This window comes from Chlorocebus sabaeus, chromosome 17 (assembly GCF_047675955.1).
Source record: "Chlorocebus sabaeus isolate Y175 chromosome 17, mChlSab1.0.hap1, whole genome shotgun sequence".
Lineage (NCBI taxonomy): Eukaryota > Metazoa > Chordata > Mammalia > Primates > Cercopithecidae > Chlorocebus > Chlorocebus sabaeus.
In genome coordinates, this window is record NC_132920.1 from 34,045,779 (window position 1) to 34,317,284 (window position 271,506).

Consider the following 271,506-nt stretch of genomic DNA (forward strand, 5'->3'; position numbering starts at 1 on the left):
CCTGGCCTTTGATGGAGTGGGAAGTGTGGTGCCGTGCACAGTGAACCTGTGGGGCTTCCCTGTCCTGGAGAAGACAGTGGCCAGTCTAGCAACAGGCGGCAGGGAGAGAGCAGGGTTTCCAGACAGGCCTTTAGTTAGGTGCCCAGGCACAAGCAGGGCTGTCACGCCTATCTCCCCCTGCCCCCGAGCGTTTTGGGGGTTTTGGATGGAGGCTCACCCTGACCGCTTTCCAGCTTTAGCACAAAGAGTCCCAGCCCCATTTTCTTTCCCAGCTAACTGCACCATCACCGCCACATCAGAACCCCCAACACAATGAGGAGTTAAAGGAAGAGAGGCCACCTTGAGATCCCCCTCTACCCGCCAGCCCACAGGGTTCCCCCAACTCAGAGTTCAGGAAATATTGGTAAATGAAGGCAGGAGTGGGGCAGGGATCCTAGGGGAAGATCTTAAGAGCTTCACCATGGAATTAGCTGATGACACCGGTGTCTTTCTTCTAAAGGGTGCCTACCCTTTTTCTATACTTGCTAGGGAGCTTGCATCTTTTCCTTTTAAGAGAGAAAATTTCTGGGCTTGGGAAAGAGGAACCCCAAGCTGACACTGGTCTGAGTGGGAAAATTTGGGGCTGAAGTCCTTCCTGTGAAAATGTGTCTGCTGGGCAATGCTGAGCAAAATTCCACAAAGGAGAGAAAGGGTGGAGGAGGGCAGATTGCCCTTCACCCACTTCTGCATCTTCTTTGCCTGCCCAGCCTTAGCTGGGCCCCACACCACTAATGGAAGTTCCATCTTCATCCAATAGCATCTCCAAAGAACATTCAAGTCTGAGCCTCAGGGAACCTGTGGGACTTGGTGTCTAGATCCAGGAAATGGAGAATGAGCCGTGACTTTGGATACTTCACCCTTACCCATCAGGCTCGGAATTGGTGAGTATCTCCCACATTACCATCTCCAACGGAACGAGGTGCCCACTGGGCATTTCCTCTGCATGGACCAGCCATCCTCCAAATCTGCCCCCATGTCATCCCAGCTCCCCATCCCAGTCACTCCTCACTCCTTGTCCCCTGTCTGCCTGAGTGACAGGACTCTTGTCAGTTCAGTCCTGTCCCGCTTTCAGATCTTGGGTCCATTCCCCGTGATCCCTTTCTTGCTTGTGCTTTGGGATCTCGGGCCAGCTGAAGTAGGAGGCAGGACTCAACTTCAGGCCAGACTGAAAACTGGATGACACGGAAGAGGCACCGAAAGCACCTCTCTCTCCATAAGACATGCCCACCAGTGCCATGACAGTTTACCATTGCCATGGCAATGCCCAGAAGTTCTCACCCCTTTTCTAGACATTTCTGCATAATCAACCCCCCAATTGGCATGTGGTCAAAAGTGGGTGTCAGAATGACTGTGGAACTGTCCCTGAGCTGCTACTCTTGACATACTGCCTACAGGGTAGCCCTGCTCTGCAGGGACAGTCACGGAGCTGAAAAACTGCTGCCTAATGAAGCTGTTTTCTTCTACCACCGGCTCACCCTTGTACTCTTTCCTGGGAGAACTCAAGAACCTTCCTGGGCTAAGTCCCAATTTTGGGGCTCGCCTGCCCTTGCATCACAGCTTCCTCTTCTGTTCACAGCTGCAACCGCCTACTCAACCTTCTGAGGTTCCTCTCCCTGCCCCTCCACAGTGGCTGCTGATGGGAGCTCTGGCTCCCTGCTTTTTCACTATCTCCCAGTCAAGTGCAGAGTCCCTGTGCAATTTAAATGCTTCTCAGCTAAGAACAGAGAAGGGGATAGCATAAGGATATTCAAAAGATTTAAGAAATCTCAAAAGTGATCACAAACCATTTGTCTTTGACCAACCAGAAACATCGGTGGGTGGGAAGGGCCTTTCCTCTAGCTGAATTATTCATGGGTCTTCAGGCTCTGTCTTCACTTTGGATTTTCTGGAGTCTCCTGAAGGTTACCTGAAATCTTGTTGGTCCTGAATATTGCATGTGGAGTCACAAGCTGCAGGAAGTCAGTGGGGCTGGATGGGGGCCAAAATCAGAGTAGTCAAGCAGCATAGCTGGGCCTCATTGAAAGTGAGGCCAGCAGTCCCCATTGGAAGCTGGAGTGGAGAGCTGGGGATGGGTGGAGGCAGTGACAAGGTCCGTGTATTGGTCATTCAGACTCCCCAGCAGCCTCAGGACTCGACTCCCATAGGTCAGAGAAGAGCTGGTGGAGGGCCTTATGCAAACCTCAGTGGGTGATGCAGAAGAGAGTTTTCTGAGCCCGAATGCCCACAAAAAAGGCCTTCAAAGGAGGCCCCTGCTTGGGACAATCCTGCCTCCTTATGATCTGGTTCACAGGTTCCCCTGGGTGGGGTAATGGAATCCAAGCTAGGGTGTCTGACTTCAAAAGTTTTCAGAAATGCCATTTTTGTAAGGATCAGGGATTGGGTTTTCTGAGATGCAAAGCATCCTTGTTAAGGGGTTAAAGCATCCTGAAGCTGTTCAGGTTTCTGGGGATACGTAGGCTTAGGAAGTTAGAGCAGGTGAAGTTGAGGGGGCGGGAACTAAGAATTAGCTCAAAATAGTCACCAATGCAGAAATCCAGGCACTTGGGACCCTGACAGTGAGGAAGGCAGAGGAGTAACAGGGCACTTGGGCACCCTATTAGCAGAATAGGGTAATAGAGCAGGCAGGAATTGCTTCCCAGGAGACTGGGCTGGGAACAGGAAGGGGACTAAAATGCTGTCCCTGGCTGAAGCGTGTGGCGGTATAGAGGAAGTGGTGGCAGGGCTCTGAATCCATACACAAGAGCAAGGACCAGTGGTTTCAGGGTGGGATAGGGCTTTGATGTCTTCATGGACTTACAGTAACATGGTGAATTCCACAAAGGAGAATTCACACAAAGGTCTTGGACCAGCCAGTCTTCATGTGAAAAAGCCATCTGGGAGCAAGGGAACAAACCCAGGAATACAGCTGGAGAGAGAGGTGGCCTGACATTATGGCTAAGTTGATATGGAAGCATTCTGGTTTGTTCTAAAAAGAATGAAAGAGGCAGTGCAGGTAATCATCAGCTCCTGGTTCTGTAGCAAGGTGTTTGCTGCAATCCCAGGAGGTAGCAACCTAGGCTGTGGTTCTGAAAGAAGAGGGTCTACCTTCCTGAATCATCTTTAGGAGTCTGCTGAGGGCCAGGCTTGATGAGTTGGACTCTGTATGGAATTTTTACTTAAGTGAGGTCTGGGTAGGAAAGAGAAGGGAAAAGCTGGCCCTGCCTGCACCAAAGGATTCTGGGAAGGAGAATAAAGAGAAAAACCCTTCTTCAGGTTTCTGCTTCAGAGCAGGAGAACCATCACAAGCTAAGTAAAGTCAATGAAGGGCGAGTGGCCCTATGGCCACCTGGGCATGCACCTGCTCCGTGGCCACCTTGCATGGGCAGGCTGAGGAGATCACTAAAGCTTGGTTTTCCTGACCTGCCCTGATTCCACGTGCTGTAAGCAGGACCCAGAAGGCTGTGTGGCTACAGAGGTGCCCAGCATGGTGGAGGTCAGTTCAGTGCAGACACTAGACTGGACCGCGTGAAACTACAACCAGCTCAGAGCGCCAGCCAGAGTGCTGTTCCAGCCAGAAGGAGGAGCCACGACCCGCACCCAGGAGGACAACGAACCCCTCCCTGCAGACAGGAGCCAGCCCCACCTGGGGTCTGGGGAGACTCTTCCTGATTCCAAATGGGACTGAACTTTAAACCAGACTGGGCATTTGAGCAATTTTTTTAAAACTGCCAACCAAATAAAGAAATGGCATTTTCTTTACCCAGTCTTTGTGTTGGTTAAAGGTTGCAGACCTGGCTGCCCAGTGCCTACCATCATTATCAGGGGATGTGGCTCTTCAAGCTCCAACAGGCTTCCTTGGCTGCCAGCATTCCCTGGTCTTTTCCAAGGTGTTGACAGGGTGTTTGGTGTTGAGGAACAGGGAGCAAAGTGCTGACATTGAAAAACGGGGCCCAGCCCCAGCCAGGCCTAGGGCTGTAAGTCCCGTGTCCTGCCAGATGGGCTAGGACCCGACAATCTGGTGAATCAGCCAAATATTCACCTCTGGGCTTGGACTTCAGAGGCTGAACCTGGCTCGTGACCACCAGCTCACACCCCTCAGCTCACACCCCCAGGGTCCAGATGATCCCAGGAGGCTGGGTCAGGGGACTGCCTCCTCAGGGTCAGGGGCCAAGCCTTGTGGTCAGTGGGTTTCCATGGCAGCCCACAATAAAGGGGAGTAGGGCCAGATAGCCAAGAGTCAGACATCACACACTAACCCCCTCCTCCAGGACTGGGGAGAACTAAGGGAGCCTCAACACAGACTGAGGGTTACAACAAAAAATAACAGAGGCTCATAGAGCCTGGGGACCTCCTGACTGTGCTCCCGGCCTAGGACTGTGCCTGGAGTGGGGTCTCCAGAGCAGGGATGATGGCACAGGTCAAGGGGTGGTGGGGAGGAGATGCCTCAGGTCCGCAGTGGGGAGCCAGGACATCCTAGGAAGGTGGAAAATCTCCCCCAGGACTTGCTCCATAGGCCAGTCACAGCAGCCATGCCCACTGTTACATGGAGGTAGGCAGTCCAGGGCTGGGGCCCAGGCCATCAGGACCCCGTCCATCTTTCTGCTATCCTTAGCGTGTCACCTCCATCTTCGTGGTCACAAGTGCTGATGTTCTTCAAGGCCCCCTATCCAGAGGAAAGAGAAAGAGGTCAACAGGCAGACTGGGCCCGTTAGGCCTCACACTTTCTGCTCACGTCTCCTCCAGCAGCGCCACCTTGGACATTCCCTGAGCGCAGTCACTACTGATGGCCGGGGAGGAGGGGTCTTGGGCACAGCATCCTGACCAGCTCTTGACATAGCTGCCTCCACCATCAGCTTTTCACCAGGCCTCCTTGTCCCCTCCTCCTCCCTGAAAAGGCCCCTCATGTCGAGAGCAGAGTCGTGGCTTCACCAGCCTTCCTGTCGATTGGGCTGTTACTATGGATTTGGTGGAGGGTAAGAAGGATGGTCCCTGCCATTATGAGCGGGCCCTGCGGTGCGGCGTTTCAGGATGGGACCACACAGCGCATTGGAAAGCACAAAGGAGAGGAGCAAATCCCAGCCTAGAGGGGGCAACAGGCAGAGTGAGCTTCTGCAAGGTAGAGATGTCTAAACTAAGACCTCAAGGGTGGACAGAAGCTAGCCAAGTGAAAGGATCTGGGGCGGGGGGAGGGGGGGCAGCGGATGACATTAGGAGCTGGGAGGAACTAGCTGGGGTGTTGCCTGAAGAAGTAGGGGGCAGGCAGGCCAGTGCACACAGGGCTCTGTGGGCCCAGCAAAGAGGAGTGACCAGAGGCAGGATCTGGTGTGGGCTGGAGAAAGGCCTTAGCATGCAGGTGGCACAGGCCAGGCTGGAGGCAGAGGGCCGATTAGGAGACCAATTCGGTTATATAGCAGGGATGACAGAAGCTGAGCTTGGGAAACTGTGATGGAGACAGAGACTTGGAAAACACAAGGCTTAAAGACTGACGAAGGGGTAGAGGCGGCTAGTGAGAGAGAGAGAGAGAGACAGATAGACAGACATAGGGAGAGAGATGGACAGAGACAGAGAAAACGCGAGCCCGGGGAAACCAGGTGCACAGTGGTAGCTTGTGCGGAGAGGATGGAAGAAGGGGGCAAATTATAGGCAGAAGAGGCCGTGTCCATTTGCAAAGGTTGCATGCAAGACCCTGGAGGCCCCTGAGGAAGAGAGATGGAAGATGTGGGTATCTAGCCCAAAAGTATGGAAGGGTCCCTGAAGATCCAGCCACCGCCTAGTTATGCTGTTTGTACAGGGGCCATTGCCAGGGAGGAAACCATCCTGCCACTGAGAACCAGGAAGATGGGTGAAAGGCAAGGAATATGCAAAATGAGTCTCAGCTCTCCTTTGAGCCACCTTCTGGCCCTGGCAGAGTCCAGTGGTAGGTGGGTGTCTGGAACCCCTCCCTGGGAACCTCCTCCTTGGCCCCATCCCATCTCCTTGATCCTCTGCGCCTTCCTGACTCCCAGCCCATCCTGGCTTCATTGTGAGCACTCTGGTTGGGAGGTTTTGAGGTTAGCAGGGAAGGAGGTGATGGAATCTTGGAGCCTTTCAGACTCTCCTGGATAACGAGCTTGGGGCAGTTCACACAAACCAGTGCTCTGACCCATCACAGACATGTCCCCCTCTAGGGATCATTTCCCACATGAGTTCAGCCACCCCCAGTGCTAACCCAGAAAACTCTCTCACTGGGCTCATGCAGAACTGGGTGGAGGCATCAGCTGTGCTCCTGTGAGTCTGCCCAGGGAGTTCTGTTTTCCAGAAAATGCAGGACCTTTGAATCATTGGGAGGGGGCAATTAGAGTTTTAGGAGTTCAACCTGGGGTGTCCCAGGTACCAAGAGAGGAGAGGGGTGGGGTGAAGCCCTGTTTCTGGGTGTCTGTAGCACATGGCTTGTCCTGAGACACCTCACAAGCCCATCTGAGATACCCCTGGCCTGTTCTGAAGGCAGGTGAGCTACTGGGGTTTGTTTTAATAAATCCCCTTTTCTCTTTCATCAACTCAAGGAGCTTTGGTATGAACCATGCCTGGTAACAGGGACTGTGCAGAGGAAGAATCGCAGCTGGCCTATGGATGAAAAGCTCAGTGAAAGGAGATAAGCCCAGTGCCCAGTGTGGGCAGGGCTTCCCAGGGCTGAAGTGCAGACAGAGGCAGGAGAGCAGCCCAGGATGGAAGAAGGGTGTGCCAGGTAGAAGCAGGAAGGCTTGAGTGGCCAGGGAGGGGCTGTTTTTAGTTCCTTACCTATAAATCAGAATAATGATCGTTCACTTATTCATGCATTCATTCATAGAATAAGTCTTTTGTGACGCTCAATCATACACCCAAGGCCCTGGGAATACACCTGTGTACAAGACAGACAAGCGCTCGCCCTCCTGGACCCGATGTTCTGCTGAGAGGGTGGGACACAAAACAAACACACGACAAATTAATATTACGCCCAAGAGCTGCAGGTGCAGGAAATTAAACCAGAGGAAGATTGGACAGAGCTGCAGAAGGAAGCAGGAGGAGGCAGAGCTGAGCTGGACCATGAGGAAGAGGGAGCCATGTGGGTAGGAAGGGCGGAAATCCCAGCAGAGCAGAGGCACAGCCAGCCGAGTCCTCGCTGCCTCGGTCGCGTGGGCCCTGAGAAGGCGGGGGAGATGGCAGAATTAGACTTCAGTACAGCCCTGACGTCTAGGCCCTGTGAGGGCTGGGAGAGGTGCTCCCATTCGGAAGGGAGGCCTCAGGTGTTTAAATGCCGGTGGGAATGGCAGGTGGGGGAGAGGAAGAGGGCAATAATGGGAGGGAGGTCAGGGTTCCTCTCTGACAGCTTCTCTTTCTCTGTGAAACAGGAGGGGTGGTTTCTACCAAGAGGCAGAGGGCTTCGAGGATGAGAAGGGGCTAACTAGAGGCCAGCTAGCTGCCCACAGGCCTGCTCTAGGTAGGGATATGTTACGTGCCCAGCAGCTCTGGGAACGGGCCATGGAAGCAGCTCAATGGGTAGCCGGACTATGGATGTGATGGGTGTGGGGCTATGGCCGAGCAGGGTGGAGGTGAGGCAGGCGCAGCAGCCCGAGGCACAGAGGACCAGAGCGAGGTCAGGAGCCCCAGTCAAGAGAAAGAGGAAGGACCCAGGAGGAGGGGTGGATGTGGGTCGCTTCCTGGACAGAATCAGGGAGTGGAGGAGCCCCAGGGAGTGGCCTCAGCAGTGGGGGTCGACATAGAGGCCAGCCCAAGAAGAGATGAAGCACAGCACTGCACCAGCTACCCTTACTGCTATAGTGGAATGTTTATCACGGCCGAAACTCCTGTTGAAACTTAATCCCCAGTGCCACAGTATTGGGAGGTGGGCCTTTAAGAGGTGATTGGGAAAGGAGGTCTCTGCCCTTATGAAAGGATTGGTCCACTCATGGATTAACAGATTAATGGGTTAGTAGATGAATGGCTTTTCACTGGAGTGGGATTGGTGGCTTTATAATAAAAGGGAGAGAGACCTGAGCTGGCCTGCCTGGGAACTCTGCAGAGGCCCTGCCCCAGGAAGACCCTCAGCAGATGTGGCCCCTCGACTTGGGACTTCTCAGCTGCCATAACTATAAGAAATACATTCTTTCTCTTTATAAATTACCCAGTTTCACATATTGTATTATAAGCAACACAAAACACACTAAGACAATTACCAAAACCCCAGATATCTGGCTTTGTAGCATCATGGCCACCGAGACCCTTTCTTTCAGCGGCATAACTGTGTATATAAACACGGCCCCCACTAGCACATGAAAAGGAAACCGGGTGGTGGGGGAGTTACATTTTTAAGTTGTCTAAACACTTACAAAGTGAGAGCTATTTAAGATTTTTATGAGTAACCAGAAATTTTTACGAAGCACTTCGTGTTACACAGGGGAAGAGAAAGCTGGGAAGAATAGCATTTATTTAGTGCCTACTATGTGCCTTCTCCAACCCGTGGGAAGTGACGGCCTGTCTCCTCCTTGCCAGTTCTCAGCCTCTCTGAATGAGACAGCTTGGTGGGCCCATGGGGACAGCCACTGGGGAAGCTCTCTGCCCAGAGACGCAACCCCCACTGGGCCCGGGGTGGAGGTGCCGTCTTGGTGGCATCCCTCATTGAACTGCCTACTGAGCCCCAGGAGAGCCGAGCCTGGGGAGCGGAGGTGGAGGAAGCAAAAAAGCAGCAGGAGGCCAGGGAGCCTATGTGAGCCCACCTGGGGGACCCAGAGTCATGCTCCTGCTGCTGCCCTCATTCCTAATCCACGGAGGCCCCTGACATCAGCCCTGATGGCTGGCAAGGGCTACTTGGGAGGGAAGAGAAAGAGTAGCTGGGGGAGGTAGAAATGGGGCCTGAAGAAGAGTCACGGCTGGGCACGGTGGCTCATGCCTGTAATCTCAGTACTTTGGTAGGCCCAGGCAGGCGGATCATTTGAGGTCAGGAGTTTGAGACCAACTTGACCTACATAGTGAAACCCCATCTCTACCAAAATACAAAAATTAGCTGGGTGTGGTGGCGGGCGCCTGTAATCCCAGCTACTTGTGAGGCTGAGGCAAGAGAATTGCTTAAACCCAGGAGGCAGAGGTTGCAGTGAGCCGAGATCGCTCCACTTTACTCCAGCCTGGGTGACAGAGCAAGACTCCCTCTCTCAAAAAAGAAAAAAAGAGTCACACCAGGAGAGGAGAGGCTGAGCCACTGGGAGGGCTAACCCTGGTCGGGCCGGCTCCTGAGTGGATGGTCCCTGGCTCTGCAGAGCTGGGGAGAACCATGCTGAGTCCCAGCCCTGGAAGGTGGGGGAGAGTATCAGTGGCCTTGTAAGGAGGTCACCATCTACCCTGCCTCCCTGGGTGCCTGGCTCCTGAAACTCTTCTAATCACCTCCTCAGTTTCTCAGGTTTTAGCCCAGCAAACATTCAGAGAGTTTCCTGGAGGAAATTAGAAAGAAGAAAGCAAAGAAGTAGAGATGGTTTACCAGGCACAATCTGGCTGACAGCTAAGGGCACAAGGCCCAGCCTGCAGGATGGTGGACACTGTGTCCTGCTCCCTCCACACCCCCAACCCTGACCAGGCTGCACATGTGAAAGTCACCCCATGGAGAGGTGGGTTCCATGGCAATCCCAGCATCTTGTGTGCTCCTTGGGGCCTGGCATCCTGCCACAGAGGCTGTGGTCACACGGGAGTGCTTCCTTGGCCACAGGCAGGAAGGTGAGCCCACAACCGTGTACCTGTGGCACCTGGACAAGGTCTGCTGGGGTCCCCTGCCAGTGGAGTGCTGCCTTCTTGGGACAACAGCTGGACCTGGAGGCAAAGGAAGTTCCTCTCTGAGCACAGGGGGGCCACAACTCAGGTACAAGAACGTGATAGCCGGAACAGTTGTCACCTGTGGATTTCAGGAAGTGCCTCAAAGGGACCGGCATGCTCCTCTTCCTGCCCCTTCCTCCTTTGCTGGCCGGAGGCAGACAGGAGTGATGGCTGCCACCCTGGACCGTGAGGTGGGAGCCACGTTATGAGAATGGCAGAACAACCAGATAGGCATGGCACCACCAATCCCAGCCCTGGACTTCCCATGGTAAGGGAGAGAGAAACGTCTTACGGGAGCCACTGTCATTCTTGTGCAGCAAACCTGATCCTAACACCCAGCACCACGACCCCGCCTCCTCCTCTCCCTTCTCTCCCAGTGCTGACGAAGACCTACCATGCAGAGAGTATAGAAGAGGGACACAGAGGCTGCTGGAGGTGATTTGAAAAGGATGAGGACACCCGGGAACAAGGCAATGAAGGTGACTAGGACAGAGGAGTGAGGACAGAGCCTGAGAGGACTCATTAGTGCAGGGCTGACGGGCAGAGCCTTCCCAGGAGCGTGGCCAGAAGAACCTGAAAGCTGTGATTTGGGCCTGCACACTACCCCAGGGACTCCCCAACCCAGTCCCCCCGAGAGGGCTGAGGGCCCTACCTCCCCATACTCAGCAATACTCCAGAGCCCATTCCCCATGGAGGCCCAATCCCCTTCCCGGACGAGGCAGCTGGTGGTGTGTGGGTGCTGGTCTGGTGAGAGAGGGACTCCTTGGAGACTGAGGCCATGGGGGAGGGAGTGTCTGTCCAGACTTGTAGGTTTGTCCCAAACGTAGACCCCAGGTCTGGAGGTGAACACAGCCCCGCCTGATTCCTGAGAAGCCACGCTATCTATGCAGCCTGCTTCTTAGAATTGGACTTCCTCTCCACCCCTCGAACTCAGTGCAGTCAACGCCTACTGAGCTCTTACCGAGTACACTACATGGACATGGGTTCAGGTGCTAAGGAAATAAACAAGGCTCCACAGTGCAGTCCCCAGGGCGCAGTGCCCTGACAGGCTACCCCAAGGCTGTGGTGTGCTGGGAAATGGTTCACATCCAGCTCTCTGAAGGAGAACACCTGGTTTGTGGCATTTGTAGGTTTGTAGTGTTTCATGATCTAAATCTTCCACCCTGGCCCATTGCAAGTTTGTAAACACAGAGTTCTTGAAGTCAGGAAGGCCCTGGCTTGGCTCCCAGGCCCAGCTCCAGCACCCCACTGCCAGGGGCTGCTCACCTCCTGTGCCAGGTCCTCACCCACCACCAGCAGGTCTCGGCCCTGGGCCTCATAGGTTTCCGGCCTTCCCCTGCTTGGACCCTGGGTTTGGCTCTGGAGCCGACAGCCCGTGCCTTGACTGTGGCAGGTGGGCTGTGGCTGCCAGGTCAAGAAGAATCAGTGGACAGTTGGTCACAAGCACCCTGGCCCCGAATATTGAAATGCTCACATTCTCCAACTCCTCCAACTACTACCCCACCCCTCCAGGCCTTTTCCTACTCTCTAACGGCTTCGCTTCACCCCAAGGTCTCCTCCTCCTCCTCAGAAGTGGCCATTCCCCAGCATTTGGGGCCCAGAACCCCTCCCAGCCCTGAAGCATTTGCCCCCCAGGCTCCCCCGAACCTTGCTCCCCTACTGCCACCCCCTGCCTGTCCCAGAGGAGGCCTCATAGACACTTGCTGCGTGCCGCTCCAGGGAGGCTGCGGTGCTCCTCCCAGCTCTCTGGTGGCTGCCACAACTGCTGTCTTCAGGAGGAGGAATGGCCCCCTCAGCTGCCCTGCCTCTGCTGTCTCAGCCCCAGCGTCCTGGCATCATCTGCTCCACCTCCAGGCAAGTCAGAGCCAGGCTTGCCATCTGCCTGGCAGCCTGGGGCACTGTGCCTTTATGGCCCCTGGGTAGGATGTGGATCTGGGCCCCAGCCCCTGGGCGCCAAGGTGCCAACCCTGCAGGGGAGTTGCTTAATGACCTTCGTGAGCAGTAATTACACCCCAGGGCCCTCTCTTAATAACCACGTATTCTCCCTGTCAATGTGCCTTAATTGAAAATGAGTAGGCGATACAAGTTGCTGTGAAGTTGGCTGGCAAGCCCTTAACGTGATATTAATTGTAGTAATTAGTAGTCACTTTGTGTTGGAGTCATCTATAAATAGGGGGTCCATTAGTTTAGCAAAAGAGCATGATTTAAAATGCAAATAAAAGCCCAATTAGACAGATAAATCGCTTGTCTTTTCCAGCAAATTATCATCTTCCAGAAGGACAGCAGCCACTTTGGGACTGCATTGCTAAGTTCAGGGACTCTGAATGCTTTATACCACCTGAGTGGCCCATCTGATACACTGTCCCTTTAAACCGGTTTGCTCCAAGCTTCCTCAGGAGGCTGTCACTCCTGAGCAGTCCCTATAGACTCTTATTTTATTGGCACAACTGGTGGTCAGGGCCCCAAGTAGCTCCTCCCCCTGCATGCTGATTGGTCCCCTTTGGTGACACAGAAGCACATTTTAAAGGAATAGTAGCACAGTGCATAGGGCACTGGGAGAATGAGTTGGGGGTAGGAGGGGTCTACTCTTTGAATTTGGCTCTGCACGGTCCAGACAGAGTGAATCACCAATGCTATGTGTTGTCCTGTGACCCAAAAAAGTTAAAAATAGACTCACACCATTGTTGTGGGGCTGGACAACTTACTTTCCACTTCTTTCTCTCTTCTACAAAAACTACTTATGGTGGTTGCAGAGATTTCTCTCTCTCTGTCATACACACACACACACACACACACACACAGTATTTCTCATAGGCTTTGGGCAAACATTTCACAACTAATGTGGCAGCTAGGGAGGTGTTAAGAGGGCACAGCTTCAAGGCCAGAGGGGAGATTTCTAGTTCAGCATTCCTTTGACTAGAGCTTCACCAGTTACCCAACACTTTCTCCCAGGCCTGAGAAGTTTCAAACGTCTCAATTAAAGAGGCTGTTGAGATGTGCCTGGGGACATGGGTGAGAGTTCTTTCCTCTCTGGCTTGTTGAGCTTCTGGAGACCTGATGTTCAGGGCTCAGCTCAAAGCCCTTCCTGTCCCCTCCTTCAGCCTGCCACACACCCTCCCCACAAGCCCTTCACTCCTTTGTGGCCAACTGAGGCTGGCCCTCAGACAGCATTTGCATTTTAATAAGAGCAAAAGTCAAAAGATAAAACAGCTATTCCTAAACACAGGGAACACTAACAATTGTCTATTCCAGCAGGAATTTCACCCTTGTCCAAAAAATGAGGAGAACACAGGAAACTTGAAAGTATTACCCTTGATTATATTATCCTTTTATGATTCAATGTTTGCAGCAGGTGGTAGTACTTGCTATTTTTAATGTCCTATTTGACAAAATAAAATATTGGCAACCCTGTGTTGGTCCCAAAAATATTTTTTGGAAATTTTGCCAGGGTATGAAATTCAAATGTCTGGAGCTGCTGAGCTAGAAGACTGAATCAGGGACTTGAGGTGGGTGAGTCACAGCTGCCTGTGTGTGCAGGAGTGTGTGTGAGTGCACACACATGGTATTGGCTGGTGAAATAGGGACACTCATCGTGGGAGATTTCCCTGTCTTTGAAATAGCACAGGAAGACAGGTAGATCACGGAGGAAGAACTGGAAGGAGGCTGGGGTGCTGTCCCCTCCAATCTTCCCGTATTCCAGATGAGGAAACAGGCCCAGGCCACACGGTGAGTTAGTGGTCTAGGCACAAGCCATCACACACTGAGGGCACCTCCTGCTGTCCCCAGCTGACCCTGGCCAATGTGTTGGTCCCTAAAGCAAGCATTGGATTAGATGTCATAGGATCTATGGAGGCTGCCTTGACGTGCTGAATCTCTAGTTTTTCCACAGCAGAGGACATCTGTTTACTCCCAGAATGTGGAAAACAGCCTTGCTGACAATCAGACCAAGAAGTTCCCAAAGAAACAAAGACAGTGCTCAAGACAGCACATTAGAGAAGACTGCTCCAGGGTCACAAAATGACTGACCAGCCTCTTTGAGTGACCAGTGCTTCTCCACCAGTGACAATCTAGCCCTATTTTAATCCTCCTACCTCCTGTATAAAAATTAAGTTCCCTATCACCAGATTGCCCCACTTCTTGGAAGCACCCAACCCCAGACTAGACTCTGCTTCCCCACCCTCTCCCTAAAGTCACCCAGCACCAACCCCAACCCTGGAAGAGGTCCCTTTCGTAACTCTCCTTTTGAAATGCTTGGGAAGTTCTCCAGGGTGCATTCTCCCTTGCTACAGCAAGCTAAATAAATCCTAGAGGTGTGTTCCTGGTGGTTTTTTGTTGTTGGGCTTTGAACAGTCAACAAATATTTGAACCACAGTATTCCATGCAATGTGGTGATGAAGAAAAGCAACAGTGATCAAAACAATGTGGTCTGTATCAATGGACAGACACAGAGACCAATGGACTAGAACTGAGAGTCTAGAAATAAAACCAGGTGTCTCCCATCAACTGATTTTCAACAAGGGTGCTAAGACCATTCAGTGGAGAATAGTCTTTAACAAATAGTGCTGGGACAGCTGGTTAGCTATAAGCAAAAGAATGAAGTTGGACCCTTACCTCACACCATAATCAAAAGTTAACTCAAAATTAATCAAAGCCCTAAATGTAAGAATTAAGACTATAAAACTTAAAAGAAAACATAGGGAGAATTTTCATGACCTCAGATTTGGCAATAGATCCATAGATATGACACCATAATCATGAGCAACAAAAGACAAATTTGAATTTATAAAAATTAAAAATTTGTGTGTTTCAAAGACATTATCAAGAAAGTAAAAATACAACCCACAGAATGGGAGAAAATAGGCCAGCTGCAGTGACTCACGCCTGTAACCCCAGCACTTTGGGAGGCCGAGGCTGGTGGATCACTTGAGGTCAGGAGTTTGAGACCAGCCTGGCCAACATGGTGAAATCTTCTCTTTACTAAAAATGCAAAAATTAGCCAGGTGTGGTGGCACACACCTGTAATCCCAGCTACTCAGGAAGCTGAGGCAGGAGAATTGTTTGAACCCAGGAGGTGGTTCAAACAGTTGCAATGAGTTGCAGTGAGTTGAGATTGCACCACTGTACTCCAGCCTGGGCAACAGAGGGAGACTTGTCTAAAAAAAAAAAAAAAAAAAAAAAAAAAAAAAGGAAAAGAAGAAAAAAAAATATTTGCAAGTTATATATCTGGTAAGAGACTTGTATCTAAAGAACTCTCACAAATCAATAACAAAAAGGCAAAAAAAAAAAAAAAAAAAAAAAAACCAAAAATGGGCAAAAGGTCTGATTAGACATTTCTCCGATGAAGATATACAAATGGCCAATAAGCACATGAAAAGGTATTTGACATCATTAGTCATCAGGGAAATGTAAATCCAAACAAGGAGACACCACTTTACACCTGCTAGGATGACTGGTATCAAAAAGTCATATAACAAGTGTTGGTGAGGATGTGAAAAGGATCTGAATCTGCCTGTACTCCCTCCTTAGAAAGTAGTCACAGTTCCTCACATGATTAAATATTAGAGTTACCATATGACCCAGCAATTCCACTCATAGGTATATACCCAGGAGAAATTAAACATGTGCCTACACAGAAACTTATACGTGAATGTTTATAGCTGCATTGGTTGTAACAGCCAAAAGGTGGAAACAACCCCAATGTGTAACTGATGAGTAGATAAAGAAAATGTGGTCATCCACACAGTGGAACACGTACACGCAAGTCTTGTGTGGATGTGTGTTTTCATTTCCCTTGGATAAATTGCTAGGAGTGGAATTGCTGGGTCATATGGTGAATTTATGTTTAACTTTGTAAAAAATGACTGCGCCACTCTCCGAAGTCTCACTGTTTTACATTCCCTGGGGAAGTGACATTTAAGCTGAGACCAAACAGATGAGAAGGAGCCAGTCATGCAATGAATGGGGGAGAGGTTCCTGGGGCAGACAGGGAGCAACAGCTTGTGTGAAGGCCTGAGGCCGGGAAAGGGGGAAAGATTCGTTGGCTAGAGGAGCTGACTCTGTTAGAAGAAATTGGTAATTTTTTTCTCTCTCTTTTTTTTTTTGAGACAGAGTTTCACTCTTGTGCCCAGGCTGGAGTACAATGGCGCGATCTCGGCTTACTGCAACCTCCACTTCCTGGGTTCAAGTGATTCTCTTTCCTCAGCCTCCCGAGTAGCTGGTATTATAGGCAACCACCGCCATGCCCAGCTAATTTTTTGTATTTTTAGTAGAGATGGGGTTTCACCATGTTGGCCAGGCTGGTCTTGAACTCCTGACCTCAAGTGATCCACCTGCCTTGGCCTTCCAAAGTGCTAGGATTACAGGCCTGAGTCCCCATGCCCTGCCCTGTAAGATTTTTTATACTGAGCCACCTGCAAGAATATGAAAATGAGTCTGTGGAAGAGAATGAGGTCCCCAGGGAAGGGCAGTCTGAGCACTGGGCTGTGTGCTGATGAACATGAGAGACTAGGAATGCGTGTGACCTGGAGGGAGGTTGACCACACTGGGCACAGCTGGAGGAGACAGCACCAACTTCCCAGTGAGGCTGCTCTGGGCTTGAATTCCAGCTCAGCCTCTGGGATGTTGGGCGAGATTCTTAACCTCCCTGAACCTCAGTCTCCTCAGATGTAAAATGGGAACCAACTTCACCCTGTCATGAGACGGTGAAGAACCGAGGACTTGCAATATGTATGTCATATCAAGACTCTGGCCTGAAGGGGCCAGATGCCACAGTCCAGGGCAGCTGGTGTGAGGAGTGAAGGGCAGGTACGAGCTGGTCTGAGGAGGGCAGCAGGCAGCTCATGAGGGCTGCAACTTTATCCTGGAGGCAGCGAGAAGCGGCTGGAGGACTCGAGCTAGCCAGGGGTGTGGTCAAGGATGGAAGTTACAACTGGGCATCAGGTCGCTGATCATACAGCATTCTCCAAGTGGGTAGAGCAGGGGAGACCAGAGGAGGAAACCAGTCAGGTGCCTGATTGCAGTAATCCAGGCAAGGTTACAGGGGCCAGGGAGGCAGAGCGAGAGGGCAGAGCACAGGTAGGAGCGCTGAGGGTTGGAGGGGCCGACTTGAGGGCTGGAGGGGAGCAGGTGAGAGATGGAGTGTAGTGTGTCTCCAGGTGTCTGTCTGGGGCTCGGCAAGAGTGGCTGGCCACACCAGAGAGGTTGAGGACTGGGGACAGCAGATTTGGAGTGGGGAGAAGCAGGAAAGGAGGTGAGTGCTCTATTTGGACATGCTGGGTCTGAGGCGTCTGTGGACAAACCTCATTAACCTCACGGCAGATTGTGAGAAGAAAGGCCCTGTCTCTGGGAGGCCCCCGGGTGCTAGACTCAGCTGTCCTCAGCAATAGCTCCCTGGGGTTTCTTGCCACCACTGAACTTAGGAGGGGCCCCTCTCTTTTCTCATCTGTTTGTCCTGAGCATGGGACAGACCCTTCCCTGATTCCCCACCTCACTGTATGGTCTTAGCTGTGACTTTAACAGGCCTTGAAGGTTTAGGAATGATACTATATTGTGATCATCTGAAAGGGTCTCTTCTGAGACCAGCTCCCCACGTTACCCCCAGCCTTGCCCTCCGCGTCTTTCCACGTGGCTGTGGGCCTCCGATCCCCACCTCTCTCTACTGTGGTTTCTGGGGCTGATCCCTGAACCTGGAAAGTACGGGTTCCTCTTCCCATAGACTTCTGGTGTCCCCCAGTGTCCACTCTCCTCTATGAACTCCTGATTTGAAGCTGGGCAGGTACCATTCAGAACAAATTTCCCAACCTTGCTTACAGTTGGATGTGGTCATGTGACCAATGAGGTATACATGGAAGGTATACATGGTCATTTTCAACAGCTGTCTTTAAAAGAATGAGGTGTGGCTTTCATCATCCTTCCCTCGTGACCAAAAGCAAATGGAATGGCTAGAGCTCCAGCAGTCACCCTGGATCATGGAGTAGGGGTGTGCCCTTGGAATGGAAGCCATGCACAATGGTGCAACAAGATAGAAGCCTGGTGGTGCCCTTTGCTGCCCAACTCCAGGGGGCACCCTTCACATGGCATTCTGTGGTGTGTTCCAGAAGGTGCCAGTCACAGAATACCATGTGAAGGGCACCCCTGAAGCTTGCAAAATGCCAGCCTCTGCTGCCTGCCTCTGAACATCATGCAACTGAGAGAGAATCATACTTTGTTGCGAGCAACTGTTCTTTGAGGATTTTCTGTTATTTGCAGCTCGATCTAACCCCAATATCCCTGGTCTAACACCTCATCCCAAGTCCTCATTTCCTTTATCCAGATCCATCTGTACCCAGGATGAGTGAATGTTGACTAACTTCAGGAGAAACCCATCTTATCTCTGGCAGTGGCCCCACAAGACAACCCACAAAAGTCACAGCCAGGATTCTCCAAAGTCCAAGCTGTTCTTAAGTCTCACCTCGGCTCTCCTTGTAGTTGATGATCCACTGTCAACCACACCAAAACTGAGTGGCTTCACACAATTTAGCATGGGTTTTCTGGGCTTACCCAGGCATTTCTAATCTAGGGTCTCCCCAACCTCCAAAGTCACACAGCATCACTTCTAACACATGGCTCGCCTGATCCAGGTTCAAAAGTAGGGAACCACACAGGGCATGGATAGCAGGAGGCATGGCTCACTGGAGACCCCGCCATCACAAAGATGGGAGGCCACTGTAGCTTGGAGGGCAGCTGGACCAGAGACACAAATTTTGAGTTTTGACTATCTTTACTCACAATACTTCTGACATCAAATGCGTGGGTTTTTCTTCCACTCAAAGGCCAATTCTCTGATTCTCCAGCCACCCAACCAGATGTTTGTAAACTAAAAATCCTAAGCTCCACACCAACTGAATGGACCCCCTCTTGGCCAAGGGGACCCCAGAGAAACCTTAAAAAATGGAGTTCCTGGTCATGATGGGAAGGGCAGTTTGACACGCCTCAGTATACCCCCTCCCTTTAAGAGTTTAAGCAGAACTGACAGGAATTGATGTTAAGATAGAGATCATGAGACTGACACAACAGACTCTTTGTGGCAGTAAGATACAAGATTATACACAGGACCTAAGGCCATGCCAGGCAAGGGTTGTGTCACACCCACCGGCCATCAATCTTACTACATTGCATCCTTAAGTGAAAACGTTCCTTTCTGGCCAGGCACTTTGGGAGGCTGAGGCAGGCAGATTGCTTGAACTCAGGAGATGGAGACCAGCCTGGGCAACATAAGGAGACTCTGTCTCTACAAAAGATACAAACATTAGCCGGGTGTGGTGGTGCACACCTGCGGTCCCAGCTACTCGGAAGGCTGAGGTGAGAGGATCGCTTGAGCCTGGGAGGTGGAGGCTTCAGTGAGCCAAGATCACACTGCTGCACTCCAGCCTGGGCTACAGAGGGAGACCCTTTCTCAAACAAACGAAAAAAACATTCCTTTCTGCTCACTCCAAGTTTAGATAGACAGAGCCTTACACCTTCAACCAATTGTATTTTAAGGAATCTCTGAATCTACCTGTAACCTATCAGCCCTGCATCAAGATATCCAGCCTTTTTGGGCTGAACCAGTGTGTACCTCCCATGTACTCATTTATGTCTTTGCCTCCCTAACAGGTATGAAATGAATCTATGCCCTGACCACCCCGGTGCACTTTTTCAGAACTCCTTGTGACTGTGTACTCTGGGCTTCTGTCACTCATATTGGCTCAGAATAAACCTCTTTAAAATATTTTACAGTTTGATTTTTCTGGTAACATGTCCTTCAACTCAATTCAATTCTGACACGAACTCCCTGGAGTTAGTGCAGACCCCACAGGAAGGGCTCAGTCCTGCAAAACTTCTGCTTCAGTTGTCAGAGCTGGGGATCGGGGGGCCTCATCTGCAAGTCGCAGGTCACCACCTGTACTTCTGACCAACCAGCTCTAAATCAGGGGTTCCTATAACCCCTTCCTCCCTGTGATAATTTGCTGTAATGGCTCACAGAACTCAGGAAAGCACTTTTACTTACTTATACTGGTTTATTATACAGAATATAACACAGGAACAGCTACACAGAAGGGATGCATAAGGCAAGGTATAGGGGAGAGGTGCAAGCTTCCATGCCCTCTTTGCCCTCTTTGGCTGTGTCCCCTCCTGGCACCTCCCTTTGTGTGGCAACCCAGAAGCTCCCCAAGTCCCATCACTTAGGAATCTTTCTGGAGGTTTCATCTTGTAGACATGATTGTTTAAATCATTGGCCACTGGTGGCTGAACTCAACCTCCAGCCCTCTCCCCTCCCCAGAGGTATTGGGCGGGGCTGAAAGTCCCAACCCACTAATCATGCCTTGGTCTTTGGTGACCAGCTCCATCCCGAAGCTACCTAAGGCCGCCACCCATCTCATTAGCATACAAAAGACACTTTCCACTTGGGAGTTTCCAAGAGTTTTAGGATCTGTGTGCCAGCACACAGGGACAAAGACCAAATATTTAGTTTTTATTATCACAAGTTAAGTACTGATCAAAACTCCAAGAATGGGTGAGTTTAGTGCACACTTGTGTGCACTTGAGAGTGTGTGGTATGTGCAGGTGTGTGTATACGTGTGTGGCGTGTGTGTGGTACATGCAGTGTGCCTGAGGTGGTAAGGGGGCTGCACACGGGAGAGAGCTGGAGTTTGTCAGAGAAGTGGGATTCCAGGGCAGCTGTGTCTTTAAATTAGAATCCTCGAGGCCTGGATTCCCTTCTTTGCTGCCTCCCACCTTCAGCGCCTCTGCCGCCTTCAGATCCCAGGCAGACACTATCAAGCAGGAAAAGAGCTACCAGAGACCACCTCTGAGTAGGTGCCTCACCGGCAGCTCCCTGGCAGGATCATGCTGCCATTCTCGTTGCACCTGTGCCCCACCATGGCCTCCATAGACGGTGTGTGGACACCGTCCGCCTTTTTGGATCTGAGTGGACCTGGGTTCCACTCCTGCCGTGTGACAGTAGGTAGGTCACTCGCATTCTCTGAGCCAAATAAAAGTACTGAGTTAGATCCCTTAAGATGCCATCCCAGGGTCCACCTGCCTGCCTGGCTCTGCCTCTCACTCTTGCTTTGCTACTTTCACAGGTGAAGCCTGGAAGGGCCAGGTGGAGGCAGGAACGTGCCTAACCTCCAGAGGTCATCTCAGGCAGCACCTTGCCTAGCTTCCAGGATCTCTGTCTGAGCCCAGGGTCCTCATCTGTCAGGCAGGGCCCAGTGGCTGCAGGGGTGGAAGCAGAGGGGGAGTTAATCTTCCCTGGAATATTAATGGCTCCGTCAGGAGTGCTGGGGACGAGCTGAGCAGCAATCTGCCTTTATTAACGAGGCGGGCACCAGCTGGAGCGCGGGGCCCAGGAGAGAGGAGCTGCTGCAGCAGAGGCAGCTTGGGGGAGCCGCCCTCTTGGCCAGGGCAGCAGGTAAACAACAGTGAGGGCGCCTGGGCCTCAGAGCCCCCCCAACCCTCAGCCACTGCACCACCAGCCCCCTAGCTTGATCCCCTCACCTCTTCCGTCTCTTCCTTGCTGGGGGTAGGAGGGGCTCCTTCTTGGCTGGATGCAAGTGTGTGGGTATGCAGGGATATATGCAGGTGTGCAGGGCGTGTGTGGGGTGTGCATATGTGAGCAGATCTGTAGGCCTGGGACAAGTGCATGCCTGCCTGAGCCCACCTGGGTGCCCAACCACATACCACCCCAGGTGGCCGAGGGCACCCGCGTGCTTGGGAAACAGTGGGCTGACTACACAGGCCAGTGGTCCTCTAAGAGGTCAGGGGAGGAGGAATAATTTAGTCAGCCTTCACTCCACTTAATTATTTAAGACACCACTAGCACAGGATTATGAAGCTGAGATTAACCACTGGCCCTGTGGCTGGGAGCAATACATATTTCCCCTTCATTTTGTCTTCTCTGTTCACCAAATTGAATCAACATATTAGGGTTGCTCACAATCGATTTGTTCTGATTCCCCAGCAGTAAGGAAGAGAAATGTGGCACCAGCCCCCAGGGCCAAATTTTACTCATTAAAATGATCCCTCTCCAGGCAGGGGGACCAGTGCGACCCCCTATTCACCCAGACTGAGCTGCTCTGCCCCAGAAGATAGGAACACATCCACATCCACTACACCCTGAAGCCTAGGGCCCCTCTCGCTGATCTCAAACATTTCAAATTGAAACTAAATTTTCACCCACCTGCCTCCTCAGGGCAAGACACTCATGCTCTGTGAACTGTGCTTTCCAAGGCTGATGCCGCAGGAAAAGGGGCATGGCACACACCTCACCCCAACACCTGCCACTGTGGCTGTAATGCCACCATTGGAATCATTGATCGCCTGAGTAACAACAATAATAGCTAATGTCAATAGAGTTTCTGACATATCGGGCATTGTATGAACTCACCTAATGATGTACACACTATGATTATCTTAATTTTCAAAGGAGGCACAAGCTGGACAGGTTAAGTGACTTGTCCAAGGTCACACAGACAGTAAGTAGTTGTGGTACATACAGTGGATGAACTATCCAAAAGCCATTGTCAAGCCCCCTTTTTCTTTCCTTCCTTTACTCAATGGCTAAAAAGCCAAAATGCTCACCTTCCCAGCTTCCCTTGCTGCTGCTAGGAGTAGCCCTGTGACACATTTTTGGCCAAGGGGCAAGAAGTGAAAGTCTGTGGAACAGGCATTCCTTTCCAAATAAAAAGACAAAGCCTAGCTAGAGGAGAACCCTTTGCCCTTCCTGTTTCTCACTTCTTCTCCCTTCTGCTTATTTACAGGAGACACATGTGATGACCAGAGGTGCAGCAGCCACCATGTGACCATGAGGAGGACATGTATAGCTATGTCAAAGCAGGAAAACAAAGATCTCAGGTCCCCAGGGACACCTTTGAGCGACTGTATCAGCTCAGGACTGCCTTCTCCCAGACTTCTTATTGGACAAGCCAAATAAACTCCTCTCTGCAAGCATTTCCTGTTGCTTACTACCTAATGCACTCCTAGCTGATGAGATTCAACCATAAGCAGTTTGGCTCCAGAGCCCCTGATCTTAGCAATCTTGTCCTGCCTGTTACTGAGTTTGTAGAAGACAAATTTGAAGGCTCTTCATGACATGACTTATTTGTAAAGACAATTTTTAAGAGGAGTTTTAGGATTACATCTAAAGAAAAAGATACAGAGCATTCCTACATACCCCTGCCCCCTACATTCACAGCCTCCCCATGATCAACCCCCTGCACCAGAGGGGTGCATGTGCTACAATCAATGAACCTACATTGACATCAAAGAAAAAAAAATCATTATCATCAAAGTCATAGATTACATTAGGATTCACTCTTGGTAATATACATTTTATGGGTTTGAGTGAATGTACAATGACATGTATCCACCACTGTAGAATCATATAGAGTATTTTTGCTACCCTAAAAATCTGCTGTGCTCTGCCTATTCCTCCCTCCCTCTCACTCCCCAAACCACTGGCAACCCCTGATCTTTTTATTGTCTTTATAGCTTTGCCTCCTCAGGGATGTCACCTAGTTGGAATCACACAGTATGTGGCCCTTTCAGATTGGCTTCTTTCACTTAGTAATATGCATTTAAGTTACCTCCATGTCTTTTTATGTCTTCATAGCTTATTTCTTTTTAGCACAGAATAATATTCCATTGTCTGGATGTACCACAACTATTTACCCTTCATTTGCTGAAGGATATGTTGGTTGCATCCAAGTTTTGCAATTACGAATAAAGCTGCCATAAACGACATGTAAAAGTTTTTGTGTGGACATAGGTTTTCAACTTCCTTGGTTAAATACCAAGGCGCACAATTGCTAGATTGTGGTAAGAGCATGTTTAGTTTTGTAAGAAACTTCTAGACTGTCTTCTCAAGTGGCTGTACCATTTTGCATTCCCACTAGCAAGAATGAGAGTTTCTGTCGTTCCACATCCTCACCAGCCTTGAACATCCCCTCTTTTTGGTCCCCTCCCATCCCTAACTGAAGGGCTGTCTGTCTTATGTAACTTGACAGCCTTGGCTTTAGAGTGGACACCTGAACAATAGCTGAGCCAATCAGATTCTTCCTCAAGAAGAGGAACCAAGCCTGGGACTTAGTCTCACGTGAAGAACATTTGATGCACTGCCCAGATCTCCCAGAGGAATGAAGGGCATATTCCTCTAGCTGCTGCTGCTGAAAGTGCTGGGAAACAAGACACTCCCCAGCTGGATTAGTCCATTCTCACATTGCTATAAAGAACTACCTGAGACTGGGTAATTTATAAAGAAAAGAAGTTTAATTGGCTCACAATTCTGCATGCTGTATAGGAAGCATGACTGGGAAGGCCTCAGGAAACTTACAATCATGGCAGAAGGCGAAGGGAAAGCAGGCACATCTTACAGGGCCAGGGAAGGAGGAAGAGAGTGAAGCAGGAGGTGCTACACACTTTTAAACAACCAGATCTCTCAAGAGCTCACTCACTATCACAAGAACAGCAAGGGCGAAATCCACTCCCATGATCCAATCACCTCTCACCAGGCCTCTCCTCCAATACTGGGGGTTATAATTCCAAATGAGATTTTGGTGGAGACACAAATCCAAACCATATCACCAGCTGTCAGTGCGTCAAGGATGGCCTCAGCCAAAGAGAGCTGCTCTGCCCATGGCCGTGCTCTCTTTCCTGGGCAGCCCACATCCGAATGCGGAGGAGTGGTTAAAGGCTCAGTCCCCTCACTATCCCAGGTCCAGGGCTTTCCACGAGATCAGAGGACATTTTGAGGATGGCATCACACCTCGGCTTCCCCCTCTGTCCACTCCTGCACCTTCCCTTTCCTCCCACAGGGGTTGAGCCTGTGAACACTCCCTAGTAAACATCCTCCACAAGCTCTGTGTCAGCGTCTGCCCCTCAGGGAACCCAACCAGGGACACACGAGCTGGAAGGACCTGAGACAAGTGGGCTGAAGTGGTCACTACCATCCATGAACAGAGAAGAAGCAGAGACCTGGAGTGCTGTGAGAGGAGTGAGAGGCAGGACCACATGGCCCCAGGAGAAGGAGCAGGATGAACAAGGGTACACTCTGATTCTAGAATGTTTTTTAGCTCCTGAGTCAGCCCCTTGCACAGCCCTCAGGTTCTATGAGATGCCCCTGATTCCTCACGATACCCTCCCTGTTTTGTTGAGCTAGCATACATGGATTTCTATTTCCTGCCATCAAACTATCCTCAAACAATAAATACTGCTACCCTGCATTTTAGGAATAAGAAAACTAAAGCCCAGAGGGGAAGGGCCTTCCCTAAGGTCACATCAGGTTAGTGAGAGAGCCAGATTTGTATCTTTATTCATGTAACAAATAGCTCCTGAGGATCCACTATGTGCCATGAATGGTGTCACTTGGGGCTGACAACTGTGCGCAAGATAGACACGATCCCTGCGATCATTGAGTTCACCATCCAACAGGAGAGAAAGACAAGTCAACAGACGACTACAATATAGTGAGACAAGTGCTATGGTATTGCGTCTGAGAGCACACATCCCAGGCTTGGACGCTCATGGAAACCTCCTAGAGGAAGTGACATCTAAGCCAAGGCCTACAGGGGAGCAGAGCCCTCCAGGAAGAGGGAAGAGAATGTGAAAAGGCTCACAGTTGAAAGGAAATGGTGGATGGAATTCACACACTAGTTTTGTCTGTTCAATATCTTTTCACTGGGGGAAACCACAGTTTGCCTGGCCCTGTGTTGGTTCTGTGAGGTGGTGAATCACTGGGCCTGTGTCCCTCATGGTAGGGTCAGGTCCATGACCCAGTCTAGTCCAATCAAAACCTCTCTCCAGAACCTGAATGTCTGATGGAGACACACAGGATGGAAGGTGGTAAGCACGGAGGCATCTCGTGGCTGTACCCTAGAGAGACTGCCCATGCTACTCAAGACTCCAGAGCTACCCTGGTTCCTGTTGATCTTGAGACCCGTTGTCTAGCTTCTCCTTCTATTCTGTGACCTCCTTCACTAACTCCTCAATAAATCCCCCATTCTTGTTTCACTTTTTCAGAGTCAACTTTCGGTGCTTGCAGTCAAATAACCCTGATTCAGAAATTAGTGCCGGGAGTGGGATTCATGCAAAACCCTTAGGGATATGTGAGCTACTTGGAATTGGTTTTCATAACTCCATGGGGGAAAATCAGTTGGACTCTGGTTCATATTATTGGATAGGAAAGTGGTTGCCAATGGTACACAGTGGTGAACAACTAATCATGTTATACCCTCCGGTCACCTGGGACCATGTACCAACCAAAAGTGAAAGACTGTAACAGCTGCCATGGACCAATTTATAAAGGATGATGAGTGCTGGGACCACAGGCTGGATGGTTGTTCCTAATACCGGATAATTTAAAGCAAGAAAATGACAGGCTCAAGTCAAAATGTTTGCCTCGAGGCACAGAATAAAATCCAGAGCCATTATATGACCATGCTGAAATAATCTTTTATTGCATGTAGCCATGCAGCTGAAATTACTGAAGACGGAACTTAGAGATTGATTCTGAAGTTACTGTGAACTACAGTGTCAGTGAATTCACAACCTCACCAGGTGACTTCTGCGAAGTGGAGGGAATTGACCAGGAAATATTAATATCTTATTGCAACAGTGATATCTGGAAGGATTATAGGGTCTCAAGAGACCCTAAGCATCCAAGTACCTCAGTGCACCACTCTCGAGCTCCCTCATGACTCACCCCTCACTGTTTCTCCCAGAATATTCAGGACCCGGACTAAACATGGTCCAGACGATAAAATTCAGAATCTGGGTGGGAAATAGTTATACCTGGAAAGGATTGCAGAAATTCGGTAATTTATATTCCTAAGGTATGAGGAATATGTGTAGAAATGGATCTTGAGGGGGCATTTATCAAGGCGGGAGGGATATAAGTGCAGGTTTGGCTGCATTTATTGGTATGGGTGCAGTCACCAGAAATTTTGCATTCAGTGTGTTCTCTCAGGCAGTTGGCAGAAGTTCTGACATTTTGTAGAAGTCACTACTGCAAACCTGGACCATATGATGATCCACACTAATTGGCAAAAAGGGACCAGAAAATCCTTGGCATCATTAGAGGAGCAGAAGTCAAAATAGCTAGAGAGAGGAATGCTGAATCGATCTCTCAATTCACATCAATTCCAGGAGACTCTCCCTTCCTCCTTCCTTTGAGGATGCTCTCAGTGAAAAAGGATAATAATATTGTCTTTTTATTATCAAAAAAATTAATAGCATATTTCAGATTTACAGAAGGTATAAAGAATAATGTAACAAACATCTATGAACCTCTTATCCAACTTAAGGTATAAAATGTGGTAGTTTGGGTCCTCCAGGATGCAGACACCAAGATGGGATTAGAAAATTCCTGCAAAGGAAAACGGGGAGAAAGGCAGAGGCAGTAGGCAGAGCCCTCATGGCACCACAGGTCTGACCACTGGGAAGGACCAAAGGAAGGAAGGAAGGCTGGGTCAGGAGTTTCAGGTGGCTGAGCAGCTCTGAGAAAGTTTCAGCAAGGCTGATGGGAAGTCCTCGAGCCACAGTCACCTGTAAGAGGAGCCCTGCATCTCACAGGATTGGGCCGGCCTGGCATTCCTGTGGGGCACAGGTAGGCCTGGTGCAGGTTGGGCAAGTGTGGTGTTGGTACAAACACAGTGGAGGAGCCAGAGTGCAGCCGCTGGGGCCAGCAGTCAATCACATGCATCGCAAAAGGTGATGTGAGAGGCACATTGTCACGGCACAACCATTTATTGGAGGTCAGTACCAATAAAACTCCATATCAACCCCTCCCAAATCTGTAAAATGGGCTCAACTACCCACGCTCAATAGTTAGAAATTATAGCAGAAGTGCTGCTGCTACAATGGGATTTCTAATCTTAGAGTGGGTGGGAGGAGCTTTAGTGGCCTAGCCCAGGTTAAGTAACTATGTGAAAATAGAGGTCATGGCCATCCGCTAAAAAGGAGGCAGGGAGCGGGTGCTAAGGGAATCACTCTGAAAGCAGTGATCCCTGGGTATGGGTAAGTGATCAAGACATCCCTTGATCAGTGAAGGGATGAAATGAGCAAGCAGCCTACTGAGGTCTTACTTGATTCTATAACCAAAATCTTCCAGGTTTGGTGAATGAAAGGCTTGCTTGAGTACCTGTAGCCAAGATGGAATTCCCAGTCCAGGGTTGGTTTAGACCCAGAGCTTCTCAAATGCAGGGGCAGACAGGGCCTTTGAGCTAGAACCTGTTATAACAGCACACATAGGACATGATAAATCTTCTGTGAGCTTCCTCCAAACACAGCTGCTGCCCTTTACCTGGGTTACTAAGTTGACGTGGTTTGGATATTTGTCCTCTCCAAATCTCATGTTGAAATTTGATCCCCAGTGTTGGAGGTAGGATCTGGGGAGAGGTGTTCGGGTCATGGAAGTGGACCCCTCGTGAAGGTCTTGGTGCTGTCTTCATGGTAATGAGTGCTTTCTTACTCTATTAGTTCCCAAGAGAACTGATTGTTAAAAGAGCCTGGCACCTCCCTTCCCTCTCTCTGGCTTCCTGACATGTGGTCTTTGCAGCTGGCTCCCCTTTGCCTTCTGTCATAAGCAGAAACTTCCTGAAGCCCTCACCAGGAGCAGATGCTGGTGTCATGCTTCTTCTACAGCCTGTAGAACCATGAGACAAATAAACCTCTTTTCTTTATAAATTACCCAGCCTCAGGTATTCCTTTATGACAACACAAATGAACTAAGACATGATCACAGGAGGAACGGGTGATTAGGGGATTATTTGAGCTAGCTCTAACTCCTGGGAACAGGAGTGCCACTGTGGTCTCTAGGGCAGACTGGTACTTTGGGAGCTCAGGGATAACTGTTCCCACCTGAATCCTCCCTACAGTAGGTCAGCGGGACTTCAACCCCCTCCAGCAGTGACTTCTCAAGTTCCTGAAAGGAAATAGAGGTCTTTATAGGAGAGAAAACCCACATCAGCTTCCTGATCAGAAGACTAAGGAAGGGCCAGGAGGAAGTCACTTGCGCTCCTTCTACCCACAAATATAGTAAACCAAAAACAACACTGCAACGCCAGGGGACTGCGAGGCTGAGTGTCACCATCCAACACCGGAAAGATATAGTTGGGACAATACTGACCACATCTCCTTTCTATCCCAGATTGGCTAGTGTGAAAAATAGCCAGGTTTTAGCAAACAACAGTGGCACGTTGTACACTTAATGGAGTGGCCATTCCATTTGCAGTTGCTGTTCCAGATGTGGGCTCCTTGGTAGAGCAAATTAATTCAGCCCTGTGCTTGGCATTCAGTTGCTGATCTGGAAAACGGAATGTACTCTGCCTGACAAACAGAAAACACTTGAAGCAGTTTGCTTGCCCCTGGCAGGGAGAGGAACATAATGGTACAGTTCTGCCTCGGGAAATTCTGGCTTTCTGGTTCTTCCCACAGCCTGGACCAGCTTCTCATCCCAAGAGGCATCACCTTGCCAATGGGCTCGTGCTTTGTACTGATCACACAACACTAATAGTGTCTGACAGGAAGGAAGTCACAGACGTCCTCCATGTCTTGGTAAGATGCACTTGTGACAGAGACTGGGCCATGATTCAGGACCTGGCACCTCAGAGAGGATCCTGCAGGTCCAGTGGTCTGAGACATGTTGGGAAGTTCTCTCCAAATGAAGAAAGAACTTAAAAGGAGGCACATGCTTCATGACTTCTTTGGGTTTTGAAGGCAGCCTTAAGATCAATTCTTTTTACCAACTTAAAAGGGGTTTCTAATCAACCTGAAAACATCCAGCTTTGCGTGGGGCCCTAAGCAAAGGCAGGCTCTGCAGGGGGTCTCAGCTGTGGTCCAGGCCCCTTTGTCCTCAGCCCTTCCTAGTGATGTTTAGTGTCCAGGGCAGGGCACAATGCTGTGTGGAGTTCACCTGAGACAAGACAAGCCCCCAGTCGCAAATTCCCAGTGGAGTCTCTGGAGCTTCTGAATAAGTAACTCTTCTTTGAGGAAATGGGTCTCACCACCGGCTGTAGGGAGACTGAATGCCTGACCCTGAGTCACAAAGCAGCCGGCAGCCTGAGATGTCCATCATGAATCAGATGCTATCATCGATCCGAAGCCCTACATGGGATGTGCCCAGCAGCCTTCTGCCATCAGTAACCTTGCCTGTTGCCTGGTGTCGGGGCCCCTTCTTTCTGATCCACATGGGTGTGACCCTCAATACTGGAGCAGAGACCAGCATTGTCAGGAAGGAATATTTCAATTGCAAGTAACAGAAAATACTGCCTTAAGCAGTAGAGAGGATGTATTGGCTGCCATAGTTTTCTTAAAAAAAAAATGCAAAGTTAAACTGCTTCAGGTGAGGCTGGCTCCAGCAACCCAGTGGTGTCACTGGAGACCCTACTCCCGTCTATGTTCTCTGTCTTCCATCGCGTCAGCTTTATCCTCACACTGCCCCCTCTGCCCGCTGATGGCTATCCGCATTCGTGGAGCTACAGGCACATGCTCCCTTCTTCCAGTCCAGTGGCAGCGAGCACATCTGCCAGTAACGCTCTGAAAAGCAAAGGGGCTCCTTTCCCCTGAGTCCCCCAGCACCAATTTCCTTGTGTCTCATTGGCTTGAATGGGTCATGTTCCCAATTTGGACCAAGTCCTGTGGCTGAGGAGCTTCCTTGATTGGCTGCAAATACCCAGGCCCCGCCCCCGGGCTGAGGGGAGCCAATCCTATCCAAACAGTGTGATCAAGAATCGGGGAGGAGCTTCACTGCCATAAAGTGGGGCCGGGACGCTGGGCCTCCAGAACCACAGGCTTCACACAGGGGGAAGGGGCGCTGAGGGGAATCAGGTTTGCCCCTCCCCACAAAATTACAGAATGATAGTCCCGTATCTCAGCTTGAACCTTATAAACGCTCAGAGTCCAACCACATTGCTGGGATTGTTCCCTCTTGAGGACCTCTGCTAGGGATGAGGAGGGGAAGGGAGCCGTGGCCCGCCCGCACGTGCAGGGCGGTGGGGAAACCCAAGTGCTTCACTCCCAGCTCTGTTTTTCCTGGATTCCCAGAGCAGACACCCTTCCCAGCAGTAAGGATCGGGTTGCCCACACCCCCGGTCGGGTGGGCACCGGGGTGGACAGATGTCTATTCCTCCTAACAGGGCTGGGAAGGAGTCCTCCAGTCCTGGGAAAACACAGACCCTTCCTCGGGCTTCCCGGTTGACGACTATTCACCCTATTGGCTTTCGAAAAGTGACACCACTTTTCTGACAACTTCCCCTCCCACCTTCTTTTTCATTATAAAAACATTTTCACCCCAAACCCCACTAATTAGATAAATTTATCTCTTGGTATCCGCAAGGGATTGGTTCCAGGACCCCTGAGGATTCCAAACTCCAAGGATACCCAAGTATCTGATGTTAAATGGCATATGGAAGGGCGAGGTGGCTCTTGCCTGTGATCCCAGCACTTTTGGAGGCCAAAGCGGGTGGATCCCCTGAGGTCAGGAGTTCAAGACCAGCCTGGGCAACATGGTGAAACCCCGTCTCTACCAGAAATACAAAAATTAGCCGGGCATGGTGGCGGGCGCCTGTAATCCTAGTTACTTGGGAGGCTGAGGCGCGAGAATCCCTTGAGTCTGGGAGGCGGAGGTTGAAGTCAGCCAAGATCATGCCATTGCACTCCAACCTGGGCAATAGAGCAAGACTGAGTCTCAAAAGATAAAAAATAAAAATAAAATGGCATAGTATTTGCACATAACCTATGCACATCCTCCCGTACACTTTAAGTCATCTCTAGATTACTTACAATACCTAATACAATTGTTGTTATGTGTGTTATGTAGGAAATAATGGCAGGGGAAAAAAGACTGCACACGGTCAGTACAGACACAAGCATCCAAGCCTCACTGCACCTTCAATGGGCAATTGGCAAACCGCAGATGGATGCAGGGCCTGCGGGTGAGGAATCTGCAGGTGCATATTTCAATTGCAAGTAACAGAAAATACTGCCTTAAACAGTAGAGAGGATTTATTGGCTCACATGATTTTTAAAAATACAAAGTTAAACTGCTCCCAGTGAGGCTGGCTTCACCTGGAGGCTGGCATTACACTTCCAGAAAAAAAGTCATAATTGCCACTTGTTTAGTGCGCTCTGCAGTGTCTCAGCAGAGATTAACACACGGAATACATCTGAATTGCCTTCCAAGTTTGGACAGGCCAAACTGCTTTGCTTTATCAGGCACCGAGCAGGAGATGGGAGCAGCAACTTCCAGGGCTCCTCAGGCTGCTGCCTTCATGGCCATTTCCACCTGTTTGGTGGAAGTGCTCTGTGTTAAGCCTCGATTTTGCCCTAAACTTATGCTTCTCTGTTCTCTGTTTTTCAGTGCAAGAGAACCATGACCCCCAACAGCTGCTGCCTGGAAGCAGATCCTCAGAGACACCGAACCCTTTCCCCTCCTATCTTGACATCAGGCACCATCCAGTCCTTTCCCGAGAAAGAAAAACCCTCCTCACATTACATTTTAGTTACAAACTGTGGTGCTTAATCTCATATTGCTATTTATTCCTATATAAACTTGTTTTCCATGTTCAATTGCTGTTTTTCTATCTGTGAGAAATTAGATGCCTTGACATTAGTGAGAAACCACAGTAATTTTTTCTCTAAAATTAATGAAAATATGTCTTCATTTAATGGCTTTTCATTTAGGGGCAGGGTATTGAGCAATATTGAGGAATCAGTAGAAGTCCTTGAATGAGGGATAGGTGTCCTCATCCTGGACTTACCGAGCTTTACCTCTGCCTGCACCTGAAGCTTGTGATCAAGGGCTTTGACTTTGCTGAGGCCTCTTGGGAAGGCAGGAGCTGTTCCCCGTGGGGCCCAACGAGGCAGGGTGAGGTGAGCTCTCTGGACCCATCTACTCTCAGGAGGTCCCCAGGATGACAGCTGGATTGGCATCACTCTCTGTAGGAGACAGGACTCACAGCCTCTCCTGCTCAGAGGCAGCCGTGCGCCAGGCTCTTCCCATGTTCCCCACCTCCCCTGTTGGGGTGTTCTGCGCAGTTCCTCCAGATCACAGCACCCTGCCTGCCTCAGGATGAGAAAGTCCATCCTAAACCAGCATGCGTTTAGGACAAGGCCCTGGCAGCTGGGCTGTGAGTGGACGGGGAGAGGGCAGGCCCACAGGTTGGGAGAGACTGTGAGGGCGCTCACACTGAATCACAGCAGCTCAAGGTGGCAGAAGTTAAGGACGCAGGACTGTAAGGGGTGCCCCTGAGGGGACTGGGCTGGGAGGAGGGGGCAGCGGGCTACGGGGGGGGCTGATGAGTTTGGTTTTGGTTTGGTTTTGGATGTGGTACGTGGGCTGTGTGTGGGCTCTCCCAGCAGACATGTCCAGCGGGCAGCTGAGCACAGCACATAGCTGCAGGGTCCAGAGGGAGGTCTGGGCAGAGACAGAGGAGGCTGGGAGCTGGGTGGGGCTGGGGGGAACCAGCAAGGGGAACGGAGTGCAGGGCTCGCTGGAGAGAGCAGACCTATTCTCCACATTTTCACGCACTCCTTTCACTGGCTTCTTCCTTTGGGGTTTCAATGTGTCTCCATCTCAGAGTTTCTTTTATTTAAATCCAAATATCCGCAGAGGGGTGACATTCTAAGCTCTTGTATTAATCAAATTTTACAGAACTATACTCAAATTAAATAAAGAAAAATAAAATGGTGGGGGTGGATGTATTGGCCCAAGTCCATACAAAGTTTGGAGCTCCAGATGCGACTGGGTCCTGGTGCTCAAGCCTTGTCAACAGGACTGTCCCGACTCCTCTGTGGGCTGGCTTCACATATGGGGGGCAGGGATGACCCCTGGCAGCCCCAGGTGTTCACTCTACTAGCTAGAAAACTCCCACAGAAAGAGGGCACCTCTCCAAAACCCTGGCATTAATGACTTTGTGAGGCTGGGGCCAGGAGTCCACCTGGAGTCAGTAGTGAGATCCACGCCGACTCAGAAGAGTAGGGAGATCCGCCAGTCAAAAGCAGGGAGCTGTGTCCTGACGTGGGACTTGGGATGGAGGCCATGTGTGGGGCCACTGAGAAAAAAGGGCCTAGGTTGCTGAGGACTGCACAGGGCAGAGCTGTGGTGCCATCCCTGGGAGACTTTATCTGGACTTTTACACGAGAGAGAAATCCAGTTTCATTTTGTTTAACTCATTCAGAGTTCACACCTCTGTTGCTCCCAGTCCAGCCTAATCCTATTGAACTCAAGCTCTGTGGAGGCACAATAAGAAGGGTCTGAGGGCAATGGGGCACTGGGGCTTTTCTGAGAAGGGGGTATTGGAGCTCCAAAGCCTGAGGCCAGCCCTAAGGGACACAGCTTCCCCCACCTCTCACCTCCTCCTCACACCTACACACAGATAACTCCATCAGGATCCTGTAATTGGAGGGGACCCCAGAAAGCATCACTCACTACCTTGGCAAACAGGTACTGTGCACCAGCTCCACACAGGCCTTGGGGACGTGAAGCTAATGAGACATGGCCCCGCAGAAGTTCCATGTAGAGGGGACGATGAGAGGCAGGGAGAGCTGGGTGTGAAGGAAAGTCAGAGAGCTGGGTCCTGGAGGCCGAGCAGAATTTGCCAGATAGGAGAGCGTGTTCTAGATGGCGGAAGGGCAAAAATGAGTATGGGAAAGCGGCACGTTCAAGGAACAGCAAGGAATTCCCCGTGACTGGAGTGTGGGGGCCTGGTGCAGGAAGACGGGGAGCAGGACCAGGCCCCCAGGGGCTTGCATGCCTACAGATGATGTTCAACTTCCAATGGAGGCAACTGGGGGATTCTCCAGGTGGGAGGCTACGAGATCAGATTTAGGATCCCAGTTTGACAGACAAGGAAACTGGAGTCTAAAGACAGGAAGCCTGGGGCCTGGCCCCTCATTTATCAGAGGTTCTCAGTACACCAGCCAACTGGCCCTACACTGCTCTTCGTGTGGGTGCCTCTCGAGAGATGCCCCTCAACCTCTCCTCTGTTCTTCCTCCTGGGTGCCTGCCTCAGCCTGTGCACAAGTGTGCAGTAATGTTCCCACTTTGCTGGGGCTACAGGAGGTCACCAGAGGAGCTGGAGCCGAGGAGGGAGACGGTGGCCTCCTGGGGGCAGTCCCATTTAGGGAAAGGGCCTCACCCAGGGGTCAGTGCTGGTTCCCAACCTGCTTGGGCGCCAGGGTAACATGGGTGAGCTGTGGAACCTGCTCTGTCAGCTCCTCTGCGGTGCTAGACCCTGGCCCAGGACTTTGACCTGGGACATGGGAATAAATAAAGCTCCATCCCTGCCCCAAGGGAGCTTACCACCAGGAGGACAAGGCAGTTCTGCAGACAATTATGATACAGAAGGAGCTTGGCGGCCATAGCAATTTCTCAGTATATATAGTCACATTGACGGGTAAACTCTCCTGTCAGTACCTGAAAGCCCTCATCTGCTCACAGAGTCCCTCAGCTTCTCACAATCCCTTCACTGTCTGGCCCTCGCCTCTCATCAGGTCCAAACCCAATCTAAGGGCTGAACAGGAAACAGACCCCATCCTGTATCCACTGCCGTCCCACCCACTGTCTTCACTAACCCCTCCCCACAAAGAAAAACCGAATAGGGCCTTGCAGGATGAATGGGAAACATTTGGGTGGGCAGGAGGCAGCACAGGAGCAGCCGGAGGTGGGGTGGCAAAGGCCCGCCGTGGCTGGAGCTCAGGTGTGTTACAGGAGGTGATGGGAACACTGGGAACAATGGAGAGTGGTGGAGAGGCGGAGCCAACTCAGCTGTGGCAGGGACTTCAATGTAGTCTGAGATGTAGTGATGGGGAGCCATTGGCTGTCCTTCAGGACAAGGGGCCTAGGCCCTCATACCCGCACCCAGCGGGCCAGAGCTTCCCGCCGCAGCCCCCCTTGAACCCCAGGCCGCACCCGCAGCTCCAACCCTGCCTGTTGCAAGCTCTCCTGGCTGCCCTGTCTCCAAGGCCAACAATAACTCCTCCAGTAACTGCCAGAGTGTGGGTGTGTCAGAGCCTTCCAGGGATGGTTCTTCACCTACAGACGGAGCCAGGGAGCTTCAGGTGCCTTCGCAGATGGAGTGGGCACCATGCAATGTGTTAGGACTCCTCGAGGGTGTAGGTTCGCACAGACAACAGAACCTCCTCTCACTCCCCTCCCTGCATCCCAAAAAGAGAGTCCTTGCCCCTCTGGCCCCCCACAGCACCCTGTAGAGGCCTTTGTCATTGTCCCCTTAGGGTCTGGGTCCCCTGATAAACTGCCGTTTCCCCAGCTCCAGGCATATAGTAGGTGCTCAAGAAACGCCTAAGTGAGTGAGTGAGTGTGGTCAGGACGGTACAGGAGGTGAGTCTGTGGGTTTGTATACGTGTGTGAGTGTGTGTGTGTGTGCACATGGGCACGCGCAAGTGTGTGTGCAATGACTGTATCTTACCTCACCCAGGGAAGTTCCTGGCAGGGCCAGGAGGAGGGGCTGGGTTTTCTTTCCTGCTCATTTGCATGACAGGTGTTGGCAGTTTATCTAACTGTGATAATGAAGAGGATGGGGGGTGCTAATTCCTTCTCGCTTTATTGAATCCACCGATTCTTCACAGCCTCAGGGCCCTGAGAGGGGGTGATTAAAAGATACTTCAGCACTCTGGTTATTGCCAATTAACAGACTCCAAAATAAACAATTAATAAAGCCACAGTGGGAGGCGAGAGGGAGGGATTCAACCCCCTTGCCTCAGAGAGCTCAGGCAGTTCCCAGTGCCCGGGCCCAGCCACACCCAGATGGCCCTGCCCTGGGGCTGGTGGTTAGGGCTGATGAATGCCTGAGAGGTGGTATGAAGACGCCAGGGAGGAGAGTGCTGGTGAGGGCTGCTTGGCCTCAGACTGGGGAAGGCGGGGGCTGCAAGCCCACCCCTGCCAAAACGCCAATGAGGACACACCCAGGGGAGGGCAGGAACTTGCCCAAGGGCCCTGGGCCCACCAAGACAGTGCTCTTTGGACCATGTGTTCCATGCTTCTTGGACCGGGCAGTGACCCATCCTGATGGGTCTCCTCACCCATCTAAGGTAAGGAGCTATCTCCAGTCACTGGCCTCTTAGGATGAGCCACGTGACTTCATTTCCCTTGCCAGGCTGCCCTCCTCTCTGCCGTGGTCCCTGTAACTTGACTTCTCATGCAGGAAGGTGCCCACCTGCCTGGGGGCAGCATTGCCTGTTAAGGGCAAGTCTCAGGGGTTGCAGCATGAGTTACCGAAAGGCACCACTCTGTGCCACTGGGGCCACTCATGGCACAAGCCAATCTTGTGAAATCCTCAAACCCTCAGACCGACCTCAGCAGGAAGCAGGATTACAGGTAGGAAAACACTCACGCCTCAAGGGCCTAAGGAACTCACTTCCACAACCCAAGTCACTCTCTTAGGAGCAGGCGGTGCAGGTGCCACGGGCTGCACGTGCTCTGGGCCAGGCGCCCCCCAGCTTGTGCTACAAAGGGCCGGATAGCACGTGCCTGAGCTCTGCCAACCACACCGCCTGCATCACAGCCGCCTAATCCGCCCATGCGGGGCGAATGCAGCCAGAGACAATACGTAACAAATGTGCGGCTGTGTCCCAAGAAAACTTTATTTATGGATGCCGAAATTTGAAATTCATATAATTTCACGTCACAAAATATTATTCTTATCTTGATTCATTTTCACCCATTTAAAGATGTAAACCCATTCTTAGCTCTCAGACCATACGAAAATAGGTAGTGGCCCCGATTTGACCCGTGGGCCATAGTTTGCCAATCTCTGATCTAGGCCTTGGCTCTTTGGGAGGTCTTGGGCATTCTAAAGGGAACTTCCTTGGGATATGACTCCTCAGGGGAGGGGGAACTGGGAGCTGAAAGTCCCTCCGTCCAGTTCAAAAAATGGCGGTGCCAGATCCTGTTCCACCAGAGAACCAAATGGCCACAAAGCATGGCCCATAAGGGACAGAGAGTCAGGCTCAGGGGCAGGTGCGGGTGGGTGTGAGCAGAGAGACAGACAAGGGGGGACCACTGGCTGCCCACAACCCACTTGTGTTGGGGCAGGACAAGGACGACCACCCACAATGGTGCCGAGCCTCAGCACCCGGACCTGGGACGGTTTCCTGCCCTTATATGGGACCATGGATATTGATATTCTGGAACTTCAAAGCAAATCAAACTTCTGAGGGACCTCAGAAATTGTCTTTTTCTCCTCACCCCTATTCACCTCATTCATTCAATCAGCAAACACTTTTTGAGAATCTACTAAAGGCGGCTTATTTTTCAGTTTGAGACAAAGCCTCCTGGTCTTGCAGCTGTCTTTGGAAACGCTCCTGGAGGAGAAAAGTTGTGTTTGGGGTTGCCAAGGACATTCTCGAGTCACCCAGGAAGTGAGAGTAACTAGAGGACATCCCATGTCCACAAATCGGATAAGTAGATCTCTCGAGGGAATTCCTGTGTTTTTGCAAAGAAAGTCATGTAGCAAAGCCAGTACTGTGTTTGAGGCAGCGGGAAGGTTTCCTGGAAGCCTTGGTGTAAAACACAGTAAGGATGCATGTGAAAGAGTACAGCGGCTTTGAAAAGTCAGGAAGTGAGCTTGCCATCTGGTCCCTGTTCAGTGCTCCACAGCTGTCCCTCCTCCTGCCTCAGCTTCCACAGGGCACCTCTCAGGCTGGGGGCAAGGTAGCGGAACCAGAGCTCCATTGTCACAGCAGGGACCAGCTGCCCAGAGCCAGCCACTGGTCCAGGGTTGGGGCAGGGCACGTGCCTCTCCTTTCCTCACCCTGCACCTTCGACCCATCAGAAATCGTGCTGGCTCTACCTTTAAAATGTGTCTCACTGTGGTTTTGACGTGTATTTCCCCCATGATTAGTGATGTTGAGCATTATTTCATATACCCGTTGGTCATTTGGATGTCTTCTTTTAAGAAATGTCTGTTCAGGTCTTTTGCCCATCAAAACCACAATGAGATATCACCTTACTTCTGTCAGAATGGCTATTATCAAAAAGACAAAAGATAACAAGTGTTGGCAAGGATGTGGAGAAAAGGAGACCCTAGCACACTGTTGGTGGAAATGTAAATTAGCACAGCCATTATGGAAAGCAGTATGGAGGTTCCTCAACATATTAAAAATAGAACTACCATATGATCCAGCAATCTCACTACTGGGAACATATCCAGAGGAAATAAAATCAGCATGCTGAAAAAAAAAATCTGCACTCAAATATTTATTGCAGCACTATTCACAATAGCCAAGACATGGAATCAACCTGAGTGTCCTTCAACAGATGAATGGATACAGAAAATTGGTACATATACACTGTGGAGTACTATTCAGCCATAAAAAAAGAAGGAAATCTTGTCATTGTGACAGCATGGATGAACCTGGAGAACACTATGTTAAGTGGAATGAACCAGGCACAGAAAAACACGTGATTCTCACTCATGTGTGGAACCTAAAAAGTAATTCTCTTAGACATAGAGAGTGGAGTTTGGTTACCAGAGGCTGGGGTGACTTGGGGGAGAGGGGATGGGGGGAGGCTGGTCAAAGGATATATAATTACAGTTAGATAAGAGGGGGGAAAGTCCAGAATCGGGCACATGTACAAAGACAGAAAGTATTAAATGATCAGTGATTGCCTGGGGCCGGGGGTGTGAGGGAGAGGAAAGGTTGCAGATTAGGGGTGGGGAGTAGAAATTGGGGATGACTGCTGATGGCTGTGGGGTTTCTTTCTAATGAAAATGCTCTAAATTCGATTGTGGTGATGCTTGCCTCTGCAAACATACTAAAAACCATTGAATTATACACTTTAAATGGGTGAATTGTAGGCTATGTGATCTATATCTCAAAAAAGCCATTTTTTTAAAAAAGTTCCTCAAATCTGGCTGGGCACGGTGACTCACGCCTGTAATCCCAGCATTTTAGGAGGCCAAGGCGGGTGGATCACTAGGTCAGGAGATCGAGACCATCCTGACCAACATGTTGAAACCCCGTCTCTACTAAAATAAAAAAAAAAAAAATTAGCTGGGTGTGGTGGCAAGTGCCTGTAGTCCCAGCTATTCGGGAGGCTGAGGCAGGGGAGTTGCTTGAACCTGGGAGGCGGAGGTTGCAGTGAGCTGAGATCACACCACCGCACTCCAGCCTGGGGACAGAGCAAGACTCCGTCTCAAAAAAAAAAAAAAAAAAAAAAAAAAAGCCCAAAATCTGACCACTTTGCTGCACTGCTGCCATCCTGGCTGGGGCCTGGAGGACAGCAATCACCCCTCACTGGTCCCCTGCCTCCGCCTTTGCCCCACAGGCTGTCCTCTAGGGAGGGACCCTCTGAGATCATCAACAAGACCACATCCCTGCTCTGGTCTCCATGGTCCCAAGGCTGTCATTCCTAGCATGAATCCAAAATTTTAGCATGGCCAGACATTTTGTAAACTCCGGGCCACCAGCTTCTGCCCATTCGCACGTGCCTGCCACTCTGGCCTCCTCACCTCCCTCCACCGGTTACTCCTTCCCCCAACGACATGGCCTCTCTCCCTCACTTCCTGTTCAGGGACTGGCCCCTTCCCTGCCCTCCTCTTCCTCTGTCTTTCCCGCATCTACACCCCTTGGAGCAGTGGTAGTACCTGGGGTCCGTGGATCCCTACAGTTCCCTGGATAGAATGCTGGGGGCCTGGGAATGTGGACGGGAAGAATCACATCTTTATTTTCACTCCTCTTTATTTGAACGTAGCACCTGTTTCCATTGTGTGCGTTAGCAACAAACCACAGAGGTGGTCCCAGAATCTAGGACTTTGTCGCCCATAGAAAGTGCAGATCGTTTCAATGATATTATAATTGCAGCAGAAAACTTGAAGTCTCACTCATGCTCAACCCTACTTTGAGAGGATGTGGTTTCAGCCCGACTGCTCAATTTCATTCTTTCAGTGCATTAATAAAGAAGCACATATATTGCTCTAGTACAATTTTTTTTCTAATATTTTGATAGCTGTATTTTAATATAATTGGTTTCCTTTGAATCTTAGCTCTTTTATTTTGAGGACTTTCATGTTATTCTGAGAAGGGGTCCATAGGGCTCCCCAGACACCGGAGGGGAAGAACCCATGGCAGAGCAACAGGGAGAGTTCCCTGTTCTGCAACGTATACTCTGTGCAGAGATGGCCCAATGCAAAGTAGGAGCTCAATCAATGGCAGTGGAAGGAAGGGAAGAGGAAGGAAGTGAGAGGGAGTCAGCACAGAACTAACTTAGCTCATCAGTGAGGGTAGAGCCTGTGTCCATCTGTCCTGAGTTTGAACCTGGCTCCGTCACATCCTCAATGTGGAGCTTTGGGTGCCTTCATAACCTGCTTCATATGGTTGTTGTGAAGATAAAAAGTATTCTTGGTTCATGACCTGGGACACGGTGAGTGTGCAATAAATTCTACAGATTTGATCAGTGCTGGGCTTTTGTCCATGGCTCTGGCCCCTCAGCCGGGAAGGCAAAGGCGCCCCCACACAGCTTTCCCTCTACATATGTCTGGGAATGCTAAGGTAACAGGCCCCCACTCTTTGAGCAGGCCGACCAGGACTGGACCACAGGCAGGGGCTGCAGATGGGGAGGGAAGCAGTGTCTGTCCAGGCTGGGCTGGGGCACACACCTGCATGGACATTCTTTTCTGGTGGGCAGAGGTGGGATTCTAATCATGCTCCTGGGAGGGGATGCTTCCAAGACCTTACCTGTGAGTCCGGAAGCATTTGTGGGGATGGCAATGCCAGGAAGGCCTCTGGGATGAATCGTTAGGAAGAGACCTGAGGGCTTGGGGCAAACCTGGCTCCACTGGCCGAGTTCTGGCCTGCTGCCTGAGTTTCTGTTTCTTCCCTGAGACCCCATCCCAGGGGTCGCTTCCTTGCCCTTCCTGCCTGGGAGTCCTAGGTTGGCCTCTCCATTCCCCTGGGTGCCTTTTGCCCCAGACCCAGCTTTCCAACCTTTTGCCCATCACAGCCTACTCAGAAAATAGAGGACAACCACATCAGAGGCCACCAGCCTCGCTGGCGCCCCAGGGCAGAGGATGCGCCTCTTGGCAGCCTCCTTGTCCCAGCACAGGCATCATGCTCCTGCCTCTGGGTCCTGGCCGGGAATGTTCTACATCCAAATGCCCACAGGGCTTGTCGCCACCACGTCCTTTCATGTGGGCACAACTTCCAGCCTTCTCCACGTCCTGCCAGCGGGCTGGGGTGGTGGAATGACTTTGGAGCCTGCTTCCTCATCTGTAAATAGGACAGTAGCTCGGCTTCCTGGGGCTGGCTGTGAGCACATGGGTGCTGTCGGGGCAGGTACCCTGTGAGGGCCGGGGGCCCTGCCTAGCTCTGCCTGGGTTTCCTGCCTCTTGTTCTCCAGCCAGCCAGGGGCCTACCCTCCCGCCTTGCAGCCTCCCAAGCACACCAGCGCCCTGCAGCTCATGGGCCCCTCCCACTGTCCTTTGAGGGAGACCAGGCGGATGTTACCCCACCAGTTTTACAGACAGAGAATCCAAGGCTCCCAGAGGTGAGGTGACACGGCACCCAGGTCTTCTCACTGTGTGTCAGGCTGTATTCCTTCCTGTTGGACCGAGTCTTATGACACAGTGTCTGCTTAAACCAACCTGTGGCAGTCCTGAGGTTCTATTGGGGCCATATTTCAATGCCTGGTGTGATCGGGCTGTGTGAATTTGGGGGCTCTGTGGGGAAACCAGCCTTCATTTTATTGAGCCTCTACCATGTGCAAAGCATGTGACTCTGTGACTGGTTAATCCCCACAAGTCAAGGAGCAGGCACGGTTGCCCCATGTAGAGATGGAGAAACTGAGCCTAAGGGCCAGTGCCAGGAGTGCAGGATGTGGGTCTGTGCGCCACAGCACGGCCTGGGAGAAGGGGAGCAGGGATGAAGAGGAGGCGTAGACTCCATCCCCCCCACCAAAAAAAAAGTAAAGAGTGCTGTCTTGAAGAAAGCACAAGTGTGGAGAGTCTAGGGATGCTGGAGGGAGATGAGGGCGGGTGCTGATTCAGGAGACAGAGCTTTAGCCAGGAAAGCAAGCTGGCAGCCACTTGGGAACCACCAGTAAGCCAAAGCGCTGGGTAAAAAAAATGTTGGTAGAGAAAGAAGGAAGCTGGAAGCCTGGAACTCAGGTCCCTTCAGTGTGCAGACCACACCCTCGGAGCCCAGCCAGGGTGAGGAAGGGGCTCCTAGGGACACAGGGTTCATGCTGGGCCACTGCCCTCCCCACCCCCTCGACTTACATGGGCCCCACTGGAGTCCAGGGAAAGGACTCAGCAAAAAGTGAATGCAGTGGGTCCAGGGGTGTCACCGCCCAGGCCTGAGCCTCTTCAGGCTGTTTACCAGGGGTTGGGTAGCTGGGGGAGCACCAGGCAAGCGGGCATCTTATTGCCTTTGGTGGCTGTGCATTTGTATGTGCTTATGCACGCGTGTGCTCATGTGCATTGTGTATGCATGTGCATGTGATGCATGTGAATGTTCATTGCGCACGTGTGTGTGTGTGTGAGTGTGTGTGTGAGTGTGTGTGTGTGTGTGCCTGCGCAAAAGAGCTCTGCAGGGAGAGACTGAGTACTGGGAGGGCAGATTCCCACCACTTCCATCACCCTGCACTGAAGCTGGCTGGATGAGGAGTAGCGGGAACGGAAGGCCTGGGGATTCTTCTTCTCCCAAAGGTGCCACCACCAGCAGGGAAGGAAGGGAGGGAGGAAGCAGTACCTTATTTAAATGCAAATGATTGAAATACAACTTTCTTTATTAAAATGCAAATTGCACATCAGTCTCTAACACCTCCTGAGTGCCAAAGCCACAGAACACAACCAGGAATCAAAGCCGGAGGACCCCGCGCCCAGGATGGTGAGAGGCCCCATCTGCTGGGTGTACGAAGAAATGGGGAACGGAGGGTGGACCCCAGGTGGGCTTGGGATGCTGAGCCAGGTGCTTATCCTTCCTCTGGGGTTGCTGGGAGACATAAGCAGCTGCCACCGACGCAGGAAATTCTGGCAGGAGGTCCGGACTGTCACCCCATGGGGGACCAGGCTAGAGCTTCACAGGTTGTCGCCTGTGGGCACTCTGCCTGGCTGGGTCAGCACGCTGTGCGCTTTCCTAATGAGCCTGGGGTCTGGTTGCCAACATCATTAAACCAGTTGCCTCTTGGTGGGTCAGAACTTTGCAGTGCACTAGGGTTGACCTTCAGTGGTCCCCAGCCCAGAGATCAGGCCCCAAGGCAGGCTTTTCTTCCTCAGCCACTCTTCCTGCTAGGGCCTCCGGAGCAGGGCTGCCGGGCTGCCAGGTGCAGCAGTGCAGGTCATGACAGGGAGCAGGGGCAACAGGCAGGCCCATGCCCCTCTCCCCAGGCTCCGTGACCTGGCATGAGGCCAAGTCCTCGGGGAAGGAGGATATCTTTCTTCACACAGAGGCACCCCTGACTTATGCGCTCTTCTAATTCATAAACCTGCAGAGGGCGCCTTTTCCTAATTTGCACACAGATACTGTTGGAGGGGCCTCCGGACCCCCGACTCTTCCTTCTGCCCCACTCGTCTGTCTCAGATCTGACCTCCCCTCCTTGCTCATTGGTCCCCTGGGGTTTCCACAGTGTTTCCTCCACCCCTTCCTTTCTCCCTGTCTTCCAACCATCGTCCCACCCTCTCTGCCCCCCTTCCTCTGTGGATCCCTCTGGCTTGTCCCCTAGAATCAACTGGCACTGGGTCCTTACCTACCAGGGTCGGAGGCAGGTACAGGCAGCCAGGAAGGGTGAGCCAGGCCCCTGCTAGCTCAAGGTGGCGCTGGCACACGTAGGAAGCCTGGGGCGTGGGGGAAGGTCCCGGCTCCTTCCATCTGCCAAGCTCCTAATCTAGGCAGCAGCAGAGAGGGAGCCGGGAAGCAGGAGGCAACTCGGAGCTGGAGGTGACAGGCCTGTTTCCTCCATATAAATAGTCCCGTCTGTCGCCCTGGGGGTGGTGGCTTCCTGGGGCACTTCTGATGTCTTTGGCTTCCCAGGAGAGCTTTGCTGATACCTGTGGGGGCCTGGGATGCAGGCTGAAGTGTGGGGTAAGGGGTGAGGGGGGCTACCTTGATGTGCCTGAGGTCTCAACACCCTCCAGGCTGTTCTGGCCTCTCCCAGTTGTCTTGCCATGGGACACACAGACGCCCACTCCCCAGGCTGTGCAAGCCTGAGCTTGAGCCACTCTGAGGCACCTAGGAGGGGACCCTTCCTGGACATCATCCACAAATTGCTACGCTGGCCCAGGGGCTCTCTGAGCTATGGGGGGCCGCTCCAAGGGACCATAAGGAGATGGGAGCCTCATTTATCTTCCCCACTCTGTGACATGGGCCACAGGAGGAGCCACAGAGAAGGTTCTGGAGACAGACACAATGGCTCCTGCCTCTGGCCCCCTGGACACTCTTCAGCCTGGCCCTACCTGGATGCCTGGACCTAGCTCATCCCTTGCAGGAAGAGAGCACAGAGCTTTCCCTCACGCCCCACCTCAGCTTCCCAGCTTCTGTCTGGTGTTCCTGAGGATGGGTGTGGGCTTGTTACCACTGTGCTACCCTGTCAGGAAAGTGGAGGATGCAGAGCTGCCCCCTACTGGTGCTGTGCCTTCCCCAGTACAGGGAAGCTCCCTGAGGATCAGGTGGCCCATCAGACAGGACATTCTCAAGGGCTCTGCCTCCCTCCTCAGCCTGGAGCTCTGGAGCGGACTCGGGTTCCATCCCTCCTCCCTCCCAGCATGGAGGGGACTTGGCCTGCTGGTGATGCCCCTGCAGGATTCTGAGGGAAGCTGCTGGGGGTTTGCCCAGTCCCTGACTAATAACAGGTATGGTGGGGTTAGACCAGGTTGCCTGGCTGCATGGCAGACTCGGGAGTGCCTTGCAGTGGGAGAAAGGCACTGGGCAGTGACCTGAGGCCAGAGCCTCCCTCCCCCAGCTGCTGGGCTGAGTTGAGCTAGGAGGGGCCCACATAACGCCCCCTCACCCCAGAAGTGGGCTCCAGTGTCCCCACAGGAAGAAACTAGGGTGCTGCAGGGCCTCTGTCAGCTGCTCCCTGTAGACCCTTTTGAGCCAAGTGGGTTTTTAACAGTGTGGCCCTTGCAGGACAGTGGTTAAGAGCATGGGCTCTGGTCCACACGCCTCTGTGCTTGCAAGCTCTGTGACGGTGGGAGAGAACCAACCTCTCTTCCCTCAGACTGAACTCATAACAATGACAGGACATCAGACCACGGCCTCTGGCACCTGGCAAGGAATGTCCTGATGACTCAGGCCCCACCTCCACTTCCAGCTTCTCTGCTGGAGGAGTCCCTCGTGCCAATGGGCCGGGAATGGGAAGGTGCTTCGTGGTAGAGCAGACCCCATCAGTGCTTCCCATGTCCCCTCCACCCTTCTCCCACTCGGTGTCCACCCACTCGCCTTCCAGACGCTCAGTCGCACAGAGTGCCATGTCTGGAGTCTGCGCTGCCCTCCTACGCGGCAGCTCCAGCAGCAGGGAGCTGGGAGGCCCTGGGCGCAGTAACTATGGGGCAGGTCCTGGCTGCCTCCCAGCGTTCCCAGCAGCATCGCGCTCCACTTGCCCGCAGCAGCTGCCTTCCCTCCTGTCTTCCTCCCCACATCCACCAATTAAACTGGAATCCAATTGGATTTGAATCGTTGCCTCAAGGCCCACCTCTGGGGAGGCTCAACTAAGAGTTCAGCACCGTTGTGAGTAACTCCCTGCAGGACCCAGTGACTGCAGTGACTAAGAGGCTGGAGTGGAGGAGGCGGTGGCAAGGTCTGACTCAGCCGCTCTGATGGCTCTAGGGCCAGGACTTTTGGCAGACACTTTGTTATCAGGCTCTGCAGATTCGGCGGCCGTTGGTGCTGTGACAGAAGTCGTCTCCTCTCGTGTTCTTGGTCTACATGTCTTCTTATCAACCCTTCTAAAAGGGCTGGCAGCTGGTGGGTGGCAGCAAAGTCATGCCCACTTCTTAGGGAAATGGGATCCAAAAACTGTGGAAGATTATTAACGTGCATTGGGTGTTTACTGTATTATATTTTGTTTACTGTCATCACAACCCTGTAGACAGGGCTGCCTTATACAGTCAGGTACGTTGCGTTGTTCACTGCACAAGGGAACCTGGCCAAGAGGGCAGCCTATGTTCTTTCCACACAGTGTGAGTCAGCCACTGCCCTGCTTGTGAGCCGTATCATTGTCTCCATTTTAGTATAGAAACCAAGGCACAGAGAGTTTAAGTAATTTGCCCAAGATTTCTCAGCACGTAGGAGGTTGTGCTGAGCTCTTAATCTAAGAATTCTGGCTGCAGAGCCTACATTACTAACTATACTGCCTTGACAGGGTGGAGCCATCACGAGAGCTAGAAACCCCAGGAGGGCTCTGATTCCCGGGCACCAGTCAGGCCTGGGACACAGGGACTCCAGAGAACTAGAGGGAGAGAGTCACCTCCCCTGGTTGACCTGGGGTCTGGGGCCCCAAGTCTGAGCTGCCTGCCTTGGGTGTCCACGGAACCTGGTGCAGGTACGCAGAATAACAGCAATGGCTGAGAGGGCTTTACCTGGTGCTAGGTGCTGGGGGTTTATATTTGTTTACTCACTGGATCTTCCTAAGAACCTGAGGATGTGTGGCAGCAGCTGCTCTTGGCCATTGATGTCCTCTCCCACCCCCTCCCCAGGCACACCACTGGGCCATGTCTCTTGGCCTCCCTTGCAGCTAGGTATACCTGTGTAATCCCCTGTTGCAGTGGGAGCAGGGAGACTGGCTCTGTGATCCTGAGCAACTCACCAGCCTCGCTCAGGGCGCCTCTGCTTTCCCACCTGTAAAATGGAGTCAACACGCCCCACCCTGACTGCCTCCCTGGCCAGGACTAAGCCAGCTGTATGAAGGTTTTAAAAATCACACCTGGAACTGCCTAGGCCAAAGCTTAGCACTTACTTGTCATCTGCTTAATACGGCTCCTATCTCCAGTCTAGGTCTGTCCGTGGAAATCCCTCGCCTTTCACTGCCCAGGAGCCAGTCCTTCCTCAGGCGGCCTGCCTTCCTTCTCAGACACAGAACGGCAGAGCCCACATGCCAGGGCACCCCCCGCTAATGACTCAGCCTCTATAACGAGTCCAAACATCTGGCTGACAAAGGGCACAGCTCACTCCCGAAGCAGCTCCTTCTGCACAAATATGTTCTTAATATTCAATTAGTATTTATCCACCACGAACAACAATTACACCATTGACTCTCAATGAAGTGCCCGGGTAATTAATTAACACAGTCTTTTACACTCTGGCAGTATTTCTCAGTGAGTGCAATAGTTAAAATAACAGCACAGTGACGCCAGGATGAGCTGGGGGGCTGGCGGGGGTGTCCTGGGTTTCCCGGGCTCTAGATGTGATTCTGGAGCCAATGTTTACCACACAAAGCATCTTCTGGAGTTAAAAGGAAAAAAACCACACCGGGATTTTTGGCAGGCCTCTTAACGCCTCCCAGCCAGTTTCCTCCTTAGTAGGGGCTGGGCCGGATGCCCACCCAGGTTCCTTGAGTCCTGTGAGCACAGGTTCCGTAAGTGACATTCGTACCTGTACGACACCCCCTCAGGTTGCCACACCCAGGGACCCTTTAGGCTCCCCGGGGCCCAGCCTCTCTGAGAAGTTGACTCAAGACACCCCTCTCCTCTCCACGGCCCTCGCCGACTACGCCAGCGCCTCCTCCTCAGGCCTCATTTCTCCTTCCTGCTCCTTCCTGTCGGTGTTTTCCGAGCTCAGGTCTGACTTCAGCATCGGTTTCTGACCTCGCTCTTCTCGGAGTCTCCTCCCCATCTCATCTGCAGCCCACAGGTCCTGACTGTCCCCGACTTTGCTCCTGCCTTTATCAGAGCCTGCTGAGGGTACAGAGCACAGCAGCCACGCTGCCTGGGTCACCTGACAGGGCCACTTACTGGCTGTGCGACCCAGGGCAAATTACCCAACCCCCACTACCCCTTGCCTTGGTTCCCCTACTTCTAGAATGGGGATAATCCTGTGGGAGATGATTGTAGCCTCCACTTGCACCAGCCAGGGTGGGCTGAGCTGCCGTACCAGGCCCATGGCTCATGGAGGGCACTGGCCCAAGCACAACCGCAGCTTCTTTCCCACTCGTGTTTCAGCATAGGGCAGCCTACGCCAGCAGGCAGGTCCCCCAGGAGCAGCGACCGAAGGGCCCAGGCTCTTTCTGTCTTGTTGCTCCCCCTTCCCCAGGGGCCCTGCCCTTGTTGTCCCCATGGTCCCCATGGTCTCCACGACCAGGGCCCTGCTACAGGCAGATCGGAAGCTTTTCTGAAGGCCTGGCTGGCAGGGTTCACATCCCTCCCACCCAGCTTCCTTTGGTGACAAGAGGGTTACACAGGTACTCCTAGCTGCAAAGGTGGCCAGGGGATGTGGCCCAGTGGTGTGCCTAGGGAGAGGGTGGGAGAGGACATCAGCAACCAAGAGCAGCCTCTGCCACACACCCTCAGGTCCTTAGGAAGATCCAAAGAGTCAATAAATATAAATCCCCAGCACCTGGCGCCAGATAAAGTCCACTCAGCCATTGCTGTTATTCTGTGTGCCTGCACCAGGTTCAATAGACACCAGAATCAATGAGACATATCCCTGTGTGTGAGGACCCCACTGAGGAGGATGGTAGAGGAGAGACACATATAACTCACCTACCACAATTCAGGAGGTGAACACTCAAGGTACATACAACATGCTGTGGGACAGGCGGCAGGAAGCTGGGAGGAGACTGTGGGCTGAGTCTTGAGGAATGGGGGCAGTTGAACAGGTGGGAGGGGACTCAAGGCCTGGCTCTGCAGCCAGGCTTGTGCTACTGCCAAGTCACTCTAATTAGATTTCTCCCAAATATACCATTAGTTGCCCATGCAGGTGGAGAAGCCATTTTTGACTCTGTTAAACATTTGTTTGAGTTCCCCGACTGATTCAAAATGTTGGGAAACAGAAGAGTTTGGCCCTTTGGGAAGTTGGTCTGTGACAGACACTGCTGGTTGCCCACCCAGCAGACAAGATCCCTTCTTCTGGCGGGGAGGCTCAGGGAAGGGAGGCTACACATGATTGTCAAAGCCGGTCATGGCAAATCCACTGCTCCCTTTTGCCAGTGACTGGCTTAAATGTATGCATGTGACCCAATTTCAGCCAATAAACCATAAAAAGAAGTCAGTTACAAGGATTCGAGGAAAGATTTTACTCCCTGATAAAAAGAGAGCCATATGCTAGGAGAGGAGCCCTCCCTTCCTGCTTTTGGATATTATGGTGTGAGCATGTGATGTGGCAGCCACTTTGTGACCATTAGGAAAAAAACATGGCTGACATGCTGAGAATAGCAGAGTGGAGGGAGGAGCAAAAATAGGGCTCAAGATGATGTGTTGAACCGCTGGACCTGCCCTGGATGTATTCAACCTCCTGACATCTTGTTAAGCAAGTCTGTGACCTTAAACCAGCTACTTCAACTTCTTTATCTGTAAAATGCATAACAATAGTACCTACCTCACAGGGTTGTTATGAGAATAAAAGTGAGTTATTTGCAAAACCCTTAAATATATGCCTGCACAGATGTCTGCCGCTGTTGGTGTTAAATAAACAGAAGTAATAAAAAAAAAACTCCTGTTGGTTAAGCCATTTTGAGTGACTTTTCTGTTACTTGCAGCCAAAAGCATCCTGGCTGATACTCAGGTGGTGAAGAATGAGCACCTTCAGCAGAAGGCAGGGCTGAAAAGCTGGCATGGAGGACCCTGGGTCAGGGCTGGGGTGGATGTGGTATTGTCTTTTAAAATTCAATCAATGTAATTCACCATATTAACAGACTAAGGAAGAAAAATCATATGATCATATTGATTGAGGCAGAAAAAAACACTTGACAAACTTCAACATCCATTTATAATAAAAGTTCTCAGTAAATTAAGAATAGAAAGGAACTTCCTTAATTTGATAAAGGGCACCTACCAAAAGAAAACTCCCTACAACGAACATCGTACTTAATAGTGAAGGACTGAACGCATTTCTCTAAGATCAGGAACAAGACAAGAAGATCCACTCTCATCTCTCCTGTTACACATGGTACAGAAAGTCCTAGCCAGTGCAATGAGAGTCTCGAGGAATGAGAGTCTCAAGGTATAGGAAGTCCTAGCCAGTGCAATGAGGCAAGAAAAGGAAATGAGGCAACACAGATTGGAAAAGAAGAAATAAAATGATCCCTGTTCACAGACAACATGATTGTCTATGTAGAAAACGTGGAATCTACCCAAATAGCTCCTAGAAACGAATAGGAGTTTAGCAAGGTTACAGAATATAAGGTTAAGATGCAAAAGCAATCCTATTTCTACATACTGGCAATGAACATCTGGAAACCAAAGTGTTTTAAAAGACAATACCTTTTATAATTATTCCCAAAAATGAAATACATAGGTATTAATATAATAAAACATATACAAGATTTGTATGGGGAGAACTACAAATGCTGATAAAAGAAATCCAAAACCTAATAGAAAGACCTATCTGTTCATGAATTGAGAGACTCAGTGAAGTTCAATGTCCTCTCAAAACTCATCTACAGGTTTAACCCAATCTCAATCAAAATCCCAGTGGAACTTTTTGGCAGATATAAGTAAGTTTGTGACTGGTGGGGGATCTTGACTATGAGTCCTCCAGGTTCTTGGCATTTTGAACAAAGAAATGGACAAAATGCACAAACAAAGCAACAAAAGAATGAAGCAACATTCTTTTGATTTATTTAAACAAAAGTACACTCCACGGAGTGGGAGTGGGCTTGAGCAAGCAGCTCAAGAGCCCTTGGTTACAGAATTTTCTGAGGTTTAAATACCCTTCAGAGGTTTCCCTTTGGTTACTTGGTTGCATCCTATTTAAATGGAAGAGTGGCTCATGACCAGTCTGATTGGTTGTGAAAGGCAACCAATTAGAGGCTGAAGTGAAATTACAAAGTTAATTATACCCTATGCCAATCTCCAATTGGTTTTGGGAGGGGACCAATCAGAGGTACTTTCCATTTTTCATCTGAGATGCAGGGTTGTGGGGGCAGGTTGCAAAGGGAGTAGCCTCTGATCCTTTTGTTACTTGGGCGTGGAGAGGTGGGGTTTTCCTTTTCATTCAGTTCTAGGAAGTCCAAATTGGCCTTAGGTTCCCTGCCTCCAGACTCTATTCTCCCACCTCAAGTTGATTCTAAAATGTGTATGTAAAGACAATGAAACTAGAATAGTCAAAACATTTTTGAAAAAGAAAAAATTGAGCCAGGAACGGTTTCTGGCACCTGTAATCCAGCACTTTAGGAGGCTGAGGTGGGAGGATCAGTTGAGGCCAGGAGTTTGAGATCAGCCTGGTTAACACAGCAAGACCCTCTCTCTACAAAAAATAAAAATAAAAAAATAGCCAGTGCAGTGGTGCATGCCTGTAGTCACAGCTACTCAGGAGGCTGAAGTGGGAGGATCTCTTGAGCCTAGGAGTTTGAGGCTGTAGTAAGGTATGATTATGCCACTGCACTGCAACCTGGGCAACAAAGCAAGACTTTGTCTCAAAAACAAAAACAAAAACAAAACAAAACTAAAACAATAAAACTTTTAGAAGAAAACACATGACAAAATCTTCACGGCCAGGTGCAATGGCTCATGCCAGTAATCCCAGCACTTTGAAAGGCTGAGATGGGTGGATCACTTGAGGTTAGGAGTTCGGGACCAGCCTAGCCAACAAGGTGAAAACCCATATCTACCAAAAATACAAAAATTACCACAGCATGATGGCATGTGCCTGTAATCCCAGCTACTCGGGAGGCTGAGGCACAAGAATTGCTTGAACCCGGGAGGCGGAGATCGAGCTTCTGCACTCCAGCCTGGGCAACACAGCGAGATTCCATCTCAAAAGAAAAAAAAAGAAAAGAAACCTTCACAACCTGGAGTTAGGCAAAGAGTTTTAAGATATGACACAAAAAGCACAATTTATATAATACAAAATTAATAAAGTGAATTTCATCAGAATTAAAAACTTTTGTGAAAGGCACTATGAAGAGAGTGAAAAGACACGCCACAGACTGGAAGGAAAATATTTGCAAATCATATATCTGACAAAGGACTTGTATCAACAATATGTAAAGAACTCTCAAAACTCAATAATCAAACAAACAACCCAATTTTTTTAATGGTCAAAAGACTAGATACTTCACCAGACAGAATATATGGATGGCAAATATAAATCAATGGAATAGAATAGAGAGAAAAGAACATGAAAAGAACAAAACATGAAAAGCGACTCTGTGTCATTTTAGGGAAGTGCAGATTAAAACCACAATGAGATACCACTACATAACTGCAGAACAAATAATATAAAAACATGCCTCATGCGGGTGGGGATTCAGTGCAACTGGAACACTCATACATTGCTGGTGGGAATGCAAAATGATACAGCCACTCTAGAAAACAGTTTGGCAGTTTCTCATAAAGTTAAATATACATGTATCCTATGACCCAACAATCCCAATAAAAAGGGACTACTGATCCATGCAACAACTTGGACAAATCACAGTGGCATTATGCTGAGTGACAGAAGCCATTCTTAACAGGATATATGCTATATGATTCCATTCATGTGACATTCTGGAAAAGGCAAAGCTATAGCAACAGAGAATAGGTGAGTGGTTGCCAGGGGTTGGGGCTGGAGAGAGTGGATTACAAAGGGTGAGTTTTGGGGTTAGCGGAATTGTTCCATATCCTGACTGAGGTAGTGGTTACATGAATCTATACGTATGTTAAAACTCACATAATTGCCAGCCCCTACAAAAAGCCAACTTTACTATGTTAATTTTTTTAAACAATTTTTTAAAAAAATTTAACCACATCACTTTGCTACTGAAAACCTTTACTGGCTTCCTAGTGGTCTTGGACAAAAGACAGTCTTCATAGGCAGGGTCTCCAGCCCACCTGCCGGCCTCACCACCTGCCGCAGTCCTTCACTCTGCATCCCAAGCACACCAGCCTTCTCCGGGCTCTGCGAAGGAATCTGCTTTCTCCCACCTCTGGGTCTTTGCCCATGCTGGGTCCCCTTCCCTGTAGCCTTTCCCTTCTGCTCCTCTGCAGTCAGCATTTGTGAGTTTTGGGAAGAAGTGTGTGGAGAGGTGCCCTCTGACCTATTTGCCCCAGGAGCTAGTGGGCAACTGCCTGCCATGCCCACCTAGTTCAGCCCTCTTCTCCCCTTCTACTACTGCCCCTGAACTTGCCATAGTCTTTGGATCTTTTTTTTTTTTCTTTTTCACACAGAGTTTTGCTCCTGTTGCCCAGGCTGGAGTGCAATGGAACAATCTCGGCTCATCGCAACCTCCACCTCCCAGGTTCAAGCAATTCTCCTGCCTCAGCCTCCGAGTAACTGGGATTACAGGCATGTGCCACTATGCCCAGCTAATTCTGTATTTTTAGTAGAGACAGGATTTCTCCATGTTGGTCAGCCTGGTCTTGAACTTCCGTCCTCAGGTGATCCGCCTGCCTGGGCCTCCCAAAATGCTGGGATTACAGGCGTGAACCACCAAGCCCAGCCGCCATGGTCTTTAGAAACCTAGATTATAAAGTTGGCTCGACACAGTGGTTTACGCCTGTAATCCCAGCACTTTGGGTGGCTGAGGTGGGCAGATCACTTGAGGTCAGGAGTTCGAGACCAACCTGGTCAACATGGCGAAACCCCATCTCTACTAAAAATACAAAAATTAGCCAGATGTGGTGGCGCATGTCTGTAATCCCAACTACTAGGAAGGCTGAAGCAGGAGAATCGCTTGAGCCTGGAGGCAGAGAAGTGAGCTGAGATTGCACCACTGCACTCCACCCTAGGCGGCAGAGTAAGACTCCATCTCAAAGTAAAATAAAATAAAATAAAATAAAATAAAATAAAATAAAAACCTAGATTACAAAGTAAACCTGAGAACACACGGGGAATTGGGGTTGGCTAATGCAGGTATCAGTTTCCAGCAGGAACCGGCCTGGGAATTCCTGGCCGCCTGGGAATCTGTATTTCAACATGACCCCAAAGGCCTGGGGAGGGGAAGGCGGATTGGGACCACCATTCGGGAGGCACCGCCCCATGTCCCCAATCCCCCTTCCCACGCCCCACCCTTCCCTCGCTCAGGTGGGCGAGTGGATAGCCGCGGGGCCCAGGCGGGACGCCTTGGAACAGCACCCGCGTCTGCGTGGGGAGCGCGAGACCGAGCCCTCTCTTTAGAAGCAATTTGAAAACCTTTTCATTTATTCCTTTGTGAGGAGAGGGGAAAACAGGGCTGATTTCTTTTCGGATAATGCGTCGGAGCGCACGGGAAATGGCAGGCTTGAGCACACCAGGCAATTTGCTGAATTTCAGGGCCGCCGGGGCGATTGTTCGCGGAGCTGAACCCGTACCGCGCAGGCTGGGGAGGGGGGACGTGGGGAAGGGGCACCGCATTCTCCTCCCCGCCACGCCAGCCAGCTGGGTGCAGGGGGCCGGGATGGACGGGAACAGGACCCTGGGAGCCCCGCTCCTGCAGTCCAGTCCAGGAGAGGTGTCTCTGGTCCCTGAGCCCAGGCCGCGGGCGGTCAGGATTGGGGGCGCCGCCCTGAAAGGCTGCGCTTCCTCATTCTTGCTGTCATCACCCCTCCTCAGCCCTAAGGATCTCCCACTCTGGCAGAAATCACGCAGCTCCCCCTCCTCCAGCTCTGGAGGTCCAGCCTCCGCCCAGCCCCATTGCAGCCTTCAGCACCGGGCGGGCAGCAGAACTGCAAAGGCAGAAGCCGACCAGTGCCGCTAGCGGGGAAGATTCCCTCTCCACCTGGGGCTGTTTCCAGAAGATTCCAGCAAGGAGAAGAAGTCCAACAGAGCCAAGGAGGGGGATGTGCTGGATGGAGGAGCCGAATGCCAGAAACCTGGTGGGCAGGTCTTGGGGAGACCACCCCAGACTCAACCCTGGGTCTCTGCTTCCTGTCCCTTGTGCCTTCAAAACATATCCAGAATCCCAGGCTTTCTCACACCTCCACTGTCCCCACCCTAGCCCAGGGCCCCGCCACCACCTCCCCATGGACAGTCGTAGCCTTCTCACTGGTCCCTGGTTTCCTCGCCTGTGCTCTGCACTCAGTTTCCCCTCAGAAGTCTCAGAAACCCTGGCAAAAGCATGTCCAATACTGTTGCTGTCCTGCTCAGAACCCTGCCCTCCTGTCCACTTCTGGCAACTGAAACAGTGTCCACGAGGCCTGTGCCCCTCCTGCATCACTGATCCCCTCCTCTGCTCCCCTCCAGCACTGAACTTCCACTTAGCCTCTTTGCTGCTCTTCAAACAGCTAACCTCACTCCTGCCTCAGGGCCTCTGCCCTGGCTGTTCCCTCTACCTGGATGCTCTTCCCCCAGATAGCCACAGGCTCCTTGCCTGCTTCAGGCCTCTACTCAAAGGTCACCGTCTCACAGAGGCCCTCCTGACCACCCCATCTAAAAAGCTTACCCCCTTCCTGCCACCACCCTGCTCACAGCCCCACTTCCCTGTCCACAGCACTCACTGTCATCTTAGCACTTGTCTAATACCAGCTTCATAAGCTCAGCGTAGCCTTGATCTCTTGGGCTCAAGCAATCCTCCCACTTCAGCCTTCTGAGTAGCTGGAAGTATAAGTGCATGCCACTACACCTGGCTAATTTTTTGTGTGTATTTTTTGTAGAGACAGGGTCTTGTTACGTTGCCTAGGCTGGTCTGGAACTCTTGGACTCAAGTGATGCACCCGCCTCAGCCTCCCAAAGTGCTGAGATTATAGGTGTAAGCCACCATACCTGGCCAGGACAGGATCTTTGTTGTGGTAACTGCCGTGTCCTCAGCACCTGTAGCACCTAGAGCAGTGCCTGACACAGGGTAGGTGCTCAGTCCATATTTGTTAGATGAGTGTGAGATCCCAGGTCGGGATTCCCTTCTCACAGATAGCCCCTCTCGCCCTCTGTATCCTCAAGCCCCCACCAAGGAGCAGGAGTTGGATCTGGAGGGCAGGCAGGAGGGAGCCCGAGGTGAGCCACTGCCCTTAGACACAGCCTGTGTCCCCAGGGTCTTGAGCCTCACTTCCTTGGTGTGTGCCTTACCCTCACCTGGTCTCTCTCCAGCTCACCCAGGCTGCTCCTCTCCCCTGGGGTTGCCCCACATGAGGGCTGCCTGGCACCCAGTGGGTGACACAAGCAGAACTGTCATGGCACCTACTGCTGTGCCAGGGACTCAGTCATGTCACCTCACCAAGCCCCACAATGACCCGCGAAGTCGGTAGATACTCTGTCCCTATTTTATAGGTGAGGAAAGTGAGGCCCAAGAGCTAAGAGGCTTGTCCAGGAACACACAGGAAGTGAGATTCTACCCATGACACCGAACCTCAGAGGCCCGTTTTCCTGATGCCACATGCCCAAGGTGCAGGCAGCCCACAGACCCACGCACGCTCAGGCCCACTCCCACCTTCCTCTCCCTGTCCTCCAGCCAGGTGTCTGTGACACCAGCACACATCAGCACACAAGCTGTGGTTATTTGTGAAGGAGAAGGAAGGAATTTTTATGTGTACTGAGTTCCTGCAACGAGATGGTTATCACGCCAAATTCTGGTTATCACGCCGAGTGCTGGTTATCACACCGAGTGCTGTACATACATTGCCTCTGTGAGCCTCTAGTGACCCCATTACACAGATGAGCAGACTGAGGCCAGACAGGTGAAGTAATGTGTCCCACCTGGCTTCACTAATAAGTGGCACAATGGGGCTTCCAGGCAGGCCCCTGAGATCATCTGCCAGGTTCCTGGGGCTTTCCTGCCCTCCTCCTGCAAACCCTGATGCCCCCTGCTCAGGAAACTCATCGGGGCAGCCGAGGTAGGCAGGGGAGAGGGAGTGGAGGCAGGCCAGGCCTGTCTGCCAGGGGGCGGGGGGAGGCTGCTGTGTTGATTCATTTTCTGCCTCGGTGGGTCTGCAGCCCCAGCCGGAGCCCGCACAGTTGCCATCCAGTCTATTAAATAATTCTATCTGGAGAGAACCTGGTATTTGAGGGACCGTGCTGATGGGCCTTTAAAATTTAATTGCCGCTCTAAATGAGATTAGACGTGGGGAGGCGGGCAGGGTGAGCCCAGATGAAAGGATGGTTGTGTTTGAGGAGGCGGCGGGGTTGGGGGGTGGTGGGGGGTGGAGAAAATAAAATTCTGTCAGCTCCTCTCAGCCCTGGCATCATACACCTCCCCCACCACCTGGGGTGGGTGGGAACCCAGGCCTGAGTCCCCAAACCTCCCCATACCTGGTAGAGCTTTGGCTCCCCTGTGGGCCCATGCCACAGCAGTCTGTCACCTTGGGATGCCATTCCCCCTTCACCAACTAAAACTCCTCATCCTTCAAGGCCTCACCAAGAGCCACAGCTCTAAGGAAACCCTCCCAGGCCCCAGCAAGGCAGGCGGCGCCCTCCTCAGCAGGGTGGGCACCAGCAAGGAAAGACAGGGTTCCCTTTTGGGTTCTGAGGAATGCAATGTCCACTGGATAATAACGTGGCTAGATCATATTTTGAGATCTTAAAAGATCTTCTTTAAAAATGTGCCTGCATTTCTCTTTCCCATTTCTTTTAGTTAAGTGAGTAGCAAGCTCCAGGCTCCCCTGCCTTGGGGAGTAGGGCCTGATGATGGCCTGTTCAGGCAGCTCCCAAACCTAGGCTGTCTTCTTCCCTTCTCTGTGCCCTCTGCCCTGGGTTTCTTCTCACATCATTGAGACATGGATGCTTCCACTTACATCCGGCTTTCCCTCAAATCAGCTTTAGATCTTCACACAGCCCAGACCACCACCACCCCCAAACACCACGGCCCACCAGCCACCTTCCCTCTCTCCCTGAGCACCTTTCTCTATTCTCTCCTTCAAGCCTCCACACTTCTGTGCTTTAAAAATAAAGTCACCCATTTCTCAGGAAATCATCGCTGCAAAGCGCACACAGCTTTGAACATCTGAGCTCCCTGACTCCACGAACATTGGCTGGGTACCTACTGTGTGCCCGTCATGGTGCTAGGGGCAGCAGACACAGGAATGAACAAGACAGCTCCTTGTGGAGCTGACATTCTGCTGCAGAAAAACAAAATACTCTAGAAAAGATGTAGACAAGCTAATCGCAGAAAATGCGAGGTGCCATGGAAAAAAGATAATCCAAGTGACGGAATGTGTGGATGGTGACAGAGTAGGGGTGGTTACACTGGATGAGGTGGTCAGGGGAGACTGTCTGGGGAGATGACACCTGAGGTGTGGCCTGAGGCTAAGAAGCAGCCCACTGTGCAAAGCTCTGCAGGAAAGAAACTCCAGGAGGACTGAGTCGGTTCAAAGGCCCTGGGGCAGGAGGCTGCTTGGGGGGTTGGAGCAGCAGACCTAAGACCAGGGTTGCTCAAGGGTAGGGAGAGGAGTGAATTATATGAGATCAGGTTGGTGTTTTGACCCCCAAACTTTGGCTCATCAGGGCCATCCCCAGGGCCTATGTGGAGAGGAGGCCTTGGGTCTCACTGGTCAGGCCAGGTGGGTTATTTTGGTGTGAGGGTCAGAGAGTTGATGGGGCAGCCGCATGTGATAGAGATGAGGCTATAGGCATCATCAGACTGCGTAAACAGCCCTGGTAGACTGGCGGGCCCGAAGGGAGTTCCAGCAGGGAGACGGGGCAGGGCTCAGGGCAGCACAGCTTCTGGGCCTCTTGGTCAGACCCACGGAACAAGAGCGGAGGCCTTTCCCATCCAGGTGGAGACCAGCTCCCGTCCACCGGCCCTTCGACCCTGGCCGAGGACTCGTGTCTTCCCACGCTTGCTCTATCTGTGGCTCCTTGCTCCCGCCTCACTCCTGCTTACGCGTGGCTTCCCATGCACCGCACCGCATAGGCCTTCAGGTAGGCCTCTGAACATCCTCCGTCACCACCACTGCCTCTTCCTCACACTGTCCTCCTGGGGAAGAGTCAGCCAGGGGCTCCAGCTACCCCATTCACCCCTGCACCCACAGCAGTGGGGTCAGGCTTGGGGCCCAGGGACAGGCGTCCACCATGGGTGCTGTCATGAGGCGGCGGCCTGAGAGTAAGGAGAGGCAGGGGCCACAGGCCCAGGTCCCGCACCCCCACCCAACCTTGCTTAGAAAGAGCCTGGGGTGGCAGCATCGGCCACTTCACCATGGGGGCGTCCCAGGATGTTCAACCATAAAACTCTTTCCTCAAATGAAGTCAAGAGGAATCACGATGTGTGAAACAGATAAAAGTCCTATGAGTACAGACACCGGATGTGTTCACATGCACGCCTTATTCTTATTATAATAGAAGAGAGCATTGTAATAAGATTAGATAAGATGCGAACAAGGCTGTTTTGTTGACTGTGAGACAGAAATAAGGGATTACTGGTGACGGTTTCCATCCTGCATCAGGCTCGGCCTCCGAGTTCTTTCTGCATTGTGTTGTGTTGTAGGCTACCACTTATTCATACAGATAAGGAATTGCAAGTTAAAAGAGGGGCTTTTGTTTTTCAATATTTTCCGTCTTTGCAAGGCTCTCAATTAAATGCAGATGTAGGAGAATCTTTAGCCCCAGATCCACCCAAAGCAGCCTTTCTAGTGATTTTATGTGAATTATGTTTACAATTTTAAAATTGTATAACATAATTGCCAGCCTGTATTTGTTTTTAGGTACTATTTCATCATAAAAACTGTATTGAAAATGAGCTTTTTTTTTTTTTTTCCTGAGACAGAGTCTTGCTCTGTCACCCAGGCTGGAGTGCAGTGGCGCCATCTCAGCTCACTGCAACCTCCGCCTCCCGGGTTCAAGAAATTCTCCTGCCTCAGCCTCCCAAGTAGTTGGGATTATAGGCGTGCGCCACCCGGCCTTCTAATTTTTGTATTTTTAGTAGAGTCAGGGTTTCACCATCATGGCCAGGCTGGTCTCGAACTCCTGACCTCAAGTGATCTGCCCACCTTGGCCTCCCAAAGTGCTGGGATTACAGGCATGATCCACTGCACCCGGTTGAAAATGAACTTTAAGTCAAATATTTGTGGACTCTGAAGTCCCTGCAGAGTGCCCCAGGGGTCTGCAGCCATGGTTTGGAAACCACCAGTGTAGTGACCACTCTCACTTAGCCTTCCTTCCACTTGGGACCCGGGGCCCTGCTCCTGAAACCCAGCTTAGTCCATCTTTCCCAAAGACTCACACAAGTTCAAAGTTGGGAAGGACCCCATGGTCACATAGTCCAAAGCCCACCTTCTGCAGGATTTCCTTCATAGCCCTTTGACAGCTAGCCCTTCGATCTCTGCTTGAATACCCAGAGTGACAGGGAACTCACCACCTCATGAGGCAACCCTGTCTGGCTCATCGTTGGACAGCTCTAGCTGTTAACCGTCTCTTCCTCTCTGAGCCTGTTTCTTTATCTATTGGAACGAACATAATAATATTTATCAAGCCAGACGACTGTGAACATCGAATAAGATGACAGATACAAAGCCCAAGACACTGAGTCAGCGCATCTTATGTGTTCAACAGTGTTTTGTCTCTTGTGTTCTTTCCTGCCCTCCAAAGCCCTCATTTTGGAAGCATAGACAGCTGTACGCCTGCAGGCGCAAGCACACAGGGTGAAATGTGCTTTGTGTGTGGAGGGGGATGGGCAATACAGGCCCTTCTGGGAAAATCCCAAGGGAAGCCTGCCTGGGGAGGCGGCCCACAGGAGAAACAGGGCCTGCGTTTTCAGCGAGCCTTACCAAATTCACACCCCCACTGCCCATCCCTATTCCTGGATCCCACTCCCCCACCGCCCCCTACCACCAGCCTCGGAGCCTCATCTGTCTTCCCTCCTGTCACCCAAGCTGGAGCCACATGGAAGAGGCAAGGGGATTAAATCTCAGGGCTGCCAGCGCCCCCGCCAAGGAGCTGGCACTTCATTACCCGCCTGCCCAGCTGTCTGCGGCCATCGATCGGCCCTGGCCTGAGTGACCTCGATCGATGGGTGGCATGTTATTTACTGGCTTCTGTCCTGAGCCAGCTACAGAGAGAGGGGAAAGGCCTGGGCTAAAGTTCACGGTCCACAGCCCTTGTCTGAGGGCCTCGTTCCTGAGGCAGAGAAGTCAAGCCCCCAGCAAGCCTGGGGTGGAAAGGAAAGGAGAGTGGGTGGCAGGGGGCACTCTGCCAGGAGTCAGGGGTTCTGAGCCCAACCCAGTGTGCACGGCTGCAAGACCTTGGATGAGGTCTCTGGGTCTTCCCTCTTGGGGCCCCAGGGCCCTCTATAAAAGGATCTGAGGGATCCTACCAGATTCACCAACTCAGCAACATGCAGAGGATGGAAGGAAACAAAGATGAGGCATGGGGCCAGGGTGGGGGAAGTGCCTGTCCAAAGGGGAGCTGCCAGGCAGGGCGGCTTCACGCCTGTAATCCCAACACACTGGGAGGCTGAGGTGGGAGGACTGCTTGAAGCCAGGATTGGAGACCAGCCTGGGCAACATATTGACACCCTGTCTCTACCAAAAAAAAAAATTAAAAATTAAAAAAGGGGGTGGTGCACCTCTACTTCTGCAGGTTCTCCCAGCAGGCACGAGAGCCCAGCACTGTTCTCACTTCCTGCCTTGGGACTTCTTTCCAAGCCAGCCCTTGTGACGGGCATCCAGGAAGTTCGAGGAAGGTAAATGCCCTGGACAGCCCTCAACCAATGGAAGACAGAGTTGGTGGACAAGTGCCCCAGTCTCTTCCTTCCCATGGTCATTTCTGAGGCGTGGCTTCCGGTTCCACTGGCAGATGGAACCCTGGTGCCCACAGCAGTGCCAGCTCCATCCTGCACCTTCACCATTCTTCCTCCTTCCTGCTCACTCCACCACCTCCCTCGCTCCTGCTGCTGGGGCTCATCTCCCAAACACACAAGTCTATCCTCGCCTTGGGCTCTGCTTTGGGGGAACCCAAGCCAACTTGTGCAAGAGAAACTGCAAATCCAGATTTGGATAGGAAATCTGCCCGTTTTCAATGGGGGCCCAACAAAACCAGTCTGAGAGCTGGTTTTGACACACAAGCTCTGGGTTTGCAACTAAATGCTGTCAAGTCCCTGCTGAGTCAGACATTCTGTTCATGTCACTTCCCCAACATTTATTGAGTACCTAGTGTATTCACTGCATAGGAGGGCTGTGAGGAGGCTTGGAAACCAGCTAGGAAGGTAAACGACTCAGAGATGGCCCCACTGGTGTGCACGCTCTTACAAGAAGATGTCCCCAGCGCCTGGGCAGGAGGAGTCAAGCTGTGGGGTCCTGGCTCAGTAGTAGGGTAGGTGGTTGAGGAAGGCTTCTGGGAGGAGACTGCATTTGAAGTGGCAGAGCAGAGGTCTTGGAGAGATGGGTACAGGATTGCTGTCATTGCCCCTACTTCTCTGTGGCACTGCCCCAAGCTCCTTTGGAAGGTCAGCCTGGTGAGGACTACGTGATCCCCATGGCTTTGGCTGATGGGACCAAGGCAGGCACCTGACCCAGGGCAGCCAATAACTAGTGAAGAGGCTGCCTTGACCCATAGCTTGGCCTGGAATCTGCTCAGGAGCTTGACCTGTCCATAGTACTGTGCAGGGGGCGTTCACTGGTGGGTCTGCGGAGGAGGGGCAGAGGAAGGACTCGGGGAGGCCATGGGGCATCAGATCCATGTAGGATCAAAGCCATGAGGCAGCACATTCTGTGGGTCATGAGTGAGTGGGAAGCTGGCTGGTGGCGAGAGGAGAGTGAAGTGCAGTCCAGAGGCAGTGGAGGCCTACCTGTGTCCCTGGGGGGTTCGGAGATGTGGAGGATCTGTATGTAGAATAGGATAAGAGACCAGAAAGCCTGCTGCAGCCAGACTGCAGGAAGTAGTCCGGTCAGATAGTTGTGTGCCCTAGACAGATCTGGCCCAGGGCAGAGGAGGGACTGGAGTGGGGGGAGGGCAGTGGCAGAGAGATGTCCTGGGCCTGAGCCAGGCCAGGGGCACTCGGGGAAGTGGGCTCAGGCCCGCTGCCCTGGGGACCACGTCGCCCGGACAGAAGCGCAGCATACATACAGGGAGTGGAGCAGACAGAACAGGCGCTGCTGTTTCCAACTCGGGCAATCAAGTGGACTGCAGGGCGATGGACCTAGGAGGAGAGGCTCGTTTGGGTTGGTTGGGTTTGGGCTGTGGTTTTAAGGTGAAACTGAACTAGGCAGTTGGAAGTGCTGAACTGGAGTCCCGGAGGGAGGCTGGTGGTTCAAATCAAGCTAGGAGGCATCCGTGTCGAGGGAGCCAGGGGAGGATTAACTCTCCAAGAGAAGATCCTGGCTAGTTGCCCCACTGCCCCACATCCACACCATATGCCCAAGAAGCAAACTCACAACTCACCATCACAGCCTCCCTTGCAGCCAGAGACGACCATGTGACATCCCTGGGCAGCTGAACCAGCCCAGGACCCCCACCTCCAGACTTCTTGTTATACAAGAAATAAAACGCCACTGTCAGTCAACTCTTCCTGACTTGCAGCTGCTCACTTTCCTAGCAGAGTCAGTGGTCAAGGGTGGTCCTGGAGCATTTAGACAGCAAGAGGGCAGGGCTTTCACAAACGCGTTGGTGAGGTGGGGGTCTGGCAACGTGGGTGGAGGCTGGGGAGCACCGTATGGCTAAGTTGAGGGAGTCAAAGTAAGTCAGAACACTGCCAAGTGCAGGGCCCTGTGCAAGGGCAGGCCCTGGGGGCGAGAGGTCGGCAGTCACTGGAGACTCACTAAAGCCACTGGAGTGAGCAGTGGGAGCTGGAGGCCGCGTGGAGGAGGTGAGGATGGTGGGAGGTGAGGAAGTGGAGGCTGTGACTGTGGAGTCCCGGCTCCCAGAGCTGACCGGGGAGGTTGGAGAGAGGTGAGAGTGCATATATTTGACACTGAGGCCTCACCGGATTTCTTCCTGTTGCTGCTCCCTCTTGGGCAGATAACTCAGTTCGCTCCACCATGAGAGGCAAGGAACCCTGCGACTGTGCCAGGCTTGCATGACGTGGAGTCTGGGGCTGTGAGCAACTTGGAGAGCACAGGGTCTGCCCTCTCATGCTCCAGCTGAAGATGGAGGCCTCGGTGACTCAGAGTGAGGAAAAGCCTGGCTCCTCTCCTGCCACCGAGAATTTCTTCTCCTCCCCCGGCCCCACCCATTCACACCAGCCCAGGCTAGCTGCAAACTAGAAATGGACAAAGTGTTGGGGAAAGGGGGCCTTGGGAGGAGGAAGGCAGGTCCTGTGCTGGCCCTGGCGTAAGGGCCTGGGGGCAGAACTAGGGGAGAGGACATAATGTCAGTGGATGGCCCCTTCCCTGATTTCAGCCAGGGTGTCCTGCAGGCCTCTTTGCCAGAGGTCAGAGGGAGGGTCCCTGCCACTAGCATCTGGATCTGACCACACTGGGTACATGTGGACATGGGACCCCTAGTCTCATTGGGTCCATGAGTACATTAATGCCTGGGTATCTTGGCCTGGGAGCAACAGCTCAAATCGTCGTTCAGATGCCTGCAGTGTCAGCTGCTCATGGGTTTCTGAGGATCTTTCTGCTATTCCAAGGATTCTTCATGCCAGCCTCTATCTCAGTTCCAGCAACCTGAAAATCTCCTGTCAGCCACATTTAGCTGTGTTATAAGGACACCTCCTCCTGGGAGCCCCCCTGGCTTGCCCTTTCACCTTCCTTCTGCCTTGTACAGACACACATTGACACTCACCCAGCTGCAAATAACTGTTTGCTTGTTCCCACATGTACTAGATCAGTAGTTCTTGAACTTTTTGATGTCAGGAGCCCTTTACACTCTTAAAAATGATTGAAGACCACAAAGAGTATTGGTTTATGTGGGTTTATTGATAGTTGCCATATTTGATATTAAAACTGAGAAACTTTTAAATACTCATTAATTCATTTAAAATAAAAACAATAAACTCATTTCATGTTAATATAAGTAATATATGTTTGTGGAAGATAACTGTTTTCAAAAACAAAAGAGAAAAGAGCAATATTGCTTTACAGATTTGCAAATCTCTTAAGTGTCTGGCTTAATGAAAGACAGCTAAACTCTGTTATCTGCTTCTACATTAAATCTACTGCAATATGTTGTTTGGGTTGAAGTAAATAAAGAAAATCTGGCTTTGCTCAGATGTGGAGTTAGAACAGAGGAGAATTCTAATGGCCTTTTCAGTTGTTGTGGACATTCTTCTTTGATACTACACCAAACCTCATCAAGTAGTAGATTTTTTTAGGGTTACCTGCAGTCTGGAATTTAAAGCCTCATCAACAAACTTTTCATATTCTGTTATATTAAAATCCATCAGTCTATCTTATACTCTGAATGGATCTTTACCCAAGCATGACTTTATAACATCGTGCATGCATTGATCACTTGGAAATAAAACTCTTTAAAATATTGGGAAGCTGTCAAGCTCATAGTAGCAAATAAAAATTTTCCAAAATTCTGATTTTTGCTTGAAAACTCAAATTTTTGTCATTGGCAACAAATACTGTCAGTTGTTTTCCTTGAAGCAACATGCTCACTTCCTTCATTTTCGAGAAAGCGTATGCCAAATAACCAAGACTGAGTAACTATAGTTGGTCTACGGTTGTTTTCCTCAAGTAAAAGTGGTGTTTAAGGGGGTTAAAAATAGTAATTTTAGCTCACAGCTCAAACAATCTCATGAATGCTGTTCTTTTAGAGAACCACATTCTTCAGAAATGCCTCACATGTACTTCTCATTTCTCTACACATAATACTAAAAAGATGTATACTCATGCATAGAGATTTAATGAAGTTAATTATTTTGATTGGTTCATCAAGGACATTCATAATGAAACTGGCTTTTCTTTCTTGCCTGCAGGTGTGTGGTGGTGAAGAACACCATGGCTGCTAGGAGGGTCTGGTGCCACCACCTCGACCCTTGCTAAGCTAGAGCACTTTGAAGCAGGTAGCTTTTGCAGCATCAGCGGCAAAGATGAACACAGTGAAAACGGCAAATAGCATCTTAGTGTTATTAAGAAACAGTTCTGACCTCGAGGCCTGCCCCTGAGAGGGTCTTAGGAACCTCCAGAGGTCCTCTGATTACACCTTGAGAACTGAGCCCCTGAAGGCAGGGACCATATAAACTTCTCGGGTGTCCTGGGGCAGAGGCATTGCCCAATAGTGCGTAGAATATGAGTCAAGGCTGCTGAGCACGTGCAGCCTCACGACCACTCTGGAGGCAGGCGCTTTTGTCATCATACCCATTTCACAGGTGAGGGCACTGAAGCCCAAAGAAAGCAGCGCCTCACCCTACTGCCTCCTACTCTGTTAAAAAGAGAATCATGCCAACCTCCAGAAATGAGGTGGGAAAATGACTGCACTCCATGACCTCTGAAGTGCCCCCTGGAGACAGCCAGCAGATGTCTTTATCCTTAGGCTGCGGTCAGAGAAACATGGACCCTGAGAGGTTAAGGGCTTGCCCAGGTCTGGAGCTCTGTTCTGTCAGGGTCCTGGACACCAGAGCCTCGGGATCAGCTGGAGAATGGCCCCGGTGCTCCTGACAGCAGGGCCTCCCTGGCCTTGGGTACGTAGTGGCTGAACAGCCCCAGCTACCCCACCCCCACCCCCACCCCACCCGGTAATACCTCCCCTCCAAGCTCCTTCTCCCGGTCCTGGGACCCAGGCCGTGTGGACGTGTTCCATTCTGGTTGGGCTGTGTGGCCTCCCCTCCCTGGGCCACCTGGACAGCGGGTGGTGGGTGGTGGCACAGCTTCTCTGACCCGAGCGCTCCCTCTGGCTTGCCCCGGCTGGGCCCTCCGTGTTGTCCCCAAGGCTCCCTGAGACCTGCCGACAGGCCAGTTGCCTCAGGGAAGCCGCGCAGCCAGCTGACAGAATCGGTTAACACACTAACGCCTCTCTTCTGTTTGCTGAGGCCCCTGGAGGCCCCATGCTCATTTTTTTCCCCTCCCAGAATCTCAGAAAAGTAAATAACCACCGGAGCTGCTCCTGCGGGAAAACAGCCCAGAGTTTGCTCTCCTAATTGCCACCCCACCCCCATTCTGGCTGCACCTGAGGGCTGACGGTTCATCTGGAATTCATTTCCCTCCATTCCCCTGCTGCCCACTGCCCACCCCACGCCCCTCCCCGAGTGCCATCAGGGTGGTGGGGGACAGATGTCTGCACGAGCTACCCAGAGCACTAGGGCCAGAACCATGCTGAGAGGTTCCAGAGGCCTGAGAAGGGCAGGGCCCAAGGCTCAGAAAGAGTCAGCAGGCCTAAGGGGTGCAACGTGGGGGTGCAGATGTGACCCAGAGCTGGCCAGGACCAGAGGACCCTCTGCCACAGGGTGGCTCACACAGGAACCACACTCCATGCCACTGGCCCTGGATCTTCGCATGTTCTCTCACAGTGTGTCACTGGAGGTCACCTCCCTCAGCCTGCCCTGAGCACCTCTGCCCTGCTCTAAAACTTCTTCTGGCTCAGCCCCCAATCTCTGTCCCCGCCTGCCCACCGGTGTCCACACGCTCCTTGTTCTTACCTTCCAGTCCCCGTCCCCTGTGACGCTTTTCTGACCTATGCGTGCCTCCGAGGCGTGTCTACTAACAGAAGCACTAGCAGCTCAGACCAACTCTGCTTTGCTAAGGTCTGGGGTGGGGGTGCCAGGCACAGGGCCAGGCCCTGAGGGTACCCTGCCCTCAGGGAAGAGAGGCAGTCACACCATGGCTGAGAAAGGGTTCAATATGTCCCTGTGCCCCATACATCATCCTTCTCACTTTACAGGTGAGAAACCGAGGCTGGCAAGGCTAAGGACCTGACCTCCAGTGACACAGCCAGTGAGTATCTGAGCCAGACTGAACTCCAGGCCCTTTTCATGACCTTGGGAAGGACACAGCTGCAGAGCCTGGGACACTCTGGAGGGAGCCAGGCCTGGACTCCACCCTCGTCTGAGCTATGTGGCCATGGAGGTGTCTGCTAACACCTCTGAGCCTCCGTTTTTTGTTTTTTGTTGTTGTTGTTGTCTCTCTCGCGCGCTCGCTCGCGCTTTTGTTTTATTTTTGAGACAGTGTTTTGCTCTGTTTCCCAGGCTAGAGTGCAGTGGCCCAGTCAAGGCTCACTGCAGCCTCTACCTCCTCAGCTCAAGTGATCCTCTCACCTCAGCCTCCAGAGTAGCTGGGACTACAGGTGTGTGCCACCATGCCTGGATAATTTTCTGCATTTTTTGTAGAGACAGGGTGTCACTGTGTTGCCCAGGCTGGTCTCAAACTCCTGGGCTCGAGCGATCCTCCCACCTTGGCCTCCCAAAGTACTGAGATTACAGGCGTGAGCCACTGTTCCTGGCCCCCTCAGTTTCTTCATCTGTAAAATGGGGGCAAACAAGCCCTGCCTCAGACAAATATAATAAGAGCATCTGTCATCTGATAGGTATTGAGAAAGCAATAGCTCTATTATTATTATTATTACTACTACTATTACTAAAGTTATTATTGTTGCCAGTCTAATGACAGTCCCAAATCCAAGGATGGTTTTTAAGGAATGGATTTGCCAGACGAGCAGCCCCTCTGATGGACCCTAGGCCCCAGACTGACAGCTATTAGCCAAGGTTCAGACTCCTGCAACTTGGTTGGGAGCACGGCAATGTGACAACCGGGATCTAAGGCACAAGGCTGAGATGGCGGCAGGTGTGGAATCTGACAGCTGCAAGTGAGGATGGCCTAAGAAGATTAAGATTTGGTGCGTCAACAACACCGAACATCAGTGAGAGGGCAGGAGGCTGGTGGATAGCCTGCTGCAATGCCAGATAAGAGAACTTGTCTCCAAATCCCCCTAGGCCCTGGAGGCCTAGGAGCTTGTCTAGAGACAGAGATGGCAGCTTGGAGTCAGGGCACAAACACAGGTTGGGGAGCTGGTCCAGTCCTGTGATGCCCGAAGCTGGCAGCCCCCCATGTGTGGGAGGTTCTGTCTTGGGCAGGAGAAGCCTCTGCCCAGGTTACTGGCAGGTCTCAGAGGGTTTATTATAGTGTGGACCAGAGAGCTGCCTATGTCTCCTGGAGGGTGCCAGTGTCCCTTGGAGATTTTCAGGTTTTGTGTTCAGAAACCATGGTCATTGAACAGATATGGGATGACCACATATGGGAGGGTGGGAGCTGGGTCACTAATCTGTGATATTGGCTGCTTTGGCTTTTATGTGCAGAGAAATACATTTCTATCTTGCGTAAGCTACTGCTAATTTGGGTCTGTGCCATGTGGCATCAATCCTACGTCCTAACTCACAGAACCAGCTGTGACTCCAACCCTCCACTACTGGTTGGGAAGAGCGGGCACAGTCTGTACAGCAGACCCTCTCTTTATTTATTTTACATGCAATTTTGTATTATGATTCACTTTTTTGAATAGGTAATACATGCATATAGTACAACATTTACAAGGTAGACAAGTTTGTAATTAAGACTAGTTTGACTGGAATGCACACTACTATTGACAGAGGTTGAAACAGGGTAGATGTTTATTTCTGTCTCACATGAAAATCTGGAGTAAGCGACAGACTGCCCACCCACACTCGCCTCCCCCAAGCGCCAATATCACAGATTAGTGGCCCATGAAGAGTTTCAGGAGTCAGGGGCCTTCCAGCTCCCTGCTCCACCGTACCTGGGTGTGTCCCCTTCTTCATGCCCCAAGACCGCAGGCACGGCAATGGGAAGAAGGGAAGATGAAGAAGGGCCGAGAGCACACCAGGTCTTTTAAGGAACATCTTCAGAAGCTGCCACTTGGTGTATCTGTTTGCACTCCATAGACCAGAACTTAATCATAGAAGCACACTGAGCTGCATGGCAGGTGGGGAAATGTAGCCTTTACCTGGGCAACTGTCTTACAAAAAAACGGACCATGGATGGTCTCTTGGCAGAGATTGTCCAGGAAGGGGCCAAGGGAAGCTCTCTGAAGCGACGATAATGTTCTGTATTGTTGATAGAGGTTGGGCCGGATGCGGTGGCTCACGCCTGTAATCCCAGCACTTTGGGAGGCCAAGGTGGGCAGATCACTTGAGGTCAGGAGTTCAAGACCAGCCTGGCCAACATGGTGAAACCCTGTCTCTACTAAAAATACAAAAATAGCCGTGCATGGGGGCAGGCGCCTAATCCCAGTTACTCTGGAGGCTGAGGCAGGAGAATTGCTTGAACCCGGGAAGCAGAGGTTACAGTGAGCTGAGATTGCACCACTGCACTCCAGCCTGAGGGACAAGACAGAGACTCTGTCTCAAAAAAAAAAAAAAAAAAAAGAGGTTGGATTACACAGGTGCATTTTGAAGAGCTCATGGAATGATCCACTTAAGATTGGTACATTCCGCTTCATGCAAATATCTCTAAACATCTCTAAACAAACACCAAACACAAAAAAGGAACCAGAAACAAATATTGAGCTCTAGTTAACAGTGCACATGCTGAATGTTTAGGGGTGAAGTGCACTGATGTCTGCAACTTACTTTGAAATGCTTCAAAAAATAAGATGGATGGGTGGATGGAGGTACTTGGAATAAAGTAAATCTCGTGAACTATTCATTGTAGAATTGAGGTGATGGACAAATGGATGTGTTCTCTGTTCAACTCTTTCAACTTTTCCATTATGTTTAGAAATTTTCATAATAAAATGTTTGTGGAAAATGTGTCCCCTGCCTCCATCCCATTCTCTAGCCACCCAAATCCTCCTACCAGCTTCTTGTGTGTCCCATTGGCAATAGTCTAGTTGGCAAAGGACACACAACAGTCTTTGTCTTACCCAAACGCCAGACTGTTCTGTGCTCTGTTTGTTCCTTGATTAACAGAAACCCCTCAATCGGGCCGGACGCAATGCCTCACACCTGTAATCCCAGAACTCTGGGAGGCCAAGGCGGGTGAATCAACTGAGGTCAGGAGTTCGAGAACAGCCTGGCCAACATGGTGAAAGCCCGTCTCTACTAAAAATACAAAAAACTAGCTGGGCATGGTGGTGTACACTGTAATCCCAGCTACTTGTGAGGCCAAGGCAGGAGAATCACTCCAACCCTGGAAGTGGAAGTTGGAGTGAGCCAAGATAGCGCCATTGCACTCTAGCTTAGGCAACGAGAATGAAACTGCATCTCCAAAAAAAAAAAAAAAGGAAACCTCTCAATTGAAATGCTGCCCCCTGAGCTGCCCCAAGCTATCAAAGGAGGAAGCCCTTCTGTAGACCTCCCAGCTGTCCATCATCCCCAGACCCTCACCCTCCTGCTCATTGAGCCCCATTGAATCTAATCCCTCATCCTCCACAACCTGAGCCGCATGGCAGATGGGGAAATGCAGTCTTTACCTGGGTGGCTATCTTACAAAAAATGGACCATGGATGGTCTCTTGGCAGAGATTCTCCAGGAAGGGGCCAAGGGAAGCTCTCTGAAGCGATGATAATTTTCTGTATCTTGATAGAGGTTGGGCCCCCCTCCCCCGCAACCCCCTCTTCTAAGCATCTTCCTGCCACCTGAGAGCCTTATGTAACCTGGCTGGTTCCTTCCCAGTAAAGTTGTTAACCCATCTCCTGTTAACCCCTTATCCTTCCACCTGCTTCAGGATAAAGGGCGGGAGGAATCCTCCCGTGCGCCCTGGGCTCTGGGTCCTCTCGGTTTCTTCTAGGTCTTGGTGCATGGGCTTCCTTGCCACCCTTTCTAGTTGGGCCTCCTGGTGACCCACTCCAGAGGAGGGAGCCAGGGACTCAGACTGGGTCTGGGAGGGAGTCCTCAGGAAGGGGATGACTTGGTGAGGTCTTAAAAGATAGGCAGGGTCTCCACAGGTGGAGACAGGAACTGCACTCCAGGCTGAGTGAGTGGGAAGTGGAAGAGAGCCGCCCCCTTTGGGAAATGGTGACTGGGCTGGTGTGGCTGCAGTGTCTGCAGGGTGGGGGCCACAGAGCAAGCCAGGCTTCTTAGGAGGGGAGTCAGAGTGAGGCTGGAGAGGACTGGGGCAGCCTGAGGGGCCCAGGCCTTGGTGCCTCTCTCCCCAGCGCCCAGGCATGTTGGATGCATGAGCCAGGAGAAACAAACATTTTTAATTCTGAAAGGTGTGGCCAAAGCCCCTCCCCCTGCCCTCCCTCCCCCCACCAAGGGGGCTGCAGCAGCTTCACCCCCCCTGCAGCGAGGTTCCTGAGGCCTGCTTTGTTCACGGAGCTTCTGAACATGGCTCAGGCGTGGTGCCTGGAGACCCAACCAGGTATCGATTTTTCCTCCATCGAGTTTGCAGAGAAGCTTTGCTCGATCCTCCGGTCACTAAGGGCACCGCTCCGAAGCTCAGTCCCTCTGCCTCCTCTTCCCTTCCGTGCCTTCCTCCTGCAGCACCTTCCTCTCTGGAGGCTGCAGTTTCCCCACTCCTCACAGCCTGACAGCTCCATCCTTCAAGGTTCAGCCCAGGCACCACCTTCTCCAGGAAGCCCTACCTGGCCCTCCCGTCACGGGCTCCATCCCCACACCTACCCTCTCATTGTTGCAGCGTGGTTACTGGTGGGGCCCCGTAACCGTGAGCTTGTGCACAGAGGAAGGAGGGATTCTCCCTGCTCCTGCATGGCCCATCTTTCCTAATTAAGTGCTGGGTTCACTGATAACTATTCAGCCAATAAACCAGTTTTCATCCTGCTGGTAAACCATTATGTCCCCATGCTTTCTTCCAAAAGAAGACACAGCTGTCACAAGCCAGAATCTAAAGCCCATGGGTGGGACAAGTAGCCAGAGTTGTTTCTAAGTGCGAGATCAAGGCGAGGGGGCAAATCCAGAGGCTCACCACCTGTAGACGTGACTGGCCTTACCTCTCTTACCACGAAGAGAGAGAAGAGGCAGGGAAGTCAGCTCAGCACCGAGGCTCTGGGGTTGTTTGTTTCCAGAGCACAACGCAGCCCATCCTGACATCCTTGGTCAGAGAGGAGGACAGCCACTGTCTTGTCTTTATATAGATGAGGAGGCTCAGGGTAGAGACACAAGGCAGCACATCCAGCCTTGCAGCACCCACCAATCAGTCATTCAACAAGTATTTATCAAGCACATACTATGTCAGGCATGCTCTAGGCACTGAGAATACAACGATGAACAAGGCCGAAAGTCCCTGTCCTCAGGCAGCTTATAGCCTCCTGGGGGAGAGCCAGACAGCAAACAAAAAAGCAACAGACACAGAGAATGTTTTCATACCACTTATGAAGAAAATGCAGTCGGGGCTAGAGGCCTGGAGAGTGTGTGCCATTTTAGACGGGATAGTCAGGGGAGGCCTCTCTGAGGAGGTGACATTTGTACAGAAATTAGAAGGAAGTAAAAGGGTGAGCCATGTTGGTTTCTGGAGAAAGTGGTCTAGGCAGCGGTGACAGCATGTGCAAAGGCCCTGAGGTGGGAATCTACTTGTATCCTGAATGCTGAGGCTGGAACCAAGACCTGGGAGTCTCTCTTTCTCAATCTCCAGCAGCTAGAAAGAAGGACCATGTTGAACCAGCCTCAAGGGAAACAAGGCAGGCAGGCTGCCCTGGGGCCTCCTCCCTTTGAGTCCCCCCAGGCTGCAGCCCCAGAGCTCCTGTGCCAGTCCTGGCCGTGCCCCCTGGCTGACTGGTAGCCACACTGCTGCTGCCTGCCAGGAATCCATAACACTGCCTTATTTGCAGGCCAAGTTCCCTGATGTGATGTGGGAGGGAGGAGGGGACTTTGAAGCTAGGTGCTCCGCCCCCAGGCCCTGGGAGCTGCTGGTTAATGAGGCCTCTGCAGCAAGCTGGGAGCATGGCCAAAGGCGCTGCAGAGGGCTACAGGAGGGGAAGCCCCGGGGACTTCTAAAATGATGTCCCTCGGAGGCCAGCCATCTGAGAAAGACTTTTCCCAAGCAGGCCACCAGGGCCAGGTTAACCACAAGGCCACGGAGCCAGGCTGCCTCGGTTGAATTCTGGCTCTGTCGCCCACTAACTGCCCATCATGAGCAAGAGAGTTACCCTGTAGGTGATAAGATGGTGATGATAATAACAGGTTAGTATGAGGATTAAATGAGATTAGATCTGCAAGGTGCTTAGCCCATGACAAGTGCTATAAAAGTGTTTTTCAAATAAAAAGGGAAGTGCTTAGTAAAGTGTATTTTAAAATCACTCTCTCCCATGAAATTGTATTTAAAATGTTCAGTAGGAAAAGGGTTTACCCCCTTTAAGAATAATCTGGCAAGAAACTGCTTCTGTCAGCACAAAATCGGTGACTGGGAAGCAAAGCAGGAGTTGCCAGGGGTTTGGTTAGTTCCTTTTAGCACTGAGAGCCCATCCGGAAGTCTGTGCAAACAGGAAGAGTGATCAGCCTGAGCCCCTCGGGTTTGGGGCACCAACCACTTGTCTAGTCCAGCTTTCTGGACAGACATCACCTTTCTTTTTTCTTCTCTTTGTTACTAAGGCTCACTTTCAGTTGGTCCTTAAAAGGGACAAAAGTGTGCCTGGCACAGAGGGCCTCATGGGTCTGGCCCTCTCTGGTTCTGTGTCCACATTGGTGAGATCTGTCTTCCCTTCAGGGCAAAACAAATGCCACTATTATTTATCGAGTGCCTAATAGGTACCCTGCAATGTACATTCTTCATTCCTCACATGTGTTCTTCACGCTGAGACCACACTCCCGTTGCACAACTAGGAAAACTGAAGCTCAGGGAGGTTAGATGACTGCTGCGTGCAACTGCTGGCTCAGAGGTCTCCTCCCACCAAGCAGGCTTTCCTCAGGAGGGGCGCGGGGGATAGGATGGTGGCTGGGGCCTTGTGGCCCCCGTGCCTTCTTAGCTCCTCAGATCTCTCTACCTCCTCCTCCCTCTCTCGTGCCTTGTGCCTGAGTTTCCCCCTGAAGTGCTACAGCTGGATAGTGAACTCCCTACAGCAGTCAAAGGAATAGAAGTTGATGCCCACCCAGTGCCGGAGTGCAGTAGGGTTTAGAAGCTGAGCCAAGATGCCAGGATAAATTAGGGACGGACTTTGTAGATGAAGACATGTACCGTGTTCCTGGACTGGAAGACTCAGTATTGGTAGGATGTCAGTTCTCCCCAAAATGATCTGTAGATTCAACACAATCCCAATCTCAATGCCAGCAGGTTTCTGTGGAAATTGACAAGTCTATTTATTCTAAGATTTATGTAAAAATGAAAAGAACCGAAAATAGCCCAATCAGGAAGAACAAAGACAAACAACTTAAATTACCTGATTTTAAAACTTTCTATAAAGCTACAGCAATTAAGACACTGTGATATTGGGTTAAGGGTAGACAAATGGACCAATAAGAGAGGTTACAGAGAATCCAAAAATAGACCCGTATATGTGGGTCAATTGATTTGCAACAAAGACACCACTGCAACTTTTCCACCCATGATGCTGGGTCAGCTGGATCAACTGGATCATAGAGAAAAAAATGAGGCTTGAGACCACCTCATAGCATAAATAAAAATTCTAGGTAGATCATAAATCTAAATGTGAATCGTAAAACAATAAGGCATCTAGACAAAGATTGTAAGAGAATATTTTCATGACCTTGGGGTAGGGAAATATTTTGGAAACACAGAAAATACTAACTACAGAGGAAACAATTGATAAATTGGGGTTCACTGAAATGTAAAACATCTGTTCATCAAAAGATACCAAAAGAGAGCAAAAAGACAAGCCATAGAGTGGGAGAAGATATCTACCTACACGTGGATCTGACAAAAACTCATATCCAGAATAGATAAAGAGTTCCTACAAATCAAAAAGGAAAACACAACTCACCCAAAAATGGCCAAAAGACTTTAAGAGGCACACCATAAAGGAAGGTATCCGAACTTTCAATAAGCTATGAAAAAGTGCTCAACATCATTGATCACAAATGATGGAAAAAGGAAACTAAGGCCAAAAAAAAGAGACCACAATACAGCCATTAGAATGACTAAAAAGAGAAAGACTGACAACGCCAAGTACTGGTGATGATGTAGAGCAAGCAGAACTCTTATACACTGCTAGGGGAATACAAATTGGTGCAACCACTTGGTCTACTTGCCTCTGTCTAGTAAACCTAAACATATGTAAAATATATGGCCCAGCAATTCCATTCCTAGACATTACTCAAGAGAATTTGAAACATATGTTTACAAAAACACATATGAAAGACTGTCCACCACAACTTTACTCAGAACAGGCCAAAACTGGAAACAACATAAATCTGTATCAAAGGGGGATGAAATAATCTTACAATGGAGTACTACTCAGCAATAAAAATTTAAAAACTACTCATATATGCAACGACATGGATGTATCTCACAAATATTATACTGAAGCAATCCAGACATAAAATCATACATACTGTATGTACTGTATGGCTCAATTCATGTTAAGTTCAAAAACAGGCAAAAATAATCTGTGGTTATATAAGTCAGAATGGTGGTTACCTCTTAAGGAGGTTAGGGTTTTGTTATTGTTTTTGTTTTTTGAGATGATCTCAGTCTGTTGACCAGGCTAAAGTGCAATGGCACAATCCTAGCTCACACTGCAGCCTCCACCTCCCAGGCTCAAGGGATCCTCCTGCCTCAGCCTCCCGAATAGCTGGGACTACAGGTGTATTACATCCAGGTTCTTGGCATCTTGAACAAATAATTGGACAACATGCACAAACAAAGCAAGGAAAGAATGAAGCAAGGAAAGCAGAGATTTACTGAAACAAAAGTGCACTCCACAGAGTGAGACTGGACTCGAGCAGGCTGCTCAAGGGTGCTGGTTACATAATTTTCTGGGGTTTAAAAACCCTGTAGAGGTTTCCCATTGGTTACTTGGTGTACACCCTACCTAGCAACCAGTCTGATTGAAGTAAAGTTACAAAGTTATACTCCTATGCATATGAAGACTAAGCCCATGACCACTCTGACTGGGTGTGGGAGGGGACCAATCAGAGGTACTTTCAATTTTTCATCCGCCATGCAGAAAAGGAAGGGGGATTGCAAAGGGGGACTGGCCTCTGGTCCTTTTGTCACTTGGTTGTGGAAAGTTGAAGCTTTCCTTTTGATTTAGTTCTAGGATGTCAGCATGAATTGGCCTTAGGTTTCCTGCTTCCAGACCCTATTCTCCTGCCTCAGGCGCATGTCATGATCCCCAGGCTGGTTTCGAACTCCTGGGCTCAAACAATCCTCCTAACTCAGCCTCCCAACGTGCTAGGGTTACAGGTGTGAGCCACCGCACCCAACCAGGGTTGACTAGGAGGGGGCATGAGGAACATTATTGACTAGGAGGGGGCATGAGGAAACTTTCTGAAATTCTGGAAATGTTCTATACTGTGATTTGAATAATGGTTACATGGGTGTATACATGTGTAAAAATTCATGAGGCAGTAGACTTGATATTTGTGCACTTCACTGTAATATGTGTATAACTTTTTTTTTTCTGGAGACAGTGTCTTGCTCTGTCACCCAGGCTGGAGTGCAGTGGCACGATCATGGCTCACTGCAGTCTTGACTTCCTGACTTCAGCCTCCCAAGTAGCGGGGACTGCAGGTGTGCACCATCACGCCACTAATTTTTGTATTTTTTGTAGAGATGGGGTTTTGCCATGTTGCTCAGGCTGGTCTCAAACTCCTGAGCTCAATCGATCTGCCTGGCTCAGCCTCCCACAGTGCTGGGATTACAGCTGTGAGCCACTGTGCCTGGTCAATACATTACAATTTGATTTTTTAAAATAATAATTAAAAAGAAAGGAGAGCAGTTATAGATGCTAAGGCTACCACGGCTCAGGTTCTCTTCTCCAAAGCTCAGGGAAGCCCAGGCAAACCTGAGAGCAGATGAGGGTATGTGCCTTTGATGAGTCCTTAACCCTGTCCCCCACTCACCCTCCATTCACAAGAAATGGCGAACGGCTCTGAAATAGGAGAAGTCTACCAATTGTTCCATCTGGTGCACAGCTCTGGGCTGTATCTGATTCTGAGGGGCTTCTGCTTTTCATTGCCTCTGAGCTCGTTTATAACTTGGCAAGTTGCACAAAACTGAGGGTAAAGTAAATGGTTCTTGTCCATAGAAATGCCCCTGAAGTTTGTCTGATAGAAGTGCCATTGACTATTGACTTGTAGATATGACCTGTTTTTCATCTATTTGCAACTTCATTTCCGGTGGCCTATAATGAATCTGCCCTTCGGACTCTCCTTTGAACTGGTTGTAACATCTTACTGGTTCCCTCATTACATAGTAAGCTAAAGTCTTTGACATGTATTAGTTTTCTACTTACATGAAACTCATGATCTCTTTAACATTCTCTTACCCCAATTCCCTTTCTACCACCTTCTCCAGATGTTTCAATGTCCTTTTCATACCAGGGTCAGCAACTCTGCAGCCCCTGAATGGGGGCTGCTCAGAGAAGCTGAGTTCCCTCTGCCTTGGGGAAAATAAGTTTTGCATATTTACAGACACAGGACAACCTCTCCCCCGACACCCTTCCTAACAGAGGAGTCCCTAGATTGTGATCTTGGTGAAGATCAAAGACTTGTGGGTTCTGGGTAAATCCTTGTTGAAGTATTTCTGCCTGTCCCAACATCTTTGTCCCGCCAAACTGGTGGTCCCATGGTGAGCCCCAGAGGGAAGGAAGGGGAGGGGGCTGCAAGAGGAGGCGAAGAGGGAAGGAGACTCTCCCTGCTCTTGGTTCAAAGAGCTGGGTGTGTGGAGACAGAAGAAGTGGGACTAACCCTCCTGTTGAGGCAGAGCTTGGGGAGCCCTCCTGGGCTTAGGGAGGTCCTGAGTCCCGAGCACCTTCCTGAACCTTCAAAGGCAGCTTTTTCTTCAAGGAGGGACACTGGACAATTGCTGTGCCAGGCTGAGCACACAAAATCAATGGTGCCTGCTAATGAAGGGGCCGTCGCCACCAGGGGTGCTGACCTGGGGTGCTGGACTGCCACCAGGTTCCCATCCTGGGCACTCTAGGTCTCTCCAGCTCCAGAAACTGCTTCTTGAAAACCCAGTCTAAGTTCATCATCCCTCCTTCCATCCCCACTTCTCCCAGCCCTACGTGCCCACTAAGGGGCTCTCTGAAGACCAGAGCAAAAGCCAGAGACTTCAGAGGCAGTGAGACGGCTTGAGGGCAGAACTGAGGGAGCACAGGGGGCTGAGGGTGTGACAGTCGGGAGGCAGAAAGTTGGAGGCAGAGAGTAGCTGTGGATGGGAACAGGAGGTCGCAGTCCTGCCCCCACACATGTCCTGCTCCCCAAAGACTAGAACATAGAAGGAAACCCTTAGAGAAACACAGAAGGAAACCCCTAGAGACTTTTGCCTGCCTTGTCCTTTTGGCCAAAGAGTAATTGGAAGGAGAAGCTGCAAGAGGCCAGGACCTCCTGGGCTGAGGCTGCTCTCAGAGGATAGAGGAAAAAGGGGAGACGAAGGCTGGGGACTGGGCCTTCCCCCTCCCCTAAAACTACCACATAAGGGTCATTCGGCTGGGCACAGTAGCTCAGGCCTGTAATCCCAGCACTTTGGGAGGCCAAGGCAGGAGGATCACTTGAGCCCAAGGGTTCAAGACCAGCTGGACAACATGGTGAAATCCCGTCTCTACAAAAAATACACAAAAATTAGCCGGGCATGGTGGCACACACCTGTAGTCCCAGCTACTGAGGAGGCTGAGGTGGGAGGATTGCTTGAGCCCAGGAGGTCAAGACTGCAGAAAGCTGTGATCCTGCCACTGCACTCCAGCCTGAGCCACAGAGACTGTCTCAAAAAAAAAAAAAAAAAAAAAAAAAAGGCTCAAATTCTGACATTCATGAAGACACAGCTAGTAAGTGATGGAGACAGGATTCAGACTCAGGTAGCCAGCCTGGCCTAGTTTCTGATTTCTGTCATTTGAGAATGTGGGGAACCCCTATCATCACCGAATGTTCCACAGGTATTTAGGCAGGATCTTTGACCTTCACCAAGATCACAATCTAGGGACTCCTCTGTTAGGAAGAGTGTGGGGGAGAGGCTGCCTCACGTCTTGTTTGTCTCACATTGTGTCTATAAACATGCAAAACTTGTTTCCCCCAAGCCACAGAGGGAGAGTTGAGAATCTTTCTCTGTTGTCTCAAGCATGGCTCTCCCCGCAGCCTCGGCCTCACCCTAATCCTGCAGGGAGGTATTGGTATTGCTGTTAGAGAGGACAAAATGAGGACCGAGAGCAGAAGTGACTTGCTCAAGGTCTCATGGCAAGGAGGGGGGCAGACCCGGGATTTGAACCCGGGGCACGATGGGGACCTTTCAAACCCCAGGACCACGCAATGACCACATCTGGCCGGGCAGGAGGGAGGTGGTTTGAAATCAAAGGTGGGGGGCAGTTCAATCGATAAATCAAGCCGCCTCCCCCTCGCCCCCCAACTGCACACAAACTGGCGCCTCCCCCAACCGCCCCCCAAGGTTTGCACACCTGTCCAGAGAGAGTTCAATAAGAGTTTACAAGCTCTTGGAAGAGGCTGCGTGATGGGAAGAGGCAAGCTACCTAACCCTCGCGGTGTGGACGTGGGCCGCGACCACGGGATGATGAGAGCTAGAGGGGTCCAGAGCTGAGGGCCCTTTCTGCAGGGTCTGGGAGCCGAGCGGGTCGGACTGGCTTCCGCGGTCTCCATGGCGACGCGAGGGCGCGGGCAGATGCCTCTGCGAATTGATCTAGCTCCAGTCAGACTCAATCCCTAGTGAAATGGATTTTTTAATAAGTCTATTAGCTGCTTTGAAAACGCAAATTGAGTTCAGGAGAGACATCAGCCGCCATAAGAAAACAATATGACGTCTGAGACCCTTGCGGGGAAGAGGACGCCCCAGCGCAGGGTACCCCCCACCAAGTCTAAGCCTAGCCTTGGTGAGGCGAAGACAGGGTGGCCTCTCCCCAGGGCCTTTACGCCTCGCCGGTCCCCAGGGTTCGTGGATTTAGCTGGAGCTGTGCGCCAGCTCTTCTACAGAATTGAGCAAACTGCGGCCCAGAGGGAAGCCAGGTCCCCTGAGGGGCACAATCCCGGAAGGCTTCCTTAAGGAGGCAGGATTCTAAGGGGCCTTTGAAGAGGTACACTCAGCAAATTCTGGACTCAGGTAAAAAATAAGACCCAGAGAGCTTTTGCCCAGAGCTTTACAATTTATAAACGACTACCTGGTTCGCTCTAAGTTTAGTCCTCTTAGTGACGACAGGGGAGGGGTAATTAGGAGCCCATTTTACAGTTGAGGAAACGGAGGCTGGGGGCCTTAAGGATAAAAGGCTTGTTGCCAAGGTTATTCAGGCAGGGTCAAGGCCAGAATTCCCAGTTTCCCTTAGGGGAAGGAGCTGGAGGAGCCGGCCTGGGTCACAGGGCTTGGGGAGCTGGGACCCGAGTTGGGATGGTTGGGGCTGGGGAACTGGGCTGGCCTCTCCATCACCTGTTAATTGAGGGTAAGGAGGGCTCTGGAGGAGGTGGGAGGTGAGAGAAAGAGCTGGGGTCTGGCGCTTAGGTACACAATTACTTTCTTCCGTTGTCATCACCATCTCTGTCTGGAGCCTTCTTTGCATATGCAAATGAGTGCATTCTCCCACAATTACACAGTAATCAGGAGCAAATTACCTTCTTGCTGTTTATTTTCAGCGTCCTTAATTAATCTGGTTATTAGACGATTAATGAAGCTTGTTTGGTGAAAAATTCATAGCAAGAATGGACAAGGGGGTGTGCATGCACAAGGTGTGGGACCGAGGGAGGTGCTGTCTTTACCCAGAAATAAAGACAGTCCCTGAGTTTCCCCTCAGCACTCTCTCCTTCTCAGCCTTCCCCCTGTCATCCCCATTTGTTGCAGACAACCCAGCCCCACCCCACCTTTCCCCATCCCACCATTCCCAGTTTCCTCTTACAGCCCATCACCTCCTCCATGAAGCCTCTGTGAATTGGAAGACAGCCCTTAGTGTTCTCCAGAGTCCTTGAGGGGGGACTAGAGTCCCAAGCAAGATCAGAGGTCTAGGGTCAGCCCCAGACCTCCCACTGCCTTTCGGGTCAATTCCAGGTCCCCCAACTCCACTGCTCTCCCCAGACTGTAGCCAGGCAGTGCTGCAAAGGCAGCCCTCACCCTCTCCAATCAAAAGGAACCCCCAACAGCCCGTGGGCCAAAGGCATGTAAGAGGTTCCCTCTGTGGGTGTGAAACCACCAGTCCCAGCTTGAGGGATCACTAAGATGACACACATTTTTAATTTTAATAGTGATGGTCTAAGCCCCCACCTGCTAATGCTAGCAGTAATCCAGCATTTCTCCTAGGGTCCCCTTCCCTGGGTCATTTCTGGGCACCCCAGAACAGTGTTCATGTCCCACAGATCCATCCTGGGGTCATTGTAATCTGACTTTTTCTATCCACCTGCTTTTAAGATCTTCTTAGGTTTCTGCAGTCTCACTATGATGTTTGCAGGTCTGGGTTTCACCTTATTTACTCTGTTCAGATCTTTATATTTCCTTTCCAGGATTTATCTTTTTTATCATTTCTGAAAAATTTCTAATCAACACATTGTTAAATATTTCCTCTCCCATTCTCTCAGTAATCTCCTCTGGAATTCCCAGATGACATTTGTTAAACTCCCCTTTCTGTATTCCGTATTTTTATTCCTGTTGTTCATATTTTTCTATCTGTGCTGCATTATAGCTAATGATTTCTTCATATCTGTTTTCCAGTTCACTAATTATCTCTTCAGCTGTATCTAATATGCTGTCTAACCTATCTATTGGGGTCTAAATTTCAACATTATCATTTTCATTTCTGAATCTATTTGTTCATTTTCATAATTTGCTTGGTTATCCTGATAGCATCTTTATTTCTGTAAACATTTTAAACATGGTATTTTAAAAAGACATATTCTGGGCCAGATGCAGTTGTCTCATGCCTATAATACCAGCACTTTCGGAGGCTGAGGTGGGAGGATCACTTGAAGTCATGAGTTTGAGACCACCAACATAGTAAGACATAGTGAGACCTTGTCTCTACAAAAAACAAACAAACAAACAAAACAAAAAAAAAACAGCCAAGCATGGTGATGTGAGCCTGTCATCCTAGTTGCTCAGGAAGCGGAGGTAAGAGGATCACTTGAACCCAGAAGGTAGAGGCTGCAGTGAGTCAAGATCACATCATCATTGCACTCCAGCCTGGGTGACAGATGAAGACCTTGTCTCTAAAGTGTGTGTGTATATATATATATAATATATATATTATTCTTAATCTGATTATTCCAATATCTTAAGTCTTGAAGGTCTACTTCTGCCATTTGTGGTTTTTACTGACTTGCTCGTGATCAGTTGTTTCCCTGCATGCTTTGTAATTCTGTATTGTAAACTTGAGCTTAGCTGGTCTCTATCCATGGGAATCCTGTACAGCAAAAGTTGAAGGTGTGTCCCTCCCAAGAGAATTGGCTTTTGCTTCTGCCAGCCAGGTGGCTAGGTGCTACCAACACACTTGGGGTTAGTTCCACCACCTGGTATTTCCTGGAACACACATAATGCAAACATTTACCTATACCCCTGTGTGGTCAGGCTTGTGATTACAAAATTCAAAGAAGGCTTTTTTTTTTTTCCTCCTACAAAGAGCACATGCCAAAATAGGCAAGTGTTCTTATTTCTCTTTGCCACTGAATGTTTTTCTCTATCCTTCCACAAAAAATGTAGACTTTTGAAAGTCTTAGTTTTTTTGTGGAGCTCTCAATTACAACTCCCCACCGCCCTGGGCCCACAGCCCTTCTTCCTTGTGGGGCCCTTTAAAACCAAACCTCTAGGCCTGTGTCCACCTGGACAATTTTGTCCCCCAGGAGACATTTGGCAAAGTCTGGCAGCATTTCTGGTTGTCACATCAGAGGAGGAAAGTGCTACGGGTGTCTGGTGGGTGAGGTCAGGGGTGCTGCTAGACATCCTACAATGCATGGGACAGCCCCTCACAACAAAGAATAATCAGGCCCAAAGTGCTCATCATGCTGCTGTTGGGAAACCTGGATCTGGCTCTTGGAGAAGCATGATCTGCACACCACCTGTGGCCTCCCAACAGCTTCAGAGTCCCTTACACTCAGGCTTCCAGCACCCTCTTAATGTTTGACACCTTAAAGATTTTCCTTGTATTCATTCATTTATTCATTTTACAAACCCAGCCATGTATTGAAAAAGAATGGTTGTTTCATTTTATGGAGCACTTCTGGGTATTCTGTTAGTGGCAATTCTTCAAGGCATCCACTGTCCCTTGCGCCTGCATCCTCCTTTCTAATGTTTACTGCTCCAGCTCGCCTCTCTCTGCCTGGTAAATGCCTTTTTGATTTCACTCCCTCTCCGTGCACCAGTGTGCAGCTGGAAGCCCAGAGCATGTGCTACTGAAGGTTTGGGAGACAATCAGCAGGGTCTTGAGAGCGTGTGACCTGCCTGCCAGCAGCAGTTGCTCTTGAGGCTCACAAACCCACAAATCCCACCATCCTTGTGGGCCCTGCCTGATTCCATGAAGCCAAGGCCTGATTCCACAATCTCCTGCCTCTCCAGATCTCCAGGTCTCTTCACCCCCCTGGCTCACAGCCTCAGGGTGTCCTCTCCTGCACCCCCCCTCCCCATTCGTGGCTCTAGACCCAAGCGACACCTGCAGCAGGAATACTCACTGCTTCCCGCAGAGTCTGTGTCAGCCTGGTTCACTCTGGACCACACAAGGTGCTCAGTACTGACTTGTTGAATGAATAAATGGATGATCGAATGAATGAATGAATGGATGAATGAATGAATGAGGACTGGCTCTGGGACGATGCAAGGCAGTCATAATAACTGTAAAATACATTTCCACAGTCTCGTTATTCAACATCAAAGTGACACCATGTTGGGACAGCCACAGTTCAGTCTAAATGTGCGTTTAGGGAAAAGCATTTCCCTAATGCTTCAAGGGCACAGCCGGGATAGAGACGCTCCCAATTTACATGACTAAACAGCACACTCGACACGGCAAACCGCAGCATCTGCATTCCAATTTGTGGTGGATGACTTTTCAGTTTCCTCTGCGAACAAATGGGGGTGGGCCCTGGCTTGCTTGTGTGTAACTAAAGGGCCCCACCTGGAGTGAAGAAAAAGCAAACAGAATCTGTTCCAAAGTTGTTCATTCTGTACCTCCAGAAACACAAACTTCCAGTAACCCCAGTTGGCCTCTCTCTCCATAAAACAAAGCAAGGTCTCTGTCTTTCTAATGGTGCCTAGAATTTAAGGCATTTGCTCCATTCATTCGCTCATTTAATACATTTTTTTTTTTTTTTTTTTGAGACAGTCTCGCTCTGTCGCCCAGGCTGGACTGCAGTGGCCGGATCTCAGCTCACTGTAAGCTCCGCCTCCCGGGTTTACACCATTCTCCCGCCTCAGCCTCCCAGTTAGCTGGGACTACAGGCTCCCGCCACCTCGCCGGGCTAGTTTTTTGTATTTTTTAGTAGAGACAGGGTTTCACCGTGTTAGCCAGGATGGTCTTGATCTGACCTCGTGATCCGCCCATCTCGGCCTCCCAAAGTGCTGGGATTACAGGCTTGAGCCACCGCGCCCGGCAATAAATAGTTATAGAACATCTTCCATGTGCCAGGCACAGTTTCAGGATTTGGAAGTTCAGTAGAAAACAGGCCGGCTGTGGTAGCTCATGCCCGTAATCCCAGCACTTTCGGAGGCTGAGGTGGGCGGATCACCTGAGGTCAGGAGTTCGAGACCACCCTGGCCAACATGGTGAAAACCCGTGTCTACTAAAAATACAAAAAATTAGTCGGGTGTGGTGGTGCATGCCTGTAATCCCAGCTACTCGGAGGGCTGAGGCAGGAGAATTGCTTGAACCCAGGAGGCGGAGGTTGCAGTGAGCCGAGATGGCGCCTCTGTGCTCCAACCTGGGCGACAAAGCCAGACTCCGTCTCAAAAAGGAAAGAAAGAAAAGAAAACAGAGCAAAGTTCCTATCTGCGCAGCGCTTATGTTCTGCTGGGGGAGGGTGACACAGTAACTACCGTCAGGGAGTGATGAAATCTAGGAGGGAAGATGAAGCCATAGGTGGCTGCAGGGATGCGGGGTGGGTGCTGTCTAAGGTGGGCCAGTCAGGAAATGCCTCTCTGTGAAGGCAACTTAGCTCAAGAGAGCCTGCCAGAATTAGGGGGAAGAGCGTTCCCTGTTGAAGGAATAGCAACCGACTGTTTGCGAAGAGTGAGAAGGCCCAAGTGGCTGGAGTGAGAAAGGCAAAAAGGGAGGGAGATGAGGCTGGAGAAATGCCTGGGGACTGGGCCCCGCAGAGTCTCATAGACTGGGCCAGGGTTTAAGGTTTACTTAAAGAATGATGGGAAGCCGTAGAGGGTCTTCAGCAGCGGTGTGGAAGGATCCATTGACATGTCACAGGATCCCTCTGGCTGCTGTGTGGGGGTCTGACTGAGGGCCAAGAGCTGAAGCAGGGATCCACTGGGAAGGCCTCTCAGAACCCAGGCTAAGGATGGCGGTGACGGGACCGTGTGGAGGGAAGCCGTTGGATTCTGGAGGTGTCAAGGCAAGGCAAAGGCAGCTGCAGACACATGGATGAGGAGGGTGAGGAAGCGGGAGAAGTCAAGGTTGGCCCTAAGGTTTCTGCCCATGAGGGGGGTGGGGCTTTTTACTGAGAGCAAGAGGGGAGGGAGGAGCAGGAAAAGGGGGTGGAGGATCACCTGGAGGTGCCTGGCAGAGCTAGGGGTAGGCAGTAGGCCACATGGGTCAAGTTCAGGTGTAAGGACAGGGCTGGAGAGGCACACTTCAGAGTTGGAACCACAGGATCTGATGAGATCCCCCAGGGAGCAAGCACAGGAGAAGCAAAGGATTCTGTGGTCTGAGCCTGGAGACACAAACACTTCACAGGTCACTAAGGGTGCGTGTCAGGCCCCATCCTGCTTAAAGCCTCCCAGCGGCCTTCCAGCGGATGCCTAGGTCCCGGCCTCTCCACCCTCACCTCACTCTGCCCTCCACCCCAGTCCCTCTGTGCTGCCTCACAGACCTCCTTCAATTTCTTAAACTTGCCAGACCAGCCCTCCTCCGACCCCAGGGCCTTGCCCATGCTATCCCTTTTCCCTAAAACGCCTTCTTCCGCTCTTCTCCTGCTCTTTCCCTGACTTCTTCCTTTTTCTTTGGGTCTCATCTTAAACGCTGCCTCCTCAGGTGGCCTTCTCTGACTCCCCATTCTAAAATAATCACACACACACCCCCCATTATTTTCTCCCAAGAGACCCTGTTCATGTCTTTTAAAGCACTTATTACAAACTGTCATTATCTGTATATGAGTGTGTTGATTTGAGAAACGTCTGTCCTGTCTTCCCCCCTTGACCATAAACTTCATGAGACAAGGAACATCAACTGTTTTCACCATTGTGACAGTGAAGTATTTGTTGAATGATGAGTGACTGGGGAACCTAAACACTGGTTGATGGTGTGCTATGTTCTCGACACCGTGCCAAACTTTTCCATACCCAGCTGTGGTAGCCGTCACCACTGCTCACCAATAGCTCCAGTTCTCCTCTCCCAGGCAACAGGATTACATATCCTCACTCCCCTTGAGGTGTGGCTGCAGGACTGGCTTTGACAATGAAATATGAGAGAAAGGACATGTGTCACTTCCAGGTGGAAGCACGAAAAGCCAGCGTGCAGTTCTCCATATTCTCTTCCCCTGCCAGGGAAGCCTCGCATGAGGATCGGAGGAGCCTGTGCCATCTGCAATCCCCGAGTCACTGTAATGAGCAGATCCCCTCCCCGGATGGATAGTGTGAGTGAGGAAAAACAATCTTCTGGTTTTAAGCCACTGAGAATTTGTGACTGTCACACAGCATAACCCAGCCCACATGACAAATACAGTGCACTCATTTCATTCTTCCAGCAACCCTGCAGCACGCTGTCTGCACCCACTGCTCAGACCATTCAACCAACATATATATTGAGTCCCTACGAGAAGGAGGCACTGACCCCACAGAGAAATAAGATGTGGCCCCCAAGAAGCTTATGGTCTGGGATGCAGAAATAGCCAGGAAAACACAATAAAATGTAGTGTAGTGGAGGTACAGCAGAAGGACCATTCTTGGGAGAGGGAATGCCAAAGTAGAATCTTTTTTCAAAAGATATTATTATTATTGTTATTTTAGAGACAGGGTCTCACTGTATTGTCCAGACTGTTCTCAGACTCTTGGCCTCAAGCAATCCTCCTGCCTCGACCTCCTGAGTAGCTAGGACTACAGTCTCGAGCCACCAATCTTGACCTAATGGTGCCCATTGTCCAAGTAGGTAGAGGTGGAGGTACCAGAAGGGATGGCATCCCTGGCACAGGGATCAGCCTACACAAAGCTCAACACTGGTGGAGAATCAGTGGCATGTAGGTGCATTAGTTCAAGTAGATGCTAAGCTGCCCTTACAGACACTCCAAAATAGAATAGTTTAAACCAGTTAGAAGTCGAGTTATTCGACACATAACAGTCCAGAGCTTGGTACTTCTAGGCTATAGTGTGACTCTGCCATCCCTTAAACTTGACTTCAGTCTCTGAGTTCAAGGTGGCTACTCCCACTCCTGCCATCACATCTGCATTCCAGCAGGAGGGGAGAGGAAAGGGTTGAAAGGAGTACATGCCCATTCCTTTTAAAGGTATAACCTAGGAGCACAAGTCTTCACTGTCCCCTTCTGGCAGTTCCCCCATCCAGTCATCCATGCCAGCATTGCCCCACTCCATCTGCTCAGTTACCCTCTGCATCCAACTGAGTCCCTCATCCCCAGGCCCTCATCTCTCACCAGGCCCACAGCAATGGCCTCCTAACAGGTCTCCCAGCCTCCAGGCCAGACCCTTCTATCCCACCACCCGCAGAGAGGCTGTCCCAATTGACTGCTTCAACCAGGTCACTCCCTTCTTAGAAGAAAGTCCAAGCCACTGGGTGTAGCCCACAGGTCCCCTCCCCTCGCCTTTGCCTGGCTCTTCAGCCTCATCTGTCACCCCTGGAGTGCTCATCTTGGTCTTCCCAGTATCTCTACTGGGCCTCTCTTCACAAATATGCTGTTGATCATCTCTGTCCTTTGCTTATTTCTGAAATACCCTTCCCTGTCTCCATTCCACCAGACAGACCTTTGGGGATCAGCTCAGGTGTTAACTCCTTCAGGAAGGTGACTCAGAGGCCCTTTTCTGAGCTGCTGGTATGTGTAGCCACTCTCCTCTTCCCCATATTTTATAATTGTTTCTTTAAGTTAGTTGCTCCATATCTCTAAGAACTGCAGTATATTCGGGCTCACAGTAGTGCTTGAAAAGCAACTGAATGGAGAAAGAAGCCAACCAGAATGCCTTAGGGAGGCAGTGTGGAGTGGAGGCTAAGGATGACGACTGGAGCCAGACTGCCTGGGTTCAAACCCCAGCTCCACCTCCAGCTCCTCCTGCTGTGTGCACTTGAGCAAGATATATAACCTCTTTAAGCTCCATTGTCTCCATTTGTAAAATGAGAACAAAAAGAGCACTTCCCCCCCACACTTACTGTAAAGATTAAACAGTTCAACACATGTAAAACTTAAAACAGTGCCTGGCACTGCATTAGTCCTTCTCGTTATTAGACTGGGGGCAGTGAGAAAGCTCAGGTGGAACCAAGCAGGGGAACGGCCTAATGGGATCTGTGTCCCAGAAAGACAGGAGGACACGCCCACTGCCAACTGAAATGAAGGGACAGGGATATCTTAGTCTGGGCTGCTGTGACCAGTGACCACAGACTGGGTGGCACATAAACAACAGAAATTTACTTCTTGCAATTTTGGAGGCTAGAATTCTGAGATCAGGGTGCCAGTGTGGCCAGGCTCTGGTGAGGGCTGACAGCCACTTTTTGTTTTATCCTCAATGGCAGAGAGCAGAGTGAGAGGCAGGCTCTCTCAGGACACTTAAAAGGGCACGAATCCCATTCCTGAGGCCTCTGCCCTTGTGACCTCATCTAATCCTAATCACCTCCCAAAGCCCCCGCCTCCTAATACCACCACTTTGGGGGATGATGTTTTAATATATGAATTTGGGGAGGACACAGAGATTCAGTCTGTAACAAGGGACCAGATTTATCTTCTTGTCTGAAACAACTGAAAACAAACAAACAAAAACACACACACACGGAACCATGGTTCTCAGGACATTGGACATTAAGCAGTGAATGACAGTGATCCCTAAGAGATGGGAAACAGATGAGGTGAGCCCACCATTGTCCCACTTAGTGCACAGGGGGAGGGGACTCAGGCAGAGCAGACTGAGCTGGAGCTCAGGGAGGCTGAGGGGGCTGGAGACCACAGGCCAGAGTGCAGCGAGCAGAGACTTCACAGAGAGCGGCCCCCAGGTCCTCCTGGAGCTCTCAGCTGAATACTGCTCCATGCATCAGGTTCCAGTAAGGAAACTGTCTGAGGCTGATTGGAGGGAACGATCCCTGTAGCTCACACATGATCCACCAGCCAGAATGGAAAACTTCATAATTCACAGGGCACAGGCTAGAGAACTCACAAAGATTTGCCTCGGAAGTGGGGCACAATTAGCCCTGGACTCAGTGCTGCTCTGGTCCTGTGTAACAGAGTTTAAAAGCAAGACCTGAAAGGATCAAACCATTTCCAAGTAACTTAACCACATTCCAGACAAAGCTCAATAATATTTCTTTGTATACAAAAATAATCAGCACCCAATGAAGTAAAATTCATAATGTCTGGCATCCAATAAAAAAGTTACTTGGGGCCAGGTATGGTGGCTCACGCCTGTAACCCAGCACTTTGGGAAGCCAAGGCGGGTGATCACTTGAGGTCAGGAGTTCGAGACCAGCCTGGCCAACATGGTGAAACCTCATCTCTACTACAAATACAAAAATTATCCGGACGTAGTGGTGCATGCCTGTAGTCTCAGCTACTCGGGAGGCTAAAGCAGGATAATCACTTGAACCCTAGAGACAGAGATTGCAGTGAGCCGAGACTGCACCACTGCACTCCAGCCTGGGTGACAGAGCAAGCCTCCGTCTCAAAAATAAACAAATAAATAAATAAAACATTAAAAAAAGATATTGGGTATACAAACAAGGAGGGAAATGTGGCCCATAATAAGAAAAAAAAATCAATCTAGAAATGACACCATAGTATTAGGAGGCAAGGATATTCAAACAGTTATTATAATTGCATTGCACATGTTCAAGAAGCTAAAGGAAAAAATGAACTTTTAACTAGAAATGTGGAAGACAGAGAAAAGATCTCATTGAGCTTCTAGTGATGAAAGCTACAATGCTGATATTTCTAAAAATGCACTGGATACAATTAACAGCATATTGGATACCACAGAAGAAAAGGTTAGTGAACTCGATGACATAGCAATAGAAACTATACAAAATGAAACACAGAAGGAAAAAAGGCCAGGAAAAAAATGAATAGAGCATTATTCAGTTGTCAGACAATTTCGAGGCCTGATATATGTATAATAGAAGTCTCTGGAGGTGAGCAGATAAAAGCGGTAGACGGGAACATTCTCGAAGAAATAATGGCCAGACGTTTTCCAAATAATAATGAAAAGTTTGAACCCACAGATCCAAGAAGCTCACCAAAATCCAAGTAAGAGAAACATGAGGGCCAGCTCACGGCTGTAATCCCAGCACTTTGGGAGGCCAAGGCAGGCGAATCACGAGGTCAAGAGATCGAGACCATCCTGACCAAGATGGTGAAACCCCATCTCTACTATAAAGATACGAAAATTAGCCGGGCGTGGTGGTGTGCGTCTGCAGTCCCAGCCACTTGGGAGGCTGAGGCAGGAGAATCGCTTGAACCCAGGAGGCGGAGGTTGCAGTGAGCCGAGATCATGCCATTGCACTCCAGCCTGCCAACAGAATAAGACTCCATCTCAAAAAAAACAAAAAACAAAAAACCACGAAGAAAACTACACCAAGGCACATCATAACCAAATTGTTTAAAACCAGTGAGAAAGAGAAAACTTTAAAAGCAGCGAGAGGAAAGAAATGTATTATATACAAAAGAACAGCGATAAGGATGATGGCAGATATTGGGATGCTCCTTGGGAACAATGCCATTCAGAAGACAGGGAGCAACACCTTTAAAGTATTGAAATAAAGGCTGTGCTGGGAGCCCCGGTGGCCCAGGCCTGTTCTCCTGGCACATAAGGAGGCAAGGCCAGGCATTCGAGGCCAGCCTGGGCAACACAGAAAGCTCTCGTCTGTCTGTCTGTCTATCTATCTATCTATCTATCTATCTATCTATCTATCATCTATCTATATCTATCTATCTATCATCTATCATCTATCTGTCTAGCTATCTGTCATCTATCTATATCTATCTATCTATCATCATCTATCATCTATCTATCATCTATCTATATCTATCTATCATCTATCTATCTATCTATCTATCTATCTATCTATCTATCTATCTATCTATCATCTCTATATATACAAGGAATAAAGGCTGAAAGCCACAGCAGGAGCTGGGAGACAGTGACAGCTGTCCAGGGGAGACAGGTGATGAAGGCATGAATCCAGGAGGTGGTCCTGGGCATGGAAGCAGGTAGAGGGAATGTTGGGGATTAGCGACTGAGAGGTGGGAAAGGCGGCCTAGAATAAGGCATAGGTTTCTGGTTTGCATGGCTGCTGTCACCAAGATAGGGATCATGGGAGACAGGAAGAAGAAGACTTAAGAGAAGACTATGGGTTCCACCGTAGACAGTTCTGAGTAGTCAGTGGAGTGCTCAAAGGGAGGTTTGGAAGCTAGGAGATATATATACATTTGGCACTTGTTTGATGGTATAGTAGTTAGGATAGAAAAAACTATAACTGGGCTGGGCTCATGCCTGTAATCACAGCACTTTGGGAGGCCGAGGCAGGCGGATCGAGGTCAGGAGATTGAGACCATCCTGGCTAACATGGTGAAATCCTGTCTCTACAAAAAATACAAAAAAAAAAAAAAAGAAAAAAAGAAAAAGAAAAAAAAAAGGAGAAGGAGCCGGGCATGGTGGCGGGTGCCTGTAATCCCAGCTACTGGCTGAGGCAGGAGAACGGCGTGAACCCTGGAGGTGGAGTTTGCAGTGAGCCGAGACCTCACCACTGCACTCCAGCCTGGGAGACAGAGCAAGGCTCCGTCTCAAAAAAAAGAGAAATAACTGGCTGGGTACAGTGGCTCATGCCTGTGATCCCAGCACTTTGGGAGGCCAAGGCAGGCGGATCACTTGAGGTCAGGAGTTTGAGACCAGCCTGGCCAACGTGGTGAAACCTGTCTCTACTAAAAATACAAAAATTAGCCAGGCATGGTGGTGGACACCCATAATGCCAGCTACTTGGGAGGCTGAGGCAGGAGAATTGCTTGAACCCGGGAGGTGGAGGTTGCAGTGAACCAAGATTGTGCCACCGTATTCCAGCCTGGGCAACAGAGCAAGACTCCATCTCAAAAAAAAAAAAGAAAAAGAAAAAGCTATAACTTAGTAACAAGCCCTGAAATCTCAACATGTTAGCATAAAATAAGTTTATTTCTTGTTTATAGAAAGTTCACCATGGGTTGGCAGAAGCTCTCCTCCATCCGGTGATTCAGGGACCCAGGTACCCTCCATCTTATGTGCCACCATTTCAACACGTGACTTCCCAGGCCAGCACAGTAAGAGAAGAGAGACGTGGAGGAGGTACCCGAGCCTCAGTCCAGAAGTGACTGGCATTATTTATACCCACAGGTCATTGACCAGAACAGTCACATGGCCTCAATCCAACTGCAAGGGAAGCGGGGAAATGTAGGAGGAGGACATGGGATATTTGGAAAGCTCTGAGGCCATGAATTTAAATGAGAGAGGCCATAAAACTTTTGAAATGAAAGAAGAGTTCCAAGCCTGAAGCCCCAGAGGGAGCCCTAGCATTTGAAGAGTGGGTGGAAGAAAAGAAGCCCAAAACCACAGAGGAGAGAGGATCCGGGTGGGAGGAGGACCGCAGAGAGCACGCTCTTCCGGAAGGTGAGGCAGCCAAAGGTCAAGGGTAGGGCTCACATCCTCTCCCCATCTCCTGTGGTCGTGCAATGATTTTGTAGTCTTGAAATCATTTTCAGCAGATACTATTTTGTTTCACAGATGGGGAAACTGAAGTTTGGAGAGCTAAGAGGCTCAGGTACTCAAGTCACAGAGACCTGCAAGAGACTAAAGCCCTGCCTCCTCAGTTGGCCTTATCTGTGCATGGCCCCAGATTCTGCCTATGCTCAGCGGGGCATCTGACCACCTCCATGGGTTGGATGAAGTTAGATCCTTACCTCCAGGCTCCTCTCCCTGCTTCCCCAAGAGCATCTTACAAGCTCAGAGAGAAGAGCATTTACGGGCCCCTCTGAAAACCATGCACTCCCCTAACTTTCCTGATTGAGGGCGGGCGGGTGATCAGGATGTGAGGTGGGACTTTACAAGGCCTTTCAAGTCTAGACAAGCCTCCTGACTCTCTGGGCCTCAGTTTCCTCTTCTGTTAATGTGTATGACGAGGAACAGTGGATGGTCCTTGGGGCCCCACCCAGCTTACCCCTCATTCTATGCTTTCTTCACCTGCCAGTGAAGGAGTGGCAGAGTGCAGGGATGGCAGGCCCACCCTCACTGGTCCCCTCCACCAACAACCCCCACCGGCTCTCCATCCTCCTCCACTGCTCCAAATGTTAACAAACCTCTTTCTCCAGGCACAGACAACCTGGGCTGGGGAAGCCAAAGGAAGGGCCTGATTTGCATACTCGAGCCCCTCCCCAACCCCCTAGTATGTGCACAGTTGCCACAGCAACTGGCCCCAAAAGACTCTTCTTGGCAGTAGCCTCCCCTTTCTGCATTGCTGGAACGCTGGCTGCTTACTCAGGCTCTGAGCACTCAGAGCTCAATCCCTGATTTTAAGGATGAAGAAAGTGAGGCCCAAAGAGGGGAAGCGACTTGCCCAAGGGCACACAGCAAGTTGGTCGCAGAGCCTTACCTAGAATCCAGGTCACCTGATTTCCACTCCAGCGTGCCTGTCATCCTAGGAGGCAGATGGGGGTCACTTTCTACCCAATGACAAGCGTGCTACATCCGAGCTTTCCCCAGACCTCTGGGGAAGACCGTGGGAAGCTTAAGTGAAGAAACTAACTTTGGGCAAAGACTCAGATATTGCTGAGTGCTAGGGGGTGGGGATACAGCTAAACAGGCTCCTCTAAGTATCCATTCCAGCCCCATCTCCCTGATTATTCATTCAGCAAACATTTCTTGTATGCCTACTATGTGCCAGGTACTGTCCTAGGCCCTGAGATTCACTGCAATGAAATGCCCTGCCCTGGTGGGGGCTGACAGTCTGGCGGTGGGTGAAAACTATGAGCAAGCCCTCTGAATACAGGATGAAGTCTGGGGCTGAAGGGGCATTCAGAAAGTGGAGGAGGGCCTGCTCTTGAGCTCGGGTAATCTGGGGAGCTATTTCAAAACCAGATATTTCAAAACTTACCTGTCCCCTGTCCCACACCTTCAGGGCAACTGGTTTCTTGATGCTGAACTCCAGTATGGTTGCTGGCTGGTTGATGTGTTTTGGGAGAACATGCCTGAGGCTTTAACCGCAGAATTCTGGGCACTGATGCTGGAGTTGGGAAGATGTTTGGGGGCAGTGAGCTCCCTCAAACCATGTATGCAGCTGCCTGGCCTGTTCCAGCTGGCCTGCAGACTTAGAGAGTGATTTCAGATGCTCCAGGAAGGGTCACCCACTGCCACTCACCAGCACCAAAATAATGACAGAAATGCATCTCCTGGTGCAAAAAGACAGCCCTTCACCTCATAGTCAGAAAGAAGAACAAGTGCCCTGAGGGCAGATACCAGTTGCCCTGCAGTCAGCAAAGCCTTTCCTGGGGGTGGAGCTTTGTTTAACTCTTTATTATGGAAATTTTCCAATATACAGGAAGGAGAGCAGCACAGAGACTTCCCATGAGCCCACACCCCGCTCAAGAATCATCCACTTTTGGCCACTTTGGCTTCAGCTCTGCTGCTCCCTGCCCTGTGTGCTTTGGAGCAAACTGGGGCTGGTTTTATAAGAAAAGGGGGAAGAGGTGCCCTGGAAGTTAGGTGGGTCCCAGGGGGTAGCTGCACCCAGAATGGGGCGGGGGTCCTGGTTCTGCGGATGGAGTAGGAGGAGGTCTGGCTGAAGGAGCCAAGCCCCATTTCCTGCCCCAACTCCACCTCTCTTTGTTTTCTCCCTCCCCTCTTTCTCCCCCTCACTCGCAATAAAAACATAATTATGGGGCTTTATAGAAAAAAAAGGCAAATTATGGTGACATGCTTTAATTATCCGCCGAGCAATGGCGGGCTGAATTACACAGGCAGGGCCTTGGAGGTTACCTAAAAATAAAGCAAGAAGCCTCATTAGATGCTAATTGCTGCTTTTGCCAACCGAAGTGAGATTCTGGTGCCGAGTGCCATTCAGTGCTGGGTTGGGGGTGGTGGTCTGAGCCCTGTGAGGCTCAGAGTGCCAGGGTCAAGCCTTGAGGGGCAGCCAGGATCATCCAGGGCAGGCAGGAGGACAGAAGGAGCCCTCAGTGCCAGGGGAGTGCCTCAGTCTCCCTTCCCTGTTCAGTGGGCACATGGAAACCTGGGATGGGAAGGGGGAGCTGTGGAGCCAGTGAGGGTGTCAGAAAGCGGGCTGCCCAGCGTTCGGCAGGGTCAGCATCTTCTCAGGGGCTCCCCAGGACCCCTTGGAGGGCCTGGACGCTGAGGCAGTGTGGGGGCAGCTGGCATGTGGCCCACTGAGACCTCTGTCCTGCCTGGCTCTATGCCTCTGCCTCCACGGCCTGAGAAAGAAGGATAGGAGGGGCAGACCATAAGACATTAGAGCTCAGAACAGCCCCTCAGAGGCCGAAGGGACCTGAGACTCTGCTCCTGAGGCTGGTCTCCCCAGGGTCCTAGGAGTTCCACAAAAGTGCCCTGTGCATCCAACTGGCCTCAAAGTTCCCGGGTGTCTGCTCAGGCTGGCAGCAGCCCAGCCTTGGGCTTGAGCCCAGGCAAGCTCGAGTGGGCACTGTTGCTCCCTCCTGACTTCACAAACCCCAGAGTCTGGTGCCACACCTGGCCCACTTGACTGCACGGCCCATCTGCTGGGGAGCTTTTAAAATGTGCCCGTGCCCAGCCCTCCCCACAGAAGTTCAGGTCCAGTGTTCTGGGGGGAGCCCAGCGTCTGTATTGTCTAGAAGTTGCCCTGCTGGTTAGAAAGTGTGCTGTGGGGTGGGATGTCTGCTAGCCCAATCCTTTCGTTCAGACATTGAGGAGGCTGAGGCCGCAGGGGTGAGCACATACTCCCTGCACACAGCAAAGGTCTGTGGGGGGCTGCTGGCACCCTATCCAGGGTGCCAGGGACCCTGAACCCCCCCCCATCTTGTTGAAATCTAACATTGTGAAGATTCTTAGCAGCTTTCTCTGGTCATTGATAATTGAGGATGAGAACAAAGGAGAGGAGCCAAGCCACCCGTGAAGGGCCAGGCATCCCTCCCACCACAGGCATCAGGGCAGGTCCCACCCAGCCCAGCTACGGGCCCCAGTCCTGACTGCACTGGCCTGAGCCTTCTAGGTGATGGATCCAGGACCCCAGCAGCACCCACCCTCCCAACCGCTGCAGCAGGTCTAGCTGGCAAAAGTCTTGTTAGGGCCTGGTTCCCTTCTGTCCACCTCAGGCCCACAGAGCCCACCTCTGCACCCCAGGCTCAGATGCCCAAAGTCACACTCACCCAAGGCTTCCCTCCTCCACCCACCTCATTCTAACAGTCATTTTACTTTGGGACACAGTCTGCTGTATCTCCTCCACCACACTGGAAGCTCCCTGTGGGCAGGGCTATTTCTCCCCACTGGCAGGGGACTGGTAGGCCCTGAGGGCCCCTCCTGAGAGCCAAGGGGAGCCGAGGGGCAGCAGCCCCCTTGGAGAGGTGATTCTCCCGTTGGAACCTAGATGGGGGTCCCACAGATGTAGGGGGACCTAGGCAAGTCCTGGGCTGAGCATCAAACCCCTGCAGGCCCTGCCCTGGACCTAGCCTTGGGCCTCAGAGCAGCAATCACTTCAGAAGGGGTGTAAGCCACAGAGCGGGCAGGGTGCCCAGGCTGGGGGTACTGCCAGAGTCACCCTGGGGGAGAGCTGGTTGTACCCCCTTCTGCATTCCCCATCCCTACCCCTCACACCCTCCCCCCCCCCCCCCCCTCCACTGCCCTGGAAGCTTTCAGTAGATACCCTTGATTTGGCAACCTAGTTCTGCCTGACCGGGCTGGAGCACTGGGTGGAATCCTTCCTGGGCAGAGGTCTTAGGAACCTTCTGCAAGATGATCAGTGAGGCGCTCCTTTCCTGTCTCCGTCCCTCACACAGACACTTACTGAGCATCTGCTAGGTGCTGCACACAGACCCCAGGGAAGAAGAGATTTCCCACACACAGGTGTGTGAGATGCCCAGGCCAGAAGTAAGAGTGGGCTGATGGAGAAGACATGATACCTGGCTGGCATAATTCAGTGTCCCAGCCCCACCTCTACACACACCCTCATACCCTGTCCTTGCCTGGCCCCCTGCCCAGGGTTCCTCCAGTCCCTTCCACTGTGCTCCACAGCGCCGTCAGCTAGCCTGGAGGTGGGAGGGGGTGCAGGACCTGGGGGCGGGGCAGGCAGGGGCGGGGCAGGAGGGGGAGGCACAGGCAGCCCGGGCTCCAGCTGCTGCCTATGGCCTCATTGTGTCCCTGGCTCTATAATTTACCCCAGCCAGAGCCCAGCCCCTAAGTGCTCCTGTTTCCCACCGCCCAACCTGCCAGGGAAGCCAGCTGCGGTGAACACTTGCCATGGGCCTGAGACAGGAATCCACACGAGCCACCGGGACCCAAACAGACGACCAGACACTCAAACAAGACAGACACGCATGTGCATGGACGCGCTGGGCGTGCACACAGACACGCAGCCAACACAGCCACACGGCCATGCCTGTGCCGTGCACTTGTGGGCCCACGTGGACACATACAACACACTGATCTCCACGACAGACACACATCATCTTAGCACCCGAACCTGGAGACAACAGAAGCAGGAGGGGATGGTTGTGAGTGCTGGCAGCCCGGAAGTTAACTTCTCAAGAAGAGGACTTCCTGGCTGGAAGGAGAGAGGCGCAGGTTATGGGGGCGGGGATGGAAGGGCAGTCCCAGGTGTGAGGGGTGTGAGACAGAGGACAGGCGAGGCAGAAATGTTACCCTCCCAGGGCTGCAGGGCAGGGGACAGAGCATCCCCCCTAACTAGGGGACTACTAGGTGCCGATTCCTGGAATTTCCTGCAATGTCCCTGCCCTTTACTTGGAAATCTGGCCCCTCCACAGCACACTAGATCCCAGCCTAGGGAACAGTTTCCACAGCCCCCAAGCCCTGGGTCTCCAGAGCCCATTTCCCGCTTCCCTCTAGGTCCAGGCCCTCCAGCTGCAGGCTGAGCCTGTGGTCCCATGGCGGGACCCTCAGTGGATGTGGAGCCCAGGTGCAAAACCATGTGTTTATTTTTATTAGAAATGTTCTTGGTATAAAAACAATCATGCGCTACACATTGTCATCAATAACCATCACCAAACACCCAGGCACTGAACTCCGTGTGGTCGGCAGGAGGGGCAGGCAGGCAGGCGGGCAGGACACACGGCAGACGGGCGGGGCAGGCGGGCAGGCTGCGGGCCACAGGGACACACACAGAGGCCACCAGGAGGACGCAGCACTTGGCAACACACTCGAGATTTGTTTTTGTTTTGGCTTTTTTGTGTTTTGATTTTTTTTTTCCTCTTTTCTCTTTTGCAACATGTAAGGTTTGGTGAGTTGGGGAAGGGTGGCAGGGAGAGGGGAACAATGGCTGGACGAGAATGAAGCGGACGAGAACAGGAAAGAAAATGGCAGAAAAGTGACACAGCTGGGACCCAAGAAAGCAGGAGGAGCTGAGGACAAAGAGGATGAGGGAAAGGAGGCAGAGGCAAGAGCCAGAAAGGAGACACAGAAAAGGCTGAGAGCACAAGCAGTCGGGGACACCAGAGAGGCAAAAGGTGAAACAAAGAGATAAGAGAACAGAAAGACAGGGCTGGAGACAGACAGAGGGGTCGCTAACAGCACAGACAGAGACGAAGGGAGGGAAGGATCTAGCACTGGGGCCCACACGGCCTGCGCCCCTGTGGTTTGGGGCCGGGAGGGGCAATGGTCCAAGATGCAGGTTCTTGTGGTAGCCTGGCACTGCCCCGGCCCCTCGACCTCCTGTCGCTCACCCAGCTTGCCCAGGCTGCCAGCAGTGACGGCCGGGGGCTCTGTTGTCCTCAGCACCAAGCCACGTCCGTGGGTGCCCACGGGCAGGCAAGACATCAGCTGGGCCCTTGGGTGTGGCCCTGGCCCAACGCACCATCCACAGGGTCACGGCTCCTCCTGCTGCTCAGCTCCATGGCCTCGCTAGATTGCATGGTTGGTGTAAGTGACGTAAGTCTGTTTGGTGGCCAGCGCTGGAAGGAGAGACCAGGGGTACCCAGGAGTCAGGGGCTGCTTTTCTTAAACTCTCCTTCCACACGGGCATAACCCTGCACAAGAACCTACCATAGCTCCCCACCTGTCATGGCATCCAGTCCTGAGCTGAGCTATCAACATTGCCCCAAACTGCACCAGCCCCGCCTGGCCCATCCGCTTGCTTCTGCTGTTCCCAGCTCCTCATCCAGGGACTGGGCCCATGTTTCGCACCTCCACGCCTTTGCCGGACTGGGCTGCTTGCCTGGAATGCCTTTCCTCTTCCCTCTTTACTCTAGAGATGACTCCTTCCTCTAGCATTCCCTCCCCAAACCCCATTCCCGTGTGAGGGGCTCCCCAGCATGGGGCCCCTGCCACCTCCTAATTCTACCACACTTCAGAAGAAACCTTTTTTTATGACATCATATAACCTTAAAATATTATCAAAGGGAAGTCTTTCAGAAGTTCAACCACACGCAATTTGGATGCGCACATGTAAGGAATATACATTAAATTAGAACGGTGGCCTAGGGGAAGAGAGTGAGGAACAGGGACAGAGGAAATAAATAATGAAAACCAGAGTGGGGCCATGCATGGCTAGAAACTGAGGCATGCGATTGACTCAGCCCTCCGCCCCACACCCAAGGAAACACAAGTCCCCCGGATCCCCAGGGCCCTCTGAGCATCCACCCTTTCTACTTCTCGGTGCCCCTGTCTCCCTCAGTCTTGAGCCCCCCTTATCTGCCCCTGTCCCTTACTCCACCCTGGGACTGGGGTGGTATATCGGGGTATCTCCCATTCCTGTCAATAGCTAAGTGATGCCAGCAGCTCTCATGAGCAGTGTGAGTGTCCCCCACCCCTCCAGAGTGCAGACCCCACAGCAGCCTAGTGAGGCAGCCAATGAAGCATCACCCAACTTGACAGATGAGGAACTGAGGCCAGAGGAGTGAGGGGCCTGGCCAGACCCTTGGTTTTGTCCTGTTCAGCCAGGGTTTAGTCCCTCCCTCAGTGGCCTGGGAGCTGGCTCAGTGGTGGTAATCAGGGCAGTATTGCTGCCTGGGGCAGGGGCTGATCCACAAGTGTGGAGAGAAGCAGTGGGTGGGAGAAACCAGCTGCCCTTTGTCCTAAAGCTGCCCTGACTATTGGTTGGGATCTGTTGGCTCAAAAAGGAGGCACATCTGCCAGACTCAGCCAGGGTCATCTGGCAAACAGGAAACTGGGGGACAAGTGTGGTGGTCTGCAAACTGTCCCCCCAGTCCTCTCTCCCCTATTTCACTGGGCACATGACTCTGAAGAACTAGGTTTCCCAGCCTCCCTTGCAGCTAGGTGAGGCCTTACCTGACTGCGTTCTTCCTTATGAAATACACATGGAAGGACTGTGTGCAGCTCCCATGTCATTCAATTAAAATGGGTCTTTCCCCCATGCTTCTTCTCTTTTCCCTTCCATGAGCAGAACAACCATTGAGGTCATCTAGCCTCAATCTTCAGGGAGCCAATGGAGCAACAAGATGGAAAGATCCTGGGTCCCCACTCCCACCCACCCATGATGTCCTATTACAGCAGAGAGAAACAAACATCTGTCTGATTTGAGCTGCTCAGTTCTGGGACCTCTTTGTCACAGCGGTGTAACTGGAAGCCCACTAACACAGGCAGGAGTTCAGTGTCCAACTATCAGTCTATCACATGTGGAAGAAGCAAACTGGTTGGGGACGGGGTGAGCAGAGGGGTCCACCATGGGACCAGTAGGGAGGCATGAAGGTCAGAGTCCAGCTCAATTAAAGGAAGAACTTTCTCCTGGCCAGAGTTGAGTGGAGTCAGTGGCCTATGAGCTCCCTGTCAACAGAAAAATTCAAGCAGATGATGAAGAATCACTTAGCCGGATGGTGGTGGGCAAGTTTCAAGGTTTAGGTGCTACCTGGATAGCTGCCAATGGAAGAAAAGGGTGCCACAACATCCAAAAAAAAAAAAGAACATAGCATGACACCTTACAGCTCATGAAGAATTCCCACCTTCACCTCTGAAAGGACCCATGACCTTCCAGGGTGCTGGATGACCAAGAGGGCAGAGGGCAGAGAGACCACAGGACAGGTCAAGGTCCGTTTGTGGGGGGCAGCATCCAGGAGGTGGCCTGGGATGGCAGGAGGTGTGAGAGGGAGATGGCACAGATCAGCACCCTGAGGGCAGGAACTGAGATTCTAGTTGCAGGGCGGCCTCACACTCTCTCTGAGCCTCAGGCAGCTCTTCCCCTTCTTTGCTGGGTCTCAGTTTCCCTGCCTGTAACTTCAGCAAGTGGTCTTTTTGCCTAAACTACTTCTCCTGGGGGCTTCCAACTGCCCCCAACATCTTCACCCCATTCTATCCCCCATGGTCAGAAAACGCGCAGCAGTGGCTATGTGAATCACAGCAGGCCAGGCTGGTGAGAATCGCTTCCCAGGGCTCCGTCACCCCCCGGGGGAACTGATAAAACTCAGCTTCCAAGCCTGTAAAACCCAGCAGCTCCTGGCTCACAGGTGAAAAAAACTCTCAGCAGCCACAACAAAATCTCCATTGACTGCAGGGGATGCAAGCCTGAGGGCAGCTGAGGGGCAGCAGGGGCAGCTGCAGACTAGAGAAAGTGTGGAGAGGAAGGACTGCAGGGCCTCTGCTCTCCTCTAATGCCCCACCTGTCTGCCCTAGAAAACCCAGCTCACAGGTTCCAGAAGCTGGGGAGCCCTTCACCCAAGCCTTAGTCTCACTATCTGGAAAACGGGAGCCGTGAGTCTGCCCAGGGCCTCCACGAGCTAACAGTGAGGCTCCAAGGGAAAGGCTCTGGCCAGAAGTCACGAAACTTGGGGTCCAGTCCTGCCTGCAATGCTATGGGGGAATCTCGACACCTGCCATGTGGCCCTTCTAACAAACTGACCTTCTCAGAGCCGAGATTCTCTCATCTGTAAGATAGGGTGATAATAAACACCACGTGGGGTCAGCCGAGAGGTGAACAGAAACACTCTTTAAATCCTGCAGCATGCTGGGCAGAAGGACAGGGCTGGAATTACTCCAGCAGTGGGGACCGGATAGGGACAGCAACACTCCCGGCACACTCTCAGTATGAGGGGAAGGCCGAGGGGTATGGGCCGAGGCCCTGAGCCCACCCGGTGCTGACCACAGGCCCTGGCTGCTGGTTTTCAGTTGCCAGAGGCGCAGGTAACAATTAGCCAGGCAGTGCTAGGCGCCAGTTGACATCCCCCATTTGTCGCCCCTTGTCTCCGCACCCAGTCTGCCTGCAATCAGGCCCCTGAATTATTTATTCTGTTGTTTGTTTAAAGATATGTAGCCTGCCAGTGACAGAGTGAAAAATGTCCCTGTTCCACAGGAGTGACACCTTTCCACTCCTCCTGCTCACACCCCCACCGTCCGGCTGCCCCCAGAATTAATCACCTGGCTCCTGCCCGGTGCCTCCATGGCCTCTGTTGTCACTGAGCTGAGAGACAGTGGGGGCACAGGGTGCTGGCCACTGGCCTTCACATAGGAGGTAGGGAGAGGGGCCTCTAACTTCCCTACCATGGAAGCCCCTAAGATTTTCAGGGGGGGAGGATGCCAAGGCCTGCAGGGGGTCTGGTGACCACAGACCCCTCAGTCCCTTCCAACCCCAGAGCAGCTGGAAGTGAGACCCATGGGGGCTGCTCCACAGCCTGGAGGCCCCCAGGCTCTTCTGGGCAGGAAGCAGGGGCCTGGGGATATGGGGTCTCCCTCCCCAGGCCTCCACACCCCTCCTTCTCTGACAGGAGTGGGTAATTGTCCCATGTTCCCAGGTGACTGGCTGGAGCAGAGGCAGAGGACCAGTACTGAGCCACCAGAGCTCTCTGTGAGGGCCCCACCCTTTATGGGGCCCTCTGCCCTGTCACAGCACCCACGGTGTCACCCTTTGAGGTCAGGGTGTCACCTCCGGGAGAGGCTAATACCCACTAACTCTCAGGAGCACTGGGGAAAAGCGCATCTGACAGACCCGCTCCTGCACGCAGCAGAGGGGGGCCTGGAGGGAACGGGACCTGGGACCTGAGAAGGGAGGTCTCCACGGGAAGGAGGAAAACTGAAGCAGGGACAGGATCCCCAGTCAGGCAGAAAGGCCTGGTGAGGGCTTCATCTGGGGTTTCTGCACATCCAGGTAGACATGGAAGGCCAAAGGTAGGAGTCCCATGGGCCCCTCTGTTCCTTCCCTGCTCTGTATGGGGGCCAGCATGACACCTGAAGGGAACCCCAGAGTCGTAGGTGGGGAGAAGCTGGTGTTCTATGGGGAGGAGGAGGACTGGAAAGAACCAGAGGTCACAGGGCAGGGAAAGGGAACACACAGGCATAAGGGGCGTTGATCAGAGAGGGGAGGGTGTCAGAAGCTGGTATACTCTCCACAACAGAGGAGCACAGGCTAGATCTCTGAGGAAGAGGGAAGTTGGCAAAGATGGTGGCACTGCTCTGTAACCAGCCCTGAAGGGACCTGTCCTGGCCAGCTCCAGACTGCAGGCCTGCCCCTCAGCCGCCGAGGTCCCTGCCTGGTGCCCTCCCCCACCACAAAGCATGACCCTCTCCTGCTGGGTCTCCTCAGACAGTCCCCCAGACAGGCGGCTACCTGAGCGCTGCTAGGCAGTTCTGTAGGTCCCTCTGCCTCACTCTGCCCTCACTCACCGGTCCTGGCCAGTTCATGTCCCGGGTCCCCATTGCTCAGGTGCCTGCTAGGGGGTGGCCGAACAAAGCCAAGCTGGGTGTTACAGCTGCCCAGGGCCACTCCCACCCCACCAGGTTACCAAAGGGCCAGTGTGCAGGGCCCCTGGGACGACCCCTTCTCCCAGAGGGGCTGAAAGGGCACAGGGAAATCCTGGGGTCCCGCTCACCCTCAGGGCCCAGGCGCCCCCTGGTGGCCTGCCTTGGGGTGGGGCACAGATCCCTGGAAGGGCGCTGCTAGGGCACAGGCTGGGGAAACCTTGAGGTTCTCTCCAGGCCACCAGGAGAGGCAGGACAGAACGGGCTCTAATGTAGTGCCTCAGGGCTCTCCCTGAGAGGCTGGCTCCCCGCTGTAGCCTCAGGGTTCCCCCAGTGTCCCCCACCGCCTCCCCAGGATGGGGCATCGGGGTAGGGAGCGGCAGGGTGGGGCCGGAGCTCAGCCGACCTGCTGCAAAAGGAGGGGGGCCTGGGGCCCGAGGGGGCGGAACGGGACCAGGCACTCACCTGGGGCCTCGAGGTTCTCGCAGAGCTCAGACTTGGCCTCGCCGTTGGGCCGGAAGTTGCCCTTCTGCGTGAACTTGTTGGACATGGTGGCCGCCGTGACCACGGCTTTGAGGCTGCGCTTGCGCTTGGGCACGTTCTGCTCCGGGTGGAAGAGGATGATGTACACCTTGGGCATGTAGAGCATTCCCAGGGACACCGAGGCGCTCAGACTCACCGAGACGGTCAGCGTCGTCGTCTGGATGTACAGCTGGCGGAGGGCAGGGCGGCATCAGAGCAGGCTCCACCCCGCGTGAGCCCTGACCTCCGCCAGTTCCCACCCAGAGATGCACCTGGGGACCCCACCCTGCATCCCGCTGCCTTCAGGCAGAAGGGAGTCGTGGCTTGGAGCTGGGGCTGCACACCAGGGATTCTGCATTCAAATCTTGGCTCACTACTTCCAGCTGTGTGATATCGGACACGTCACGTCCTCGTGCCTCAGTTTCCTCACGTATAATATGGGCATGATAATGATAGTCCTTTCCTCCTACAGCTGTTGTGAGAATTAAGTGACTTAATAAATGTTTTAAAAGTGTGGAAAACATCTGGCACATGGTAAGTGCCAATTCAGGTTACTGCTGTTATTTGCTATGTGGAGGAGGCGTGCCTGAGGAGAGGCTCTCAGGAGACCACAGCTGGCCCTTCTCAGGGCTGAGGGTGAGAGGAGCACCCCTTGGTGCTTTGGAACAACACCCAGTGGCCACATCACAGCCCCTCAGACCAGGCCCCCATTCAATGACTGCCCCCCAACGGTCCCCAGTGCAGAGCACGGGATCCCCAGCACCCATCGCGATATGGTGGTGGCAGCAGTCAGAGCTCATTTCATGCTCGCTCACCAGCACTAACGGTGACAGATGTTTAGCAAAATGAAAGCCCATTAATCTGGGTGTCGGATAATCCATTTTACAATAGTAGGGCCTTCCAGGCAGGGCTCTGCAATTCCCACTGTCCCTGTCTGGGATTCCCCTCCCTGCCTCTCCCTTCCTCCAGGTCCTCCCGGCCTCAGCCTCTGAACCTCCTCAGCCAAGGTGGGACCAAAGGAGACCCAGGCTAGGCCTCCTGGGTCTGGGCACGAAGGAAGCAGGAAATGCTCCTCCCCAAATCTGCTTTCTGGGCCTGGGTCTTGCCCTGGTACGTGGCTGATGTGCCACCTCCTCCAGGAAGCCTCTCCTGACCCCCAGCTCTATGGCCCCCATGATACCCTTCATTTCTTCTACCCAGACCGGCAGCGTGGACACAGGTCTGGACTTGTTTCCTGAAGGCATAGGGGCCCCGGCCTCACCTGGCAGTACCCCCGTGTAGGGACCAGGTCTTCCTGTTCTTATATTCCTCCCTGTCCCTTGCACGCCCCTCCATAAATGCCTCATGACACTGGATGGGATGACCTTCATTTCCAGCCACCCTGTCCTGGGTTTCCTACCTTTGGGAGAGGGACTGGAGAAGCTGTAGGGCCTAAAAGGAGAATCCTGCCCTTCCGTGGGCCTCAGTTTTTCCCTCAGTGTAATGGGATGAAAGCAGCTACCTCACCTAAACCATGAGGGTACCCCAAGCACAGACTGTGAAGCCGTGTGGAACTTGCTTTTAGTGACTGCAGGCACTGAGGTGAAACTGAGGAGAAGAGACATGGGGGACACGGAGGCATGACCGGACAGCCATGATGTGCCCAAGCCAAGGCGCTGACACTCCTCAAAGTGCAGCCTCCAGGCTGGTGTGGCCCAGGTCAGGCAGAGCTCCGAGGGTAAGGAGGCCGAGCGCGGCCACTGGTTCAGGAAAATGTCACAGGCCCAGGGGAAATGAAAGCCTGTCCCCCAGTGAGCACGCGCCCCTCCAGACACAGACAGGCCTCCATCCTCAGACACCACTTAACTCTCACCCGTGGACATGGAGCTCTCCTGGAGGGAAGGTCATGACCAGCCAGCGGGGGCATGCTGGACACCTCTCCCGCCCGAGATGGGGCTGGTGGCCAGAGTGAGAGGGCAGGAACAGGCTCCAGAGCATTAAAACAGACGCTTGGGGAATATCATAGAGTCTCCGGCTAATGGAGAAGAGGCTTGTCATCTGGGTCTTCACCATGGGACTGGGAGTTCCCTGGGGACAAGGTGTGTCTCCCTCTCCCTCATTACATCAGAGTTCCCTGAGGGCAGGGCTGGCTCTCCTCTCACACTGGGGGTTCTTGGGAATAGGGGTTGTGTTCCAGGTGAGACACCCATCTTAGACCCTTTGCTCCTTGCTGATGGGTGGAGTGCAATTGGGCCCACATGGAGTTGGTGGGACCAGGGATAGAGGCCCTTCTCTGGGCAGAGGAACACTAGCAGGGGACACAGTTCTGTGTTGAGGGTCAGTGTCCTGGGTTCCAGATTCTACTCTGCCCCAGCCTACTGTGGGATGTTAAGTTTCCTCCCCTCTTTGGGCACCAGACGCCCCTCCATGAACACAGGCAGGGCCAGCGCTGAGTGCACAACTTGTGCACTCACCCAGGGGCCTGTGCCTAGCTCTCGGTTTAAGGTCCTGCTGCCCCCATATTGAATTGTGGATAATTTCTGAACAGTGGGCTCTGCGTTTCCATTTTGTGCTGGGCGCTGAAAATGACATAGTCAACTCTGAACACACGGGCACAGTTATCGGTGTTCTGTTCTATTTTGTTTTTCTGCCTAGGAGCCTTTCTGCAAACAAAATTCAAGGGATATAAACAGATCAAACCCTCCCTCCCAGCGTGGGCCCTGGGGGCTCCTGTAGCCAGCCCCAGCTGGGAGGTAGGCCCTGCACACAGCAGAAGCGGGGGCCCTGTACACCGCCAGTTCCGATCCTTGCCCCAGGGTGTGGAATTTGAGCCCCACCATGGGAACCTGCCTCTGGCTCAGACATTGTTTCTGGAGCCCTATTCTGTGAAGGCATATGGCCACCAGGAGGTGGTAGCAGGTTAACCGTTATCAGAGAAACAGTGGTCTAGACCCCAGCAGGCACTCCTGAGGGGCTGAACTCAGGCACCAAGAAGGTCTTAAAGGGAGGCAGAGTGAGAGGCGGCCTTCGGGCTATGATCTCCCCTCCTCTCCTACCCACCCGCCTCTTAGCCCGCTGGTGCCTGAACTCCCACCATCCCTGCTCCCCTGTGTGGATGGGCCCTCGCTGCACTCCGTCGTCCATCCTCCGTGAGGAATCCTGCATTCAGCCTCACTAGTCATGTGCTCCCCACAGTGAAGGAGCTGGTCTGAGCTGAGTTGGATGCGGGAGGGCAGAGGACACCTGGGGTGAGGAAAGGGCACAGGAAGGAGCAGCTGTAGATGTGGATGATGAATTTCCTGCTTTCGTGCTAGGCCTAGGGGTACAGGGTTTGAGGGGCCCCGGTGGGGGCACCAAGGAGCTCTGCCTGCCTTGTGCTTCTGCGGGCTGACCCTGATAGGAACCGAGATCCTCCGAATCTATACAAACCAGACAGACAAACTTCCCCACACCCTGATTGCCTCTGCAGCCACATCCCGCCCAAGCATGACTGAGCAGTAACCCCACGTAGTGGAGAAAGCCCGCTCAGTGTAATGCCAAATGGCTGCGGTGTTAAGCCCTGGAAATCCGGGCTAAGGCTGGGAAATCCAGCCGCCTGCTCACCAGAGCGGCACAGACGGCTTCACTCTGTGCCAGCACCTGAACCCTCGGGGAGTGTGCAAGTGCGTGTGTGCATACATTCATGCCTGCTCACACACACACATCAATATACGCGTACATACCTGCATTGACATATACACCTGACCTCACAGCTGCACACTTACATCTGACTCAGCTGGGCTCACACACACACACATACACCTTCACACATGGGCACATATACATAGACACAAATGTACTTACACACATCTACACACATCCCCCTGCACACACTCACACATCTGCACACTGTGTGCACACTCCTGGGCACATATATTCAACCTACACATCCATACACACACCAGCAGCTACATACCCCTCAGCACACTCATCAACCCATCCCCACTCAATCTGCATGCACATGGGCACACACCCGTGCACACACACCCCACACAGGCACCACTGAGCATGTACATGCACAAAAAGGCACACACACGTCTATACACACACACTTCTGCAGGCACACCACAACTCCTGACAACAGCCACACCCCGCTTGATCTACATGCAAACACACACACTTAGCAGCCAGACCTGCAGCTTGCACTGGGACATCTTGCAACTCGGCATGACATGGCCCAGACACAGCCCCAGGTTGCCTGAGTCTCTAAGAAGCCTGGTAGCCTGAACTGCAGGAACTTCAGAGCACATCTCCTCTGCCCCTCCCATTCAGAGGCCCAGAATGGGAGAGGTATCTGTCCGAGGTCCTGGGACACTAGGGAGAGAGCGCACCGGTGTGAGGCCAGCCTGTCATATGACCTGGGACAAGTCCCTGTCCCTCTCTGGGCCTATGAACTGATCATCTCAGGGACTCCCTTCATCATCATGGCTGGCTGGGGGAGCCTCCTAAAAAGGCAGGAATCAGAGGCTGGTAGGTCACCTGGAGAGATTGCAAAGGGTAGGGAGGCTGAGTTGGGGGGCTGGGCTGCAACATCTGGAGACCAGAGGGCCTGATATCCTGGGATGACAGGGACCCCACTGGGGAGTGGGCTGCTGGAAGGCAGCCAGAGGGAATTATGGCAAGGTGGAGGGAGGGACTTAACCATCACGTGTGGGCCTCCCAGCCAGGCACCTTCACTCCCTGAGGAGGTGTGGGAAGGGGCCTTCTGGTATTGTTGAGGGTAATTTCTCAAGCTGCCAGCTTCCTGGGGTATGGGATGGCCTCCCCACTGGCTCCACAGGCCCACGAGCACTGAGAGGCGTGAGGGCCTCTGCCTGCACCTGCACTCAGCAGGAAGGGCCTCCCACAGCAGGCCTGGTGGAGGCCAGAGACCCAGCTCACAGCACGGGTCGGGCGCCGTGGCTGCCTGGCGGCTGCTTGGCTCAGACATGCAAGGTGGGATCCCCCTGCTGAAGCAGGCCCAGTGTCAGATCTCAGATCTTAGGACACTCACTGCCAGCCCCAAGGTCTACCTCTTAGGGCCCCCCACAGGACCCCTCTTGGAAGATGACCCTTGAGGAGCTGTTGGAAAAGAGGTGGGCACCTACCAAGGAGTCCCAGGGCGTGAGGTATCCCAGAGCTGCAGGGGGGAAGGCTGTGCTCAGGATGAGGGGGGTGCTCCTAAGTTAGATAAAGTGGGGTCAAGTCCAGCTGTGCCACCAAGGCAAGTCACTCCCCCTCTCTGTGCCCCTCTGTCCTTATCTGAAAGCAGGAGATGATGAGACCTCACCAGCTGCCATGGGGCCTAACAGCCGTTAGGTAAAGTGTCTCCACATGACAAGCACCCCATCCCATGGCAGCTTTGGCAGCTGCCTCACTGAAAACTAGGCATCCCTGGGAGTTCAGACGGGTGCTCACAGCTCCCCTCCCCTCCCCTCTCCTCCCCTCCCCTCCCCTCCCCTCCCCTCCCCTCTCCTCTCCTTTCCTTTCCTTAGATGGAGTCTCACTCTGTCACCCAGGCTGGAGTGCAGTGTCGCAATCTCAGCTCACTGCAACCTCTGTCTCCCAAGTTCAAGCATTTCTCCTGCCTCAGCCTCCTGAATAGCCTGGACTACAAGCATAAGCCACCCTGCCTGGCTACTTTTTTGTATTTTTACTAGAGACAGGGTTTCACCATGTTGGTCAGGCTGGTCTCAAACTCCTGACCTCAAGTGATCCACCCACCTCAGCCTCCCAAAGTGCTGGGATTACAGGCATGAGCCACCATGCCCAGCCATGGGCTCACAGCTTTAGATGCCAGGCTCAAGCTGACGACTCCTCAGATATGTCTCCAGCCCAGAACTTGCCCCTGAACTCCAGACTCCTATATTCAACCACTGACTTGGCAGCTGCATTTGGATGTCTGTCTAATGAACATCCCAAACTTAGCATGTCCAAAGGACCCCTTCTCCTGCCCCCTCACAGGTTCCTCTCATTGTCTTCTCTTCCTTAGCATGGGAAACTCCTTCCTTCCTGATTGCTCAGGCCTCAAAGCATGGTGTTCTCCTTGACTCTCTCCTGGTCTCCCACCCAATGCCATCCATTGGAAACCTGGCCAGCCAGTCTCCAGACAGGCCCAGACTCCCCCATTCCCCACTACATCTGCTGGGGACATCCTCACCTGCAGAGCATGACAGTGACCTTCTCACAGCTGTTCCTGGTAGCCAGGGGGTCCTTTTCAACCTACATCAGACAGCACCCTCACCTGCTCAGAAGCCTGCAGCAACCTCTCTTCTCACTCATGGTAAAAGCCAATGTTATCGCCACCATGTGGCCTGTCACCTCTCTGATCTCGTTCCCCACTCCTCTGGCTGCCTCAGCTCCACACTCCTTACACTGTATTAACTGTTTATGCACCCATTGTGTCATGTGATTGTGACAATACCTGGAAGGACTGCAGGGAAAGGGACATGGCCCCAATTTACTGATGAAGAAACTGAGGCTAGGGAGGCCAACTGACTTGCCCAGATCCCACACTTATACATGGAGATCAGACCAAGACCTGAGGTCCTTGGTTCACCTTGATGCCCCTGCCTTCAGTGACTCCCAGTCCTTCAAGATAAAACCCCCGAGTCACTCAGCCAGCACCAGGACTGGGATGTGAGCCAAGCATACAGGTCTCTTGGGGTGTGCCCAGGTCCTCAGAACAGGCCAACAGGAGACAGAGGTAGCCACTCTGCAACTCCAGCCAAGGAAAGGAAAGGCCCTCTGCCAGCCCCTAGTCTTTGGGCTCCCAGGGCAGCTTGGGGCTGGGGAGAAGGGAAGGGTCCCATGGGGATCCTGTGAGGGATAGATGGAGGAGGGAGAAGAGAGGAGTGAACCAAAAGGAAGACAGGGTTGAGTAGCAAGAGAGGTAAGAGAAAGGAGTCTAGAAAAGAATGAAGAGTGAAGGAGGGTATGGCATCCCAGGCTGATAGAGAGAGGAGGGGAAGGGGTGAGAGAATAGGGGGAGGAAAGAAGGGAAGGAGATGGGGTAGGGGCAGCAGGGATGGAGAGACAGGGAGAGAGAGGAGAAGGGGAGAAGGAGAACAGGGGGAGGATGGAAAGAGGGAGTGAAGTGGGGCTGAAGGAGACAAAAGGAGAAGAGAAAAAAGGAGATATGAGACAGAGAGAAAGGGGGAGAGAGAAGAGGGAGAGGGGCAAGAACAGAGAAAGAGGAAAGAAAACCCAGAACCCAGAGAGAAAACTTGCAACTGGGAGAGAAGTCAGAATGAGGCATGAAAGAAGGCATTTCTGGAGCAGGGGAGAGGCCAGCCAACCTCAGGAGGCTGTCCCCTGCTTACTGCCCTCACTCACCCACTGTCCACCCCCAGCCCCCACTACTCACCTTGTCAGCCGACTGCGAGGTGCCAAAGAAGATGGGGATGAAAGCCAGCCAGACGATGCAGGTGGTGTACATGGTGAAGCCAATGGGCTTGGCCTCGTTGAAGGTCTCGGGCACGCCGCGTGTCTTGATGGCATACACGGTGCATGTGACCATGAGCAGCATGCTGTAGCCCAGAAGGCAGATGAGCGACAGGTCTGAGATGTCGCACTTGAGCACACCCCTGGCGAAGCGGGGGTCCAGCGTCCGCTGGTCCTGGAAGTCCACCACCGAGTGGGAGGGGTCCACCACAAACCACACACAGATGCCCAGCAGCTGCAGCGAGATGAGGCTGAAGGTGATGGCCAGCTGCGAGGCGGGGCTGATGAAGCGTGGGGCACTGACTGAGCGCTTGCCCTGCTCGAAGATGCGGTAGATGCGGTTGGTCTTGGTGAGCAGGGCCGCGTAGCTGATGCTCATCCCTAGTCCCAGGAAGATTCGGCGCAGCGAGCAGGTGCCGAGGTCGGGCTCGGCGATCATGAGGAAGGTGGTGGCGTAGCACAGGAAGATGCCCGCCAGCAGCACGTAGCTCAGTTCACGGCCCGAGGCCTTGACGATGGGCGTGTCATTGTAGCGTACAAAGGTGATCACCACAAACAACGTGGCAGCGATGCCCACCACGGCCAGGAAGAGGGGCAGCACTGCCCAGGGTGAGTCCCACTCAAGCTTGATGATGGGGATGGGCCGGCAGCCCGTGCGGTTCTCCGTGGGCCGCATGTCGTAGGGACACGTCTTACAGGTGTAGCGGTCCACCTGGTACTGGTACCCTGTGCAAGGCTCGCAGTGCCAGCAGCAAGGCATGCCCTTCACTGTCTTCTTCCGCTCACCTGGCTGGCAGGGCAGGCTGCAGATGGAGCGGGGCAGCTGCTGCCCGCTCCCCGGCCAGTGCATCCGCTCTATCTGGCAATGACAGTACCGTAGAGCAGGCCTCAGAACATGCCACCCTGCGCCCGGGACCATCCTACTGGGTGGTGGCACCTTGTAGCCCCACACTCAAATCACCCAGCTAGTTGGCTAAAAGTTCAGCTGCACGGACCCCACAGGGACATACTGAATCTAACAGCTGGAGTTAAATAAGGTCTCTGGCATAACTCAGACATAATTGACCTACAGGGAATCCTGATTGAACCTGAAACTCTCAAGATTCATATGAAGAAACTGAGCCCAGAAAGCAGTCGTGACAACCTAGAGTCATAGGAAACAATAGTGGCAGAGCAGAGAGAACTCAGGAGTCCTGACTCTTAGCCCCTAAGGCCTTGCTACTGAGTGGTCCCAGGGCGGCAGCAACAGCCTCACCCAGGAGCTTGTTGGAAAGGCAAATTGCAGCCCCATCCCATACCTACTAACTCAGAATCTGAGTTGCAGCAAGACCCCCCAGCTGACTCCTGTGCACACTGGAGTGGAAGATGTGCTGCCCTACGGCCCAGCCCAAGGCACCTCTGCCAAACAGCACATGGAGTTGGATTCAGCAGGGAGCAACGAACAAAAGTTTAATCAGAGGGTGCTTAATGTGTGCTCAGGGGTTAGCATTTCTTTACATCTTGCTCTAAATTAGTGCTACGCACAGTTACATGTCCCTGAAGACACAATGGCTGTGAGCCACAGAGCCACATGAGTGTTGTCACACGCTACTGAATATGCTACAATATTCTGGAAAGTGAGAGTCCCAAAAGAGCCTCAGGCATCGGGCAAAGGGACGTGACTACACCTGGGAGCTGTATCCAAAGCAACTGTTCTAAATAAAGGATCTCTTAGGAAGAGCTCACTCTCAGAGCACAGCAAGCCTGACTAGACTGGTGCATTTGCACTGGGTGCTACCTCCTGATAAAGTGTAATCAGCTGGTAGAGGGGTTTGGGGAGGGCTTTAGAATAAAGGAAAAGGGGCCAGGCACGGTAGGTCAGGCCTGTAATCCCAGCACTTTGGGAGGGCAAGGCAGGCGGATCATGAGGTCAAAAGATCGAGACCAACCTGGCCAACACAGTGATACCCCATCTCTTCTGAAAATACAAAAATTAGCTGGGTGTGATGGCATGCACCTGTAATCCCAGCTACTTGGGAGGCTGAGGCAGGAGAATTGCTTGAACCCGGGAGGTGGAGGTTTCAGTGAGCCGAGATCACGCCACTGCACTCCAGCCTGGCGACAGAGCAAGATTCTGTCTCAAAATAAATAAATAAATAAATAAATAAAATGTTAAAAAGTAAAAAAAAAAAGAATAAAGGAAAAGGATAAGGTGGGGTGGGTAGGGATGCCTCGTGGCAAGGTAGGAAGAAAATCTCAAGGGAGAAGGTTGTCCTGTGGTTCTGGGCATAACAGGATGTGGATTACCTCAGAAGCCAAAGGGCACAGAGCAAGGACAAGTGCAACCTGTCCTGCAGGAATGTCGAGGTGGGACGGTCCCTGTGCACTGCAGCTGCACAACTGCAGGGGAAAGACCCTTCCCCAGAGGACACAGGGTGATGATGAGTGTTCCGGAAAACTCTGTGGTTCCAATGGAAAGAGCAGTGACTGAGGTCAAGTCCTGGGATCACAGTTCTGTTGCTATCTGGCTGTGTGTCCTTAAGCAAATGGCTTCTCCTCTCTGAGCCTTTGTTTTCTCATCTGATCCAATGAAAGCAGATATGAAGCTACTTTGCCCTTTGTTACTTGGAGTGACCTCCATTTAGAAGTCATAATGGATACACTTTTTAATATTTCACGAGAATGTCAGCTCCATGAGGGCAGGGGCATTGTGTTAATTTCCCTGCTGTGTCTCCAGCCCTCAGCATAGGCTGACACATAGTAGAGGCCCAGCAGGTCTCTGTGGAAATCTATGCTCTGTGGCCCTCACAGCACAGCCCACACTGAGCCACTCACGAAGAAAGTGGGGAAGGTTGATGGTTAAAGTCCAACCCCATCTCCCTCCTCTCAACACCTCAGCTCTGTCCGGACCTTACAGGTGAGGAGATCTAAGAGGGCATTGTGAGTTGCATCAGAATGGGCCATGAAGATGGTCTGGCCGGTGGAGGGGCCTTGTATTCCTGGGGAGGGGACTTTCAGGGGAAGGGCCCACTGCCACCCACACATGCCCAGTCTCTGCCTGCCACCTTCAGTTAGGATATCTGGAAAATAGGGATAACTGCCCGCTTCACAGAGCTGTCATCCTCACAGCAAGGGGATGTGTTTAGAGCAGCAGCTGGGACACAGCAGGTACTCGGTAAATGCTAGCTGCTGCCACTAGTGAGTTCCAGTCCCTGGCCCCGGGGCTCTGCCCACTGCACCAAAACAAGACAGGCACATCGATTTGGTGTTGTCCCACTTTGCCAAGAGCTCCTCATACCCCATTGTGCCCATCTCTCTCCACTCAGCAATCCAAAGAGCCTCATTTAGGAACAGGCTGTTCCTGCCACACGGTGTGGCCTTAGGAGAGTCCTTCTGCCTCCCCAGGGTTGGGTTTCCTGAGAGATTTCCTCTGACTTAGAAGATGGTTGGGCTAAATGAGATGCAGGCCAAGAGTGCTTTGAAGAGCAGAGCACGAGGGGTTCCTCGATGGAAGAGATTATGGCAAGAGGAGACAGTGGGGCCTCAATGCAACACCCACAGGATTCCAGGACAAGGAGGGCGGAGGCCAGATGAGGACCTGTCTCTGAGTCTCTCCAGTCTATCCACGGGGTCACAGTGGGCCCACCCCAGTTATGGCTCACCCCTTCCCCTTGCAAGGTACAGACCAAGTCCGAAAGCACTTTGTTGGGGAACAAACCGAAGGTCCTTTCTCTCCAAAAACACTGCTCTGTTTCACTGCTGGGATACTGAGGGCCCGAAAGGGAAAGTCACCACATCCCTGGGACAGTCCATGAGCTAGGAAAGTGTGGCTAAGAGGACCTAGAAAAATGGCTGCCTTCTATCGTGCTTTGACGGGGCTGGGGAGCTGGCAACTGGCTCACTACCCACCAGTCAGTGCCACACATCCCACCGTTTGACCTGGGTCGTTTGCCCTAAGACTTCCTCTTCTGTCCAAATGCAGCCCTCCTCTTCCTCACCTTATTCCCCCATGCACCCCCATCGCCCCCCACCCGCCCACCCAAAAAAGCCTCTGAGCCATTTGACTCTGGTGTGAATTCTTCGATCCAGAGTTCCCCCATCCCCTCCTCAGTGGGTAGCAGGCAAGAAGGCCCCAGGCTAAGGGAGGGGGCAGGGACCAGAATAGCAGCAGAACTCCGACTGCCCTGTCTTCCATTTCAGGGTGGGGGCCTCAGAACCGCTGAGGTCTGGGAGGGGCACTGGGAAGGAAGCCCCAGCCTGGCAGCAGCAGTCCTGGAGGTCAGGGCTAATCAGCAGCAGCCTCCCCTTGGGCCCCCCTCCCAGGGGCTGGAACTGCGTGAGTGACTCTCCACGCACTCCCTGCCCTCCCACTTACTCTAAGGTGCAGGTGGTCAGTCCAGGAGCCGATGACCTTGTACTCGGCAGAGTCATTGCGCAGCTGGTATTGGTAGATGTCATAGCGCCCAGGCGCATCTCCATTCTCATTGAAGGTCACAGGGTTCCCTGCGATGCCTGTAAGGGTGGGTGGGTGTCTTTGCAGAGCCTTTACCCAGAGGCAGGGCGGATGATGAGCCTGGGGCAGAGACCTCTCTGACTCACCCCTTCATGGAACATCCTGGGAGATTTCACCTCTTGGAAACATCAGGAGAGGCCTCCCATTCCCACCCCACAGAGCCTAAGGGCCCCTCCCCTCGGGCATGGCCCAGGATACCCAGGGTCAGGCATGGTCCGCACCACGCCCCCACCTGAGAAGTTGACGTTTCGGATGTACTTAAGCAGCTGGGTGCCATCTACGGGGTCCATGCGCGGGCAGAGCCCCACACGGCCGGGACACAGGTCACGGTGCATGGCGTGCAGCGCGTGGCCCATGGCGTACACGGCGTCAATCACAAACTGCACCTTCCCCTCCTGCTCATAAGCTGAATCCTGCCCAATTCGCTCACGGTCTGCAATGAAACACCAGGAACAGGGACACTCGTGAGGCCCACTGTCCTTACAGTGGTGTCATGGGAGACAGACCACCCTCTGGCACCTGGAGAGGTGGCACAGCCCATCTGTGCACGGCCAGGCCTCCTGACTCCCAGCCCAGTGCTCTATCACCCAGGAGATGGCCCTGTGGAGGCGCCTGGAGACAGGCCCATGGGTGTAATGGGAGAGTCCACCGGCCTGGACACTGTGCCACTGATGCCTGTGCCACCCAAGGTCCCAGAATATCCAGGGCAGACTCCCTTGTCACCTGTCACCCTGGAAGGCAGCGTCCCAGAGGTCTCCCTGTGGCTGTGGCCCTTGATGCCTTCCCCTAATCCTGGCCTGGGATAATCTTGGGAGTAGCTGCCCCTCTCAAAGTCTGGGAAACATCCAGGACAGTAGCTGTGTCCATCAATGAGCGGAGTGTCCCTAAAGCCAATCACCCATGGGCAGTCGCTCCAGCCAGAGGATGTTGCCCTCACCCCAGGGTATGGGTAGGGAAACTGAGGCCCAGAGAGGCTGAAAGACTGCCCTCAATGGTTTCAAGTCACCCTAGATACCAGAAGTCACCATCACCCCCATCCATCCCTCTTCTACCTCAGGGACAACCCTCCTGTCCCCCAGTGGCAAGGATAAGTGAACTCTGCAAATTCAGAAACCCATCCCCATAGACTCCTCACTGCTAACTGCAATGGCTCCCCAAGGCACCTTGACCTGGGGTCTGACCTCCCATCCTCCTCCCCTCCCCTCCGTGTCCACTGACCTCTGCTCTGGGGCCCTATGCGGCCTCCTTGGTTGTCCACGTCAGCAAAAAGGGGATCATGATCCCACCTCACAGAGCTGCCGTGAGACTTCCATGAGATAAGGTACTGAAAACACTTGGCAGCCAGCAGGTGGCTCGTCCATGGTACCCTATGTGCTAAGTGGGCAGAACAGGTGCTTCCAACAGGGCTATGGAGGTCCCTGAGCTGGAGCAGGTGGGACAACTTTGTGGAGGGGGAGGTGGTTCCTGGCCTGGACCCTGGGTAATCATGATATTAGATAACACATTGAATAACAACAGTAACATTAAGTAAGTAACTTCCACCAGTACCTGCTATGTGTCAGGTATTGCACAGAACTCTTGATGTATATTCACTCATTGATTTCTCACAACAATGCTATGGTGTAATCAACTCCATTGTAGAATGAAGAAACTAGCTGGGCATGGCACGCCTGTAATCCCAGCACTTTGGGAGACTGAGGCGGGTGGATCACTTGAGGTCAGAAGTTCGAGACCAGCCCGGCCAACACAGTGAAACCCCATCTCTCCTCAAAATACCAAAATTAGCTGGGAACATCAGGAGAGGCCTGATGGGAGGTAGCTGTAATCCCTGCAACTCAGGAGGCTGAGGCACGAGGATCACATGAACCCGGGAGGCAGAGGTTGCAGTGAGCTGGGATTGCACCATTGCACTCCAGCCTGAGCGACAGACTGAGACTCCATCTCAAACAGAAACTGAAGCCCTGAGCACAGAAAAGCTCATCAACATTCCAGGAGCATGAAGAGCTGATGTGAAGCCAGGTACTCCAACTGCAAGCCTGAGCACTACACTCTGCCACACAGGGATGCGGGTGGGCAGGAACGTGGGGAGGGGACTAGGGATCTGAAGTGAGGACATGGGGGCAGGAGGATGGCTGGGAGGAGGAAGGGGGAGGATGGGCAGAGCTAGGGAAGCCTGGCTTCCCCTCCCAAGACCACAGCCCCTGCATACAGCGTGGCCTTCTTCCTCGAGGCCAGGCGAGGAAATTACCCCTCCTATCGCTCTACTCCTAGCCCATGCCTCTCAGCTAGAGGGCACATGCCATACTGCACAGAGGCAATTCCCCAGAGGGCAGCAGGGTGTGCGGCTGCACCTGCGTCCTGCCCCCATAGGCCAGGGTTAAGCTGGGTCCACAGGAGGCAGTGATTCCCCAGGGACTCCAGAGGTTACTGTGTCCAGTTCCCTGCCTTGGACACTCTGGAGGCAGACCCAAGGTACAGGGGATCTCACGGCCTCTCCCTGAGGTCTGCTGCACCCTCTAATCCCTTCACACCGTCTAATCCCGGCCACACTAGTGGCCGCACCCACACAAGGATGTGGGGATGGGGGATAGCCGGCCTGGTCACTCATTAACCCTGCCAGCCAGAACCACATCCCATTTTCAGCCTTGCTCAGGACAGGTACTCACATATTGCTGAGTGGACAGTAGAAACCATGGAACCATAATGTGAGGGACACCAGGACCACGGGGGTCATCTGCCCCCACAGCCATTTTAAGGACAAGAAAACTGAGGCTGGTGGGGAAGCCCAGGTCACACAGCCAGGGGAAACAGGATGGGCACTCCCAGCTTCCAGACCCCACCCCTGCTCCATCCCAGGCTGCACTTGACTTGGGTCGTGTCTGCCAGCTTTGCTAACCAGCAACACTTTTTCCAGGCCAAGGCACAGACAGACAGGATGAACACAAAAGACAGCTTCACCGTCCTGCCTTGCCCGAGGCCTCTGATCACAAGGTCATGAGGGCTTAGGGAGAAATAGAATGGACGATCCCATCCCCAAAGGACACAGAGAAGGCTGGGACAGAGTCACCTGGAAAGACCCTCCCTGGACCCACACTTGCTCCCCACAGGCCCCTAGGCCCTGCTCTCTCCAGCCTGAGGAAGCATAAAACACTACTTGACTCCCCCACAGCTCCCATCACAGCCTCATCTCATATGGATGAGAGACTAAATTATTAACCAGGGATGGAGTGGGAGGCTGCGGCCACTGCAGAGAGAAGGCAGCTCTCTCCCAGGCCAAGGACATGCCCAGCCATTGGAGGCCAGCTGGATCTCTGGGGAAACACACCTCCCCCACGAGGCTAGCCTCAGCCTCTCCTCAGAGGGTCCCGCTGAAGCATCCACTCCTGGGCCACTCGGGCTCGGGGCCACGGGCTCTCTCTAGGGTCACGAAGCCATCAGTATGGATGCTAGTTTGGACATCCCGCAGGAGCCCCCTCGCCAGGGAAACCTGCCTCCACCCAGGGCAGCTCTGGGGGAAGGGCTCCAGAGTGCTAGGCCTGGGGTGCTGCCCCTACAGAGCATCCATCCCAGCGCTATCACAGCAGTGTGGACTTCTAGCAACTTCTCAACTTGCTGTGGCCTCCTGGACTTTGTCTCAAGTCTAGCCCCAGTAACATATGGGAAGACTGGGGTGCAGTGAAGTGACCAGGCTGTGAGGATGCCCACCACACACATACACACACACACACACACAGATATACATACATATACATATATACACAGACACACACAGATAGACACACACACATACACTGAAATAAACACACACAGATACACACACCCCCCACAAAGATACACACACACTGGGACACACACACACAACACACAGCTACACACACATACACACACAGAAACACACGCACACACCACACACTCCTCAACTCTGGCCTCAGATGCCTCAGGCCCTTCCCTTGTGCCCCACAGGAAACTAGGTGACTCCTCTGCAGGGGTCGAAGCATGTAGGGGAGGGGTGGGGGATACTGCAGGAACCACAAACCCTCACTAAACAAGACAGGACGCTCTGGCCTACATGAGCAGCTGCAGTTGTGCCTGTGCCTCACCCAACCTGGCTCCTCAGCAAGTGACTCTGCAGCCGTGGCTCATGCTCACCCAGAGCCATCGTGTGCCTGGCACCTTGCCTTCCCACAGCTCTGGGAGACAGGCTTCACTGGCCCCCTCACAGGGGAGGTAGCAAGGTTTGCAGGTGGGTGGGTGACATCCCAGAGCCTCACAGGAATCCTGGCACCGAGTAGGTGTTTGACACATACCTATAGATGGAGCTGGGAAGTGGTGGAGCTGGGACTTGAACCCAGATCTCTTTGGTTGTCCAAAAGAGTCTTCAGTACCCTGAACCGCCTCTCCTCCGTTTAGCCGCTGACCTGCCTCCTTCCCCCCTGTCCTGGGACCCAAGCCCTGTCCCCATTGTCTGGCCAGGCCTAACCAGGGGTTAAGGACTCCCTGTCTGCAGGTCTAGAGGAGGAAGGTGGCAGTGGAGGAAAAGGGGTGGGAAAATCCCCTCTCATGGGTGGGCAGGAACCCCAGGACCAGGCAGGGGCACCGCAGTTCTGGGAGAAAGCAAGACAAGCATTTCTGAGAGCTGTTGGAGGAGAAAAATTCCAGACACATGGCAGCAGTGACAGCAGCAACAGTTTGAAGATGTCCTAATTGTGTCCCAGGGCACAGTGAGGCAGAGATGCGTTTGGCTCCGCCACGGGTGACAGTCAGCTGGGGAACTATCCAGGGAGGATTTTCTCCATCAAAACCCGGAAGCGTGGTTACTACGGCGACTGCAGCCTTTGTCTGCAGGTTGTAAATTGTAATTGAAATGAGTTTTCAAGGTTGAAATAATCAGAGTCCTCCTCATCTCCCCCCTCACCTCTCCACAACTCACCCGCCGAGTCACAATCCTCCAGTTCTAGCAACAGTACACACGTGCGTGCACACACATTGCTGAAGTAGCTCCCTCATGCCAGGGTAGACAAAATCCACCACACAGACACTCACAGATATTCACATCTGCATGCATAGAGTAGCAAACACACGAACCTTCATGCATTTACACACGTCTACACACACATGCATGCTCTAACACAGGTGTACGTACAAATGCTTCCAATATAGCTACAGCTACACATTTAACATGACACTAACACAAACACATGGGTATTCAGATTCACCCACTGGCTTAGACTGAGAAGTCCCACAAGCAGATGCTGAGGACTTGAGAGCAAGGGTTTTATTGGGGGTGATGCCAGGAAGCATGAGGAGGGGACAGGGAGGTGAGGTGGGGGGGAAAGTCAACTAATGCCAACATGTGGGGCTCCGTCCTGCTGGGGACCTCCAGAAGACCCTGTAAACTACACCTCAGCGTCATCCCATTCATGGGGATAAATGCTCCAGCTCCGCCGGTCCTAGGCTGAGGGCTGCTCCCAGAGGCATAAGCCCCATTAGTGCACACAGGGATGGTGAGTGCTGAGGGGTATGGCTGAGGCAGTGATAGCTGTGAAACATGTACTCATTCCCATGTGTAGTCAAGCATCGATCCATGTCTACACCACACACCTACACAGATATTAACCTGCATTTACACAGCCTGTCTCCCAGAACTATGGGAAGGTGAGGTGCCAGGCACACCAAGGCTCTGGGTGAGCATGAGCCACAAATATACACTTGCACCCATTGTTGTCTCTTAAGCAAACTTCCAGGGAGTAGGGAGTAAAATAAGGAGATCCCAGAACCCCTCCAGAGAGGGCTGCCTGGTGTAATGGACCAAACAAACACATGTGGCCCTGACTCTCAGCGGGGCCATGGCCCAGCTATACACTCTAGGCCAAGTATAAGAGTGTCCTAGCGCCTCCGTCTCCCAAGTGTGAATTCTAGATAGTAAGACTTCCTCTGAGGGGCCGCTGGGAGGACTGAGGGAGATGCAACACCATGTCTTGTGCATAAAAGTCCTCTCTCAGCCTCAGCTCTCCTTTCCTCTGACACGCCCCCGCTGGATGACGCTCCACCCCTGGAGGCCTCCCCTCCATCCTGTCTGCAGCCTGGCTGGTGCTGGCTCTAGTGCTGACTCTCCCCACCCCTTCCCCACCAACATGCGATGGGCAAGGGATGCCCACTGCATAGACAAACCCAGGCCAGCTCGGCCTAGCCCAACATATGGATGGGGTGGAGAAAGCTGCCACTCTGTGCTTCCTGAGACATTCACTTCCTTCTGAGGGTCCCTCAAGTCCTGTTCCCGAATCCAGGCTCACCACCTCACAAGCCCCCAAACTCCCAGACGTCACCAGCCAGGATCTCCCTGGCCCAGAGTCACACGCTTGCTCTTCAGCCCTATACTGCAGTTTTGCCGGTCCCCTCCTCTCGAATTTCCATCCTCATCAAGTCGCCTGCTTTCCAGTCTGGGAATTTGTAACCCACTTGGCTGAGTCTCCTCCATCCCTAGCTCTGTCCCCCACAACTCAGCCTTGGCCCAACACCAACTCCTGCCAGTCCCAGGGAATGATGCACCCAGGTGTTTTGAGGGCTTAGTGGTTGGGCCAAAAGGGATCCCCATCTCAGTGATAAGGAAACCGAGGCCGAGGAGCTGGAGCAGCTTACCCAGAGGGAGGTGACTCCTGACTCCCTCTCAAGTGTTCTTTTACAAGCTCCAAGAGCTCTGGTAGCATCGCCTGGGGCTCTTCAACCTTGAGCCAGCCACAGGCTCCTTTTGAAGGAAACAATTCTTGCAGACCCTCAAGAATATGACCCCAGCAAGAAAACACTGAGGAGAGAAGCTGAAAGCTTGGCTATGACAGTGAAGCCCAACTGCAAATGCCCACAGCAGCAGAGAAGCCATGTCTCTGAGACTGGGAGAGCTCACTTCGGGATGGCCATCAACACGAGAATGCAGACTTTAAGAATCCTCATGGCACTCCTGAGTCCCTGCGAATCTGGGCTCAAGAATGTGTCCTCAGATGTCCACAGACCTCGCTTTGAGAAACAGGATACGAGCCCCAGGGTCTGGTGGGGCCAGCTGGAAACTCCCACTCAGCCCCTTGCTGGGCCTGGCAAGTCACTTAGCATCTCTGAGCTCCAGACCCCTCATCTGTGAAGTAAAGTTCGCACCTGGGACTAGGCAAGAAGAGTCACACCTGGCGCCCGCACCGCCCAATGCCCAAGAAGGACCAGCTCTCAGCTCCTCCCTGGTTCTGAGACCAGCACGACTTGGCTGAGAAGCTAGGGCTCAGCTCTTCCCCTCAGGAGGGGCTGGGACTGGGGGTGGGGGCACTCTGGGGACTGAGTCTCAGGCAAGTGTGGATGAGCTGCCCGGCTCCTGCTAACAACTCCCAACGCAGACATCCCTCTCCCCCATTAGTCAGCCAGCCTCCCTTCAAGCAGCATTTAGCTTTCCCCCTTACTAGGTGACTTGGTTTGGCTCTGTGTCCCGACCCCAAATCTCACCTTGAATTGTAATCCCCACATGTCAGGGGAGGGACTCGGTGGGAGGTGATTGGATCATGAGGGCAGATTTCCCCCATGCTGTTTTCATGATAGTGAGTTCTCAAGAGATCTGATGGTTTGAAAGTGTGGCACTTCCCCTCTCGCCCTCTCTCTCCTGTTCCACCATGGTAAGCCGTGCATGCTTCCTCTTCGCCTTCCACCATGATTGTAAGTTTCCTGAGGCCTCCCAGTCACACTTCCTGTACAGCCTGCAGAACTGTGAGTCAATTAAACCTCTTGTCTTCATAAATTACCCAGTCTAAGGTAGTTCTTTATAGCAGTGTCAGAACAACTAACACACTATGTCTTTCTCTTTAAGGTAGAAGAGGTCATTTCCTCCATTTAAGCAAACAAACAAATCCCCTCTCTTGACCCGCCTCTCCCCAGCTAGCATCCCCTTTCTCTGTTCCTGCTTACAATGCAGCTCCTCGAAAGAGGTGCCTCTGCTCACTGTCATCCGTTTCTCTCCTCTGTCTCCTGACCAACTCCAGTCTGGCTTTTGCGCCCATCTCTCTAAGGAGACTGCTCTTGTGGAGGTCACAGTCGCCCCCCAGGTAGCTAAGTCCAATGGCCCAGTCCAGCCAGTCTCACTTGGCCCCTGGACAGCATGTGATGGAGCCAGTCACTCCTTGCTCTAGTGCTCTCTTTATCGCTGCCGGGACACCACGCTCTGGGCCCTGCTGCCTCCCAGGCTGCCCCTTCTCAGCTTCCATGCTGGCCCCCTTCTCTCGGCCCCCAACACTCCAGCATCCAGGGCTCACTGGGACCTCCTCTCTAGCCACATACGCTCCTTGGTGCTCCCAGCCAGCCCCATCTGTACTCTGCCAGCTCCCCAGTCACATGGCCACTCTAGCCTCTCCCTGACTCCAGCGCCTACTCCACAAGGCCACGTGGGTCCCAGGAGGCATCCCACTCTCCACATGGCCTCTACAAAAGCCCTGCCTTCCTTCCCAGCCTGCTCCTCCTCCCGCCTACTCCATTTTAGCGCATGGCAATTTCATCCATCTCCTTGTTCCAGCAGAGAACGCTGAAGCCATCCTTGACTTTCTGTCATCTTTCTCTCTCCTTAAATCCTTCCATAAACACCATGGCCACACTGCAAAGTTTACAAAGAATCTTACCCCTTCTTACCACTTCCATGACCACCACCCGCCCCAGGCCCATCATTCCCACCTGGATTACAGTACCAGCCTCCTAACTGGTCTCCCACTCTGCCCTTGCTCTCAGAGAGGAGTGAGCAGGTAGAAGCCCAGTGATCTCATTAGGACATAAATCAGGTCACGTCAATCCTCTTTCAAACCCTGCAATGGCTTGTCCCATTCTGCATAAAAGACTAAATCCTTACAAACTGCCTGCAAGGCCCACATGATCTGTACCACTTGCCCGTCGCTCCCCCACGACCCTATCTCCTGCCTATTGCTCTCTCTGCTTCAGCCACACTGGCCTCCTCATTGCTCCCCAGGCTTGCCAGGCAGGAGCCCACCCCCGGGCCTTTGCACTTGCTGTGTGCTGTGCCTGGCATGCCGTTTCCTAGGTCTCCACATGGCTCTCTCTCTCACGGCCTTCAGGTGTTCGCTCTAGGATCACCCTGAAATAGTTTGGATGTCTGTCCCCTCCAAATCTCATGTTGAAATGTGATCCCCAGTGTTGAAGGTGGGGTCTGGTGGGATGTGTTTGAGTCACGGGGGCGGATTCCTCATGAGTGGCTGGACGCCCTCCTCATGGTAATGAGTGAGTTGTCACTCTATTAGTTATAAGATTTGATTGTTTAAAAGAGCCTGGCTCCTCCTCCTCTCTTTCCCCTGTCTCCCTCCCACCATGATGGGAAGCCTCCTGAAGCCCTCACCAAAAGCAGATGCGGGTGCCACGCTTCTCACACATTCTACAGAAACGCGAGCCAAATAAGCCTCTTTTCTTTATGAATTACCCAGCCTCAGGTATTCCTTTATAGCAATGCAAACAGACTAGCACACACCTTCTGACGTAAGAAGTGAGAACTTCTGACGTAAAAGTGGAGCATTCCTGTCCTCCCAGCACTCCCAGTTTCCTCCAAGAGGCCTCCAGGCTCTGCCTTCTCCAGCCTCACAGTGAGGCCTTTTCTGGAGCCCACGGCTCTGACTGCCAGGCCACGCCACCATCCACTACACCTTATCTGCAAGGCCACTCACAGGACGGCTCCCCAGGGCAAGTCTGTCCCCCTCACTGAGCCCAACACAGGGCTGACTGGGCACACAGTCAGACTCTTCGTCGACGCTGTTGGTTTCCCAGTTGATGAGTGGGAAGCAGCACTGAGTGAAGGGCCAATGGTTTGAACAACTGTGAGTTCCTCTAATGGGGGCACGGCCTGGCACATAAAGGGTGCTCCCAAATGTTGGCCTTTCTTATTTGCCCAAGGAGGGAGGCTTCCTCAGGTTCTCTTTGGGATGCAGAGGTGGGAAGACCTTTCACAGGCGGGCTAGAGAAGCCAGGAGGGGCCTGGGGCTGGGATATCATCTGGTCTAAGCAAAACGGAGCCAAATGGAAGGATTCAGACTCCAACTCTGTGGGACCCTGGGCAAGTCCTTAACCTCTCTGTGCCTCAGATGCCTCATCTGTAACGTGGGTTGCTCCAAAAATTAAATGCAAAATACTGGAACAGAGCTCGACAATTAATAAATGCTATATAAATATTAGCTGTGATTATGTTTTCACTATTATTGTTATTACTGCTGGTAGCACAGGCTGGGCAACCGGCATCTCCCCACACACCCCCAACCACCATGCAGTTGCCCTCCCTCTCTGAGCTCCCAGCCCCTGTGTGCAGCAGGCAGTAAATTTTTCCTCTCTCCTCATAAACCGGGCCTTCCTCCGCTCCGCCGTCACCTGGCTGGCAGCGCTGTCAAAAAGACGGATGCCACAGCTGCCTTGTTTACGACTTTAATTCCCAAACCCTGTTCTTTGGGGTCCCAGGGAGGGCATGGGAGGAAAGGAGGAGGCGGGCGCTATCTTCCCATAGGCTTGACAGCTGCAGAGATGCCCCTCTCAGTGACCCCAGCTCCATGGGGTTGGGGGGATCCATGGGCCATCTGCAAGTGCTTCCTGCAGATCAGCTCCCATCACTTCCCTGGAAGCCGTGAGGGAGGTAGCACTCTACTGGGGATGGAGCTCTTGGGAGAATGGGAGGGGATAATATAATTCCCATTGCACAGATGAGGAAATCGAGGCCCCCAGAGGTGAGGTAATGTGCCCAAGGCCACATGGCTAGGAATTGGCAGCACCAGGATTCACACCCAGGTCTGCAGGACTCTGATAGCCATATGTTTGAGAAAGAATGAGTGCTCTACCATACCCCCAACCCTGACCCCTTCAGCACACACCAGTTCAGCCTCCAGCTGCCAGCATGTGCCACCCTTCTGAGGCTTTCTTGGGTGCAGGAGCCCTCTCTGCCCAGCCATTTGGCAGGTTGGAGGTGCCAAGGAATTAATGGCCTTCAGGAGCATCCCTCTACCAATGACTGATGGGGGCTGGCACACACACACCCCGGCTCCCTCTCGCTCTCTGTGGGATGACTAAGAGGCCTGTTCCTCTGTCCCAGGAGGATTAAGCTCCAATTGTTCACAGTGGCAACCAGCTTGATCTCACCCTCTTTATCTCTGCTTTCTCTCCTCTTTCCTGGAATCCCCTCCCAAATCAGCTACTTGCTATCAAATCCTCATCTTGGGGGAACTCCACTTCAGACAGCCTTGAAGGATGAATCAAATCTTTCCAAGTGTAAGATCCCAGGATGAGAGGGTCCTTCCCACCCTCTTGGGCGGTCACCAGGCCCACCCATCACCTGGGGTGGGAAGGAATGGATTTGGCAAAGCAAAGGACACAGTAGTGGCACCTGCTCTCCGTGAGACCTTGAGCAGGGCAGGCCTGTGGGACTGAAACAGACAGAGGCCAACTATGGAATGTGAGTACCCAGGAGAGCAGAGTGAGCTGATCTTGAAGAGGTGAGGGGAAGGTAAACTCTGGAGACAGAGTGGGGGCAGGTGGAGAATAGGTCTCACAGAGCATGCCTGGGCTGGCTGAGGGCAAGAGAGAGGGGCCCCAGAGGAGTGGGAGGGAAGGACGGGAAGGGCAGGGGTGGGCACTGGCTTGACAGCCAGGCTGCGAATCAGCTCTGACAGCTCTCTAGCTCTGTGATAGTCACAAGTTGCCTCAGTTACCTCTTCTGTAAAATGGGAGTTGCATCTGTGACCATCTATACTACCCACTTTCAGGATGGCACATTCTTTCCTCCGGGATCCTACAGCAGACAGACAGAATTGGTACCAACAGACTTGGACTATTAGATTACCCAATTGCCTGTCTAAATCCCAACTCTCCCACTTCCTCTCTATATCAGCAATAACAATCATTTTATCAGCACCTATCATACACATTCTCAGCCAGCCTCCTCACACGCTTTATCTCCAAACCTCACAGCTCACTGAGGCGGCTGTTGCCTTCCCTGTTCTACTGACAGCAGCTGAGACTCAGAGAAGTTAGATAACTTGTCCAAGGTCACACAGCAGGGAGGAGGCAGAGTCAGACTCAGACCCAGGGGTGGTCCTTCCCCTGCCCCTGCTCCCAGCTCTCTGTGGGTGTCACTTCAGCCCTCCTGGCCTAAGGCCTTCTCCCGTGGGACAGGCTCAGCTCAGGAGCAGGACCATGGGGAAACCAGAGCTGCCTCCCGCTCCCCCAGCGTCTCAGGTCCCACAGACATTCCCAGCAGCCCCCTCACCCGCCCCTCACCTCACCCAGAGATATACTGAGAGGCTCACCGCGCCCGGCCTGGGGCCACACAGGGACTCTGACCCGTCTCTGCTGGAGCTCCCAATGCAGCAGGAAGGATTCGGGTCAGGTGAGACGTACCACATCCACTGGAGCCTCTGCCCCTTTGCTCATGCCTCCTCACCTGTTTAGGGCACACGCCGTCCTCCCTCCATCACCCACCTCTCCCTCCAAGCCAGAGGCTCCCAAAGTTTGCTGCATAGTAGAACCACCTGGGGCACTTCAAAAAATCCTGATGCTCAGGTTATATCCAGTGCAAATTAAACCAGAATGTCTAGGGTAACTGTATTTTTAAAAGATCCCCAGGTGATTCAATGTGAACAAAGCTTGGAAACCACTGCTCCAGCACTAAATACACATTAAAATCACCTAGGGAGCTTTGTAAAAATCCACAGCCTAGGCCCCACCACTAAGGTTCTGATCTAGTTGGTCTGGGGGTGGCGCCCTGGTATGGTGTTAAAAGCTCCCAGGTGACTCTAATGCGCCTCCAGGCTTTACAGCCACCGCTTACAGATCAGGAAGTGCCTCCATTAACGCTTCACTTCCTTCTGGAGACAGCCTCTGGGCCAGCTCATCAATCCCGTTGCTCAGATGAGAAAGCAAAGGCCCAGAAAGGTTGCAGAGCTTGCCTCAGGCTCACGGCAAAGCTCTGTGCTCTTTTTTTATTTTTTAATTTTTTAATTTTTTATTTTTTGAGACAGAATCTCACTCTGTCGCCCCGGCTGGAGTGCAGTGGCACAATCTTGGCTCACTGCAACCTCCACCTCCCAGGCTCAAGCGATTCTCGTACCTCAGCCTCCTGAGTAGCTGGGATTACAGGTGCCCCCCACCACACCTGGCTAATTTTTGTAATTTTAGTAGAGATGGGGTTTCGCCATGTTGACCAGGCTGGTCTTGAACTCCCGACCTCAGATGATCCACCCGCCTCGGCCCCCCAAAGTGCTGGGATTACAGGCGTGAGCTGCCACACCCAGCTGAGCTCTGTGTTCTTCTGAACGCTGCTCCAGTCCTCCTACCCCACCTGAGCTAATAATCAGACCAAACGCCTCCCTTAGGACTGCTGAAGAGGTTCATGAATCCTCCCCCAAGGACTAGAAGTCTGGACAGAGCCTATAGGAACTGACCAAAGCCTTCTCCCCTCCTGCCCCTCCCAGACAAAGAGGAGATTCCAGAAAGCCCTTTCCCTTGACAGCCCAGACCCCTCGACAGCCTAGACACTGGGTCCAGGAGGCCCCAGCTGTCCATCTTGCCACCACTTCCAGTCTTCCCACCCCATCCCCACCCCATCCATTCCCATCCTCACCCCCGATCTAGGTCTGCTGATCTAAATCAGGGTGCCCACACAATTTTCCATCCCACATGGGCACTTCCAAGAACCAAAGGGGATGCTCTCAATAATTACACCAGAACAAGGGAGACAGGATGCATGGCCACCCCACACAGGAGGGCTCAGCCTCCACACCCAGGCATCTTTGCGCTTCTCACACCTCTATTGTGATTACTGCCTGATTCAGGCATTTGCTGAGCAGCCTCAGGCAAGTCACTTGGTCTCTCTGACTCTCCATATCCTCGTCTAGAGTGCAGGAATCTTAAGAGTTCCTAGGGTCGGGTGCGATGGCTCAAGCCTGTAATCCCAGCACTTTGGGAGGCCGAGACAGGCGGATCACGAGGTCAGGAGATCGAGACCATCCTGGCTAACACGGTGAAACCCCGTCTCTACTAAAAAAATACAAAAAAACTGGCCAGGCGTGGTGGCGGGCACCTGTAATCCAGCTACTCTGGGAGGCTGAGGCAGGAGAATGGCATAAACCCTGGAGGCGGAGCTTGCAGTGAGCCGAGATCGCACCACTGCACTCCAGCCTGGGCAACAGAGCGAGACTCCGTTTCAAAAAAAAAAAACAAAAAACAAAAACAAAAAGAGTTTCTAGAGTTGCTGTGAGTGTGAAATGTCTTTCACATTTTAAAGATGATGTCCGTAAAGTGTCTGAACACAGTAGCTACATAGTAAATAGCAATGTTTATGTTTAGCTCACCCAGGAATACATATGCCCCACATAAGACACAGGCACACACACCCCTTCTCTCTCAGGAACGCCAGCTCTCATACACATGCAAAGTCACGTGTCACAGGTGTATACACACACGCTGCCACACTGGGCACACTCGCATACCTGCACTCATTCTGCAGATCAGGCGGGTTTGGCTGTGAGCTTCTCTGGGTCCCCAGTGGTCCAGTGGCTGCACGTCTCTGTGGGCTCTGGCCACCAGAGGGCAGCATGCTCCCCACCCACCCTCATCACACTCCCTTCTCCCCTGGCCCTGGAGGAGCTGACTCCATGCAGCGCGTCCCCCGCCCTTTGCCCAAACTGCACGATCAAGTCTGGGAGAATACAGGAGATAACTCATCATCCTCGATTAGGTACCACTCAGGCGGAGAGGCACCAGAGCACCCCAATGTTATTGAGACTGGGTCCTGCCGCAGAGCGACCCAGACCCAGGGCGCGCAAAGACTCCTGTCTGGATGTATCTGAAGTGGACACGCCATGATGGCTCCCTAGGGGGTAGGGAGCCTAGGGCTCAGACCCGGGAGCAAGTCATGCTCTACCGCCCTCTATCTGTGGGAATTCAAGTGCCTCTACTCACCTCCTCTGAGCCTCCGTTCTCCCATCTGTAAAATGGACCGATCACTGCCCCTCCCCTGTGCGGCTTATCCCTCTCATGTGCGGGCTCAGATGTCACCTGCGCAAGCAGGCCGTCCCTGGCCACTTCACAGTTGCGGTTTCAATTCCCCTCACACTTTCCATTCTTTTTATTGTCTGTTTTGTTTCTTCTGCACATTTCTGTTCTGACATATTCTATCATTCACTCATGTTGTTGATTGTCTGTCTCCCCATTAGAATAAAAACTCCAAGTGCGGTTGGACTCTCTTCACTGCTATATATCTGCCAAGCTTAGAACCGGGCAAGGCACGGCCTAGGAGCCAAACTGGTGCTTGCTGAGTGACTGAGGGAACCCTGGAGGTTAGAGGTGGTTTCTGGAAATTGCCCAGCCTGGTGTGCGTCAAGACTGGAGGGGTCAGTGCAGTGCTGTGGGCTGGCCCTAGGGCTGTCCACATCAACTCCGAGGCGGCCAGAGGCCTCACCACTCCCAAGGATCTCAGGGCCACACCCCAAATCGGCTGTGGCCCCGCCCCTCCATGCCCCGCCCCAGGCCTCCCAACTCCACTCCAGGTGCCGGCCCAACTCCACGTCCTGCTACAGACAAAAGGAGACTCTCGGCCTCAGGCTCCCAGGCTCCGCCCTCCCCGGCTCCTCCTAGAGCCCGCCCGGCCCTGCCCGCCCGCGTGCTCACTGGTGCACTTCTTGACGTGGCTGCCCTTCTTGAGGGCATGGCGGCTCAGCTTGCAGTGGAAGTTGTCCTCCCAGAACTCGGCAAACCAGATGTTGCGCCGGTTGTTGTCCAGCGTGCGACTGGAGAAGTAGCGGTCGAAGCCTGGCAGGGAACCGGGACGTCAGGGCCTCACTGGCCTCCTTCCCACCAGCCCTTGCCCTTCCCGCCTCCCCCAGGATAAGAGATGATCCAGGCGGAGGGAGAGAGACCGGGAGGAGCACATCCTCTGATCCAGGAGAAAACAAAATGTGGAGCATTTCATTTCATTCAAAATGAAAAGAGCTGTATTAGGTCCCAGGGGGAGCGTGTGTAATCTACAACTGCTGCCTTTATGGAAGAGAAGCACACCGATGAGGATGTTTCCGCGGCCTTTAACCGCTGCAATGCTAACAGCGGGCTTTGAGAAGGGGCCGCCTGGGAGTCCTGAGATTACAGCACAGAGGCTGGTGGGGCTGCCCAACCCTGGGAGCACCTGAAGAGGAGACCAGGTCAGACAAGAAGGGAGGGGAGCACCCCGGTCACACAGCAAGACCAGGACCTGGACCTTCTCCCTTCACATCCAGGACGTCCCCGTCACTGACAGAGGCCGCCTCCCTCCTCCACGTGCGCTGCATGGCTCACAGTTCTGCTCTCAGCCTGGGAAACCATGTCCTAGGGTGGGCAGGCTGGCGGTGAACAACCTCTCCTCCTCCCAGACACCCCTCCTGCCATACTGACTGTTCCCGGCACTGTGGGCTGAGCTGCTCTGTATGGGCCAGAGGCCTGAAAGCTCAGTGGGGCCCATGTGGAGCTTCCTGCCCATGGAAGCGTCTAAGTGGAAGCAAAAGGACTGGCCACGTGGCAGGAGACGCACTGGCATCGAGCAGGAGGTTTGGCCTGCAGTAGGATTTTTCGGCCTCAGCACTGTGGACACTCTGGGTGGGATAATTACTGTGAGGGGCCGTCCTATGCACCATAGGATGCTGAGCAGCACCCCGACCTCTACCCACTGGATGCCAGCAGCAGCATCCCCCAATTGTGACAACCAAAAATGGCTCCAGAAATTGCCAAATGTCCCCTTGGGGGGCAAAATCATCCCCAGATGAGGACCATTGTTCTAAAAGCTTCTCTAATGTTCCTGAGAGAAAAGGTACTTGTCAGGCAAGTCCTGGATTCTGGTCCCAACTCTGCCACTCACTGTGCTGTGTGTGTCTCAAGCTCTCTGAGCCCTGCGTCTCCATCTACTAAATGTGGGGAAGAATGCATCACAGGGTTGTTGGGGAGGCTAAAGGAGATGTCCGTAAGGGTCCTGGCATTGGTAAGCACCATAGCAGTTATTGTTATGTTGTGTTTATCATGGCTGGGGGTGGTGTGGAAATTCTTGCTGTGTGTGTGTGGTGGGTGGTGGGGGGTGTATTATGGCTGGGGGTGGTGTGGAAATTCTTGCTATGTGTGTGTGGTGGGGGGTGTTGGATGTGTGATGGGGTAAGGGATGTGGGGATGGATGAGCCAGGAAGGCATGAGTCTGAGAGGACCGGGGCTGGGCAGCGGTGGTTCTGGAGCCTGAGTCAGACATGGGGCAGGTGTGGATGTTGGGGGACAGATGTGGTCTTTGCAGGGACAGGCATGGGCCTGGGGGATCACACTGGGCCTGTAGGCAGGCGTAGGCCCAGTGGGGCAGGTTTGGATGACAGGGTAGCCATGGGCCTATGGACAGGTATGGGCCAGAGCTAGAAGGAGTCATGGGCCAGGGAGCTCCCTCTGCCTCAGGATGAAGAGAGGACACTGCTGTGTGACTTTGAGCAAGTCCCTCCCTTCATCACGCCTCCGTGTCTTGGGAAGTGCCTTGGAGAGGCAGATGTCTGCGGTCCCTCCCAGCTCCATTAATGCTGGATTCTATTGAAGGGAGGGAGGGCAGGGAAGGAGAGGGCCCAGGGAGCCTTCTCCTCATGGTGAAGACTGCCAGGTCCCTGCCCATCAGGCCATTAACGGGAACATCACACCTCACTCTCTGTGAAGTTCTGGCCAGAGAAGTTCGTTCCTGCCCAGGTGATTGTGGGTTCTGCCCTGAGAGGAGGGGATTCAGGGCGAGGCAGGCCCAACCTCAGCGCCATCCCGGGGCCTGCCAACCCCAGGCAGTCTCTGCAGGAAAGACCTGTCCTGTAGCCCTGGCAGGGCGGCTCCCAGCCTTTTCCAGCAGTGGACTCTCCACACACCTTCCACCCCAAAATTGTCTTGAATCTGGATTCAAATTCTGCTGTGTTGCGTGTGGCCTAAAAGACTTCCCAGTCCAGAACCTCAGAACATAAGAGGCGCGGTGGCTCACACCTGTAATCCCAGCACTTTGGGAGGCCAAGGCGGGCAGATCATGAGGTCAGAAGATTGAGACGATCCTGGCTAACACGGTGAAACCCCGTCTCTACTAAAAATGCAAAAAAATTAGCCAGGCGTGGTAGCAGGCGCCTGTAGTCCCAGCTACTCGGGAGGCTGAGGCAAGAGAATGGTGTGAACCCAGGAGGCGGAGCTTGCAGTGAGCTGAGATCACGCCACTGGACTCCAGCCTGGGCGACAGAGCGAGACTCCATCTCAAAAAAAAAAAAAAAAAAAAAAAAAAGAGGACCAAAGAAGAGGAAAGGAAGGATATGGAAAGAGGAGGAGCAGGAGGGGAAGGAAGCCAAGGAGGGACAGCAGGAGGAGCAGTCCAGGTGCTGACCACCTGCACCTGCCCGGCCTTACCTCGTACAGACATCCTCTTGGGGAGGATTGTGACAGCGCCCTCAGCCACCTCCTCCAGGTGCAGTACAGGTGCAATCTTGGAGCCCCAGCTGTCAGAGCCCATCCAGAAGAAATGGCCTGTCTGGTTGGCCCTTCGTGCTGCCTCCAGCACACGCCTGTAGGAACACACACCAGCCCAGCCCAGCCGTGTCTGTCCACGCAACTGCCCCCACTCCTGGTCACACTTGCTTTGGGCCCACGTCCCTGACCCCCAGAAGCCCAGGGTCCACAACTGTCCCAGCACCCATGCTTTCACCCCCAACCCGTGGATTCCCCCTACCGCCTGCCCCCACCTGCCCATAGACCCCTGGCTACTGCCTCATCCAACCTGCCTGCCCCTGGGCCCACGCCCGCTGCAGGCCCAGTGTGATTCTCCAGGCCCACATCTGTCCCTGCAACGACCACACCTGTCCCCCCAGATCCACACCCATCCCACATCTGACTCAGGCCCCAGAACCACCTCTGCCCAGCCCCGGTCCCCTGAGACGCACGCCTTCCTGTCTCATCCATCCCCACATTCCTTGCCCATTCTCACACACATCCACCATCACACAACGGCCGCCCTCACCCTGCTGCACATGCTGCCTTCTGCCCGTAGTTCCCTCTTCATTCACCGCCCTCTGTGCCAAAATTCCAGGTCCTTCAGAGACCTGCTCCCCACACCCTGAGTGGGAGTGGGTGATGGAGGGAGATGGGTGTGGAGCCAGCTGCCCAGTGCTCACACACAGCCCAGTCTGCCTGTGATGGTAATATAAATCAAACCAGGGACCCAAGAGCCCCGCCCGGGGCCGAGGAGCCCACAGCAAGTGCTCAGCTGGGACTTCATCGAGGCATGAATTAAGTGGCCCTTCAAAGACATCTCAGAGGGGAAAAACAAGGAGGAATGAGCAGAATTCCCCTAACCCAGCTCTCACGAAGAGAGACTGAGGTAGGGAGGAGGCAAGGAACTTGCTCACAGCCACACAGCAAGTGAGAGGCTGTGATCCTACAAACTGTCCAGGCCCTTCCGTCGGTAAGGACCAGGGCACAGACTCCAGGGCCTGGGGGTGGCTGCTGGGCCTGTGCAGGAGGCAGCCAGCTGGGGCTGGAGGGCCTGGGCTTCCAGGAAGAAACAAATGTTTCCAGGCCCCAGAGCTTTCACCTGAGCTGGCCTTGTCCATCTCATCCCACCCCATCCTCCTCCATCATCTCCCAACTCCTGAGGCTTTCCAGCCCCACTCACTGGTGTAGCCCCCCCACAGCCTAGGTTACCACTAATGGCATGTAAGGCTGCTCTCAGAACCCACACCCACACCCTATTAATACCCGTCTGCATCCGGCCAGCCCGAGCTGGCCAGAGCTCCCAACCATCCAGCCCTGCAGAGTCACCTGGATTTATTTTTACTTCTGTTTGCTTCTGAAAATGCATGTGGATTTCCAGAAATGGCCCCCACCTCCTACCCCACTTCCCACAGCCTGCTCCAGAAGTCAGTCTAGCTCCCTTCCAGCCCTCCCTTAGGGGCCTCTTCGCTGGGACAAAAGGCCCGGTGCTTTCAGTCCCCCTCCCAGAATGTGGGTCCATCTGAGCGAAGGTGTCCTCAAAAACAGCAGGCCTGGAGTGAGCCGCATAGCTGGATGGGGTGTGGGAGCCAAGTCTTGCCAGGCTTTGGGATGGGAGTAAGGGGCAGGAGTTGGGGAGCAGGGCCTGGTGGCTCAGAAGCTTCCCCAGGAGCTGGCTGAGTGGTGGCCATCATAAACGTTCAGAGCCAGAACTCAGGGGACCTGCACGCCTCAAGGGACTGGGTGCCACCTCTGTGCAGCTCTGAGACTGTCAGGATGGGGCTTGAGGGCCTCCCCTCCCTGGTCTTTCGCTGCCTGAGACACCACCATTGCAGCTGGTCCTTTTGGCTTTTGAGGCTGTGATGTTCTTCTAGAAGCCCTCCTCCATCCCTCCAGGGACCCACAAATGGCCTGGGAGGGTATCTGTTGTGCAGCAACTCTGGAGTCTAGGTTAGAAAGTGAGAAACGGTTTGGGAGCACTGGTGAGGAATAGGAGGAAGCTGCCTGGGAAGGACGGGCACACAGAGCAGCCTTGGCTGGTCCAGTGAGGGGGAGTCTGAGGGCACAGCAGGCTCTGCCAGCCCAGACCAGATATCTGAGGAGACCTGGCAGGGGCCACATCTGCTCTCACCCTCCTCTCTGAAGGAGAAGTGACCAGCAGGGACTAGAGGGCCCTACCAGATTCTAGGCAGGGCTGTATCTCCCCTCATCCTGGGGCTCCCCGAGGACAGGGCTGTGTCTCCCCTCAGCCTGGACTCTCTGAGCCTAAGCCAAGACTAGAACCAAACACAGCCCAGAGCTCTTCTCTGTACTCTGAGCTCACCACAGAAAGGAGGGAGGGGCTGAGAAGCGGCCCACATTTACTGGGCACCTATTTCATGTGAGACCTTACTTTAAGCCTTTTATGCACATTCCTGCATTGAATTCTCAAATACTGTCAGGCAGGTATCCTTAACTCATTTATGTTTTAGCAGCAGAGGCCCAGAGAGGTTAAGAAATTAACCTGAGGTCACATAGTGAGTAGGCGGGAGAACAGCATTAGAACCTAAGTGGTCTGGCCCCAAGCTCACGGCCTCAGCCCTCTGTTAAAGCACCCAGGTAGCCATCCCTAGCAGGTGGAACGGATGCAGGAAATGGAGGGAGGAGGGAAGGGGTGCCCTATAGCAGAAGCCTGCGTGCCAGCCTGTGGGTCTCCCTGCCCACATACACACTCACCCGCACCCACCTCTCTGGATCCCAGGGTGGGGTCAGGCTCGCCTGGGAAGGTCTCCAGCAGGACAGGACCCGTGGCTCTGCCCACACCTGCATGGCTCCCGGTGCCCACCGTGCTGCCACCTGCCCTCACCTGATGTCATCCTCATTGGCGAAGATGATGACTGCCCTGGCGTTCGAAGTCTCCAGGAGGCGGCGGATGATCTTGTCAAACTCGCCTGCCTTGGGCTCCCGTGGTATCTTCACCGACTGAGCGACGCACACGCCCCCTGCAGGAGGGGTGCCAGTTGGTTGGGGTGGGCAGGGAAACCGGAACCTCCCCACCACTCTCCCAACACACATTCCAGGAGATGGGGGCTGGGTGCTGCCTAGGCTCCCCAGCCTGACTCCCAGCCCTGGGATCCCAGTCTCTGGATATGGGCTGTGCAGTCAGAACAGCTTCAGTACCAGTCTTGGCTCCACTTACCAGTTGGTGACCCCGGACATGTCACTTAAGTACTCTGAGCCTCAGTTTCCCCATACAGCAGCTAGAAGCAGCACAGCATCATGCTTAGGAGCTAGACTGCCTGAGTTCAAATCTCAGCTCTGCCACTGACTGCTGTGTGACCTTAGGTCACTTACTGGACCTCTCTGTGATGCACATACATCACCTACAAAGTGGAAATAATGGCATTACCTGTTTCATAGAATCGTTATAAGTGAGGTAATGCATATAAAGACAACATCCGGTACCTAGTGTTTAGTAAATGTTGATTATTTTTATTGTAAGCCCCTCATAATGTTTCTTGGAGGGTTAAAGCTAGGAATAGAGCCCACCCTGAGGCGTCAGTCCCTGCTACACCCATATCCACATGCTTCTCAGGGCTCCTGTCCCTGGGTCCCATGCCCATCACCAGGCCCTTGGTAAGAGCAGCGTGCATGGCCACTGGCTGGAACCATCAGAAGAGGGTTAATACTTGATGTTGCCGGGATTCACGACCAGACTGGGCGGCCATCAGAGACCGTGGGAGCACTTTGTCCCAGCCAGTCCCCAGCCCCAGATGTGCCTCTCAAGTGCTGGCAGGGGACAGATGTCATTCGTGTGTTTAAGTCTCACCCGACCTCGTGGTACAGAGCATCTGTGGGCCATGCTTGTGTCAGCCACTGCCTTTGACAGATGAGGAAACTGAAGCTCAGAGAAGTGGCTTACCCAAAGCCACACAGTTACCTGCCCTACTGGAGTCCAGGAACTGGAGACCCCCCAGAGAATAAGAACCCAGAAGCCCATGGTGGCAGTCAGTGGAAAAGCATGAGGGATTAATTTTGAAGCCAGTCCCGGTATCTAACGGCGGCTGCCCTCCTCTGGGTCCCACACAATGCCTCAAACCAAACACCTTGGCTGGGCACCCCTGGGCTTCCAAATGACCTGGAGGTCCAGGATGGGGTCACCTGAGCCTTCTACACAGACTTGCCCCAATACATCAGAAAATTCTGGGTGCAGCTTCCAGGGGCTCAGAGTGTAGGGGACACGACTACCACCAGCCCCACAGGGCAGTGCCAGCACCCAGCTCCACCCATGGAGGGGTCCCTACCCATGGGTAGGGAGATGGCTGCCAGGGAAGGCTACCCAAAGGCAGTGACACTGGGCTGAGTCCTTAGAGGATGCAAGTGGCCAGGCGGTAGGCATTCTGGAGAGAACAGGGTACGCTCTGGAAGGAGTGGCTGCTCTGTGCCAGGCACCCTGCTGGCCTGGGCCCACAGGACACAACACACACATGCATGCACACACACGCACATGTGCACACACACATACACACACACAGCTCCTTAGGGCTCTCCTAAGACACCAAGAAGTCCCAAGTGCTAGAGAAGAGCATGGTTACTAGGAACTCATGGGGAGGGGGAAGGAGCAAGGGTGCTTGGGCAGGACTGGGGTCCCTGTCAGTCTGGGGTCACAGAGGGAGCCAAGGGAGGCAGCTGCTGGCTGCACCGCTGGCCAGGCTGGCTCTCAGCTCCCAACTAAACCCTCCATATGGTTTCTTTCCACTTAGAAAGTGGACCAATTGTGACATTTCTCCCCCCATCTGGGGAGACAGATGGACAGAGGAAAAGGCTGGACTGGGAGGAGAGGGAAGGGAAGGATGAGCCACCTGGCTCCAGGAGCAGAGAGGAAGGCAGGAGAAGGGAGTTAATTGCTCTCAAACAGGGAGAAACTGTTAGGTTAAGTCCTATTTCTGAGTGATGCTCCTCTAAGAGGATCCGTGTGATGGTCCTGCCTGGCACCTCAGGGCATATCTTGCAAGCTTCATTTTGCTGGTGAAGGAAGGATTAGGTGACCATGGCTCAGTCAGCAGGAGCGTGAGTGAACCACAAGGTACTTGAGATGCTAGTGCAGTCTGAGGAGGGTTTGATATTCTTGCAACTGCAAGAGATTCAGACCAGAGGGGAGTGCGGGGGAAGGGGGTGTGCAGAGCTCCATAATACTAATGAACATTTATGGAGTGTCCAATGCATGGGAAATGCTATTCTGCAAATTTTACATGGATTCACTCATCTGAGGCCAGTGTAATCACCACATCTCCAATTTATAAATGAGGAAATTGAGGCACAGAGAGGTTAAGTAGCTTCTCCAGGATCATGAAGATAGTCAGGGGCAGAGTTGGAGTTTGAACTTGGGCCATCTGGCTCTAGCGGCCACCTTTCAGTCAGTCGTGTAATGAAGGGACAGGACTGTGGAGTCGAGGGAGTTTGTGGGCCCATGGGCAGGGTGGGGCATGGCGCCCATCCTGGGGTGAGTACCCACTGGTGTTGCTGCTCCCAGGATGAGATACCCAGTACCCGTGGGGTCCCTTTGTTTCACAGCCCTGTTGTCAGCATGTCTGCTCAGGGGAGTGGGTAAAGGAACTGGCTCACAAGTCAGGCCCTCTTCTGGGATGACACAAACTCCTGGCAGTGGCATAATCTCTGCCTCAACTGCTCTCTTGGTGCCTGCTGCAGCCAGAGACGGCCAGAGCGACCTGAGAGGCCACTGAGCATCCACTGCATGTCTGGTACCATGCGAGGCCCAGTCTCAAATCCTCACACATTAGCCAGTGCTAATATCCCCATCTCACAGATAAGGAAACTGAGGCTCAGATTGTGAAATAGCCTAACCAAGGTCACACAGTCAGTCAGTGGGACTGCAATCCTGGTCTGTATCCAGAGCCTCCCTCAGGTGGAGAGGCCCCCATTTCCTGCAGCCCCTCCCACTCCTGGACAGTTCCCTTTTCTTGCAAAGCAATGACTTCGCAGCAGCCACTGAGAATAAAGGGGCAGTGTTTCACAAGCCAGAGCCTCTTCTGCAGCCTCTGTTGTTTAGGTGGGTTCGTGTACATGTGTGCACACACGTGTCCACACAGTCACAGAATGCACACACTGGCACAGATCAACGTCCATCATCACCATGGCCCACCCTGTGCATTCCAGGCCACGCTGCTACAGACCCAAAGTCACACCAAACCCACCAGCCATCCCTGTGCCCAGCCCTTGGGCCACATGGCTAACACTCCCGCAGATGCGTGTTTCAAACCTCTCCCCCAGGGAGGAGCATGCCTCCTCACCCTGTGCCCTTCCCCCAGTCTCTCTCATTGAATAAAATAAGAATCCATGGGTCCATACTGAGAGTAGATATAGTCAAATTAAAGCCCACAAAGCCCTCAGGGAACAAGCCCGCTCCGTATCTCAGGGCAGAGACTGGGGCCCTCTACTCCTCAGGCTCCAGGCATAGGACCATATGAGGAGGGGGACACAGATGAAGAAGGCTGGGTGTCCCCGTGGCCTCCTTGGCTCTCCTGGGTTCCCCTTGGCAAGCCCCTGCCCAGCCTCCTGCCAGGACCCCAGCAGCCCAGGCTCCTGACAAACACCCGACTGCCACTTGCCAGCTGCAAGCTCTGCCATCCTGGCCAAGCTGGTGCCTCTGCTCGCCGGCCAGGGGCAGGAAGCCACAGCCACTTGCCAAGAAAATCTGAGCATATCAAGTCCGTAGGGACCTTGGAGACCTCCTGGCCCAAGCTGGATGGAGGAGTGAGGAGATGGAGGCCAGAGAGGCCTTGCCCAGGGATGCACAGTAGCAGGGACACAGCCACCTCCAGATGAGGCTGTCACCACTGGACTGGGAAGTTTGGGATCCAGGCCAGCCCCTGACTGCTTTCCAGCAGGAACCGCTGTCTCTCCCAGCTCTGCGCCTCCTCCCCAGCCCGCCCAGGCTCCACACCTCCCCTTCTCCCTGGGCTGTCCCACCCATCAAAACTGACTTATGCTTGGCCCCATCCCTCGGGGCCTGCCTTTACTACAAGGCAGCTGGACACCTGGTCAAGGCGTGTCCATCGGAACCCTCTGCAGAACCACATGGCAGCGTCTAGTAAAGCTGAACGCGCCAGCTGCCTCCAAGCCAGTGCTTCCCCATCCACACTCGTCCGCAGGGAAACCCCCGCATGTGGGCATAGGAGACCCACACGAAGTCGCGCAACACAGCACTGCCTGAAACTGCAAAAAAATGGGAATAAGCTAAATGTTTTATAACAGAAGAATGAATAAACTGTGGTGTGTTTGCCCAATGGGCTATTATGGAGTTAAGATGAATAAGAGTTCTCATGTGTCAGCATGATAAATCCTGAAATCGTAAAATTGATGGACAAAAGCAAGTTGCAGCAGGATCTGTCCCATTTATGTAAAATCTAAAGACCACATATAATATTTATGAAGACACATATATATTTGCTATACATATACAAGAAAAGGCTGCATGAGGGCAAGAGACTTTGTCCATTGTCTTCATCACACTCTGCCCGGTGCCTAGAACACTGCCTGGCACACAGTAGGTGCTCCAAAATATTTGTTGAGTGACTAAACAAGGACAGGAAGGGAACCTGCCACCTTTCAGAATCATGGTTACCTGGAGGGAGAAGAGAGGAACAGGACTGAAGAAGGTTCCGACTCAATCCACATTTTATTTCTTTAAAAAATAATCAGAATCAAGCAGATGTGGCAACATGGGACTACTCAGCAAATCTGGGCCACAGAACCCCGGCTGGACAAAACTTTTAGACATGGGTGACAGCAAGGGCGCTGCGGTCCTCATGTGGGGTCGCCTGACAGAGAACACAGCAGGGCACACCGGAGTCTCCCTGTGTTCATCTGTGAAATGGGCTGCAAGGCCGAGGCTGGCCCAAGGGCTTCCATAGGTAGGCTGCCTGCCTTCCTCCACCTTCCTCCACGCCCGCCTGCCTGGGGCTGCCTGCCTGTCTCCTCCCAGCCATGTGGTTCCTGAAATCCCATCTTCCCGGGAGAGCAGGCTCTCACCTGGCCAGCCCTCCAGCGGTGTGAGCTGGAACCCTCACCACCCCAGGCTTCAGGCATCCCCACAGGAACATGAAATAGAGACTTCGTGGGTGAAACTTGGTATCAGTTTCCTGTCGTATTTTTCAGTCTCTCCGTCCTTTCCATCTGTGGTCTGGTGACCTTTCCTGGTGGTCTCCAGGCCCAGCTGACATATCTGTGTCAATGTCCACCTCTAGCTGTACTTCCCAAGGTCAGGGTCAGGTGTGTGTCCTTTCTTCCTTTCTTCTTCTCTTCCTTCCTTCTTTCCCATCTTCCTTCCTCTCTCCCATCTTCCTTCCTCTCTCCCTTTCTCCTTCCTTCACTCCCTCCCTCCTTCCCTTCCTCTCTCCCTCCCTCCCTCCCTTCCTCTCTCCCTCCCTCCCTCCCTTTCTTCCTCCCTCCCTCTATCCCTTCCTCCCTTCCTTCCTCCCTCCCTCCTTTCCTCCCTCCCTTTCTTCCTCCCTTCATCCCTTCCTCCCTCCCTTCCTCCTTCCTTCCAGTGCCCTGCTCAGTTCCTGGCACAGTCGGTCCCTAAGAAACGATACTGAGTAAGACTCCTTCCTCAGGAGCTCTCAGTCTCGCTGGGGAAGCAAAACCGGAAGGAAGAGCCATCACCCTGAGCAGAAGCGCAAGGGGACAGTGCTCCGGGTCAGCCTGAGCAGGCAGGTGGCAGAGGAAGGGCCCCCTGGAGCTACACCCCCACTGCACGACCCCTAAGCACCATTCTTCAGCAGCCCACATTTATTGAGCATCTCCAGGCACATCTTCAGGGAAGTACAGGCCCCTCACATCACCTGCCTGCCTGCTGCCACCACTTTCCCTTCGTGGAGCCCGCAGACGTGTACTGAGTGTCTCCTATGTGCTGGGCATGGTGTGAGACACTGGGATGCAGCCCTGCGGAGGACAGAGCCCTGACGCCACGCAGCTTGCGTCCCAGGGTGGGAAGGAACCGTAAACGTCCTGGAATCGGTGCAGAGGAGGACAGCAGCAGCATGACGTGCTGGATGGAGACAGGGGGCTGCATCCCCTCAGTCAACCTGGATTTGCCCTGGAGAACAGGGAGGCTTGGACTGGGCCATGCAACTGGAGACGCAGAGGCTGGATGTGAACTCAGGTCTGACTGTTCTCTAGGAGCTGCTGCCTTGCCTGAGACCCCAGGAATTGAGAACACTTTGGAACTTGTAAATCCCACTTACCTTCAAGTGAGGTGGGATGTGCTGCTAAATGAATTCACACTTCTGTCCTGCACCACCTGGGATTGTCCGAGCCTGAGGTGAGCTTAGGTTTATAGGAGGTCTGACCGTGGCAGGACCCTCTGAGCCCCCACTGTGCCCAGGACGCTCTCCTTGCAGCCCTTCTCCATCCTCCCTGGCATGGCTCTCCCCACCCCACCTGTCTCAAAAAGTCCTCCCGTCATCCTGCAAGGCCACCCCTCAAACAACCTCCAGATCACTTGCCTTCAAGGACCCACCCCTGCCCGCCACTTGTGGGATGTGCCCACTGGTGCAGTCAGCCTGGGCGGGCTGAAAAGAAAAGGCCTCCCGTAGTAGGAGCTGGCTTGTGCCTCCCCCACTCCCTGCTGTGGGGAGACAGTCAGAGGTCCCCCAGGCTGTCACGGTGGACGCTCGGCTCCAGACAAAGAAGGAGAAAAATCCTTCTCCAGAGCCCTGAGCCAGCTCCCTCTGGTCTCCAGGCCGGGCCTCTCAGGGCCCAGCCAGCCGGCCCTGAGGCCAGCAAAGACATAGGCACATCCTCGCTTTCTCTTTTCCTTAAAAAAATTTTTTTTTTTAATTTAAAAAGAGAGGAAAACAATGAAAAGACAAACCCTAGGAATTCAAGTGGAAAAATCTACATTATGGCAAAATGTGAAGGCAGCAATTTCCAGCGGGGTAGGGGGTAGGGAGTTACACACAGGGACAGGGGCAGGAGAGCAGGTCCCCCCGGCTCCCGTAGGGGAGGACAGAGGGGAGGACAGAGGCTGGAAGCTACCCCTGGACCCTCATGGGCATACACACACACACACACACACACACACACACACACACAGCTCCTTCCTTCTGACTCCCAAAGCCAGGCCCTTCCCCAAACCAGCTCTTAGAAGGGGACCAGAAATAGCTGCTCAGAGGGCTTGGTGACTGGTGACTGCTACTTTTGTTTTCAGCTGGGAGCGAAGCCTGAATGTAAATAATGGAGCCCAGGCAGCAGTTCTATGGCCAGAGGGGGTTTCAAGGTACGAAGGACACCAGGCCGCAGCAAAGGCCCTCCCCATGCGGCTGCTGCAGAGTGAGCTGGGTGCGAGACACATGAGGGCTGGGCTGGCTCTGGCTGGGTCTGGGACTGCACAGAGGGCCAGGTCTGGTTCCTGTCACCTGTCACCCCCACCCGTCTGTTTGTGACCCCGCTCCCCAGCTCATCAGTCTCCAGCTGCCCAACACACTCCCAGCTTTACAACCCTTGGTGGCCCCGTGTGTGTGTGTGTGTGTGTGTGTGTGTGTGTGTGTGTGTGAACCTAAGCGCCTGCATATCCTCCCAGGAGGGTCTCCCTGATGTACCCAGTGAACCTGGGTTTACTGCAACATCCAGGACCACCCCAGTCCCCACCAGGATCCACTCATTTGGCTACGTCTGTGCCCCCAACAGGCCTCTGCATATGCTGCTCCCTCAGCCAGGAGCACCCCCACCTCAGCTGCTCAGCCACCCTCTGGCTCCCTACCCAGCTCTTCCCTGGCTGGGCTGCATTTATCTCCCTGGGGCCTGTCTTTCTGCTTGGGGCCTTACGGAGCCCAGGACCCGTGCAGGGCCTGCCCAGGACAGTGGTAATCCACATTTGCTGGACGAATGGAGACTGAGTTCCTGACTGACAGGTTTTTGAGGGGACAGCTTGGCAGGAGCTGCCAGCATGGGCGTGAGGGCAGAGGCTCTGTAGGAGTTGGAGGTGGGCATCTGCACCTGCTCACACTCTCCCATCCCCTCGGTGACCTCCCCTCTGAGCTACCACCTCCTTACATGCTCAGGCACTGGACACCCCATTTGAGCCTGGCATCTACTTTGCTCTGGTCCACAGTGATACTCCATGCTCAGCGTCCACACGCGTACCCACATGCACCTGGACGTCTCCCTCCGTCCTGCCTTCTGCTGGGATTTTACTTTCTCCACCAAGACATCAGTTCCTTACCGTGAGTGCTCGGGAAATCAGCCTGCAAAGGATGAGCAAGTGAAGAAAAGTGCACGCTGGCTGTGCAAAGGGACTGGGTCACAAGAGCCCTGCCTGAAGACAGGTGACAGCTGATGGTTTAAACTCCACCTGAGAGGGCTAGTGTGAGGGCCCAGTGTAGTGGTGTTTGTGCAGGTCTGCCCCCGGGAGTCAACACCTCTGGGGAGGGAGCAAGGCCTAGTGGGGTGGGGCTGCTGAGGCAGGACGGCAGGAGCTCAGAGGACAGGGGCCTCATCATTCAGTCAGGCCAGGACCCAGGACCCAGGGCTGGAGAGGTCCACAGAGGTGGGGACCAGGGCACCAGGATTGTCCAAGGCAGCACACACATCCTTTCCCCCCTGAAGGCTCTCAGCACCCCCACCACACCCCAGCCCCCCCCCCCCCCACACACACACACAGCAATGCACCACCACAAGCTCACAAAGTCTCACAGTCACACACGCTCACCAGGGACACAGCTCCCATCACTTATGGACCCAGTAAGAACCTCGTACAGCCTCACAGTCACAAAGACGGGCACAGGGCCACACGCACACACTGACACAGTCACAGATCCCATAGTCCCACAGCCATACAGGCTCACCCAGTCACCACATAGCCTCACACAAACACACACACCACACCCAATCCCATCACATCCTCCACATACACACCCACAAACTTGGGCACACAAGTCATGTAAATCCCCAACCTGACACATTTGCACCCAATTATAACTTCAGACAACCCCCAGCCACACACAGACACACACCTACACATCACCACACAGATACACACCACACACATCACCACACAGATACACACCACACACTCACATCACCACACAGATACACACCACACACATCACCACACAGATACACACCACACACTCACATCACCACCCAGATACACACCACACACACATCACCACACAGATACACACCACACACACATCACCACACAGATACACACCACACACACATCACCACCCAGATACACACCACACACACATCACCACCCAGATACACACCACACACACATCACCACACAGATACACACCACACACACATCACCACACAGATACACACCACACACACATCACCACACAGATACACACCACACACACACATCACACAGATAAACACCACACACACATCACACAGATAAACACCACACACACACATCACCACAGAGATACACACCACACACATCACCACACAGATACACACCACACACACACATCACCACACAGATACACACCACACACACATCACCACAGAGATACACACCACACACACATCACCACAGAGATACACACCACACACACACATCACCACACAGATACACACCACACACACATCACACAGATATACACCACACACATACATCACCACGCAGATATACACCACACACACACCACAGAGATACACACCACACACACACATCACCACACAGATACACACCACACACACATCACCACACAGATACACACCACACACACACATCACACAGATACACACCACACACACACATCACCACACAGATACACACCACACACACATCACCACACAGATACACACCACACACACACATCACACAGATACACACCACACACACACATCACCACACAGATACACACCACACACACATCACACAGATATACACCACACACATACATCACCACGCAGATATACACCACACACACACCACAGAGATACACACCACACACACACATCACCACACAGAAACACACCACACACACATCACCACACAGATACACACCACACACACACATCACCACACAGATACACACCACACACACATCACCACACAGATACACACCACACACATATCACACAGATAAACACCCCACACACACATCACACAAACACCACACACACACATCACCACACAGATACACACCACACACACATCACACAGATAAACACCCCACACACACATCACACAAACACCACACACACACATCACCACACAGATACACACCACACACACATCACACAGATAAACACCCCACACACACATCACACAAACACCACACACACACATCACCACACAGATACACACCACACATACACCACACAGATAAACACCACACACACACATTACACAAACACCACACAAACACCACACAGACACACATCACCACACAGATACACACCACACACACACCACACAGATAAACACCACACACACACATTACACAAACACCACACAGACACACATCACCACACAGATACACACCACACACACATCACACAGATAAACACCACACAGACACACATCACCACACAGATACACACCACACACACGTATCACCACACAGATACTCCCCACACACACACCACAGAGATACACATCACACACACACATCACACAGATACACACCACAAACACACACATCACCACACAGATACACACCACACACACACATTGCCACACAGATAGGCATACACCTACATCACCACACAGCTACATACCACACACACACACCACCACATATCACCACACAGATACCACACACACACCCCCCACATCACCACACAGACACACACACACACACATCATCAGATACACACCACACACACCCATACATTAGCAGATACATATCACACACACGTCACCACACAGATACATACCACACAGATACACACCACACACAGACACACACCCACACTTCACCAGATTCACAACCCCACGCATCACCACACAGATACACCACACATCACTCCACACAGATACACACACATCACTACACACCACACAGACACACCCACACATCACTCCCCACAGATACACACACAGTCACATACACACCACACACAGACACACACACACCATCATACCACATGCAGAAACATCCACACATCACCATACACAGTCAGATACGCACCACACACAGATACACATAACCCCACACAGAGTCACAGATACACCACACACAGACACAGGTCACCCTGGACAGTCACATACGACAACCCTGCCTGACCCGGCCAACCCTGCTCCACCAAGTACAATCAGGCAGTGCCCACCACGACACGTCCGCACCCGCACCCTCACACCGCCTGGCGGCTCTCACACAGTCACCGCACGTGCACCAAGCACCCCTCCAGCCCATCTCTTCTTAACTGAGAAAGGCCTCCTTGCTAAGTCTCCCCAGCGAATGCCCCAGTTAGCCTCAATCCTTTCCCAGAAAGGCCCTGTGAGGCCCTAGCATGCGCCAGGGCCTGGCAGAAGCTCACATCCCTCACGTCGTTTGGGGGCCCAGCCACACCTCAGCACAATTAGCACCTCCTCCCTTGGCCTGGTCCTCACTGGCTGAGGTGACCATGGAGGGGCCTGTGGTCCAGCAATTGGACGGAGGGGACGGCACGGCCATTCATGGAGCAGCTCTGAGGCCGGCACATTGAGGCAAAGCCCTCCTTTTGCCTCTGAAACCCCACCCTCTGCCACCAGGCTCTCCATTCCCGCCCGTCCCTGCCCCTGCCAGGGGAACGGGGCTGGATCTCGGGGTGCAGGGGCACCAATGGGGCAGAAGAGGGGGACACAGACATACGAGAGCTGGACTGGTGTGACATGAGGAGGCAGAGTCTGGGCACAGACAGGGCCATGTCCCATCTCAACCACCTACTGCTTCACGATGAAAGCCATGTTGCCCCCTCTCCAACCCTCCATTTCCCCTTCTGTGAAATGGTATGGTATGAACCCCGTCCCCCAGACACAGCAGGGTTACGGTGAGGACTAGAGCAGATCACCTGTGGACAGGCTCAGCCCCTAGGGGATATTTTGGGGTATGGAGGAGGATGCAGGCCTTGGAGGACCTGCCAAGGCAGCTGTGGGGCTCAACATCTCAGAGCTGAGCCCTGCCGTCCCCCCGACAGGAGGCCGCTGGGCAGCGCAGGCGGTGTGGCTCAGAGCTGCATTATTCATGGCGCTAGGCTCTGAGCAGAGGGAAATTTGCTGAGTGATCGACTTAATGTCTTAACACAAACCCACTTAGGCAAAACACCTCTGAAGCAAGAAAGGCAGAAAAATAATAGAAAAGGGAAGCCATGGTGTTTGAGGCAGATGGTGGCAGGAGGGGCCTGGATGGGGCAGGACACGAAGAGATGGCTGGTTCGTGGCCGCCACCAAAAGCCCTCCAGAGGCCCCCACCCCAGGTTTGCTGTCCCCACCCTCAGTGGCTGTGCCCAGCATTCACTGATGAGCGAATCTCACCCATTTCTTGGGTTCAGTTCATGAAGGTAAGGGAGTCTGCCCAAGGCTCGCACAGCAGTGGGAGGCCAACCAGGAGCCAGACTCGAGACTGCTAGTATGGGTCAGGGTCCCTGCCGAGGTCATGTCCTGGTCCAACCCGTGGGCAGTGCGGTGGGGCTGTGGCGAACAGGGCCCTCAGCCTGACTGCACGGCTCTGTCCCCGCCTCAGGCCACGGTCAAGGCGGGGACACCGTGGAGTGTGGCTGAGGATACTGGAGGAGCCACTCACAGGACAAGACCCCCAAGTTTATTCCCATCTTCCCCAACTCCAGTGACACTCTGGTGGAGGAGGTCACATCTCACCTTCCAGTCCTCTCCTCCACCTCACTTCACCTCTACCACAGCAGGACCACTTTCTCCAACTCAGCCAGAACGTTCCCCCCTAGAGCCTTTCCCAGTGCTGGTCCCTCTGCCGGAAATGCCCTTCCCATGTCTCTATCTGCCCAGCTCCCTCCAGCCTAGGGCCCCACTTCTCTGCCTCTTCCCACATGAAATATCCCAGCCCTTTGCCACAGTGGGAGCTCATCGCGCCCGCCTGCTCCTCTCCACTGCCACTTGCCATCCTCCACTTTGTGCTGTGGTCAGTTTTGGAACTGGCCTGCTTCAGGTTCAAATCCCAGCTCTGCCACTTCTTAGCTGTGTGACTTTGGACAAGTTCCTTAATCTCTCTGAGCCTTGTCTCCACATAACAAAGTGTGAAGAATAAGCAAGTTAATATACATAAGGTGCTTAGAACAGTTCCCGGCACATTGGTGCTCAGGAAGTGTTTATTATTATTATACTATTATTGTTGGTTTCCTCCATCAGCCCATGAGCCCCTTCAAGGGCAGACTGTGTCTTTCCCATTTCTAACCGCCCAGTTTCCAGCAGAGTGTAGGATGCTCAACCGACGATAGTTGAAATGAACCTAGTTTCCAACAATGTTGTCTCCCCAGTCTGTTCACCCCAGATACCCTGGGAATGGGAGCCAGCGCTGGGCTGGTGGCAGAGACCCCGTGCTGGGGCAGAGAGAGGCATGGGGAAGATGACCTCGAGGCACAGTCAGGCCAGCAGTAGAGCCTGGCCAGGGTTAGAGGCCAGCAGCTGGGCATGTGGTTTGGCCAGAGAAGAACAGACAGTGCAGGCTGAGATGAAATATTTAGGAGCCCACATCCCTTGGAAGTGGAAACTGACAAGCAAAATGAAATGTTGAGATATAATTACCCAGGCAGGCCAAGCATGTCTGCCTGCTAGCGGCAGGCTCGGCGCCCCTCCCACCCACCCACTGCCACAAGTAGGCATTGGGTAATGAAGTCCCCCTGGACCCTTCTCCTGAGCTAGCCCTTGCCTCTCCTCTTCAGGCCAGGCCAGGAGGGAGGGGTGGCAAAGAACCCAGCTCTGGCTCCTGCAGGCCACTCCTTTTGGTGGCAGAATAGCAAGAAATACAGAAAATCGGGGGGCTGGGTCAAGCCCCAGCACTGGATATAACCAGATGATCCCTTCACTCCACCAAGCTTCTTCAGCTGCAAAATGGGACTGCTGGCCCATGCCAGGGAGGGGGGACCAAGAAGGTGGACGTGTCAGCTGGCCTTGGTGGAGGGGGTGATGAGAGGATGCCTTCCCGAAGTAAGCACGGCAGCAGGGACCAGCCTCACCCAGGGCAGCAGGAGAAGCCTTCTTGAGACACTGGGCTGTGAGGACTCAGGTTGGCACAGCTGATGGGCAGATGCTGGGGGCTGGGGCCCAGATGTGAGCCCTGAGCTGAAGAAGTCCTCACCCCAAAAAACTTCCCCAGGCTCTCAGCACTGTTGGGAAAAGGCTTGGAGCCTCAAAGCTTGGGGGCCTGCTTGGCCAGATAAGGGGAATGGGGGGTGGGAGACAGGAACCAGGTAGGGAGGGAAAAGGGATTCCAGGCCTGGATCCTGGGAGCAGCCTTGAACAGGGTCAGGAGAGCCTTGGGGCGCAAGGGCAAGGGGCAGGGGCTCTTCCTGTATGCTGTAGCTGGAGCTGGGGGAGGGGTGGGTAGCGTCTGCAAGTTTTTCTCAACAGACATTTGGGGTGGGACAACTTTTCACAGTGTGGAACTGTCCCATGTTACAGTACAAGGGACTAGACACTCAAGTCATTGTGATAATCCAAAGTGCCCCACATATTTCCCCACATTTCCCACATGTCCCCGGGGGTAGGGTGCAGCTGCCCAGACTTGAAAGTTCCTTTCTGATCTAAACCAGAGAGGGGCCAGGATTTGCCCGAGGCTGACCAGCACGTGCTGCGCTCACACATTCTGCCCAGGCCCCTCTCAGGCTGGCTTGGGAGCCCCAGATAGCTCAGTGTCCCTGGGGCAGGTCCAGCCATACCTGGTAGCAGCCAGCTGATCCCTCAGGCCCTAATTCACGGTGCACCCCCACTCCTGTCAACACCATCTTTCCAGACCACAGCCCCACACCTGCCATACAAACCTCAGGCTGCCCAGCCTGGCCCTTACAACTTTCCACTAAAACTCCAGTCCCACCCGGTCACTCCCATCCCTCACACCTTCAGTGGCTCTCACCTCCCTCAGGACCAAGTCCAATCCTCAGCCCTGTCCTGAAGGGCTCTGCAGGACTGACTTCATCCACCCCCAGCCTCCTCTCCCACCCCCACCTCTAACAGCATCTGCAGTTTCCAACATACGTTGGAGCCTTTAGACAGACTCTTTGCTCTGCCTTTGGTGTCTAATTCACCTTCCCAGACTCTTTTCTTCAAGTCAGCTCCATCTGTTCTTAAGGATTCAGCTCAGGTCCCCTCCTCCAGGGGAGGAGGGTATGGGTATCCCCAAGCTCCTCCTCCCCTGGGCGCTTATAACAATCTCAATGTCTCAATCACTGCACTTAGCACAGTGAATGAAAGTTACTGGACTAGATGCCTCTGCGCCCACCAGCCTCTGACTCCAGCAGTGGCCACTGCTGGGCCCTGGATCCACACACTGCCAGGCACAGAGCAGTCACTGTCACTGACTCAGCAACCCCCAGTGCCAGGAGCTGTCCTAGATTCTGTGGGTACCACCAGGAATAGGACAGATAAGCCTGCCTTCATGGAGCTGCCATCCATCTGTGAAGCCAACAATAGGGACGAGAGAATGAACAAAGGAATGAACACGCTAGTTAGGTGGTTAATTAATTAACACTTGACCTACTGTCCGGAAGGCTCCTGGCCCCATCTCCAGCTGCTGTTCCTCTGTGCTTCCCGTCTTCCCCCACTCTCTCTTGCCCACCTTCTGCCTCTTCTCTGTCTCCTCACAATACACACTCTCTCCCATCATTGCACAGCCCCTCATGTTCACGCAGCACTCCCAGTCAAGTAACCTTTCTACATGTTGAATCCTGAGCTCCTTCCAGTACAACCAGGTCCTAGGTATTACGACCATTTTACAGATAAGGAAACCGGGCCCACCAGCCAGAACCCAGTGCTGCAGCCTCCACCTTCCCTTCCTCCACCCCATCTTCTTTCCCGCCTCCACCTTCCCTTCCTCCACCCCATCTTCTTTCCCGCCTCCACCTTCCCTTCCTCCACCCCATCTTCTTTCCCGCCTCCACCTTCCCTTCCTCCACCCCATCTTCTTTCCCGCCTCCTCCTTTCTATCTGGCCCTCCTCTCTGCTTCCTGCCTTCTGGGTGCCCTGACAAGTGGCCTCTGCTCTCTCAGCCTGTTTCCTACCTGTAAAATGGGGTGGGCATGGAGGCTTGGGGAGATGGTCACAGGGCCTCCACTGTCCCCTCTCCCGCACACCTCCGCAGCCCCTACTGCATGGCCCTCTGTTCACTCTCCGCCCTCCCTCCCTTTTCTCCTCTTACTTGTCACTTTGTCCTGCTTCCTCTCCTCCCCATATCCAAGGCCTCCCTGGGGCCCCAAGACGTCTGCAAGAGTCGTTAGCTTTCCTTCTGGCTCATTAAAAAGCAGAATTTGCATAGAATATCCATATGATCATTCTGTCTACCGCAAAATGGGGCACAGATATAATGCAGCATGTAAGTGAGGAAGAGAGGAGAGGACAGTTACAGCGGGAGGCTGGGAGAACCCCCACCAGGAAGAGGCCCAGGCACTCTCCTGGGTCTGAGGCCTCAGAGGTAGCCCCTCACTCCCAACAGCTCTCACTAGGCCTTTCTGTTGGCTAATTCCTATCTCTGTAATTCTTACAATAACCAGCAAAGTCGGAATACAGCTGTACCCATATTACAGGTGGAGAAACCAAGAGCCAGTGAGGAACAGTGGCTCGTCCATGGACACAAGGCAAGTCTGGCAGGCCGGGGAAAGCACTCTCTGCCAGGGCCAGCCCACCCAACTCACGTCACCTGCTGCTCTTTCGGGAAGGCTGCCCCTCCTGACTCTCAGAAGGGAGGCACACAGCCAGGACAGCCCCCCGCCACCCTGGGACAGGCCCACCTCCCGTGCAGGTCTCTCCCATCACTGCTTCTCAAGGCAGCCTCCCCTTCCCCAATCCTGCCTGGCTTTCCCCTCCCTGCAACAATAGTTTAGTCAGAGACACAAGAGATTTTTGGAGACAACTGCTCCAAACCTCTCATCCCAGCTTCATTGTCGCATTCAGACCTGCCTTGTCCCAAAAAGAATTCGCAGCAGTGCCCAGAAATAAACATGTATAGCTAAAAAAAAAACTGGTAACAAAACCAAGGGGAAGGAACTGAACTTCACACATGAAGACCCACTCAGCATCCATAAGACTGGCCCAAAAAGGGGCCCTTGGTTGGGCTGGAGCCAACCAGGACTTCGCAAGCAGCTGACCTTGGGGCAGACTCACTATCCATGGTACTGAACCCAGGAGTGCTGTGCCTGGCCTGGCGACCCCTCACCCTCCAGCCCTCTGGCCACAGGCAACCCAGAAGCAAGGCCAGTGGGCCCAGACTTCAAATACACCCCAAATCTATCCCTTCTCACCACCCCCACCCCTGGTCCAGGCCATTGTCACTTCTTGCCTGGACTACAGTGGCCTCCACACTGGCCCAAGGTCCCACTCTATTCCCTGCACAACAGCCAGAGGGATCACGACCCTCCTCTGCTCCTGACCCTCCAACGGCTCCCAGCTCACCCAGTACAAAAGCCAAAGTCCTAACAGGGCCCCCCAGGGCCCCATGCAATTTGCCTCCTCTGCCTGTATGTCTCCCTGCCTCACTCATTCTGCCCCTGCCTCCTGGTTATTCTCCAAATGCCGGGCAGGCACCACCTCAGGGTCTTTGCACATGCCAGTTCCCCTTCCTGGGGCCCTCTTCCCACAGATCTCCACCTGGCTAATACCCTTGCTGCAGCTGGGGATCTGCCAAAAGTCACCCCTGCAGAAAGCCAGGGTGAGGACCGAAAGTCCGTCAATCTTGCAGGGAAGAGTCTCCCCTACTTGCCCCTCTCTGTCCACTTACACTGCTTTGTTCCTCTTCAGAGCAGCATCTTTCACAGCTAGTATCTCAAATTATAATTATACAGTGATGTGTTTGCTTATTCACTGCAAGTTCCTCCTGCCCTCTCCCCAAGTGTGAGCCCCACAAGGCCAGGAGCTTCATCTGCTTAGTCCATGGCCATACCCCAGTGTCCTGGTCCAATGCCTGGCATACAGTCAGTGCTCAATAAATATTCATTCTGCAGATGAATGAATTACTGTGGAGGAAAGGGATGCAAAGGCTGGAGGGCAGAAGGAAAAAATGGCCACGCCCCTCCTCACCGGCCATACCCCTGGGGCAGGTCTGTGGGATTGGGAGGCCCGGGTTCCACCTTCTGAGTCCCTGAAAGTCCCAGAAGCACAAGGGGAGCCAGCACCAGAGGAGTGGCTGCCAGGGGATTCGGCCCTCCCAGACCACTTTCAGAAAGGGCCCCTCACGGCCCATACATGGTCATGTGGGAGTCACATGTGACTTGAGGACTCCTGACCCACTTCTCTCTTCTCTCTCTCTCTCTCTCTCTCTCTCTCTCACACACACACACACACACACACACACACACACTTACCATGCCAAGGTCTTCCAAGCTTCACACCAGGTGGTGAAACCAGGGACCCTTGGAGATTACCCTGCCCCCATCCCTACCTCTTTCCTCCCTAGCCCTAGAACTGCTGGCCTCTGTGGGGCAGGGCCTTCTGAGGCCTGCCCATCTGACAAGCCCACCAGGGCTTCCCTGGGGAAGGCCAGATGAAGGGAACCAAATTCCCCACTTAAAAGGAGGACCCCATCTTCCCACCTTCGAGCTCCAGAGCAAGGGCAAGTTTCGGAGTCGCGCAGGACTGGCTACAAAGCCCAGCTCTGCCCTGACAAGCTGGGAGGGCCCAGGCAAGCCCCTGGGCACCCTGGGCTGCAGTCACCTCCTCTACAGTGGGGACAATGCTCAGGGTTTCTGTGCAGGGGCTGAGGCTGGGGCCGGGGAGCAGCGTCTGTCATGATAGTTCGTGAACATGGCCTCAAAGTGTGCGTATTACACACAAGGAGCCTCAGGGGTCTGTACACAGGCCAGGCCAGGCTGGCTGTGAGGCTGGCATGGGAGGCTGGGTCTGTTCAGGCTCAAAGGCTCTGGGAAGAAGGAAGAGGGACCAGGTTGGGGAACATGGAATATCAAGGCAGAAATGTCCGCATATACCATTCATGCCCACATACATGAGCCCACTGAGGAAGGCACACAGTCCGTTTTTGGTCTTACAAATGAAAAACCAGAGGCTCAGGGAGAAGTGAATCGTGTAGGGTCACATAGTGGTGGAGGTTGGGGCTGAGACTGGGACTCAGGCTGCTGGACATTCCCACCCGCCCCAGGGCACTCAGTGGGCCCATGTAGGCCTGAGGTGGGAAGTGCTGGGTGGCGAATGTGAGACAAGGAAGGAAATGGTGGGTTCACAGGTCCCTCCAGAGATGCAGAGGAAAAGGCAGATGGGGTTTATCTCAGCCACATCTCCAAGGAGCTCAGAGTGGGCACTTGGAGTTCCAGGAGCCCCACCCCAGCCAGGAAAGCAGGCAGAAGTCCAGGGTCAGCAAACAGGTGAAGATGTTTTCCTGAAGGTCAAGGCCCAAACCCGAGCAGGGGTGAGCAGGGCAGCAGCCTTCACCACTTGCCCTTTAGCCAAGGGAAGACACTGGAAGGGTCCCTGTCCAGTGGGAGCCTGGGGGACAGACCCCAGTGTGTTCTGAGTGAACAGGCTCAGTGAGGAGAAAGAAACAACAGAAGAAAATGAGCTTGAAGAAAATGGGGTTCCAGTTGAGAGATTTGTCAAAAACATCAAAAAAAAAAAAAAAATCAGAGGCCAGAGGAGGTAGGGAGCAGCAGGCCGCTTAGGAAGTAGCTACTCTGTGGGCTCCTGCCTGGGTTCAAAAACAAGACACACAGGAAGCCAGAGACCAACTGTAGTGCTTGACCCTCCATGTGGCAAAGTGAGACAGGAAAGCCACGAGAAGTCAGTGAGGGATGTGAAGACCTGTGCCGTGGGGGATCAGAGGTCCCCTGATATGTTGGCTGCATGCTGTCAATAAAGCTGAGGCTCAGAGAGGGAAAGTTACCAGCCTAAAGTCACACAGCCACCCAGGGACAAGAGCCGGGACCAGAACTCAGCCTGCCTCCCAGCCCAGGGCCCCCTGCCCTGCTCCTGTTCTCTGGTTAAGAAGTAAAACAACTAATGCCTTCGGGAGCACCAGTGCTCGGTGCAGTGCCCGGTCCACCCGGCAAGCGCTTTATAGCTATGCGTGCATTTAACCTCACAACAAGCTGTAAGGGAAGGACTATTACTATCCTTGTTTGACACAGGTGGAAACTGAGGCACAGGGCCCCTCGGGGACTGTTTAGGGTAGCACAACTCATGATGGCAGAGCCAGACTTGAAGCCACGCTGTCTGCCCCAGTGTCTGGGCTCTTGGCCACTCTATTCTCCTGCATCACTGGGGAAAAGGACCGGATTCAGAAGGCCAAAGCCACAAAGGGGCTGCCACCAGCAAAGGGAATTTTTTCAAACCCCAAAGGAATCTTCAAACACATTCCACAAAGGAGGCTGTGAAAGAAAACGTTGCTTCCCGTCAGGAGGGAAGAGATGCAAATTCAGAGAAAAAGGGCTCAGCATCTGACGTCTTCCTCCTATCATTCCCATCAAGCTTAGAGGCGAATGCAGACGGGAGCATGTCCCCGTCTGGACAAGCGCATCAGGCAGAGGGAGCCAGGAAAAGTGGCTGCACTGAAAGAAAAGCAGCAGGCCCGGCGACACCAACCTGGGGACTTACAAAATGCAGAGGCGTCAGGCCCTGCACAGGTCAGAGTGGCAGAGGAATCCAAGCAGACAGGCGCAGTCCCCAAGGCGCACCAAGCAAACGCGTGGTTCATCTTCACAACGGAACGGAGACTGACCTGGCAATCACGAGCAATCACATTAACAACAACACCTTGCCAATCTTCAAGCCCCGGCAAGGAGACCCAGCTGGCGAGTGGTGGGTCTCATGGCTTGGCAGGGGGCGCCCATGCCAGGTCCACTTAATTTCCACCCGCAGCAAAGTGATAGGTGGCGTACAAGGGCAACGGAAGGCAAGATGGGTCTCAGGTCTAGAACGGCTTGGTTGATAGGTTAGAACGGGAGGTTCTGGCTGCAGGGTGGGGCCCACTCCCCCTCATCCTGGGAAAATGCAACGTCAGAGGGCAGAGTGCTCAGCCTTGGGCTGCAGGGTCCCTGGGTCCCAGGAGGCAACTGGTGGAACAGCCCAGAGGCCTCTCCCTTTGAAGCTGCTAAAAGTCATCTGATACTCGGATACAAGCTAAAGCCAGCAGCAGCACCCCTCCCTGCTTCTACCCCCACTCAAACACCTGCTCCCTGCTCATTTTGACCATGGTTCATCTGATGAGGTGGGAAGGTTGCACGCTCCAGGCACTGCCACCATGCAATTGGCCCCAGTCATTCCTGAACCAAAACGCCAAGCCCTGAGGGGTCAGCGCTGACATCCACTCCTTTAGGCCTTGGGGGAAGCTTCCTTTCTGGCACTCCTCTGACAGACACATTCTAAACAAGTAGTTTTCAGTGGGTGTCTGAGGGTGTCTTCAGGACGGGCCCAAATTGTGGGGAACAGGCCTTTGCTCTCATGAAGGATGCCTAGAGCCAAGGCCATGGAGGGCGAGAACACAGCCTGTCTGTGCCAGCTGGACCTCAGAGGCAGGCTACTGTAGCCACTCCAGTCACAGGTAAGAGGAGGAGGCCCAGGGAACAGGGCTGGTCATCTGTTCACTCTTCATTCTGTAGCGTGTGCTGAGGCCCTGCTATGTGCGAGGGGGGGCGGGGGGCACAGAGCTAGGTGGGGTCCTGTCCCTCCCTGGCCTCTGGAGCCGTCAGTGGGGTGAGGACAGAGGGAAGGGTCAGCAGGTACTGTGGCCCACCTGAAGGGGCTTCCCAGGGAGCCTGCGAGGGAAAAACTCCACCCCCGCCTGCTCCACCAAGGAGCTCAGCTCTGTGTGGGACAGGGCAGCTGAGGGGCGCCTGCAGGGAGAAGGGCCTTGGCTCTGAGCCTCGATGGCAAGGGGACCCCTCAGGGCCCTGAGCGAGTTGGGCCCGACAAGCGGAGATGGTCAGCCAAGCCAGCATGAAACATTTCAACATGCGGTGTTGGACTAAAAGAAACTCTCCTCGGCCCCACCTCAAATGGCTCCCTATCCCCTCCCCACCCCACGGCCACAGGAGCTCCAACCCAGGCCTCTCATCGCTTCCATCTGCCTGTTCATTCACACCTCCAGGCTTTTGTTCCTACTGTTCTCCCACCTGGTGTGCCCTTTCCTTCCTCCTCTTGTCCAAATACACTTCCTGCAAGCCCTGCTTGCCTGCCCAGCCTGGCTGGGCTAGAGCCCCTGCAGCCCTGGGGTTTGTGTCTTCGCTTCAATGGACACATCACCACATCCCTTTTTTTCACTTATTCAGGCAGGCTCTGCTGAGCACCTACTGTGTGCAGGGCAGGTGCTAGGGCTGGCTGTGCATGGCTCCTCTCATGCCCACCAAAAGGGCCTGAGAGCAGGGCCTGCAGCCTGTCTCTGTCTCACACCGGGGCTGGAACGTGCCCAGGGAACAGGGCTGGTCGTCTGTCCACTCATATTTCACTCTACAGAGTCATATGCTATGCTGCGGTCCTCTATGTGCAAGGGAGGGCACGGGGCACAGTACAGGGCGAAATAAATCTAGGAAGTTCCGGCCAGCTGGAGACTCAAGCTGGTGGAGGACTGAGCCACTTCCCCTTCCTGCCCCCCGGGGCAGCAGCACTGCAGGAAGAAGCACCCAAGGCCAGCAGTGAGGAATGGCACGAGGCGCACCCCACAGTTCACCTAACGCAGCTGCTGACAGGCCCCGAGTTCCTGCTCCCTCCCTTATGTCTCTAGGAATGGATTTCTGTCCTCAGTGAGTCAGTAGAGAGAGGAAGGGGAACAGCCAGGGAGCTCAGTGGGGCAGGAGGTGGAGGTCCCAGGTTAGCCTGGCCTCACCCCCAATGCCTACACTCTGTCAGCCTCAGTTTGCCCCTTTGTTGGCTGGGAGAGCAACTTCTCAGGTCTAGGGTTGGGAAGAGAGCTAAAGAAGAAGTGAGTAGTTGGGGGCTGGATTTTGCAATTAACCATTCATTCAACAAACATTTATTGAGCAACTACTATGTGCCAGGGCTGTGCTAGATGCTGGAGATGCAGCAGAGAACAAAACAGATTAAAATCTCTGCCTTGGTGGACCATACACAAACAAATAAAAAGGTATTAGTCTGCTGCTATAAAGAAAAACAGAGCAGGGTATGAGGACTGGAGAGTAGGACTGAGGCAGGGGCTGTTTCAGATAGGCTGTTCAGAGGCCTCTCTGAAGGGAGACATCTGAGAAGACACCTGAAGACACCAAGAATGCGGGCCACGTGGACATCATGCAGGAGAAGCTTTCCCTCAGGAGGACCAGCCTGCGCAAAGGCCCTGAGGTGGGCTGATGCCTGGAACATTTGAGGAGCTGCAAGATAGCTGGTGTGGCAAGAGCGAGGGAGAGGCGTGGAAGGAGGCAAGGCCAGAGAGTGAGGAGAGGCAGCGGAACAGGTACCCTTAATGCAAGTGGTGCCAGCTCCCTTGGCTCTGGCTGCACAGATCTTCACCTCAACCCCGTGGAGCCTCCGTAGATGGGGTGCTCCATTTACAGCCAGGGACGCCACATGCAGAGAGTCTCACAGCCCACTGGACGAGGAGCTGCCCAGCCCGGGCCTCCTGCTGCCCAAGCACTGTCTCCTCAGTGGGCTGTCAGCCGTGCCATGCCACTGTGCTGACAGAGGCCATCTACATGCAAGTCTGATGCTCAGCCCTGGGAGTCGGAGCTAGAGGTCAGATCCAGCAACAGCTTGACTCACCCACATCTCTGGAATATCAATGGAGGGCACAGCAACACAGCCAAGAGGTAGGGCCTCAGAATTTCCTGCTGTTCAAGGAATGAGACATCCTCCAAGGAGCAGGCCAAGCCCCCCACACTCCTTCCTGCCACACCCAGAGAGGCCATCTTGTTTCCACCCTTGAGGCACAGATGTACCCAGACATGCTAGACATACTTACGTGAGAGGACTAGAGACAAACTCCTGGGTGACCCTGTGGATAGGACTTCCTGCCCCATGCACCACAGAGGGTAAGTTCAGTGGCTAGGGAGAGTATCTGCCGGATTCTAATCCTGCCCCTGCCACTTACTAGCTGTGTGGCCTCATGGGACTTACTTAACCTCTCTGAGTCTCTGTTTAGCCATTGGTATAATGGAGCTGTCTTGAGAGCTAAATGAGGTAATATGTACAAAGCACTTAAAACAGGCCTGGGCCAGGTGCAGTGGTTCATGCCTATAATCCCAGCACTTTGGGAGATGGAGGTGGGTGGATCACTTGAGCCCAGAAGTTTGAGGCCAGCCCACACAACATGGTGAGACCCCACCCCTACAAAAAATGGAAAAAAAAAAAAATTAGCCAAACATGGTGGTGTATGCCTGTGGTTCCAGCTACTTGGGAGGCTGAGGCAGGAGGATTGCTTGAGCCTGGGAGGTTGAGGCTCCAATGAACTGTGATTGTACCACTGCACTCCAGTCTGGGCAAGAGGGTGAGACTCCATCTCCAAAAAAAAAAAAAGGCAGGCATGGTGGCTCATGCCTGTAATCCCAGCACTTTGGGAGGCCAAGGCGGGTGGATCACCTGAGATCAGGGGTTCAAGACCAACCGGGCCAACATTGTGAAACCCCATCTCTACTAAAAATACAAAAATTAGCCAGGCATGGTGGCGCATGCCTGTAGTCCCAGCTATTTGGGAGGCTGAGGCAGGAGAATCGTTTGAATCCGGGAGGTGAAAGTTGCAGTGAGCTGAGATCACACCACAGCACTCCAGCCTGGGTGATAGGGCGAGACTCCGTCTCAAAAAAAAAAAAAACCTACCACATCTGTGCCCACGTCTGTGCCACCCGCTTGCCACTGCCTGCCTTTCTCCCTCCTCGGTGACTCACTGGCGTTATCTCCAGAGCCCAGGCAGGGCCTGCTCTGCATGTCTAATCCAGCCCTGGTGACGCCGTGGAGGAGCCTGGGAGGGAAGGGCAGTCTCCTTGCCTTTCCCTGGTGCAGCCTCGGCCTTGACAGGGAGGAAGGAGTCCTGGCTGCAGCCAGAAGGTCCACACGTGTCCACACACACACACACACACACAACCGCCCACACACACACACAGACCCGGCCTACAGATACCCCACCAAGGCAGGCCTGCCAGTCACATGACCAGAACCTCCCAGACATGCACCCCTACACAGACACACACACGCGTGTGCGCACACACGCATGCGCACACACGCACACGCACACACACGCACATATGCACACACATGCGCATGTGCACACGCACACACACACGTCCTGGCCTAGCTGCCTTTGGAGTTCACCTTGCTGCCTTCTCCCCACCAGACCAGCCATCCCCTAAGAACCAAGCTAGGCTGGGCTCCTGTAGTTTTGTCTCTAGCCCCGTCCCTGGACACACCTGTATTCCCAGGTAGGGCACAGCACGGGGCCCAGCACTTCCCAGGTCTCCCAGGACTAGCCAGGCCCCAGGTAGGGCTGGGACCCAGACAGCCAGACCCTGACAAACCCTCCGGTGTGCATCCCTGAGCTCCTGCCGGCATGTGCCAGGAGCACATTTCTCTCCTTTTTTTTTTTTTTGAAGATGGATTCTTGCTCTGTTACCCAGGCTGGAGTGCAGTGGCATGGTCTTAGCTCACTGCAACCTCCACCTCCCTGGTTCAAGCGATTCTCCTGCCTCAGCCTCCCAAGTAGCTGGGATTACAGGCTCATGCCACCATGCCCAGCTAATTTTTGCATTTTTAGTAGAGACGGCATTTCATCATGTTGGCCAAGCTGGTCTCGAACTCCTGACCTCATGATCCGCCTGCCTCGGCCTCCCAAAGTGCTGGGATTACAGGTGTGAGCCACTGTGCCCAGCCGCATATTTTACTCTTATATCCTGCTTTATTCCCATTTCACAGATAAGAAACTGAGCCCAGAAAGACGAAATGACTTTCCCAAGATCGCACAGCCAGTCAGCGTCTGAGCCAGGGCACAGGTCTGCCTGAAGGAGCCTGACCTCTTATGCACCTGCCGCCACTTCTGCAATGCAAGCTGGAGAAGACAGGGCATATAGGTAGAGTGCCTGGCCTGACAGCCCTAGCTCCAAGTCCTGCTCTGGCACCAGGCTGGTGACCCTAGGCAAGCCACATCACTGCTCTGAGGCTAAGTTCTCCCATTTGCAAAATGGGGACAAAACACCTAGCCCGCTGGTGTTGCACTTCGCTGCATGGTCATTACCAGGATCTGTAATACTCACAGGGGGCATCTGGTCCAGGCAGGGCTCAGTCAAGGGCCACAGGATTGCCCAGAGCATGTGTGGACAAGGGTGGAGGTGGTGAATGCCAGTGCCAGGACCTCCTTTAGGCCTGGTGCCAGTGGCCCAGTCAATATTGAGCCACTCCAGGTGCCACCTATGGGCTCCCCACCTGAAGGACAGAACCAGGTTCCCATCCCAGCTCCTCCGTGTTCTGGCTCTGTGGCCTTGGGAAAGTGACCCGCCCCCTCTGGCCTCCATTTCCCCATCTATAAAATGGGCATAGTCATGCTCCTCTGAAGGACCCAGAGCCCAGCACACAGTTGGCACCTAGGACTCGCTCACCACAATTCCAACACGCATCCCAGCCTGGCCAGCACGCTCTCCCCACCACTCCCCTCCCCGGCGCTCCTCTGAGCAACTCACAGATGATTTATACTTCAGAGGATGAATCAATACAATATACAGCCAAAGACATCTTTAATCTTTCGCAGGGATTAGGCTACAAGGTACAGCGGCCTCTTTCTACCAGCCTCTCAATTCTGATTTCAATTTGGCCAGCTGGAGTGCAGCTCTCTCTCTCCCTTTCTTTTCACCTTCTAAAAGATGTTCCTCCAAATCAAATTTCATTTATTGGGTTGCACGGGGAGATCTAGCTGACTAACCTGCCCTGGGCAGGCCCCCATAGGCTGTTACACACTGGCATGGGGTGGCCTTGGAAGTTTGGGGACGTGGGAGGCCCAGTCAAGCAGGAAGCCAGGACCTCAGGGAGGTGCAGATGGTGCATGGGGCGTGGCAGGCACTGTGAGGGGCACCTCTGCCAGGACAGGAGTGCCCCATGCTGAAGGCCTTCGCAAAATAGCAAATTTTAGTTTTCTAGATCATGAAGTCCTTTTACAAAATCTTGAGTAGACTTTATTTTTTCTAACCACCCAATACTTGATCAGATGTTGACTTAAAAAAAAGTAAACAATAGGCTTACCTTCAGCCAAAACACAATGCCCAGACCGCACCCGTATCCCATGCCTCTCCTGTCCCTCCAGGCTGTGTGTACACGGGCATGCCTGTGTGCCCCTGTCATACCCCAGCACTCGCACAGGGGCTGGCCCAGGTGGGTCTCAGTGAGCACGCAAATGACAGAAGACAGAGAAGACAAGAGTACAGAAACAGGTGAGACCTCTAGTCCCAGAGCCAGCCCTTCTGGGTTCACATCCCTTCTCCACCTCTTACTTGCTGTGTGGCCTGGTGCTAGCTATTATTCAGCCTCTCTGTGCCTGCACTTCGTCTCCTGCAAAATGGGGATGAGGCAGCATCTACCTCGTCTGGCAGGAAGGACTGCCCAGGACAGCAGGTGCTGGGCACAGAGGGAGGCCTGCATGAGCACTGGGGGTGGCTTTGAGGTCCCTCAGGGCAGGGACTGAACACAACTGAACACAGAGACTCAGGGCCCTCGATCCCTTCCCCCATCCTATACCTTTGTCCCTCAATCCTGCAAAGGTCATGCCTTGAACAGAAAAGGCAGGAGGCTGGTGTGGGGAAGGGTTCAAGCCGCAAAGGAGGAAAGGAACCAGCAGAGTAGGGTAGGAGGTGCCATCCAGAAGGAGGTGCCCAGGTCTTGGGTCTGAGCAAAGGAGGAAAGGACATGTGGGTAGCCCGAGGGAGGGGCTGGGCTCTGGGGTTCTGAGGCTCTGACACTGTCTGCCAGGGTCCCCAGGTGCTATTGCCAGCCCGCCTGGAGGTGGGAGTGGAGTACTGTTCACCTCTGCTTCCTTTTGCTCTGCCAGGCTGCCGGAGTGCAGAGTGGCCTGGAGCCTCAGCCATCAGTCAGCGCTGCCCCACTTCCCACCGCCCCGCCGCCCCCTCCACCAGGTGGAGGCACACAAGCAGCTTCAGCAGTACAATTAAAGAGGCTTATCTGAGATTTATAGCAGCATTATGCTCACGGGGTGTTATCAACGGCAGCCTCTGGACACTCTGTAGTCCTTAGGAAAAGCAATTAGAGTCCTGAGACCATGAGAGTATAAATATACAGACACCATCACCCAAGGTCTCAGGCGCTGGCGAGCTGTGTAAAGGCAGGGCCTTGGGAGAGACTAGGGCCAGGGCAGACGGGCCCTCTCTGCAGGAGGTGGGTCTGCCAGGAGGGAGAAGGGCCTCCCCGCTTCCCCCACACACCACAACAGGGCCCCGAGGAAGTCACAGGCACCATCCTTCAGCCCTACAACCTCCTAGGAGCCGTCCCATCTTGGCTCACCCCAGCCCAGGTGAAGGCCCCCCAGCCCAGGGTTGCCTGCTGCTCCCAGATGCCCACAGCTGCAGCCCACGCAGCCAGCCCTCCCAGGGCACCAGCAGAAGCAGAGACCCAGCCAGGGTCTCTGCTAGGTGGGTCTCTGCGGGCCCTGCTAGGTGGGAGTCACCTGCCAAGGGGTTAACCCTTGTTACTGCTCAGCCGCTTATCTCTGGGGACACCTGAAAGCTTTATCACAGAGCATCTGAGGACAGCAATTTAAGGCAATGCAGCAAGCTTAATGGGGGAAGGTGGCATCAGGGTATAAGGCGAAGACCTCGAGGAGAATAAATACTTGCCAGTTCCTCAGACTCCACCCACAGGGACACCTTCTTCACTGATGCCCAAACCAGCACAGGTCACCCACAGCCCTTCACCCCTCACCCCCAGCACAGACAGGTCAATTTTAGGGGCTCCAAATTCCTCATTCCTCTGAGAGCCTGCCTGGCTGTCCACCCATCTCCCGAGTCCCTGACAGCCCTCTAAACAAGGCCCTCGTCCCCACCCCGTCCCTTCCTCTGCTGTGAGGACAGCGGCCGCCCTGCAGGCTCCCGCACCAGGGAGGTCAACAGTGCCCTCATCTGCACACCCACATCTGCGAAGGCCTCATACCTGCCGTGCACAGGAGTCACCCAGAGCCCAGTGAGGCCATGGGCCAAACCGCAGGGCTCAAAGAGGAGGACAAGGCCCACCTGGCAACAGCCAGGCAGTCGGAGCCCGCATCAGGCCCCGGCTGGGGGCTCTCGGTGGGTCAGTCACACGCCCCCAAGCCCGGCATGACCCTGCAGCCGGGTGCTTGACTCACCGTCCTCACGGGACTTCTGGATGAAGGCCTCCACACCGCTCTCGCCATAGCTGCCCTCCGAGGCCACTGTGGACACGTAGTTCCACTTGAGGGCACGGACGATGTCCACCATGGCCTGGGCCTGGTACGTGTCCGAGGGCACCACGCGGGAGAAGAAGTCGTAGCGGCTGTTGTCGCTCAGGTCTGGCGCGGTGGAGGCGTAGCTGATCTGGGGTATCTGAGGGGCGAAAGGGGCTGCTGAGGGTGGCGGCTGCCCCCACCCCGCCGAACCAGCCCCACTCCCCTACACACCAACCTCCCTCTGGTCCCCACAGCCTTGGGACCACTACAGCCCACCCCTCCCCATGGGTGCTGCCTCCTCCTCCAGAAAGTCTCCCAACCAGCCTCCCTGGGGTCCCCAAAGACACTCCAACCACACGCAGGTACACACACGCACACACATACACAAGTACACACACCACACACACATCCATCCTGGGAGCCTCTGGCTGCCTCAATTTACACAAAGAGTTCAAAGATCCCAGCCCAGGGAAAATCCCCACATACATGAGATGATTCAGCCTGGGGATTTGGGTGTCAGGAGGGGCCCTGAGGGGTCAGGTGGCCCATCCCATGTCCCCAGGCAGCCCCTCTGTTCAGGACCCAGCAGACCCTGTCCCCACAGCTCTCTGCCAGCTCAGCCTCCTTCCTCGTGCCCTGCTCAGAGGAGATGGAGCCTCGATTCCAGCTCCCCCGTCCCCCACTCCACCCCCAAGGATGGAAGCCCAGGAAGCTAGCAGGCTGGGCTTCAGGAAGTCCCTTCTCTCTGCAGCTGGGGACACTGAGCCGAGAGAGTCACCACCCTGCTGGGTCCCACAACCTCTCCAAGGCAGAGCTGACCCAGGGCCCTGCCCCAGCCCCAGGGCTTTCTAGTTACAGGGCATCTTCCTGCCTCCACAGGCCTCACCTGGACCCTCCCCAGGCAGGCATGAGACTCAGACCCCATGCCTCCTGTAGATACACCCAACCATCCCCAGGACAGGGAAGGGGTATGGTCCCTCCTCTCCACCCCTCCCTTCCAGGGCCCCACCCACTGCTCTGCTCTCCTGGCTGGTCAGGGCCTGTGGGGTCCACTTGCTGCTTGGCCCACAGGAACACTCCTCCTTCCTGTGTGCCCTCTGCCCGCTCAGTTGTCCAAGGGGACAGGGGTAGGGAATGCATATTGATCCCGGCTGGCGTCAAAACTAAGATTTTATGCCCCTAAGGAATCACTCAGATTCAATCCTGGCCAAGAAACCTGTGGCCAGGACTTCAGGCCCAGTGGTAACCGTGGGTGGGGAAATGTTCCTGGGACAGGAACATTTGGGGTGCACCTGGCAAGTGGTGCCAGGTGGGAGGTTGGGGGTGCACCTGGCAAGTGGTTGCCCACTTGGCTAAAGCCTAATGTGTCCCTATCCCCGGGACCACCTCCCAGACCAGTCAGCTCCCCTCCTCAGGACAGGGCAGAGCTTCTGCCAACCTAGAAGCCCCACCTCAATATCCCAACATTCAACTCTGTTCACTTCAACAAATACTTTATTGAGCACCTATGATGTCCCGAGTGCTGAGGACAGCAGTGAATAAAACACTCACAGAGCTTCCTTCTGGTGGGAGGAAAGGAGCAAGCAAGCTAACAAGTACCGGGACCATTCTCCACAGCCATGAGGCCTCACAGAGTGGCATAAGGGGGTGGGACATCAGGGTGGCAGGTGGCAAGGCCAGGAAAGGCCTCTCTGGGGAAGCGACGGCCGAGCAGAGCCAGCATGAGCAAGGATAGGAAGGTGTTAGAGCCCAGGGAGTGGCAGGTCCCTGCGGAATGAGCTTGGTGTGTGGGTGGCCAAGCAAGGGGCCTGTGTGGCCGGAGCAGAGCAGGATGGGGAGAGTCAACGCGTAGTAGGCCCACAGCCTCTTAATAAACGGACAAATGACAATAAGGAAGTTGACTGGGGGCAGGGAGGGTCCACCTACCCCTGAGAATGCCCACTGCCAAAAGCATGGCCCAGATGGCTCACTGTCCGCCTCCCCTGTGGGAAAAGCCCAAACCACTGAGACTTTCACGGGTGAGGATGTGGGTAGGGGAAACAGTTAACTAGCTTTTTGGATTTTCTAAGCAAGGGTTAGAAACCCTAAGTTCTGAGTGCTTTGCCTGAATTCCCTCATGTGATCCTCACAGCCTTAGGGAGACAGCTATTGTAATTATTCCCATGGTGCAGCTGAAGAAACTGAGGCCAGGGGATGTGAAGTAACTTGCCCAAGTTGTTTTTCAGCTGGTGAGAGGCAGAGCTGGGATTTGAGTTTAAGCAGTGTAGCTCCCCAAATTCTACTTGAAACTGTCTCCCTAGGAAGTGTGGGAGGAGCTGTGGAGGGAGGCTGCGGGGAGAGCAGACAGGAGAGAACCTTAGGGTTCTAAGCAGAACAAGGATTAACCCCCAAACCCCCTCACTGTAGCTCTTGTGGTCTTTATAAAATGGCATGTACTACATTATCCACTGGCACTGTTTGTAACAGTAAAACTTTGGAAACAACCTGTATGTCCATGAAGAGGGGATTGTTTAAAGAAGTTCCAGCCAGATAAGGAATATTACATAGCTGTGAAAAGGAACGAGGCTGATTTCCAGGCACTGCTCTGGGTGGGTCTCCAAGATATTGTGGGGTAAAAATAACAGCAATAAGGAGGCAATATGCAGGTGGAAGCTGTTTACTGTGTGAAAGGGGAAGTGCATACTTGCTGCTCTGAAACAAAACATGTGCATTGCCTCAGGGGAGAAAAGCAAGTGGCCGAGACAGGATCGGGCAGGGACCTTTCACCTTCTACCCTTTGTAGGTTTCCAGTGTTGAACCATGCACATCTTCACCCATTTGGAAAGCAAACCACACTCGAATATACCTGAATCTATGTGTTCCCTCGCCTGCTCTGTCAGCAGTGACTGAAAACTAGCCCAGTCCTCTCCGCCTTGGAGAACACTTAGCATAAAAACAACACCCTCTAAAATGTGAGCTCTGACTGGATATTTTTTAATTCACTTTAAGGTTGTATTTTTGAGGTCTGAAAATGGTATTCGAGTCATGGCTGGTTTGTTTTTAAGAAATCTTGTGTTTTAGAGCAGTTTCTCAGCCTTTGCACTCTTCACACTGTGCAGGGGAGGTTAGTTCTTTGTTGGGGGGAGGTCCCTGAGAGACAAGTGTTTTGTTTACGTCTCTCGCTCGCCTCTGCTGGGCCTCAGCCAGGAGCGATCATCACCTGCCTGCCTCCACGCCCCTCCTGATCAGAAGCTTGTCCCTACTTCTGGTGTTTCCTCCCACCGGGCCTTGGCTCCCGGGAGAGGGAAGGAGGCCCACTCAGGTTTCTGGACTTGCTCAAGCCAGGCCTCACAGCATGCAGCAGATGGAAACAGAGGCCCCCCTAGATGAGGTGGCTCCTTCTCACTCATCCCTATTCCTCCTTCCACGCTCCTGTCTAGGCCCAGGTGGTGCTCAGCACAGGTGGTGAGCAGGATGGACAGATGGATGTCCGGGCATCCCCTGTGGGGCCAGTCTCGTTAGAAGCCTTCAGACCCTGGCCCACATCCAGAGCGGGGCCCTGGCACACCGGCCCCAGCCCACGGCACACACTCCATTCCCCAGAGGGTGGGGGGCCAAGCATGCGCTCCTGCAGGATACGCATGTCAGCCTGCAGAAGAGCCCCAGGCCCCTGATTTCAAGAGCCCAGGAGGGGCCCCGACCTTCCCCCAGTAATTTCTGAGACACCGGAACAAGGACCCAACCTTGAGACGCGGGTGAGGGAATCAGGCTCCTGAACAGGATCCCGGGGATAAGCCAGCCTCCTGCGATGTGTCCACCTGTCAGGCTCTCCGGTCTGCTCTCCCCCCAGCCTCCCTCCTCAGCTCTAGCCCCTCCCACACTTCCTAGGGAGACAGTTTCAAGTAGAATTTAGCGAGCTACGCTGCTTAAACTCAAATCCCAGCTCTGCCTCTCACCAGCTGGAAAAAAACTTGGGCAAGTTACTTCACGTCCCCTGGCCTCAGTTTCTTCAGCTGCACCATGGGAATAATTACAATAGCTGTCTCCTAAGGCTGTGAGGGTCACATGAGGGAATTCAGGCAAAGCACTCAGAGCAGCGCCTGGCAGGCGGTGAGCACTAAGGGTCAGCTCTTAGGGGAGCTGTCATTCCTCCACTAAACTCCTCTGGCAGCAATCGCCTTCTCTTGCCTCTCTCTGACTTTACCTCCTAGGACTCTCCCTCTCTTCCGGCCCCCTCCCATCACGCGCTCTCTCCATAGTCTCATTGTTGTCATTGTCATTGTCACAGGGACATCCTGGGAATGCTATCGGGCTCTCCAAGGCTCTCTTACCCCAAACTGGAGTGGAGGGATGGGGGGCAGGAGGTGTCAGGGGCCGCCACAGGCGGGCAGGGAGCCATGTCTGCGTCTAAGCAGGTGACTGTGACAACCTGGCCCATGTGGGGCTCTGACGTCTCTTCAACTCCCACTGTCTCCACAGCCCAGCCCGAGCAGGAGGGGGACGTGCAATTTACATTCTCCTCAGAGAACGCTCCTCTCCTCTCCCAACAGCAGCAGCAGGAGGGGAGGGAGACAGCGGTGCCCGCCCCGGTGCCAGCTGCTCCATCCCTCTGCCTCCTTTGCTTCCTTCACCCAACACATTGAGCACCTACTGTACACTGGGCACTGTTCCAGGTGCTGGGGATGCAGCAGCTTGTGTCACACCCTCATGGGGCAAGAGTCAGAACTCAGATTCCAGCAGCCCCTGACCAAGTACAGGTGTCCTGCTCTAGGTCCCTCTGTCTGTCCCTTTCTCCTTCCCTTTTGTCTATCTTCCTCTGTCCCCAGAGCCCATGACCTCATCTCTCACATCCAAATCCCCCTGCTCATCAAGGCCCAACTCAAATGTCACCTCCTCCAGGCAGCCCTCCCTGAGCCCTCATCCTTCAGAGGGGGCCTAGCCTTCCACAGCACTGAATGCAGCCGCTCCAAGGGCACCAGGCATGTCCTCCCAGTGTTACTGTTCTCTGCCTACTCATCAATTCAACAGGCCTTCTAAGCACCCCACCTTGTGCAGGCAAGGCCACGTGGAGACATGCAGAGGTGAACTAGACTCTTCCCACCCCCAAACACTAGTCAATACCCACTGCATCCTGGGAGACACCAGCAGAGACGGCAGAAAGTGTTTGTGCAAAAAGTGCTCCACTGTCTGGGCCACCTGAAGAGAGGTAGGTTGTACGGCCCCCTGGAGTGACACACAGTGTGCCTGCAGCCGCCACCCAGGAGAGCCTCGGCTGAGGTAAGGGGTGAGCGGCTGAGGTACGGGGTGAGCGGCTGAGGTAAGGGGTGAGCGACTGAGGTAAGGGGTGAGTGACTGAGGTAAGGGGTGAGTGACTGAGGTAAGGGGTGAGTGACTGAGGTACAGGGGTGAGTGACTGAGGTAAGGGGTGAGTGACTGAGGTACGGGGTGAGTGACTGAGCGGTGGGAGGATGCATGAAGAAACCTCTCTCCCTCTTCCCCTGTCTCTGGCTTCCAGAGTGACAAGGAGGTCCATGCCACATGAGGAAAGACAAAAGCTGCTTCTGGACTTAAGCCACAATGCAGATGGATTTCAAGTACATCTGAGTGTGTGTGCGCATACACACATGCACGTGGGCGCACGGGCTATAGCATGTGTCCTGAGCACATGGGTGCCCTGCACATTCATTCATTTATTTCTCCTACAAAGAGGCATGGAGCACCCACGGCCTCCAGGCATAGTTCTGAGGGCTGGGGATGGACTATGGACAACTGCCCTCAGTGGGCTCCAATCTAGACGGAGGCAGGTCATGCAGAGGTGCATCATAAGCTTCTGAGTCTGTAGATGGGGATAAGGAGGGAGGGAAAAAAAGAAAGGAAAGGGGGGAGTGTTGCAGAGTGGCCAGGAGAGACCTCTCTTACAGGGCGATGTCTTTGTCAGGACCCCAGCAGGGAGGGGTATTTGAGGCCAAGGTGTTTCAGGCCAAGGGAGCAGCCAGTGCAAAGGCCATGTGTGCATGCCTGTGTGTGTGTGTGTGTGTGTGTGTGTGTGTGATCATGGTGCATGCCTGTGTGTATGTGAGATCATGGTGCGTGCCTGTGTGTGTGTGTGTGTGTGATCATGGTGCATGCCTGTGTGTGTGTGTGTGTGTGATCATGGTGCATGCCTCTGTGTGTGTGTGTGTGTGTGTGTGTGTGTGATCATGGTGCATGCCTGTGTGTGTGTGTGTGATCATGGTGCATGCCTGTGTGTGTGTGTGTGTGTGTGATCATGGTGCATGCCTCTGTGTGTGTGTGTGATCATGGTGCATGCCTGTGTGTATGTGAGATCATGGTGCATGCCTGTGTGTGTGTGTGTGTGTGTGTGTGATCATGGTGCATGCCTGTGTGTGTGTGTGTGTGTGTGTGAGAGAGAGAGAGATCATGGTGCATGCCTGTATGTGTGTGTGTGAGATCATGGTACATGCCTGTGTGTGTGTGAGATCATGGTACATGCCTGTGTGTGTGTGAGATCATGGTGCATGCCTGTGTGTGTGTGTGTGAGATCATGGTGCATGCCTGTGTGTGTGTGTGTGTGTGTGTGTGAGAGATCATGGGGCAGGCCTGTGTGTGTGTGTGTGTGATCATGGTGCATGCCTGTGTGTGTGTGAACATGTGTGCATGCCTGTGTGTGTAAGCATGTGTGCCTGTGTGTATCCAGGCACACACATGTGTTTAGTGCCTAGATCTGCCCTCGGGCTGCCCCAGGCCCAGCCAGCAGCCTCACACAACCAGCCCAGGCATGCTGATACCGGCTAGCACACAGGCGGTGACCCAGAACACCACAGCTCCAGCTCTGGGTAACTGGTTCCCAGAACCGCAGCATCTGAAAATCCACTGAGGGCAGCTGGTCCACATCCCACGCCATCCAAAGGTGGAACGAGGATGCTGGAAGGCAGGGAACGTGTCCAGCGTCTTAGTGCCCACCCGGAGCACAGTACTCAGAGTCTCTGAAGGCTGGAGCTTTGTTCAAGACTGTTCGGCTCAGTTAGGGTTGAAATCCCCACCACAACCCCCACAAGGCCTCGTATGCCCCAAGTCAAGTGACCAGACGTCCAGGGCCATCACCACAGACACCCCAGGGGCTACCTGACAAAACCCACACTCCTCTTCCTGTGACCTTTTCTGTTAAAAGCACCTTGCCTTTCCTCCTCTGCCCTAATGCTTGGCACAGCATGTAAGTGTCCAGCGCCTATCAGAGCCACCCTGCCCGGGGCTGTGACCCAGCTTCGCTATCCAACTCTGCAACCTTAGGCAATCCAGTGAACCCTCTGGGCCTCAGTTTCCTCCCCATAAAGTCATCACAATCACAACAGAAAGGACTGTATCAGCAAATACACAAAAAGTGCTTAGAACAGGCCGGGCGCATGGGGGCCCTGGGCAAATGCTAGATATTCTTATTAGAGAGAAAGGCAGGGCTAGGATCATTGTGCCCATTTTGTAGATGAGGAAGCTGAGGCCTGGAGAGATGATAGTGTCCTCTGAGTATCCCCATCAGGAGATGTCAGAAACAAGGTGCTGACTGAGCTGCTTGGGCCCCTGTTCCCACCCTCCTGGGCATGCCCTGCAGGCCTCCAGCTCTGCCCCACTCTCCCTGCTGACTCTGCTCTTTCTGTTCCACCCACAGGCCAGGCCATGCCACCACAGATTGAGTCTGGGATCTTGCAGCCACCTCTGGCCACCACCCTAGGCCCAGCCAGGAACCAGGCAGACCTTAAGATCCCCACCTGCCTGGCGCAGCCCCTATCGCCCAGGGAGCAGGGGAGCCTGCGCGGGCCAGCACAAGCCCCAGGCTTGGCTGCATGCTCCTTGCCCTTCTGATCCTGGCTGCTTTAGGCCCTCCACCGCCGGGCTCTCAGCATCAGCTGTTTGCTTCACAGATAAAAGCTAGTGATGCTTTTAGGTACATGAAAGCTGTGGTGGACAGGAACGTGTGGTTCAGAGAAAGAGGAGGAGAGTGCCGGCTTCCAAGGGCCTTGCCTGCAACATCCCCCACCCTGACTCCTCAGGGGCCTGAGCGGTGCAGCCTCCCCCACAGGGCCTTAGCTGCAGAGATTGGGGCGGGTTGGCCAGAGGTGCAAGAGGAGGGGTTGCCAGCTGCCCTTTCCTTCCTCCCTCCCTCTGTGGGCTGGGAGCGGGTCTCACCTGCACACTCAGTAGGGCTCCCCTTCACAGAGCACCTGAGCACCCCTCTGGCCAGGTGCTGGGGACACAAATTTAAATAACACTCAGAGAATCAGCCTAGTTGGGGAGTCAGACTTGTGGCTGGGAGAACAAAGATTCCCCCCAGTCTCCCATGGGCAAGGGAAGAGTCACAGGGTGAGGGGGACAATGGCAGGGCCTGGGGGCCAGGCTGGCTGTGCGCAGAGGCCCAGCCACAGGGGCTTCCCAGGCCCTGCTAAGGAGGGCGGGACTTTCCTGAGAGCCAGGGGAGCTGTGGAGGGAGCCTGGGCAGGGGTACAGGTGGTCAGAATGGCCCTCAGCCTGCAGGGGAAGAGTCTGGAGAGGCAGGCCTGGCAGTCCAGGAGGAGGTGGCGAGTGCACTGCAGACAGTAGCTGACACTGCCTGATCTGGGACAGGGGCTTCGGGGTGGAGGGGAGGTGGGTGGCAGGCACTTAGCGGGAGACTCACAGCATTGGGGATCAATTATATGTGGTCACACAGAGAGTGGGGACCAGCAGGGGGTGCAGGGAGGCAGCAGAGGGAGTAGGGTGGGGCCAGCACATGGAGAGGACGCCAGCAGTCCCCAGCCTTCAGCCCTGACTGGGCCAATCGCTGATGCACACCACTGGGTTCAGGAGCAGAAGGTTAGAGTAACCCAGATAGCTTGGGACAGCCCCACGGAGGCCTCACATATCCATGCCCTCCACGGAGCTGTCCTGACCCCAGTTACCAAAGAAAAAGGCCTAGGGGAAATGGCGGGGGGCACCTGGGCAGGGGACTGAGTGGGCACAACTGGGTGGTCTTTGGGAGTAGCAGGATAGACCCCAGATCGGGAGACTGTCTGTCCTTACCCCAGCAACTCCTCCAGGGACACACACTGGGGCCCTTCGCCTCCAATGCCGCCTTCCCTGACACCCATCAGAGCCATCCGGGAACACCAGCCCCTTCCCCACAGACCCTCCAGGAATTCGAATCAGGCCTGCCTGGGCGCTCACCTCAGGACTTGACGCCCTCATTGATCAGATCGATTCCTCTGCTCTGTGGACGCAGACCAGCTGCTAACTCCTGCCCTGAGCATCCAGTCACTCTGGGGCCTGACCATGTGCCCCTGTCTGGCCCTGGCTAGCCGGCCTGTGCCCCAGTGCAACTGATCAGCCTGCGAGGGCCCACCCTGGACCAGCCCGGACTCGGCCTTCTTCCTGTTAGCTGAAGAAGCTGCAGTTGCCACCCCAGGGCCCTTGGCCTCCCTTGCTCTGCTCCTCCCCTGAGCCTGGAGATGGACCTCCCCTCTGCCCAGTTCCAGGGTTGCTTTGGCCCTCCTCTGCCCCTTTAACTTATGCCCCCCATGATACAGCCCCCTTCCTATCACACCGTGACCTGCAGTTTCCCCTCTGTGATGGAGAGTGCACGTCAGAGTGTCCTAGGCTGCAGGCACTATCATCAAAGACAGTAGAACTGGCCATGAGGCCCATGCAGTCCCTTTGCCTCAGCTGCTCCTGTGGCCACCAGCCTCCCCCATACACTCTCCCAGAATCCACCCATGCTCCTCCAAAGCTCTGTCTGCTCATTCATTAATTCACTCACTTGACCAGGTTTACTGAGCACCCACTGAATACTCTGCATGATCCCTGCCTTCCTGGAGCTGACATCCGAGTGGGAGAGACAATCGATAGTGAATGAATACACACAGAACTAATGCTGGGTGCTGGGCAAGAGCCATCAGCCCAGCATTTCAAGATCTCTGCCTTCTTGGGGCCACTTGAAAAGTTGTGGACAATGAGCTGAGAGCAGAGCATGCCCATCGCTTCTGTCCCACTGCACTGAATTGCAGTCCTGAGACCTACAGGGTACACATTTCCTCTGCTACTGTAAGCAATGGGTCCCTGAGCAATGTTCCAGCCCAGCCTGGGTCCCTGAGCAGAGTGCCTAGCCAACCCCCAGAGACATGTAACACAGCAAGAGTTAAGCTGATGCTATTTTAAGCCACGGAGCTTTGAGGGTTGTTTGTTATGGCACCATCACCTCGCCTATGCTGACAGACCCAAGGAGCAGTAAACATTAGGCTCCAGCTCTGGGAGAACTGGGAATGACTCTTATTTATCTCCACCTCAAGGCCCTGGATGTCTCAAGTTCACACTCATCACAGGCTGGTATGGGCAGAATTGTATTGAATTAAATTCACACGCATACATGCAATCCTCATCATCATGAGAGCTAACACTTATCGGGTGCTTACTATGTGCCAAGAACTGTCCTAAGTAGCTTCATGCACCCTAACACCTTCAATCTTAGAATAGCACTATGAGGTGGGCCTTCTTATTCTCCCCATTTTTCTGAAACTGAGGTACAGAGATGTTAAGTTACTTGCCCAAGCTCACACAGCTAGTGAGTGGCTGAGCCAGGATTTGAACTCGGACTAGCTGCAGACTCCATGCTACTAACTGTTAGGTAAAACCTGTCTCCTCTGTACATGGTGGGCCTACACATGCATATGCATTTACACACACACACGCAACATCTACACACATACACTGAGAATCTGAGGGTGACGCTGCAGCCTCTAGTGAGAAGGCCGCCCCCATCCTGTGGGGCAGGATCCTCAGGGCAGTAGCTGGGAGACCAGCCCTGCTTCCTCTCCTTGCTGAGCCTCCACCTCCACTCCTGGCTGTCAAACTAAGGGCTGAAGTGGCCCACTCGTCTCCAGCACAAAAGATCGGGCAGGAGCCCTGGAAAGTTGTATAAAATGGCTCTGCTTTGAGCAATAGCTAGTTTCTATACATAATTATTAATTTCATGCTTATTATATGCAAACCTGTCTCCCAGACGAGATGAAATTGATTTAATTAGAAATTCCATCATCAAGCCTTTTGCATCTGAACTTTTAATTAGGATCACCAACCCCACACGAGGCTGCCAGAGAGTGATCTCGTGGCCCCTGACTTCTCTCCCGGAGGCCAGGGGTATGGCCAGGATGTGTGGACCACCACTGCCACCTGTGCCCTAGTGGCCAGGTCAGGGTCCCTCACTAGGATCCTTACCTGTCCTCCACCCCCACAGCATGGCCCTGAAGTCCCAAGGGTCCTCTTTTTTCTCTTGGCACCATCATGGGGAAATAGCTTGGGAAGAGTTTGCACCATCTTGCAGCCAGCAGGAAGGACTGGGGCATTTAAGGTATGCAGGGGACAGGAGCAATAACAGGCCTCCCCGCTTCCTGCAAAATTCACACACCAGTCTTCCTTTGGGAGCCCCTGCCAGGTGCTAATAAAATGCCCTTTACGGCTCAGCTCAGAGCAGTCTGTCAGAATTACCCACAACACTTGGCATTTTAACAAAGCATTTTCATGCTCAACACCTCTGATCTCATCTCCAACCACTCCCAGCTTGGCCTCACTGACTCAGCTCCAGTCACGCCAGCCTCCTTACTGAGCCTCGAACTCTCCAGGCACACTTAGCCTCAGGGCCTTTGCACTGGCTGTTCCGCTGCCTGAATGCTCTTCCCCCAGATATGCATGCGGCTCTCTCCCTCTCATCCCTCACTTCAAGACTTTGCTCAAATGTCTTCTTCTCAGGCAGGCCTTCCCTGACCAATCCCACCTCCCGCCCCTGCACCCCGCCTTCACCTCCTCTGCTTTGATTTTCTGCACAATGATCGCCTACTAACACACTATATTTCCTTACTTAATTCATATAGTATCCATCTCCCTCCAAAACAACAGCCTGGGACTTCATGCTATCCCCCCACTGTGTCTTCAAACACCTGGCACAGGACAGGCGTTCATTGAACAAAGGGGACACCTCATTCCCTCTGCTCAGCCAGCCCGTGAGACAAGCACCTCAGTGCTGAAGTGCCTTCAGCCGGTGAGGAAGCCGAGGCCCAAAGCCTCAGGGCCTTGTCAAGGTCACAGAGCTGGTCAGCAGCTCCAATTCTCACATGGTCTGACGCTGTGCCCGGGCAAGCCAGTGGCATCACTCTGCAGTAAGCGGGCCACCCACGGCAATGCCCGACACACAGAAGGTGCTCTGAGGTCTCCTTCCTCCCTCCTGGGTTCAGGCAGGACCCTCCCTCTGGCATCCCTCGCCTCCTGGGACCTGTCACAACGTGTCCCCCACTGACACCCCCGGAAGCAAATGCTGAGAAGCTGCCCCATGACACCTCTGTCTCCCCATCCCCGGGTTCTGCCCAGGCTCCTATCAGGAGAACAAGCAGACACTTGGATTAATTTCCAGGCCCGTTCTGAATTATGTTTTCCAGGAGAGAACCAGACAGACGCAGGCAACAGGCCTTTGAACAAATATTTCCCCAGAAAGCGCTTTATTCAGTCCCTTGTCTCACCCTTTTAAACATTACATGTTTTCTTAGGAGCCCAGGAAAAAAGAGGGGCCCGATAAGGCATGGAAGCTGGAGAAGAATAGAGGGCATGGAGTGGAGAGCCTCCGCGGTGCTGACAAAGGAGGCAGCTCGATGCAGGCTCAGAGGCAGGGCCGCAGATAAGAGCGCCCGAGAGAGCAGGCGGAGGCGGCGGACGAGGGAGAGCAAACGCGATCCTCAAATCAGCACTTGTCCTACTTCATAGGCGAAATGTAGATCAATAAATTACACTCACGTTTGCAGGTTTTACATGCTGACTTGGTAACCTTGTCAACAGTGATCCGTCGGGGGAGGCCAGGAGGAGCCCAGGTGGGCAGGGCAGAGGCCCATCCAGGAGCCCCAAGGGTCACAGCCATGCCCCCTTTTCCAAGGAGGGCTCAAAGTCCAACTTTCAGAGGTAAGAAGCTGCCTCGCTGGGTGACCTTGGGCAAGTCACCTCCTTTGTGAGCCTCAGTCTCCTCATCTGTCCACAGGCACCATGGTGAGAGACTGGCATGTGTCAGGCACTGCGAGGGTCCCGAGGGAGAATGGGTGTTACAGAAGCCTGGGGAGAGGGGAGGAATGGGCCCAGACATTCGGAGCCAGCCATGCACCTCTCTGACACACAGGAGGTGCGGCAGAGGCTCATGCACAGCCTCGCTTGGTAACCCTCACCACGGCCCCAAGGTAGGAAGCTGGAGCCCGATCCTCAGATGAGAAGCTGCCCCTCCGAAGCTGAGGAAGGTGCCTGGGCTCATACACAGGCCCACCCAATGGCAAGCCGGGCTTCCTCTGTGCCACGGTGCTGTCTGTGGGCCAGGACACAGGCAATGCTGACCCTAGGTCACACCCAAATGTCCAAGGGGCAGGGAGAGCTGGGGGCAGCCCAGGGAGGCTGCGGGACCCAAAGGGGCCAGGCTGAGGGTGGGGCAGGGCGGGCTTCCCCAGGGCTGGGGACACGGAGCGGACTGGGCCAGGGCCAGGCATCCTTGCCAGTGGGCGGGAGGTGGCAGCAGCACGAGGCTACTGGAGTGTTCTTGTCATCATAGCAGGATTGGTGGCTGTCGGCTAACGAGCACCTACTCTGTGCCAAGCACTTCACGTGGATTATTCACTTCTCCCTCACACAATAATCCCATGAAGCGAACATTACTTATTACCTTCATTTTTCAGATGAGGAAACGGAGGCCCAAGAATACATGGAAACAGGATGACACAGCAAGTGGCAAAATGAGATTTGAACCTAGGTCTGTCTGGCCCCAGCCCCTGAGCACTCTCACCCCCTGCTCCCTCCCCACCTGGCACACACTGCGTGTCCATTCCCAGCCTCCTGCCCTTTGCCTACACCATCCCCGCACCCAGGAAGCAGCCCGGATGGGGAGCTGAGAGCCCTGGTTCCAGGTCTTTCCCCACCACATCCCTTGGGCGCCACTTCACGTCTATGAGCCTCAGTTTCTGCATCTGTTCAATGGGGGCTTAATTAGATGACCACTGCTACACTCATGGGTAAGGACAGAGGGGCCTCCACAAGGTGGGAGTAACAACATCCGAGCCCCTTCTCCAAAAGCGGACAATCCTCACACAGGCAGGCGCGGGTCTGGGAAAACTTCAGTGTAGTGCCTGGGGTGTCCATAACTGCACCCCATGTCCTGATGACCGCATCACCAGGAGCACTGAGTGCTGGCAGAGGGGCGTGGCTAGGCCAAGAAAATTAACCATGGTGTCTGCCCAGTGCGCTCTCGAGTCAAGTTAATGTGCAGCGCTGTGTGTAATATATTGTGCTATATTAATATAATATGATATAATGGGATGTATTACCATTATTGAACACATGAGCCAATAAAAGTCACATCACCATTTTTCCCCATAATTTATATCACAGCCAGGCCAGGGCCAGGCTGGCAGAGAGAAGGCCCTCCTGGGGCTCTGGGGGCTTCCACTGGGGAAAGGGAGCCTGACCCCTGGGAGTGGAGCCAAAACCCAGCTCGGAAGGAAGGTGCAGGCAAGGCTAGGTGACCGGCCAGGCTAGGGGTGCTGAGCTGCGGCTGGGGCTGCTCGGTCCCCTCTCCCCAACGCCAGTCCTCATTGCACTTGGCCCCACTGCAGTATTTGACCCAGGTAGTCCCTTCCTCGCTTGGTGGTCCCACTCCTGACACTCCTGGTCCCCTTCTTCCTCTCAGCTTCCTTTGCTCGTCCTGACTCTTGTCCCTGATCCGACCCTGGCGGCCCCCAGGGCTCACTCAGCGCTCCCTTCCCTCTGTCTGCCTCTCCACTCACTCCCTGGGGCCTGGGATTGCCCTCTCAGGGGTTCACCAGATCTCACCACGGCAGGCGAGGAGACAGAGCATGCACCCCTGAGCTCCAGGCTCCCATCCAGCTGCTGCTCCCCTGGGCTATCCAACGGGTGTCCCAAACTCAGCAGGTTCAAAGTCCTTCCCTGCCAGGTAACTGCTACTCTGCCTTCCCCAGCTGTGCAGGCCAGAGTGTTGACAAAGTCCTTGAGTCCTTTTCTCACACATCCCAAACCTGATTTATCAGCAAATATTGTTGGCTCTACTTGAAAAGAGATCCAAAATCCAACCACGACTCACCTCCTCCATCAGGACCACCCAGGTCCACAGCTCCAGCATCTCTGGCTGGGCTATCACAAACAGGGCCCTTAGCCTCCTGCTGGTCTCCTGCCTCCCACACTTGCCGTTCCCACACACATGCACGGTGCATTCCCACCTGGCAGCCAGAGGCACCCAATTAAAACCCGAGTGACACCACAGGGCTCCTCTCTTTAAGAGGATCCCGGCCGGGCGCGGTGGCTCAGGCCTGTAATCCCAGCACTTTGGGAGGCCGAGACGGGCGGATCATGAGGTCAGGAGATTGAGACCATCCTGGCTAACACGGTGAAACCCCGTCTCTACTAAAAATACAAAAAACTAGCCAGGTGTGGTGGCGGGCGCCTGTAGTCCCAGCTACTCGGGAGGCTGAGGCAGGAGAATGGCGTGAACCCGGGAGGCGGAGCTTGCAGTGAGCTGAGATCCGGCCACTGCACTCCAGGCTGGGCGACAGAGCGAGACTCCGTCTAAAAAAAAAAAAAAAAGAAAAGAAAAAGAGGATCGATCCCATCACGGCCAGGCATGGTGGCTCATGCCTGTAATCTCAGCACTTTGGGAGGCCAAGGCAGGTGGATCACCTGAGGTTAGGAGTTTGAGACCAACCTTGCCAACATGGTGAAACTCCGTCTCTACCAAAAATACAAAAATTAGCCAGGTGTGGTGGCCGGTGCCTGTAATCCCAGCTACTCGGGAGGCTGGAGCAGAAGAATTGCTTGAACCCAAGAGGCGGAGTTTGCAGTGAGTCGAGATCGCGCCACTCCGCTCCAACCTGGGAGACAGCAAGGCTCAGTCTCAAGAAAAGAGGCTTCCTTCTCATAGAGTGAAAACCACAGTCTTTCAATGGCTCCCAAGGCCTCTACACCACCTGCACCATTAGCCCCCTGGCCTCCCTTCCTACCACCCTCCCCCTCACTCACCCTGCTCCAGCCATTCCAACGTCCATGTTGTTCCTGAACAGGCAGGAGCAGGCAGGAGCCCACCTCAGGGCCTTTGCACTGGCTGTTTCCACACACTGCTTCCTGCAACACCACACCTTTCATTCACGCATCTAGTGAGGAATGTCTGCCTCCCGCTGGCACATCAGTCCCCTGAGGGCAGGGGATAGATCTGCCTTGCTCACTGCTAGAACCCCGGGACTTAGGACAGTACCTGGCACCCACACCGTCATCTTGCAGGTTCTGCAAATAAATATTAATGACAACTACAAACAGGTGAGCCTGAGCAATGGTCAGCTTTCACCTGCTTCTCATCATCAGGTTTCTTCAAGATTCTGCTGGGGGAAATTTTCTGCTTCCAAAGAGAATTTGGAAATTCCTGGCCTGGTGTGGATAAGGCAGTTGATGAATGGATGGGCCAAGCAGCCAGCAATTCAGCCAAGACCACAGGCGGCTGGAGGCTGGCCCCTCCCTCCGCCCAGCACAGCCTCAATGGCCCTGGGACAGAGCTGGCTGCTGAGCACTCAGCCTGCAGGGGGTATCTCCGAAGCCAGGGGTGAGAAGGACCCCAAGGGATCTTTGGCCGATTCCTGGCTGCCTCCCACGGCTGTCTTGGACACTGGCAGCTCCTGGCTCTGACCTGATCTCTGGTGGTGCCCGCAGGAAGGGGCCCACATACAGGTACTCATGGTAACCTTCCACTCCCTCTAGCACCTGGCAAGGGGGGAGGCAATATGGCTCCACTCCCTGATGGACACATTCAGAATATACCTCCTGAGCACCTCTATGCGCCTGGCACCACGGCAAGCACCAGGAGGCCACAGTAAGCAAAAGCAGACAAAGCTGTGAGCTCGTGAAACTGAGTCCAGCAGGAGAGCTGGCCTCTCACCAGACCCACACGCCAACGCACACAAAATCGTGATGTCCGAGAGGCGGTGGGGATGAGAGCCTGGAACAAGGTCCTGGATCTGGTCAGTGTAGCAATGGAGGGCTCCCCTGAGGAGGCGGCATTTGGCTGACATCTGGAAGATAGGTAGGCAAAACCCAGGTGAAGAGGGGAGGGAAGCACATCCCAGACAGAAGGGGCAGCAGGTACAAAGGCCCTGTGGCCAAGGGCCCATGGCAGGTTCAAGAAACTGAGAGGCCAAAACAGAGGATGGGACACATAGCATGATGGGCAGGATGGGCCCTGGATACCAGCGGGAGGCCATTGCAGTGGTCCAGGTGAGAGGAGACAGCAGCCTGGACCGGGATGTCTATGGAGATGGAGAGAAATATGACCCTCCCTCAAACCCTCTGGCTCCTGGGTGTCTCCTCCTTTGACAAACAGTTGACAAGCCCTTGCCTAGACACTGAGCACACCAAAAACACAAGGGCCTGGAGCCAGGAGACAAGGCTAACAAGTTCTCCAAGGCCAGCTGCATGGTTCCCCTCTGGGCCAAGCCCATTCTTTCAAGAAAACAGGGGTGCTGTGGGTTCTCTAGCTACCTCTGTGGCACAGGCAGGGCGAGGAAGGGCAGGGACCCAGCCCAGAGCAGGAGAAGAAGGCCACCCTACCCGACCTCTGCCATTGCCACACTCCGCAGCTCCGTGAGCTTGCCACAGTGGGAAGACCTGAATTCTAACTCACCGCATGACCTCAAAGCAGACGGTCCTCCTTGCTGTGCCCCAGGTTTCTCATCGAATAATCCTAACAGCCACTATAATAAGAGTTAACAGCTCTCAAGCACTTATGATGTGTCAGGCTCTGCTCTTAGCACTGCTTATGCATTAATTAATTTAGGCCTCACCAGAAACCTGTTGCAGACAGAGCTGCTAGTGCCTAGCCCAGTGCACTGCTGAGGGGACTTGCCCAGAGATACTCAGCTGATAAGTGGCTGAGCCGGGGCTTGAACCCTCACAGCCGGCCTCTGCCTGCCATCACACTACACTGCCTCCACAGAGAAATAAGGACTGGATGGAATCACCTGAGACCCTCTGGCTCTGTCGTGGCAGCCTCCTATGATCCTCAGCCCAGAAATCCAACCTCCCAGCTTCTCTGGAAGGATGGCAGACCTGATTTGGGGTGGGCCTCTCCCGCAGCCCTTCTACTTCCCTCCACGCCTGCAGAGACCTTCCAATGTCCAGTTCAGTGCCCACAGTGTGCCAGGCGCTGGGATGTGGCAGAGAACAGGGCAGCTCCTGCCCTGTATTGAGGATCTGCTTCCACCATCTCCTGGCTGCCCACCGAGGTCTCCCGCTCACGAAGGCACTGGCACCAGCCCCCCATCCCTCCCTCTCAGCTCCCCTCCTGTACCAGTGCACCTCGAGGTCCCCTCTCAGCTAGAGTGCCAGCAACCCTCACTCAGGTCTGCTCCAGGGACCCACCTGTGATAGTGCTTTCCACCGTCATCTCCCTTCATGCCACCCCTATAGTAGCCCTTCCCAGTAGGAATTATTACCCGCCACTCAGGGTGAGGACCTGGGGACTAGAGAGAAGTTGTTGTCCTCAGCTGCCAGCAGCTGATTGAAGCCCAGGCCCACTAATGCCAACCCCTCGTTGATCTTAGCCCTTCCCACCCTGTCCCACCCACTCAGGCCCCTGCCCCAGAATCTTCATAAAAGGCGGAAGGTTGACAAAGCTCTGCCACCACCAACCCAGGCCTCATTGGGTCCCTGCAGGAGCTGCCTCTGAAGCAGAGCCTGCAGAGAGGCCTGCCACCCCAGTCAGCAGGCACAGCCAGGCCTCCCGGGCACCAGCAGACAGTGGGCATCTGCAGAGTACATTCAAAGAGGGGCCCAAAGCCCTGCCCAGTCCTCCAAGACCTCCACAATGCCTGCTGCCCAGTCTCAAAAGCAGATTTCTGTTCAAACTCACCATGTCTCCTGGAAGGGGGCCTTTAACCATAGACTCTTAGCTGTGGAGGGCAGGATTACCCCCTATGGTGTCCTTGACTGGGGCCTCTGGCTTCTGCTGGCCTGCCTCCTGCAACAGGCAGCTCACCACTCTACACAGTAGTCAATTCCAGCACCTGCGGCTGCCAGGTTTTCAGGATACTGAGCTGAAGTCTGCCTCCCTGTCACTTTCATGTGGTTCCAAGTTCTCTGGAGCCATGGAGACACTGCCTGTGCCCTCAGCTGGAAGGACCTCCAAGGTTCTTTGACTCTCTGTTCCATGTACACCTCCCCAGCAGCCTGCTCCCCTTCCCTTGGTGGTCTAGGTCCATACATGTGCACACGGACACATGTGGGACACAGTGGGTCACATGTTCAGGCACAACTGTCACTTAAACCATGGTGTCCCTTGGGAGGCTGAAGCGGGCAGATTGCTTGAGCCCAGGAGTTCAAGACCAACCTGGGCAATACAGCAAGACTGTCTCCACAAAAAATTTAAAATTAGCCAGGCATGGTGGAGAACAACTATAGCTCCAGCTACTCGGGAAGCTGAGGTAGGAGGATCGCTTGAGCTCAGGAGGTCGAGGCCACAGTGAGCCATGACTGCACCACTGCACTCCAGCCTGGGTGAAAGAGCAAGACCCTGTCTCAAAAACAACCACCAAAGAAAAAAAAAACCCACTTGTTGTCCCAAACCCTCCCACACTGAAGGAAAGCCTTGGCCCTGCGTCGGCTCCACTGCCTCACTTACCTCTGCTCTTACCAGCCCCACTCCCCCACCGACCTGGCCACACTGGCCTCCTGCGACAGTCCCCAAGCACCCTAAGCGTGGCCAGCCTCACAGCGTTTGCGTGTGCAGTGCCCTCTGCCGACTGGGCTTTTCCACAGAATGTCCTCCTTCACACCATTCACATCTCTAATTGAACGTCACATTATCAGAGAGGTTGTTGCTGAACATCTCAGCCACAGCAGCCCCGCTCCCTGCCCCCTTACCATACCCCTTCTCAGCCCCACCTTACATGACACGTCTCTCCTGGAGCATGTGTCTGCCTCAGCCTCCCCGCCATGCCTGGGTGCTGGGCTGGTAGCACCTGCAGCCCGTGAGTCCCCAAGGCATCAGAGATCAAAGTGGTGCCCCTCCCTGGCCCAGGCTGCAGGCCATCTGTCTTGCCTGGCAGCTTTCCTCTGCCCAGCCTTCCTCCAGCTCAGGCCTGGAGGTGAAGAGATAGCAGGAAGTTCCCACCAAGGCAGGCTGGGAGTGACAGTCAGAGCCCACAAGGGACAGCCTCTCTCCAGGGGAACCCTGTGCCCCACAGACTGCAAGGAGCCAAGCAGAGACAGGACTCCCCATAGGCACCCTAAGTCTGCCAAGGCTGGGGGCAGCTCTAGACAATCCATCTCATGCATCTGGGTATCATCTGACAGCAGCAGGGGCCAGGGAGGAGGAGACACACACAGACCACACATACACACACACACACGCGCACACACACGCACACACACACACGCCAGGATCCAGCCCTTCCAGGAGCCAGTGGAGGCATGCTCTGAGACAGGCAAGGTCACTCAGGCACACAGGTGCACTGAGCATCCCTACACACCCCCACCCCACACACATTCAGGAGCAGCGGCTCAGGCAGGTGTGCCCACACGTGTATAAGGAGCCACTCCTGGACTCATACTCACAGGGCTCTTGGTGGTAAGTACAACCAACCATGCAAACACACACACAAACACACACATAGAGTCAGCACTGGTGAAGGCAGTATTAAGGAAATGCTGTGCATTTTGGGGAGCACGAGAGTGTTCATAACCCAACCCAGATCTTGCCATCCTGCCCAGCTGCCCATCAAGCAGCTGGAACTCTTAACTGCCCACGGTAGGCAGGAAAGTGCTGTCCCCCCTCAACACCCCAGCAGGGGACAGCTTTCTGCAGGGCTGGGTCCTACCCACGGGAGAACCAGCTGGGCAGGGGCAGAGCTCCAGGTGGGCGAGAGCTGATGTGCTGGGTGGGAATCAACATGGTCAGCGGCCAGGTGGCAGTGGGGATGGAGGAGGATTAAGGTCGCTGGGCACTGGCATCGGCTTGGGGATGCCCAGAGGCTGCCCCCCGGGGCACCATGGGCTGGAGTTGGCAACACTGCCTCTCTCCTCAGTCACCAGCCTGCCCAGGAATTGGCACTGCTTGGGGGAGGGTGCCCAGACCCGGCACACCCCCACCTGTTCCATTTCCTGATTGTCCAGATCTTATTGAGGTTTCTCAATAAGAAAAGGAGCCTTGCCTAGAGATTCTGAAATGGGGAGGCCTCCTCACTCACCCCAAGTTGCACGTAAATAAACGTAGTGGAAGGGGGTACATGATCACTCCCCGAGAGCCCTGCTTCAGCCCAGGGAGGAGAGAGCAGTGCCTGTAATTTGTTTTAATAATCCTGCTGAACTGGGAGAAAATTAACAAATGAGAAACCAGCTTGAAATTAATCAAACTTCTCCCCGTCCATCCCCCCACCTTCCATCTTAATGAAGGTTATTTATCCAACGAGCGATAAAACACGGAATTAAATTAAACAGGCCCTTTCTTTTCCTCCTCTCCCCCGCCCCAGGGAGGCAGCATCTCCCTGCTTACAGCTCTATAAGCCATGCAGGGCTGGCAGCCATGGCAGACCCATGATTCCTGGATGCCAATCAGAGGGGTTTCCCAGAAGGAGACCCTCAATTAGTGCATTCCCTGTTTGGGTCTCACTGACAGCTCTCTGCCAAAAATATGAAAGGCAGTTAACTCAACCACCCTCCTGAGGTGGGAGAGAGGGAGGTCCCTGTTGTTGGGTCTTATCTGATGCAGCTGGGGGGACTCACCAGTTTCTCCGTGGGGGACAGAAGGGCCTGAGTGTGGAAGGTGGGGAGTGTGAGCTTCCCCCAAAATGAGGACACTTTAGTGCCCATGGCAGGTTCCAGCTGGAAACTATCCTGGCCCCAGCTTCTTGGTGGGAAGGGGTTGGAGGCGGCAGGAGAGGCTCAGGAAACACCTCTAGTGAAAACAGGACTCAGCCCCCCACCCCAACCTGGCTCCCTCCTTTGCCTGGGGCCCAGGGCATGAAACACCAAGAATAGGAGTGATACAGATGCCCTCACCGCACCTCTCAGCCAGGGATGCTCCCATACCCCTAACTTCCTCTGTCAGTTCGCTAGGCATCTGCTTCCCCAAACTTCTCTTCCCTGCAGCTTTGAATCCATTTATGTTTTCACCAGGACCGTCTTTGGGAGTCACAGGTTGCTAAACAACTGCTCTCAGGGTCTGTCCTTAACCATTCCCTTTGGTCATTCCCTCTGGCTTTGAAAATTGCAATAATAATGGCCTTCCATTTACAGCTTTTATATTCTCTGTTTTCCTTCCTCCCTCCCTCCCTTCCCTTTCTGCCTTCCCTTCCTTCCTACCACCTTTCCTTCCCTTCCCTCCCTCCCTTCCTTCCTTTCTTTTCATTTATTTCTATTTTAGAGATGTTGCCCAGGCTGGAGTGCAACAGTGCAATGACAGCTCACTACAACCTCAAATGCCTGAGTTCAAGCGATCCTTCCACCTCAGCCTCCTGATAAGCTGGGACCACAGGTGCTCACCGCCACGCCTGGCTAATTTTTAAATTTTTTTGCAGAGATGGGGTCTCACTACGTTGCCCAGGCTGGTCTCGAACTCCTGGGCTCTAGTGATTCTCCCACCTCGGGATCACAGGCCTGAGCCACCGCGCCTGGCCATGTTCCCCCATTTAAACCTAACGTCGACCCAGGTAGGGAGATATTTGTCGAAATGCTCACTTTATAAGGAAAACAGATGCAGGTTCTTGGGCAGGGTTTATCTAGCAGTAGCTGGAGGTCCCAGCTTGGGCTGAGGTTTCAGGACAGGGGTGGGACTTGGAGGGAGGATGGGGCTCTGCAGAACTGCCCAGCCCTCTGAAAGCCTCCTCGGGGGCTTTCTGTGGAGCAGGGCTGAGGCTGACCCTCGGGGAGCAGTGACAGGAGAAGGGAGGAAGGAGAAGCGAGGGAGCAGGGTGCAGCTGAAGGCTCTAACAGTGCTACAAATCTGGTCCTCACATGGCAGCCAGGGAGCACTTTTTAAAACGTAAGTCTAATGGTGTCATTCTGCTTAAAACCCTCCAAGACTATCTACTGCACCTGGAGTAAAAGTCCTCCTCTGTCTCAGAGCCCACAGGCCCTGCTGACCCAGCCCTGCCACAGCTTCCCCTCCCCTCTGAGCAACCCCCTTGCTCCTCAGATGGGCCAAAAACATTCCTGCTTCAGGGCCTTTGCATTGGCTGTGCCTGCCATCCAAAACACCACCCAGCCACCGGGCTGCCTTCCTCACTCACCTGGGTCTGTGTTCCAAAGTCCCCTACCCAGGTCTTCCTTGACTGCCTTGTGTACTAGAACCCTTCCCCTCCTTCACCACTCTCTAGCCCCTGGCCCTGGGCAGGTCCCCTCCACAGCACCTGTCCCCACTCATGTAAATGATTACACCATGTCTCCTGTCTTTCTCGCCTGTCCAGAAGGTCAGCTCTGTGTGGGCAAGGACGGTGTGCGTTTGGCTCACTCTGCTGCATTCTCAGCCCAACCCAACATCTGCTCCTAAAAGATGCTCACCAACTATTTGGTGGATATATGAACCAACGGATGTCACCATGCATAAGGCCATCATCCGGGCCACCATCATCTCCAGGCTGAACTGTTCCCTCCGTCTCCTCATCACTCTCTCAGCTTCAGGCCTTGCCCTGTAACCAACCCTCCAGTCCACACCCAAAGGAATACTTCTAACTCCCAAATCCAGGCAGGCACCATCCTGCAGGATCAAGTCCACCTTCCTGACCTAAGCCCCCCGATGTCCCCCAGCCCCTCTCCACTTACCCCCTCCCCAACCCTCCCACATGCCACATCTCTATCACAGACAAGCCCAAAGTCCCACCTGTGCCCATCCTCTGCCCTGAGGACACTGCCCAGCTCCACCTCTGACAAGAGCTGCCCCACGCACACCTCGTCAGAGCTGCTCTCACCCTCCTCTCAGCCCCTAGACCCTCGCCTGTACCCCTCACAGCCCTCCCACACCCCAATTCGAGCTGTGGCAAATCACATGCCCGTCACACCTCCCCATCCAGGAAGGACCCAGATTTATTCACTTGGCAATCCTGCCCATCCCCACCACCTGCTCTAGTATCTTGCACAAACTTGGAGCTCCATACATGTTTGCTGAATCAAATGGAATCCATTCAAAACACAGCCCAGGGAGCGTGTCCATTAAGAGGGGCCTTTCCTCCAGGTTGCCAGCATCTCAGGCTGGTTTGAGGACAAACGGACCTTTAAGTGCCACTAATCACTGCACCCAAGAGCAGTTGTCCCCAGATTCTGCTAATCTCTCCTCAGGGGTTGCCTGGGTGCAAAGAGATTCACCATTCACCAGGGTTGAGAGACGGTCAGGGCCCTGCCTAAATGGCAATGTGCTGCCTCTGGGCCAGCCACCAGCCAGAACAGCAGCTCCTGGCCCACTCCACAGCTTGCATGTGTGTGTGTGCGTGTGTGTGTGTGTGCATGCGTGTGGCCACCCCCGTGGGTGAGGACAGCAGGCACAACACAGCCACTGCTGAATTATTTATTCCCTACATTGTTAGCGCAGTAGAGAGAGCAACCGTGTCTCCAGGCTTCAATTAAAATATCACGGCACCCGCACCGTCTGGCCGGCCACATGCCCAGCTCCCACCAAAACTGGCAGGAGCGCATCCTCTGGGAAGCATAAGCACCCCAAGCCCAAATTGCTGCCCCCTCCCCTGCTCCCAGCCACGAGGCGCTGGTTCAGGAACTTGGACAGCAGCCTCCAGGGGTCTGCCCCGAGACACTCGGCAAACCTTTCAGGTCTCTAAAAGACCATTTAGTAAATCGATGCTCTGAAAGAGCCTTTCTAGCTTCCCAAAGGGGCCCTGGGACAAGCCTTGCTGGGTTTTGGGCCTAACTCCAATCCTTTGCCTGCTCCCAGCCCTCCCTAAATAACTGTACAGCGCGAGGCTGAAGGAGGAGTTCCAGGTTCTCACCCTAGTTCTTCAGGCTCCAGGAGGAACTGCGGACACATCACACCTCCCTGGGCTCCATTTGTTATCACTCAGAGAATGCAAACGATAGTGTCCAGACTGTGACCTCCACGGACGGTCAATCAGTGGAAAGGGACTTTGAAAAGGTAAAAATGAGGTACCAATGTTGGCCGCACCAGAAGAGGGCTTTAATTATATACAAGTGGGTTTTCTGCGGCCTCACCACCCTTGTCCAACCTGGAAATCCCTGATTCTGGGGCACAGGCTCAGAATGAAGAAAGAGCTGACGGATCCTTCAGGAGCTGGCTGGGTCACAAACTAACTGGGTCACCCACGAGATTTAATTCAACAACCCCCGGACTAGAATATGAGGCCGAGTGAAATCAAAGTGGGCGAGCTGAAAAAGAGCAAGAAATTCTAAACACATGCCGCCTAGAACTGCAGAATGAGCACCGGCTTCAGGGACAGGCAGCGCCGCAGGCCTCCACTGCTTTCTGAGCAAGCCTCAGTCTCCTCTCCTGTAAAATGGAGCCAGTGATACTGACTTCCTAGCCGGTGACTCGCACAAGATAACCTGTGAAAACACCTAGCACACACCAGACACATAAATCCAACCATTCATTTTATTAAGCATCTACTATGTTCCAGGCACTGGAGACCACAGCAGGGAAGAAGAGAGACACGACCTCGCCTCATAGAGCTGACACCCCAGTGACCAGGGTTATTCTCTTCAGGATAGCAGAAGAGGGGGCATTGGAGAAGGGCCTCAGAACAAATGTGGGATTACCAAAGCAAAGAAAGGTGGCAAGAAGGTACAGTCTCTTTGGGAAAATGACTGGCAGTACCTCCTAAAGCTAATCATTCATGCAACCTACGAGCCAACAATTCCACTTAAAATATGTATATGAGAAACGAGCATTTACATCCACTAAAGGACACAAATGTTCAGAGCGGCTCTATTCATAATAGCCAAACACTGGATTCAGCCCAAATGTCCAGTGGCAGCAGAAAGGGTAAATAAATTATGAATTACCCAAACAATGATACAATGAAAGAGTACAGAGCAATAGAAGCGAGCAAACCACCAACAGACCCAACTCCAGGGGGTTCTCACAGACAACGTGAGCAAAAGAAGCCGGACATAAAAACCTCGCTGCACGATTCTGTTTACGTGAGGCTCAAAACCAGGCGACACCAGTACACAGTTAGAAATCAGGCTATTGATTATCCTTGGGGAGGAGAGGATATTAACTAGGAGGGGCTCAAAGGAGCTTTCCGGGGCACTGAGAATGTTCTCTGTCTGATATGGGCACATGCATTTATAAAAGTTCAACGAGTCATGCACCTGAAATTTGTGTATCTTACAGTGTATACATTGTACCTCCATTTTAAAGAAAAATGTAAAGGAATGAAAAGGCAGACAGAGCATTCTTCGGGGCAGGTGGACCATCCGAAGCAGAGGCCCAGCAGATGGGAAGCTGGGGGGATTTGGAGACTGGCCTCCGGGGAAACGGAACTGAAAATGGCAGGGCCAGAGGGAGGGAGTGAAGATGAGGTGGGCGAGACAGGCTGGGCCAGTCCAAAAAGGCTTCCAAGGCCGTGCTAACCTGGGAGCCTCGGGGTATCTGCCTCCTTCTACCAGGCCCCCCTGCCACGAACCCCACCTGTCCATGGTGAAGGATACTTGTGAGGTCATCCCTCCCTGCCAGCCTGGCTCCCTGCCCACCCACTCCCTCAGCTGCCACATTGGATTTAAATCCCTGAGTTGAATTTCCGGGGTTTAGGGGGCTTTCATCCTGAGCATGCATGAAGTGAAGCCACGGTCCCTGGCTCCCATGCCTGCAGTTCATCCAGCACCCCAAGTATCACCTGGGACACCTGGCTACCTCCTACACTCCACCTGCCACATCCACCTCCTCACCCGCCCCCACGGGGAGCTCACCTGAGCACCTGTCTTTCCCAGGATAACTGCTCCAATTAGGTAGGGCTTCCCACCTCCTGCTCCTCACCACCCAGCACCCAAGGCTGCACCATCGCGTCTCCTCATGGAGAGAGAGGCCACTGGAAATGCACAGATGCAGCCAGGGAAGCAGCCCCAAGACCTCACATCCAGCCACCAGCGAGACGTGGTACATGAAAGATGCGAGGGCCCCCCATGGGTGATGACCTAGCCATTGAATGAATGCCAGGTTTCAAAGACTAATCAAGGATATTGGAACATGCTCACCACTGTAGTCTAATGGACAAAAGCTGGCTACAGAACCATATAGATGTTGTGATCTCAATTTGGTAAATTACACAGAAGAAAGGCTGGAAGGAAATACACACACATATCAAGGCTGTCACCCTGGATAGCAGAATGAGTGAGCAATTTCAATTTGCTTCTTCACACTTTTCTGTTTTCTTCCAAACCTGCGACACACAGGCTGGCTTTTATAACCAGCACAACAGAAAGGGCCTAAGGGACATCAAGCCCCACTCACACAGGGACCCATGGCTGCCTGTTCCGTGCTTAATGGAATAGAGCAAGGGCTGACCTGATTCCAGCCTGCAAAGCACCCATAGGCTCCTGCACTAAGAGCTGCTGGACTAGAAGGACACACTCATGACTTTCAGGTGTGTGCAGGGGCAGGGCACTGTGCTGGGGGCCTGGGACCCTGATTCGAAGTCCGGCTCTGATTCTAACTGGCTGAGGTGGCCCCCCACATATTAACTTCTCTGGGCCTCAGTTTCCTCATCTGTAAAAAAGCTGTCCTGACCGCGTTATAGGACTCTTGTGTGGAATGATCAAGAAGTGACTGTGAAAGCTGTAAATTGTGAACTATTGGGATTTATCCCTGAGTTCCCTATTACCGTTCTCCACCAGGCCCTCTGTCCCATTGCAGTCTCTAAGAAATGCCCAGAAGCCACCTACAGCAGGCATCTGAAAGTCCTGAAAACCGTGGGCCATCCTCACATGCTAATTCCCAAGGTTCACATAAAATATGCATTTTTTAATTGAACTGGAAAGCAAATAAAAGCAAAGGAAAAACCCACCTCCTTGTTCAACAGCAAAATTCAGGGCCTGTCGCAGATCTTCAGTAAACATTTACCTAATGAATACAACTGTACAAACTGGAACCAAACCCATAACTTAATCTCTCATGAAGATTAAAATGGTCATGGTTGAATCAGGTACTTGCTAACTTCCAGTAGGTTCTCTGCCTCGCTTCTTTTAGGAACTGAGATTTGTTTTCCTATATTGACATCTCTCTGTTAAAACAAATAGAAACGTGTGATTCAACCCTCTAGATTCTGTGGAGATCCACAAAAGAAACAGGTGATGAGGCCAGGCACGGTGGCTCACGCCTGTAATCCCAGCACTTTAGGAGGCCAAGGCTGGTGGATCACCTGAGGTCAGGAGTTCAACACCAGCCTGGGCAACATGGCGAAACCTGGTCTGTACTAAAAATACAAAAATTAGCCAGGCATGGTGGCAGGTGCCTATAATCCCAGCTACTCAGGAGGCTGAGGCAGGAGGATTGCTTGAAACCAGGAGGCGAAGGTTGCAGTAAGCTGAGATTGCACCACTGCACTCCAGCCTGGGTGACAAAGCGAGACTCTGTCAAAAAGAAAAAGATAAGAAAAGTTCTTTAGAAAGAAAGACGGGGCCGGGCGCGGTGGCTCAAGCCTGTAATCCCAGCACTTTGGGAGGCCGAGACGGGCGGATCACGAGGTCAGGAGATCGAGACCATCCTGGCTAACACGGTGAAACCCCGTCTCTACTAAAAAATACAAAAAACTAGCCAGGCGTGGTGGCGGCGCCTGTGGTCCCAGCTATTCGGGAGGCTGAGGCAGGAGAATGGCGTAAACCCGGGAGGCGGAGCTTGCAGTGAGCTGAGATCCGGCCACTGCACTCCAGCCTGGGCGACAGAGCCAGACTCCGTCTCAAAAAAAAAAAAAAAAAAAAAAGAAAGAAAGACGGACGGACGGAAGGAAGGAAGGAAGGAAGAGAGGGAGGGAGGGAGGGAAAGAGGTGACGAAGTCCCTGACCTGCTACATGAGGCCAGGTCGGGATCGGCCACAGGGCCTCCTTCTGGGCATGTCCTGCAGAGGTGGAGGCCCAGCCACAGGGCACCACTGGACCAGTCCTGTCCCTCTCTGGCAGGAGGGCAAGGTGGCCACATCAAGGGAAATTGCAAACACATCTGCCCTTTGATCCAGCCCTCTGTGGGGAGGAGTCTGTCCTGCAGAGACGTGCAAAGTCGCCCATGCAAAGACTTCCGCAGCAGCTCTGTCAGAGCCTAGATTGGAAACCACCTAATGTCCATTATGTGGAGACCAGAAACAGGGGCACTACGCAGCCACACAAAGAAAAAGGTCCTTACACACTGACGAAGTGTGTCCCTGGGAATGCTGCAAGGTCACCCAGCAGGCACTGCAGCTTTGGGGGGCACAGAGGTGGCAGAACGTGGGGCCATATATATGCATTTAATCCCCTTCCTATGCTAGGTCAGTGGTGAGGATCTCCAAAGAACCCAGCCTCTGCAAGCGTGCAACACGCAGCCCAGCCCGTGTGCAGGCCTGAGGTTCTTTGGAAGTGTGCACAGGGAATAATGGCTGCCTCCAGGGCCAGGCTGGGGTGGGGGTGTGTCTCTTGGTACCTTGAAGACTGAACCATGGGAATGTATGATACATTCAAACAGTAATACCGTAACTTAAAAGAATGCCCAAAGATTTTGCATCTGTGGGGTTGAGGAAGCCAGACCTGGGGAACCCAGTCTCCTCCAAGGCCACTGAATAAAGGCTCATCCAGGAGAGAAACCCATCTTCTAAGGAGACACTCAGGCACCCCTCCCCAGCACGCACACTCTTTCCCTCCACGAGACCTCAGCACAGGGCCTGGGGCATGAGGGAGGGAGTCCTGGCCAGGTCCTGTGGGGGTGAGGGAGGGAGGGAAGGCAGGTAAGAGGGCTCCTGGCTTCCCCTTCTTTTCCCCTGTTGGGTTTGTTGTACTTTCCTAATTGATTTTGTGTCTGTGTCCCTGGGATACTTAGGACCATCTTAGAAAACCACTTAAGGAATTTAAAATAATCAAAGTACTTATAAGGCACTTAACATCTCCTTGCACTTCAGGCTTCTCATAAACCTCCTTCCAGCTGCAACCAGAGACCTGGCTGTCAGGAGCTACCACTTCGGGCAGGAAGACACCTTTGTCATGTCCCCAGCTCCTGCCACCTCACCCCCTCAGCCCCAGCAGCCTCCCAGGAGCAGAACAGCCAACCTCCAAACACGAGCACATCATGCCCTCTCTCCGGGCCTCCAGGCCTTTGTCCTGGCTGTTCCTCCTCCTGGAATGACCTCTCTGCCAGCCAGCACCCCTCAACCTAGCTCACTGTGTCCTGACCACTGAGTCTCAGCATTTATTCTCCTCTTACAGGAAGCCTTCCCTGACTCCCCCACCCCCCATTTTATATTAATAGACCCTGGCACCTTGTGAAAACCTGTATTTAACAGGCCCTGGGGGATTCCAACAGGGAGGCAGGACTGGAAACCATTCCCTGCGCAGAATGTAGAGAGCAACGGGGCAGCACTGAGAAAGACTGCAGGCTTATTCCCCCCGGGCCTGCAATGCCACACCTGGGCATGCGCTGCCAGGAGCTCCCCCAATTCCCCCTGGGCCTGTGATGCCACACCTGGGCACACGCCGCCAGGAGCTCCCCCAATTCCCCCCGGGCCTGCAATGCCACAGCTGGGCACGTGCCGCCAGGAGCTCCCCCAATTCCCCCCGGGCCTGCAATGCCACACCTGGGCATGCGCCGCCAAGAGCTCCCCCAATTCCCCCCAGGCCTGCAATGCCACACCTGGGCATGCGCCGCCAGGAGCTCCCCCAGAGCGTACAGACACATCGGCAAGGATGTTGTAGAAACAGAAAGATCACTGTGGAATCACTAGGGTGCCCACAACCAGAGGATGGGCAAGTAACTGGACAGGGGCATGGTCATACCGTGGAACATTACACAGCAAAGAAAATGAGCACAGCAACCACAGAGCCACGTGGCACTGAGCCAGAAAAGCAAGTGGAACATGTGCAATATGATCCTGTTTTTATTATGCATGAAACACAAAAGATAAGCCAGGTACAGTGGCTCACGCCTGTAATCCCAGCATTTTGGGAGGCTGAGGAGGGAGGATCACTAGAAGCCAAGAGTTCGAGACCCTGTCCCTTCAAAAAAGTTTAAAACTTAGCCGGATGTGGTAGTTCGTGCCCATAGTCCTAGCTACTCCAGAGGCGAGCAGGAGGAGGGTCACTTGAACCCAGGAGGTCGAGGCTGCAGCGAGCCATGATCACACCACTGCACTCCAGTCCGGGTGACAGAGGGAGGAGACCTTGTCTCTTAAAAAAAGAAAACACGCAAAATAAAACTAAATATTATGTGTGGGGATATGTATATATATTTTTGTTTTGTTTTGTTTTGTTTTGAGACAGATTCTTGCTCTGTCACTCAGGCTGTAGTGCAAATGGTGTGATCTCAGCTCACTGCAACCTCCACCTCCTGGGTTCAAGTGATTCTCCTGCCTCAGTCTCCCAAGTAGCTGGGATTATAGGCGTGCACCATCATACCTGCCTAATTTTCGTATTTTTAGTAGAGACAGTGTTTCACTATGTTGGTCAGGCTGGTCTCCAACTCTTGACCTCAAGTCATCCATCCACCTCGGTCTCCCAAAGTGCTGGGATTACAGGTGTGAACCACCGTGCCCCGCCTGCATTTTTTAAGTGCACAGGAATTAAGAGATTTAAAGGTATCTCCAGGATGGGGCAGTGGTTGCCTCCAAGGAGGAAGAGAAGGGAGAGGGCAAGGAGGTGTATGCAGGGGCCTTCAATCATATTTGCAAAGTTTTTTTCTTATTTATTTATTTATTTATAGATGGAGTCTCGCTCTGTCACCCAGGCTGGACCGCATTGGTGCAATCTCAGCTCACTGCAACCTCCACCTCCTGGATCCAAGTGATTCTCCTGCCTCAGCCTCCTGAGTAGCTGGGACTACAGGCACATGCCACCACATCTGGCCAAATTTTTTTGTATTTTCAGTAGAGACAGGGTTTCACTGTGTTATACAGGATGGTCTCTATCTCCTGACCTCGTGATCCACCCACCTTGGCCTCCCAAAGTGCTGGGATTACAGGCATGAGCCACCGCACCCAGCCTGCAAAGTTTTCTTTCTTAAACAGTTTTGAAACTGTTACTGGAAGATATCAGTATGTGGCCAGGTCTTGGGTACAGGGTAATCCATTATATTATCCTCTATAATTTTCCATATGTTTTAAATCATTTATTAAGATATATGTACACCTTGGTAAAAGAGAGAAAGCCCTTCATGACAGACCCACATTGAACATGCCACTCATTTTCAATAAAGTGAAAGGCAGCATGGTGAGAGCTGCACACACTCCACTTCCTGCTGAAGTCTCCTGTCAGAACAGACCTGACCCTGGAAACCACTCACCCTCACATATCGCCCCCCAGTCCTAAGCCTCAGACTCCTTCCCTGGCTACAGTCTCCCAGCTGGAATTCATTCCCTGGGATTAAGGGTTGTTCTCTTCCAGCTGCTCTGCTGTGGGGACCTCACTGGACTCCCTGACAGCTTCCAGAGCCTGAGCTGGGTCGGAGGGAGGAGACTGCACTGAACATAAACACCACCCTCTGCAGGGCCCTGACAGAGGTTGATGCTGCCCATCCTCCCCTCAGCCACAGCCCCAGGGACAGAGAATGAGGCAAGTGCTACCTCTGTCCACTCCCATTAGGGCCCCGCTCGGCCCAGCCAGAGCTCCCTCTCCAGGAGATTTCAACTGTGATGACTTTTCAATCCCTCTTCCACCCTGTAGCTGGCTGGAGACCAGGACCAGGCAGCGCCTTCGAGGCAGATCCCCGCTCAGGGCACCTGTGCTGGGCCAGGGCCAGGGCTGAGCAGAGCATCCCTCCTCCTGGGGCACCACCTCTCAGCAGATCCCAGGGAGAAACTGAGGCCTGGAGACAACTGAGGTCCAGGAATAAAGGAATGAGAGGAGGGACAGGAAGGAGAATCCAGCCTCCTCCTCACACGCAGGCCCACTTTACAACAGCTCCTGTTTCCTCAGTGCCTACAATGTGCTAGGCATTGAGCTAGTCACTTTGTGCTGTTCCAGCTAATGCAGCCACTCTACCCATTTTACAGATCTGGACTTTGGGTTCCACGAGGGTGAGTGGTCTGCCAAGGCCATAGAGCCAGGTGGCAGTGCTGAGGCTTGAACCCAGGTTGTAGTTTCCCTTTTGAAGCTCTGCACCCGGCCAGGTCTCCCAACATCCCTGGGAAGTCTGCAGAGCCAGCCCTCCTCACCCCCACAGGCAAGGAGAACAGGGCCCTGAGCAGTGCCAAGACTTGTCGTGGGATTGAGGGGCACCCTGAGTTGGAGGGAGGGGTCTGGGTGGGATGGGTGCCCACCAGGAAGTGCTCAGTACTGAGATGCCCAAGGCCGTAATCAAGGTATGAGGCAGGCGGGCAAGCAGGTGGGCAGCCAAGTAGGCGAGAGGCTGGGATGTGTCCCACAAGGAACAGGTGGGCCTGACAGCCGTTCTGCCTCCAGCCCTTAACCACAGGCCACCAAGGCTGAGGCTGTCCCACACCACCCAAACAGAGAGGGAGCCCAACACTGTCTCTGTGTGTGGGTGGTGTGGTACAACAAGGGAGTCCAACAGGCGCCAGGGGGAAGAAAGATGGGGTGGAACACGTGAGAGGGGAACAGAAAGCCACAGTCAGACAGAAGGAGGCAGGGAGCTGAGGACAGACAGACAGGGAAAGAGGGGGCAAAGCTGTGTTCCGGCTCCCCTACCCGCAATAGCGCTGTGGGCCACCACTCTCCACATGGAACCAAGCATCGAGGCCGGCCCTGCCTCTCCTCACTGCCCCCAGCCCAGGCCTCGAGCGACTGGCAAGCATAAAGGTCAATTGGAATATAAAGCGGAATTTGCCTTCCTTTCATTTCCAACATGTCTGGGTCATAAAAATGCTAGTTTAGTAGGTTGGGAGAAAAATGAAGGCACACAGTTCCTTGTGGCGGGGGGGAGGGCGGGGCTAACCCTGCAGACTAATGGGGGTCCACCCTTGCTATGGGCACCATCCTGTCCCTCAGTTCCACACCCAGGCCCCGGGCTGGCGGCTTCCCCGGTTTGTCTGTCTGTCTGTCTCCAGGCCAGGCACTGGAAATTGAGGGGATGACCAAGAGCGGTTCAGCCCAATCCTGCCCTCAAGGTGCTCAGGAACTGTGGGGAGAGACACGATTCCCGCAAGAGCCCCACATGCCCTGGGAAGGTCAGTTAAGTCCTGCTGGATTCGAGTCAGTCTAACTGCCCACAAGGCAGCAAGAAGGGCGTTCCAGGAGGACATGGCCCCAGCAGGGCAGGAGGCAGGCTGTGGAAAGCACAGAGCATGACCGGGTGAGGAGGAGCGGGGTCACCTCAGAGCCTGCCTAATCCTGTGCTCTCATTTACAGAGAGGGCAGCCACGTTACCCAAGGTCACACAGCGAGTCGGCAGCAGAGGCAGGCCCCGAAAGCAGGACCTGGGCCACAGGTGGCTTCACTGGCAAGGGAAGACCTTCAGCCCTGCCTTGCATAGAGAGCCAGAGATCACCCCAGCGCCCGCAGCAGGGCCACCCAACAGTATGAAGGGCCAGAGAACCCCAGGTCAATGAGTCCCCATGCAAGGAGGCTCTGGCACACCTACCAGAGTCATCAGTGGCTCAATGCGGTGATGTGCCCCTTCCCATCACCATGCCCCCCACCCTTCACGACTCAGGCTGCACCCCTCAAAGCCCCCTTGGATGCTCCTTTGGCAGGAGATGAGGACAAACATGACCGGGCCCTGTGTAAGCCCGCCACACTACCAGCTCCCACTGTGATTTTCACCTGCACCCAGAAAGGTGCATGTGATTCTGTCCATTTCCCAGCTGAGATGAGCGAGATTCAGGAGGGTCAGACTTTTGGGGCTGGGATCTGCACCACCTACCACGTGCGGCCTTCAGAGCCGGTGCTCTGTTCCACACTCCATGGTCTACGCACCAGGCATTGCCCTGGGCCTTGCTGTGCATGCATTTCATCCTCACAGCGCCTGTTAAGTGGGTGCTGCAGGCATCCCCATTTTACACACAAGGAAATGGGGGCACAGAGGGGCCCTCCCAGGCAACCAATGGCAGAGCAAGGGTATGAACCCAGGCCAGATGGCCCCAGGGTCCATGCGGCAGCCACCACATTACTGCCCCTCGGGGATCCCCATCTGGCTGGCCCTTCCTCTCTCTGGTCTCCAGCGCCCAACTCTGTCCATCCTCAGGCTGGAGGCTAGGGGGAGTAATGGGTTAGGGTCTGACGAGGCCCAGGAAGGCCCAAGTGGGCAAAAGCCATCAGGGTGGGAGCCCAGAGGAAGAATGAGCCTCTCACAGGGGGCTCTCACCTCTGTGGCTTCACAAGGGCTGCTCAGGGACCATCTGCCCACTTTATAGGTGAGGAAACAGGGGTCCCAAGAGACCTGGTGACTTGTCCTCCCACGACACCCTCTGCAGCAAGAAGGATGAGGAGGGGTTTGGAGGCCTTCTCCCTGATCCCCGGACTGTCTCGGACCTGCATCTCAAGCTCCCCGCTCAGATCAACAGCCAAGCAGAGGCCTGCCCCCAGGGTCTCTGCACGTGTTACTGCTCGGCCTAGAACACTCTTCCTCACAGCCACAGGACGGCCCCTCCACTCCATTCAGGTTCTGTACAAAAGTACACTCTGCAACAAGGCCTCCCCACCAACCCTGTCTAGACTGACATCCCCTCCCGTGCGGCTCTCCAGCCACTCCTTGCTTTGTGATTCTGCAGGGCACTGCTCCCCTGACGATGCGCACTGCATGCTTTGTCTTCTCACTGCCTGCCTTCTCCCTCCAGTGTGGAAGCCCACCAGGGCAGGGCTCATCCGTGTGCTTCCGGCGTGATCAAGTTCACTTTGAATGCACCTGGAATGCACCTGTCATCACTCGGGCAGCCCAGGCCCAATCTCAGTTAAATCTGAATTCCTGAGATGGGCCAGAGTATGAGGCATTTCTAAACTCCCCCAAGTGATTCCGATGTGCAGCTGAGATGGACCGCTGCTCTAGAAGAGCTGGGCATGGAGGAGATGGCAGTAGGTTCAGTAAATGAACAAATACATGCATGACTCTTTACAGATGGACAAACTGAGTTCCAGATGGGAGAGAGGAAGCCAGAAGCCAGCAGTCATGAACTTGAGGACCCCCCGCCAGACTCAGCCCCCACCTCAGCCCTTCCATAACGCCACACATCACATCCAGAGGCCCCATCAGCTCCTACCTGGGCTCCAGGAGCCTATGGGGCCTGCCTCCAAAGCCTCTCTAGGAGGTCTTCCCAGAGGCCCCCAAAGGCCTCCACACTTGCCTTTTAACTCTGCAGGAATGAGCCTGTTTGCCCATCCAGTCACCGCACGCTAAAGCTGACATCCTACCCGCCTCCACTCCAAACCCTCCCAGACCTCAGGGTGCCCCGTGGAGGAAGCAGGCTTGAGAGGACTGCAGGGTGGGTGGGGCACTCCCTGGAGAAGAAAACCAAGGGCTTGAGGCATCTGGGTCAGTGGCCAACTGAGGCTACTAAGGGTCCAAAAGAAGACCCTGGGCTCCCAGTCTCATCGGCCCACTGGGGATCCAGGAATCTAATGCTCCCTGAACTCCCCCGTGATTGTGACAAGCCGCTAGGCTTGAGAGCCGCTAGAGCAAAGCAACTTCTACACCACTGGCCCCACTCCACAGGGAAGGGCCTGCCCAAGGGCACACAGATGATTGACTGCCAGTAGCCAGGGGGGCTCTGAGCCTCCCCTTAGGGCTGCTGGGGCTGCCCAATGCCAGGGTTCCCCTCCTTCCACGTCCCTTCGCCTCTCTATTCAGGCTTGGGTCTGGCTCTGGTCTGGAGGTTCCCCTTCCCAGGCTCTCACCACAGTGGGGGTTTGGGGGAAAGAGAGACTATCTCAGCAGGGGGCTTCTCCGCCCTCCCCTCAGAACTGCCCCTGACAGTCACCCTCAGCAAGACCTACTTCAGACAACCCTTTCTCTCCTTCCCCAGCACCTCATGAGCACTCCAGCGTCTATCAAATTCTATTCTGTATCCCCAGCCTCCCCTGAGCACCTCCTGAGGGCTTTGGGCACATTATCGCTTCTACCAACTGGGTATCATCACATCCATTTCACAGGCGAGTAAACTGAGACTTGTAGAAGCCATGCAATAAGTAAGCATCAGGCCAGGTCTCAAACCCACCCCTAGCTGGTGGTCAAGAAGGAGGACAGCAGAGTGGTGAAAAAAGGTAGATTCAGGGCCAGATGCCCTGGGCTCAAATCCGGGCTCTACCACTTACTAGCTGTGTGACCTTCGGCAAGTTGCTTAGCTTCTCTGTGCCTTAGTTCTCAGTTCTGCAAAACAGGGATAACAACTGTGTACCTGCCCCTGGGGTTGCTGTGAGGGTTAGGACCAGCCTGGCACAGGGTAAGTGCTATGTAATTGTTCTAATTATTTCACCTCAGTCACCTCTTAGAGAGGGTCCCTCTTTCACCCCCCACCCCCAACATTTACAGTTCTGTTGGGACAAATCTCTAATGACCGCCTAAAATGGTACATGGTGATCCCCTTTAACAAGCAGCAAAGCTTGTTAAAAATTCCCTGAGTCAGTGGGGACCTGGAGAAGGTGTTTTGGGGGGAAAGAAACACATCCAGCTGACCCTGGATGCCACCAGTAGTGGGCACTAGAGGGCACTGGCTTGACCCACTGGTAAGGTAGGTCCAGCCATACCCATCCCCACAGCCAGGAGCTCACAGGGAGCTCCCAAGACTTTAGTTCCCAAGACTTCAGCCCAGCTGTTGCTGCAGACATGAGGGCTGCAGAGGTCTCCTTCCCGTTCCTCATCCCTCCATGAGTCCATTTGGTGAGGGTTTCCAGAGGGCCACCATGGGCCCGCATCAGCTGGGAGTTCTATAGGTGGGGCGTAGAGCCTAGCAGGGGCCATCTCCGTCTCTGTCTCCTCTACTCAGTTCTGTGCTTGTAGCTTGACAGCAGCCGCAGACAAGACATAAGTGAATCGGCATGACTGTGTTCCCATTAAAGCTTTATTTATGGACACAGAAATTTGAGTTTCACATAATTTTCCTGTATCATGACATTATTTTTCTTTTTATTTTGTTTTTCAACCCTTTAAAACATAAAGGCCTTTTTTAGCTCATGAACTGTAAAAAACCGGGCCAGATTTGGCTCCTGGTCTATCGTTTGCTAACCCCTGGGCTAAAGGGGACGCCAATAGCAAAAAGGAAAACAAATGTGTTCATGACCACGACTGTGATGAGCGCCATCAAGGAAAAGAACAGGGAAAGAGACAGAATAGCCAGGGGCCGGGGAGCTTCTCTGAAGATAAGCCATTTAAGCTCAAGGCCGAATGAGAAAGATCCGGTTTCAAAGAGTAGGAGGAGAAGACTCCAGACAGCGAGGCAAGCAGGTGTAAAGGCCCTGTGGTTGGAAAATAACGTGGTGTCTTCAAGGAGCATAAAGAAAACAGTATGACTGGTGTGGACAGTGCCCGGAGAGACAAAGGGACATCAGGGGCATCAGGTAGCACAGGGCCTCTCAGACAGGAAAGGAGTTCACATTTTAATCGAAGAGCAACAGGAAGCCAATAAAAGGTTTAAGCAGAGGGTTGAGTGGATTCCATCTGGGTTTTAGAAAGATCTCTCTGGCTGCTGAGTGAAGGTTTGGCTGTGGAGAGGCCATTTGGAGGCAGGGAGAGGAAAGACTGGGCTTCTGTAATGGGCTGGGTAAGAGACTATGGGGGTGGAGGCCATGAGGAGTTGTCATGTCCAGGACAAGTTCTGAAAGTGCAGCCTGCAGGGTGAGCTGACAAACAGAAACACGGTGGTCAAAACTGCCTCCAGGTTCCTTGGCCTGGTCAAGATGGGCAGGCTGCAGTAGGGTGGGTGGGCTCTCTCTAGAGTTCCTCCTGGTTGTGTAGTGAAAACACACAAAGACACGAAGCCACGTCCTCGACAGAACATCCTGTGGGATCTAAGCCAGTGTTCCCCCAGGGCCACACCCATAGTCCCGGCTCAAGAGCAGCCAAGAGCCTAGAGGGCACGTGCAGCCCGACATGGGACTAGGGAACTCACACCGCCAGGCTGGGGGTGGCACACAGAGGCCACCTCTGCTCCCCCTCCCCACGCCCCATTTCGTGATAGCAAGAAATTCTCATGACCCGAAGTTGTCTGCTCAGTCTCAACGCTGAGTGCTGCGCTCGTGGCAGGAAGACACAGAGGCCCAGCAGATGGTGGGAAACTCTCCGGGATCAGCCTTAAAGGTCACCGTCTGGCGCTGCCTGCCCACTCCATCCTCTTCCGCATCAGCGGAGTCCCTCATGCTGACTTCAGGCCCAGCTACAAGCTGTGCTGTGACATTTCCTGTGGGCTGACTGTGTGCCAGGCACCATGCTAGGCCTTCTTGGACCTTAACTCTTTTTTTTTTTTTTAAACTGAGTTTCGCTCTTGTCACCTAGGCTGGAATGCAATGGTGCAATCTCACTGACTACAACCTCTGCCTCCCGTGTTCAAGCGATTCATCTGCCTCAGCCTCCCAAGTAGCTGGGACTACAGGTAACTGCCATGACGCCCAGCTAATTACTGTATTTTTAGTAGACACAGGATTTCACCATGTTGGCCAGGCTGGTCTCGAACTCCTGACCTCAGGTGATCTGCCCATCTTAGCCTCCCAAAGTGCTGGAATTACAGGCATAAGCCACCACACCTAGCTGGACCTTAATTCTTCATCCTCATGCTGTCCTATGAGGCTGGCACCATTATCATCCCTATTTTACAAATGAGGAAACTGAGGCAGAGAAGGGTTAACCAGTTTGCCAGGGTAGTCAGGCCTCAGGCTGCCTGGCTCCAGAGTCCAAATGCTTACCCCCATGCTGTGCAGCGCCCCCTTCTCCAAGCCTTAGCTTTTCCACTGCAAAATGAATAAAAGACTCAAAGAAATTATTTCTGGATCCCTCTGAGCTCTTACAGGTACAGAACTTGGAAACTGCTTCCCTCTGGGGGTGTCTCCAGTCTGCTCCTCCTCCCCCCAACAATGACTTCTCAGGAAAAGGATTCTTTTTTTTTTTTTTTTTTTTTTTTTTTGTGACGGAGTCTCACTCTGTGACCCAGGCTGGAGTGCAGTGGCACGATCTCGGCTCACTGTAACCTCCACCTCCCAGGCTCAAGTGATTCTCCTGCCTCAGTCTCCCGAGTAGCTGGGATTACAGGTGCATGCCACCACACCTGGCTAATTTTTGTATTTTGAGTAGAGACGGGGTTTCACCATGTTTCCAGGCTGGTCTCAAACTCCTGACCTCAGATGATTCACCCTCCTCAGCCTCCCAACGTACTAGGATTACACGTGTGAGCCACCGCGCCAGCCACGAAAAGGTCTTATGGGCTCATTCACACTATGGTGTAAATAACTGACATGGTAAGTGGAGGTGAGGTGACTAGTGGATCAGGGATTCAAACCCAGGCCTGAACCTGGGCTGGGCCCCGAACAGTGCATTGTACAGGCTATAACTACTGGGCTTGGGGGCCCACCCAAAGGTATTCTTCACACCCGTCAGCACCCCTGTCCTGAAAGAATGGGACAAATTGCAAATGAAGGAAGGGGTGGGAGCAGGGAAGTTAGGGATAGAAGCTGTCAGACCTATGAATTCCCAGAGTCAGGCCTTCTGGTCCCCAACAGAGACCTGTTCAAGTCCCACTTCTGACTCAGCTAATTTGAGCAGGCAGTCTCCCAGGAGTCAGGCCTGGGAGAGGGGACCTGGCTTTGAGCCCTGCCCTGTCATTTTATCGGGGTTCAGCCTCCATATCTGTAGAGCAAGAGGTTGGCCCCTTCCAGCTCTGAGGCTTGTGAGTTTTGCTCACATCCTGACCCTGACTGCACCCCATTCGCATTCTCCATGCAGGAAATCACCCCCTCTGAACCAAGCACCGGAAGTCCACCTCTTGCAGGAAGGAAAGCTGTCATCACAGCCTCTGGTGCCAAGTTCCCAGCAGGCCACATTAACCCATCATCAGGGGAGCAGGACAGGGGCTGCAGTGGTGCCCTTTGACATGGACACCTGGTGGTGGGCGCAGGTCCCCTCCCCCAAGGCATCCCTCCCTCACCCTCTCTTTCCTGAGGCTCCTGCTCCCAACCTCCCTCCCCAAAGTTCAATCTTTTTGCTTCTGTAAATGGCTTTTAAGTTTCTCACCCAGCCTCTTGTTTCTATCAGTTTAATTATTGAGGAGGCCTCTTGTCGCCAGCCTGGAACATTAAGGCTGTTAAAAGGGACCGAGGGAATGCAGGCCACAGCCGGCTGGCTTCCCCCCCACCGCCGCCCCTCCCTTTCCTTGTCCAGCTCTGCCCCCATGTCCTGCTTTCTTCTCCACTCCCCAGGTCTCTACCTCCCGGTCCTGCCTTGCTCTCTGTGCAGCCTGGGGGGCTCCTGACCCCTGCTCCAACCACTCCATCCTGTGTTCTGAGGAGGCACAGACCAAACTGAGACTGCACCATGCTCCTCTGTGGCCAGACAGGGGACACCATGAACCCCCAGGATGGTAAGGCTCTTCACCCCAGGCCCCTAACCCCACCCTGGCCCTTCCCCCTCCTGGGAGAGGTTAGCATAGCAGCTGCAGCCCACTCCCCTGTCTGGGGCACTGAGCGTCTCATCTCAAAATATCTATGTTCCCAAGAACACACCTTAAGACCCAACTCTGAGTGACCATTCCTTGAGCCTTCACCATGTAACCAAGTGACGGGGCACTCTCAGCTCCTATGGCCTCTCTGCCTCCCTGTAAAGTAGGCACTCACTCCGCTCTGAAAAACAGGGGAAGGGATCCTCACCAATGTCACAGGTTCAAGGGCTGGACCAGGCTGTTTTACCATCTTTCTAAAAGACCCAGAGTCACTAAAGGAGTTTAATTACAAGCTCAGATAAAGAGAATACAGCAGCCTCACTTGTGGGGTGACCTTCCTGGAGGCTGGGGATCTGTGCCCCACCCTGCCAGGCTGACAAGGAGGAGTCCAAGGGTTTGTCCCCTCTGCTGGATGGCCCAGACTGCCTCAGCTCCTAGGCCAGAGCCAGGCGGGCTGAAATGATGACTCATGTGGCCTGAGCCATCACTAGGCCCTGGCCTGGGACAGCCTAGCCAGCTCCTCCTCTCCTCTTGTGTCCAGTCCCCACTGCAAAACTGGGTGCGGTGGGAGGACTGAACCAGGCTACCATTCCCGAACCATCCTGCCAAAGAACTCTGAAAGATTATCAGAGCAACATAGCCCCCAGGGATTGTTCCAGCTGCCTATCGTGAGGGCAGAAATGCTTTCAAGTTTCCTGCTTCATCTTCAAACTACGTACATCCATGTTCAACCACTGATCACAAAAAGAAAATAAAACCATGTACAAATTTTGCCGTCTTCATAATGCATCCATTTGTTTTAAAATAAAAATTGTGTTTTCATCCAACTCATCAAGTAAAACCAATACTCCAGGAAAAGCCTTATATTTGAGGCCCGCAGAGCATACCAGAGACATGGCTGCATACACAGGTAGGGGCACACGTGTTCTTCAGCCCCAGAGCAGCCAACGGCAAAAGTCCTGCCCCACCCAGACACGTGGCAGCACAACTCTGGCCTCCTCCCTTTGCCACCCACAAGCTTCCTCACCCCTACCCCAACACTGGGACCGTCCTCTCCCTTCATCTCCACTTCTACCTGGGCCCCCAGACATGCCCCCAAATCCTGATGCATCATGGGAAGTGGGCCAATGGCTTCTAGAAACAGTTCCGGCTTCAGCTCTCCCCACCGTGCCTGGTGCAAAACAGCCTATCTCAGTCTACTTCCTAGCCCTGGAGACTTTAGGGAGACAAAGGTCAACTCCAGAGGCCAAAAATCTGACACCAGGGTGAGGGAGGGACCAAGCAGCTTCCACTGTGTCCCTTCCTCTTCCCTCTCCCCATTCTCTCCTCCACTCCCCACACACACAAACATGCACAAACACACACACACACACACACACACACAGAGCAAACAAGGCAGGCTCCAAGAGAGAAACGGGCACATAATTATTGGTAAAATGCTTGTAATGTTTTTCTCTCTACCCGGTAGCTTTCAGTTGTTTTAGCAGCTTAGCGAAGCACTTGGCTCCAATTGAATTGCAAATCAGCAGCTCTTGCCCCAGGAAGAGAGGAAAGGAGGCGGCGAGGAGGGGGCTGGGAGGGATTCCAGAAGGAAAGGGAGAAAGGTGTGCAGGGAAGAAGGGCAGAAGGAAAGAAATCACAGAGGGAAGCTTGGTTCAGGGCCCAGGGCACCAGAAACAGAGACCGCCTACTCTCTCAGGCCTCAGTTTTCCCATCCTCATCTGCATTCTCTGCAGGCTCAGCAGCCCCACACCCCATCCAAAAAATGAGGACACATTCTCCAACCATAATCTCGGGTGGGACAGGAGGGCCACAGGGGGCTTCCTCAACTATCCAGAAGAAAAACATATCTTTCTTGGGAATTGCAATTATATGAAAACAATGTTAAAACAAAAGTCTTGCTTTTTCTCCCTGGCAATCTCCAGCATTCACAATTCCATTCTTCTTATCTGTCTGTCTGCCTTTCTGTCTATCCACCTGCCTATCTTTTTATCTGTCTGTATACCTATCTCCTCCTCCCTTCTGTTGTTCTCCAGAACATCCTTTTCCCTCCTGGTGCAGAATTCCCTGGAGAGGAATGGAGTTGCTCACCAAGCCTCCAGCGGCAGGTGCTGTTTCAGCACCTCGGTCAGCGCCACAAGGCTGGGTCCCGATGCCTTTCACTCTGCTGTGCCTACGCTAAGACCACAAGACAACATACTGAAACCAGGAAGAGCTGCCCCAAATTCTCAGATACTGCTCTGAGGAAAAAACTGTCCCTTGGAGTGAGGAAAAGAGGAGGAAAAAGGGGCTGGTCGGCCAGGCCTGGCACCCTGGGGTGTGGCGGGCAGAGACCGCTGGGGGAAGAGCACCTCAGGGGACCAACCAAGGCACTGACCTTGAAGAGGCGAAGGATGTTGGCCACCATGATGGAAACCGAGCTCCCTGAAGCACCGATGACACCCACCACGCGTTCAGGCTTGGTGATGATGGGTGGGCCGCCACTGCCACAGCGGACCTCCGTGCCATCCTTCTCGATGAGCGCCTGCACAAAGGTCAGTGACTGCTCGAGGGCATGGGTGTCCCTGGAGCAGGTGTCCAGAATGCGGGCGCCCAGCGTGATGTTGGGCAGCAGGTCCGGGTCATTGTTAATGCGATCCAGGGCGAAGAGCATGGCCTCCAGTCGGTGGATGCCCTTTTCCTTCTTAAGTTCTCCACAGGCCTTGCCCTCTGAGCCCCGGCCATGCACCGGGAACAGGCCTCCCAGTGTGATGTCCCCATCTATGCGGATGGAATTCATGTGAGGGTGGCCTTTGGGCTTCCCCAGGGAGGAAGGCATCCAGGGACCATAAAGGCTGAGGAGCAGGCAAAGGGGCAGCCGGGCCCACCACCAGCCCAAGCCTCTCTTCCCAGGCATCTCGGAAATCCCTAGAGACCCATGAATGGCAGGCCCACTCCTAGCCCTGGCAGGCCCCTGGCCCCACGGCCTGGGTGGGCATGGGCAGGGCAGCTTCAGCAGCAGGAGGACTGAGGGCAGCCAACCACATAGCCCATGCTGCTACCCTCTCCCACCTCCTTGTCACTCGGGCCAAGCACAGTTGCCCACACAGTCCAGGCCCACAGACAGCAGACAGTGGCCGGGGTTGCAGGAAGGCTCTGATCCTTGTCCCGTCCCGCAGGCCTGTTCTCGGTGGATGACTGTGGAAAGGGCAGAGTGCTCCTAGCTTGGCGTATCTTGGCATCAAGGAGAAAACAGCTCCAATCCTCTCCTCCTACCAACCTTAGAAGGGGAAAAGAGAGACAGAGTATCAAACAGAAGCCCAAAGAAGACATTAGCTAGTCTCATCTCTCATTAGGAGCCTGAGAGAAGGAAATGCTAGAGGTTATCGCCAAAGACTCCATAAATCTCCTGAACTTTTTTCCTCTCCGCCGTTGCTCAACTCTGGCTTACATGGGAGAGTGTAGGGCAGAAATTAGGTCATGTTTGAAGCTTCCTAAGGCCTGTACCCACTGCCATCAGTAGCCCGGGCATCAGAGAGCACAGTCCCCAGGAATAGCCTCGAACTGGCTTGGGAGGAAGAGGGGCCTTCCTCAACACACCCACATGAAGGAGAGCAAGAAACAGGTCCTATGGGCCCAATCTCATTACAAAGATGAGGAAACTGAGGTCCAGAGCAGGAGAGCATTTTGCCTGAGTCACACAGGGAGTGTGCAGCTTAATTACAAGCTCAGATAAAGCTTGGACAATGCCTACTGCAGCCCAGCTTCCCTGCTCTCAGCTCTGGAACCCAAGGCACTTTGGCTCTTCAGGGACTCAGAGACCCAGGAACGCAAATAAGGCCCCCTCAAGAAATCATCCTGGAATGTAGTGGTGTAGGCTGGGCCAAGGGAAGACCAGGGAAGAGCTGAGGCTGTGGGGCTTCTGGATTTTCATCTTGAATCAGGGAGTGCAAGGTGAACCCTGCACTCTCCTGCCTCCACCCCAGCTACACAGCATCCCCAGGCAGAGCAGGGGAAAGCCAGCAGCCCCTGCATGAGGAGCAGGCCTCCACTCAGCTTGCACGTCCTCCCTCCCTCCCTCTCTCCCTCCCTCTCCTGACTTTCTTCATCTCTCCATTTCTCCACTGCTCTTTCTCCCCACCCCACTTCCTCCCTCTGAGAGCGGGGCTCGGGTTACGGCCTGAGCTACTGCACATTATTAAGATCATCATCATTATTATTGTTGTTGTGATTAAATATTTATCTGCAAGGGTGGAGGAGAGAACACCAGCCCTTCCTCATTCTCACTGCTAATTTGGGCTAATTTCCCCTGGGGGTTCCTTCCCTCACCCCAGCCTCCCCATTCAAAGCCAGCAACCTCCCTCCCCACCACTTCGGAGGCCACAGGGAGAAGAGATGGAAGCTGAGTCAGGGCTTGGCTGGGGGCCAAATCCAAGGCCCCCTTCCCCAGGGGTTTGGCAAATGAAAACCAGCAAGTCACTTGTCCATTCTGTGCCTCAGTTTCCCCAAGCAGTTGGAAGAGGAGCTTGTGTTGGGATTGAGAGGCTTCCCCAGAGATGTGGTCCCTCCATCAAGACCAAGCAGTGGTCTCAGGGTCATCCCTCCCCCACCTGTCATTCCCCCTACAGAGGCCCTGACTGCTCCAGTTCTGGGCCAAGGGGAGGGAAGGAAGCTGCAGTGCCCCCAGAGTCCAGCCTCAGCTCTTGAGCTTCTCCAGCCTTCTAGACCCTCATTTCACATTTTACCCCTTCCTCAAAATGCTCCCTTCACATTACCTCCTCGGAAACCAAGAATATGGCTACTAATTCTCCCTGGCCCCATGCTGCAGGTGAACCAGGAGCCCAGAGGTATCACATAATTCTCCCAGAGTCACACAGTGAACCAAGATGCATCCAGGACTGGAAGCCACGTCAGCCACACTGGGAAGCCCCAGCAAAGCTGAAGAAAGTTTCACAATACCACCCTCTCCCCTGGAGCCAGGAGCTGGGGACCTAGGACTGGGGGCCAAGGCCAGTGCTTTGGGGAAGGCTTAGGAGCCATTAAAATACAAAGTGGGGAGCTGCACCTGTATGGAGCTTTCATCATCACCCATGCCTTCCTGTGAATGAGTTTACCAGATGTCTGTCCTAGATGGCTATGGAGAGCGAAAGGAGGTGGGGTATGAGTTGCTAATGCCAGTACCAGGTAATTCAGAAGATAGAAACCAGAAAAGCCATAGATGAATCTTACGGTCCTGCTGCAGTAGCTAGAGATAAGGCGCATCCCTGCTAACTCTCAGGAAAATCTGTAAAATGGGTGCGTTGGAGTAGAATCCAATCTGGGGGCCATACTGTCCCTGCTGACATATTTTCAGTTGCTGCAATGATGGGGGGGAGTCAGCTACTAGCCTGTGTGCAGGCAGGGGGCACAGATGCTAACTGGCCAGCTGTGGGTGGGAGAGCCCGCACAGTTAAACACCATCCTGTCCAAATGCCGATGGTGTCCTGTGGAGAAATCACAGCAAATGATAACCACTGCCATGTGCCAAGCACTGTTCTAAGTGCTTTACCTACATTTTCTCATGTAATCCCCACATCCCTATGAGCTACATGGTATTTTTATCCCTATCTCACAGATGAGGAAGGCAAGGCACCAAGTGCTTAAGCGACATCTAGCCAGGGGCACAGAGCTTGTGCAGGCTGCCTGTGCCCCTGGCTGCTCTTCTGTGCTGGCCCAGAGGATCTCTCAGGCCTTGCCAGTTCTAACGTCCTGTGAGTTTATGATCGGTTTCCATGAATTTCAAACGGAGGGATTTTTGGCATCATGACAGGCTGTGTGCCAGGGCTACAGCAGGGCAGATTCAGGCTGGGAGACCAGTACACAGCAGCTTTTGACAGTCAGGCCCTGCTCAGGCTTCCAGATCCTTTGTGAGGGCTCACACAGGCTTCTCCTTGAGGCCAGAGCACGTCTGGGCTGAGCAGTACGTGCGCACACGCGCGTGCGTGCACGCACGCACACACACACACACACACACACATATATATATACACACGGGGAAGGGCAGACGCCATGGGGGAAGGAGGCCTCCAAGAGGAGAAAGGCAAACACCCGCAGACTAGAATCAAGAGCCTGGAGCCCCAGGCTGGTCAGATCCCCTGCGAGACCTCCCTCCCACAGGACTGGGTCCCAGCCCCTGCCCACAGGTCCCTGTCCACCCCTCAGTCCCACCAGGCCTGCCTTTTCTGAGCTTCTCCAGAGAACTGGGCAAGCCACTGCCTCTTTTAGCTTCCCCTCCCTCCTTTGATCATGTAACAGGAACAAGGGAAAAGTAAAAATACCCCATGAGTGAAAGAAGCCACTGAGAGCAGAGGCTGGGTGTGGTGGGGTGGGGTTGGGGTGGGGGCCAGGCGGATGCTCCCTTCCCCAGCAGGGCCTGCTTCCTTCTGCAGAGGCGGGAGCTGGGGGCACATAGAAGGGGTCCTTCTTTAAAGTCCTTTGCCCAGTTTTCAGACACTCCCCCGCCAATTCCAAAATAGCCAGGAGAGCTCAAGCCGGGGTCAATTAGGGGCATCCTTCCCCAGGTAAAATTGCAGGGATGACTGTGAGTCCAAGCCAGTGTGGGCCCCACCCCTAGACAGGCCTCTTTCCCCTTTCCTTTCCCTCTCCCTTCCCCACTACCCTCTCCCAGTCCCTCTCCTCTTCTCTGGCTCCGCTAGGTTCCTTGGCTCCAGGGGACCACAGAGCCAGGCATGGAGGAATGAGAGCCCTAAGGGGCAGGGATGAGAGCGACTGGGTCACCTCCACACAGCAATATTTCTCAGGCCAACAGTGTTTTCCAGAACATTCTTTCCAGTGAATGGGGATGTGAGGGGAGCTGGTTGGGGACAGCTGCAGGCTATCCCTTTCCCCCACCAACAGTCAGAGTAAGGGGGATGGGGGGAGTCCCCACACATCCCAACTGGGACCTCTCTGATATCTAGGTCTTTTGTGCAGGGACTCCAGGAACCTGCCTTGTGGCCACTTCTAAGTCCCCGCCCCCATTTTTTTTTGAGACAGGGTCTCACTCTGTTGCCTAGGCTGGAGTGTAGTGGTGCAAACATGGCTCACTGCAACCTCGACCTCTCAGGCTCAAGCGATCCTCCCACCTCAGCCTCCTGAGTAGCTGGGGCTACAGGAATGCACCATCATGCCCTGGTAATTTTTTCTTTTTTTTCTTTTTTTTTTTTTTTTGCAGAGATGACATCTCACTATGTTGCTTGCCCAGGCTGGTCTCGCACTCCTGAGCTCAAGCAATCCTCCAGCCTCAGCCTCCCAAAGTACTGGAAATACAGGTGTCAGCCACTTTGCCCAGCCCACTTCTTAGTATAATATTGACAAGCAGGACCTTCGTGCTTTTCCAACTTCAATCCTTCCCCCTGCATCCAGGGCCCAAGCCAGAAAGAACTACAAACCACAAAACAACAACCAGATCCGAAGACAACTGCTGTGATTTACCAAACCCCCAATTATTTTTCACTGAGTTTCCTTTTATTCTTCCAAAATTAAGAAAACAGAATAAAACCCAAACACCAGAATAAAGGACAAATAGAGGGAACAACCTTGTCCTTTGCTCCCCAGGGTCAGGGTCACTGCCAGGGCCCCTGGCTCCTGCTCTTGGCCCTCTGAGGGTCAGCTCCCATAGGAAAGGGGCTTGGGGATTCAGGCCCGAGCCCCTTGGGGTTCAGCAAAAAGAGCCAGGCCAAGAGCTCCCTCCCACGTTCCTCTCAGCTCCCAACCTTCTCTGTGTTCCCACCCGCACTTCCTTCATCTCCATTCACCTTTGCCTCTGCAGGGCCCACCCAGCCCAGGTGCTCAGGAGTGCTGAGAATTGTGAACGGCTGTGTGGAGTCTGGTTTCAATTCCCAAGCTGTTTAGATGCCTCATCGCCCACATACCGCATCTCCCAGAAGGGGGATGGCAGCGCCACTGTCCCAAAGGGGAAATGAGGGAGAACTGGAGGTCTCTCCCCTCCCCTCACCTCTGTGACCCCTCTGCCATTCCTCTGGGCTCCCACTGGCTGGGCAGAGGTGTGGTTTGTAGGACAGGACAGGAATCAGTCGTCAGAACTGTCAGAACTGTGCCACCCCTGCCAGCCACACTGTACGACTCCCAGGACACGGGGTAGGGGGATAACCAGTTAGTGCTTCAAATCCTAGCAGCGCAGCCCTCTTTGTGCTGACCTCTGCAGCCCAGCCCTGCACAAAGCCTGGCATCCCCAGCAGGCTTCGTGGAAGTGAATGAATGATGTGATGTGAACCAAATGATTCCTGGGCCTCTCGTTCAAGTAATCTATTTCTGTGTTTAAGGCCCCTTCCATAAGCAATTCTTTAACCCATAGGAATGATTCTAATAGTGGAATGTGAGGCATAGTTTCAGGCAGGGAAACTAAGGACTGATTGAGCTATGAGAAGACATCTTGGAACCTTCAACCCACCCAAGGCCAGCTGGGGCTTTATTCTGCCTAAAGAGAAGCCCTGCTCCCAGGCAGTCAGCCAGAATGGCCACAGCCACGTGCTAAGAGCTAAGAGCAAGAAGGGCACAGTGGGGGTCTAGCCCCAATCCTCTTCCCTTTCCCTCCCCGCTGAGCTGCTCCAGCTCACCAGCCTGAACCAGGAAGCCTCCTGATGCCAGAAACCCCAGACCCCACTCCACAAGCTGCCCCCTCCCTGTTCTGCCAAAACAACACGGCCCTGATTCAGAGGCGACTGTCTCTGTGATGGGCATGGGGTGGAATGCCCCAGAGGAGAGCAGGGAGGGAGGAAGGAGGGAGTAATTCTTTTGCCTGATGCCAGTGTAAACTTGACACAGAAAACTTTCAATCCATTGCCCCTGCATTCTCCCTAGGATTCCCTCCAGCCTCCTCTCTGTGAAGCTCTCCCTTCAAGAAGCAGCTGAGATCCTTCCTCCTCCAGGAAGCCTGACCTGATTATTACAATTCTTGTTATCTCCTTCCTCCGCAGTTAATGACACAACACAGAACCTCTCTCGTGTTAACAGTGACGAGGCTGGGAGCACATTAAAGGCCTGCATGGACAGCACTGCCCTCATCTCTATGTCCCCCATGCCCAGTCCAAGATTCAGAACACAGGAAAGGCTCAGTAAGTGACCGGGCAAAGCCAGGTCCCTGCCCAGAGCAGAGCCCAGGACAGGGGATCTGCAGCAGTGTGCCCAGTCCAGAGTGGCACTCGGACCTAGCACTGAATTCTCACAACTCTGTTGTGTGCTCAAGCACAGAAGACAGTCCCCTCTGCCACAGCCATTCAGTCCCTCAGGGTGACATTCAAAGGTGCTCTGAGCACCCACTATGCGCCAGGCCCTGCTCTGGGTGGGCACCGGGGAAACACTGGGAGTGAAACAGACACAAATGCCTGCCCTGTGGAGCGCACGTCCCAAAGTGGGTGGGCACAGGACAGACAACAAATACATGAACACATAGACAGCTGGAACTTCAGGAGATCAGGGGATATGACAAAAAATAAGGCAGGTAAGGGGACAGGGAATGAATGACCCAGAAGATTTTTTTTAGAAAAGAAAAATCAGGGAAGGCTTCTCTGAGGAGATGGCATTTGATCCTAGAGTAAAAGCAGTAAAGGCATGAGCCATGTGAACATCTGGGAGAAGAGGATTCCAAAGAGAAAGAACAGCAAGTGCAAAGGCCCTGAGGTGGGCACAGGCCGGGCACCTGATGTTCGAGGATGAGCAAGGAGGCCAACATGACCAGGGAGCAGTGGGGAGAGGGTTGATGCGATGTCAGAGAGGGTCCGGAACACAAGATCAACAGGTGCCTTATGGACCACAGTGTGGATAGGGAAATGAGGGGCCACGGCAGGGTTTGAGCACAGCACAGGCAGGGACTCATCACCAGAGAAACCTGAGACCTAGAAGGACAGCCACCTGGAAAGGCCACAGCAGCTCACAGCAGCAAGTCCCACCGACAAGGCAAGCACATCTCATCAGCCCTTGGGTCCCCCTGCTCAGCCTAGACAATGCCCCACCCTGACCTTCCTCCTCTCCCAGAGCCAGGGGACCAGCCACCAGGCTCATGCTTGCCTGGATCTCCTCCACCCAGTAGGCCCCAACCATACAGACCCCCAGGCCCCTCCTCCCCATCCCTACATGCCACCGTCTCCAGTTTTCCAGCATAAGACCCAAGTGGGCAAGTGTCTTTGTTTGCAGCTGTTACTATTGTGAGCTTTGCCACTGATACTGCTTCTTCCTCTCTCCTCCCTCTTCCTGTCCCCTCAACAACCCAGCACTGCCCTGGAAAGCTGGGGTCACTGGCTTAGCCCAATCAACATCCAAACTGCACTGCAAGAACATAACTGTGGTTGGTGGGGAGACTTCCATCCCTCAGCTGAACCGAGGTCAGGCACTGAAAAGGGGCAGTGAGTGGCACCTGAGAAGCAATCACCCTCCACAAGCTCAGGAATCAGGTCGAGTCTCCAATATTTATTTCTATATTTAAACCTAAAAATAACCCTGTGGCAATGACAGAGTTTTTACTAGAAGTCATGCCCCCAACCAGGAAACAGATCCAAGGGCTAGCCTGTGTCACCCTAAGGAACAGAGGGGTGGCTGGGAGGGCCGAGTGTGAAGGACTGGGTGGAACACAGACCTCCTGATTCCCATGCTGGTGGCCCAGCCCAGGGAGAGCAGCTGCCCGAGCTCTCCTGGGACTCACTGTCATCACAGCCAATGGGCAGCCAGTGCCTTCTCGGGAGAACTGAGAGCCTTAACTAGACACCACGGCCTGCCTGTCAGCGTGGCTTGGCCCCAAATGGCATGGGCTGGCATTTCCCAATTACCACAGATAATATCTACCTTAATTGAATGGGGTCCAGATAATGTCATTATGCACTACGTTCCCCAATTTATTTAATATACGTGTGTACACATATATTTATGCCTCACTGCTGCCACGAGATTGCTAAATGGTGAGGTTAATAATAAAACATTTCGACGGGAGTCATCAGCTTTAATTTAAGGGGTGATTTTTACTATCCTTGTGATGCTCGTTTTTCCAGGGAGCCAAGAGAAACATGGACAGACTGGAACAGTCTCTCAGGCCTGCAGGTGAGGAGGTGGGGTGGGGTGGCTGCTGGCTAGCAGGCTACATCTCTTCTAAGCAAGTTCCATTGACATGCCTCCCTTCCAGAAGCAGGCTCAGGCAAGGCAAGCCAGGTGGAGGGGAGAAGTGGAAACTGAGGCAGAAGCCCCCAGGGCAGGCAGGGAGAAGGAATTGGTTGTGAAGGAGGAGCTACCAGCATCAGGTTCATCTGGGAGGCAGTAGGGAGAGGGAGGCCAGAGACGGTACACAGAGAGAGGACAGACATAGACGGCTCATAGGACCCAGAAAAAGCAGACTGCACTCTACAAGGACCAAAGGCAGCAAACCCTCTAACTTAATTTTTTATAATCCCCTGCTAATTAGGGCAGAGGTGACACTTAAGGAAATGAGCCCTCTCCGTTCTTTCCAGGAGCCATCAGGCTGAGTGGGAGTGACAGAGAGCTGGTGTCCACTGCTCCAGGCCCACTGCCCACCAGTGCAAGCCCTGTTAGGCTGCCAAGACAGCCAGCAGCCCTTCTGCAGCCCCAGTGAGGGGCCAGAGCTCCGATGCCGGCTCCCCGCATGCCTTCTTCAGGAGGCAAAGGCGGCCGCCACTCAGCAGAAGTGAGATAACCTTCGAGCCAGCAGCCAGCAGGCCCAGCTGCCCAGGCTGCCAGTGCGGCCTGCCCACTGGAAAGCTGGGTTCTAGGCCGAGCAGAGGAGGACAGTGGGGTGGGCAGATATCTTGGGGTGGGTGGTAATTAGAGGCTGCTGGCTCCACACTTGTCTAGGAGAGAGGACACATCTATTGGCTGTAATTATTCAGTTCAGGAGTCTGTGGGTTCTGCTCCCATCTTTTGCTGCCAGCTGTCCCCCTGCAGCAGGGTGGGTATGGGTGTGGCCACACATCCTGGCACTGGACTGTGGACCCCTCAGGAAGTGGGTGGGGGCTGCAGAGCCCTTCTGGGCCTGAGCCCGGCCCTCTGACCCTTCTGGCTAGCACACTGCTTAGTCCCGGGCTCACTCATTTGCTCGCTCGCTCTCTCACCTACCTCGGGCTGCCTGCCGCTGTGCAAGGCGCTCCCTCCCAGAGACGTCACGCCTCCAACGGAATGAAGCCGCCCAGACGCAGGTCGGGGGAGGAGGGAGGAGGGGGGGTAGGAGGAGCGGCCTACGCAAGGCCACTGAGGCCCAGAAAGCAGCTCAACTCCTGACATGCTCCCACCTCCCCTCCGCCTGCTCAGGACCTGTGCTTAGTGAGGAGCTACATGCCGCCCCCCTCTCCCCCCCCACCCCCCACAATATATCTGGCTCCTGAAAATGCCTGAGAATCCATGAGTAGAGTAGAGCCCTCCTTTGGGTTAAGCACTGCCATCTTCCTCTCCCGTCTCTCTTAAATGCAGATGCCCCTGGAAAGGGTAGTCCCTGAAGTGGCTAAGGTGTGGGGTGCGAGGGGATAACTTTTAGGGTATTTTTGTCCCTGACAGCTGTGAAGGTATTGGCAGGTAGGCAAAAGCTTATGTGTAAAAGGACAGAAGTTGGAGGAACATGAGACAGTGGCCACCCAATTCACAAGCAGACATCACGTCCGGCCCAGGGCTGAGCAGAGGCTTGGAGGCACCATCGTCAAAGTCTCCTGCCCACCCCACCACAAAGACAGGATCCGACTAAGGGCTGGTGAGGCCTTCCAGGAAGTGGGAGAGGGGACAAGGCTCCAACCGCAGCCAGGCCCATTTCGAGGACTGGTTCAACAGTCCTCAGGGCCTGCCAAGAAGAAGGGATGAGGCCCCTGCGCTGTGGACCTGCGCTGTGATCACACCCCGGAGTGCCCAGACGCCTCTGCGGAGTGCCTAGACGCCTCTCTAGTCCTCCCCTCTTCATGGAAGCTTCCCCCTACCTTAGGTCGGAAGGCCCTGAGGCCCTTCTGGACTTCGAGGAGCTGAGCATGCAGACCCACAGTCTGAGGCCCAGCATCCCACTGGGATCCAGGGGAAAGTGGGGCGAGCCCAGGACACATCCCGGGAGTGTGGGGAGATGGGAATGAGGGCATTCTTCACGTCCACCATTGGCTGGCCCCGGGGCGGGAGGCTGAGCGCTGCAGAATGGTAGGGTGTGGGACGGGGTGCTCCCTATGGAGACCCTGGGAGCACTGGCCTCCCCGCCTGCCCTAGGCCCCCACTCACCCCATAACGGACAAGGTGAGGGACTAGGATGGAAACACACACGCCCCTCCCTGCTTGTCACCTCGGGCTTTCTGCCAGATTGACACAGGGGCAGCCACCGCTCTGACAGACACGTGGCTTCGGGCACCCAGCTAGGCAAGCGCAGCTCAGTTGGTGTCAGGAAAGGCCGTGTTCTCCCGCGCCAGGGGCCAGGAGGGGAGAAAGAAGCAAGGCGCCTCCTCCAAAAGGGACTGAAAGTCTGAGGGCGGGATGTCACTCGGGGCCTAGGGGCAGGGGGCGCTCGTACGTTCCGGCCTCAGGACTCCCTGCCGCCGCCGATGCTGCTGCCCCATCTCAGCACAACAGCCTCAGACCGCCCTGGTGCGGGGGCGCCTCTCGCAGTCGGGGCCTCCACCTCCTGGCCCCACCCCCGCGCGGGGACGAGACGGCTCCCACCTGCGAGCGCCGGGAAAGACCGACCCCGGAGCGGGGACCCCCAGCACACACGCGCGTACACACATGCACACACAGAGACCACGGCCGGTCCGCTCGCCCGGCGGCCGCGTAGACGCGCGGGTTCATCAGGGTCCCGGGGAGGGACGGTCCCGAGTGTCCGGAAAGAGCCTGACCCTGAAGTCCTGGGGCTGCGGGGAGACCCCAGACCCTGGAGAGCCCCACAACTCGCCAAGGCCACGGGCAAGCGGTTGCCGGGCTCCGGCCGGTGGCGAAGGCGGCGCTGGGGCGGGCACGGGAGCCGGACGCGGTGCCTGAGAAAGGAGCCCAGGCGCGCGAGGCTGGGTGCCCTCTCACCGGGAGACTGCCAGGAAGAGGTGCAAATAATGCCCCGCGCCCCCGCCTGTCCTGCCTCTCCGCAGACTGGGATGCGCTAATGCCGCCGCCCCCACCTGAAAGCTGGCACGACCCTCTATCCTGTGGAAGCCCCTGTATGCAGAGACAGTACTTTCCACCGGGCCCGCAAAAAAAGCCTCTGCCCCATTCCCTCCCTCAGGGGCATCCGGAAAGCCTGCCTTAGCCCCAAGGGGAGACCCTCTAGTTCAGGTCCCGAGCCCTCCGGCCCCTAGGGCTCCAGGGGCGCCGGCTCTCTTCGGGGCACTCCGAGCGCGGGAGCTCGCCGGAGGCCACCTCCCTGAGCCCCGATGTCCCCGCCGCAGCCCTCGCCCCAGGAGGCCGGAGGGCACGGTCCCCTCTGTCCGTCCCCCTCGGGCCACAACTCACCGCGCGCCAGCAAGGTTTAAGCCGCGGCGAGGGGTCAGCTGCGTGCCGCCTGCCCCGGGGGCGCAGGCAGGCGACAGCCGGAGGCACGGTTCTCGCGGTGCCCAGAGCCCGGGCCGCGGCGGGCGGCGCTGACGCTGCGGACCGAGCGCGCCGCGGAGCCGCCCGGAGTCCGGGACGCAGCAGGGATGAGCTGGCGGCCGCCCGGCCGGAGCCGCCGCCAAGCGCGCAGCGTTCGGCTGCTGCTCCGGCAAGCAAGCAAGCGAGAGGGGGATCGGCGGCAACCCCTGCTCCTGCTGCGGCGGAGCCCGGCGTCCGAGCCGGAAGGAGAGGGAGAGGCGGCAAGGGGAGTGAGTCTGGCCGAGAGCTCCGGGCTGGGAAGGGAGCGGAGCGGGAGCGACCAGCGAGCGCAGCCGGCCGAGGTGCGGGCGCCTCGCGGCGCCGCGGCAGCGGCAACAGCAGCAGGAAAAAAAATGAGAGCGAGCTAGAGAGCGCGCTGGAGAGCGAGCGAGAGAGAGAGCGAGAGACGAGAGAGCGAGGAAGGCGCTGAGAGGGGAGGCTGCGGGAGAGGGTGGGAGCGCCGGGAAGCGCAAGGGGGTGAGGGAGCCGCAGCCGCTGGCCCCGGCACCCACAGCCGCTGCTGCACCCGAGGAGGCGCGAGCCCAGCCCCGCAAGTTTGCGCTGAAAGTGCCGGCCAGGCTCACGGCGCTTCCGCCGGCCTTTTAAAGAGAGAGCACCTGGAGCCCATCCCCTACCCCACACCTCCACCTCCGGAAGGCCAGGGCTCTCGCGGCGCTCCGCCACCCCTCCACACCCGCCCTGCTGGCAGCTCCCCTTCCACCACACCCCACCGGCGCCCTCTTCCGGAAGCCCCCCTCTTCCTCCTCCCAGTGCGCCTGCCAGCTCGCCTACCCCGAGGACATGGCGGGGACCCCTTCTCACCCCAGAGGGGGAGGGTCAGGAACATAGCCTCCCCAACACACACCCAGAAAAGTACAGCAAAGCACAGGGACGCAGAGGGGCGCGCTACTCCCACCCTGGTGCGTCACTGGAACCTCACACATCCACGCGCACGTGTCGTATGCCCCCATGTGGCATGTTCATTTGCACACCCCACTGTTCCTGGTGCAAGTGTATAACAAGGGGAGAAACTAAGGCCCAGTGAGGTGATTCCATTTGCCCCAGATCTCACAGCCTGTCCGAGGGACACTTTCCACAGAGCCCCCTTACCACCTAAGAACCCCACCAGGCTAGGGAAACACCCCACCTGCTGGTCTCCCTCCAGCACTGGTTGGCAAAAGTGTAACAGGTGGCCTCCTGGTCGGTAGGCTGCAGTGAGACTCCCTTAACCAACCACAGAGCCAGCTCACCTCCTTCCCGGAGGGGGCTTGAAAACTTTCAGTTGGTTAGAGGCAGGCAGCAGGGGAAGTGAGGGAGCCACTGCAGCCCTCTTAGGATTGCAAGAGCATCTCGCCCCAGACTGCAGAAGTGGCTTCAATTAGAGCCATGATGTGTGACTGTCCTTGTCCTGGGGAGGGCGCACAACACTGTGTCAGGGAGCTGAGGGAAGAAGGCAGCAGAACTGGACAGGCTGGCCAGAGGCCTCCCTCCCCATCAGTACTTCGACCCCCAGCTGATCTGCCAAGTGCTACCTTGTGCTTGACGATGCTCAGGCCTGGCAGGACTCTGCCACCCTCACAGCTCAACCCTAATTTCTACAGGGGAAATTAGGTGAGGGGAATGTCTGGGAGGGTCTGGGAATAACAGGGACAGACCCCCACCGCCTGCAACGGGACTGCCCTTTCTCCCTCCTTGCCCCTTTTCAATGCTCCTGCCCCTTCCTGAAGACCTGCTCGGGCTCCACCTCCTCCAGAGCTCCAGACTATGCTAGGCCAAAACCACATCTCGTTCAGCATCGTTTGGCCATGGAGCCTGGCACCATGCCTGAACGGTAGCGTAAGCTCAAGGATTGTTTGGTGGGTGAATAAATGTTGGCAAAGCTTGCACTCTCTTTGATGTCACATGTAATGGCCCAAATACATGTCTCATTTACCCAATCAGTCTGAAGTCTCTGAGGGAAGCACCCAGATTGTTCATTCATTCATGCTTTTTTTTTTTAAATGAAAACAACAGGCCGGGCGCAGTGGCTCAAGCCTGTAATCCCAGCATTTTGGGAGGCCGAGACGGGCGGATCACGAGGTCAGGAGATCGAGACCATCCTGGCTAACACGGTGAAACCCCGTCTCTACTAAAAATACAAAAAAACTAGCCGGGCGCGGTGGCGGGCGCCTGTAGTCCCAGCTACTCGGGAGGCTGAGGCAGGAGAATGGCGTGAACCCGGGAGGCGGAGCTTGCAGTGAGCTGAGATCTGGCCACTGCACTCCAGTCTGGGCGACAGAGCGAGACTCCGTCTCAAAAAAAAAAAAAGAAAACAACACTGACCGAGGTCCTGCTCCATTCCCAGCTCTAGGTGTACACACATGACTGAACGCAATTCTGCCCTTGAGGAGTGCACCCCATGGTCATTTGGACCCCAGCACCACACATTTTGTAGAGATATAAGCAAAGGCCGTGAAAGTTCCTGCTGCCCAGCAGCTCTGCCCAGCCAAGTGTGCACTGCTCTGGGCTTGCAGGGAACTCAAGTTATTCCTGGAGAGGCCGTGTCCTTGGGAACAGCCTGCCTGGGTTCATATCTGTGTCACGTGTGTGTGTGTGGGTCACATTACCCAAGGCCCTCAGTAGAACAAGGATTACGACACTAATCTCAAAGCAGAACTGCAGGTATGGGGTGTGCATCGTTCACTGCCAAGAGGCCACGCAGTTGAGAGGGCTCAGGGCAGCTCAAATTCAGCCTGCCTTGGTCTTGACAAGTGACACATCCTGTCTTGTGGCTGTATCTGCCCAAAAGATGGGGTTCCTTTTTCTGATCCTCTCAGAGGTACCATATGGACTAGTGCCTGGGGCCCTGCTTACAAGGTGTTCATGAAAACAGAATGAAATAATGTACGCGCAGCACCTAGTCCTGTATTTAGGCGCCCGTAAGTGGGAGCCACTGAAATTTTTAACAGAATCCTCAATATACTTTTGTTGAATGAATGAATGAATGAATGAATGAATGGACTAATTACAGTGACGATAACATGAGCCATGGTTTATTGAGAGATAAAACAAACCCAGCCACTCTCCCCACCCCCTGCCCCTCAGTGTTGCTTTCACTCTGGCCATAATTACCCCACCCCCCGCCCGCCACCAGCTGTGTCGCAGAAGGCTGGGCAGGCTATATTTTTCAGGGGTTAAAAAAAGAAACACTGTTGGCTGGCAGATGGCTGAGTTTGTGGACTCGTCCAGTTCGCAGGTTCCCAGCCTGAGGCCTAGCTCTTCCGGGCAACATCCTGACCACCCCAGGCCTCCAGACCATCACAGTGGCCAAGCGCTCCGTCAGTGGCCCTCACCTGTGGGCCCCCACTTGTCCAGCTGGGGCACCCTCTTCTCACTCTTGTTCTCTCTGCTGAGTCGTGGCTGACTTGACTTGCCATGGAGACAGACTCAGAGACCCAAACACAGACTCACACACACAGAGACACACACACAGAGACACATAGACTAACACACACAGAGACAAACACACACACCTCAAAGAACTTCCGGTGGCATCCCCTGCCCTGGGGGAGCTGGGGACCCCAGCTGTGGGAGAAAAGCAATCAGAAGTGACCTCAAGGAGTCACGCTTCAAGGGACCTGGCCTGAACCAGCTGCTCCAAGGCCTGATTCCTAAACACTGTCTCCAGCAAGCCTGCCTCCCCTATGAGTCGTGCTCTGACTGTGAAGAGTTGGGGTGAGGGGAAGAGGACACAAGGCAGGAAAGCAGGAAGCCCAGACTTCTGCACTAAGAACCATGTGATGTGGGGGAGCCCCCCAGCCTCTCTGAGCGTTGATTTTCCCATCAGTGAGACCAGGGGCTGGGCCAAGGTCTCCCTAAGGATGGTGGGATTCAGAACTGGGTCTCACTCTTGAACCTTTAAAGGAAGCTAGCCTGCTACTGGTGGAGTAAGCAGGGGGTGATGCTGACCCACCCATTCCTGCACCAGTCCTCAGACCTGGAAATGGCAACATCGTCTCTGCCGGGGAGGGGGAAGGCTGAAGGGAGGAGAGAGAGGCAGGGAGTCCTACAGAAAATAATAATACAGAGTCCTGAGCCTGTGTTTCATACCTGTGGGACCTGGAAGTTCTTCCTGAGGTCTGACCTAACTCATTCCTGCTGCATCAGATTCTTTCTTCCTGCTCTTTTCCTGTCCTCCCTGGTGAGGGAAAACAACTCACCCCAACCTTTTGAAAGACTCCTAATAGAGGAGGGCAATTGTCATTGAAAATCCTGACCTTTAGGATTTGTTGAAATAAATTAAAGCGAGCCTGGAGGTGCAGGTTTCCTGAGAGAACCGAGCAGACCCAGGACACCTGATAAACGCTTCTGTGTTGAGCTGGCCCAGCCATCACCTCAGCCTCCATGTCTGATGGGTTTCAATTTTGGTTTCCCCTAAACCAGGCCATTAGATGAAAATGTCTGTGATGGGGGGATTTGTTTAAACAATAACTGTCCCCTGGAAGGACATTTTCAGGATGAAGAGCTGACTGCACAGGGAGTGCAATGGCCCCAGGCTCTCCAGGGAGTCGTAAGTCACCCTGCAGGCACTGAGGAGGAGCCATGGGCTGAGGTCAAGGGGCTGGGGCCCTGGGTTAAGAATCCTGGGTAAGTCGTCCCTGTTCTGCCTCTAGAGGTCACCTCAGTCCCGCTCCTTCACCTCAAGGGCACTTAGAAATTCCCGCAGCCTGGCCAGGTGCGGTGGCTCACGCCTGCAATTCCCAGCACTTTGGGAGGCCAAGGCGGGAGGATCACCTGAGGTTGGGAGTTCGTGACCAGCCTGACCAACATGGAGAAACCCCATCTCTACTAAAAATACAAAATGAGCCGGACTTGGTGGCACGTGCCTGTAATCCCAGCTACTCGTGAGGCTGAGGCAGGAGAATCACTTGAATCCGGGAGGCGGAGGCTTTGGAGAGTCAAGATATTACCATTGCACTCTAGCCTGGACAAGAGTGAAACTCCATCTCAAAAAAAAAAAAAAAGAAAGAAAGAAAAGAAAAAAGAAATTCCCGCAGCCTGCTCAGGACAGGCTGGGACAGATATGAGTGACACCTTTGATGGCTAGGGGACAGAGCCCTGGGAATCTGCTCTTCCCTCAGGCCAGTATGAATCCAGCCTCCAGGAATCTTCCCACCTCTCTGGGACTTTCTCCAGCTTTTGGCTTGGAGTAATAACTTGACTAAGGCTAAAGTCCCCTTTCCACAATTCCAAAATCTGAAATGCTCTGAAAGCCACAAGTTTGTTCATAAGTTTTTGGCAACTCAACTGGCAACAAAACTTGACATCAAAGCTATTCCCTGCTGCTGCCTCGAGCCTTGGTGGAGGAATACTGTCTGTTGCACTGCAGGAAGGCCAGCCTGAATTTGCTCTGAGGATACTGCCCCAGGCCTCCTGGGGGTATTGCATACTGTATGGCATTTGCACCATAATATATTTCTAAATTCCAAAAAGACTTGGCCCCAAGGGTCTCTGATAAGGGTCTTGCACCTGTAATCATCCCATTTGGACTAAGGGCTTTCCAGGGTACACAGCACATTTGTACCTGTACCTCCACCTGCCCAGGCAGGCTGACGGAGGAGAGAGACTGGCTGGGGCCAAGCAGGCTGAGAGCAGAGAGAGCTGGATCTGAACACAGCTCTGCTAAATGCATTCAACTAGGACTAAGTGGGAACAGGTAGGTGAGGATTTATGATAGAGTACATTCAGCACCAGCGTGCTAGAGAGGCCTTCACACGTGCTGCAGGAGCACCCCGCAAGAGTGTGGGTGCAGGACAAAGTTAGAGGCTAGGCTGGGGTCTCTGTCTCTTCCCACTTGCATGGAGGTCAAGGCAGCTGGGAAGGAGGGGATGCCCACCAAGTGGCTAGGGGGCGGGCAGGAGAAGGGCTGTGAGTGGAGTGGGTGAAGGAGACAAGTGGTCCAAAGTCAGCTTGAGCCTTGCCAATTGTCTGCTCCGGAGTTCCCTGACCTGAGAGATGATGCGTCCTCTTTCCTTCCCCAGCCTCAGTTTCCCCACCTGTAGGGCTGAAGAGGGAGGGGATATGAGAAAGGAACAGCAGAAGAAGCAGGAAAACTGCCTCTTCCTTTCCAGCAGCCACAGGGCAGAAGTTGAGAGAAGCCAGAGTGAAATTCCTCCTGCCACCGGCAGAGAGGAGGAAGCGCTTTATTTAAAAAGAAGGGAGGGATGGTGGGATTTAGGACTGGGTCTTATTCCCAGAGCGGGGTGGCAAGTGGCAGCCCGGGTGCTCAATGGGTCACCTCTAAACCACAGGTCCTGGTGGTCTGAGGCAGAGGACCTAGGCACAGGTCCTGACTGTGCCCCTCCCACGCCCTGCCATGGGCTAAGCACCTGGTGCTGCCTCAAGCATACGAGTGGCCAGGAAGATAGGGATGGCTGAGGCTGGGAGGCCAAAGGAGGCCTCCCCTTGAATTAGACCCTAAAAGACAAGTAGGATTCAGAAGAGCCGAGAGACCTAGATAAGGGGGAGTGGGGTGCACGGCCAGACTGAGCACCTGGCCTTCCACTGGGCAGACAGATACTGTGCCGAGTTTACAGTAAGAATTTATTGTCCAACAAATTGTTAAATGAATGAATGAATGACCCACCTAGAAAGACTTTCTCCTCCTCCTCTCTCTCGGTCCTCTTCCTGTCTCTTTTTTCTTAAGACTCACGATTTTCCAGCCTCTTTGCCTGGCTGCAATTTAAAACAACTTATCATCTCTCTCTCCACATGTCCGGGGGCTGTCAGCCGCGAGCCAAATGTCATTAGGATGGATGTCACAAGCTGGGATGTCAAAATACAATTAACATTTAAAAGCCCCCCCGCCCAAGACCTCACAGCCGCCTGCTCCTTCGGCTGAATGGCAGGACTCCGGGCGGGCGCCAGGGGAGCAGCCAGGTGACAGGCGCGGAAGGGGCACAGTCCAGCTGGCCCTGGGAGGAGACCTGCAGGAGGCGGTGCCCTGGGAGGAGAGTGTCCTTGCTTCACTGCCCCTCAGTCTGGAGTGCTGCCCCCCCACCCCCACCCTGCCCATCTTCCTCAGACCCTCCAATCCTTTTACCGAGCTCTCCACCGCACGCTTCCAGGATCTTGTTGCACACACTCCACGGACAGACCAGTGTGGACACTGCCCACAGCACTCAGGGTCTTCACAAGTGAGCGTTCCATGCCACTCTGCTACTTTGAGCCTTAGCATCATCCACTGCCAAATGTGAGTCCCAATGTGGCAGGCCACTCTGGGGGCGGTTGGGGGATGAAAGAATGGAGTGAGAAATGCTTTTCAAGGGCCAGGGACCCCACGACTGGGGCCTCAGGTTGTGTCTGATGCTCCTGTCTTCCAAGCCAGCTCCAGGCCCTTGACATGGGGCCAAGACCACACAGGCTTGTTAATTGATTGGCAGTTGGGAATCCCAGGTGGGCCCCTCTGTCAATGTCCCCCCCACCACACTCCAGCCTTGGTTCTACTTAGGAAACTCCATGGACAATGTTTGCTCCTCCCCAAGCAGGACCCAGACAGCTGACAAGACAGGGAGCTGGACACAGGCCCCGGGACCTCTCACTGGCAGAGCCTGGAGGAGCCTGCATCCTGCTCAGGCCGCCTCCAAGGCTGGCTGCTGAGGTATCTCCAGCACGGACGCCAGGCAGGCTGTACTGCCCTGGAAAAAGTCTCATCAAGGCAGAGGAGAAGGGGTATTGTGGTCTGGCCCTGGGGCTGAGGTCACAGCTGCACTGCCCCCAGCTCCCTCCTCCTGATTCCTAGGGAAACATGAGCTACAGGGGTGGAGGGGATTCTGCTCCCCTTGAAGGAGGCAGCAGCATTTATGCAAACACCCCTTGTCCTCCTCCTCCTCTTCAGCTTTTTCTCTCTCTTCCTGTACCCACCTCCCAACGACCGACCCATCACCCAGACCCCCCAAAGAGGACAAAGCAGTGCTGGGGAAGAAAAGCCCACACGCCAGCTCCTACCCTCGTGGGCTGCATTTTAATGGCGTTTGATTGGATCCGATGCGCTTTTAATTCCCTCCTGGGACATCAGAATGAGGGTAGAAAAGAATCTTTAATTCATCAAACTGAAATATTAATAGAATTCTAACCAGCTGGAGTGGGGTACGAGGCCCCCACAATGGAAGACAAGGGGGACAGGCAGGAGCAAGGTGGGAAGGTGGCTGGGGATGGGAAGGTGGGGCATCTCAGGAGGGCTGGGGCCTGCAGAGCCCCACGCTCGGGGTGGAGTAGGTGGCACACTGGAGCCTTTGCTGCATGCCAGGTGCTCATCAGAGTCTCCACAACAGCCCTGTGATGGACTGGCCAGTGCAATGATTCCACTCCACAAATGGGGAAGCTGAGAGGCACAGAGGAGGGAAGGCCCAGGTGTTAGCACCTGTGGTGCGACCCTGGAGACCTCCTCACCCACTGAGACATACGGACTCTACCCTGGACAAGAAGGGACCTGGGCAGAAAACCCAGGGCTCCCCAACGCACACACCCAGCTCAATCCTATATCCCCACCCCTGGGCCTCTCCTCAACCCTCCCTATATCTGGGATCTGCATCACCCCTTCAGGGTACAGACACGAACGCAGGGCCCAGAGAGGCCGGGGCTGCACAGAGATTTCATGCCCAGCTCAGTCTCTGCCCTCAGTCCCTGCCCCAGATTCTGACCAGCCCAGCTTCAAGTCTCCATCCCCCACATTCCGGGCATCTCCATCCTCAGCTCTGTCTCAGGACTTCTGGGGACCCCAAGACTGCCTTGGCTTGTCCCCACCAAGTGCTCCCCACCTGCTGACAAAACCAAATCGCCTTCCCAGGGGCAAAGGCTTTTCCCAAACACTGCAGAGGTCATGGCTGATGGTAGATGCTCTCCTGTGAGCAGGTATGAGCAGGGAGAACAGAACCGCAGGAACCTTGGGGGCACAAAAGCAGAAGCCAGGACCGGGTGCGGTGGCTCACACCTGTAATGCCAGCATTTTGGGAGGCTGAGGTGGGAGGATCACCTGAGGTCAGGAGTTCAAGACCAGCCTGGCCAACATGGTGAAACCCCGTTTCTACTGAAAATACAAAAATTAGCCAGGCGTGGTGGCACATGCCTGTAATCCCAGCTACTGGGGAGGCTGAGGCATGAGAATCACCTAAACCTAGGAGACAGAGGTTGCAGTGAGCCGAGATCACTCTACTGCATTCCAGCCCGACAACAAAGTGAGACTCTGTCACCAAAAAAAAAAAAAAAAAAAAAAAGTAGAAGCCAGGAAAGACCCCCTGTATTCCTGGGAGGCCAGTGCCAGGTCCATGACCACATGGGGTGTTTGAGACTGTCAGTGGGTGCGGGCTGACCCTGGCACAACACTCCCCCAGGTGTCACGCTCTATGTTAAAAGCTAGGCTCTTTCCATAGCCACATTCAGCCACATTCAGCCCGGGCTGTGACGTTCACCACTGCATGGGCACTTGACCTCTCCAGCCCAGGTTTCCTCATTGATAAGGAGAGGAAGATAAAGCCCACAGCTCAGGCTGCTGCGATGGCCCTGTGAGATGGTGAGCACGGCTCCCCGCACACACCTCCCCTCAGCGCGGTCCTGCTCCCCCACCCCAGCCCAGCCCAGCCCCTGGGCCCTCAACTCTCCTTCTCACCTCTGTGGCCAAATTACCTTCTCTTCTGCACCCAAAAACCCCCTCCCCAACCTTCAAGGCCCAGGTTAAGCAGCACCCCTAGTCCAGAATTCCGAGGCATCCCGCTCGCTGGTCTGCCTTCCCAGACCGGGAAGAATGTGTCCCTTCCCACCCCATTTCTTTGGTCCAGCTGGTTTACAGTCCTTGGGCAACAAATGTGAAATGGGTGGGTGGTTGCATGGACAGACAGATGGGAGGTTAGATGGACGGATGGTCCTAACCACACACACACACATATACACACTCTTAGACCTCAGGAAGCTCGTGGGAAATGTGGGATAAAAAGCAGCAGCAGGAGGGCAGGGAGGACACACGTGGGGGGGAGTTGGCACCCCGGCCCGGGTCTCTGTCTGTGCCTGCAGAAGGGGGTGCCACTGCCCCGAGCAGGCACCCTGCGCCGGCCTCCTTAAAATGGAGGGCCAGTTCAGCCACCCCAGAAACGCGGCGAGATCGCTGTGAAGAACGTGAGGAGCCTCGATTCCAGCGCACCCGAGCGCGGGCTCCGCGCCCCACGAGCCGAGCTCCCCATCGCGGGCCAGCACCGCCGCCCAGTGGCCGAACGCTCTCACTGCACCCAGCGGCCGGGCCTGGGGCGGGTCCGAAAGGGACCCAGGCCCAGTCTACGCCTCCCGCAATGCTGGGCGCCTCCCCGTCCCACGCCGGGGGACACGCCCGGATTGAGAGGCTTGTTTTTCACCTGAGCAGATTCCGGAAGGAGGCAGCGGGGGCGGCGGGGGTCTATTTCAGGGCTGTTTCCCAGCTGGGCGGCCGCCCCCTCGGATTCGTGCGCGGCCAAGCTCACCTGCTCTCCTGGCAGGGAGGGGCCTCTTATGCGCACCCACACATACCGGCAAAATCCAAAGAACCTGGGTGGGAGGCGGCAGGTGAGGTTTCCTTGGTGGGAGGAAGGTGGGGTACAGGGGTGGGGTGCGATGCAGAGGCATGGAGGGGAGCAAGGAGGGGCGCGCCAGCCGCAGGAAGCTGCAACTCCAGGTTCCCAAGCCGGCATCCTCCCACTCTCAGCATCCCCTGAGCTCCCTCTCTGTGCCAGGCCGGCGGTTCGCAACCTCAATGCACACTGGAGTTACCTGGAGAGCTTTAAAATTTCCCTGTGTCCAGGCCGCATTCCAAACCAATTAAAATCTGTTTTTTGTTTGTTTGTTTGTTTGTTTGTTTGTTTTGGGACAGACAGGGTCTCGCCATGTTGCCCAGGCTGGTCTTGAATTCCTGGGCTCAAGCGATCCTCCAGCAAAGCGCTGGGATTACGGGAAGGAGCTGCCGCGCCGGCCTAAACCAGACTGTGTGCGGGAGGACCTAGGCTCCAGCTATCCCAGATGATGCCAGGTGCAGCTACGCCTGAGACGTCCATGCCAGGCATTACAGGCGCTGCCAGGCATTACAGGCGCTGCCAGGCATTATAGGCACAGCGTCGGCAGGCTCTGGCATGGGGTAGCCCCTTTCATCCTCACCACAGCCCCAGAGGTACATAGCGAGGTCTCTATCTTCAGAAGCTCAGAGAGCTTAGCCGGGAATTAGGCTTCAACCCCCATGCCCAACCCTGTGCCATGTCTGTCCAGGCAAACTAAAGCTCCATATGCTGAGAGAGATTGTCACTAACATGCATCATTACTTGTGCAATATTTTAATATTTTTACTAATTATACAGCCATGTCGTCCCAGGGGCCCAAGCGCTGAGGACAGAGGGACAGAGTGGAGAGCCAGGGCAGGCAGGCGCTCCATGAAAAGAGATATTTTAGGCCGTGTGCAGTGGCTCATGCCTGTAATCCCAACACTTTGGGAGGCTGAGGTGGGTAGATCATCTGAGGTCAGGAGTTTGAGACCAGCCTGGCCAACTTGGCGAAACCCCCGTCTGTACTAAAAATACAAAAATTAACCAGGCGAGTAGTCCCAGCTTCTCAGGAGGCTGAGGTGGGAGAATCACTTAAAATCCAGGAGACGGAGGTTGCAGAGCCGAGACAGCGCCATTGCACTCCAGCCTGGGCGACAGAGCGAGACTCCATCTGAAAGAAAGAAAAAAAAAGAAAGAAAGAAGGGAAGAAGGGAAGAAGGGAAGGAGGGAAGGAGGGAAGGAAGGAAGGAAGGAAGGAAGGAAGGAAGGAAGACAAAAGAGCTATTTTAAAATTTAAAAGTGCAAATGTCAAGGAGTGTGTGGGTAGGGAGAGGTGTGTGTAAGTTTCACACACTGGAGCCAACTCTAGCTCAAGTGCTCCCAGGCCCCACCCTCTCAGGGAAAGGGAGGGAGAGGGCCCTGGGACCTCTGCCCTATTCCAGGCCCGTTAACAGAGCAGGATGTGAAAACTGCAGCACTAACAGCTGTGTATTGTCACCATCTGCCCCATTTGACAGACAAAGGGATTGAGTGGGAGATGTGAAGTGGTTTGTCCAAGGGCACTGGATGAATCTCCAAGTCCGGTCACTTCCAACTCCAAAACATATCCTGCATCTACACAACCACATGCGTGGAACTCAGAGGTAATGTTGAGCAAAAGAAGCCAGACTCAAGCATACATACACAAACTCCATGTGATTCCATTTCTACAAAGTATAAAAACTGGCCTATAGTGAGAGAAGTCAGAATATTGGTTACCTTTGAAGTGGGCAGAGACCAAAAGGGACATGCAGGGGCCCCTGGGGGCTTTTTATGTTCTGTCCTTCACCTGGGTGCTGATGACATAGGTGTGTTCATGCTGAAAGTGTGTTTTGTTTCAATAAATACATGGAGTGGGGTGCAGTGGCTCATGCCTGTAATCCCAACACTTTAGGAGGCCAAGGCAGGAGGATCGCTTGAGCCCAGAAGTTTGAGACCACCCTGGGAAACATAAGAAGACCCTGTCTCTACAAAAAAAATAAACAATAAAAAAAAATGAGTCAGGTATGGTGGTATGTGTTTGTGGTCACAGCTACTCAGGAGGCTGAGGTGGGAGGATCACTGGAACACAGGACGTAGGCTGCAGTGAGCTGAGATTGCATCGCTGCCCTCCACCCTGGGTGACAGAGTGAGACCATGTCTGTAAACAAATAAATAAAGGAATTCCAAAGCTGTCCAGTTCCCAGAAATGCCCCTGCATTCGAGATGGCTTGAAACAGGAGCTCCAAGCATCTCCACCTCTCCGTCTAGCTCACCTCCGCCTCGCCCTGCAATCCAGCCTCACCCAGTTGGCAGAAAATACGCTCTACAGCTAAGTTTCTTCAGCTGCACACAACAGGATGCCTCTGGCCAATTTAGGCAATAAATGTAAAAACTGTAAAAGAGAATAACAGGAACGAACTTGACAGCACATGTGTAACTTGCTGATGGTCACTGCCTGTTCACTGAGAGGACATGAGCTACCTTCCAGGCTGCCTTAGGATAATGGCAGCCCCTGTAACCCAGCCTCTCCGCATATCCCCCCAAAGCCATGCAGAACAACAGGGAGATCAAAGAAAGTCATTCCTACCCCCTGCCCTCAGCATCGTCTGTGGATGGAGCACTGCAAACTCCATCCACAACCAAGTAGAGAAATAAACATCTGAAAATGACAGAACAAGGTCTGGAGCCCACAGAGTACACAGTCAGGTGGAGACAAAAGAGGAGAGGGCAGCCAAGGCCTGAGTGTAGACACAAACAATGACCCCAGAGAGAGCAAGACCTGCCCTGACTGGGGCAATGCTGAGAAAGGGCTGATGCCCGGTGGATCAGAACACCGACTTCTGGGGGAACTGAGAATGTGCAGGACCAGAGTGGCGGTCTTGAAAGGGCTGAGGAAGTGGAGGGGAGAGGGGGCGACCCAAAAGGGGAAGGCGTCCCTTGAAAGCTTGGTGGTGAACGCAGAGAAGGGAGTAAGCTGTGGAAGTTAAAGGTTTTACAAAAGCAATAATCACAAAATCAAAAGACATATCATCCCCTCCCCACAACAAAAGTATCATTGATTTTTTGAAAAACTTCTTTAGAGGCTGGGCTCACGCCTGTAATCCCAGCACTTTGTGGGGCTGAGGCAGGTGGATCACTTGAGTTCAGGAGTTCGAGACCAGCCTGGACAACATGGTAAAACCTCATCACTACAAAAAATACAAAAATTAGCTGGGTGTGGGGGTATGCATCTGTAGTCCTAGCTGCTGGGGGAAGATGGGGGAGGCCTGAGGCAGGAGGATCGCTTGAGCCCAGGGGGTTGAGGCTGCAATGAGCTGAGATGGTGCCACTGCACACCAGCCTGGGCAACAGAGCCTAGGGGGAAAAACTTCTTTAGAAGAGGGTGCCCTTGAACTAAGAAACCTAGTAAGTCACCCAAATCCCGTGCTTTCTGTCTGCAAGTGCCTGTATTGCTGGTCAAGGGAAATAGCAGATACTTCAACATGAACTGAAAAAAGCAAACATTCATACAAATCTACTATAAGAAAAAAATAGAAAGTGAGAATCAAAACATTTTAGCTGATCAAAATTCTCCTCCAGAAAAATACCAAGTAGAAAACTGTAACACAATACTCCAACCCAAACTAAGTATTCTTACATAAGCCTTTGCAGTATGAAAACCCTTTAAATAAAAAATTTTAAAACACCAAACAGAAATAGACCAAAAAAGGAGAAAAGCAGGAAATGAAAGTTAACAAAAATTAGGAAAGAAATTCAAGAAAAAGTGACAGATCTAGGCAACACAGTGAGAAATACAAAATTAGCTAGGTGTGGTGGCACACGCCTATAGTCCCAGCTACATGGGAGACTGAGATGGAAGGATCTCTTGGGCCTGGGAGACAGAGGTCACAGTGAGCTGAGACTGCGCCACTGAACTCCAGTCAGGGCAATGTAGTGAGACCCTGTCTCAAAAAAAAAGAAAGAAAAGTTAAAATCATTTCAGAAATGAAGATTAAATTGCAAGGTACTCACCCATAAAAATAAAAATTAAAAATATGGCCAGGCGCAGTGGCTCACACCTGTTATTCCAGCACTTTGGGAGGCCAAGGTGGGCAGATCACCTGATATCAGGAGTTCAAGACCAGCCTGGCCAACATGGTGAAACAGTAGAGACAGGTATCTGTCTCTACTAAAAAAACAAAAATTAGCCAGATGTGGTGGTGCCCGCCTGTAATCTCAGCTACTTGTGAAGCTGAGGCAGGAGAATCACTTGAGCCCAGGAGGTGGAGTTTGCAGTGAGCCGAGATCGCACCACTGCACTCCAGCCTGGGTGACTCCATCTCAAAAAAATAAAAATATAAAATAAAATAAAATAAAAAATTTAAATGAATAAATTGAAAGATACTCTGACGGAAAATTAAATTTAATGGAAAATATAATAAGAGATTCATGAAAGAAATGAAAAGAACCAAGAGAACAGAAACAAAATCAATAAAAAGAGTTTTTTAGGCCAGGCACAGTGGTGCATACCTGTAATCTCAGCACTTTGGGAGGCTGAGACAGAAGAGTTGCTTGCATCCAGGAGTTCGAGACCAGCCTAGGCAACAAAGTGAAACCTCATCTCTACAAAAAAATTAAAAATTAGCCAGGCATGGTGGTGCACGTCTGTAGTCCCAGCTCCTCAGGAGGCTAAGGTGGGAGGATCACTTTAGCCCAGAGGTTGAAGAGCTAAGATTGAGCCACTGCACTCTAGCCTGGATGACAGAGGGAGACATAGCTCAAAGGGAAAAAAAAAAAAAAAAGATATTTTTTAAGTGTCAGAGAGAAAGAGAAAGACATGGCTAAAGAAGGTAAGCAAAGATAATCCAACATACACATAATTGGAGTGCCTGAAGAAAAACTAACAGAAAACAGAAAAACAACAGAAAAAATATCAAACAAAAGCATAACCCCTTCCCTGACAAAAAGGGGAAACTTTCTAGAAAAAACAACTTGAGTCTACATATTGAAAGGGCCCATGAAGTACTTAGAGAAGTTGACCTGGAATCATGGACTCTGAATTCTATCTTAGTAAAAACCTGGAAAAGGAGAAAGGCACCTTTACCATGGATAATCTGGTGGGCTCCACCTTAAGCAGATGATCCAGCTCAGCATCACCACTGACATTGTCTGTCCCCAGATGTGCTACAGAAAGTACACGATACCACCTAGGCAGCATTCTTGCTGGAAATGTTTTAACCTGAATCTAATTATGAGGAAACCATCAAATATACATATTTATATACATATATATACACACACATACACACATATATATACACACCACACACACACACACACATACACACACATATATAGATTTAGAAGTGGGGATCTTACTGTGTTGCCCAAGCTGGACTTGAATTCCCAGTCTCAAGGAATCCTTCTGCCTCAGCCTCTCGAGTAGTTGGGATCACACACACACCACACTACCTGGCATCAGACAAAAATAGTAGGGGCCAGGCACGGTAGCTCACACCTGTAATCCCAGCACTTTGGGAGGCCAAGGCGGGTGGATCACCTGAGGTCAGGAGTTCAAGACCAGCCTGGCCAACATGGTAAAACCTCATCTCACTAAAACTACAAAAATTAGCCAGGCGTGGTGGTGGGCACCTGTAATCCCAGCTACTTGGGTTCTCAGACAGGAGAATGGCTTGAACCCGGGAGTGGAGGTTGCAGTGAGCCAAGATAAAGCCACTGCACTCCAGCCTGGGCCACAGAGCGAGACTCTGTCTCAAAAAAAAAAAAAAAAAAAAAAAAAAAAGCTGAGCATGGTGATGTGCGCCTGTAATCTCAGCTACTCGGGAGGCTGAGGCAGGAGAATTGCTTAAGCCCAGAAGGCAGAATTTGCTGTGGGCTGAGATTGCGCCACTGCACTCCAGCCTGGGCAACAGAGTGAGAGTCCATCTTAAAAAAAAGAAAAGAAAAGAAAGTGGCTGCTTTATGTGTTATAGGGGAAGTGGGGGATTCTAGGAGAAGGGGGATTCTGAACAGACATTGTCCACTATGCAGAGTGAACCCAGGATAACCTTAGAGCCCAGAGGAGAAGCAGCAGGCTCGGACCTGGGTGAGGGCAGGGAGGCTGCTGGGCAGACACCAGGGTTGGGCCTTGGAGTGATGGGCACTCCAGGTTTTCTCACCTGCCCCTGCCCTGCACAGCACTGGGCTCATACCAACCTGATATTTTCTCCCAGGAACCTGGATGAGAGGGAGAGAGACAGATTGACTCTAATTGTGTGCTGCACCTGTCATTCATGAATTGGGACACTCACCGCCCTGCAGCCTGAGAGGGAAGGAAAATCTGCCCACATATGGAGAAGGAAGAGGGAAAATGAGCTTGCCTCCTGAGATCTGGCGGTGTCCCTCCCCGCCTCTGACCATGGCTCCCCTTCATGCAGCTTGAGTCTACATATTGAAAGGGGCCTCTGTTCCTCCCAGCTCCAGTCCTCACACAAGCACAAAGTGAAGAGGTCAGAAACCCAAACCAAGCAGCTGGGGGGAATCACTCAACAAGGCCGAGGTCCAGGGTGGGTGTGGGCACAGGGTCCCCTCTGACGGGGGAAGGAGTTGGGACTTACTGCAAGGCAATGGGCGCTGGTGATGAAAGTTTTCAGGAAAATCCTTTTTTTTGGAGACAGAGTCTGGCACTGCTGCCCAGGCTGGAGTGCAGTGGTGCGATCTTGGCTCACTGCAACCTCTGCCTCCTGGGTTCATGCCGTTCTCCTGCCTCAGCCTCCCGAGTAGCTGGGACTACAGGGCCCACCACCACGCCCAGCTAATTTTTTGTATTTTTGGTAGAGCCGGGGTTTCACCATGTTAGCCAGGATGGTCTCCATCTCCTGACCTCGTGATCCTCCCTCCTCGGCCTCCCAAAGTGCTGGGATTACAGGCGTGAGCCACTGCACCAGGCCTAGGAAAATCCTCTTGATGTAGAGTGAAGAATGGCCCCAAGGGGCAAAGCTGGAGGCAGGGAGGCCCGTTAGGAGGCTGTTGGGGTAATCCTAAGGGTCACACAGAGCTCAGGCAGGTGGCAGGGGGTGGAGAAGGAAAAGACTGCAGAGACGATAGGGGAGAGTCAGCCTGGCTCAGGTCATGGGGGCGGGCTCAGAAGGGACCCATCTAGGAGGTATAGAGCAGAGCCAGTGATGCCAATGTTGGTTGATGGGAACACAAGTGAAGCAGAATTGGGGTCTGCCAGGGAAAGACTCAGGGATCCCCAATAATATCTTCAAATATCTCCAGGCAGCAGGTTGAATATTCTCATTCCATGGCCCAAGGAGGAGAACTTGTCCAGAGGGAGAAACCACAGACAGGAAGAAGTGTCTTCCACATGGCGAATCCAAGTCAGGAGGCTGAAGCAGTCAGCCGCCACGGAAACAGCTACCGTGTTTCCGGGGAACACAGGGAAAGGGAGGTCCCTGCCCCCCAAGGTGTGTACTGGAGGGCCAGCATCACTGCATGGCCATGTGTCACAGATACTGCAGGTGACTCAAGCATCAGACAGCAAGGAGACCAAATTTATTTTCTTTCTTTTTTTTTTTTAAGACAGAGTCTTGCTCTGTTGCCCAGCCTGGAGTGCAGTGGTGCAATCTCAGCTCACTGCAACCTCCTCCTCCCAGGTTCAAGCGATTCTGCTGTTTCAGCCTCTCTAGCAGCTGGGATTACAGGCGCATGCTACCACACCCAGCTAATTTGTATATTTTCTGTACAGACAGGGTTTCACCACGTTGGCCAGGCTGGTCTCGAACTCCTGACCTCAGGTGATCCACCGGCCTCAGCCTCCCAAAGTGATGGGATTACAGGCATGAGCCACCATGCCTGGCCAGGAGATCAAATTTCTATGATTCTCTGAGAGGCAACATGAAGAACATGAAGAACGCAGGACTTGGAGCCTCGGGTCTGAGACAACCACAAAGCTTGGCCTTGGCCAAGTCCCTGAACCTCTCTGAAAAGCAGCTGTTGAGAGGAATGAAAATCTCTCATGGACTGTGTGAGGAACCAGTGAGAGGCTGAAGGTGATCCACTTTGTAACCATGAAGAACAGCATGGTTACAGCTACTTGATGTGGGGACAATGGGGGCGATCACAAGCTTGAGAGCAGATGACTTGGTACCGCATTCCAGGCCCGCACGGAGCCTCCCTGGGCCTCCGGCGCCTCCTGCCTCCAACCACATCTGCAGCAAGTGTTGCCAGCCAGGAGACCCTCACAGTGCAAGAGTATCAGATCTGGGGAGCCTGTGTGCCTGCTGTAGCAGATGTGCCTGGGCAGCTACTGATACCCCACCCCGCAGGGACAGAAGCTGCTCCCTCCTCTCGAGAAGACAGGGATCTCAGGAAGGAGGACAGGGCTGCTCCGTTCTCAGCCGGCCTGGTTCTTTGACAGGTTCTGACTCAGCCCTGAGTCAACACTGGCCAGCAGAGGGCACTCCAACACCCCTTTTGGTCCTTTCAACCTCATTTCTCTTTTTGACCTTTTCCTTCTTTTTGTTTTTTGTTTTTTTTTTTTTTTCTTTTTCTTTTTTTTTGAGACAGAGTCTTGCTCAGTTGCCCAGGCTGGAGTGCGGTGGCATGATCTCGGCTCACCGCAACCTCTACTTCCCGGGTTCAACCGATTCTTCTGCCTCAGCCTCCCAAGTAACTGGGATTACAGGCACCTGCCACCATGCCCAGCTGATTGTATTTTTAGTAGACACAGGATTTCACCATGTTGACCAGGCTGATCTCAAACTCCTGACCTTGTAATCAGCCCGCCTCAGCCTCCCAAACCACTGGGATTACAGGCGTGAGCCACCACGCCAGGACTTTTTTTTTTTTTTTTTTTTTTTTTTTTTTTTTTGAGACGGAGTCTTGCTCTGTCGCCCAGGCTGGGGTGCAGTGGCAGGATCTCAGCTCACTGCAAGCTCCGCCTCCCGGGTTCACGCCATTCTCCTGCCTCAGCCTCCCGAGTAGCTGGGACTACAGGCGCCCGCCACCTCGCTCAGCTAGTTTTTGCATTTTTTAGTAGAGACGGGGTTTCACCGTGTTAGCCAGGATAGTCTCGATCTCCTGACCTCGTGATCCGCCCGTCTCAGCCTCCCAAAGTGCTGGGATTACAGGCTTGAGCCACCGTTCTTTTTTTTAATTAATTTTTAATTTTTGTGGATACATAGTAGGTGTATATATTTTACGGGTTACATAAAACATTCTGATGCATGCATGCAATGTGTAATAATCACATCAGGGTAAATGTATCCATCACCTGAGGCATTTATCCTTTGTGTTATACACAATCCAATTATATTATTTTAGTTATTTTAATATACAATTAAAGTATTTTTTACTATAGCCCTGGCACAATGGCTCATGCCTGTAATCCCAGCACTTTGGGAGGCCAAGGCAGGCTGATCACTTGAGGTCAGGAGTTTGAGACCAGCCTGGCCAACATGGTAAAACCCTGTCTCTACTAAAAATAAAAGATGAGCCGGACGTGGTGGTGCATGCCTGTAGTCCCAGATACTCAGGAGGCTAAGGCACAAGAATCGCTTGAACCCAGGAGTTGGAGGTTGCAGTGAGTCGAGATCACGCCACTGCACTCCAGCCTGGGCAACAGAGCAAGACTCTGTCTCAAAAAAATAAAAAATAGAGACCATCCTGGCTAACACGGTGAAACCCCGTCTCTACTAAAAATACAAAAAGTTTAGCCGGGTGAGGTGGCGGGCTCCTGTAGTCCGAGTTACTCGGGAGGCTGAGGCAGGAGAATGGCGTGAACCCAGGAGGCGGAGCTTGCAGTGAGCCGAGATCGCACCACCGCACTCCAGCCTGGGTGACTGAGCAAGACTCCGTCTCAAAAAAATAATAATAAATAAAAATAAAAATAAATATTTTTTACTCTAGTCACCCTGTTGTGCTGGCAAATACTAGGTCTATTCATTCTTTCTAACTATTTTTTGTATCCATTAACCATCTCCACTTCCCCACCACCCCCCAACTACCCTTCCCAGTCCTCTGGTAACCATCCTTCTACAATCTATCTCCATGAGTTCAATTGTTTTTATTTTTAGTTCCCACAAATAAATGAGAACATACAAAGTTTGTCTTTCTGTGTCTGGCTTATTTCACTTAACATAATGACCTCCAGTTCTGTCCATGTTGCTGTAAATGACAGCATCTTATTTTTCTTTTTTTTTAATCACTGAATAGTGCTCCATTGTGTATAAGTACTGCATTTTCTTTATCCATTCATCTGCTGATGGACACTTAGGTTACTTCCAAATCTTGGCTATTGTGAATAGTGCTGCAATAAACATGGGAGTGCAGATATCTCTTTGACACATCGATTTCCTTTATTTGGGTGTATACCTAGCAGTGGGATTGCTGGATCATATGGTAGTTCTATTTTTAGTTTTTTGAGGAACATCCAAACTGTTCTCCATAGTGGCTGTACTAATTTACATTCTCACCAACAGTGTATGGGGGTTTTCTTTTCTCCACGTCCCCACCACCATTCATTATCGCCTGTCTTGGGATAAAAGCCATTTTAACTGGGGTGAGATGACATCTCATTGTAGTTTTGATTTGCATTTATCTGATGATCAATGGTGTTGAGCACCTTTTCATATGCCTGTTTGCCATTTGTGTGTCTTGAGAAATGTCTATTCAGACCTTTTGCCCACTTTTTATTATATTTGCATTAGATTATTTCCTATAGAGTTATTTGAACTCCTTATATATTCTGGTTATTAATCCACTGTCAGATGGGTAGTTTTGATATATTTTCTACTATTTTGTGGGTTGTTTCTTCACTTTGTTGATGGTTTCCTCTGCTGTGCTGAAGCTTTTTAACATGGTATGATCCCATGTGACCATTTTTGTTTTGGTTGCCTGTGCTTGTGGGGTATTAGTCAATAAACTTTTGCCCACTCCAATGTATTGAGGGGTTTCCCTAGTGTTTTCTTTTAGTAGTTTCATAGTTTGAAGTCTTAGATTTAAGTCTTTAATCCATTTTGATTTAATGTTTGTATATGGTGAGAGATAGGGGACTAGCTTCATTCTTCTGCATATGGATATCCGGTTTCCCCAGCATTATTTGTTGAAGAGATTGTCCTTTCCCCAGTGTATGTTCTTGGCACCTTTGGCAAAAATGAGTTCACTCTAAAGGTAAGGATTTATTTCTGGCTTCTCTATTCTGTTCCACTGGTCTACATCTCTGTTTTTATGCCAGTACCATGCCATTTTGTTTCCTATAGCTCTGTAGTATAATTTGAAGTCAGGTAATGTGATCTCTCCAGTTTTGTTCATTCTGCTTAGGATAGCTTTGGCTATTCTGGGTCTTTTGTGATTACCTATAAATCCTAGGATTTTTTTTCTATTTCTGTGAAGAATGTCATTGGTATTTTGATAGAGATTGCATTAAATCTGTAGACTGCTTTGGGTAGTATGGACATTTTAACAATATTGATTCTTCCAATCCATGAACATGGAATATCTTTCCATTTTTTGTGTATCTTCTTCAATGTCTTCCATCTGTGTTTTATAATTTTGATTGTAAAGATCTTTCACTTCTTTGATTCAGTTAATTCCTAGATATTCTATTTTATTTATAGCTATCACAAATGATATTACTTCCTTGATTTCTTTTTCAGATTGTTCGCTGTTGGCATGTATAAATGCTACTGATCATTATGTGTTGATTTTGTATCTTGCAACTCTACTGAATTTGTTTATCAGTTCTAATAGTTTTTGGTGGAGTCTTTAGGTTTTTCTAAATGTAAGATCATGTCATCTGCAAACAAGGATAATTCGACTTCTTTCTTCCCAAGTTGGATGCCCTTTATTTCTTTCTCTTGTTTGATTGTTCTAGCTATGCCTTCCAGTGCTATGTTGAACAACAGTGGTAAAAGTGGGCATCCTTGTCATGTTCCAGATCTCAGAGGAAAGATTTTTAGTTTATCCTCATTCAGTATGATACTAGCCATGGATCTGTCACATATGGCTTTTATTATGTCGAGGTATGTTCCTCCTACCCAGTTTTATCACAAAAGGATGTTGCATTTTATCATATGCTTCTTCAGCATCAGTTGGTTTTTGTCCTTCATTCTGTTGATATGATGTATCACATTGATTGATTTGCATATGTTGAATCATTCTTGGGATAAATCTCACTTGGTGATGATGAATGATCTTTTTAATGTGTTGCTGAATTCAGTTTGCTAGTATTTTGTTGAGAATTTTTGCATCGATATTCATCAGCAATATTAGCCTGTAGTTTTTTTTACATGCCTTTGTCTGGTTTTGGTATCAGGGTAATACTGGCCTTATGGAATGAGTTGGAAATATTCTCTCCTCCTCTATTTTTTGGCCTAGTTTGAGTAGGATTTTTATTTGTTCTTCTTTAAGTCTTTGGTAGAATTCAACAGTGAAGCCATCAGGTCTCCGGCTTTTGTTTGCTGGAGACTTTTTATTATGGCTTCTGATATGGTTTGGATCTGTCTCCACCAAATTTCATGTGGAATTGTAATCCCCAGTGTTGGACCTGGGGCCTGGTGGGAGGTGACTGGATCATGGAGGTGTTTCTCATGAATGGTTTGGCATCATCCCCTTGGTCCTGTTCTTATGAGGGTGAATGAGTCTAGGCTGGATGCAGTGGCTCACAGTTGTAATCCCAGAACTTTGGGAGGCCCAGGCGGGTGGATCACCTGAGGTCGGGAGTTCAAGACCAGCCTGACCAACATAGAGAAACCCCATCTCTACTAAAACTACAAAATTAACCGGACATGGTGGCGCATGCCTCTAATCCCAGCTACTCAGGAGGCTGAGGCAGGAGAATCACTTGAACCTGGGCGGTGGAGGTTGTGGTGAGCCGAGATTGCACCATTGCACTCCAGCCTGGGCAATAAGAGCAAAACTTAAAAAAAAAAAAAAAAAAGTGAATGAGTTCTTATGAGATCTGATTGTTTAAAAGTGTGTACCACCTCCCTCCTCATCCTCTCTCTCGCTCCTGCTCTGGCCATGTGATGTGCAAGCTCCTACTTAACCTTCTGCCATGACTGCAAGCTTCCAAAGGCCTCCCCAGAAGCCAAGCAGATGCCAGCATTATGCTTCCTGTACAGCTTGCAGAACCGTCAGCCAATTAACCTCTTTTCTTTAGAGATTACCCAGTCTCAGGTATTTTTTTATAGTAATGTGAGCACAGACTAATACAACTTTGATATCATTACTTGTTATTGGTTTATTCAGGTTTTGGATTCCTTCATGGTTCAATCTTGGTAGGTTGTATGTGTCTAGGAATTTATCCATTTCTTCTAGATTTTCCAATTTATTGGCATATAGTTGCCCATAGTAGCCATAATGATCCTTGGAATTTCTGCGATATTGGTCGTAATATCTACTTTTTCATCTCTGATTTTATTTATTTGGGCCTTCTCTCTTTTTTCTAGTTAGTCTGGCTAAAGGTTTGTCAATTTTATTTATCTTTTCAATAAAACAACTTTTTGTTTCACTGATATGTTGTATTATTTCCTTCATTTCAATTTCACTTATCTCTGTTCTTTATTATTTATTTTCTTCTACTAATTTTGGTTTTGGTTTGCTCCTGATCTTCTAGTTCTTTAAGATGCATCATTAGGTTATTTGAAGTTTTTCTTATTTTTTAATGTAGGCACTTATAACTATAAATTTCCCTCTTAGTACTGCTTTTGCTATATCCCATAGGTTTTGGTATGTTGTTTTCAATTATCATCTGTTTCAAGAACTTTTTCAACTTTCTTCTTAATTTCTTCATTGACCCACTGGTCATTCAGGAGCATATTGTTTAATTTCCATTTATTTGTATAGTTGCCAAAATTTCTCTTGTTATTAATTTCTAGTTTTATTCCATTATGGTCAGAGAAGATGCTTGATATTATTTCAAAATTTTTTTAATGTTTTAAGTTGTATTTTGCCACCTAACATTTGGTCTACTATTTTTCTTTTTTTTTTTTTGAGACAGAGTCTCACTCTGTCACCCAGGCTGGAGTGCAATGGCACAATCTCGCCTCACTGCCACCTCCATCTCCCGGGTTGAAGCAATTCTCCCACCTCAGCCTCCTGGGTAACTGGGACTACAGGCGTGCACCACCATGCCTGGCTAATTTTTGTATTTTTAGTAGAGAAGGAGTTTCACCATGTTGGCCAGACTGCTCTCGAACCCCTGACCTCAAGTGGTCCACCATCTCAGCCTCCCAAAGTGCTGGGATTACAGGCATGAGCCACTGCTCCTGGCCTTTTTTTCAGACAGAGTCTCATTCTATCGCCCAGGATGGAGTGCAGTGGCGTGATCTAGGCTCACTGCAACCTCTGCCTCCCAGGTTCAACCAATTCTCATGCCTCAGTCTCCTGAGTAGCTGGGACTACAAGTGCACATCACCATGCCCAGATAAAAAAAATTTTTTTTGAGACAGAGTCACTCTCTGTTGCCCAGGCTGGAGTGCAGTAGTGTAATCTTAGCCCCCTGCAACCTTCACGTCCTAGGTTCAAGTGATTCTCCTGCCTTAGCCTCCTGAGTAGCTGGGACTACAGGTGCATGCCACCACACCTGGCTAATTTTTATATTTTTAGTTGAGATAGGATTTTGCCATGTTGACCAGGCTGGTCTCGAACTCCCAACCTCGGGCAATCTGCCTGTCTCAGCCTCCCAAAGTGTTGGGATTACAGATGTGAGCCACCATGCCCAGCCAAAATTTTGTATTTTTAATACAGGTGGGGTTTCACCATGATGGCCAGGCTGGTTTCAAACTCCTGGCCTCAAGTGACCCACCTGCCTCAGCCTCCCAAAGTGCTGCAATTACAGGTGTGAGCCACCACATCTGGCTTTGGTCTACTCTTGAGAATGATCCGTGTGCTGAGAAGAATAATGTGTATTATGCAGCCGTTTGGATGAAATGTTTTGTGAATATCTATTATGTTCACTTGGTCTATAATGCAGATTAAGTCCTATATTTCTTGGTTGATTTCTGGAGGATCTGTCCAATGCTGAAATTGGGATATTAATGTCTCCAACTATTATTGTCTATCTCTCTTTGGCTCTAATAGTATTTGCCTTATATATCTTGGTGCTTCAGTGTTGGGTGCACATATATTTACAATTGTTATATCCTCTTGCTGAATTGACCTGTTCATCATTATGTAATAACTTTCTTTGTCTCTTCTTACAGTGTTTGTCTTGAAATCTACTTTGTCTGCTCTCAGTATAGTTGCTCCTGCTCTTTTTTGGTTTCCATTGGCATGGAATATCTTTTCCCATCCCTTTATTTTCAGCCTATGTGTGTTTTCATAGGTGAGGTGTGTTTCTTGCAGGCAACAGATTATTGGGTCTTGTTTTTTTATCCATTCAACCATTCTATGTCTTTTTTTTTTTTTTTTTTTTTTTTGAGGCAGAGTTTCACTCTTATTGCCCAGGCTGGAGTGCAATGGTGCCATCTCAGCTCACCGCAACCTCCGCCTCCCAGGTTCAAGCGATTCTCCTGCCTCAGCCTCCCTAGTAGCTGGGATTACAGGCATGTGCCACCATGCCCAGCTAACTTTGTATTTTTAGTAGAGACGGGGTTTCTCCGTGTTGGTCAGGCTGGTCTCAAACTCCGACCTCAGGTGATCCGCCCGCCCCGGCCTCCCAAAGTACTGGGATTACAGGCGTGAGCCATTGCGCCCGGCCCATTCTATGTCTTTTTATTGGAGAGTTTAGACTATTTACATGCAATGTTATTCTTGATAAGTAAGGACTTACTTCTGCCATTTTGTTATTTGTTTTCTGGTTGTTTTATGATCTTGTCATCCTCTTTCCTTTCTTCCTATCTTTTTTTTTTTTTTTTTCTTCTAGTGAAGGTGATTTTCTCTGGTGATATGATTTAATTTCTTGCTTTTTTTATTTTTTGTCTATCTGTTGTGTTTCTTGATTTGAGGTTACTATGAGGCTTGCAAATACTCTCTTATAACCCATTATTTTAAGCTGATAACAACTTAATTCTGCTTGCATAAACTAACAAGCAAAAAGAAAACCAATAAAATCTCTACACTTTAACTTTGTTGCCCCACTTTTTAATAGAAACAATAAAGCCTCATGGAGCCACCACGCCTGGCCCCAATTGTCAGAGTTTTTTTTTTTTTTTTTTTTTTTTTTTGAGACTGACTCTTGCTCTGTCACCCAAGCTGGAGTGCAGTGGCGTGATCTCAGCTCACTGAAACCTCCGCTTCCTGGGTTCAAGCAATTCTCCTGTCTCGCCCTCCTGTGTAGCTGGGACTACAGGCCCGTGCCACCACACTCAGCTGATTTTCTTATTTTTAGTAGAAACAGGGTTTCACCATGTTAGCCAGCATGGTCTTGATCTACTGACCTTGTGATCCACTCGCCTTGGCCTCCCAAAGTGCTGGGATTACAGATGTGAGCCACCGCGCCTGGCCCTAGAGTTTTTAAATGACCAGTCTCAGTGCTGGCTGTGTTTTAGCCCACTGAGTCCTCTCACATGTTGCTAATGAGAATGGGAAACATGCTTGACCTTTCTGGCAAGCAGCTCAATCGTGTGTAGGACTTGAGAAGGGTTCAGCTCTTCAGCCTGCTAATCCCATTTCTAGGGATCTCTCCTCTGACATAATTTAAAAAGGGGTCAGAGGTTTATGTCCCAGCATCTGAAATTCATTCCATCATTATAGTACTACTAATAATAACAACAATAATAAAAGAAAAAATATAAATGTCCAGCAAGAGACAATTGGTAAAACATATTAAGAGTGAAGGATAGGTCAGGCATGGTGGCTGACACCTCTAATCCCAGCACTTTGGGAGGCTGAGGCGGGTGGATCACATGAGGCCAGGAGTTAGAGAGCAGCATGGGGCCAATATGACGAAACCCCGTCTCTACTAAAAATACGAAAACTAACTGGGTGCCCTGGAGTGTGCCTGTAATCCCAGCTACTCAGGGGGCTGAGGCAGGAGGATTACTTGAACCCAGGAGGCGGAGGTTGCAATGAGCTGAGATTGCGCCACTGCACTCCAGCCTGGGCAACAGAGAGAAACTCTGTCAAGAAAGAAAGAGAGAGAGAGAGAGAGAGAGAGAGAGAAGGAAGGGAGGGAGGGAGGAAAGGAAGGAAGGAAGGAATGTTTACTGCCTATGTCTTGAAACGTTGTTGTAGTTAATATTTTTTGATTGGTTCATCTTTTAGTCTTTCTACTTAAAGAGTGTTTACACATCACAGTTACAGTGTTATAATATTCTGTGTTTTTCAGTGTACTTACTATTGCCTGTGAGTTTTGTACCTTCAGATGACATCTTATTGCTCATTAACATTATTTTCTTTCAGATTGAAGAACTCTCTTTTGCATTTCTTTTGGACTTTGATGAAATCCCTTAGCTTTTGTTTGTCTGGGAAAGTATTTCTCCCTCATGTTTGAAGGGTATTTTCACCAGATATACTATTCTATCGTAACAGTTTCTTTCCTTCAGCACTTTAAATATGTCATGCCACTCTCTCCCGGCATGTAAATTTCCCACTGAAAAGTCTGCTGCCAGGTGTGCTGGAGCTCCATTGTATTTTGTTGGTTTCTTTTCCCTGGCTGCTTTTAGCATCGTTTCTTTGTCCTTGACCTTTTGGAGTTTGATTATTAAATGTTTTGAGGTAGTCTTCTTTGGTTTAAATCTGCTTGCCGTTCTAGAACCTTCTTGTACTTGGGTATTGATAGCCTTCTTTAGGTTTGGGAAGTTCTCTGTTATTATCCCTTTGAATCAACTTTCTACCCCTGTGTCTTTCTCCACCTCTTCTTTAAGGCCAATAACTCTTAGATTTGTCCTTTTCAGTCTATTTTCTAGATCCTGTAGGTGTGCTTTATTATTTTTTATTCTTTTTCCTTTTGTCTCCTCTGACTGTGTATTTTCAAATAGCCTGTCTTCCAGCTCACTAATTCTTTCTTCTGCTTGATCAATTTTTTGTTTTGTTTTGTTTTGTTTTTGAGGCAGAGTCTTGCTCTGTTGCCTGGGCTGGAGTACAGTGGCACGATCTTGGCTCACTGCAACCTCTGCCTCTTGGGTTCAAGAGATTCTCCTGCCTCGGCCTCCCAAGTAGCTGGTCCCGGTCCTGAGGGACGGGTGATATAAGCACTCCTGTGGCTGGGACTGGACTGGGTCAGATTTAAAGCCAGCACAGCTCTGGGTCTTGCCCAAGGCCTGCTGTAACCGCTGCCTGGCTACCGCCTATGATCACTCAAGTCGCTACGGCTCTATGGTTAGCAGGTGGTGAAGCCAGCCAGGCTGTGTCCTTCCCTTCAGGGTGGTGAGTTCTCCTGGGCCCCAAGGGGGTCCAGAGATGCCATCTGGGAGCTAGGGACAGGAGTCAAAAACCTTAGAAGTCTACCTGGTTTTCTCTGTGGCTGAGGCAGCCCTCAAACCACAAGCCACAGTCCTTCCCGCTCTTCCCTCCCCTTTCCACAGGCAGATGAGCCTCACCCCATGGCCACCACCACAGGTCCATGGGGAGCACTGGCAGGCTACTGCTGAAGTTCACTTAATTTCCCATTTGCCCCGAGAATACCTGCTGGAGCACTTGCAGCTGCAGCGTTTACACTGAGATAACTTTGTCACAAATTATCTCCCTTTTATTATTATTTTCACATTGTTCTAGTATATTGACTTTGAAAACAAAAGACATTATTCTATTTAGAATATTCTGGTTTTAGTCGTGATACTTCCATTTACAAAATGTACAATTCTTGATCACTGAAAATGCCAAATCCTAGAAAACATAGCATTCCTATGCTTGATGTTAACATCATTCTCAAACAGTTTTTGGCCAAAGATTCATTTAATGAGTCCGATTTTCCTGAAATAGATGATTCTAATGATTCAGATGATTCTGATGATGTTAGTTCTGTTTAGAAATAACTCCAAGAACAGTTTTTATATTTTATTTTCATGTTGAAAATCAGTCAGATTCGCTTTAGCCTCAAAGAGCGTGTTTGTGTAAAATTAAACGAGTGCTGGCAGTGAGCTGCACGTTTTTGCTTTTTCTTAAATGAGAAAAGGGTTAAGGCCCAAGAGCTCTTCAGTCAGCTCGTGTTGGATGCTGTCAGGCCGAGGTCTCTCCTCCCAGGGCAGCAGCCTCCCCTCTGGCTCAGAGCAGGCCCAGAAATGCCATCCAAGAGCCAAGGTCTGGAATCGAGGACCCCAAGGGCCTGCTTGGTGTTCTACCCCACTGCGGATAGGCTGGTGCCTAAGGTGCAAAAAAAAATCTCCCTTACTTTTCCCTCTGCTTTTTTCAAAAGGGAGTCTCTCACCACAGCCACCACAATTGGGATTGTGTTGAGTCACACTGAAGTCACATCTCAGTGTCTCACCCAAGGTCCACAGTGTACTACCTGGGTATTGCTGCTGGTTATTCAGGGCCCAAGGGCTCTTATAGTCAGCAAGTGATAGATCCCGCCAGGCCTGGGTCCTTCCCTTCAAGGCACCAGGTTCCCTTCTAGCCCAGAGTGTGTCTAGAAATGTCAACCAGGGTCTACAGCCTGGAATGGGAGCCTTAGACTCATGACTCTGCCTGATGCCCTATCCTACTGCTGCTAGGCTGGTATCCAAGATGCAAGACAAAGTCCCCTTTACTCTTCCCTCTCCTCTCCTCTCCTCTCCTCAAGCAGAAGGAATGGATCTCTTTTGGAGCCACGAGCTGTGCAGCATGGGGCCAGGGGAAGGGTGGTGCAAGCACTTCCTCAACCACTCTCAATAGGTTGTGTGCCCCCCAAGTCCACTGGCTCCAAGCCCAGCTCAACACTAGGACTCACCTAGGAGTTGCAGTCCTTGCGGCCTAGACAGCATTTCAAGTTCACTTCAGACCCGGGAGCACTTTAGCCTGTGGTGGCAAGGCTTGCCAGAACTCACTTTCTGACCACTGGGAGGGGTGACTCCCCTCTGGTGAGAGCTGATCTGAATGCTCCCTTTATGGGCGGGCATCAGCTGAGCTCAGCCTGCTTTTGCTTTCCACTGTGGCAGGGCAGCACTGAGCTCAATCTGAAGTCTCAGAATCACTGCGCTCTCCCTTTCCCAATCACAGACTTCTCCGCACCATGCAGCTGCTGCAGGGGGATGGGAAGGGGTAGTGCTGGCAGTTCAACACTGCCCTTCTTACCCTCTTTAGTGCCACCGTCAGTGACGTGAAGTTAAAACCAGGTATTGTGAATGCTCGCCTCATTTTTGCTTCTTATGCAGGTGCTTTTTATGTAGACAGTTGTGGAATCTGGTGTTTCTGTCAGGCAGATGATCAGTGGGGCCTTCTATTCTGCCATCTTGCTTCACCTCTTCCTTGTAACCTTTTCCTACTTAATACAAGTACCAGGAAATGTGCGAAGGTATGTGGGTATAGAAGGAGGAGGCAGAATAACAATCTGCCATTTACTGGGCACCTATTGTGTCCCAGGCACTGTGCCAGACCCTTTACACTATTTCACTTAACCCTCACGTCAGCCTTTTCAGGTAAATATTGCTACTCCCCATTCATGTGTGAGGAAATTCGGGCTTAGAAAGGTTGTCTTTGGGGCTGGGCGCAGTGGTTCACGCCTATAATCCCAGCACTTTGGGAGGCCAAGGTGGGTGGATCACCTAAGGTCAGGAGTTCAAGACCAGACTGACCAATATGGTGAAACCCCGTCTCTACTAAAAATACAAAAATTAGCCAGATGTGGTGGTGGACACCTGTAATCTCATCTACTCAGGAGGCTGAGAGTGGAGAATTGCTTGAACCAGGGAGGCGAAGGTTGTAATGAGCCAAGATCACGTCACTGCACTCCAGCCTGGGCGACAGAGTAGCAAGACTCCGTCTCAAAAAAAAAAAAAAAAAAAAAAAAAGGTTGTCTTTGGAAACTTTTTCCATCAAATGTACACAGCTCCTGGAAAAGGGTCTACTTTCATTCACTCAGCAAACAAGGTTTAAATTAAAATGCCTTACAAAAGCAATGATAAGAAAAACACTAACAAAAGAGAGCTGTCTGAAGCAGCAAACAGCAGGCAGGCCAGGTAGCGTCCCCCACAGGTCCCAGCCAAAAACAGGTGCCTCGCTGTGGCGGGAACCCTTTGGGATCCTGGTTCCCTGCCTAGTTTCCTCAGCTGGTCTCTGGCGTGGGTTTGTCCTTGGTCCACCCACCTCGCCCTCTCTGGGGCCCTGTGGCCTGAAGCAGCCCACACTGCTGCCCTCTGACCCTGTGCCCTCAGCCAGGCCTGGGCTCAGGACACCAGGTGGAGCCACCATCTTGTTCTCCGCCCTGGCAGGGTCCTCTTCCTCTGCTCTGAAGTCACAGGTGTTACTCCTCTGGGTCCCCAAGGACCTCTGGCTGTCATCTGACCCTGGTCTGAGCCTGACCCCTACAGAGGAGGGGTGGGAGAGAGGGTTGCTATCAGGCCCCATGCCCGGCTGATGCAGTTTTGGGGACTTACCTTCCTACTCAGCCTGCATTGCCCTAAACTGTGGGTCGGACGTGGGTGTCAACCCCAAGGCTGCCCACATCATTCCTGACAAGGGCAGGGGGCTTAGTCTCACTTCAGGAGTCACTCACCCTCAGTTCATTGTGTTGAGCTGGACACCCCTGGCACAGCACCAGGGTAAGCAGAGGCCACCACCCTGCCTTGGGGATGCTGCACTGGTGAATGGTTCCAAGGACCTTCTCAGCTCAGCAGCGCTTTACATTTTGTGTCCCCTTTAAAGGGGATGTTAAATCCAGCCTTTAACATCTTCCCATCCCTTAGCACCGTCTCTAGCACATCCCATTGCTTTCTGGTGACTTTCAGATATAAAAAAGCCCTGCCCCATCAGGTGCCAACTTGAACTCTACCTGATGTCTGGTCAAGCGCTCCCCTCCTCCCTCCCTGGCCCACGGCCATGCCCAGGAGCCTGTGAACAGGAGGGGCCTGGGCCTTCCCCCGTCTGGGAAGGAGGGAGGGGTGAAGTGAGGGACCCTGTGCTTCACGGCATCGCCTCCCTGTGGGTGTCAGTGGCTCCCTGCTGTGTGGCAGCCACACGACCAGCCTCTCGTAGAGCGATGGTGGGCTGGCAGGGTCCCGGCTGGGTCCCTGCCAATTCAGTGCCCTGACAGGGGACCCCTGTGCTGGCCCCAGCCCTTCCACCACCTCTCAGCTCCCACCTGGGGTCCAACTCCCACTCCTGCTGCTGAGGGCCCCTTGCCCAGCAGCCAGCCCTCCCTGGGGAGACAAGCAAAATGGCTCTAATGCTCCCAGAGCCCACTTGGCCACAGCAGACTCACTCATCCCGGCCTCACCAAGCAAGTGCCATGTAAGAGACCCCTGCTGTCCTCATCCCACCTGTCCCTGCTCAAGTGGGCCTAGGGGAAGATCAGACTGACCACTGAGGAGGCAAACATCCAGTCAGAGAATGTGGTGTGGGCTCCCCTTTCTACAGGCACTCCTCCAACCTCCCCACTGCAGGGAGAGGAAGCCCCTAGTGTCGCCCCCATAGCTGACTAGAGGAGTGGGAGAGGAAAACCACCCTTTCTCCTAGGATTTATCTAGATTTCCTAAACTCTGGCTTATGTGGACCCAGATGGGAGTGGGGGTAGGTAAGGAATTGGGGTAATAATAATATCAGAGCCAGGCACTGTGGCTCACGCCTGTAATCCAAGCACTTTGAGAGGCTGAGGCAGGTGGATCACTTGAGCTCAGTTTAAGACCAGCCTAGCCAACATGGTGAAACCTAGTCTCTACTAGAAATACAAAAATTAGCCAGGCATAGTGGCTCATGCCTGTAATCTCAGCTACTTGGGAGGCTAAGGTAGGAGAATCACTTGAACCTGGGAGGCGGAGGTTGCAGTGAGCCGAGATTGTACCACTGCACTCCAGCCTGGGCAACAGAGTGAGACTCCATCTCAGAACAAAAACAAAAGCAATGCTAATAAAAGACACATCGCTTCTGAGGTCCTGGTCACTGTTCTCCTTGCATTGATTTGTTATGGGATCCTCAGGGTATCACTTCACCAGCTGGAAACCTCTGTGGCTGGTGGCGCCTTTTCACGAGCTTTGCTCAGGCCCACTGGGCTTGTTCTACCCACTTGGCCTGGCAGGCTGCATTCAGCTTTTGCTGCCAGCCTGGATCCCATGCCTGCCAAGGGCGAGCCAGGTGCGGAGTGGCAAGGGGTGTGTGAGCAAGCAAGCACAGGGTCCGGCCACTGCGTACAGCCAGGCACACCAGCTGCGGTGAGGCAGGCCACTCCAGGCACCGATACAGGCACTGGCTCCCTGCTGCAGCTGGTCCAGACGTACCACAAGCAGCTTCCACTGTGTGCACCAGGGAACATGGTGGTGCCCGGAAGCCTGGAGATGCCAGGAACCGCAGAGCCCCAAAAAGCAAGTCACAGCCCTGGCTTGGGGAGCTCCCAAGCCTGGCTTCACCAAAAGGCTGAAGCTCTTCTTTCTTTCTCTCCTTGTTGCTCGCAAACATGGCAAGCTGGGGGCGTATTTCAGCCCTGTTTGTGTGAGCAAGGTGAAGAGCTGCTTTATTGAGCGACAGTACAGCTCTCAGGAGACCCAGAGTGGGTAGCTCCTATCTGCAAGCAGGTCATCCATTATCTGCCCGAGTCTGACCGAGTCTGGGGTTTTTAATGGGCTTCAGAGGGGAGGAATTGTGTGCTGATTGGTCCACGGGTGGCCATGGGCAGCCTGGAAAAAGCACTAAAAGTTCTTACTCTGGTCAGCAGAACTGGCAGTCTGGCCCCCAGACTTCAGGCTGTCCCTGGCTTGAAGGTGGGGTTTCACCAGGGATTCACCCCTTTCCGCCCAGAAGCCTGTCTGCCTCCTGCCACCATTCATGGTGCCCAGGCTGTTCATGTTCAGGGGCACCTGCAGACCTGAGCCGAGGCACCCTCAGCCCCACTTTGGACTCCCTCCCATGCTTGCCAGCACTCAAAGTCTGGAGGGGGCCAAGGCGCAGGGGGCTGGTGTGTCAGCACTGCACCAAGTGCACACACATCTGGCTGGGTCATGACAGCACCCGGGTTCTGGGTGTGACAGCACCTGGGCTTGGCCACAACGTTGCTCTGACATCAGAGCAGGCAGTGGAAGTGGGGAGACGCCAGGCAGTGGGAGCAGGCACTTCCGAGCCTGCAGGGGTAGAGGGGCTTCCCAGGCCCCTGAGAGCACAGGGACGCTGGGGTCCACAGTTGTGACTGGGCGGTTGCAGCTGTTCCCACCTCAACAACTCAGAAGGGGGTGCAGCTCCTGCCTGTTTCTGGTTCCTGCTGGCTCCATGGAGCTATCAGCCCCGGCCATGCCTCCTGCACTGCAAGCAGAGTCTTTCCAGCAGCCACTCCAGATGGACCACTACCACCATCAGACTCACTTAATCCTCCCAGCAACCCTAAAAGGTGGGTACTAGGTGGAGCATGGTTGCTCACACCTGTAATCCCAGCACTTTGGGAGTCTGAGGCAGGCAGATCACCTGAGGTCAGGAGTTCAAGACCAGCCTGGCCAACATGGTGAAATCCTATCTCTACTAAAAATACAAAAATTAGCCGGGCACCATGGCAGGCGCCTGTAATCCCAGCTACTCAGGAGGCTGAGGCAGGAGAATCACTTGAACCTGGGAGGCAGAGATTGGGCGACAGAGCAAGACTCTGCCTCAGAAAAAAAATGTGGATACTATTATTATCCCCATTTTACAGGTGAGGTGCCTGAGGCACAGAGAAATTAGGCAACTTCACCAGTTACTCAGTTTAGGAACACGCCATCCTTGCTGGTAACTGGCAGAATGTTCAGGAGAAGCAGAACTGGTTCATCCACCTTTTAACAGGCCCTGAAGGAGTCTGCCATACGTAGTGTCCACGTTCTCTAGACTATCAGTCTTAATGCTTCTTTGTCCCAACTGTGATTCTAATTGACAACAAGAAAAGCCTCATTCAATATCCTTTCACACGATTTGGGACTGTCAACACCTACTACTTCATCTTTCCTTCTCCTCCAACATCAGAGTTGGATTATTTTAACCAATGTGTGCACTCTGTACATTGTGTCCAATCCTTACAACAATGCTGCAGAAGGTTACCTATGGTTACACCACTTTACAGAAGAGGAAACTGAGACTCAGAGAAGACAAGTATCTCAAAGCATCCTGTATCTTTTTTTGACTCATTCTGATTGCACTAAGCTGTGTGGAGACCTCAAAATCTGAGTCTGGGCCAGGTGCACTGGCTCACACCTGTAATCCTAGCACTTTGGGAGGCCAAGGCAGGAGGATTGCTTGAGCCCAGGAGTTCAAGACTCGCCTAGGCATCATAGCAAGAACCTGTCTCTATGAAAAATAAAATTAAAAAATTAAGGCCAGGCACGGTGGCTCACGCCTGTAATCCCAGCATTTTGGGAGGCCAAAGCGGGCACATCACCTGAGGTCAGGAGTTCAAGACCAGCCTGGCCAACATGGTGAAACCCTGTCTCTACTAAAAATACAAAAATTAGCCAGGTATGGTGACACATATCTGTAGTCCCAGCTACTTGGGAGGCTGAGGCATAAGAATTGCTTGGGAGGTGGAGGTTATAGTGAGCCAAGATAGTGCCACTGCACTCCAGCCTGGGTGACAGAGCAAAACTCTGTCTCAAAAACAAATAATAATAATAATAAATTAGCCCAGAGGCTGGGCACAGTGGGTCATGCCTGTAATCCCAGCACTTTGGGAGGCCGAGGCAGGCAGATCACCTGAAGTCAGAAGTTCAAGACCAACCTGGCCAACATCTGGCCAACGGATGGGTGAAACCCCATCTCTACTAAAAATACAGAAATTGGCCGGGCGCGGTGGCTCAAGCCTGTAATCCCAGCACTTTGGGAGGCCGAGACGGGCGGATCACGAGGTCAGGAGATCGAGACCATCCTGGCTAACACGGTGAAACCCCATCTCTACTAAAAAATACCAAAAAAAAGTAGCCGGGCGAGGTGGCGGGCACCTGTGGTCCCAGCTACTCGGGAGGCTGAGGCAGGAGAATGGCGTGAACTCGGGAGGCGGACCTTGCAGTGAGCTGAGATCCGGCCACTGCACTCCAGCCTGGCGACAGAGCGAGACTCAGTCTCAAAAAAAAAAAAAAAAAAAAAAAAAATACAGAAATTATCCAGGTGGCAGGCACCTGTAATCCCAGCTACTCTGGAGGCTGAGGCAGGAGAATCACTTGAACCCAGGTGATGGAGGTTGTAGTAAGCCAAGATTGTACCACTGCACTCCAGCCTGGGCGACAGAGCAAGACTCTGTCTCAAAAAATAAATAATAAATGGCCGGGCGCGGTGGCTCAAGCCTGTAATCCCAGCACTTTGGGAGGCCGAGACGGGCAGATCACGAGGTCAGAAGATTGAGACCATCCTGGCTAACACGGTGAAACCCCGTCTCTACTAAAAAATACAAAAAGCTAGCCGGGCGAGGTGGCGGGCGCCTGTAGTCCCAGCTACTCGGGAGGCTGAGGCAGGAGAATGGCGTAAACCCAGGAGGCGGAGCTTGCAGTGAGCTGAGATCGCGCCACTGCACTCCAGCCTGGGTGACAGAGCGAGACTCCGTCTCAAAAATAATAATAATAATAATAATAAATAAATAATAATAGTTTTTTAAAAATTAGCCCAGCTACTTGAGAGGCTGAGGTGGGAGGACTGTTTGGGCCCAGGAGCTCAAGGCTGCAATGAGCCTTGACTGTGCCAATGCACTGCAGCTTGGGTGACAGAGCGAGACCCTGTCTCAAAAATAAAATAAAAATCTGAGGTCCAGGCCAGGTGCAGTGGCTCACACCAATAATCCCAGCAGTTTGGGAGGCCAGGGTGGACAGATCACCTGAGCCCAGGAGTCTGAGATCAACCCAGCCAACATAATGAAACCCCATCTCTACTAAAAATACAAAAATTAGCTGGGCATGGTGGTGGGAGCCTGTAATTCCAGCTACTCAGGAGGCTGAGGCAGGAGAATCACTTGAACCTGGAAAGCAGAGACTGCAGTGAGCTGAGATCACGCCACTGCACTCCAGCTTGGGCAACAGAGCGAGACTCCGTCTTGAAGAAAAAAAGAAAATAATAAGGTCTAGCATAAGTCAATCAAAAACATTTATTGGCAGTTCGGTGCTGGGTGCCAGGGACACCAGGGTGACTGAGCAGCCCCTCAAACAATACAGCCCTGTGAGGGGGAGTCAGAGGCAGAGGTTGGCACAGGGCAGGGAGTTCCAAAGCCACTGTTCCATCATCACGGACACCACAGACACTTGGTACAACCAAGCCCAGGCTGTCTTTCATGCGATGGCATGCTGCTCCCTCACCATCAACAGGAGGGACATACAAGTCAGTTCTCACCCACTTCAAAGGCCTCTGCATTAGCCAAACCCAACATGTGACCTCACTTTACAGAAATCAACTGGGGTTAGGATATTTTCTTCACCAAATAAATTAAGGCAGGATTTTTATATAACACTTTTTTAATTAATAATACTTTCTTATTTTAAAAAATATACAGATGGTCAGGCACACTGACTCACGCCTGTAATCCCAACACTTTAGGAGGCCAAGGCAGGAAGATTGCTTGATGCCAGAAGTTCAAGACCAGCCTTGGCAACATGGTGAGACCCTGTCTCTACAAACATTTAAAAATTAGTTGGATGTGGTGGCACACACCTGTAGTCCCAGCTACTCGGGAGGCTGAGACATGAGGATCATTTGAGTCTGGGAGGTCAAGGCTATAGTGAGCCATGATTGCACCGCTGCACTCCAGCCTGGGTAAGAGAGTGAGACCCTCTCTTAACAAAATATAGATAGATAGATAGATAGATAGATAGATAGATAGATAGATAGATAGATCATTTTAAAATGTAAAAAAAAAGGCCGGGCACGGTGGCTCAAGCCTGTAATCTCAGCACTTTGGGAGGCCGAGATGGGCAGATCACAAGGTCAGGAGATCGAGATCATCCTGGCTAACAGGGTGAAACCCCGTGTCTACTAAAAAAACACAAAAAACTAGCAGGGCGTGGTGGCAGGCGCCTGTAGTCCTAACTACTTGGGAGGCTGAGGCAGGAGAATGGCGTAAACCCGGAGGCGGAGCTTGCAGTGAGCTGAGATCCGACCACTGCACTCCAGCCTGGGTGACAGAGCGAGACTCCGTCTCAAAAAAACAAAAAACAAAAAAACAAAAAAAAACAAAAAGAAAGCAGAAAACAAAATAATAACGATCCATCATCTCACCAGGTAAAAACCAAGACTGCAAAAGACAGAAAACCCAAGCAGCAAGGGGCGAATATTCTGGCTCACATGATCAAACCACAGCTCATACAGGAAATGCTGCAGCCTCCCCCTCTCTCCCACTTTCTCTCATCTCTCAGCATGCGGTTCCATTCTCGGAGGCTTTCTCCCCATATGTAGGAAGCATGACTGCCACCCTCACTGAGCTCACATCCTTAAGATGCTGCCCCGAAGAGGAAGAAGCTTCTCTTACCACTCTAATTCAGAAAATCCCAGGGAAGGACTCCAGTTGGCCATCTGGGGTCATGTGACCCCTGGCCAGTCAGAGAAGTAGAAAAGGAAAGTATTAGAGGTTCTCAGCCATTGTGGCATCATGGCTGAGAAGAGTTAAACCCTGAACAGCATAATTTTTTAGAGGTAGCTGATCTGACAAGAGATAGGGTATGTTTCCAAAAATACTACCTCCTAGACAAGGAAATGGGGCCTGGCCAGGGCTGAAGCAGCAGGCAGTTAGGTAAATTGCCCTGTTATGGGGAAACTGAGCCTTGAGCCAGCCCAAAATGGGGAAAGGGAGTCTGGGACTTGTTCTTTCAAGGGGATATGAAGTAATCTCAGATCACTTCCTGATACCAACAGAAATAGAAATGCAAATGCTGTCTGCAAAACTCTTCCCCAAACTGAACTGAGACTTCCACAAATTTTAAACAATGAACTCACGAAGATCACCAGCACACAAGGAGGTGAGGTACTGTGTCTGTGAGCTGGCAGAAACGATGAACTACAGATCCCTAAGGACTGAAGATTTGGGGATTTTCAGATACAAAATGTCAAGTAGATATTTATGACATACTTAAAGAAATAAAAGATGCATTTTAAAAATATATATACTCAAAAAAAGACCATTAGGAATGAATGCATAGATTTTTACATGGAACTTTGAGAAATAAAAATATAAAGGTTGAAATGTAAAATCTTATTGAAAGCATCATTAGTTACAGCTGAAAAGACAGTTAGTGAGCAGAAAATACTTTCAAAGAATTTGCCTAGAAAACAGCACAATGGACCGGGTGCAGTGGCTCACACCTGTAATCCCAGCACTTTGTGAGACCGAGACGAGCAGATCACGATATTAGGAGATGGAGACCATCCTGGCTAACATAGTGAAACCCCGTCTCTACTGAAAAATACAAAAAATTAGCCGGGCGAGGTGGCAGGCGCCTGTAGCCCCAGTTACTCCGGAGGCTGAGGCAGGAGAATGGCGTGAATCTGGGAGGCGGAGCTTGCAGTGAGCCGAGATCGCGCCACTGCTCCCCAGCCTGGGCTACAGAGCAAGACTCCATCTCAAAAATAAATAAATAAATAAAAGAAAACAGCACAATGAGGCAAGAAAATGAGTTTGAAAAATATTTTAAGAGCCGTAGCCGTAGAGGATAAAAGATTTTTTAATATATATTTGATCATCATGTGAAAAAGAGAGAATAGAGAAAAAGAAGGAGATGAAATATTTAAAGAGAGAATGATGGCCGGGTGCAGTGGCTCACGCCTGTAATCCCAGCACTTTGGGAGGCCAAGGCGGGTGGATCACCTGAAGTCAGGAGATAGAGACCAGCCTGGCCAACATAGTGAAACCCCGTCTCTATTAAAAATTTAAAAAAAAAAAAAAAATTAGGCCAGGCGCGGTGGCTCACGTCTGTAATCCCAGCACTGTGGGAGGCCGAGGTGGGTGGATCACTTGAGGTGAGGAGTTCAAGACCAGCCTGGCCAACATGGTGAAACCCCGTCTCTACTAAAAATACAAAAAATTAGCCAGGCATGGTGGCAGGTGCCTGTAATCCCAGCTACTCAGCAGGCTGAGGCAGGAGAATGGCATGAGCCCAGGAGGCGGAGCTTGCAGTGAGCCAAGATCTGCCACTGCACTCCAGCCTGGGTGATAAAGCAAGACTCCGTCTCAAAAAAATAAATAAATAAATAAAAGAAAACAGCACAATGAGGCAAGAAAATGAGTGTGAAAAAGATTTTAAGAGCTGTAGCCGTAGAGGATAGAAGACTTAATGATTCGGCCGTATGTGTGTCATATTTTATAATTATTTAAAAGTTCTGGGCGCGGTGGCTCACACCTTTAATCTCAACACTTTGGAAGGCCGAGATGGGCGAATCACAAGGCCAGGAGATCGAGACCATCCTGGCTAACGTGGTGAAATCCTGTCTCTACTAAAAACACAAAAAATTAGCCAGGCATGGTGGTACACTCCTGTAGTCCCAGCTACTCAGGAGGCTAAGGCAGGAGAATTGCTTGAACCTGGGAGACGGAGGTTGCAGTGAGCCAAGATTGCACCACAGTACTCCGGCCTGGGCGACAGAGTGAGACTCTGTCTCAAAATTAATTAATTAATTAATTAATTAATTAAAATTTAAAAAGTTCCAAACAAAATGAAACCAGGAGTGCTTGCCACTATCAGATCCACAGGTGAAGGATGTACTGCAGGAGGAGGCAAAGCCATCCCAGAAGGGAAGCCTGAGCTGTGTGAAGAAACGGTGAGCAATCCGGTGGTAAGCGTGAGGAAATTCAAACGAGCCCCATTGCCATAAAGGAACAATAGTAAGGTAGAATCTGAGGGTGCAAGAAAGAGGACAGACCTAAAATACAGAACAAGCCAGGCAAAAGAGGATGGCCAGCGCTGAAGTGTTCTGAGGTCTTTCTTGCAGTATTTAGGAAAGGGGATAATATATTGATTAATTATACATTCTGTTAAGCTACACATGCATTTTTTTAAAAGCCTGCTATATACTGTTTATAAAAGACACATCTAAGTCATAAGACACAGCAAGTCTGAAAGTCAAAGGATGAAAAAAGATATAGCAGGCAAATACTAAAATTCCCCCCCAAAACTTTAGCATACCTTTTTTTTTTCTTTTTTGAGATGGAGTCCCCCTCTTTCGCCCAGGCTGGAGTGCAGTGGCAGGATATTGGCTCACTGCAACCTCCATCTCCCAGGTTCAAGCAATTCTGCTGCCTCAGCCTCCCAAATAGCGGGGACTACAGGCACGAACCACCACACCCAGCTAATTTTTGTATTTTTAGTAGAGACAGGGTTTCACCATGTTGGCCAGGCTGGTCTCAAACTCCTGACCTCAAGTGATTCACCCGCCTTGGCTTCCAAAGTGCTGGGATTATAGGTGTGAGCCACCTCGCCTGGCCCTTAGCATATCTTTATTAATATCAGACAAGAATGGAGTTTGCAGTTGATGTTGTTGTTGTGACTGTTGTTGTTACAAGGCCTTGCTCTGTTGCCCAGGCTGGAGTGCAGGGCCATGATCACGGCTCACTGCAGCCTCGATCTCCTGGGCTCAAGTAATCATCCTGTAATTCAGCCTCCCAAGTAGCTAGGACTACAAGCGTGCACTGTCATGCCTGGCTAATTTTTTAAATTTTTTGTAGAGACAGGGTCTCCCTATGTTGCCCAGGCTGGTCTTGAATTCCTGAGCTCAAGTGATCCTCCTGCCTCAGCCTTCCAAAATGCCAGGATCACAGGTGTAATTCACCCCGCCTTCCAACTACTAATAAATAAAGAAGATAAAAAGTCAGCAAAGGTATAGAAGACTTGAATGACAAAATTAACAAACTTTAATATGTAGAAGCCTGCACCAAACACTTGGGGAATACACATTGCTCTCAAACATACATGTAACGTTTACCAAAAATGATCACATGCTAGTAACAGAGCAAGTCGCAAGTAATATTGACAATTCAGTATCATGCAGACCGTAATCTTTATTTATAATGCATTATGTTATTAGTTATTAGCAAAAAAAAGATAAATAAAGACTTTCCACACATTTGGCTGGGAGCGGTGGCTAACGCCTGTAATCCCAGCACTTTGGGAGGCCGAAGTGGGCGGATCACGAGGTCAGGAGATCGAGACCACCCTGGCTAATACGGCGAAACCCCGTCTCTACTAAAAATACAAAAAAGTTTGCCGGGCGTGGTGGCGGGCTCCTGTAGTCCCAGCTACTTGGGAGGTTGAGGCAGGAGAATGGTGGGAACCCGGGAAGTGGAGCTTGCAGTGAGCCAAGATCGCGCCACTGTGCTCCAGCCTGGGCAACAGAGCAAGACTCCATCTCAAAAAAAAAAAAAGAAAAAAACTTTCCATACATTTGAGAATTTAAAACACAATCTTTCAAAATAAATCCAGTCTGGGAATTGGAGGAGTATATGGGAATATAGATTTTAAAAAGACTGGCCATGTTGCCGGGCACGATGGCTCATGCCTGTAATCCCAGCACTTTGGGAGGCCGAGGTGGGTGGATCATAAGGTCAGGAGTTCTAGACCAGCCTGGCCAACACGGTGAAACCCCATCTCTACTAAAAATACAAAAATTAGCCGGGCATGGTGGCGGGCTCCTGTAATCCCAGCTACTCAGGAGGCTGAGGCAGGAGAATCGCTTGAACCCGGGAGGCGGAGGTTGCAGTGAGCCAAGATCGTGCCACTGCACTCCAGCCTGGGCGACACAGCAAGAATCCGCCTCAAAAAAAAAAAAAAAGACTGGCCATGTTAATAATGCTGCTGAACCTAGCTAACAGGTACCCACTGCAGTTCATTATATAATCTCTTATCTTTTATATATTTACATTCTTCCATAACAAAAAGCTTTTTAAGTATGGTAGTGTACACCTATAATTCCAGCACTTTGGGAGGCTAAAGTGCTTGAGCACAGGAGTTCAAGATCAGCCTGGGCAACATAGCAAGGCTCCATCTCTAAAGAAATTAAACAGGCCCTCGGCAAAACCTAAGTCCTGTCCTCTCACTTTCCTCCCTGGACAGCAAGAGCTTCACCACTCTCTCCACCACCTTCTCCACCAACTACCCGCCCCTGAACTCAATGCAGCTGCCCAGCTAGTGCCCAGCTGGTCAGCAGCACAGCCAGCGTCTATGCAGATGCTGAGGGCCCAGGCTCTCAGATCTCTGTGTCCCACTCCACCAGCTTCCAGGGTGCCTTGGGGTCTGGGGGCCAGGCCACATGGATGGCCAGGAGTCTCACTGAAATGGGGGACATCTAGAACCAGAAGGAGACCACTCAAGGCCTGAACAACTGCCTGGCCTCTTACCTGGACAGGGTGAGGAGCCTGGACACTGAGAGTTGGAGGCTGGAGAGCAAAATCCAGGAGCACCTGGAGAAGAAGGGATCCCAGCTCAGAGACTGGGGGCGTTACTTGAAGACCGTGGAGGACCTGAGGGCTCAGATCTTTGCAAATTCTGTGAACAATGCCCACGTCATTCTGCAGATTGACAATCCCCATCTTGCCACTGATGAGACAGAGCTGGCCATGCGCCAGTCTGGAGAGCGACATCTGTAGGCTCTGCTAGGTCAATGATGACACCAATGTCACTCGGCTGCAGTGGAGACAGAGATCAAGGTTCTCGAGGAGGAACTGCTCTTCATAAAGAAGAACCATGAGGAGGAAGTTAAAGGCCGACAAGCCTTAATTGCCAGCTCTGAGTTAACCGTGGAGGTAGATGCCCCCAAATCACAGGACCTCGCCAAGATCATGGCAGACATCCACGCCCAATATGACAAGCTGGCTTAGAAGAACCGAGAGAAGCTGAACCAGTACTGCTCCCACCAGACTGAGGAGAGCACCACAGTGGTCCATGCAGTCCACCAAGATCAGAGCTGCTGACATGATGCTCACGGAGCTGAGATGTATAGTCCAGTCCTTGGAGATCAACCTGGACTCAATGAGAAATCTGAAGGCCAGCTTTGAGAACAGCCTGAGGGAGGCAAAGGCCCACTACGGCCTGCAGATGGAGTAGCCCAGCGGGGTCCTGCTGCACCTGGAGTTGGAGCTGGCACAGACCCGGACAGAGGAGCAGCGCCAGGCCCAGGAGTACAAGGCCCTGCTGAACATCCAGGTCAAGCTGGAGGCTGAGATCGCCACCTACCACCGCCTGCTGGAAGACGGCAAGGACTTCAATCTTGGGATGCCCTGGACAGCAGCAACTCCATGGAAATGACCACCATCCAACAGACGACCCTCCCCCTGCCGCCAGGATAGTAGACAGCAAAGTAAGTAGTGCATGAGACCAACACCACCAAAATTCTGAGGCATTGCCAGCAGAAGCAGGGTACCCCTTGGGGAGCAGAAGACCAATAAAAAGTTCCGAGGTCATTGTGGGAAAAAAAAAGAAATAACAAGTAAATAAAAAAGTTTTTTTAAAAAATATTCTTATCGAATAATTAAAAGTAATTTAAAAATACTTAGACATAGGCCAGGGGCAATGGCTCACACCTGTAGTCCCAGCTACTTGGGAGGCTGGGCAAGAGGATCCCTTGAGCCCAGGAGTTTAAAGCTGCAGTGAGCCATGATTGCGCCGGTGCACTCCAGCCTGGGTTACAGAACAAGATCTTATCTCTAAAAAATAAAAAATAAAGTAAACAAATAAAGTTGGAGAGGGGTGCAGTGGCTCACACCTGTAATCCTATCACTTTGGGAGGCCAACACAGGCAGATCACCTGAGGCCAGGAGTTCACGACCAGCCTGGCCAACAAGGCGAAATCCTATCGCTATTAAAAATAGAAAAATTGGCCGGGCGCGGTGGCTCAAGCCTGTAATCCCAGCACTTTGGGAGGCCGAGACGGGCGGATCACAAGGTCAGGAGATCGAGACCATCCTGGCTAACCTGGTGAAACCTCGTCTCTACTAAAAAATACAAAAAACTAGCCGGGCGAGGTGGCGGGCGCCTGTAGTCCCAGCTACTCAGGAGGCTGAGGCAGGAGAATAGCATAAACCCGGGAGGCGGAGGTTGCAGTGAGCTGAGATCTGGCCACTGCCCTCCAGTCTGGGCGACAGAGCGAGACTCCGTCTCAAAAAAAAAAAAAAAAAAAAGAAAAAAAAAAGAAAAATTGGCCAAGCACAGTGCCTCACACCTGTAATCCCAGCACTTTGAGAGGCCAAGGTGGGTGATCACCTCAGGTAGGGAGTTCAAAACCAGCCTGACCAACATGGAGAAACCCGTCTCTACTAAAAATACAAAATTAGCCAGGCGTGGTGGCACATACCTGTAATCCCAGGTACTTGGGAGGCTGAGGCAGGAGAATCTCTTGAACCCGGGAGGTGGAGGTTGTGGTGAGCCA

General features: G+C 52.9%; 1 protein-coding gene across 1 annotated transcript; it reads right to left on the reverse strand.

Moving 5' to 3' along the window:
• Window positions 1-100,171: 100,171 nt before the first annotated feature.
• On the reverse strand, window positions 100,172-226,544 carry GRM4 (glutamate metabotropic receptor 4). The gene is made up of 11 exons (XM_038005984.2): window positions 225,500-226,544; window positions 213,435-214,316; window positions 169,257-169,473; window positions 139,694-139,829; window positions 136,771-136,925; window positions 134,017-134,157; window positions 118,580-118,780; window positions 118,210-118,346; window positions 113,779-114,714; window positions 106,359-106,605; window positions 100,172-101,161 (listed from the first exon to the last, which is right to left on the reverse strand). The coding sequence occupies exons 2-11, from the start codon at window positions 213,951-213,953 to the stop codon at window positions 101,112-101,114; spliced, it is 2,739 nt and encodes a 912-aa protein (XP_037861912.1). The 5' UTR covers window positions 213,954-214,316; window positions 225,500-226,544; the 3' UTR covers window positions 100,172-101,111.
• Window positions 226,545-271,506: the final 44,962 nt, after the last annotated feature.

Coding starts and splice junctions, on each gene's coding strand:
- GRM4 (XM_038005984.2), bottom strand. CDS start 213,953: ATGCCTGGGAAGAGAGGCTTGGGCTGGTGGTGGGCCCGGCTGCCCCTT. Junction 134,158..136,770: donor CAAGAGGATGTCTGTACGAG/GTAAGGCCGGGC, acceptor GTTCCCTGCCAG/GCTTCGACCGCTACTTCTCC. Junction 118,781..134,016: donor CCACGTCAAGAAGTGCACCA/GTGAGCACGCGG, acceptor GTTTCATTGCAG/ACCGTGAGCGAATTGGGCAG.